At 50.5% G+C, this 278851-nt stretch overlaps 2 protein-coding genes and 1 long non-coding RNA gene across 6 annotated transcripts; 2 read left to right on the top strand and 1 right to left on the bottom strand.

Moving 5' to 3' along the window:
- Nucleotides 1-34805: 34805 nt before the first annotated feature.
- On the bottom strand, nt 34806-47164 carry LOC128776217 (uncharacterized). Its single transcript, XR_008421302.1, has 3 exons — nt 47057-47164; nt 45602-45828; nt 34806-35120 (listed from the first exon to the last, which is right to left on the bottom strand). It is a non-coding gene; the product is annotated as an uncharacterized LOC128776217 (long non-coding RNA).
- Nucleotides 47165-58479: 11315 nt separating this feature from the next.
- ZBTB16 (zinc finger and BTB domain containing 16) lies at nt 58480-251923 on the top strand. 4 transcript variants are annotated; one of them, XM_053900472.1, is made up of 8 exons: nt 59313-59564; nt 61627-61693; nt 62548-63905; nt 158066-158163; nt 188474-188560; nt 239376-239546; nt 244266-244433; nt 246573-251923. In XM_053900472.1, exons 3-8 carry the CDS (start codon nt 62638-62640, stop codon nt 246800-246802), a joined length of 2022 nt encoding a protein of 673 aa, XP_053756447.1. In that variant the 5' UTR covers nt 59313-59564; nt 61627-61693; nt 62548-62637; the 3' UTR covers nt 246803-251923. The 4 variants fall into 4 exon arrangements, with proteins under 4 accessions (XP_053756449.1, XP_053756447.1, XP_019324643.2 ...); XM_053900474.1 differs by lacking the exons at nt 59313-59564; nt 61627-61693 and adding an exon at nt 58480-58942; XM_019469098.2 differs by lacking the exon at nt 61627-61693.
- A 16597-nt stretch (nt 251924-268520) lies between these two features.
- Nucleotides 268521-272551, top strand: LOC109278624 (nicotinamide N-methyltransferase-like). Its single transcript, XM_019469097.2, has 3 exons — nt 268521-268754; nt 270162-270369; nt 271536-272551. The coding sequence occupies exons 1-3, from the start codon at nt 268604-268606 to the stop codon at nt 271966-271968; spliced, it is 792 nt and encodes a 263-aa protein (XP_019324642.1). The 5' UTR covers nt 268521-268603; the 3' UTR covers nt 271969-272551.
- The last annotated feature ends 6300 nt before the right edge of the window (nt 272552-278851 follow it).

The following is a 278851-nucleotide window of genomic DNA, read 5'->3' as shown; positions in this document are numbered from 1 at the left end:
GGGACCAAAAGCTGCCCCACCCCACCAGGATTTGCTGGGGCTGGTCAGGCTACTGGCGGAGTCTCATGCCTCCGGCCAGAGAGAGAGAAAGGGGGACAGTCTGGCACTGTCAGTGCACCACTGGTCAGTAAGTGGGTGGCTATTGACAAAGTGTCCAACCAGAAAGCTAGCAAGACACTAATCAACCTATTGATTCCTCATCTCCCCCCCCCACCCTTCACCCACAATCAATGGGGCAACAGAGCCCAGCATTGAGGCAGCCAATTAACCACCTTGAGAAAGAGCCGCCACGTGTAACATCTTCTGCTCCACTAGCCACAGCCAATCAGCTCATCGATCCGGCATCCAAACTGTGCCACCCAGGGACAGGAAACTGAGGCTCAGGGCCAGAGAACACCCAGTGTACTGCCTCTCATCGATCAGTACTGATCTTGATCTTCTCCCAAGGAGACCTTTGCCCTGTGCGGGATATGAGAACGCTCAGAATTTCCTTCCCACCTGTTATGTCTCCCAGAACCTGCTCCCTTCCTTCCTCCTGCCACTTCAGCTCATTTCCTCATCAGACATCCAGAGAGAGAGAACCAGAAACCACCTGTGTCCTTGTAAGTGTTTGTGAGAAGCCTGCCGGTTCTCTGTCTTCTCCCTGCTCCTCTCCTGCAGCCTCCCCTCGTCACCTACAACACTTCAGTCCTCACCTTCCCTTCCCACCCACGCTGCTTTCCAAACCTATCATGTCTATGCAAAAGATCCCACTGCAGGTCTTGAGTGCCCGGCATGAACCCTTCCAACCCCCTGTGGATTCACGGCCCATACTGCTCAAGTTGTGGGGCCCACTGCCACCATCCCATCTAGGAGGCTGCCTTTCTATCTGGTCAGCCGCAGCCTGGGCTCCGTGACCTCAGGGTTCCCGACAGGAGTGGACCTTCCCTGGCCTCCAGGATAGTCCAGGGAGAGGAGCTAAACTCAGAGCCAGGATATGGGAGATTTCCCCAAGAGAACAGGAGAGAGAAAAAGTTGCCCAGGGTGGGGTGGGGGGAGGTGCAGCGGGGGAGGGAGAGCATGTGGAGAGGTGGGGTTCAGCAATCACTAGCCAGATTCTCCTCCCTCCCCCACCTCCCCCCAGCCTCTGAATCAATACATTTTGAATCTAATCTAATAACAGAGATTTAACGAGGGGATAATGCTCGTGGAGCGGCCAGGCGCTTTGTCTCTTCTTTCATGCGGCAGCTGGGGCCCATTATCCGGGGACAATGCCCCATGCTAATCACTCCTCCTCTTCTCCGAGTGTTTGGGGAGGGGTGGTGGGCAAAGAGGGCAGCTCCTCCCTGATTGGAGGGGAGTGGAGGGGCGGAAGAGGGGGGAAGAAGTCGAGAACCGGCCGGATGGGCCCCTCACAATTGTCTTGACCTGATACGAACTCATTGGCCCTCTCCCCCAGTGCACACGCCGTTCACCCGTTCACGTCCACGCTGACCGCTCAGGGTCGGGGAGCCCTAACAGTGCGCACAAACAGCAGATAATTACCTATCAGCTGCAAGTCCCCGTGGCTGGGAGTTGGGTGGTTTTTTTTTTTTTTTTTTTTCTTTTCTTTTCTCTAACTTGGTCCTCTATAATTTAAGCTCCCCCATTAATGCTTGTGATTGGCCAGCCCTGACTGTCATGGTTAGAGAATTAAACCCTGCTTTTAGAGACCAAGAATACCCCTCTCTGAAACACAGCCACATCTTCTGTCTCTTCTCTCTGGGACCTTGCAAAGGTGCTTGGCCTGCAGGAAGAGGTGTGGAGGTTAGACTATAGCAGGAACTTCTGGACAGTCATATTGACATGAATTAGATTGAGAGTCTGAAAGGGAAGGAATGGAATCTTATTTTTGAGAAGACTTGGAAGAAAGAGAGCTCTGTATCTACGTTGGGAAGGGACAGACCAGGGAGGAAGATCTGCCTCAGTCTCCACCGCCAGAGCCCAAGTTGGATGGAACCTAGAACTGGGGCATCTGCAGTGGCCACCCCCATTTCCTTATACAACACAGTTATTGGGGGCACCTTGGGTGCTGGTGGCTACCCCAGATTTGCATCTTGGCCCCATCACATGCCAGCTGTGAAACCTTGGACAAGTACTTAACTCCTCTGTGCCTCAATATTCTCATCTGCAAAGTGGGGCGTCATATCAGTACCTGGCTCATTGGGCACGTGTCTCCCAATATGGGGTAAAAGCCCAGGGAAGCATGAGGCTGGAGTCGAGAGGTGTCTCGGGGCGTATCAGCCCTTCCTCAGTGTGCTCACATCACATTCGGAATGGGTGAGAACGTCCTCCGGGAGAGTAGAGGCCTTTATCCTTCTCATCCCCATTTCAGAGACAGGAAGGCTAAGCAAGCTGGTCACTCATCATAAGGCCAACGGGGGCTCAACTTCCCGTTCCCACCGGGTTGGATTCAGACCTCTGTGCCCCATCCCTTTGTGTCCCCCTTTCTCCCAGTACTCCCCCTTGTCTCACCCTGCACATTCTCAGCTCCTTTGCACAGAATTCCTGCCTAAAACAGCTTGGAGCCCCTGCGCTGGGAAGGTGTGTGCATACTGGCACAACATGGGTGGCCTACCCCGATCCTGGCTGGGTTTCTCCTATTCCGTTCCACTTCCAGTGTCCCTGTCTGCAAAGAGAATGAAACTTTTGGCAGAGGGCCACACCATGAGGATGACACTTGGGACTCTGGAAGCCTAGGGAGTCCCTTCCATGTATCTGGGAGGACCCCCGACACACACACCATCTTTCCCACCCTCAACCCCAAGACTTAGAAAGATCTAGCCTAAGGCATGAAATAAGATGTCAATCTTTGTCCCAGAAGAGCCACAACCCTGTCTTTCTGAAGTCTGTCCACAAGGTGGCAGCAAAGTCCAAACGTTCTACAGAGAGGCCGGAAACCTTTGATCATCCCCGTGGCTTCTTCCCCAGGAGCCTCTGAAGCCCTCTTCCTTCAGGGCCAGAGTGTTTCATGCCCTGTTTTGATACTCTGGGTAGAGGCTGTCCCTCTGACCCCTTCCCCTGTCACACAGCTGTGTCCATGCTGATCCCTGGGCAACTGGCCCTCTTCTGTGCTCAGAGCTGGACTCCACACAAAGCCACACATCTAGCTGCTCTTTTGGTTTCTGCTTCTGCGATGCAGGTACCGATGCCTGATGGTGCCGAAGCTGCTGTACCCAAACCTGTACACATACAGGCCCACGGAGGACTCTCAGCCTTTTTCTGCTGCCCGTGTCTCCAGGGCGCCAACCCCAGGCCGTCCTGGGCTGGCTGAGATGGTTCTCAGTGATCCCAGGAAAATAAGGTGGGAGAAAGGTACTGGGCAGAGCAGGAGCTGGTAGGGGTCAGTAGTCAGACAGGGGCGGTGGGACATAGAGATAGCTGTCCAAGAGCTCTGGGATCAGTGTTGAAGAGGTGCAGTTGGTCCCAAACACGGTGAGCGAAAGGACTGTTTTCCCAGCACAGAGCCTGTATCTTTGCTGCTGTCACATGCTAGCTGGGGACAGTTGTCGCCTGCTGCTGCTGCTGTAACAAATTACGAATCTAAAAACACAAGTTTATTATCTTGTAGTTCTGAAGGTCAGAAGTCCAAAATGGACCAGCAGGGATGTGTTCTTTCCAGGATGTCTAGCGGAGGATCTGCATCTTTGTCTTTTTCTGATTCTAGAGGCCACCTCTAGTCCTTGGCCTGTGGCCCCTTCCCCGTCTTCAAAGCCAGGACTGGAACAGCGTCAGATCTCTCTGCTTTGTTGCATCTCCTCTGATGCTTCTGCTTCCTTCTCGTACAAACACTTTGGTGGTTACGGTGGGTCTGCCTGGATAATCCAGAATAATGTCCCCATCTCAAGATCCTGAACTGTACCGCATAGGCAAAGTTCCTTCTACCCCGTAGTATGGCCTGATCACAGGTTCTGGGGATTAGGAAGAGGACATCTTTGGGGGAAGGGCACCGTTCTACAACTCTGTGAAATCCTGTGCAAAGTGCTTAACTTCTCTGTGTCTCAGTTTCTTCATCTGTAAAATCCATTCTCTAGCAGGACCTGCCGTACAGGATTGTTACAGGGAATAAAAGAACCAAAACTGGGGTGCCTGGGTGGCTCAGTGGGTTAAGGGCCTGACTCTTGATTTCAGCTCAGGTCATGGTTTCATGGTTCATGAGATCAAGCCCCGATTTGGGCTTTGCACTGACAGCAGGGAGCCTGCTTGGGATTCTCTCTATCCTTCTCTCTCTGACTCTCCCCTGCTCTTCTGCATGCTCTCTCTCTCTCTCAAAATAAGTAAATAAACTTTAAAAAAAAAAAAAAAAGGAACCAACACAAGTAAAGGGTTGAGAACAAAGTAAATGCTTGGTAAATTTTAACTACAGTTTTATTATTGCTCTTACTCCCAATTCTAGAAGCTTCCTGCCCGGACACCTGATCAGCAAAATGAGGTGTGGTCCATCTCAGACCCATTTAATTAATACTATATATGAAATACACTTTCTATTAGGCAACATTCATTTGTGCAATAGTTTATGGTGATGCATCCTGCATTAGTATCACTTAGCAGAAGAGAATATGTAAGCAGAACCCAGGCAGCAATGAGTCCCAGACCCCAGACTGGCAGGCGATACAGGATCGGGTTGAGGCAGGTTCTCTCTCTCCTCTCCTCCCCCTCCCCCAAATCTGTTTATCTTCCCAGTGGGCAGAGGCACTTGACAATGATAAGGGCTTCTCCAGGTAAGAGGTGTTCAGCACCGGATGGGGTCTGGAATCCCTTCCCTTCTCCTGACCCACCTTCTCTGCCTGAGAAAGTACACAGAGGCAGGGGAATGGACAGCATGGCCTCTGGAGGACCTTCCCAGCTGAAGGTCCAGGAAATTCTGCCTTTCCATCTAGGTGACACTTAATCATGGCTTAGGCTTCAGTTCTTCACTGTGTCCTCTTCTTCTGGCTGACATATCCAACTCCATGGCCCCTTTCACCCAAGGACTCACTTTTCTGGTTCTCACTAATGAAACTCAAATCTGTCTGCCATATGGGTTTGTCCTCGGGCTTCAAATTCCCACCAAGGGCTCACGCCTCCAGAGTCTTGTGAAGGTGAGGGCTGTTTCTCCCACTATGTTAGCCTCAGCCAGCACACGCTCTTCCCACACCCCCGCCAATTTCTTTACAATAATTGTGGTGCACTCATTTCTCGCTGAGTGATTTGCTTTAGCATTTATCCCGGCTCCCAGCCTGTAAGTCCCCGAAGGCAGGTGTTTCTGGTGCTAGTCACCGCTCACATAGTGCCTGAACGCACCCCGTGCTTTGCATTTGGTAAGCGAATCAGTGAATGCATCGCAGTTGGGGAAAGAGACACCTGCTTGCAGAGGGAGACCTTACCTAAAATTTCAATTCTATGCTGCCCTTCAGCCCTCACTGTGGCTACCGGTTTGGGGTGGGGGGCGGGGGCAGGGAGTCCCGTGCTAGAGAAAGACCTGGGCAGCTGCAAGGGTCCTGGGGAACGTGAGGGCAGTCGCCTTGCGGAGGCTGGGTGGCCATTGAAGCTCCTTTGCCACTTGCTCGGCGAATCTTCTCCGAGACCCTTAAGAGAACGAATCCCTTTCTGCCAGGACCTCACACTGAGCCACTGTAGCTGGTCTGGGGCTGTGTCTGCTGAAACGGTGAATGCCCTCCCCCAGCAGGGACTGGCTGCTTCTTACTCAGGTCCACACCTCCAGGGCCAGATGCATGCCTGGCCCAGGGTGGAGGCTCAGGCTTTGTGGAATGAAGGAAGGTGGTAGCGTGGATTCCATTTGAGTCTGTGTCTACTAGGATGACCATAGGATTTTTCATCTAGACCAGAGTATCTTTGCTCCGGAAACGGAGGCAGAATTAATAACAGCACACGGACAGCCTACTCTAGAGTGGGGTTGTCTGGGGCAAACGGGATGTATGGGCACCCTGCGTCTTCAGGGTCTTCCCGGCCCCTTCCATGGCGGAGACCCTGCCGGAGCTGGCCAGCTGGGAGTGCTTCCACTCCCACGAATTCTAGGGACAAGAGGTCTTGGGCTGGGGGAGGGGGAGAGAGGCCTCAGCACTGCCCTTTGTCCACTCTGGGATCATGGTTTTCCTCCTGAGGTTTGCCTCAGAGGTCAGAAGGATTTCCTGTGGGGTCACATTCCTCAGCAGAGCTATGGGGCGGGGGTGGGGGGTCCTGGGCTGGCCTCTGCCCTCCCACCTCTAAGAAGAAGGATGGGCTGATGCTGGAGCAGGAAGCCATGCGAGGCAGGCCCAGGCAGGCAGAAAGGGGCTCTGAGCGCCCCACCCCCACCATCCAGAGGGCTTGGTTCTGTGAACCCCCTTGACCCCCTTCACCCCCAGAGCAGGAGAGGCTGCCTTGTGCTCGCGTGTGGGGTGGTGGGATGCAGTGAGGAGGGGGACTGCTGACAGAGGGGACGTGCCCCGTGGGGTTGAGCATCGGCTAAACGCAGCTGGCTTGACAAGGAATCCTCAGATAAACCATTGCCTTAAAGGTCTGCTTTTCATTAATAATCTGTTTTTATGGAGGAGGAAACCCATCCGCCCCCCCCCCCACCCCACTTCAGAGTAGAGAGAAAGAAAGTACAATTGTGTTGCTAAAGGGGGAAATGGATTTGGATCTCCCCCTAGCTTTCTGACAGCTTCTTGGGGGTTGCCCAGAGTTTGGGAGTGGAACAGAACTCCCCCTGAGGCCTGGCCATATCTGTGCAGTAAAGGGCAAGATATCAGGGAGATGGTGGGAAATGGGGGTGGGTAAGAGGTTCAACCCTGAAGGTCTACTGTGGTGTCTTCTGGGATTTGGGGTCGGCCTCACCATCCCCAACATGCCTCTGGGCACCAGTTTTACAGGGCTGCTCTGTCAAGCTGCACAGGTTGTGCACTGTACAACCCTAGGGGCACCATTTACACGGACCCCAATGTGAACAGAGCCCCTGGAGTTGTGCCGCTCAGGAAGCTCTGTCAGGAGCCTTTACACATGCTTGTCCCTCTGCGTAGAATGTCATTCTGGCAAGATCTGGCTTAGATCTCAGCTCCCCTCAGAGTTCTTAGTGCCTCCTTCCTGCGTACCCACCACCCCCACACATGCCTCTGTTCTACATTTACTGCACGGAATTGCAGCGATCTGCCTCAGTGTCTGTCTTCTCCACTCTTCCTCCCTGCCGCCTTCCTAACACAGTGCCTGGGCTGTCGAAGCACCGGGTGAGTAATGTGGCCTGAGCCCTGGAGCTGGCGGGACTGGGGAGATCACTGAGCACTCTTTCATGGCCAGGAAGATGCTGCAAAGTGACTTGTCCACAGTCACTCAGGGGCGTGAACGAGAACGTGATGGACGGGCCGGGGCAGAGAGCTCCCCCTCAGTCCTGGAGATGGGGCAGGCTTCTAGGAACGAAACAGTGCTCTCTGTTCTGAAAACACCTGGGAACTGGGCCCAGACCCTCTTTCTGGTAGGTCACCCTCACCTGTCCTCTTCCCCTCCCCCCCCACCCCCGCTCTCCAATGGTGGGAATTTTAAAGGCTAGTTTGACTCTCTCTGCTGTAATAAGAAACTAGCAATTAACTATTATAAGCCTGTTTTACAATCGTGTGGAACCCCTTTTATCCACTTTGCTTTAAATGGTTGTATCTTTTATCCCTAGTTTTCAGGAATATAAAACTTAACAGCGTTTGCTGCAAACCTTCATACTTTGCCTTACAGTTTATTGCTCCCTCTGCAGATATATCTTTCACATAAATAAGACTTTCATCCGTACAGTACTGGGCTTGGGCCACCACGGGTCTCCATGCTTTCATCAGTGGGGCTCACCTTGGACACAAGGTGATTCACACGGAGCCACTGGCCTGCCACTGGTCCCTTGTCCTCTGATCGGGGCTGGAGCAGCAGCCCTGCCATGAAGGAGGTCGTGAACCCCAGGGAGAGGGAGACATGATGGGGAATCCCAGAGGGGTGTGCCCCCCCCCCATGCTGCGCCTGTTCTGAGGTTTGTGTCTCCACAGACACCATCCAAGAGTGTTCTGGCTTCTCTAGTCCTTGGGTAGGGCAAGGGAATACCCAGGGAGTATATACCCAGGGTATACCCAGTGAGAATACCCAGGGAGAAGCAGCAGTGAGCTTTGCCGGAGCTCACCGATGGCATGCCTGCAGCAGAGCATAAACCAAGTTCACGGGCAGCCACTGCCCTGGACTTCCCGAGGCATCAGCCTGAGGGCCTCTCTGGGCAGGGGCTCCATCTGGAACAGCCGTGGCGGCCAGGAGGACCACACAGGCAACTCTATCCCCAGGTGAATTCCCCACGTTTGCACTGATTTTCTGGTTTTCGGCGTGGAGTGTTTCTATCACACGCACACATGGATGGCACCTCATATGGTGGCCTGGAGAGCCCCACTCCCGGACCCCCAAGTGCAGTGAGTAATCAGTCAAGGGCTCCAGCTGCCACACTGACGTCCAGGGCTGCCCTTGTGTCCAGGCCACGCCGCTGGGGGGCTGCTCCTGGCCATGGCCAGGGACTGAGTGGGGCAGGGGACTGAGAGACCAGGGCTTCCCTCAGGGCCAGCTGGCTGGAGGACTCCTCAACAGCCCCGTCAAATCTTTCTTACGCTGCATGGCAGTCTGGGAAGATTCCTCTCTTTTCACGCACTCTCGCAGAGCGCGGTCTGACAGCAACCCCGGCCTCAGCCTGCCCTGCTCACTCACCATTTTCCCCCGCAGACATTTCCCCTAATAAAATCCTGTGCATTTAATCCCATATTGGCATCTGATTCTCAGAGGACCTGGATTTGCACGCCTCTCGGCCGCAAAAGGAGAGACAGCTGTCCACATGGGTGTTGCTGGCAGAGAGTTGTTTATGTAGACAGCTGCTGGGAAGACAGAACATACTTATATGCAATGCTAGAAACAAATGCATATGTATTTCTAGGTAGAGATGTGTAGGTGGGTATAAGTGGATAGATATAAATGTGCCTTGAAAAAAAACTTTCTTGGGGCGCCTGGTGGCTCAGTCAGTTAAGTGGCCGACTTTGGCTCAGGTCATGATCTCACAGTCCGTGAGTTCGAGCCCCGCGTGGGGCTCTGTGCTGACAGCTCAGAGCCTGGAGCCTGTTTAGGATTCTGTGTCTCCCTCTCTCTCTGACCCTCCCCTGTTCATGTTCTGTCTCTCTCTGTCTCAAAAATAAGTAAACGTTAAAAAAATTTTTTTAATAAAAATAAAAAAGACTTTCTTGGGGCACCTGGTGTCTCAGGTAGTTAAGCGGCCAACTTGGGCTCAGGTCATGATCTCATGGTTCGTGAGTTTGAGCCCCATGTTGGGCTCTATGCTGACAGCTCAGAGCCTGGAGCCTGCTTCCGATTCTGTGTCTCCCTCTCTCTCTCTGCCTCTCCCCCGCTGGCACTCTGTTTCTTTCTCTCCTCTCAAAAATAAATAAACATTAAACAAATTTTAAAAAGATTTTCTTATATTAGGGCAATTTTAGATTCACAGCAAAATTAAGTGTAAGGTACAGAGATTTCCCATATACCCCCTACCCCACCCCCACACATAGCCTCCTTCATTAGCAACACCCCCCACCATTGTCATAATCGACGAACCTATACTGACACATCATAATAAGCCAGAGCTCCTAGATTTCATTAGGGTTCACTCGTGGAGTTGTGCATTCTGTGGGTTTGGACAGATGTACGATGATGTGCACTTGTCATTACAGGGTTCTCCAGAATAGTTTCACTGCCCTAAAAATCCCCTGTGCTCCACCCATCCCTCCCGCACCCCCAACTCCTAGAAATCACTGATCTTTCTAATGTCTCCATAGTTTTGTCTTTTCCAGGATGTCACATGGAGTCATATAGTATAAATACACTTTTTAAATTGTACTCATGCTACACTTAAGAGCCAACTGCTAGTTAGCTGGTGATGTTAATGTGTGGAGAGGGTGATGGATGTGTAGCCATAACAATATTATCTTGCATACATACACATTTTAATTACTTTATTTTTTACAAGTTTTTTTTAATGTTTATTTTATTTTCTAGAGAGACAGACAGACAGAGCACGAGCAGGGGAGGGGCAGAGAGAAAGAGAGAGGGGGACACAGAGTCTGAAGCAGGCTCCAGGCTCTGAGCTGTCAGCACAGAGCCCAACACGGGGCTCGAACTCCAGAATGGTGAGATCGTGACTTGAGCCAAAGTTGGGTGCTTAACTGACTGAGCCACCCAGGTGCCCCACATTTTTATTGACACGCATGATCTCAGTTAATTCTCAATTCTACAAGAGAGGTAATTATTTAAAAAAAAATTTTAATGTTTATTTATCTTTGACACAGAGAGAGAGACAGAGCATGAGTGGGGGAGAGACAGAGAGCGAAGGAGACACAGAATCTGAAGCAGGCTCCAGGCTCTGAGCTGTCTGCACAGAGCCTGACGCAGGGCTCAAACTCACAGACCTCGAGATCAAGACCTGAGCCGAAGTCAGACGCTCAACTGACTGAGCCACCCAGGTGTCCCAAGAGAGGTAATTATTATCTCTATTTTCACAGATGTGAAACTGGAGGCCAGGAGAGCTATTCCAGCAGCCACTGGTGGGATCTGGACTTGTCTGTCGATAACTCCGCATGTCTGTGAAGCGAGATGATAGGCGTGCATAGAGGAGGAGGCGGGACTGGATGGGTAAGTAGACATCACTGAACATATGTGGAGACAGATGTGTGCTCTGGCAAACGGATGGAGATGTGCAAACCTTTCCCCCACAACCAAGACCTCTTGTCTGTAACTCAGGACTCAGGCTGGGTTTAAACTGGAGCTCAGAACAGAGTTCTTCCTCTGTAAACTTAACCTCACTGCTCAGCAGTAAGTCAAACCCCACTCCTGGTTGCCAGGAAAGCCCATCCCTACTCTAGAAATTAGTCCTAGCACTTGGCATGGGCAGCAGATAGTGAGACGTATAGAATTTTGTATTTTGTTTAACTGTCCCCGTGGCTCGTTTTCAGAACAGAGCTGCTCTTCTGTTTTAGTAAAGACCTCCTACTTGTCAAAGCCAATGATCCTATTTCACCACTTGCCGTGACCACTTTCTCCCTGAATCTCTTCTCCATGCCTCCCTGGATACACTCTGTTCTGCTGTCTGGACACAGTCCTTCTCAATTTCTTCCAGGTTGTTCTTTGGCTGCTCCACAGCAGACACTACCAGTTGACTACCCAACAGCGGTCTCCCCTAGTGTTCTAGTTTTCTCCTAGACACTGATGGAACCCTCAGTTTGTCTGGTATCCTCCTTCCTCTTGAGCGGCACTGTGTTTTCTAGGAGTTGAGCCCAACCGTCACAGATGAGTCTTGATTAATCTAATCCACTGCTTCTCAAAGGATGATCCCAGGACTAGCAGCATCGGCCTCGCCTGGGAACGCATCAAAAATTCATCCAAAATTCAAATTGTCAGACTTGACTCCAGACCCACTGAACTGGAAGTCCCTGGGTTAGGGCCCAGCCCATCTGCATTTGAACAAGCCCTTTCCTTATAAGGACACCAGTCATACTGGATTAGGGCCCACCTTACTCCGATATGACCTTATCATAACTTGATTTCATCCGCAAAGACTCTATGGGGACATCAGTTTACGTTCTGGGGGCCTGGGAGTTAGGATTTCAACATATCTTGGGGGGAGGCACAATTCAATTTATAATAATGTTTTCAAAATTTATTTTATTTTAATGCACTTATATAAAAAATGCAAAAAGCCAAGAACATCTTGTAAGAAGAATAACAGAATTGGAAGATTTACATGTACTGGTTATCAAGACTTTGTACATAATTACAGTAATCAAGACAGGTTGAAATAGGGCAAGCACAAATATACCGAGGGAACCAAATAGAAAGTCCAGAAATAAAGTCAAGCTTATATAGATACTTCGTTTATGGCAAGGTTACACTCCACCACAATGGTAAAAGGATGGCCCTTTTGACATGATGGGTGTCTGTACTTCACATCTATCACAATCATCCATTCGAGATAGATTGTAGACCTCAAAATGAAAGGTAATCAGTAAAACTTTTAAAGGAAAACATAGAGTGTCTTTACGATCCTGTAGTCAGTGATTTTGTAAGCTGGACGCGGAAAGCATTAACTGTTGTGGAAGTCTGTTACTCTGGTGGACCCCAACGAACGCACCTGACTGTATTCATACCTCTGTGTGGTCTCTTCCCCCGGAACGGGGCTGGGCTTGAGAGTTTACTTGATCAACAGAATGTGACAGAAATGATGTGATGCCAGGTTCCAGCTACAGGAAGTGCTGTCATCCAGAATTCAGCTAAGGATTCAGGACTCCAGAGGGAACTCTTTTTTTTTTTTTTTAAATGTTTATTTATTTCTTTTGAGAGAGTGTGTGTGTGTAAGAGGGGGAGAGGGGGACAGAGAGAGGGAGAGATCATCTCAAGCCGGCTCGATATGGGGCTCGATCTCATGGACCGCGAGATCATGACCTGAGCCAAAATCAAGAGTTGGGTGCTTAACAGACTGAGCCACCCAGGCACCCCTCCAGAGGGAACACTTACCACGTTTGTCTGGGATTCCTCATGGTAATGGTAGCATTCCAGCCGACCTCACATCCCTACTTACTTAGGAAGCTCTAAAGACCATGCCTCCTGGGTGATTCATCATTGGTGCACCACCCCCCAAATCTCTGGTCAGTCTCCACTAAGCTGACCCATTTCCCAGAGCCCCCAAACCCTTTCGTCTCTCCTCCGGGGCTTCCAATCTATAAGCCGCTCACTCCCTTCTATCTCCACATCTGTCCTCTGAGGACACAGTCCCCCCTTACAGTCCTCTTACGTAGTTCTGGGGTGAGGCCCCCAAACTGCATGTATGACAAGTTCCCACTGATGCTGACACTGCTGGCCAGGGAATCACACCTGGAAAACCACCGCCATTGTCCTTATTAAATCGCTGTTCCGCGCACATCCTCAGCTCTCTGCCGGCTCCCTCGCTGCTACAAAGCCAGCAAAGCCTCCACCCAATGTGGGCCCAACTACCCACATTCCCTGCTCCTGTGGCTGAGTCGCTGAACATTCTTGGAGAAAATCACACTGATGGGATTTACTATAAATCCATGGCCTCAAGACACGATGGGCACTCGATGCCCCTCTGGCAAACCTATATTTCTCTTTTAACTTTGATTTCTTGCTCTCCAAATAATTATTTTATTACTTCCTGTTTTTTTTTTTCTATTTTTCCCCCTCTCTTTTTTTCAAACCTCCCACACATCTTCCACGCTGCTTCTTGTTCAGACCTCATTCTTTCATTCATTGAGAAGATGGGAGCCATCAGAAAGGGACCCCTTCATCTCACCAGCACCAAGGCCATAGATTAACTGGGCCTGTACCCCGGTTCTCACAGGTTAAAGGGCAGGGAGAACGGGATGCTTTTAAAGGCCACCCCATCTCGTGCTGAGTTCCGCCCTCATCCCTTTCTCAAGGGCTTTGCTTCTGAAGTTACTTCTTGGCATAGCCAAAGCAACCATGTCTACTGGAACATTCTCAGGAACAAACGTATCCAGTGCCTCCTATCATTAAGAAGACACAAAAACAGGGGCGCCTGGGTGGCTCAGTCGGTTAAGCGGTCGACTTCAGCTCAGGTCATGATCTCATGATCTGTGAGTTCAAGCCCCGCGTCAGGCTCTGTGCTGACAGCTCAGAGCCTGGAGCCTGCTTCAGGTTCTGTGTCCCCCTCTCTCTCTCTGCCCCTCCCCTGCTCATGCTCTGTCTCTCTCTGTCTCAGAAATAAATAAACATTAAAAAACATTAAAAAGAAAAGAAGACACAGAAAGAAACTTTCCTTGAAACTGCTCCAAAAAGAAACCTCTCAAATAGTTTTCGTATCTCCTTTTCTTACTTCCTTACTTTCAATTCTCTCTTTAACTCAGCTGGCCTCAACAGCCATCACTCCCGTGAATCTTGTCGAATTTACCAATAGCCGTATACAAATGGCCAATATGCACGTGCAGTAGTCATCCGGGAAATGCAAATTGAAACCACAATGAGATACTATGTCATACTCTCTAGGATGGCTGAAATAAAAAAGACAGACAAGAACAAGTGAAGGTGAGGCTGTGATGAAATCAGAACCCTCAACGTGGTGCTGAGGATATAAAGTGGTGCAGCCACTTTGGAAAACAGTTTGGCATTGTCTCAAAATGTGAAACACAGTGATCATACGACCAAGCAATTCCACTCTAGGTGTGGACCCAGGAGGAATGAAAATGTATGTCCAAAGAAAAACTTAACATCCAGATGGTCATAGCAACATTGTTCATAAGAGCTTTCAGAAAGTAGACACAACCCATGAGATTCAAACTGACGCATGAGAATGAAAAGGTAGCATATCGAGGGGTGCCTGGGTGGCTCAGGTGGTTAAGCGTCAGACTCTTGATTTCAGCTCAGGTCATGATCTCATGGTCGGTCATGATATCACAGTCGTGAGACTGAGTCTCACACTGGGCTCTGTGCTGACAGCCTGGAGCACACTTGGCATTCTCCCTCTTCCTCTCTCTGTCTCTCTCAAAACTAATAAGTAAACTTTTTAAAAAATTGTAAAGGTAGCCTATCCAGACAATGGCCTATTATTCAGTCGTAAAAAAGGAATGAAGTCCTGATACATGCTGCGACATAGTTGGAACTTAGAGACATTATACTCAGCCCTAGGGGCCACATACAAAAGGCTACAGACTGCATGGTTCTGTTTACAGGAAATGTCCAGAATCGGCAGATCTATAGAGAAAAGAAGTACCTTAGTGGCTGTCTGGAGCTGGGATTGGCTAGGGAGAAAGGAGAAAGAGGAGTGACTGCTGTTGGTGCTTTGCTGACTCCCCCTCTCCCACCCAGGCTCCAAAGGCGGGGGCGCCCAAGGCAACCCTCTTGCCATCTCTGTTGATACTTTATTACCCTGAGGGTTTATCCAGTCCTATCCCAAGACTTTAAATACCATCTTCTATGCCGGTGACTCCACATAAATTGGGACCTCTCTCTCTCCCTTAGTCTCAGATTTCCCCGTCTAACTGCTTATTCAATGTCTCTCTTTAGTGATCTTGAAGTTAGGTCAGACTTGATATGTTGATATGTGAGCTTTCTCTCCTCAGTCACTGCAGCCCCCCACCAAACCTATTTCTCCCCTGGTTTTCCTGGCCCAGTTAATGGCTCACACGATTGCCCAAGCCAACCTTGATTTATGGATTTTCCTCCTACCCTATACCTGATCACTCATCATGTCCTGTATTTTCCTTGCAAAATGCATCCCAAACCCACCCACTCTTTTTCATGTTTTTGCCACTAAGCACAAGCCACCACCGTCTTCCATCTGCAACAGCCTCCTAACGGTTCTCTGTTTCTACTTGCAATATTCCTTTTCCAATAAAGACGCTTCATTGATGTCCCATGATACGCTAAGCCCTCACCTGCCTCAGGGCGTTTGAATGTGCTGTCCCTCTGCCTGAAGAGCTTTCCTTCAACTTTCAATGGAGATGGTCCATTTTCTACCTTTCTCTCTCAGCTCTTATCACCTCCTCAGAGAAGCCTTCCCTGCATACCTATCTACGTTCTTCCCTCATCTCAATCACTCTCTAACACATCATGCAGTCTTTTGCTTTGTTCCACTTCCCATAATCTATAATTACCCTCCGTATTTTATTTCCGCTGGCTAATTAATGTGATAAAAATTTATTGTGTCTCCTCTGTACCAGGCACTGTGTTAGATGCTAGGGATAAAATCATAATCAAATAGACAAGGTCCCTGGTCCAAGGAAGAATCTATTCAGTGGAAGATACAGATATTAATCAAATGATCATACAAATAAAAATATAATGACAAACTCTGGCAAGTTCTTGAATGAAAAGCTGTTAGAGAATAAATATCTAACATTTACTGCATGCTTATCAAGTTCTCTTTTTTTTTTTTCCAGTAGGCTCCATGGCCAATGTGGAGCCCAGTGTGGGGCTCAAACTCACAACCTTGAGATCAAGACCTGAGCTGAGATCGAGAGTCAGAGGCTTAACCAAAGGAGCCACCCAGGCACCCCCACACTTATCATGTTCTAGATACAGAACTAAGTTACAGCCGGTCAAGGTAGGGACTCGTTTCAGCCCAGTTTGCTGGTGAGAACACCGAGCCTGAGTGCAAATAAGAAACTCAAAGTCACGGAACTCACTGGTGGCTGAGCCGAGGTTCGACTCAGGTGCGTTTGACTTGAGAGCCAGGGTTCTGCACCAACACACCCCTGTTCCACCCTGCTATCGCCTTTCTTGTTTTCCCTCCTGCCTTCATAACCACTTGGTTTCCCATCTCCCTACATTCTGGTGCTTCTCCTATTTCTATTCTCAGGTGTCTCGGCCCCTGGTGTCCCAGCTGGGCTGGACCTGAAATTTATACATTCCTCACAGAGGCAAATTTTGGACAACAATGCAGCCCTACTTACATGAATGACAACCTGGCAATTCTCCTCCTGACATCCCAAAGCAATTCTCACAGCGGCCCTGAGGTTCCTTGAACGAGAACCACTGTGGCATTTCCCGTGATGAGGTAAGGCTGGGCAGCCCAGCATCCTCAGCAGGTGGGGGCATCGACGTATGTGGTGGTTGCCCAGCATGGAGCATTATGCATCCATTAGAAGCAACAGAATTGTTGGGCACCTGGGTGGCTCAGTCAGTTAAGCATCTGACTTCAGCTCAGGTCATGATCTCACAGCTTGTGGGTTTGAGCCCCGCATCGGGCTCTGGGCTAACAGCTTGGAGCCTGGAGCCTGCTTCAGATTCTGTGTCTCCCTCTCTCTCTGCCCCTCCCCTGCTTGTGCTCTGTCTCTGTCTCTCTCACAAATATGAAAAATAAAACTTAAAAAAATTTTTTTAAAGAAATAAAATCTTTAAAATAAAAACACACACAAACTAAACAATATAGAATAGTCGCTTAGAGGGTCACAGGAATGGACATAAAGTCCAGGCAGGGTGACCACGTGCCCTGGTTTACATCTGTGGTCCCAGCACAGTAATTATTAACATGCTTCTCTCTCTTCTTACAAGGGTTCTTGCTTGTATGATAAAACATTTGGTCACTCTAGGTATGGAAATAAGAGGACTAAATAATAAGAACAAGACCTAGCACAGATCTTGCAGAGGTAACACAAAACGAGGACTATGGTTCACTCAACACTACACCTGAGATCTGAAAATAAAACAACAAACAACCACAACAAAAGTTAGCAAACCAAAACACAAAATCCAGACCAAAAACATTTCATAACTACTCCAAGATGCGAACAATACTCACATCTTCATGGTCTGTTTACACGCACTCACGCACTTGGCCCGAGGGTCATTTGTGTTTGGCACTCTAAGTATCCACATTTGGTGGGGCGCCTGGGTGGCTCAGTCGGTTAAGCGTCCGACTTCAGCTCAGGTCACGATCTCGTGGTCTGTGAGTTCGAGCCCCACGTCGGGCTCTGGGCTGATGGCTCGGAGCCTGGAGCCTGCTTCCGATTCTGTGTCTCCCTCTCTCTCTGACCCTCCCCCGTTCATGCTCTGTCTCTCTCTGTCTCAAAAATAAATAAACGTTAAAAAAAAAAAAAAAAAAAAAAGTATCCACATTTGGGTTCCAGGCACATAAAGGCACATCAGGTGCACCAGGAGGGGCGGACTAGGAGACTGGGGGGTAGCTGGCAGAGGTCAGATTATCAGAACTTCCGGGCCCCTGGCAGAGAATTCACCACAGAGAGACAACTGGTTTGATAAGTTTCCTCTGCCGAGAGTGAGTGGTACTCAAGGCGGAGTGGGGGTGGTGCAGTGATCTAGGTGTCCCTGGAGGTCCTGCAGCACAGCTGGTCTGGAGAAGCCCTCAGGATTTAGTGGATGGCAGGTATGCACCCTGGAAACAGTGCTCTGAGCTGGGGTTGCTAAGGGATCTCACTGTAAACGGCTGTAGGGTTTATGATGGCCTCGTAGCTGGGGGGAGGGACTGCACACCTCTGACCTCCCCACAGGTGAGCTCATGCGCATGGGCTGTTACCTGCTGCTTCTGCTCACCTGGGCAGAGCTCCGCTCGGCTGTTGATGGCAGTGAGAGGGTCGGGCACAGTGCACCTCTGGCTTGGCACAACCTCAGTTCTGCAAAGATAGCATCCACGAATAATGACTCAGGTTGATTCATGAATGCTGGTAAGACTTTAAAAAATTTTTTTTAAGTTTATTTCTTTTTGAGAGAGAGAGACAGAGCATGAGCGGGAGAGGAACAAAGAGAGAGGGAAACACAGAATCGGAAGCAGGCTCCAGGCTCTGAGCTGTCAGCACAGAGCCCGACGCAGGGCTTGAACTCACTAACTGTGAGATCCTGATCATGATCTGAGTTGAAGTCGGACGCTTAACTGATTCAGCCACCCAGGCGCCTCTATTGGTAAGACTTTTAAGATGCTGGGAGCTCTTTTTTTTTTTTTTTTTTTAATGTTTTAAAATTTATTTTTGAAGGAGAGAGAGAGACAGAGCATGAGTGGGGGAGGAGCAGAGACAGAGTGAGACACAGAATTTGAAGCAGGCTCCAGGCTCTATGATGTCAGCACAGAGCCCGACGTGAACCCGCACAGAGTTCGACGTGAACCCCCACAGAGCCCGAACTCACGAACCGCGAGACCACGACCTGAGCCGAAGTCGGACGCTCAACCGACTGACCCACCCAGGTACCCCAAGATGCTGGGAGCTCTTTAAGAAAACTTGGCAAGGATCTGTAGGTGGAGCTTTGAGCTAGGGAAATTGATATTTAACTGCAATGTGATAACATTTGTCCCCATGAACTGATGAAACTAAGGGACAGCCAGATGACACGCCCGCAGTGAAAAAGAACCGTCTCCCACTTCATCTCCCGCAACCCAAACCTAGGGGTTATCATAGACTCTCTCTCCCTCATCTTCCCAAACTAATAGGTCACCAAACCCTGTTCAAGCTTTTGATAGTTTGCTCGTCTGGAACTTCCACTGCATCACTCCGGCCACTCTTCTTGTTCAAGCCACTGTCATTTCTCCCTTGTGTGATGGTTGATCTTATGTGTCAACTTGACTGAGCCACAGTGATGCCCAGATAGTTGGTCAAGCATTATCCTGAGCTGCCTGTAAGGATGTTTCAGGATGAGATTAACATTTGAATTGTAGGGACGCCTGGGTGGTTCAGTCTGTTAAGCATCCATGTCTTGATTTTGGTTCAGGTCATGATCCCACGGTTTGTGGGTTTGAGCCCCACTTGGGTCTCTGCGCTGACAGCATGGAGCCTGTTTGGGATTCTCTCTCTCCCTCGCTCTCTCTGCCACTTCCTCTCTCTCTCTCTCTCAAAAATATATAAATAAACTTAAAAAAATATTTGAATTGTAGACTGAGTAAAGCAGATTGCCTCCTGCATGTGGGTGGGCCTCATTCAATCAGTTGAAGGCTTGAAGAGACCAAAATGCTGACTTTTTTGCTAGTAAGGGGGTTCTCCTCCTGCCTGATTATTTCAGCTGGGACATAGTTTTTTTCTGGCCTTTGGATTCAAATGGAAACATCAGCTCTTGCTGGGTCTTGAGCCTGCTGGCTTTCCAACTAGAACTATACCTTGATTTTCTGGGGTCTCTAGCTGGGCAACTGCAGATCTTGGGAATTCTCAGCCTCCAGAATCCCACAAGCCAATTCTTTATAGTAAATCTCTTTATAGAGAGAGAGTTTACATAGCGAGAGTGTTCTCTGGAGAATCCTGATTAATGCACGTGATTACCGCAGTAACCTCCTGAATGTTCTCACTGTGTTACTAAGCCACCTTGACCTTCCACACTGGTTTCAGGGTGGTCTCCCCAAAACATAATCTGCATATTCCTTTTACCTATTTAGCTTTCTCCAATGACCTCCCATCGCTTTCAGGATAAAATTAAAACTCTCTAGCGCTTGTACAAAATTCTTCACGAGTGGCCCCTTCCCTACCTCTCCGTACCCTTATCTCTGCCCACATGCATCTCCTCTAGCCTCCCTGAGGCACCAGCTGTCCTTCAAGAGGGCCTCACCATCTCGCCTCTTCCCCGGGTCTTTGCACCAGCTGTCCCTCCTGCAGCCACACACGTGGTATGCCCATGCCGGACAGGCCCCGCAGCTGTTCTGAGGGCTTGACAGCCTGATTCAGACTTGCCGGCTGTCTGACTCTCATTCCGTTTCTACACACCGAGTTCAGGAATGCGCATGACCAGGCTGTGCTGCGGAGTCTGAACCAGGTTTTGATTCTGCCTTAATGTGCTATGGACACACTGTAGCCACTGTGCTCTGAGATGGCCATGCACTTGGCCCAGGCGAGGGGGTCTCTGGCCAGAAGACTGTAAAATTACGTGCAGGATGCCCTAGCCTCGTGTCTGGATGTGACTATGTGTTTGTGTGTATAAACCGAAGCAGACTTGCCAGAAACTAGGCTTCAGGACCCCTTATCTGGACAAGGTGCTAGAAAGATGAATGTTTGCTGCATTTATTAGTTTTTTGAAATGTGATTCACTCCCATTTCTTTTTTTCACTTTATTCACTTTGTACCTGTATGTTCCTAATTTTATTATTTTTCTTAGGGAGTGTCTTTTCAATTTGTTTAAGCTTCGCGCTGACAACACCTCGGAAAATGTTCTTGCCTAGAAGGAAACAGGCTTCCAAAAAATCTAATGTGACCCTCATTTACTCAGAAGTCCTGGGGGAGGCTGGGGGTCCCACGTGTCCTGACGTGCCTCCCAGTCGGCAGGTAAGGAAACACAGTCTGATGCACACGGTGTTTCCCTCAGTCCGGACCTGACACGGTCACACCACTGTCACCTGCTTCTTTCACTGGGCTGATGCCTTCTTATCCTTGAGAATTCAGTTCAGGGACTGGTCTCCGGGAAGCCTTCCTTCCTTCCTGCCCCAGCCCAAGCTGGGCGCCCACATAGAGCAGACTTTCTGTAAAACTGTTGGCTGAATGAATGAAGCTGATCCATCAAATGAGTCCCCTCTGCTCCTGGAAAAACGCAATCTTTCTGGTTGGTTCCAGTGGACTCCTGAGTTCCATCTGAAGCAACACCCTTTCTCCCCCGACTCCTAGGCTGTCCCTTTCACAGGATCCTGTATCTCCCACTTCTGATACCTTCAGACAAAAGTAGTTCCTTTCAAAATTTTCTTTCTTGGGGCGCCTGGGTGGCTCAGTGGGTTAGGCGTCTGACTTCGGCTCAGGTCATGATCTTGTGGTTTGTGGGTTCGAGCCCTGCCTCGGGCCCTATACTGACAGCTCAGAGCCTGGAGCTTGCTCCAGATTCTTTGTCTCTCTCTCTCTGCTCCTCCCCTGCTTGCACTCTCTCTCAAAAATAAGTAAATAAACATTAAAAAAAAAAAGAATTAAAATGTCCTTCCCTGACCTACAATGCCTTCTGATTCCTGATCTTTGTGTACCACCCACTGTGGGAAGAGCCTTCACCTACAGTCTATCACTTAGTCCCCCAGAATTTCTGTAGGGGGCAGCATCCTAGGGCCTCCATAGCAAAGCATCACAGGCTTGGGGGCCCAGACAACCCAGATTTACTTCCTCATAGTCCCAGAGGCTAGAAACCCAAGACAAAGGTGTCAGGGGGCGGGAGGGCATTTCTTCTGAGGCCTGTGTCCTTGGTTTGTGGATGGCTGTCTTGTCCGCGTCCTCACGTGTCTTCCCTCTGTGTTTGTCTGTGTCCTCACCTCCTCGTCTCATAAGGACACCAGCCATGTTGGACTAGGCCCCATTCAAATGACCTCATTTTGCTGTAATTACCTCTTTGAAGGCCCTGTCTCCAAACACGGTCACATTCAGAAGTACTGGGGTTAGAGCTTCAACATATGAATTTGGGGGGGATGCAATTCAGCTCATAGCTTTATGTATGTATATATGTATACATATACATATATGTATATGTGTGTATATATGCACGTATGTGTGCAGTCGTTTTATATATAAGGAAACTGATACCCAAAGGGGTTAAGCAGCTTGCTGTCTTCGTCTGTTGGGGCTGCTCTAACAAGACTACCCCAGATTGGAGGTCTTAAACAACAAACATTTATTTTTCACAGTTCTGGAGCCTGCAAAGCCCAAGGTCAAGGTGCCAGCAGAGCTGGTGTCTGGTGAGAACCCGCTTCCTGGCTTGTAGACAGCTGCTTCCTTGGTCGGATCCCCCATGGTGCCGAGAGAGACCGTGTCTCTCATGTCTGTGTCTATAGGGGCACTAATCCCATTCACGGGGGCTCTACCCTCATGACTTAATCAGCTCCTAGAGGCCCCACCTCTATGTACCATCACATGGGGAATTAGGTTTCAACATAGGAATCGGGGGAACGGTGGTGGAGGGACACAAGTCGGTCTAAAGCACTTGCCCACTTCACTCAGGTAGCCGGTTGGAGAGCCAGGCCTTCCGACTCCAAATCCTGGGGCTTTCGCTACATCCCACAGTGTCCAGGGCACTGCCCTGCTCCCTGCTCCCCCCCCCCCCCCCAGTAGCTCTCTGACCTTGCTGTCATCTTCCTGCCGTTTCATTCCCTGCAAAATAACATCTCTGCCTGCCATGTGAACGCTGGTGATCACAATCACGTAATTGGAAGGTATGGGGTTGGGAGTTTCTAGAACAGTCCAGGCAGCTGCAGTGGTAGGCAGGGGCTGGGGGTGGGCTGCAGTATAAAGGAGAGGTGAAGCGTGCATATTTTGAAACCAAAGCACCCAGGTTCAAACCCTAGCTCACTCGTCTTCTAAGTTATTTAACCCCCCAGTGCCTCCATTTTCCCATCTGTAAAATGGAATTGATAACAGTACCCAAGTCGTGGTTTATAGAGACGATTAAACGGATCAGTATGTGCACAGTGGCCAGCGTTTAGTACGCCCTGAACGAGTGCCAGTGGTAATTACTATAGTAATAGTGATACTATCAGATTCTAGGGATGGGATTCGTTCATCCCCGCATTCTCACTGTTCCTGTGAGGTAAAATTCTTTGAAGCAGGAGTAGTCTTGGATTCCTGGGTGGGGGGGCAGGGAGGGGGGTGGCAGGGGGCGGCGCTCATAGGAGGGAAAGAACAGGCAACTGTGGGTGGATGGGCCTCTAAACAATCTGAAGGTCAATGATGATTGCCTCCACCTTTGGACCGGGAAGTTCAAGAAGATACAGCATCCTTGGGATTTCGGGCTAGCGGTGTCCTGGAGAGATCTCTGCGGATGTTCGTCTCTGGCCCTTCTCTATATCCTCTGCTAGTACGAGGCCCTGAAGAGCTGGGTGGCAGCATGCGGCTGACAAGAAGCTTTATGGTGCTTCATGCTAGCTCTGACTTCTATTTTGGGACCCACAAAGGTCAAAGTCAGTCCCTGCCTGCAGGAATGGTGAGGTACGTGCCAGGAGCAGCTAGGTTCCCCAAGCCTCCCGGGTCCCACTAACCCGGAGGCGTGAACCTCGAACCCATCAAGCACAGGAGCTGACATAAACTCCAGCACTGAGCCCCGAGGGGCTGCTCAGTACACAATCCCCAGTGAGCCCAAAAACGCAGAGAAATACACCTTCTCACGGCTCATTCTGGAGCTCGCCTCCTTTCCCTTCTCTTGTTCCCTCCACCAATGGAGTAGCTTGCTTCACGATTAAAGACAGTAGCCATTTAAAACTGGCCTGCGGTCTAGTCCCCACCAGCTGAATCTCTCCCTGCCTGCCCAGACTGCTGTTTATTTTGGCAAAGCTGAGCCCCTCACCCCGCCCGGGCGCTGGCACTGAAAACTTGCCCATAAAACACCCTGTAAAAGGAGCTCTAGGGGCCAGTGAGCGAGCTTTGTGCCTGGGGCCTCCCATCCTCAGACCTTTTCTTCTTGCACTGACCAGGGTACACGGTGTCTTTTGCTTCACCCGCTTTCCCAGAGGCCTTGTATATTCACGGGTGACCATAGCCCATCTTACGACTTCCAGGTGGAGGGATTTTAGGGCATTCGTGGAGATCCCACCCAGGCACTCTGCTCGGGAAAGGACAGACACTAGGATTTAGGGGGGAAGCCGTGGGTGCCAGTGCTAGCCGTGACCCCGGAAGGACCCCTAGGGTCCTCTGAGTCTGACCACCCTCCCCCCTCAGCAACGGCATCCACCTCATTCAGGAGCTCGCTGGGATGCCTCACCCCCCCACCTACCGAATCAGGAAGCAAGCTGGAGCCCAGAAACCTGCATCCTAACAAGCCCTCCAGGTGATTCTGATACCTGCTAAGGCTCCAAACACCTGTCTTACATCACTTCCCTTGTGTCTGAGACTCACTTTCCTCATCAGGAAAACGGAGAGGAAGAACTTGTTTCATGGGGTGGCTGCATGAAGAGACTCCATACAGGAAAGTGCCCGGCCCCACTGCTGTCCCACAAAAGCTGCCCCCCGCCCCCCGCATCGTTGCACCGGAGAGCTGAGGGGGCCCGACACTCTGGGCCCTGCCCCTGAGGGACTCTGAAGCCAGATCTCATCTGACAGTCAGAGAGGCTGAGCGGGCAGGGGCCGCCAGCCCTCTGACTACGCTACAGGCTGGAGAACAAAAGGCAGAAGAGGAAACACAGGCAGCGGGAGAGCAACAGACACGGTCGTGGTGAGTGTGAAATGCCACCATCACTTGGTTGGCTCTGACGCCGATGGTCTCCTGCTCGGGAAAACATTTGTGGTCGTGGGGTTGTCCCGGGAGAGAGGCCTCTTGTCTGTGGTCCGTGTGGCTGGTTCCAGACACACAGTCCCCAATGCAACCAGCTGCAGATTCCCATCTTGCCTGCCCTTGGGGGAAACACCCTTGTCTTCACCTTCCTCAGCAGCAGCAAGGGTTCAGGGTGCCAGCTATATATGTGTGTGTATACTTTTTAATTGTTTTAACTGTTTTATTTATTTTCGAGAGAGAGAGCGGGAGCAGGAGAGGGACAAAGAGAGAGGGCAACAGAAGATCTGAAGCGGGCTCTGTGCTGTCAGCAGGGAGCCCGATGCGGGACTCGAACTCACAAACTATAAGGTCGTGACCTGAGCTGATGTTGAGCGCTCATCCAACTGAGCCACACAGGCACCCCCATATACCTTATTAATTAACTAATTAATTAATTAATTTTTTAATATATGAAATTTATTGTCAAATTGGTTTCCATACAACACCCAGTGCTCATCCCAAAAGGTGCCTTCTTCAATGCCCATCACCTACCCTTCCCTCCCTCCCACCCCCCCATCAACCCTCAGTTTGTTCTCAGTTTTTAAGAGTCTCTTATGCTTTGGCTCTCTCCCACTCTAACCTCATTTTTTTTTCCTTCCCCTCCCCCATGGGTTTCTGTTAAGTTTCTCAGGATCCACATAAGAGTGAAAACATATGGTATCTGTCTTTCTCTCCCCATATACCTTTTTTAAAGGGAGGGGACACATGCTTTGGCTGCTAAGTTATTACTCTCTGGGTACTTGGGAAGAAAAGTGTGTTTGGGCACCTGGGTCAGCCCATATCTCTTACTAGAAACCACGCTGGCTGCTGAGTATCTGTTGATAACGGGTGTGGTCCTGTGTGGTTCTCTTCACATGCTCGTGAGAGAGACAATGAGAGAGAGGAAGAGAGAAGCAGGTGCAGACCCCACATCTAGAATTCTCTGCCAAGTCTGCTCATCTGACACTTGAGCACCCGGCGTCCGCAGGCATCAGGAAACAACCACACCTCACAGACAGAGGGGGTCCAGAATCCTCGATCCCCAGGCTGGCTTGTGCCTTAAGTCTTCACCTTTCCCTCCTCCTGCCTCTGGGTAGGACTGTCCTCAAATAATCCTCCAAGTTAAACTGTCCATCTCCTTTGCTAATGTTCTCCACAACCTTCTGAGTCTGAGCAGTTCAAATTACTAAAAGCAATCGTAAAAGTGACCACTATTTATCGTCTACTTCACGCCAGGCACTGTGCTAGCCAGTGTCGAGCACTCATTGCTTTCCACCACAGCACTGGAGTACAGCTGTTCATCTTTGTTTCTATTAGTGAGAAAACCCAAGGCTGAATGAGGTCCGTTGACTCGGTCACGGGCTCACGGAAGGAGCAGATCAAGAGTGTGAACCCAGTCCTAACTCCGGTGGTCCTTCCACAATATTACCCAGCTATTAAAGTTTCCTCTGGGGGCACCTGGGTAGCTCAGTAGATTGAGCATCTGACTCTTGATTTTGGCTCAGGTCATGAAATGCTGGGCTCAGTGCTGAGTGTGGAGCCTGCTTAGGATTTTCTCTCTCCCTCTCTCTGTTCCTCTCCCCCACTCATGCACACACACACACACACACACACACACACACACTCTCTCTCTCTCTCTCTCTCTCTAAAATGAGAAAAAAAAAATGAAGTTTTCTCCTGTATCTACTACTCACTCCTTCAGCTAACATATATTTTTGAGCACCTACTAAGTGCCAAGCACTGTGCTGGGCACAATAGCTAAATGGAGTTCCTTCTGTTTCCATATAAGTCAGCTCTTTCTCATCCTTATTATTAGGGGAAAAGAGGCAAGTTGATCAGTGTTTGATTATTTGGGGGGGTTGAGTCCAACACAGGAACATAAAATTTCTGAAAAAAGTTGCTTCCGTTCTTTAATTCTCTCTGGTTTGTTAATCCCTTGCATCTCTCTCCACCAGGTTGGGAGAAAGATCAGAGATGTCTGGGATCCAAGGGAAGGCCTTCAAGGGCTGGGGTGAGAGGGTATCATATAGGGCGCACTCCTCGTGTTGGAAGATGTGTGAGATGAAAAAAAATTTTAATGTTTTTTTTTTTTAATTTTTGAGGGAGAGGGAGAGACAGAGCATGAATGGGGTAAGGGCAGAGAGAGGGACACAGAATCTGGAGCAGGCTCCAGGCTCTGAGTTGTCAGCACAGAGCCTGATGCGGGGCTTGAACTCACGAACTGTGAGATCATGACCTGAGCTGAAGTCAGATGCTCAACCGACTGAGCCCCCCAGGAGACCCATGTGAGATGAAATTTTACCTAAGTTTGTCTAAATATTCCTCAACTAGTGGGTGTTGCCTATCCCTTCCCTCCCTCTCTTCTGCACCAGAAAGAAAGAAAGAAAGAAAGAAAGAAAGAAAGAAAAGGAAAAGAAGAGAGAGAGAGAAAGGAATAAAGAAAGAATGTTCTGAGATGGCCTGGGGTTCCAACAAGGGCCATCAATATTGGCCTGGAAGTCCTAGTCCTTTGGTGCTGGGGACATGTGACAGTTTCATCCTGTTAGCTGCCATTAATCCAAGTTTTACAATCCTCTTCCTCTGGCACCGCCCCCTAAGGGCTGCCATTGGCCTTTAAGATCCTCTAAGTTTTTCCAGATCACTTGGGGTAAAAATAAGGAAGTCAATAAGGAAAAAAAATGGCAGATCTGTCCCCCTCGATAAAACAAAACTATAAAAACAGGCCTTGTTAAAGAAGACTCCAAATGGGTCATTGTTATGGAGGCAGGCTGGCTTGCCATGGGGCTGTTCTACAGGCTATTGGAGTTGGCCTGAGAAGCGGGTACTATGAGCCCCAGTGCTTGCTGCCGGGGCTGGCTTCCCTCCATGCTAGATGAGCCCAGGAGGGGAGAAGTTAATGACCCGTCTGGTGACCGGCAGTCCACCAACCCTAAGCTGCCTGCCTCCCAAGTTAAAGGGACAAATTTGCTCAGGACCCCAGTTATGGGTAAAAAGCCTTCTTTCCTTCTTGCAGATCAATAACAAACCTCCCCTAAACTTCTAGATTGTAAATTCAAAGGGAGCTGGGTCGAGCTACTGGCTGCCGTGACTATGCCGGAAAGGGAAGCATTGAAGGAAAAACAGCATTACCAGAGGCATTAATAGAGGTCCCTCTCTCTGGAGGACGAAGGTCAGAACCTCACATTGGAAGAAGCCCGTGGTATTAGGCCCCTTTAAAATGTCTGTTGGTGTAAGTGGCAGATTCTAGACACCTTGGAAGCTGAGAAAAGATCAAAGACTGTGGTTGGTTGTATGCGGACACTGGTTGCAAGGACTTTGGTCTGTGCCCTGGGCACCGGAATCCATTCATTTATTAAATAATAGCCTCTTAGGAGGCACCTAATTCATGTCCCTAAAATAGTCCTTGCCTCAGGCTCTGACAGACACATGTAAACTTTCTCCAGGAAGAGCGACTTGGGCACCTCTGTCTAACCCCATTCTCCCTCTGGGTCTGCACGTTTATGCCGATCCCTGATCCCTCTCCGGATACCTAGGGGAACTGGCGAGATTAGAATAAAATGTTGTTCGGTTAATAGCACCGTTCCAGGATGAACGTCCCCGTGTTGATGACTGTCATGGTTATGTAAACTGGTAACCGTAGGGTGAGCGGTACGTGGGCATTCTCTGTCCTATTTTTTTCCCAGCTTTTCTGTAAGTCTAAAATTAGCTCAAAATAAGAAGTTACAAGAAAGGAAGTCTCACTAGGAGTTTCATTGACTCTCTGGCTGCTTTTTCATCTCTTCGTCCCTATCATTCTGTGTCTTTCTATAATCCTTTTAACAGGGGCACCTGGGCGGCTCAGTCGGTTAAGTGAGCATCCAACCTCGGCTCAGGTCACGATCTCACAGTTTGTGAGTTCAAGCCCCACATCGAGCTGTCTGCTATGAGCACAGAGCCTACTTCAGATCCTCTATCGCCCCCCCCCCGTCTCTCTCTGCCCCTCCCCTGCTTGTGCTCTCTCTCAAAAGTAAATACAAAATTAAAAAACTCTTTAAACAGCTCCTTGCCCTCTCCATTCCCTGCCTATCCCCCTTTCTCAGTCTCCGTCCTTCATTTCTCCTTCCCATAGGCACCTGCTCTCCTCAGGGATGTTTCCTCCCCGTCCCTCCCACCCCCCCCCCCATCAGCCACCACATTCTGTTGATTGAACTTCCTGAATATCCATCAGCAATTCCCTCCTCTCCAGTGCCACTTTCAGAGCTCCTGGCTCATCACCCAGGCTGTCCAATCAGCCCAGGACTCCAGGGACCCCCTCGCTGGGCTCCGAGGCTGCAGCTCTGCCCAGGTCCGGCCCCCGGTTCACACCATCCCCATATCTGTGCTACCCACTGAGGAAAGCCTGGCCAAGCTTCCTCACGCTCTGTTCCCTATTTCCCCAGCTTGCACTCGTCACCAGTGGTGCGGCTGTCTCCACGGAGTCCCCAAGCAAAGTGTGTAACAGAACAGTGCTTCTTTCTTCTGAGAGGCAGTGAAGGTGGGGGTTTTATAGGCAAAGTTGAGGTTCCCCAGCTGGGTGTGGAGGAGAGAGGAGGGCAGGCGCAGAGGGAGGAGAGACAGGTTTTCATTCCAGTATTGGCAGGGGAGCCTAGAGAGAAGAAAAGAAAAGGGAGGAGTCTCAAGCCTTCTAACTCGGTGTCCGTGGGCTTGGGCACTGCTGTGCCAAAACATGACAAGAACTGCCAGGGTAGCCAGGTAGATGTGACAACGGACGGGTCCAAGCAGAAACTGTGGCCCCATCCTGCCACACCTGTCCCCCCGCCCATCCAGCCTCCAACTTTTAGCTGCGCCACCCCAGCCTGTCATTGGACTGAGCTCCATCAGGGGCACCTGGGGGGTTCAGTCGGTTAAGCGTCCAACTTCGGCTCAGGTCATGATCTCGCGGTCCGTGAGTTCGAGCCCCGTGTCAGGCTCTGTGCTGACAGCTCAGAGCCTGGATCCTGCTTCGGATTCTGTGTCTCCCTCTTTCTCTGTCTCTCCCCTGCTCATGCTCTGTCTTTCTCTTTCTCTCTCAAGAATAAATAAACATTAAAAAAAGTTAAGGGGCACCCGGGTGGCTCAGTTGGTTAAGCGGCCCACTTCAGCGCAGGTCATGACCTCACAGTGAGGTCATGTGAGTTTGAGCCCCACACCGGGCTCTACCCTGAGGGCGTGAAGCCTGCTTGGGATTCTCTCTAGGTCTCTCTGCCCCTGGTCCACTTGTGCTCTCTCTCTCAAAATAAATAAATAAATAAATAAACAAACAAACAAACTTAAAAAAAATTAATGCTAAACTTTAAAAAAATTTAAAAAGAAAAGAACAAACGAACGAATGAACTCAATCAGACCCTGGGCAATGCAGCAGGATATATTCCCAGTTTTAGAACCACCTACCCCCTTCCTCAATATTTTATGTTTCAGCAACACCAAAATATCACAGCGCAGTCGTAGCCACTGGGGGCAAGGGAGCTGGAGTGTTTATAGGTTTGTATCCATCAGTCAGTGGCTACGTCCCACCCGCCCCGCCCCCCCCCCCCTCCACACACACTGGGGACGAGAGTGGGGCGATACCTTCGGCACATCCCCACCCCACGCCCCATAAAGGAGGCTCCTGCAGGCAGCTGGAAGGCAGGCCTCCTAAAACCAGACACGGTTGTTAGCTGCTGGGGATGGCCACACCCCGGGCAGCCGCGCACACCGACACCCTGAGGGATCTGAGAGGATACTGACGGAGCAGGACAGCATCTGCTACCGAAAGGGGGTTGCAGCGGTTTTAGATGGGGGCCACCCGAAGGGCCTCACTGAGAACACGACACCGGAATTAAAACCTGCAGGGAGTGCAAGCAAACTATGCGTGTCTCCCTGATGGCCACGCCAGCGCCCGGCAGGTGCAGCCGCCCCGTGTGGAGTCGTGACTGAGTGGCCGAACCATGAGCCGGGCCCTGCGAGCGCGCACAGGAGGGCCCTGGTCCCTGCACCCCCTGCCCCCCACCCCACCCCACCCCAGCTCCGGGCCTGGCTCCCGCACCCAGCCGGCCCGGCCTCTCCTGCTGACCACCCGGAGCCACGAGAGTAGCGGGCACCCCCAGCCCCGCAGCATCCTGGCGAAGAAAATTCTCGGCGCGCGGGAGAGTCGCAAACTTGCCGGGTGCGTGCACGCCTGCCTCGGGAGCCACAAATGAGCCTGTGCAGATGGCGCGGAGATAAACGGCGCCGTCTTTCTACTGTAGCGGTACGGTCGTAATTCTCCGGAGACATTTACGAGGCGGCATCTCCCTTCTGCAGGATGGCGCTGTGGCTGGTGCCCGGGGCCGCTGCCGGCAAGGTGGGGTGCGGGACCCGGGGCGACGGCAAGGCGGCCGCCCGCGTCTCCCTCGTGCCTCTCCTCGCGTCCGCGCGTCTGACGATTTACAGGCTGGCCCGATGCTCCGAGAGCGGGGTCTCTGCAGTCTTATATATTCTCTGTAAGTGTTCCCTGCTGTGGCGGATTCTAAGAGAACTCCATCAAATAATTATCTTCCCTTGTATTTATCCTCCTTTTTTTCATTTGATCTGCATCGCTGTAAAATATTCGGTGGGTCTCCTTTGAGCAGAAAGCCTCCTCCGTGATTGCAGAGCGTATTTATGTACGGCGTTAAATTCACACCCGGTAGCCTTTCATCTCGGCACTTGCTGGACCTGACACGGCCGCGGAGCAGCACTGGGTTCCCACCACCTTCCCTGGGGAAGGGGAGGCCACTGTCTCAGCCCACAGGCCCCAGTGGCCTGGGGAAGCCAGCTCAAGAGCCCACGCCCAGCTGCACCTCAACAACCCCCACCTTGACCTCTCTGCTCAGGATCCCCAGGGAGCCCCCTTTGCCACAAGGAGTCTTGATCTGACTTGGTCAAACTTTCCCCACTTCTCAGAATCTAGAAAACGTGAGGGATCACTGGGAACCCACAGCCCTGCGTGTCCGGGTCCCACAGCTGGGATGGGGGCCTGCTGGCTGTGGCATCCCCAGGCCTTTTCTGTGCATGTGGCTGCCTCCCCACCTCGACCGGAAGCTCCATTCAGACAGACACAATGTCTTTGACCTTCCTGGATGTTCCCAAAGCCTTTAGCACAGAGCTGGGTGATCAATTCACAGGGAATAGTGAGCACCTATCACTTTGATGCCCCTTTGATGCCCCTTCCAGGAAGCATCCCCTGGTTAGGTCCTTCATTCCATGACCCTTGTGCTCAGATTAACTTGTTTGCTTATTTATTTGTTTGTTTGTTTGTTTGTTTATGAGTGCAAGCGGGGTAGGGGCAGAAAGAGAGGGAGAGAATCCCAAGCAGGCTCCATGCTGTCAGCACAGGGCCCAACATGGGGCTCAGTCCCAAGACCCTGGGATCATGACCTGAGCTGAAATCAAGAGTTGGATGCTCAACCAATTGAGCCACCCAGGCACCCCTAACTTGCATATTTAATATGTGGCTTTATACTTTTCTAAGAATCTCTCTAAATAGATGACCCCCTCCAGCAGCATCTTACACGCTCAGAACCAAAAACTTCCTCAGGGGTCCCTCCGTCTCTCTCCTATCTGATGCACAAATATGAATCCTGGATTTTCTTTTGTTCTTGTTTCTTCTTTCCAGGGGCTAGATCACACAACTGGAAGGAAGAAAAAGCTGACTGTTCTAGAAAGAGCACATACTTAGAACTAAGACACCTGGATTCTGGTAAGTCCTAATATGCTGCCCATCTAAGGCTCATAGAATTTTCTGGACTCCACTTTCCTCATCTATAAAATATGGAAAATACTTACAAGGTTACAGAAGCCAAAGATCTTTTTTTTTTTTAAGTTTACTTATTTTGAGAGAGACAGACACAGTGTGGGTGGGGGGATGGGCAGAGAGAGAATTCCAAGCAGGTCCCATGCTGCCAGCACAGAGCCTGACGCAGGGCTTGAACCCATGAAGCTGTGAGATCATGACCTGAGCTGAAACCAAGAGTCAGACGCTTAGCCAACTGAGCCACCCAGGCACCCCACAAAAGCCAAAGATCTAAAGGCCATTTGATTCATCCCTCTCCCTCCAGATGTGAATCTGTCTAATCTGGAAAGGCTGTCATAGGCGGAAATTCAAATTTTGCCTATGCCCTTGACCCAGGGGTTAACCAGCTAGAGCTGAAAATGCCTCCCTTTTGCCTCTTCATCTTGCTTGTAGATTAACCAAGAATCTCAGTGTTCTCTCACCTGCTTACCAGGGAGACTATAGGTATGTCTCCTTCCACAGTCTGGAGCAGAGTGGGGAGGTTAGAGTTGGGGCCAGGATGGGGTATGCAACTCCCCAGGGAACTAGTTCTCTATCTGATTCCCCATCAGGACCACCTTTACAACTTTAAACAAACTGCATGACGGGGCACCTGGGTGGCTCAGTCAGTTAAGTGTCCAACTCCGACTCAGGTCATGATCTCACGGTTCATAGGTTTGAGCCCCGCGTCAGGCTCTGTGCTGACAGCTCAGAGCCTGGAGTCTGCTTTGGATTCTGTGGCTCCCTCTCTCTTTTTCTGCCCCTCCCCTGCTTGTGCTCTGTCCCTCTCTGTCTCTCACAACTAAATAAACATTAAAAAAATTAGAAATGAATCAATAAGTAAACTGCATGGACCACGGGGATGCCTTGGATCTGTTGGATCAGAGTTTCTGGGGTGTGGGCTTCTGCATCTGTGGTTTGCTGTTGATTCTCAGATTCATCAGAGTCCAAGAGGGCCTGTGGGGGTCCTGTGGCCCTTCCTCCTCTCCCAGGGGCTGGAAAAACCTTTGGGGTCTCAGCTTCTCCTGTCACTGAGCTGTGGAGGCAGGACTGACAGACAAGGTGTATGACAGCATCCACTTCAGGACCACAGCCACATGTGAGCATCAGAGCCTGGAGATGAGTACAGGGCGGCAGGGACGGTCCTGCAGCAGGAATGGGGCCGGGCGGGAGACTGGCCCCTACGCCCCCAGCAGACCATGGCGATCCCGCCCTCTGCCTGGGGGAACCGTCACCCACACTGACTGCCTGCTGGCTTGGGTCGACCCAGAGGCTGACGTGCTTCCTCTCCTGGTCATCTGTGGAGTTGACTCTTCTGATATCCATCTCATTCAAGTTCCTGAGTGCAAACAGGCTAGATCAGATCAGCGAGATAAGATCAGATAGGTTTCCTGCCTGTAAGAAGCTTCACACCTATAGGGGTGCCTCATCGTCCATCCTACCCCTGGCTTCAGACTCTGCAATATGCACAGAACTTCCCATGCCAGGCCTCATGATGCCTCTGTCCTGTAAACCCTATGGCTGGGACCTCAGAGTCTACCCCAAATCCCAAATGAGGCTGGGCTGGCCCCAGTGCACAGCAGCGAAAGGGCTGAAATCTCTGGAATTTGTCCTGAAATCTCTGGAAAGGAGCCATATGGCCGTACATGGTCACCCCTTGCAGGGTCTCCCATCTTGGGTCAGGGCCTCCCTCTATACCTTCCTCTGCTTCCTGCCTGCTCTCTGTTCTCTGCACATTTTTGACTTTGCTGGATTCTCAGGCCTGAGCTGCTTCCAGTGTCTTCCTGACTTATGGAAAGATTCCTTGTTTCCAATACCCACTCCCCACTCTCAACCTGCCCTACTCGCCTCTGAATGCAGGAGGGCTGAGCCCAGGCCTCGTGAGGTTTTCCATCTCCTTCAGAGTGCTCTTCTGGAAAGGACATTTCTGAGCTCTCCAAGCCACAGCCTGGACTTCACCATGGGACGAGAGGCGCTCTGGGCGGGGGTCTGTGCCTCTTCGGAGAGTTCCCCAGCCCGGGAGCACTGCCTCCTCCCAGGAGGCTCTTTCCACGGCCAGCCGTTCTCATCCGTCTTGGCCAGGGCTGAAGGGTAAGAGAAGCCACTGCAAGCTCCGAGAAGAGGTGGGCAGAAACACCTTCCCCCTGGCACCTCTCCCCCCTGTTGTGGTGTGCTTCTCTTGCCCAGGGAAACTTCCAGACACCACTGATAGTTCAGAGGCAGCTGTTCAGCATTTACATTTTACACAGTGCAAGGTTATTTGACTGCCACGATCTGATCTTCTCTAGTTAATAACCTTGACTTATGGAGTAAGTTGCTCGGTTTCTTTTCCTGCCAGGGATGCCTGCTGCTTGGGTGAGCACAAATCCCTCTCTCCAACACCCTCTGTCTTCTTATCCCATAGCTCAGGGGACCCTGCAGGACGAGGGAAGGCCAACGGGCTAAGCCTGTGCTCAGAGCCTTCTCTCACTATGACCCCGACTTCTTCTCCTTGCAGAGCAGGACCCCTGGCTCCGGATCCCTTCTGGGCACCACCCCTTGACCTCCTCGGGTTGTCCTCTGCGGTCCACGGCCACAGGTAGGATGGCTTCAGTGTTCTTCCCTCTCCTCTCCCGGAGTCCTCCCTGGCAAGGGTTAACTGTGTGTATAAAATTGATTGCGATTTTAGTAATTCGGTATAATCACAGTCTACCAGCAGGTTGCTTTTCCAGCAGGAGGGTTTGGAATTATTTTCTGGAGTTTGCAATATAGAACTTAAATTAAGCCTCAGAAGTCAGGGGAGCTCCGCAGCATCCCTAATGTGGTGCTAAATTCTCAGCAGCACAGTCTCCGTATTAAAGCCTTTGCTGGCAATTAGGTTCATTAACTATCACAATACCTTATTTATTACTCGTCCTGCCATATGGTTTCCCAGCTAAAGAATGGCGCCCGTTCTCCTACAGACCATTTGGCATCATAAAAATGTTAACAAATAATATTATGGCTCTCGGGGGCACAGGGCCTTGCTGGGTTCTGGGTCTGAGCGGCGGGAGAGAATATGAAAACATTTTTCTTCTATGGCGAAATAAAAAATTCCTCAAGACAGAAGTATTCAAAGAATATAGCACTTGCATAACAGAAATGGGAGTTTTATTTACTCTCGTAATGGTTATGTCAATATTTGCATCAGCTAGGAGTTTCCACTCATCTTCCTCTCCGCTCTCTTTTGGGTTGTTTTCACGTTCATCCTTCCCCCTCTTACTTTCTACCTCTGTGATGAGAGGCACCACGCAAGGCCTGGGGCCGGCTGCCGCTGGGGTGGGGGCCACGCTTGGGCTCTCCCGCCTCCGTGCACCTGGCCACCTGCTCCCCTGCTCCAATCCCGCCCTGGGCGTTCAGGTCCCACTTCTATCTCCAGCCAGTGTTCTTTTTTTTTTTTTTTTTAATTTTTTTAATGTTTATTTATTTTTGAGACAGAAAGAGACAGAGCGTGAACAGGGGAGGGGCAGAGAGAGAGAGAGAGACACAGAATCTGAAACAGGCTCCAGGCTCTGAGCAATCAGCACAGAGCCCGACGCGGGGCTCAAACTCATGGACCATGAGATCATGACCTGAGCCGAAGTCGGATGCTTAACTGACCGAGCCACCCAGGCGCCCCCTCCAGCCAGTGTTCTTAGCAGAAATTGGCAAGTGCCGCCTGTGCCCGTGCCCGGCGTCACCCTGTGATGAGCAGGCGTCGTGCTGCCCAGGCTTCACCAGGCCTCGCGCCGTGGAGCGTGGGCATGGGGTGGTGGGGGGTTGGTCTGCAGGAGCCAGAGGTGACACCTCAGGAGGATGGGAGAGACTGCATTTCAAGGGCTCCGTTGGAGAAAGCCATCTCCTCCAAGGACAAAGCACCTCCCTGCTCCTTATCACCTGGATGCGGAGGTGCAACCCTAATGCCTGGGGACTGGGTGGGGGAGGGAGGGCTGCCAGCAGGTCCAAACTAGGGGAGAAGTTCTCTGCCAGGTCCCCAGCATCCAACAAGCAGGTCTTCCCGCCAGCTGTGAGGCCGCCCCTGTCTGCCCCACCAGGGCCTTCCTCTGAAATGGAGGGGCTGCCTGGGCAGTGTTTCAGTGCGGGATCCACCCTTTCCCAAATGAGTCTCTAGACCTGGATGGGGACACTCCTTGGAAAACAATAGAATATAAAGGTGAGAATAGTGAACACTGGAGCTAGACCTCCAGTTTCAAATGCTACTCTTGCCAGCTGCCAGCTGTGTGACGTGTTCATGGCTCAGTGTCTTCATCTGTAAAATGGGGATAATAGTAGCCACCCTGGGAGGGTTGTTTCAAGGCCTAAATGAGTTAGCCTCTCTACGAGCCTCAGCCAGGAGCTGGTGCAAAGCATGTGCTATGCCAGGGGACAGCTGGGACTGGGCCGGTTCTCTGGCCGTGCCTCTTCTTCGCTCCGGCTTTTCCTCTTATCCCTTTGAGGCATTTGGGAGCATGGACCACTCCCCACGTCACAACCACACTGCCCCTGAATCCTGATTCTGACCCTGAAATAAAGCCACGTGCGCAGTGGCACAGCCAGGATGACATTTGCCCTCATTCACCCATTTCCTCTGCCGTGACGACACACGGTCCCAGTGCAGTGACCATGGTGGGCCACAGCCGACAGAGACCAACCAGACTGAAACCGGATGAGACCTTAGAGATGACTGCAGGGGTGGTACCGTGGCCACAGTCATACAGCCAGGAAAGGGCAGACGCAAGTCTCGGTCCCCACCCCCAGGTCCCCTCAGCAGATCAGGGAGGAGGAGAACTCAAAATTAAATTCCATTCAGTGTCACCTATGTACAAAGCATCACTGCCATCGTGGGCAGGTGAGGTTTTGGGATGAGCGGACTCCGGCGTGGAGAGTGGCCCCCCATGCTCCCAGGGAGGGGCCCCAAAGGCCCCAGAAAGAAACGGGCTCATCCAGGAGACGGCAGTGTCATAGCAAGCCTGTTCCCATTCCCATGAGCCTCTTCAAAACTCGAGGTGTGGGTGACCGACTGCCCCACCCTGTGGGCCCGGCTGCTTCCCTGGGAATCTCTCTGTCCAAAGGCACCCGGCTTGCCTTCCTGCTGGTTTTCGCTACTAGTTCCAGAGATTAGTTTGTTTCTCTTTTGCTTCTCTAAGAGGTGGCCCCTTTGGGAAAACTCTTCCAGGAGGGGACACGTGGGGCCTGGGACTACACGGTGACAACGTGCAAAGATGTGCATATGTTCCCACATCACAGACGTTAAGCGAACACCATGCCTAAGTTAGTATGTGCTCAGCCCTGCGGTACATTCTCTGAGGACACGGCACCAGATTTCCAGAGATCACTTGTTTTTTTAAGTTTGTTTGTTTGTTTATTTATTTAGAGACAGAGCACAAGCATGCGTTCGCAAGTGGGGGAGGAGCAGAGAGAGAGAGGTGGGGGGGAGAGAGAGAGAGAGAGAGAGAGAGAGAGAGTCCCAAGCAGGCCCTGCACTGTCAGCACAGAGGCTGATGCAGGGCTCGAACACATGAACCACAAGACCATGACCTGAGCCAAAGTTGGATGCTCAATTGACTGGGTCACCCAGGTGCCCCCAGAGCTCATTTTTTACTTTCCAGATGTCCTTGGACACGTCCCCTGATATCTGTCTACCTCATGTTCCCATTTGTAAGTGGGGACGATAAAAAGATTCACCTCGGAGCATTGGCGTGATAATTACATAACAGGTGAAGGATGCTTAAAACGTCATCCTGTCCGTCATCCGGTAACGTGCACTCAGTCAGTGCTCTTACTGTCCTCGGTAACGTTACGGATGATCACCTACCATGGGAGGGTCTACCCATCATCTGTGTGTTGTGGAGATATTTTTTCTGTACATCATCTCACCTAGTCTTCATGACAACCTGTATGATAGACCACCTCTTCCCCATTTCACAGAAGGCAAGACGAAGGCTCGGGGAACAGACATGCTGGCTACGGGAAGCACAGGCTTTGAGCCTGCATCCTCGCCCCCAAGTCTGGCTCCCACTGTAACCTACAGTATTGCCTTTCCTCTGCCCCCTGGGAGGGCCCGCATGGGGAGCGCAAGGCTCCAGGTCACCTGGGGACCCCGTGAGGGCTGAGGCACCCTGACAGCCCGTCCCACTGCTGAGGGCCGTGCTGCTCCCTGAGGTTGGCCCTGCCCAGCCCCCTCAGCAAGTCTGGCAGGGAGAGGGTCAGGCTGCTCAGATGTGGGGTCCGTCTCTCCAGGGCTGTGCTCTCCCCCAGCCAACGAGCTGAGGGTAACGAAAGGCACAGCAATCGGGAATAAATTTACCAAAAGCTGTGACCATGAGGGAAGAGAAACATGTAGAAGGAGAGGATCAGGAGATTGTTTTCAGGAACATTAGACAGAGACCGGGGAGAAGTGGGTAATTTTAATCCCACGCAGCTGCTGGAAATTAATTTAATTGTGCTGTCTCTGGCTCTTCTCCCTTCCAACCCATTCCATCGATGCCTGATGGGGTCCTGCACCTGAAGGAGACAGCCCAGCCCCTCCAGGCAGCCTTGGGGACTGCAGCCCCAGGCAGGGTGACCAATCCTACCTGCGACCAGAGCTGAGGGGCGAGCCGGCACTCGTTCAGCCTAGACTCTTCTCGGGGCACCTGGGTGGCTGAGTGGGAAGAGTGTCCCACTCTTGATCTTGAGGTCCTGGGTTTGAGCCCTATGATGGGTGTACAGATTACTTAAATGAGTAAATAAAAGCTTTAAAAAAATCTAGACTCTTCTTGAGAGGGACTCGAGTGAGAGACAACAGGAAGAACTTCCCAGGAACAAAGAATGTGACCAGTGGGAACAGGGGAAAGGGGCTGTAAAACCAGCTGCTTGGAGCCTTAAGGACACAAGATATTGGCAGGACCCTTTGCTTCTTGAATCTGTGCCTAGGGCGTGAGTTCCATCGCAGCTCCCTTCCTTCCCCCATTCAGCCACCTGCTGAAGCTCAGGACCCCCTTACAGCCACACCTGAGGCAGACACAGCGTCAAACACATGCTATTGGTGGGTCCAAAAGCCAAGACAGTGGTGCCCAGACACTGGACTGGGGCCCACATGAGGACAGACATACTCAGCCATATTCACACACTCACATCACCTCCGCCGACTCTCCCACGAGCGCATCAGACGTGGGCAAATGCCTGCTTTGGACAGCAAGAGCTGTCAGTCGTGGCAGCTGCATGGCACAATTACCTGGGGGGCTTAACAAAATACCGATGCCAACGTCCCACCGTGGGAGCCTTTGACTTGACTGCCCTGCGGTGGGGCCTGGACAGGGGGCGGGGGGTGGGGGAGGGCGTGTTTTCAAAGCTCCAGGTGATTCTAATATGCAAACAGGGCAGGCGAGGACCGCGCAGGTGAGACAGACCTTGCTTCCCACTCTGGCCCGGCGTCCTGTTCAGTTCCACGTGGTGACCACTAGAGGTCAGCAGGGCTTGGAGGAAGGGGCCGCGCGTGGCACAGGGGTGCGCCGAGGCCTGGGGCGGCTGGAGGTCAAGCGCTGAGGAGCCCGGAGGGAGAGCGGACACCGCGAGGGGGCGGAGGCGGCCCGCTAGCGGGACGAAGGCCTGTGAGCCGCACAAAGTCAACTTCACTTAACCAGACTTTTAAAAACTATCCCGTTAAAACATCCCAAAGTGATGCCCCCCTCCCCCGCCGCTGCAGCCAGCACCTCCGTGCACCACGATGGTCCCACCCGGTCACTGCCCGGTCCTGTGCGCAGGTGGGCGGGCGCGCGCTGAACGTGCGCACACAGCCGTGTCCCGCATCCTGCGGGCCTCCATCAACACAGAGGAGAAATATTTTGCCTTTCCGGAGGAGGAGCCAGCGTTTGGATTCCAAAGGTTGTTTATTTTGACTCACTGCTGTTTTTGCTGGAGAAGAGTAAAGCAGAAAGTTCCTTTACTTTGGCCAAGATGAGGCACGCAGAGCCACACGGAGCCCAAGTTTCAGATGAGCAAATAGAAGTGAACCAGTTGTCCGTCTCCTTTCATCATCTCCAAGAAGGATAACGTCCAAGAGGCAGGGGAGGCTTCCCTGCATTGTGGTTTAAGAGAAATGAAAGCTAGGGCATAGTCTGTCTTCTATGGACAATACTGGACCTTAAAAATGGAAAAATGCCTAGGCTTCCCTGTTCCACTTCAGGCTCCTCCTTCCTGGTTCCTCTTTCCTGGTTCCAGGTTCCAGCCCTTGGACACCTCTTTGGCACATTGCACATGCATGCTGCTAGCTCTTTACAAAGTAGCTTTCCCTCTAAACTGGGAGGCAGCTTGCTGGCTGAACGAGTTCCTAGCACACGCTAGGTATACAATACACATTTGTCAAACCAAAATGTTTTGTTGCCCATCTTGTCTTGATCTAATTTGCATACGTTTAAAATCAACCGAGTTTTTTTTCTAGATCCTTTTCTAAGACCCTTCCATTCTTAACCTTCAAACATTTCCAGGTTATCTGCTTAAAATACAGGTTCCTGGGGCACCTCGGTGGCTTAGTGGGTTAAGCCTTTTTGACTCTTGATTTCGGCTCAGGTCACGATCTCAAGGTTTGTGGGATCCAGCCCTGTGTCAGGCTCCACGCAGGCAGCGTGGAATCTGCTTGGGATCCTGCGTCTCCCTCCCTCTCTGCACTTCCCCTGTTCGTGTTCTCTCTCTGTGTCTCTCAAAAATAATTAAAGAAATACAGGTTCCTGAGCCTCATACTCCTAAAAACAGTGATTGGGTAGGTTTTAGGTTGGAGATCAGGAACATGCATTTTCCACCAATGGCTCAGGTGATTCTAGAATAGGAATCTAGGATGAGACCTCCCCTCACCCCCACCCCACAATTCCTGGATGGGCTCTTTAACCAGCCTGGGCTTCAGCCTGATCCAGGGAGATAGGCCAGGGTGGTTTCTGATGATCCCCCAGGGCCTGCAGACTTTGCTGGCCCATAAGAGTGCTGTGAATTGCTCTGTTGGCCTACAGCAGGGAGGATTCAGGATTATTTTCTAGGTTCTGCCTAGTCTGGTTCACTCCCCACCATGCAGCTTCTTTCTTTCCTCCTCCTGTGATGCTGCCCCTTTCCTTGGTTCCTCCTACCAATCCCAGCATCTGGGGCAGGAGGAACATAGCAGGCCCCCATCCCAGGAGGAGAGTATTGCGAGGGGTCCTGAAATTACACTTGGGGGCTGAACTTGGGGGCCCTCGTGCATGTGCTTCTGGGTCTCAGCCTGGCCCTCAGTGGAATACCGGGATTTAAGGTAGCCGGAGGAGAGAGGGAGCTGAGGGCCTGGAGTTTAACCAGCAGCCCAGTCCTCTCCTGTCCACTGCTTGGACTTCCATCAAAACCCTCTTCATAGCCACTCAAGAGACAGGATTATGATGAGTTCTACAGCCCATTCTTCCTTCTCACAAAGACACTGTCAACAAGGCCACCCTGCAGGGAGCCATCTCTGTGAGTCCAACTAGGTTGGCGGGGGTGGGGGGGGGGAACTATGATAAAAAACAGCTACAATTATTGAGCACTTACTACAATGCAGACATGAACCAGGCACCTTACACGTTATATTAAAACTCACCGATTTTGAAATGTAGCCACGCATAAACATTACCCTCTCCATTTCACAGATGAGACGAGGCTTAAACAATTTGCCCCAGACACAGCTAGTAAGTGGCAGAGGCAGGATTTGAACTTTGATCTGTCTGGCCAAGGCTCTAAAACTCAACCTCAAAAACTGAAGAAAGAGTAAAGCCTCGCACATCCCACCCAGGGCTGTTGTATATGCAGGCATTCAAGGCAAAGCGCATAGGACCGGCAAGGTCTGTGAAAACCAAGGCACCTGAAAACACACAGACTCTAAAATACAGAAAGGAAGTGACAAAATAGAAATGCTTAAACACATTTACATGACAACAAACTTTATGATGAGTAGTTAGCCACAGCTCATATGTTTGCTAGATTTTTATGCAAATGATATGTAATTTGCACAATCTGATAAAACGGGGTAGCTCCTGAAGGAGGAGGGCTTGTGGACTACCATCCCCACTCCCCACTGCCACTAAAACCTTATCCCCACTACCCATCTGTCGCCACTGTGCCCTGCCCCAGGCGCCTATGACAGAATCTTGAAGGCCCAAATAAAACCATCTTTTGAAAAGCATGAAGTCCCACAGTCTCTCCAAAGAGCCTGGATTGTGAAGGATGAGAATCTCTCAGAATAAAAGATACAGACAGGCTCCAGTCAAAACAGGGAACAGGAGTGCCGGGGTGGCTCAGTCAGTTAAGCATCCAGTTGTGAATCAGGTCATGATCTTGTGGTTCATGAGTTCCAGCCCCATGTCCGGCTCTGTGCTGACAGCTCAGAGCCTGGAACCTGCTTCAGATTCTGTGTCTCCTTCTCTCTCTGCCCTTCTCCCGCTCACACTCTGTCTCTCTCTCGCTCAAAAATAAACAAACATTTAAAAAAAATTTTTTTAGGGGCGCCTGGGTGGCTCAGTTGGTTGAGCATCCGACTTCGGCTCAGGTCACGATCTTGCGGTCCGTGAGTTCGAGCCCCGCGTCAGGCTCTGGGCTGATGGCCCAGAGCCTGGAGCCTGCTTCCAATTCTGTGTCTCCCTCTCTCTCTGCCCCTCCCCCGTCCATGTTCTGTCTCTCTCTGTCTCAAAAATAAATAAATGTTAAAAAAAAAAAAATTAAAAAATTTTTTTTTTTTTTACATGAGGAACATATAAATCATTCCCAGTGTCTTGTGTTAATTCTGTTCTCTCCCAGATCTCATGGGGTTTCACCTTCCATAAGCATGATTACTAACTTACATAACGCATCACCTTCTGTGTCCCATTCAGCCATGCTAAACATCTTGTAAAGCAGGCAGGAGTAGATCTCCTCACTTCCCTGGCACGGATGCAATTTAACTGAGACACAGAGACGGAAAGGGACTTATTCGGGGTCTCCCAAATAGTTACGAGCTGAAGTCTGGAAGACCAATCTGGACACGAGCCCTCTTCATTCGTGCTTTGCCCTTGGGCCTCTTTTGTAACTCCCTGAGCCTCAATTTTCTCATTTGGAAATGGGTAACAGAACCGTCTTCAAAGGGGACATGTAGCAGTCATGACTAGAAGGTTAAATGAGAAAAAGTATGAAAAATCACTCAGCACAGCTACTCCAGAGTGCCTAGCACTTACTTACTTATCTGTCTATCTATCTATCGCTTTAGTTCTTCTCACAGCATGCTTCTCTAAGCCTCTCCCAAACCAGCGCATACACACATGCATTAGCTTTCTTTCCAGGAATAAAGACTTCAGATCTGAGCTCCTTGGGGAGACCCGGCCAAAATGTCAGCCTGACTTTGGCTGGCTTCTCAAGATCGTGCAAAGACAGAAAAGTGAGACACAGAGGAGGAAGAAAAACAGATGGGTGAGAGCTGAGACCACAAGCGGTGAAGAGGAGATCCAGGCAAAAGGCTAGGCTGTGCAGGGCCTGCATTGGAAAGCCACACATGCCTGACCTCGGCGGTTCTGGAAGTCTGATGCCAAAGTGCAAAGTCTGCACATAGGCCCTGGGTGGGCAGAGAGGCCCCAGGATACTGGGGAACCTGATTCCATTTCATTACCAACAACTTGGATCCACACTAAACAAGTCCGTTCAAAGGCTGGAGTCACTCAGCCCGGCTATAAAGTTAGCACCCCCCAGACTCTCCCTGCACGTACCGCATTAGTGAGAGAAGGGAGGGAGCCCTGGGAGCCCTCTACCTAGCACTAACCTCCTAGATCTGGCTACCCCTCTGGCCGCCGGTGGTGAGCTGGTTCATAGCGGCTTTGCTCTAACTCTTGAGCCATCCTGACCATGGGTGACCTTGGAATTAGGCTTTGAAGGGTACGTGATTCTGGTCCAGAAGGACAGAGAAGGCTACCTCGGACAGAAGGCACAGCCTGTCCAAAGCCATGGAAACATGACAAGGTTCATGAGGCAGCACAGTGCCAACTCGTAAAGGTCTTAAAGGCCATGCCAAGGAGCTTAGGCCTTTTATTACTATTATTAAAAAAAAGTTAATGTTTGTTTCTGGGAGAGAGAAAGAAAGGGAGTACACAAGCAGGGGAGAGGCAGAAAAAAGGGAGACACAGAATCCGAAGCAGTCTCCAGGCCCCGAGCTGTCAGTACAGAGCCAGACATGGGGCTCAAACCCACAAACCGTGAAATAATGACCTGAGCCGAAGCCAGCACTTAACCTACTGAGCCACCCAGGCGCCCCCTTATTATGATTATTTTTTAACGTTTATTTATTTTTGAGAGAGAGAGGACAGAGCGTGAGCAGGGGAGGGACAGAGAAAGAGGGAAACACAGAATCTGAGGCAGGCTCCAGGCTCTGGGCTGTCACCACAGAGCCCGAAGTGGGGCTCAAACCCATGAACCACCAGATCATGACCTGAGCTGAAGCTGGACGCTTAACCGACTGAGCCACCCAGGCGCCCCTATTATTTTTAAAAATACAGACCATGAGAAGAGTCTCTGAAGAGTTTCCACTTAGAAGAGTGACAAATCTGTCCTTTTGAAAAAATAATTCCAGTTGCCTTTTGGAGGAGAGGTTGCCAAGAAGTGGAAGGAAGGAAGGGAGGGAGGTTGAAAGCTAAGTGAGACAAATCCTCCCCAAGATACAACTACCCTCTAATTATTTTGAAGGCATTTCTAGACAAAGACGTATCCTGTGACATGATAGAAAAGAACAGAAAACGTGCAGAAAGCTCCAACAAGCCGGGCCAGGACTAGCGGGGACAAGCAGGGTACCTGGGATGCGGAAGGTTGGAGGCTTCACTCAGAATCATGCAAATGCCCTGAGGGTGAGGCTTCCTCAAGCCCGGTGCCCTAAGTGCCTCCCTGCCTCAAGTCCCCGCCAGCCAGCCCAGCTGGCAGTCAAATGTGACCTATCACAGGGGAGCCAGCACACCAGGCTTCATCTGTAGAATGTTTACATGCAAAGGCAGGTGCGCCAGCTGTGGGCGGACGTGGACCCAAGTCCCGATCTTGTTGAGCTCAGTCATCAAAGTCATTTTCGTTTATAAAATGGAGAAATGATGTGAAGGTACTGGGTTCAGGGCTATACAAGTTCCAGGCATTGTCACTCACCTGCCTTCTCCTTGGCTGGCACACCCTTAGAGAGCAGGGTTATCACGCTGCAGGAGGACATTTCTTTCAGAAGCAGGATAAGTAAAAATAGCTGCAGAACGATCAGCATGGCTACCTTGGAGCTTGTGGAAGGACACAGACGCGCTCCTCTCACTTCCTCCGCTGCTAATTATTTGGACCTGAAACCCTCCTTCTCAGGAACACGCTGGCCTGTTTGTTTCAAAAGTCTTCCTGGGGAGAGAGGGGGAAAAAAAAGGCTGTAGAGTTCTTGTTTTGTTTTCAAGTCTTTGAACAAACATTTTTTAGGAGCCTACACAACCAAGCATTGTTCTGGTGCATTGGATACAACCACCTGAATGAAAGAGCCCAGCCCTCTCTGCCCTCAGGAAGCTTACATTAGCAAGGGGAGCTCTAGGGAGGCTCCAGGGAGGGGAGCCAGGAAATAAACAAGCAGTCCAGTATACAAAGGAAACAATTTCCAGTAGTAACAAGTGCTGTGAAAACAATAAAGCAGGGCAGAGGGCCTGAGGGCGCAGGAGGCTGCTGCAGATAATGCCCTAGTAGGGAGGATTTCTCTAGGGAAGTGCTTTTTGAGTGTGATGGAGGGAGAGATTTGCATAGGAGGATGGGGGGAAGAGGGGGTAGACATCAAGTGCAAAGGCCCTGTGGTGGGAAGTAGCAACCTTTAGTTATGCCATCTGCTTTGAGTTGGGTGTATAGAGTTTGGGCATGGTTTCTAAACTGGAGAGGAACAAATGTGTTTCTGGCCCTGATTCAAAGTAGCATATCTGTATCTGTATCTATATCTAATTTTCCATCCCCCTCTCTGTACCAAGGACACCTTATTTAGGTCACAGCTAAACACTCCTGTAACGACAGCTGCCCGGCCCCCATCCCCCGCTCCTTCCTCTATGACCTGGCCATGGCTTCACCACTGATATTTCCTTTCCTTTCTAGAAACCACCAAGAGCCATCACTGACAGAGGCACCTTACCATTTCCTGCCCCGGGCAAAGCCTGGCTTGCGGTCTCCTCCTTTGCCCATTCCTTTGTGGAGGTAGGCGACTCCCAACACCTTGCTTCCCTCGTCATGAGAATCAAAACTGTAAGGAGGGACCTCTTCCTTTAGACACACGCCCTTTATACCTTCTTTCAGTCAGAAGGTGCTGGCACCTAATTTCAGTGTATCTGACATAGTTTACAGAGTATCCTAGAATTTCATAACGAGAGTGGGCTTGGCAAGAAAACCGGTCTAATATTTTCATGCAATCCACAAGGAACCTGGGGCCCCAAGGAGGGAAAGTAACTTGCTCACCAAGAGATGGTAAATTAGGAAGAGGTCTCACGGCTCTTCTCAAAGAACAGGACAAATGCTTTAAAACGGTCAAGGCATTTTCCATATAAGATCCCCATTTTTTGCAGGAGAGCCCATTGAAGCACAGAGAGGTTAAGTGACTTGCCCAGGGTTGCACAGAAGTGTTTGGCATAGCTGGCCTTGAATCCAAGCCTTCTGATTGGAATTCCAGTGTTCTTATAATTTCACCATGTTCTCTCCAATCTGCCTAACAAACAAACAAACAAAAATCAATAAGTAAACATTCCAGAACATGCCGAAGAGATGTGGAGGGAGAAAAAAAAAAAATTATCATCCTCCATGATTCCTTTTATTTTTTTCCTTGTTACTGAAGGCACTCGATAGGCAGTAAACTCAATAGAAGGAAAAGTCTCTTTCTGAGAAAATGGGATATTATTAAGTCTTTGAAAAGAGCTTCCACACAGATATCGGTGCAGTTTATTTGCGGTCTTTCCCCTGAAAGAAAATCCCCTCAGATGACTGGGAGCTCCTATATATTGGGGCTTTAATAAACCAGAGAAATCCTAGTCTTGCAGTAGAGTCTGTAGTCAATTTATAGTCTTTCCTGATCTTCACCAAATTTCTCTTCCTGGCAATATTTTTGGCATTTTAATTTTAGACCTGGGTGAGGGAGTGGGAGAGAACTTTGTTTTAAAGCTTCAGTCTGACATACATACCACTAGAATCATATCTGATTTAACCTATTTGCTCCTTGCACACACAGAAGAGATGGCTTTAAAAAGAAAAGGTTGGGCAAGTTATGGGCCTCCCCTCCAATCTGGACGACCACCTTCCTCAGAGGGAAGAGTCCTCTGCTTCTGTAAGCATGGGGGACAGGCAGGGAGTGCCCGAAAGAGGGGTGGCTTGGGGAATGTGATAGACCCACGTTTATGTCCCAGCTCTGCCCCTCACAAACTGTGGGATTGTGGCCAAGTTCATTAGCTTCTTTGAGGTAACAGACCTCAGGGCTCAAGTTAAGAAATCTGCCAAATTTTATATCGCTATTAAATGACAGGTCTGGGTTTGACAACCACGTTAGTCTGATTCCAAAGCCCAGATGGTAAGGCACACTGCTTCTTTGTAGGATTATCACCATTGCTAACCCCCAAAAGAACACGCTCATGGATTTTGCCTGTGGGAATCATGACTACGAAGCACCAGGATCAATTTTAAACTAGCATGTCAGAATGTGTGTGTGTGTGTGTGTGTGTGTGTGTAAGTATTTATATGTATACCCATGCACATATATATAAAGAGATACAGATAGATAATATATCTCCAAATGTATATGACATGCTTCACACTGGCCACAAGGGGAAAGCTGATACACTTTTTACAACTCTATTGCTATTATTGCTAGGTTATGAGCCACAGGAGAATCTCAGCCTCCTGTTCTCCTGTCCCACCAGTTTTGACCTCAAATTTTATTATCCAGCTTCATCACCCCCTTGTGCTTGTTTTGAAAATCAAATCTTTCCTCTATGGGCAAGATATGCCACAGCTGGAGACTTGGCAAAGATTCATGCTATGTATGTACATACTTCGCAGGTAGTTTCACAAGATTTCCAAGAATGACGGGCTGACTTCAGGGACAGCCTCAGGATGGCTCCCAAAGGGCTCTGGTCCCAAGTCCTGGCTCGAAGTGGCCTATGGCTTGGGGAACACCGTACTGCCTCTCTGTTCTGCTTCCTCTCTGACCAAATGGGGAGATTGGGCTAGATGATGTTTTAAGTTCCTTTCGGTTTGGAATCTATGAAGCGTTTTGAAGAGGGCAACCCTTCTTGGTTGTCTAAGCTCTAGTGTGCTCATTGGAAAGTTAACTGCCTTGCTTTCCAGTCATGCCTAATGTGTATAAGGGGGCACAAGGGCCTGGGGGTCCTCGTTTGGCGATTAATGCAAGAGCTCTACCAGCCTATGCATTTTTCATATTAATCTCCTGCTTCGATTTTTTCCCTTCAACCTAGAGGCCCCAGGGTGTGAAAGACAGACATTGCAATGCCCCATCTTCCTGCAACCAACATATTCAGGGCCTTTACCTCTTTCCTGGACTGGGCTCTCTTCTCACGATTCCTGACATGTTACACTAGCACTGTGAATATCTTTCCCTAAATTCCGTCACTACAAAGGATGTCCCTCGGTAAAGCTTTTCCTCACCATTTCCTCTACTGCTTCCCCTAGTGGGTTAAGCTGAAAACTTTAACTTTTCCCTCATCATTTGTAGGGAATTGTGAAGAAACTCAGGCCACAGGGGAATCCTGTTCCAGACTTACACTCTTGGCCCCCTAGCAATTGCTTTGGGGAGAGGGGGCAGTCCTCAGTGTTCAATCCCCAGGAAAACAGACCCCCACCCCCCGCAACAGAGCCCAAACCCAAGGGGTTGGATTTGAGAGTGTGGGTGTTGGCTGCCCCTCTTCTTAGCTATGTGGCTAAGGTTGCTTCATCTCTCTGCCTCAGTTTCTTGAGCTGTAGTAGGAATAAGGGCAGTGACCACTTCATGGAGTTGTCTGGAGGAGTAAATGGCCAGAGCCCTTGAGTAATTCCTCACCGTGTGTTAGTAAGCAGTAAGCAGTATTCAGTACGGGGCATGGCAGAAATAAGTTGGAGGCATGACTTAAATTTTTTGAGCCTATCAAATCAATATTCGTTCTACATAAACTACAGAGTTTATCAATCTGTGGGCAGGGGCCTCTCCAAGAGACTGGGAAGGAGCTTAACAAAATCAGAGGAAATGGAGAGGTCAGATTTGGGCTTCTTTGATTACTTTGTTATTTTTAATCCCAAACAGGTTCCTGTGGGGGGGGGGGGTGGGGGGGAGGCTGGGTACCTATGAACCCAAGCACCTTCTCACCCCTTCTCCCCCCAACTTTTATTTTGGACAACAAGGAAGCAACAGTACAGCCCCCACATGCTCACCATCTGCACTTGGAGATTCCAGCCTTGCTTATGGGACAGTAACCTTCCAAGGGCCAAATTATGTTTGCTTTGTCTGCATCCTGTGCTCAGTGTGCCACAACAGGTATACTTGGCTATTTAACAAAGAAGCAACAACAACACCCCTAAGCAATGGGGAGGGAGGGGCTGGGGGGTGGGTCGTTCCTTCCCAGAGATTTTTGCAGATACCAAAATGTTGAGAAAAGCAAAACAAGCTGCCTGCATTCAGGGAATGCCACCTCTGATTTCTGATTAGTCAACAAGGAAGCACTTCTTTGGGGAAAGAAATAGGGAATGGAAGACAGAAAGCCAGGAGGGCTATGGATTTGGGATGGAGAGAGCTTGCTGAACACTCTATAGCAGCCCTGCGACCCTCTGACTCTTGGTCCCCAGCACAATTATGATCCGTGTGAACCAGCTAGCAACTAGGAGGTAGCCACTGTCCCTGCAAGTTTCAGATGGATAACTTTGCCTCTGGCTAATAAATATATGGCAAAAAGAAATAAATCACAGCTGGCAAATGACTTTTGAGTATCAAAGCACCCAGCTTTCTGCAACTTTCCCAGTTTTCCCAAAACCCCCCTTCCTGTCCCCAGCCAAACAGAACAGAGGACGTCCAACACTGTGCCCTTCCCCAGCGCAAGGGGTCACTCACCCCAGGCGGGTGGGCTGGAGCCTCCCTGCAAGGCCAAAGTGAACACGTACGTGCCTGTGGACTGGGCAGAGGCTGGTGGGTGGGAGTCTGAGGTCTTCAGCCTCACCCTGGGCTTCTCCTCAGACCCCCTGGTCTTGTGAGCATAATCCTAGAGGTTAATAATAATCACAACAGGCAGCCCATCATTGCCTCCTTGTCTGGCTGAGAGGTTTACAACTTAAACTCATGGCAGAGGGAGAAATTGGCTCAATCACTTGGAGTAATGGTACATGGAGAGCCAGTTGGGCATGACTGCTATTTAACTCAGGGAAAACCAGCTGCTGCGTTTAACGTATGTACACACTAATAAACACGTCATGCTAGGGGGTGGAAATCGACGTGCCACCCCCCTCCACTCCCCACCTTGCTCTCCATTTGCCTGTTGTGCCTCACCCAACCTAATCAACGGGACAAGACTGGGAGAATGGGGACGCAGACAGACGTGCGTGGCTATGGTGACATCAATGCTCCCAGGTCACCGCTCCCTCTTTAATGTGATTTAAAGTTTATCTATCACACACTTTACCCCAGATAGTTATACGAAGGCATTTTGTAGGGGGAGGGTGGAAAGAGCGGTGACCTGACGTCATCGTCAGGAAGCGTGCACATTTTCAGATCTTCCTTTCACTGTGGGTCAAGCACCCCTTGGGTCTCCTTCCTAAGAGGCTCTGGCGAGGCGAGGATCATTGTTGTCCCAGTTTACAGCTAAGGACAACTGCAAGTCAGGGAGGTTAAATAATTGACCCGAGATCACCCAGGACCCAAGAGGTGGGAGGTGGTATTTGAACACAGGCTCGTGAGAGTAAATCAGAGCCCACGCTCCCAGGCTTTATGCTGCCCTGGGTATTTGCGGGACAGAGGAGGGAGTTGTGGAGGCCATCACTGACCTGACCGTGTTCTGCACACTTCTGGTTGTATTCCTTAAGGTCCTAGGCAGGTCCATCCTAGGATGCCTTCCTATATACTCTTCCCCAGCGGCTATGCCACTTTCCCACCACAAGCAGGAACCCAGCTTTCACCAGGTACCTAGTAAGGCAGATACAGAAGGAAAACCCACGACCATCCTCGTTCCCATAGAGCTGACATAGCAGAAGAGGCAGTTAAAGAAAAATAGGCTCATAGGAAAAAAGGATGAACTAACTATAAACTGTCACCATCTTTCCCAGTTTTCCCCTTGGCCCTGTCCACACAAGGTGCTCCAGTCTCCAGAAGGACCTATCGTAGGGTCAAGAATTGTCAAGAGGACTTGGAGACAGCCCCTCCTCCCAGGCCAGAATCCCAGCTCAGGCGCTGTGGCCCTTCTGCTTCTGATAAACAAAACAAGGTATATTAATTAAGGTAATGCTAGCTACTGCAATAAACTCCCAAATAGGGAAAGGCTACGGTTGCCAGTTAAGAAGAAAAAGATCCTAATTTTTGAATTTCAGATACTTTTCTTAGTGTAACTATGTTCCGTACGATATTTGGGATATACGTATACTAAAAATTACTCATAGTTTGTCTGAAATTCAAATTTAATTGGGTGTATTTTATTTGGCAACCCTACTGAAGACATCAAAGGTTTATTTCTTGCTTATATAAGTTCCCAGGGGGGGTTCTTAGGAGACAGCTCCCCTGCAAGTTGTGATTCAGGGATCCAGTCTCCTTCCAGCTTGGCTCTGCCATTTTCCTTACTCACCGTCCAAGGTATCTATATTCATGGGGTCAGGCTGCAGAAAGGGACAGGGCGTGGGGGATGCCATGTGCGAGATTCGATGGGCCAATTCTGGAAGCGGCCCTTCTCACAATCCATCGGTTGGCCAGAACTCAGTTCCATGGCTTGTACCGAACAGCGAGGTGAGATGAAAAATGTAAGCCAGTGTGTGCTCCGAAAGATATTTGGAGAACAGCTGGCTAGTCTTTGCTGGTACTTGTGCTGCACGCGTGTGTCACATTCTCCTGCTGGCTTCAGTAAGCAGCCCTCCACCCACTGGTGTCCCTAGAAGGAGATCAGATGCTCTCCTCTCAGCCCTGGACTTGGTTAAGTAACAGCTCTCCCAGACTGGGAGTATGAGGCCATTGTGGGAGTAACGAGCAGGGTGATTCAAATCAATTCATTTTAATCCAATGCCATTTAATAAATATTTATTAATGCTCCTAGGATATTGAGAAACGCTTGGTTCTAGGCCCCTGAAGGAGACATAAATTGAAATAGAACCCAGTATGCCCTCAAGGAGCCGCATACAATTAAATTCAGCTATCCTCAACTCTTATCTGTATCCCATTGACTTTTTTCAAAGGTTGGTGAAAGACCTATAGCTGCAAAGAATTTGGCCCTAAGTGCTGGGATACAGAATGCTCCCTGCCTCCCAAAGTCCTAAAACACTTGGTGTCTGTATCCATCCATCCATCCATCCATCCATCCATCCATCCATCCACAAACGTGTGTATGCATTCATTCAATTAGTTCATTCACCAAAATTCAACAAGCAAAGATCTGTTCTGTTTGACAGTGTGCTGGGCTCTGTGGGAGGGGAGTGGCAGCACCAAGTTGAACAAGACTGAGACCTTGCCTTCTAGGAACTCACAGTGGAGGGGGGTAGTCCGAATACACAGAACTCAGATACCAGACAGATGGTGGTAAATGCTATGATAAATGTTCAAACAGTGCTAAGAGACTTTGGGAGGAGGGAGAAATTAATTCTGACTCAGGGGTGGGGTGAAAAAGATTGCACCAAGGGCCAACAGTGACTTCCCAAAGAGACCCATGGATCTGCCCTGGCAAGGGGAGGCTGAGTCAAAGCATCTGGCTCTGAGCCCACAGGACACCCCCCCCCCCACCCAGGTCTCCCACCTACTCAGCCCTAAGAGAAAAGTCAGTGAGCTTTTCTCAAAGAAGAACTCCATGGCGGTCTTTCATTTTATCTTAAAAATTCGTACAAATCTTGAATTCCACTCCACAGGATACCAACGTTTGTTTTGCTATAATAATTTTAATATAATTGGCTTAAATTACCTGTCATTGAGGAAAATCATTTCATCTGGTGGCTTGTGCGCCCCTGACATACCACTTCTAATTTGCAGAGTACTTTTCCAGAAATTCAGCCTCTGACACTGGAAGTTCAGGTATCACGAACTTCAGAGCTTTTCTCCTTGGCGGGATGGACGAAATATTCTGCTTCTAAAACTCTGAGACTGGTCGTGTGCATTGTGAGCAGTTAACACAGTGATCCTAGGTGAGGCCTGCATAAGAGGAACACCGTACTTTTCACGCACTTCTCTCACATCAGGGGACAAATAGAATAATTCGCCTTGGACATGAGTTGTGTTTCCAGACCATGGTGCATCCCGTGGCCTCTCCTAGGAGCATGCGTGACCCTTTCTCTCTGCATGCCCTTGTAGGTTTTGAATGGAATGATAGTACTCATGGTGCATGACAGCTGTCTTAGATTGAAAGCTGTACCATTAAACACCTCAAAAATTAAACAGTTGGCTATTTAAAGTTAAACAGCAAAGGAAAATGGTCCATACTTCCCCCTCTCCCAGGCCTCCCTGCGATGAAATACCAAAGTGTTAAAAGAAGGCCCTGCTTGTGATGAGGACTTGGGGGTTAATTTTCAGCATGGTGCCTGGGGATTTAGCTGTGGGACTCCCGTTACAAGGAATGGGAGTCATACTGCTTCATTTTGCACACACTGCATGTGCACCTCACCCTTCACCCTTGGACGGCTACAAAATTTTAGTTTTGAAATTGAGGCCCTTTTTCTCAGAGCAAAGCAGATTTCCAGAAGCACCCAAATTACTCAGTGCTGGCCCCCAGGCCCGTGTGTTTGTGCTTATGTGTGTTTGAGAAAGAGAGAAAATGCCTCTCTCCTAAATGCAGGAGCCCCTTTCAAAGACAACATTAAAACATTATGCCCAATAGCCCAATAGGTGACAGCAATGGTCGCTATGTCTCATCCCAAAGCTTTGTCAGGAACCCCATAAAACTAGCACATGGTTTGTGACACCCAGTGAAACACCGTGCTGCTTCCATAATGACCTGAACCCTGCTGCCTGTCATTAAGGGACCTCTCTTATTAAACATCTCTTTTTTAAATGGCCGCCATCATCTGGTCCCAGTGTACATTAAATCCCATTATAATTATAAACACACTTCCCCATAACATCCGTTGCAGATTTCATCCACACTGCCTACCCCCTCAGGGCATCTTTGCACTAATAACAACTCAGATTTGCTATCTGAGTTGACAACATTAGGTCTCAACACCATTTGCAGTATGCTGGTGAGAGAGACAGAGAGACAGAGAGAGAGAGAGAGAGAGAAAGAGAGAAAGAAAGAGAGAGAGAGAAGAAAAAGCTTTCTCTTTCGCAAGCAGGAAGATCTTGGGGTCAAGTGACCCAAGACCTTAGGAGCTAAGAGAAATAACCCTTCTTCTCCCTTTGAGAATCACTCTCTGCCCAGCAGACTAGAGGAAGGCCATACTTAGCACCTGGAGGAGAAGCCCAATTTTGTAAACACCACTAGCCAGGACTCCACCAGGAAAAGAGATGGCAATTACTAATCAGAGGAGCTGTCTTATTTGGTTTTCTGCCTTCAACTAACCAGAATCTACAGGTCACCTTTTTATTTCCCTCTCTGTTTTTTGGAGGGGGCATCTAAAAAAGTGTCATGGAAGGATTAAAAAAAAAAAAAGATGAGGGGCACCTGGGTGGCTCAATCGGTTAAGCGTCCAGACTTCGTTTGGGGTCGTGATCTCATGGTCAGTGAGTTCAAGCCCTGCATCTGTCTCTGTGATGACAGTGTGGAGCCTGCTTGGGATTCTCTCCCTTCCCCCCTCTTGCCCTTACCCTGCTCATGCGCTCTCAAAATAAATAAACTTCGGGGGAAAAAAAAGACGAACCAAAAGAACCATCAACATACGCACGGAAGATAAATTTGGTTTTGTATAGTTTTTGACGTCATCTGCATCTACCTGGTAGATATTTGCAATTATGACCTTGAAGCATTATAAGGTCCTTTGCCTCCAAGAAAGGACACAATAAGTCTACTGTATCTTCCCCCAAGAGTCCCCAGTGGGTCAAAGATCTAAGAGTGCATGTGACAGCTGGTGCATCTTCCATTGGCAACCTGGAGTTCTCAATTGCTCTGGAGACTTTTTCCTTTCAGGGGCTCCACTGCTGGTATCCCTCCTCAAAAAGGCTTTATTTCGCACTCATCTCAAGGTTTTAGTATGCAAAGTGGCTGCTGCTCGCCCAGAGGTAGGAGTCCTTGATTTATTTATCATGATAGGAAAGTCTACCTTTAAATTTTACAACTATTTTCCAGCTGAGGTGTTGGAAGGAAATGAATTGCAACATTTCATTAACACACAATCAGAATACAGAATAACACAGCCTTCTTCAGGGGCAATCTGTTCGGTTGAAGCTTTATTGTAATTCAAAACTCCCTCCTCAACTTTTGCCTGCGATTTTGGGGAAGGAGGGAAAGTGAGCTAAGTCTGTTTACCAGGTGGTCTGATTCAATGGGAAATGGTTTGGCCGTCAGCTTGCCTGGTGGCTGTGTAGCTCTTGGCCTCAGTGGAGTTAAGAGAAGGAAAATCAAAAGCTGTTTTCCTTTTTCTATCTTGCTAGAGGCTTATACAATCTAGAAGTTAAGATCAAGAGCTTTGCAGTCAGAATGGTCTGATTTGAAGCCTCAGCTCTGATGTTCACTAGCCCTACAGTCTTGGGTGAAATGCTTAACTGCTTCAAGCCTCAGTTTTCCCATCTGAAAAATGCGGCAAATAATGGCACCTGCCTGAATAGGGTTGTTACTAGGATTACATCATACAATATAGGTAATGTGTTAAGATTCATAGTCGGTGCTCACAACGAGTTATTCCCACGGTCTCCTCCCTATAAGATCCCTTAGACCTAATATATCCCCTTCTTCCACAAACTGAGCTCTGAAAGGCTGCTACCTGTGGGAGGTATGGGAATAAAGAAGGAGATGAGGGAATGACAAGATTTAACATGGAATTCTATTCAAAGGTCAATCCATCTATTCCCCTGTCTCCAGCATGACCTCCCCACAAGACTGAGGTCTCTCCTATTTTTAGACCTGTCCGAGCTGATGTCCCAGCTTCCCTTACCATACCCTTCAAGAAAAGAAAAAAAAAAAAAAAAAAGAAAAGAAAATAAAGAAAGAAAATCACAACCAATACATGAAAATCAGACAGAGAGAGAGACAGAGAGACAGAATGAGAGGGGGAGAGAGAGAGAGAGAGAGAGAGAGAGAGAGAGAGAGAGAGAGAGAGTTTTCTCCTGTAATTTTCCACCCTGCTTGTTTTTAGGTGCCCCGCCATATGAGCTCTCTGAACTGGGGATTCTCATCAGCCTTCAGGGGACCCAAGGACACAGCTCTGGCTACAAATGGTGCCAGTTTTGGTGGGGGAGCTGCTACTTTATCTGGGCCCAATAAACCTTATCAAACCGCTGCGCAGCCTGCCTGCAGCACTAAGTGGAAATGCTTGGAGCCCAATGCTGGCTCTCAGCCCACAGCCTCGCCTTTTTGTTACCTCCTCCACCTCTTAAATTCAGGCATTAATCTCTCTTTAACACTTACTAACAAGGGCTGGGCTTTTTAATGGGCAGAGTTTATGAAGCAAGGGAGATTTTCACATAGAGTGAATGTGGCATGGAGTGGGTGGGTGGGGAGGGGGGGGGAGTCCAGGGCCACGGAGGGATTGTTCTCGCTCTCCCATTGTTTCCGGGGCTTCTCCCTTACTCTGATTTGAGGATTAATAGGAGATTAGGATCAAGGGTTAATTGCGGGCTTCTGCTGCTACTGCACTTAGGAGGGGCTGGTACGTGGGTGTGGACAGCAAGGCAGCAACCCTCAGCAGGCACCGTCTGGGCAGAGGCTCAAGAAGTTCAATGAGTTTCTTCTCTTTTCCTGGTGAGGTTTTTCTTCTCTTAGGTCCCTCTCCTCGTGCTCTCCCTGCAGACCAGTTCTTTAAGTCTCTTTCCCCTTGCAGACAGTGCAGACCTTAGCTAGAGAAAACAGTTTGTAAACAGGAATTATTGCTGTTTATTGTTAATCAAAATGAACACCCAGGGACCAGGCTTTTCCAGGGTTGGGTTGGACCTTGCTCTATTCACTGCTATCAGAGGGTAACTGGCTGCCTCCCTTCACTCCCAAGGGTGCTTCTCTGCCTTCTTCTCCTCTCCTGACTCCTGCAGGGCTGAGCACTTTCCCTGCTAGGAAGAGACAGGAGCATACTCGTGGGGATGGAATTGGCTCAGCACTCTAGTTAACACTGAGCACTTCCAATTCTGGCCTTCAGCTGCCCAGAAGCAGGTTTTTGCTTCTAGTTGGTGTCTGCCACCTTCCATGACCCTACAGTCCTTCGGGCCTGACTTTAGGTCTGGGACAGTACCAGAGGCAAGCATAGGAATGCGATTATGTGTGAGTCCAGCGCAAACCTTTGACCCGCCGGCGCGTCGGGGACGGAGCGTGGGGACCCGTCTCTGGGACTGAAGCCCCGCGTTGCTAAGACCTTTTGACCTCCAAGGCTGACTGTCCGGAGACCCAAGGAGGGCGCTCTCCACCACCACCTTCACTCCCAAGATCCCGGACTTTACTGGGCCTCAAAGGCCGGTGTCCAGAAGAGAGCTTCCCACCTCGTGCCCCCTACTTTCGCCAAGTCCAGAGAAACTGCGGGGGGTGAGGGGGGGTGGGGGAGGGGAGAGGGGACTCTGCAGCGCCGGAGGAAAGACAGATTTCTTCTGGTTGCTCTACTCCTGGCTTAGTGATCTCAACGCCACCCTCTAAGTGGAGCGGCCAGCTGAGAGGAGGAGGCACTTGCGGGGGGGGGGGGGGGGGGGGGGAGGGAGGGGGGCTCTAAGCTTCTTCAAGCTTTCACTCGCCCCCTGAAGACTTTGCGCTGAGCAGGGAGCAGTTGTTGGGAACCGCTTCCAACCTATTCCCAGGAGGGCAAAGCCCAAGGGATGCTCAAGACTGGGAGGGGGCCTCACGACCTCGGCCTCCAGGGATCGCGACAGCTAAAATGCGGGAGGGGTCTCCCTTCGACGACTGATCTCTGCGGATCGCCCTGGCACCAGGCTCACCAGGGCCCGGGAACTGCGCCTGGAGACTTCTCGCAAGCGGGCTGCTCAATGCCTGGAGACACAGAAGGCCTGGGCTCGGGCTGAGAAAGGGCCCTTCTGCAACTGATGTCGGGGTACAGGGGATGCAGCCCCGAGCCCGGAGAAAAGTGAAAGGCGAGATGACACACACTGAATCCGGGCGAACACCGGAGCCGGGGACGACACTCCGCGCCCGGGGCAGCAGGGAAGAACAAAACCCGCGTCCAAAGGAAATTAAAAACCTGGGATCGAAGGTGGGGGCTGCTCCTCGCCCCTCACCTCCATTGCCCCCGCCAAGGATTCCGAGTCCCCGACACTGCTCTCTCCGCGAGCTCCTTCTTCCCTCTCCGCTGGGCCGGTGAGCGGCAGCCGCCGGCGCCCCAGCAGCAGCTAGATGTCAGGCGAAGCCCGGAGCGCGGCGCGCGGAGAAGGGAGGGGAGGGGAGGCGGCGGAACGGAGGGGAGGGGTGGGGCGGGGAGCGCGCGCGGGCTCGGCCAGTGCGGGGGGGGGGCGGGGTGGGCGGGCTGAGCCCGGGGACGGCGCGGGAGGGGGGAGGGAAGGGGGGCAGCTGTGGGCAGCGAGCCGGGTTCGGCCGCCAGCACTAAAGATGGAGAGGCGCCGGGGCCTCGCAGGGGAGGGGGCTCGGCGTTGACGTGGGACGCGGCGGAGGCGCCGCAGCCGGTGGTGATTTGCTAACCTCGCAGCAGAGAGGAGTTGAGGGCGATGAGAGCGGGTACTGCGAACTGCCGGGCGATGCCGCCGCTGCCGCCGTGATACCGAGAGCAACAGTTCCCAGCAACACCCTTCCCCGACACAGGCACACCCCCCCCCCCCAAGAGGCACGCACACCCACCCCCAGCGCCCGGCTCGGCAGCGGTGAGTGAGGGGCCCGGGAGGGGCGCACCGCCCAGCCGTAGGCGCGCGCCGGGACGCCCCGGGGCTGGAGAGGTCCGAGGGGCGCGCTCCCTTCGGCCACTCGGCCGCTGGGCTCGTGCCTTATTTTATTTGGCTTGTTCCTTTCCTGCGGCGGCAGCCGTCGCCACCGCCGGTTGGGGGTCAGCTAGAAGTGGAGCCCCGGCTGTCAGCTTGGGCGCAGCTGCCTCCCCGACCCTTCCGCCCTAGGGCAGGGTCGGGGCGAGAGGTGGGGGGCAGAGCGTTCTGCGGAGGCTGAGGGCGCGAGCGGAGGGTTGGGGAACCGGAGGCTTTGTACGACCAGCGGCCGGCGGAGGAGCGGGGAGCCGGTGGGTGCTCATATGTATGCGGACCGGTGCGCGGGCGCGATAGGGTTGTGGTTTATTTGTGTTTATTCGCCCGCCGGCTGGGAAGCTAGGATCCGAGGAGTGGATCTGGAGGAGGAGGGGAGCAGGACTCGGATTCACTTGGGTTTTCTTTCTCTTTGAAAAACGTGGTGGGCTTTTTTCTGGATTGGACTTGACTCCCCACCCGTTTTGGGGGGGGGGGGAGGGGCGGCCGTGGCGGAGTCCCAGAGGGTCTCCTGGGCTCCGGGCCCTCCTCGGCTCTCGGCAGGACCGGCCGTGGCACCGGAGCTCGCTGTGCGCCCAGCCGCGCTCGGTGGGTGCCTCGGCTCTGCACCTGATGCATTCGGGATGCGTTCCCCAACCTGGCGCGCCGGCGGCTCGCTCGCACAGCCTCTCGAACGCTCCCGCATGCGCTCGAAACGCGCACCGTCTCGCCCGCCCGCGGACCCACTGGAACGCACGGACGCGCGGTGCGGCGACTCACTGGCCCGCTCCCCGGGACGCTCGCAGCGTGCCGGGGCTGGGCGCCCTGCCTGTCGCTGCCGGGGGTCACGGCCCTGGGGCGGAGAGGGAGGGCAGGCAGATCCCTTCTCGCCTTTCCTTCCACCACAACTCGCTGTCGGGCTTTTGTGCTTCCCCTTCGCGGCGGGGCGGGTCCGCCTCCTCGCGCTCTCGCTCAGGCGTCCAGCCCGCCCGGACTCTCGCCTTTCGTCCGGGTCTCTTTTGCTTTTCCTCCTCCTTAACCCGGCTCTTTTTTTTTTTTTTTTTCTTTTTCTCCCCTGTCGTCCGGCTCCCCGGGAAAAGTTGCTTCCCCAACTTTGCAGAAGTCGCTTCCAAGTCTCCGTGGGGGTGGCTGGGACTGGGGGCGTGTGAGAGCGGGATCGATCCCCAGAGCTCCTGCGGGTTAGCGCCGGCGTTCCCTCGCGCCGCCGCGCTGGGCGCTGCAGCCAGCGCCCGCACAACCGCGGGCGCCGAGCCATGGGTGGGGGTCGGCTGACCGAGAGCACCCCGATTGCTCGCAGGACTTAGGGCGCTTGCTTTGGGGAAGGAATTCGGGTGGCTCAGCTTCCATTCTTTCCATTGCCCGTCCTAGTTCTCCGAAGCCCTTAGGTCTGCAGGAAGGCGCACGGTGGCAAGGCGCCGGTGAGTGGCAGTTCCACTCTTGACGGCCTTACTCCCCACCCCATGGAGGGCAGCAAAAGCGTCTTTACTAGCCGTCTTGTTAACCCTTTCTGCGTGAGATTTCTGGCTCCGGAGCCAATAGGGCTCCTTTTGGGGGCGGAGGCAAACAGTGTTTGAAGAGCCTGTGCTGTGCTTCCAGTTGGTTTCACTGCAGTGTTGGCCTCGGCAAGGTATAGACTGAGGGACACCTGGATCTGGGTGAGGTCTTTCTAACACTTTTAGCCGGTTAGGGAGTCCCAGAGCCCTGTTACTGACCCAAAAAGAGGCTTTGGGAGAGGCCTTTGTCTCCCAGCCTGTGCTCTTTTCATACTGGTAGTAACTCACATAGTAGATGGTGGTGCCAGAATCACTTCTGGTGCCTTCATGCAGCGTCCAGCATCAATTGCTGTTCTGGGCACAGGACCTGGGAGTCTCTGGACACACTTGGAGTTCACGTACTTTGCACGTGCACTCCTGGCTATAGGGGTGCACATTTCCTATGATCTCTCTCTCTCTAGGTCTTTCGTGACCCATCTTCCTACGTTTTGTAGATCCTCTCGTCCCCTCGGCACCTGTGGGCAGGAGGTAGGTGTGGCATCTCTTATGAGTATGTGCACAGGCACAGTGCAGGTTTCGGATCGCATCTACAGTAGCTCTGAGGCACCTACGGGTGGAAGTAAGCCAGGCTAGTGTGGGGTGTGTGTGTGTGTGTGTGTGTGTGTGTGTGTGTGTGTGTGTGTGTTCCTGTTGTTGCCTAAGGAGGGGGTCGGGGTGGAGGTGTGTCTATCCCTTGCAGCCCTGAGAAGAGAGGAAGGGCAGAGGCCTAGGAGGCATTGGCTGGCCGTGAGATGGGCCAGCAGAGAGCCCTTGCTTGCGGATTTGTGGGGGCCGGGACGATAGGCTGCCGGCTCCAGGTGGGCCTGTCCGTGTTCCTCCCGCTGCCACAGTGAGGCAGGATTTAGAAAAACTTTGTTTAGAAGATGAGGTTTTTACTGCACAGGGGGTTCAGAGTAAGATTGATCACTTTAGTTGGCCGAAGGAAGGGGTCAACCTCTGCACTGGGCACTTCCTCCTAATGCACATTGCCCATGTGCAGGAGCCCCTCGCTCTCCCATGCAAAGCAAGCCCAGGACTCCTAGGACTTCGTCTCAGCTCATCTAACAGATGTCACAGAGCAGCGAATGAAGCAGATGCTGTGGCAGAACCTGGTCTTTACCCTCTTCGTACCTGGGCTTGTAAAGGCAGATGTGCAGAGTTCTAGGAAGCTTTCTCCCCTTCTTTCCGTTAAATTCACCAAGGCTGTCTCATGGCCGGCGGGGGCGGGGGGGGGCGGCTTATGGGTATTCTGTGTTGAGTTGTTACTTTGAAGGACGCTAACTAATCTGTGTTTCGTTCTCTGGTTTCTTTTCTCATCCCTCCACCCGCCCCGTCCCCTCCAGCCCTCTCGGTTGGCCCAGGAAACCCACCCAGCCCCGTCACGCAGAGCCAGGAAGGAAAGAGAGCCTCATGCCTGAGCCGAGGGGAGCACCATGGATCTGACAAAGATGGGCATGATCCAGCTGCAGAACCCCAGCCACCCCACGGGGCTCCTGTGCAAGGCCAACCAGATGCGTCTGGCCGGGACGCTGTGCGATGTGGTCATCATGGTGGACAGCCAGGAGTTCCATGCCCACCGGACCGTGCTGGCCTGCACCAGCAAGATGTTTGAGATCCTCTTCCACCGCAACAGCCAGCACTATACTCTGGACTTCCTCTCGCCAAAGACCTTCCAGCAGATTCTGGAGTATGCGTACACGGCCACACTGCAAGCCAAGGCGGAGGACCTGGATGACCTACTGTATGCAGCCGAGATCCTAGAGATCGAGTACCTGGAGGAGCAGTGCCTGAAGATCCTGGAGACCATCCAGGCCTCAGACGACAATGACACGGAGGCCACCATGGCGGACGGCGCGGCCGAGGAGGAGGAGGACCGCAAAGCTCGGTACCTCAAGAACATCTTCATCTCGAAGCATTCCAGCGAGGGGAGTGGGTACGCCAGTGTGGCTGCTCAGAGCCTCCCTGGACCCATGGTGGACCAGAGCCCTTCCGTCTCCAGCTCATTCGGTCTCTCGGCCATGAGTCCCACCAAGGCTGCGGTGGACAGTTTGATGACCATAGGACAGTCTCTCCTGCAGGGAACTCTTCAGCCTCCCGCAGGGCCTGAGGAGCCAGCTCTGGCCGGGGGTGGCAGGCACGGTGGGGTGGCCGAGGTGAAGACGGAGATGATGCAGGTGGATGAGGTGCCCGGCCAGGACAGCCCTGGGGCCACCGAGTCCAGCATGGTGGGCGCGGTCGGGGACAAGGTTGAGGAGAGGAGCAAAGAAGGGCCCGGGACCCCAACTCGCAGCAGCGTCATCACCAGCGCTCGGGAGCTGCATTATGGGCGCGAGGAGAGCGCCGAGCAGCTGCCGCCCCCGGTCGAGGCTGCCCAGGGCCCCCCCGGCCGACCGGAGCACCCTGCGCCCCCGGCCGAGAAACATCTGGGCATCTATTCTGTGTTGCCCAACCACAAGGCCGACGCCGTGCTGAGCATGCCGTCTTCAGTGACTTCTGGCCTCCACGTGCAGCCTGCCCTGGCCGTGTCCATGGACTTCAGCACCTACGGGGGGCTGCTGCCCCAGGGCTTCATCCAGAGGGAGCTGTTCAGCAAGCTGGGGGAGCTGGCTGTGGGCATGAAGTCGGAGAGCCGGACCATCGGGGAGCAGTGCAGTGTGTGTGGGGTGGAGCTTCCTGACAACGAGGCCGTGGAACAGCACAGGTAGGGCCCTCTGTAGCCCCGCATCCCGCAGCCCAGCCCCAGGCTTCTGGCTCCCGACACCCTGCCTTTGTGCCTTCGCGCCCAGCTACTCCCTAGCCCTGGGGCCTGGCCCCTTGTCCTCCGTGCTCTTTGTGAAAAGACACTTAGTTTCTAAGGCCCCCGGGGGCTGGGGGGATGGGGGGAGGGGAGGGGAGGGCACAGTCTCAAACGTGGTGAGAGGGGCCTTGGGTGTTTCCTAAGTGTTGGGGAACTGATGGGCCCAGACTCTTACTAGGCTCTTTCCTCTCCTTTTGCTTCCGGGCTCCTTTTTTGATTTTTCTCCTGTTGGGTCTGGTTCCCTTTGCCTGGAGTGACTGATAAACTGAAGGAAGAGGAGAAGTGGGATTGGGGGAGAAGGTCTCCCATGGCCTGGATCTGGCCATGTTGCTGGGTTTCAGGCACATAGGTCCCCAGGTCCCCAGACTGTGGTCCCCACAGCTCTGGAGTGTGGGGAGGGCACGGGGGCGGGGGCTGGATGCTACGTAAACCATGTGAGCCATGCCTGGTGAACGTTTCTCACCAGGGATGTTGTTTCCTTTCCCTGCTCATTCTCTGCCCTTTGCCAGCACATTTAGAGGGAGTTGATTTAAATTCAAGAGGGAAGGATGGGTATGAGAGTCTTGGTTTTGCAGCCAGCCGTCTTACTCTTATCCCATCTCTGCTCACATTGAATGGAATGCGACTTCAGGCTAGCATTGGCTCCCCTCTGGCTCCTGTCACTTTCTCTATGAAATGACCATACGTTGAGCTTTTATGACCTGCCTGGTTCAATACTAAATGCTTTACATGGAGTCACATTTTTGTTACAGCAGTCCTCTGAGGTGGGGATGTCCTTCTTTCATGTAGGAGGAGGCTAAGACCTTTTCCCAGAGTCACACAGAGTAAGAGACAGGGTTGGATTCAAATTCAGGTCTTAGCCTCCTTGTACTTTGCTGCCTCTTGGAGTCGCTCCGTGCTGAAGAGGGTAATGTCTACAGAACACAGGGTTTTGAGAATTGCTCATGAGTAGAGTAAACATGGGCAGGATCAGTAGTGGGTTTGGTTTTCACTTGCACCTGCTGTGATGATACATCCATCATTTTATCCTCTGGTCCCTGGGTCAGGTGAATGGTGTCAGGAAATCCAGTTTGGGGGTCATCCATGGTAACATTTCCTACACACGGTCTTGCCTGCTGTTTGGCTGATCTGGGGTGGATTCTTGAGCAACCGTCTTCCTCCACCCGTTCCTTGTTGCTCCGTTGCCCGTTCAGGTACGGGAGGGCATGTGAGTGAGAGGGTGTGGGGGCCGGGCAGGCACCTGGGGGTCAGCGATTACCCGACACCAGCCGGAACCTGCTCCCACGCCTCTGCTTGATCCGTGGCTCTGAGACCTACCTTGCGGAAAGTGCCGCTGAACTAACCGTAGCCGAGTTTTTCCGGTGGGTGCGAAAAATAACCACCGCTGAGTGTATCTTCTCGAAGCTTGCACCACCCAGAAATAGACCGAGGATGTGTTAGTGTCTGCTCAAACTTTCCTAGAGAGGAAACCCCCCTCCCCAAACTTGACCAGATAGATTTCTCATCTTCTCCGGATGTCGATTATTTCAGATAGGTGCGATGAGAAATGGGGTCTGGTGGAAAGTACTTTTGGGTCTGGCTCTCCTCTGGCCCTGATGGCGTCTTTTTCTGGGAGGGCCACAGAAGATCCCACTCTCCCAGGAGGTCCGTCCAGGCTCCCATTCTGTGGCACCCTCTGTCCTCTTGGGGAGAGGTGGAGGCCTGGCTGTGTTACACTCGGCAGAGGGCGGGCTGTGGACCTAGCCACATCTCCCCGGGAGAGCGTGGGATAGTTATGTAACCTTTCCGAGTTTTGTTTTATTCTTAAAAATGGAGATGGTCTGCACAGCGTGGGGCTGAATTGACGAAGGAACATCTAGAAATCCCCCAGAGCAGTGAGTGACACTGTGTGCTGGTGATGGACCGACCTGCTGGTCCCCCATCTTGTTCAGGCCTCCACATAGCCTCCCTTGGCTTCTAGAATTCTAGAGTGTAGTATCCACAGCGCTGCCTTCCGTTGGGGCTGTGCTGGCCGCAAGGCGATGCAGAGAATGTCCCTGTCCCTGGGAACTTATGACGGCGAGGCACTGGTCCAGGGATCTTCAGCTGTGGGCTGCTGACACGGCAAATGGGCTTTTGACTGAGGGTGGAAAGTAAGTTGGTGCAGCCTGAGAAACGAGAGCTGAGGACAGTGCCCCGGGTGGAAAGCTGTGAGGACTGAAGAAAGCGGGAAGGGGAGAAAATGTTCCTGCGGCTTCTAGGCCCTTGCTCCCCCTAGCCGCCCGTTGGCTCCTGATGAGATGTACTTTGGGGGAGGCATTTCTTCTCTCCCTCCAAGCTCCTGGGTGCGGGTGCTACTTTCCTGTTTCTCACAACCACTAGTACAAACAAAAGGACGAGACAAAACAATCGGAGGGGGAGGTTTGGTTGGGAGGCTGTGCAATTGACTGGAAACATAGCAGTGATGAATGTGACAAAGTAGCAAGCGACAGGTTTGATTTTATTTTACTTTTAAGCCATAGACTAAAGTGTTGCTGAAGGTTGAGTACCCAGCAGTTACCTGTTGCCTGTGTGCTGCGGTGGTCGTGAAGGGCATGGAGAGGCAGGAGGTGGGGTGGGCCGGGAAGTGGTGCAGGAGGGAGAGAGCCTGGTGTGACTCCTGCCACTAGGTTCCCTCCGTCCCAGGCTGATGAGAGAGAGCCTGTTGGCGCGACTCGCGCAGACAAACAGCGAAGTCGTAGTCCCTGCAATGGGTCCCTGCGCAGGCAGTATCCTCTGTAGTCACAGGCTGATGGAGAGACTGGACAAAGACACTCCTTCCGTAAATTAAATGGGGCTTACTTACCTGGAGGATCCAGAAGGGCAGCACGCCCAAAGACCAGCAGCATTCTCCGGGCAGATTCAGGAGAAAGGTCTGGATACTACAACCTTCTCCACTGTGCTCACATCACAGGGGACGGTATCTGAGGGAGGCAGGGTCACAGCACGCTTCTGGAAGATTGGGTTTGGCCTGCCCTCTATGTTCATCTCTCTCCTTTCTCTCTCTGTCTCTGAAAGGCTGGAGCTGTTCTGCGGGAAGGCTTATCTGGATCTGATGTAGGCATCAGCTCACCTGGGCCAGGTGCACCTACTCTTTCTCAGAGTTCTCTACCCGTGTTGATAAGATTACAGGGGGCAGTGTGGTTGACTTAGGTGTGAACCCAGTCTTCATTCGTAGCCCTCAGCCTCCCCAGGCTCCCACAGCCTTGTCTGAATATGTTTCTGAATCGAGTGCTGCAGAATCAGACTGTGGGGTCTGGTTTGCCAGGGGCCTCTGGACCTTCTACAGCAGACCCTTAGACCAGCTAGAGGGGCTCTCTTGCACGTGCACAGAAGGAACTCCAGCCTGGGTCTCGAAGAGATGCTCAGGAAACACAAGAAGTGATCCCAGCCAGCTCCCTGGACTTGTGTGTGCAGCCCTTCCCGGAGGCTTCTTGGGGCCAGCTCTAGGGTGCATGAGCCACATAGCTGAGATGACAGATTTGGCCTGGCTCTTTGCCTCGGTCTGTCTCAGGTGACCAGTTGTTCTGTTTTCAGTGGTTGACCATGTGGAGGGCCAGCAGCTGTTGACCTTGGTTTCGGCCACTTTGGGGAGTTTAGCGGTTGCCTTTAACTCTTGGTCGCCTTTCATCCTTCTGCCGGTGCTTCAGGCACCTCTGAGGTCACACCAAACTCTGCTGGTGACGCAGCCGTAATACTAACCGTGTCTTTTATCAGCTGTAGCACTTTCTTCTTTGCAAAGCACTTTTAATGACTTTCTCAGCCCCACAGCCTCCCCTAAGCGGGTACAGGTCCGTCCTTCCATATCTGTGAATGTAAAGTCAGAGAAGCCCTGAAAGCTGAAAGGTTTTGTGCAACTCATTTAGTGGCAAAACCTGATCTGAACTGATGTGAGGCTATATTTATCCCACCTACTTTGAATATTCATATGTTTTGCTGCAAAAATATTAATGTGTTTGATTACAGAATGCTTCCCTAGATTCCTCTGGGACTGGCGAATACCATAGGACCCGTAGTCCTTTTCTGAAATCTGAACAGTTTGGATTTCTGAAGCACCCAAGGGTTTTGGGTAATCTAGTGGGACTGTGGACCATTTTCAGCCCCAACTTGCAGACGAGGAAACTGAGCTTTGGAGCCAGTAAGTGACTTGGCCACGGTCACGAAGCTATAAATGGATAGAGTCAGGAGCCCAACTGGCCTTCTGATTCCCAGTCCTGGGTACTTTGCGCCAGGCCATATAAGCACATGGGCATTGCCGTTCTGGGTCAGATCCATCTGACCTAGTCTCTGGGTGCCAACACCATCCCGAAGATACCACCGTCGGAGGCTGTGGCCATCTTCCTTGACGTCGATCCTAAAGGTCAGGCAGAGCCCGACTTCTCTGAGTAGCTATTTATGGTGGTTCTGTCATTCACAGATTTGCCCCAATCCTTTCCGAATCCATTTCTATTTCCAGGAAGTGGCCTTTTGGGGGATGATGAATGACTTAGCGATTATAACCTCCTGTACTCTTGGAGGTCTTCCTTTGGAGAAGTCGTTAGCTGTGAAGTTCGGAGGATGGCAGGAGGCTTCGTGGCGTTGTGTGGGGCTGGGGCGTGGACCGGGCCTCTAGCCTCTCTGTTCCACGGGTTTTGGCCGTGAGACCACTGTTGGTCTCTCTCTCATCTGGAGGCTCATCCCTTGGTTTGTAGAACTAGGTGCTTGGATGAGCTCTTTCTGGATTGTTGAGTTCTGCCCCTTCCGTGCGTACTCACTCACATTCTCGTGAAGTCCTTTTGGCTGATTGAATTTTGCTCTGTTTTGGAATCTGGGTTGGCAGTCAGCCAGCTGAAATAGGCGGGGGTCTCTTTGATTTGATTCTGTCCGCCCTTTGTTTTTTAAAACTTTTACTCGCGTAGGGTTGCGGAGTCGTCTGGGATCTAGATGGCACTCTGGGAAATTTTGAAGACGATTTCTTCTGTTTTATTTCCAGTGGAGGGAAGTGACTGCGTCTTTCGTCTCCGTGCGAAAAGTCCCATTTACGTTTGCTGTCACTGTTGGAGGGAGCTGCTAATTGCTGGAGGGAGAGGAAGAGTGTTCAGCTCAGCCACACGTTTTCCTTCTGCTTGTTCTAGGAACTCTATTTATGAATCTTTAAAATAGTGATTATCCTAAACTGTTAAAATCAAACTCCATTCACAACTCTTTCCTTTCTTGCTAATTCAGGAGGCAAACGTTTCCAATCAGTTTTAATTTTTTTTTTTTAAATAAATGACTTTAAAACCAGTCTATCTGAAAGCCCAAGGGTGAGAGCTAAGAATCTTGATAAATGGATGCAGGTGTGCCTCAGTGTGCCTGTTGGAGGGTTCCAGAACATTCCTCAATAACAGAAGGTGTTCTCAGGTTCTGTTTCAGTGGCATTAGGTGGAAGCCGTGACTCAATGGCAGTTATTTTGGTAGAAAGAAAAATTGACCATAGCAACCGCACTGCCTTACCCTCTGATGTTTTACTCACGGTGAATGTGCATTTTGAGCAAATCAGACTTATCTGGGCCAGAATCCTGATTTTACCGCTCACCAGCTGTGTGACCGTGGTGATGTTACCTAACCTCTCTGTGCCTATTTGCTCCCTGGTAAGAGGGGAATAATGACAGAACCTGTCCACTGGGTTGTTACAAGGATTAATCAGCAAATACACGTCAAATGCAAGGAACGGTAGCACGAAGTAAGTGTTCCCTACATGTTTGCTGTTGTGTTTTTATTGCTGTTGTTGTGAAACGGGGCACACAGGCAGTGCAGGGTAGGAACTGTGTTTGTGTTGGGCCATGTCCTGTTTTCCCCCCGAGGCGTTTGATAAAAACTGCAGCTCAGACACCATGTGGGGCTGACGACCGTGAGCACGTGCATTCCCCCCCCACCCCCAGAAGCTGATCTCCTTGTACCCTGGTGGCCAGGGTACTCTTTGTCCCATTGACCTGAGGCCTGATGAGTCATTCCAGTTCTCATTTAAATTTAGCTGGGCAGCACTCCACCGGCCTCAGTTCCAATTGCCAGGCAGGCTCACCCAGTACCCGAGAGTCCGTGCGTGTGGCCCGCCGAGCACATCGCTGTGGTCGAGGCACAGACGAGGAGCACAGGCTCCAGTTTACTGAGGGAAGTCTGGGCTTGCGGTGGCCGGGCCTTCCAGAGCTCCTCCCTGACCCCACTGCCAGTGCAGGATGCTTCTGATGGTGGGTTTGACAAACGGCATTTTCGGGGCTTGGTACTTACCAGGTTCTGTGCTCAGAGCATTCAGAGGCAGACTCTCACACGCTCTGGCTGCCTTGTAAGGGGGACATTAGTTGTGAATTCCCTGATGGGCAAAGGGAAGCATGAGAGGTCAATGGATGTGTCCGTGGTGGGGCCAGGGCTTGTGCTCAGGGCTTTGAGCTTCACTGTTTTTCCTATAATGTCCTGCTTGGACCGGCAGCCCCTGATGGAATCAGAAGGGAAGGAGGAATCAGGAAGGACCAGGTCCGTGTTTCCTGCAGTCGGTGACCAGGGGGCTCATCGCTCGGTCCCCTCTGGTGGCTCGCGAGGAGGAAAGTAGCGAGGGGCTGTTTGCTTCAGAGGGTTCAGGTCTTCGGGGTCAGGGCCACACAAGTGCCAGGAGAACTTCATCCTGTATCGTCTCTTACCGACCCAGAGAGACCAGCTTCTGGTGATGGGGGCCCTTTATGCTGACTCAAAAAACAGAAAACGGGAGAGAAAAAGAAACCCACTTACAAAAATAAAAATTCCATGCTGTTAATTTCATGCCAGCATAATCAGAAATTCCCCTTTCTACTGTTTCCCCTTAAAAGCCCCAGTGTCCTTATTATGCTGGCTCAGTCTGGAAAAACTATGGTTGGGTTTTGCCTACGTGAGGGTTATCTCTGCAGCTGCAAGCAGGGGACTTGGTACTTTATTGTCAGTATGGAAACTTCGGCTGGAAACTCGCCAGAACCTGCTCGCTTCTAAATTTCTAGCTGGCTGTCGACTCTGACCTCAAGACTCCCATTTCCTTCGGCAGGAATGGATTGTGTCCAGCTTTGCAGCAGGAGGAACCCAAGTTAGCTAGGAGGAAGGACTTCCCGAAAGAGTGGGGGCATCCCTGGTCACAGAAATTTTGATGAAGGGGAGAAATTGTGGGCCAGTCAGAATTGTTTCTTAGACTTCTCCCCACTTTGGGGCCATTTACTATTTTTAGTAATTAAAAGAAAATGTTTTAAATGTTTATTTATCTATTTTTGAGAGGGGGCGAGGGAGCAGAGAGAGAGGGAGAGAGAATCCCAAGCAGGCTTTGTGCTGTCTGTGCAGATCCTGACGCGAGGCTCGGTCTCGTGAACCCTGAGATCGTGGCCTGAGCTGAAATCCAGAGTTGGATGCTTAACCGACTGAGCCACCCAGGTGCCTCTGGCCATTTTTTATTTTTAAGTTATTATTCCTTTATTCTAAGTCTATTTGTTTATTTAAGTAATCTCTGTACCCAACATGGGACTCAAACTCATGACCCCAAGATCAAGAGTTGCACACTCGCTTTTCTGACTGAGCCAGCCAGGTGCCCCTTTTGGGCCGTTTCGATTCCGCAGAAATCATAAGTAAGGACTGGGTGTTACACGTACACAGGTCACCACCACCACGCGTGTCAAGAGCAAGACAGACACACTGCCAGACCGTCGTGTTTGTAGGGGACAAGGTGTGACGTCAGGTAGACGTGGGTGTGAAGGTTGGTGCTACCTTGTGAATTTGGACAGATGAATCCACCTGTCCAAATCATCAGGCTCTTCTCCTCTGAAGTGAGCTTAGTCCTTTACCTCCCAGTGCGGTTTTAAACATGTTAAACGAGGTACCAGGTAACATAAAGCACGCAGCAGGGACTCCCATGTGGGGCCGCCTCCCTGCTTCCCACTTCTTTTGTGACCCCAGCCTGACAAGGGGGCCGCTCTCTCGCTGAGCCCCCTGCCACCCTGGCCCAGTGTCTGCTTCTAAGTGGATTAGCTGAGGGTTGTGATCTTAATGCCATTAAACGTGTTGGCACGACTCTCTTTGCCATAGTGAGAAGCAGATGTGGCTGACCGTAACGGCCCTCGATGATCCATCAGGCCTGGAGTGCGGGGCGTGGGGAACATTATTAGTGTTAATTTGGGGGAGTCTTTTATGGTAGTTGGGGGAAACGCGGAGGGATTGTTTGAAACGTATTTATTGTGGCCGTTGAGCAGGTTAGATGCTGTCGGGGTCTACTGTGGCTCCACCGTCCCCTCTCCCCAACCCTTTCTTGAAATAAGGCCCCTCCCCAACCCCGAAGGCCGGGCCTGATTACTTCCAGAGTTGGAGAGACAACTTAGCAGGCTCTTGTTTCTTGGCGATGTACCTTATTAGTAGCACCTGGCATCATAACCCACTAATGGGAACCAGCACTCTCCTCCTGCGTGGCCAGTGACAAGTAGCCCTGTCAGCCGGAGCTCGCCGTGCGAGGAAGTTCCTATTAGCTTTATGGTCAGGAGAACTTGTCCTGTTCAGGAAATGAATGTTGCCGCTAAAGGTCCGCGGCCCTGACCCTGGCTGCGTAACCTGTGCGGGCCGGGGAGACCCTGCTCAGGATGCTTGGGATTTCAGCCCCTCTCTGGTTCTTGTCATATGTAAAGAGGGAATCATTGTGGTATGTTGCAGCCTTGAACTTTTGATTTATTCAGTGAGGACGACTTAACCGTTTCCATGCCTGGATGGCTGTGCAGTGTCAGAGCTGAGCGTGTGCCTCTGTGGGTGTGTGGAGCCTGGGGGTGGGTGGAGGAGAGACCCCCATGCACGGCTGTGCCCGGGAGGGGGGATTTCAGGGGACGATGATTGGCTGGCCTTTGCACTGCTGTAGTGTCAGAAGTTTCTGGAACTGTTGGCTGCAGACTGGGCAGCTGGGAAGGAGGCGTTGGGTCTGCGGTTGAACCTGGGTTTGAATTTATCCTCTGCCTCTTAGAAGCTCTGTGGCTCCGGCGAGATACCTAACCACCCGCTTCCTCATATCTGAGAGGAAGTTCTAATGTGGACTTCATCGTGCTGTCCTGATCTTACCCATGGATGGTACATTCGGGATATATACAGCCCGGGGGCGGCACGGTCTGTGGCCGGCGTTGAAAGGATGTGCCTCTTTCTTTCTTCCTCATTGTCCTATTATTTAAAAATTTTTTTTAATGTTTATTTTTGAGAGTGAGGGAGACAGAGCACGAGCAGGGGAGGGACAGAGAGGGAGAGAGAGGGAGACACAGAGTCCGAAGTAGGCTTCAGACTCTGAGCTGTCTGCACAGAGCCCAGTGCTGGGCTTGAACCCATGAACTGTGAGATCATGACCTGAGCTGAAGTCGGACGCTCAACCGACTGAGCCACCCACGTGCCCCTGTAATATTGTTTTTAAAAAAGTTGGAAAGGAGGGCCTGTCTCACCTACGGAGACTTCCTTCCTCATCACAGCCTTGGAATCAAAGAAAAATTACCTAGTTGTTCCTTCTTCTGTGTGCGAGTAAGGTTTGTAAATGTGATGTCTGTGGAGAAGAGCAGGGTTTGACCTGGTTCCCGAGGGAAGTTTTGGCCTGCCTCTTTGAGAGGAGATGTTTGTGAGCCGTCTGGCAAATGGATGTGTTACTTCTGCCTTGGCCTCTGCTGCTGCTTTAGAGGACCCTGGTGACAGAGGAGTGAACCGGCCCAGGGATGATGGGCCTGTGGCAGGGAAGCGGTTGGAGATGATGCCTGCTTTTGGAAGTTTAAAGCAAATCTGTCCCATCTGTCTCTGGCCTCATGGACAGTCGCTCCAGGGAAAATAAATTCTCCAGTTGGCGGGCTGGGTGCAGAGAGAAAGGATGGGAGTGGTCAGCGAATCCAGGCAGCTGATGCTGGGCGGGAGGGCGGGGGGGGGGGGGGGAAGAGTTTGGAGATGGGGCGCTGGCCCATTTCGGGGTGTACGTGCCCACGGGAGGCAAGTTCTCTCCTCCATCCTCTGCATGGAAAACCGTGCACGTCTCACGTCTCACGTCTCAAATAAATAGAGGCTCCTGCCCCTCCCGGAGCAGGTGAAGGCTGCTTGGAAGGTGTTTTCACGGAGTAGGGATGGGAAGTGCTCAATGCAGAAGTGAAATCGTGACAGTTGTCCCCTAAATGCTCTGCTAAATTAAGGATTTGCTAACATTTTCGAGTCTACCTCCCTGCATACCCCCACCCCCGGTCCCCTTGGCAGAAGGGAAAAAGATGGGACCTAAAAACAATGTGAAGCGCTGCTAAATTGAGCGTCTCTAAAAACATTTTCCTTCCCTTGAAGTTGAGTGTGGAAAGCCAGGGCTGGACTCGTGAGTGCTGCAGACCCATTTAGGGCCCGCGTGCCTGGCCTCTTTCCTCAATCTCCAGCACGATGGTTTTCACTCCCCCTCCCTCCCCTTCCTCCCTTCATAATTATCCACTCTTTTACTTTGTTGTGTCCTGACAGGTACAAGAGTGGGTTTTGTTTTTGTGAGCTGGGTAGCTGCTGAACACTCCCCAACAGCCACGTTCGACGGCTTGGGGGTAGCTGGTGTGGGCCAAACCTTGGCATCCCCTGTTGGAAAAGTGAAAAATATTTCTGTTTGCAGTTAATTTTAGTGGCAAGCAGATCATGTTAACTGGATGTAATTGCTTCCAGATATGGCCGAGGGTTTTGTGTGTTGAGATGAAGGGTCTGGTAAGTGCTCACTTCCTGTGTAAATTAGGCTATTCCATTCAGTCTTTCATTCTGGCCAGCCCTGGATTCTGTCATTCTCCCCGTTCCCCCTCCCCAGCCTGCAGCCTGGTGTGAGAAGCAGATTGCCCTGTCCCTCTCAATGCGATTCTTTTGTCACTCGGAGCCACTCACCTCTGGGTTCTTGATGTGAGTTTGCCCTTAAAATAATGGGAAGGGTTTCAGAAGATGCCCCCTGGACCTGCTCGTTGCCAGGGAGAGACAGATCTGCAGAGCCACGGGGAGGGAGTGTCTCCTGATTGTGTGGATTATGTCTCAGAGCCCAGAACTCCCGGTTTTCCATGCATTTTTTTTTCCCCTCCACCCTCTGACTCCACTCCCACCTTGGAGAATACGATTCTCTCCCTTTCTGAACAAAGCTCGTTCCAGGGGGTCTGAAGTCCCGGAGAAATGAAGTGTCTGGGGCAGGAAGGAGAAGCCTGTGGTCACAGACAGGAGAGCTGTTAGACACGAAGTCGCTGCTCGTCTTTGCAGAGCGGGTTCGACCTACACACAGGCACACCTGCCCCTCCCTGCCAGAAAGGGAGAGGAGAATCCATCCAGAAAACCTTCTCCAGGACCCTGCGGTTTCTAGCGTTGCACCCGGGGAGAAGTCATGTTCTCCTAAATTCCGATTTTTGTCCTGTGGCTAGTCCCCCATTCCCAGTGCTATTTGCATAAGAGGTTGCTGTTTATCTTCCTGTATCAACTCCACTGATAACCCCTGTGGTCTGTTTAACAATATATGAGGAGTAGATTACTCGATAAATGCCAGTTTTCCCAATAGGCAAAGATAAACTGTCGGGGTCAGGGTGAGGGGTGTGTGTGTTAGGAAGGAGGGACCGGGTGGGGAGCCAGGACCCTCTTTCAGATCGGGATGGAGATGTGTGAAAACACCTGAGACGGGAAAACAGGTATCTTCTAAAATGCAGCTGCATGTGTCATGCGGCTTATCAGCTTCCTGCCCTCCCCTACTTTCCTTCTCCTTCATGTGGACATATGCAGAGTCTCTGAGAACATTCCAGTGAGTGGGTTGCCCATGCCCGTGTTAGTACAAGAGGGGAAAGGGGTAGGTGGTTTTTGCTTCTTCGGTTCCTACCCTTTCCTCCCTTAACCCTTTCTTGTTTCGGCAAGCTGTCAGCTGGTAAGCACGTTTTTCCTTGCTGACAGGGTAAATCTGAAATCTTTACTGGGTGGATTTTTCCCACCTGCCCTGCAGTTCCTTCTTCCAGCCAAGGACTCTGTTCTCGAAGAGCCTAGGTGGAAAGCAAACTTCTGACCCCATCACCTAGTCAATAAGCTGTCTGAGAGTCAGACAAAAGAGTTTGGACTGGCTGCTAAAGCCAGGAACCCAGCTGATAGCTTTGTTTTGATGTCCTTGTAATGTTTGCACATCACGGAGGGGGCTGCTTAGAGCAGGGGGTATCTGCTGGGACAGACATACCGGGAAGTTGAAAACAGCTGGCACAAAGTCCGTGTGATGCTGAAGATAGATAGAGCCCAGGAATTGCAGGGCACAGGGTGAGGTTTCCTTACTCAAGGAAGAGGCTGTCCAGGACGTGGCTAGGGGTGGTGTTCGCTAGGGACCGTGTGATGATGGGAGGAGCAGAGGCCTTAGGATGAGGTGTCCTGGGTGAGAACCCAGGCTCCAGAATTTACCCTGTGCCTTGAACGGGTGACTTAGCCTTTCTGAGCTCCCGTTTCCTTGTTCTGTACAAGGTGAGATCAACACCTTTTAGGTGGTTGTCTGGATAGACCGTGTGAAGTGTGTAGCACAATGGAGCTTCTTTGTAAATGGGTGCTGTTGTGCTATGAACTAGGCCCTTGAGAAGCCTGCTGTTTTGGCCCAGAGGAGAAACTATGGAGGGAATCCATGAAATCTTTTGTTTTGGGCACTGCCGAATTGCTGAGAGTTCTAACCCTGTGCCGGCAGCCCGCAGACCAGATAATAAGCTAATGACCTAAGTGAGGTTCTGCTGCTGTTCTAAAGAAGCCTGCAGATCCAGTAATTGATACATAATCCTGGGATGTCGCCACAGCCCTAAACACTTCGGAAATCTTCCTTTGGAATCCTTCCCAAGGTCTGTGCCACGTTCTTTTTGCCTTGCCCTTTGGGAGAGTAGATGTGACTTTTGGAAATGGTCAAAATAATTCGATGACAGATCTGGTGAGTATTGTGAGTGATGACATTGGATGACTGTGTCTGACTCTGAAGGTAGGTTCTGGAAAGAGTGTGCAGAGAGAGCTTGTCCGCTCCGCCCCAGGGTGAACGTCGGCCTCGCTTCTTAAGTGGGAGGTGAACAAGGCCAAGGGGCTGGCGATTTCCAACGGCCGTCACCGTTTGCCTGGGCCTGGGGCGGATTCCTCTTATTGCTGTGGTGTTTCTGCTTTTGTGGTTTGACCTCCTGTGAGTTTGGGGTCCCAAGAGGCACTTCTGTCATTAGAAAATGTACCACCATCAGGATATGTAGCTTGGGGTTAGAAAGAATGCATTGGGTTTTGACACTCTAAGGGAGTAGGCCTTGGAGGCTGGTGGCCTGCATTTGCACCCAATCTCTGTTTCTTGGGAAGGCTCTAGAAGGTTAAAGGGGCTTGTGTATTAAATCCCAGCTTGGCACCTGGCCCATCCTCAGCACGCATGAGTCCCCTTCTCTAACGGTCTTATGTGCCCTGAATACCTGGAGAGTGGAGAGAGGCGTTTTCCTTTCCTCTGCCTGAGGGTCTGTGGGACCTGAGTCTTCAGTGATCTGGCTGTGCAGAGGCCTGGTGTTCAATCCCTCAGCCTCTCTCTCTCTGCATTATTTATAGTAAACCATATTAGAACAGAGTGTTAAAGAGGAAGGATGAGTCATCCCCATTGAAACCATTGACGACATAAATGAAAGCAAAATGCTTACTATGTGTTTTGCACGGTATTTAAGGCCAGGTTGTGCTAATTTGAACACTCCCCAACTGGATCTGCGAAAAGATACATATGTGGGAAAAAATTCAGGTTTCACTGGAAGTTATTTATTGACAATCCATTTCCGTAGCTGCTTTCCCCGTTTGTTTACTTCAGGTCCATATGCAAATCACGTCTGTCATCCATCCTGATGAGGGAGACCGACTGGCTGATTCACTAGCTGAGGTTTCTTTTTTTCTTTTTGAGGGTTGAGGAATAATAGTGCGAGGGGGAATCTTGAGGGTCCCCGTTCATCCTTCTTGCCACCTGTTGAGGAAGGTACTCTTAACACTCTACTGGCCGAACAGGTGTGGGTGGTCACAGAACGTTAGAGCTGGAAGGGCTCATAAAATCATGTATTATCAACATGCTCATTTAGGGCAGAATAAATGGAGGTCCAGAGAGGCTCTGTGATTTGCCCAAGGCCACACAGCAAGCTAGTGGCCAAACCAGGTCTGGAAGCCATGTCTTTTGTTCCCTGCCTGCTTTCATTTTGCCTTCACAAATTTGCCTACCACTCTCCACATCTGCTCCCTGCTTCCACCAGGGATGAGGTGAGGAGAGAATCTGACTTGAGAGCAGTTTCGGGTGCTGGGTGGATTTCGGCACGGTGACTTGTCTTTTACTCATAACCTCTTTGCTGCTCAGCCTGAGTAGATTACTGTACATGAGTCCTTTAGATTGACAGGGGATGCACTGTGTGAGGGTTTTTTAATTAATTAATTAATTTATTTATTTATTAAAAAAAAATTTTTTTAATTTACATCCAAATTAGTTAGCATACAGTGCAACAATGATTTCAGGAGTAGGTTCCTTAGTGCTCCGTACCCATTTAGCACATCCCCCCTCCCACAACCCCTCCAGTAACACTCTGTTTGTTCTCCATATTTATGAGTCTCTTCTGTTTTGTCCCCCTCCCTGTTTTTATATTATTTTTGCTTCCCTTCCCTTATGTTCCATCTGTTTTGTCTCAAAATCCTCATAGGAGTGAGGTCATATGACTTTTGTCTTCCTCTGACTAATTTCACTTAGCATAATACCCTCCAGTTCCATCCACGTAGTTGCAAATGGCAAGATTTCATTCTTTTGATTGCCGAGTAATACTCCATTGTGTATATATACCACATCTTCTGTATCCATTCATCCATCGATGGACATTTGGGCTCTTTCCATACTTTGGCTATTGTTGATAGTGCTGCTATAAACATGGGGGTGCATGTGTCCCTTTAAAACAGCATACCTGCATCTCTTGGATAAATACCTAGTAGTGCAATTGCTGAGTTGTAGGGTAGTTCTGTTTTTAATTTTTTGAGGAACCTCCATCCTGTTTTCCAGAGTGGCTGCACCAGTTTGCATTCCCACCAAACAATGCAAAAGAGATCCTCTTTCTCCGCATCCTTGCCAACATCTGTTGTTGCCTGAGTTGTTCATGTTAGCCATTCTGACAGGTGTGAGGTGGTATCTCGTGGTTTTGATTTGTATTTCCCTGATGATGAGTGATGTTAGCATTTTTTCATGTGTCGGTTGGCCATCTGGATGTCTTCTTTGGAGAAGCGTCTATTCATGTCTTTTGCCCATTTCTTCACTGGATTATTTGGTTTTTGGGTGTGGAGTTTGATAACTTCTTTATAGATTTTGGATACTAACCCTTTATCTGACAGGTCGTTTGCAAATATCTTCCTGTGTGAGGGGTTTTAAGATACAAAGATTAATAAGACATGGGACTTGCCCTTGAGAAGCAAGGCAATTATAAAATTGGAGTAAAGGCATTAAAATACTTCATTTGTTTAATTTTTTTTTAACGTTTATTTATTTTTGAGACAGAGAGAGACAGAGCATGAACGGGGGAGGGTCAGAGAGAGAGGGAGACACAGAATCCGAAACAGGCTCCAGGCTCTGAGCAGTCAGCACAGAGCCCGACGCGGGGCTCGAACTCACGGACCGTGAGATCATGACCTGGGCCGAAGTCGGATGCTCAACCGACTGAGCCACCCAGGCGCCCCTTGTTTAATTTTTTAAAGTTTATTTATTTTGAGAGAGAGAGAGAGAGAGACACACACACACACACAACACAAGAGCCAGAGATGGGCAGAAAGAGAAAGAGAGAATCCCAAGTATGCTTCACCACCTGTGCAGAGCCTGATGCAGGGCTCGAACTCACAAACTGTGAGACCATAACCTGAGCAGAAACCAAGAGTCGGATGCTTAACTGACTGAGCCACCCAGGCGCCCCTGAGGGATTAAAATACTTTAAACATGTATGTGTGTGTTGATAACTATGATAGAAAGTAGGAAGTGGGAAGATTATATAGATCTATAGAAAAAGCAGAGGAAATTTAGAGATGAAATACCTTCTACCTGGAGGGATTCCCTTTAAAAAAATTTTTTTTAAGTTTATCTTAGAGAGAGAGAGAGAGAGAGAGAGACGGAGGGGCAGAGAGAGAGGGGGAGAGAGAATCCCAAGCATGCTCTGTGCTGTCAGCGCAGAGCCACATGCAAGCCTCAAGCCCATGAACCGTGAGGTCATGACCTGAGCCAAAATCAAGAGCCGGAAGCTCCACCAACTGAGCCACCTAAGTGCCCTGGGATTCGCTTGTAATTGAGAAAGTCGGTTGAACACTTACTGTGTGCTGGGCACTGGGCAGGGCCCTGGGAGTTCAGTGATGAGCAAGACAGGACCTCTGCCCTTGGGGGCCTTCCTGATGAGGGAGAGATCCTCAGTCCTGTGAGAAGCTATGAAGTTACAATTGTGAGAAGCGCTCCGATTCCCCGTAAAGTAACTTCCTTTGGCTGGAACGAGGGCGGTGGTACTGGAAGGGGAGGTTGGGGTCAGGGGCGGGTCGGGGGGGGGTGCCCTCGCCGCCAGGCCAGGGAGGGGCGAAGGCAGCACAGCACGGAGAAGCTCAAAGAACACGGGCCGACATGGGTGCGGACCCTCAGGCTGCCAATCGCAAACCGTGTGATCGTGGCCACACGCCCGAGCTCTGTGACCCGGGGTGTTCTCACCCCTCGAGTGGGGCTGATGTGCGGGATATCGAGTGGGGCGGCCTGAGGATTGCAGATAAATGCACTTAACACATCCTGCGTGGTGCCTGGAACAAGGTAGTTGCTTAGTGAATGTGACTGCCGTTTGGTTTTGGACTTCATGCTGGGGCAGTTGGGAGCCTTTGAAGGCGTTTGAGGAGGAGTGTGACACGGTGAGAGGTCTCTTCGTGGTACCTTCCACCAAAACTGTATTCTGCTGCCCTGCTCGCTTCCTGCCCTCTGCTATGGGCCAGGAAAGCAGTTCAGGGAGTGATCCACTTGTCCTGTGGCGTCTCACACCTGGCACTCCCCCAGGATTTGATGAAATGACATGAAATGGACCTTTCCCACTACTTCTCGCTGGCTGGAGGGCCTGGGAGAGGGAGGTGGACGGAGGGGGGCCTTCAGCTGTCACGGTCAGAGGAAGTGACACCGTGAAGCTGGCCGGCCGGACTGTTATCCGTCTCTCTGGCTCTCTTTTAATAGCAACCCGAATGTGTGAAGTCAGGCTAACCGTCCCGGACCCCTCTTGCCTCCCTGATAGCAAGTGGGGAGACAGCTATCTCTCACGGGCCAGTCTCGGCTGTGGTCGTAGCACTACGCAAGGTCTGCAAACCGACGGTGGCACGGGGAGATAAGGGCTGGCGTTGTGTAATGAGGGGCACGGTCTGTTTGCCCGAGCGGCTCCTGGCCCCTGGTTAACTGCTAACCTCAACGGAGCGGCAGGCCCTTGCTTGGAAGGGCCGTTCCAGGGCCCCTCGCTGGTTCCAGTGATGCCTTTTTGTGGTTGGATAAAGGAAGCTCATGTAGGCCGCCCACAGTGCAGACACGGGCTTGGGCTACGGGTGTTTGGTTGTTTTGTTTTTCTCTTTGTCTTTCTTAAAAAAAAGAGGAGCTGAAAGGGGGGGGGGCAGTCTAGCTTGGCGCCTGCCCCGTAACCCAAAACAACATAAAACAAACAGTTCCTAAACCGAAGTTAAAATTCAACAGGCGGTAGAGATGTCCTCCTTCCTTGCTCGACAGCCACCCGCCCCCCCCCCCCCCAGTCCCCCTTGAGGCCAGCTTTAAGAAATTGGGTCTTGGGGACTCTTCGGTCTTGCCTGGAAATTCCTGTCCTGGAACCTTAACACCGCAACAGCTTTGCTAATATCTCAGCCGGTGGTTGGGTGTAGGAAACAGTGGTGGAAAGAGACTCTATTTACCTTCTTCCTTCCACCGCCCCCAGATGCTCACTCCCCTTTCAGGACGAATAGGTAAGCCACAGTGCATAGACCCTGCCCTTTAGGGGTGGCAGAAAGCAGTGCCCTGAGTCCTGGTGTTGCCCTGTCCTGATGGGGGATGGGCCAGAAGGGATTTTTGAGGCCAGCCCCCGTTCTCAGGCCGGCAGGTGCTTCGAGCCACCTCGCCTTCTCCTCAGACCCCCCAGGAGAGGGATACCACTGTTTGCTGAATGGGTAATTCCATTTTCAGAGTGTGCTTAGCATCCCCTGCTAATCCTGCTCCCTAGAGTCACCAAGACTCCGAGCCATAGCCCTCGAGATAGTTGTGAGGTAGCTACAGGTGTTCCCTATTTTTACACCCTGGTTTTCCCTATACCTTGATGTCAGTCCCTCCTACCATTCTCACAGCCCTCTTTCAGATACTTCCAGATTTGTAAGTTTTACATCACTGTTGGATCTGATCACATCAGGGTGATTATATGCCGTGAAAAAACCAGATGGGTCTGACCACTCTGGAGAAGAACCAGACTTTCACCTCCATTGTTCGAGATGTTATGCCTCTATTCATATGTCCTCTGTCTCCCTTCTGTGTTTCCCTGGTGTACTCTTTTTTTTTTTTTTTTTTTCAACGTTTATTTATTTTTGGGACAGAGAGAGACAGAGCATGAACGGGGGAGGGGCAGAGAGAGAGGGAGACACAGAATCGGAAACAGGCTCCAGGCTCTGAGCCATCAGCCCAGAGCCCGATGCGGGGCTCGAACTCACGGACCGCGAGATCGTGACCTGGCTGAAGTCGGACGCCCAACCGACTGCGCCACCCAGGCGCCCCTCCCTGGTGTACTCTTGAAGTCATTTCCCTTGTTCTTGGCTGGCTGCTCCCAGAGATTGCAGGGATTTTTTTTTTTTTTTTTTTTTTTTTTTTTTGGTCAGGGAGGGAATGGGGGGGTGTCAGGAATCTGGAATTGGACGGGAGATGATATCTCTTTGAATGTTAGCTTGAATGAATGGTCCTTTGCAGGCCTGCAGGTTGCTCCATGTCCACTGCAGGGGTCTGGCTCAGGGGTGGTCAGGGGAGGTCAGGGGAGGGAAGGTGGTGATTTAAGAGATTCAGAGGTGGTGGCTTATATCGATTTAACTTATCTGACCTGTTAGGCATAGGCTGCCCTTCCATCCAAGTACCTAACTAACTTAAAGCAACAGAGAAATGTATAGTATTTCTTTCTTTGCATCAATTATGACTGGCAAATTCATTATTTAGAGGAGGGAAGCTTTGGAACAGAGGTCTGTGGCCAGACTTCATGCTTCCCGGGGTGGTGGGTGTTGGTGTTGGGGGGGAGGGTTGCTGGTAGGTGAGTGATGCCAGGGTCAGGAAGGTGGCCGGGAAGCATCACCCCAGAGCCCTGTGCAGCCACACCAGGTCAGATGCCGTTGTCCCAGAGGAGCCCAAGTTAGCAATCCTAGGAACAGGCTTCATCGTTCTGGATCTTCCGGGAACGTTTCTTTCTGGGTTTAAAATGTTTAGACACTGGGTTAGACACTGGGTTAAAGTGTTTAGACTGACTGCTGCTCGGGAACAGTGTCCAGTTAACAAAGGGTTAAACTCTCCATTCCCTTTCCTCCTAAAGCTAGTTACAGATCTGCCCAGGGACAGCCTGCTCTGCCTTCCTGCCTTGGTAAGCAGAGTCTGGAGGGCCTGCTGGAATGATCCATGAGTGAGGATGCTTGTCTGAATGCCAAACCCCTACCATGATGATTCTGTTCTGAAACTGTGCAGGTGTTGGAAGGTGAACAGCGTGTAATGACCCCCCCAACCCCCCCACCCCAGGAATTCTTCAGAATTTCCGTTTAGGACAAAACTTCTGATAACTTGCTTTTTTATTTGCTGGTTGATCCTAGAATGGAGGCTGTGGCCCACAGGGAACAGTACCTTTTTTATGCTGGCCCAGGGCACATACCTCAAACTGAAGGATCAGTGAACTTTGATTTTAGCTTTATGTTATGGACTCTGATATTTTTTTTTCCTGTTCTATGTCTATTTCACTTAAAAATGTGAATCAAGGAGTGCCTGGGTGGCTCAGTCGGTTGAGCGCCTGACTTCGGCTCAGGTCATGATCTCGTGGTTCACGGGTTTGAGCCCCGTGTTGGGCTCTGTGCTCACAGCTCAGAGCCTGGAGCCTGCTTCAGATTCTGTGCCTCCCTGTCTCTGACCCTCCCCAATTCCTGCTTTGTCTCTCTTTCTTTCTCCTCAAAAATAAATAAACATTAAAACAAAATAAAAAAAAATGTTAAGACCCACTACTGGTTTGCCATCCCTAGTTTGCAGAACACCCTGATACAGTGAGGATTTAGCCATGGGTATTCAATTGAAAGAACATTTAGTGAGCACCTACTGTGTGCTAGGTGGTTTGCTAAGTGCTGTTGTGGGGTGGTGCAGAGATATTAATAAATCCCTTTAAGAGCTGATATTGAAACAGAAATGACAAGCTTGCATGCATTTTGGCTGTGTGTGTGTGTGTGTGTGTGTGTGCGTGTTGGTCCTTGTTCTCAATTATTATGTGAGTGGTGTGCTGGGGGAGCACAGGAGGGGAATTGAATGATTCTGATGGAAGCTTCAGGAGGGCTTCATGGAGGAGGTAGCATTTGGCCAGTCCCTGGAGGATGGCTAGGCTTTGGCCAAGTGGAGACAGGAACTCTCTTTTTTAGCTAGGAGGTGAGTCAACTGTGGCCCTGTCTGAGCGGGGGCAGGGAGCCCACACACAGGGTGGTGTGCCTAAGTGGGGGATGGGCGTGGGAAGGGCTGGGAGACCAGGCAGGAAAAGACCATGGCATCAAAACCAGGTCATGGAGTGCTTCAAATGCCACGCTAGCAATTCTGGGCATTTGTAAAGCTTTTAGTTGGTTGGAGGTTGGAGAACTGAGATTTTAGCAGAAGACAAACGGGGGAGAGTGTGGAGAGGCAGGGGGCGGTGAGGCTGTGCAATTACCCAGAATGCCAGGCTTCTCTGTTGTCATCCGGCCTCTGAAAATTGGGGGATGGGGGAGTGGGGTAGTCAAGAGCTTTGCAGGCATCTTGGATCGGGTGCTTGCTCTTTTCCTGAAGTTCTTTCCCATGGAATCCTGCTCGCAGTCCACACCCCCACTTTGGGGGGAGAGAACGTCCTGCAGAACCCACTGTCCGCGGCATCGGATGGGAACACGTGAGACTTGGTGCACACCTGTCCTGTTTCACATTCGTGCTCTCCCTTTGCAAACATTAAGGGGCAGTGCAAACTCTGAGGAGCCAGGTGGTTTCCAGGGGAGCCCGATTTGCAGTGCAGGTGTTTTCCGTTGTTGGTTTTTGCCACAACCCCCACCCCACCCTACCCCCAACCTGGGCTGTCCCTCCCTTTCTCCTGGTCTTCCTGTCCCTGCCAGCCTTCAAGACCTCCTCAAGCGAGGCTCCTCTGGGAAGTGTGGTCTTGATCTGGGCACCCCGGTGTCGCCTGTCTTGTCTCCTGTGCACCGTTTGATCATGGCTCTGCTGCCTCGTGACTGACCTGTTTGACCTTATGTTTTGTCTCCCCACCTAAACCAGCAGCACAGGTTCTGTGAGGACGGCGATGGTGGTACATCCACCCTCTCTCCCTGTACTTCCTGGTGCCGTGCCGAGCACGTAATAGGTGCTCAGGAAAGCGCAGCTAAGTGAGCATTGGCCGCGTGCTGAGCACTTGGTTCGCATCGACACATTGCATCCTCGGGATGCACCCTGGAGGAGGTGGGTACTAGTAAAAGGAGTACTCGGGTGCTTGCAAAATCTCCTCTCCCCAGCTTTGGACTTTAGGTTCGTTTGCCCCAAGGAGCTCCTTACCCCTTCCATTGCAATCCTGCAGGGTAACCGCATTGACGCGCTTCTTTCAACGGTCTCTTGTGGTCTCCTGGTTCTCAAAAGCATTGTACCCTCCTGGACTCACGCACTGATCCCCTTGCCCTCCCCTCCCTGTATTTCCTGAAACTCTTTCCCTAGAGGCAGCATGGTTCCTGGAGCCCTGCGGGATCCACGTTTGAATGCTGATGTCTCCTCTTGCTGAGCGGCGAACGCTTCCGTCCTCGTGGTCTGTTTCCTCACCTGCAAAATGCTGGTAGTTTCTCTTCCTCGCTGACAGATTGTCAGGGTGTTAGTTGATGCTGAACGCGATCCTCTCATCCCATAATGTAGGTGTTTGCTAAGAAGATGTCCTTGCCATGCCTCCTCTCTCCAGTCTCTTCCTCGGCAGTCTCGTTTCTGGGATCACCTCTCTTGGGGTGACTTCCAGTCTTCCACCTCTGTTTTTTTTGCTTGTTTTTTGGTCTTTTTTGCGTCACACGCCTTCCTTTCTAGCTGCCTCTGTGGACATCAGTTCTGACAGAAATTAGACCTTGGTGTCCTCTGTGGCTCCCACCTTTCCTGTGCCTCTCCAGCCCCATCTCCTCACTCTCACTTAACCAGATGGCTGTCTGTCTCCTAAGCAGCCTTCCTGCAGAGTCCCCGCCTCTGGCCTCTGAAGCAGGACTCTGATGATGTTGCTGCCGTGCTCAAAGACCTGCAGTGGCTCTCTAGTACCTCTTCTAGAGAATAGGCTAGAGCATTCCTAGCTTGGTGTTCAGAGCCGTCACAGATCCTGGGTTCCAGCCACATCTCCGCCCCTCCGCCCTTCTGAGGATGGACCCCCCCGTCAAGGGCAGGGACCATCTTTTATGTCTGTGTTACCACCTTTTAGTCCATTATCTGTGCATGGCCGCTCCGTACATTTTGCTTCTTCCTTTTCTTCTCTTGCCCTTTCCCTCTCCACGCGTCGCGGCAAGCCCAGAGCTTTTAAGCTGCAGTGTGGATGCTCTCTCCTTTCTTGATGCATTCCGCCGGTTGGAAAGACCGTGTCATCCGTCCTCGGAACTCCCGTGCCTGAAGAGGTGTAGATAAAACCTGATCTTTCATCAGCACTCCCTCTTTTGACTTCTCCCCCAAGACACTCTTGAGTGTTTGTGGGTGGGATCTGAGTCCTGTCCGGTAACACGACCATCTGCTTTGTACTCCTTCCTCCCCAGGGTCCTTCGTGGTGCCCAGCATGTGGTAGCTGTTCCATACATCCCGTTGGCTTCATGAACTGGAGGTCGTGTGGTGAACAGCGGTGCTTCCGGGATGCAGGGGTGGGCTGAACTTTCTGTCTCTGCGGTGTGGCGCTCAAGGGTTAACCACCTGAGCGAAGCTGGTAGCAAGGGGGGAGCAGGACGGCAGGCCCAGGCTCAGGTATTATCAAAGCAGAACTATCTTTCTTTTGGAGCTTTTCTTTTTCAGTCTTTTTTTCTTTCTTTCTTTTTTTTTGATCAGTGGAAAATTTGTCCTAATTGGCATCTTTATTACGGCAGGAATAGGCCAGGCAGGCGTGAAGGGCTGGGAGAGTGTGAACACTGTGTGAAGGGAGGTGGCCGGGGGCTGCACACACAATGCCTGATTGTGCAGGCACGGGCATTAATGTCCCACGCCTGTGTTTACCCACCAGGTGACAACGAGCAGGCTAGCCAGGGCCGAGGACCGTGAGCCCCGGCAGCTGGATCCTCTTTCCCCTTCCCTCGCCCTCCGGCGCTGCCGTCTAGGACCCCACCCGACTGGGCCACATCCCAGCGAGAAGCAGTCTTTGAGGAAAAGCTGGGGAGTGCTGTGCTGGGCGGAAGGCACGCCTCAAGGGGTGAACACTTCTGATTCCATAGAGGGGCTCTCTGGTGGCCTCACGGAAGCTGCGAGGAGCGAGTCCTGAGGGCAGGGGCCCAACCGGGGACTCCTCATTGGCCCCTGCTCGCTGGTTAGTGCAGTGATCCCACCACTGTATTTACTTCCACGCCGTCCCTTCAGTAGGATCGAGAACCCTTTGAGGGCAGAGGCTGTGTCTTTCTGTTTTCTTCATCGCAGTGCCCAACCTGGCAGGTAGCTCAGGCCGTGATCTGTGATGTATTCAGTGTGGAACTGTAGAGGGCTTGGTGGATTCCTAAGACCCAGGGAGGGGATCTGCCCTCTGCAGACTCCTAAAAATAGTCCCCTCTCCTACTTGGGCTTGGGTGGGAGGCAGGAGGCTGCTGGGTTAGCTTGGTGGGAGGCAGAGGGGATGATGATCTGGCTAACAGTCCTGAAGTCCTGTGTTCTGTGCAGGGTTTGTGAACCTGGCACAGGTAGGAGCTGCGTCTGGAGATGAGTGGGGCAGGGCAGCTCCTCCTCTTTTCCTTCCTTCGCACTTTGCAAGGTGCAAATCACAAGGTATTTGCAATGTAAAGGTGCAGGAGTTTCACAGGCAGCCGGAGGGCAGGTGTGGGTCTGTAGATCCCACTCGGGGCCTCCCTGGGGCAGCCGGCCAGGCTCGGGGCAGGAAGTGGCTGATTCTGGGTCACTTGGCTGCTCTGGTTTGCTGCTGAGATTGTTCCTGTGATCAAGATCTTAGATCTGGAAGGGGTATTGGGAGGTGATCTCGTTTATCTTGCCCTTTCAGGCAGGAAAGGTGGCATGATTTCTCTCAAGCCCATCTCTTGGACAGGTAACTGAGGCTCAGGGTGACAAGTGGCTCTTGCAGGTCATTCCGTGTGGCTCCTCATGCTCTTGTTCTCTGTTCCTCGGCAGCTCGTGTTGTGGACGGCTGCGGGAGAGATCCCGTCTTCTGTGGGGTGAGGCCGTTCTCATCACTGAGGTGCCTGAGGCCTGAGAGGGGCAGGAAGACTGTCCGTTATTCCTAGACGCCTTAATGCAGGGGGCCGCTGGGAAGTCAGGGTGGCCTCTTGGACTTCTGGGTTTCTCTGAGTTGAGGCCTTGGCCTGGTAGGCTTTTGGCACTTGGGGAAGCAAAGTAGGGATGCCTCGCCTAGCCAGAGAGCTGGTCTCCTCTGTGCCAACCCCACATCACAGAAATGCCTGGACTTCTTGGTGGTGACAAGATAGTGCCTGTGTGGTTGAGGGCTTGTCTGGGGCTCGTCCGAGACGTGGGTCAGAACTTCCCAATCTGTGGCTTCCAGGCCCGGGCTTTTTGTCCCTCAATCCTGAGAAACTGATTTTAAAATGTAAAGAAGGACTTGGTTTTCTCGGAGGCTGTGTGGGCTGGTCCTAGGCAGCCACGGAGAGAGTTTGTGCTTTCCCGGCGGGGCCGGGCGTGTGTGCCCTGTGGCTGCCCGCCCTTGCTCCCGCGATAGTAACATCTCCAGCACGTTCTCAGGTCCTTTCTGCCCTTCCCTGCAGCCCTTTTGTCTCTGTGGGAAGTTCAAGAAAACTGTATGTGGCCTTGTTTGTTTCTGCTTCCCGTTTTCTTCTCCCAAGTTCCAGAGTTTGTCCTCCCAACCCCTGCCCTGCCCAGGGTGGTGGTAGCGAAGTCACAGCGGGTGTGATGGTTACAGCTCCTACCTGGCTGTAGAGGCTGAGGCATTGAACTTTTTTTTTGTTTTGTTTTTAGTTTTTTAAAAATGTTTGTTTATTTTTGAGAGAGTGTGAGTGGGGGAGAGGCAGAAAGACAAGGGGAGAGAGGATCTAAAGGGGGCTCTGAGCTGTCAGCACAGAGCCCGACGTGGGGCTCAAACTCACCAACCGTGAGATCGTGACCTGAGCCGGTCGGACGCTTAACCGACTGAGCCACCCAGGCACCCCGGCAATGAATTCTTGATAAAGAATCTTTCACCGTATTGTCACGGCATCCCCTGCCACCCCCTCAGTGTATTCGGATCGTGAATATATGTGCAAGTCAGGGCTGCGCGTGCCGGCTTCTGTGAATGCTGATGCCGGTGGCTGCGGTGGGTGGCTGAGCCGACCTGGGGGCTTGGCCCGTTTCCTCTGAGTCTGTGAGCTTATGTGCCGCTTCTACCCTTCCTCGTGCCTTTTTTTCTTCCTCCGCGTCGTCCCTTCTTTATTTTGTGTGACCACACCTAGGGTGGTACAGTTCTTGGGTGCTTCTCAGCCCCCCCGGGACAGTATCCGGGGCCTGTGGTCAAGGGTGGACGCCAGCCTCTGGGCCTTCCCCGCCCGCCCCTTCTCCTTGCTTTTGTCCAGTTGGCCGGACAAAGAGAAGGGCCCCGAACGGCCTCCCTCCTCCCCCCCCAAACCAGTCAGGCAGTGGCGTCCGAGATGAGTTTCCTCCGGCCATTTCGCCCAAGTGCTTGAGTGATCCAAAGTCACTGGGACCGGCCAGGCCCCTCCACCTCCTCCTCACTGGCACCCTCAAACCAGCTGGGGCCGCCTCCTTTTGTCTTCCTGCCCCGGGGTGGCCGGTGGGTGCGGGCAGCGGGGCTGAGCAGAGCCTCTGGTGCTCTGTGGACCAGCAGCTCGCTACAGTAGAGTAGGAGGAGGTCTGGGGGCCGGAGGGGCAGGTCAGACAGGCCTCTTTTATTTACAGTACTCTCTTTCACGGCCCCAGTGAAACAGGAGCCCCGAGAGGCTGTCGTGAAAGGGGACTGTGTTTGTGCATTCAGGCCTTCCAAGGCTTGCTACAAAAGGTGGGGGCGCCCGGAGCACTGAAGGGGCTTTTTGTCATTGACAGTTTGGCTTGGGGTGGAAGAGGGGCCAGAGAGTGGGGGCCGCTGCCGGGACCGCGAATGTGTGCGGGTTTCTGCGGCTCTCAGCTGCTCCTTAAAACTGAGTTTGTGTCTGGGGTCGACGGGGGGGGGGGGGGGGGGGGGGGGGGGGCAGTTGGTCTTGACCGTCTTCTTTTGTTGGAGCAAAGGATTCCTTTCTCCCGAATGTGTCTCCCGATGGTCCAGTGGTCCTCATGTGGGCTATGGGTGGAGGTAGAATAGAGGGGACCCCATCTGCTCCCTCACTCTCCTCTCTCCCAAGAGCAATTCCATAGGCAGAGACTGGCTTCCTTTGATCTTTATAGCGGCCTTTTCCTGATTCCTCCTCTCCCTGTATAATCTCTCTGAGACTTAGTTCGGCCATCTCTAAAATGGGGGGAGTGATAGCACCTGCCCAATGTATAGGGTTGTTGTAAGGATCAGGTCAGATAACACATGGGATTGTCTTGCACAGAGTTCTTCCCTTGTAAACTGACCAGGTTGTGGTCCCTTTATGAGTCTGAGGAGCCAAACTGGGGACCCCACTTTGTAGTTCCTCTAGTCTTCATTTTACCGTCCTCTGGCTCTTGGGAATCTTCATACCTGGCACCTTCTCATCTGCAGTACATGATAAAGGGAAAGGAAGTTTTCCAGAAGAACATTCAAAGGATTAAGGTTTCAAGCTGTAGAATACATGAAAACACATACATACTACATACCACACTCAAAAATTGCCCTTTAAAAGCAGATCAGAGGGGCGCCTGGGTGGCTCAGCTGGTTAAGCATCCGACTTCAGCTCAGGTCATGATCTCATGGTTCATGAGTTCAAGCCCCACATCGGGCTGTGTGCTGACAGCTCAGAGCCTAGAGCCTGCTTCAGATTCTATGTCTCCCTCTCTCTCTGCCCCTCCCCTGCTCGCACTCTATCTCTCTTTCTCTCTCAAAAATAAAAATAAACATAAAAAAAAAAAAAGCAGATCAGAAACCACCAGTTTCTGACCCGCCTTGGTAAATTCTGATCAGCCCCGGCAGTACATTCTTTGTGGACCCACTCTGAGTGCAGATAGGTGTCCCAAGTGTTTTTGCCTCTGCCTTTTAATTTTAGTTTTGAGATTTTATTTTCAGAAACAAAAATCGGCCACAGATTAGCACTAGCACAAAATGGTTTTGTTCAAGCCCATCCTAGAGAGCCTTGGGCCACTAGACGCCTTGGGTGGTTTGCGTTGTGGAGAAGTGAACAGCTCACGGGTGGGGTTGCCACCTTCAGCTACCGAGGGGCCGTCTTCCTGTCTGACTTTTGTTCTCTGGCTCCCCCCCCCCCCCCCCCCCCCCCCCGCTTCCTCCCTCACACTTAATCACTGCTGCTCCCAAGGGGGATCCCCTCTGTCTTCCTTGTTCGTGTTCCAGAGAGGTGGTTAATAAGCAGCAGGACAAGAGGAAGGGAAAGGACACCTGGAAGGAGGTGAATGAAAGGCCTAATGGTAGAGTGTTAGCGGTGGAGTGTTGGTGGTGGGGCATTGATGGCAGAGCATTGGTGGAGTGTTGATGGGAGACCATGGGCTTGAAATGTAGAATTAGAACCTCAGAAAAACCTCTTTACCATGTACTCAGGCCATTTCTGTGTCCTGTCCCACCAGCAGGAGGGATCTTATTTCTACCACTTAACTCATGTCCATTTTCTAGATGGTTTATTGAAAAGGCATCACACTAGCACGTTGGAACGATACATCATATGCTAGGATTGACTGGTTCTGGATGGTTGTTGTGTCGTCAAGAGGCACATTTCCTTTCTGCATTTGTTTGTTTGGAGTAGTGATGACATCATTGGTTCAGATTGTTAGCCCCTCTCTGGTTCAACTCTTCAATGTAGTACCTTAATGGTATTTTATTTTTGGACTTGTCACTAGAAGAAAACCAAACCTGTTGGTCCACTAACAGTCTGAGACGTTGGTTCATTTATGCATTAGGATATTGAAAGAAGCTTTGTGGAAAGGTTTCCTCTCCCCCTTAGTGAGAGTGTGGCCTACCCCGTGGATTGCAGTGCTGTGGCTGCTGGTCACCCAGCTTCTGGGGGTCAGTGGGAAACTTGGGCATGTGGACAATAGGAAGGAGGTGTGGTCGCCTCGAGAGAGAGCCATTGCTGCTCAGGAAGTTTCTGTGTGGGCCCCAGCCTGACTGCTAGGAGTCTGTGTGGTGCTTTCGTGTGGATTAGAAAAGGCGCCCCATTCTTGCAGGAGGGTGCAGCTCCTACCAGGAGCTTCACTTGGTGAAGTGGATGGCGTTGGATTTCAAACCTGCTTCCCCTCAGTCAGTGCACAAGGTCTCTGGCGCAAAGGGGCTTCAGTGGTTGGAGGGGTCCTAGAGCACAGGCTGTTCGGATGAACTGCTTTGGGCCATCACCTCACTGAGCATCTGTGGGGGGAGAGCAAGAGTTGCCAAAGGCCAAGGCCTCCAGGGATCTGTTTCACTGGTCCCTTGACCAGCCTGTGTGCCCCCTTAGCCAAGAGCTTCCCGGGCACTGCACCCACAGCACCAGGCTCAATTCCGTAGAAGTGGGTGAGGGCGCCTGTCTGCATGTCCCGGCATCCCTAAAGCTGCCAGAAGTGTGAGGTGGGGTTTATGGGATCCTTCTAGCAGGAGTGTCTCTTGGGATCAGGGCCAAGGGAAACAGCATGAAAGGGTAGGAGTGGCAGAGAAGGTGGGCGCACCTGTACACGCTCCACGCTCCGTGTCACTGCATTGTGGGGTTCAGCTTGGGAAAACACAACCTCTCACCAGCCAGTTTCTTCCACGTAGATGGGGAGCAGGGAGAGAGACCAGTTAACAAGGCAGCATTTAGCCCTCTGCAAGAAGATCGGATTCTTTCGCCCCTTTCCTTGGAGCTCAGTTCCCCATGGCTCGGCTGTTTAAAAGCAACCACTAGGCATAGGCCTGCGGGAGACAATATGCCTGAGGTCACTTTAGCCCCAGAACACTTGGGCACAGTGTTGACAAGACTCTAAAGTGCCCACGGTAAGTAGACCAGGGCCTGAGAATAATTTCCATTTAACTAATTATTATTCTTACCGCAACAGATTTGAAATCTATTTAACTTTTCAGGGTCCCATAGCCTTTTAAATGTTTCGAGTGTATTCTCTCTGATAGGTTACCTTTTCTCTCCCTGTAGGCTATAATTAGTGTCCTTTACACCAAATTGGCTTAGAATTGGATGTAGAGAAGATAAGAATCAAATTACCAGTATTTATCTTGTAAATTCCAAAAGATCGACTGAAGACACTGTATTTAAAAAAAAAAAAAAGGGAGTTGGAAAGAAAAGTTTATTCTATGAAAAAGTAAATTTCTCATGGTCTGAGCATCCCAGGGCCATTTTAATATTAAAGCTGCAGGCTTCTCTTGAAGGAACCTAAAATTGCCTTTTCCTTGTCTCAGTTTTTATTTCCAGAGGAGCTTCTGAAATACGTTGCCAGGCTTTGGATGGTGGAGGGTTGATGTGGTCCAGAGTTTCCATTAAAATTTGGAGGTTTTCGGATTATCTATGATTTCTGATTTTGTGGTAGGACATAAACCTCTAAATATGCCTATCTGAAAGATACACATGCAATTTTTTATCTTGGCATTTTAAGTTATTAAGCTTTTGAGGAGATGGGAGAACAGATCTCTGTGACTCCTGCATGCTTGCATGTCTCAAAATATCAGCGTGCTAGTTTCCACGGGCTGTCTGGTCCAGTAAATGCCCAGCAGGTTTAAATAAGGTCTGCTCAAAAAATATGCTTGTGTTTTTAACACTGTTGGCTCGTAAAGGTGCCAGGAGGTAATGACATGTTAAGATCGTTCATTAAGCTGTTCACCCGCATTGCCTGTACCTGACAACTCCTTCGTTTTCTTTTCTTTTTTTTTTAAGTTTATTTTATTTATTTTGAGAGAGAGAGAGAGAGAGTGAGTGAATGCAAGCCAGGCAGAGAATCCCAAGCAGGCTCCATGCTGTCAGTGCAGAGCCTGAGACGGTGCCTCGATCCCATGAACTGTGAGATCATGACCTGAGCTGAAATCAAGAGTTGGACACTCAACCGACTGTGTCACTCAGGCGCCTCCTGAGTCCTTCTTTTCTAAGGCACACTTCTGGTCCAGACTCTTATCTGCATCAGGTGAGGAAGTGGGGGGTTTTGGCTGCAGCCCCGGCTAGAGGCGGGGTAGGGGATGCGTGGCACTTCACGGGCACTTTGGTGACCACATATACATACACTCTCCATGCGCCTTTCTGCTTCGGCAACGTTATTGACTAGTTTTCCAGTTCTCATTCTCTCTTTTTTTCTCTTGTGGTTCTGATGAAGGTGTTGGATGCCAAAGCACAAGTGATGGATTTATTTCAAAAACAAAAATGTATTTTGTGGAGTGCCTGGATGGCTCAGTTGCAAGAACGTGTGACTCTTGATCTCAGGGTCATGAGTTTGAGCCCTGTGTTGGGTGTAGAGGTTACTAAAAACAAAACAAAACAAAACTTAAAAAAAAAAAGTATTTTGTGAGACTTTCCCTTTCTTTTTAAATTATTAGCATTTGTTTATTTTTGGAGAGAGAGCGAGAGTGAGGCTCGTGAGTGGGGGAGGGGTAGGGGGTGGGGAACACAGAATTTGAAGTGGTCTCCAGGCTCTGAGCTGTCAGCACAGATCCCAACGAGGGACTCAAGCCCACAAGCGGTGAGATCATGACCTGAGCCGAAGTCGGATGCTTAACCGACTGAGCCACCGGGGCGCCCCAAGCCATTCTCCTTCTGACTATGTATCCAAGAGAATTGAAAGCAGGGATTTAACCAGGTAACTTGCACATCCACGTTCATAGCAGCATTCCTCCCAACAGAAAGGTGGAAAACAACCCAGATGCCCATAGGTAGGTGAATGGATCGATAAAAATGTGGTGGATGCACAGAATGGAGTATTACTCAGCCTCAAAAAGGAACGAAGTTCTGACAGACTCATGCTACAACGTGGATGAACCTTGAGGACATCATGCTAAGTGAAATGAGTTAGACATTAGCGGATAGGTATTGTCCTGCTTCTGAGAAGCCGGTTCATAGAGACATGGTAGAACAGAGGTAACCAAGGAGCTGAGGGGAGGGAAACAGAGTCCATGTTTTAAGGGCGTTTGGGAGAAGGAAATGGTCCTGTGGGTGGATGGATGGATGCACGATGCTGTGAATGTACTTATTGCCGCTGAACTACACACTTAAATAAGGGCTAAAATCGTGCATTTTATGTTCTGTTTTACCACAGTAAGAAAATGTAGTTGATGTTAATTGCCATACCTGGCATTGGAGACAATATTTCTTGGAAAATACTTAGACCATTATACTATTAAAAATCCTTTGCAGGGGCTCAGCTGGTTGAGCATCCAACTCTTGACTTTGGCTCAGATCACGGTCTCATGGTTTCGTAGGTTTGAGCTCCGTGTTGGGCTCTGTGTTGAGTGTGGAGCCTGCTTGGGATTCTCTGTCCCTCTCTCTCTCTGTGCCCTTCCCCTGCTCGCACCTTGTCGCTCTCAAAATAAAATAAGAAATTAAAAACAAAAATCCTTTGCTGAGTAAAAACAACCACGTGTTAACCTGTATGCAGTCTTGAGTATCAACGGTCAACCTAGCCTTCCCGTTCAACCATCATCATGCTTATTTGCTAGGTGAGGTTATTTCTATCGGATGCCTCCTGTAAGGTGATAGGATTACTGATTGGGGTCCTGTGTTTTTATTACTCCTGTGATTCTAAGTCTCCTCCTTTCTGGCTCTGGAACTTTTTTCTCTAGCTGACCACTTTCCATGGGTGATCCTGAGGAAAATCTTCCACTCTTGATTTTTTTTCCTAACTAAATAATTTTTTAAAAATGTCTGTGGCTTTGCAACACAGGGAGGTTTCAGTGAGGAAGGAAATTCATTCCCAGTTTTCAGAATTCCTGAAACTCCCGGAAGAGGAGTTTTGTGTTTTCCGACTTGGTGCCCATGTGTTTGTCCTCTGGGGCCCTGTGACAGGCGTGCATGCAGCCACAGATTCTGTGAGCTTCTGAAGAGCAACTTTTCTGGCCCTTCTTCCCTTCCTCTTAGTTTGGTTGTAATTAATTAAAAATTATTTTGTTATTTTATTTCTTTTTGAGAAAGAGAGAGAGAGACAGATAGACAAAGCGCAAGCAGGGGAAGGGCAGAGAGAAAAGGACGCACAGAATCCGAAGCAGGCTCCAGGCTCTGAGCTGTCAGCACAGAGCCCGACGTGGGGCTCGAACTCTCACGGACCATGAGGTCGTGCGTGGCCTGGGCTGAAGTCGGATGCTTAACTGACTGAGCCACCCAGGCGCCCCAGTTTGGTTTTAATTTAAATGAAAATTTAAAAACTCCTAAGGAAATTGAAAGGGGAACTCGGTGCCCAAGTCCGTCGGAATTTCAAGAAAAGCACAGAAATTCTGGAAATGGAAGTTTCCTCTACCCGGTGGTGTCATTGCTGCCAGCAGCCTCGCTCTGTGCTTCTGAGGGTTTGATGGCCAGCATCTGAAGGTACGGGCCATATATATAGTGCCGGGCGTGTGGGCACGTTGGCGCTGATCTGCAAAAGCTTAACTTTGGCATTTCTAGGTTTATTTTAAACCTACAACCTTTAACGCCAGACACAGAGCTGCCTTCCCACTTAATGTAGCCATACATTGATTGCTTTTAATTAGTGTTGGATCTTTTTTGGTGTTTTGCAGCTTGGGATATATAAAAAGTCTGATTTAAATATAAAAAAAAAAAAAGAAAGAAAAAAAGAAAACTTGAGACATTGTCACGGGTGCCGCAGAAACCAGCACGGGAGCTTTTGAAATCCTAACCTCCCCGTCCTCTTTATTTTCATCTTGGGTTGGGTGGGCCGAGGACCAAGTGAAAAAAAGTCCAGTTTGACCCACGTCCTGGACGGAGGTAATTTTCTTGCAGTGTTTTGGCAGAAGGGAAACGTCTGTATTTAAAATGACGAGGGTGGCGAGCTGGGTTTCCATCGCGTAAACAATAGTTGCTGCAGATCAGTAGTACCAGCAGAGTAACGGGCTCTGGGCTCAGGCCGAGAGGGCTGGGGTCGGGCTCTGGGGTTCAGCAGTTAGGCAATGCCAGTGCCCGCTTGTGGTTTCCAGCCCAGAATGCCTCCTGTTTTGCTTGCACGTCGCCACCCCTGGTGGGAGGCCTCCACGCCACTGTCGAGTTCTACAGTAAATATTTCAGACATCCTGGGCCCTGCTCCCCTTTCCCTGCAGTAAATTACATATTAAAGTAGCCTGGTAACTGAGCACCGGTTGCCGTGAGATAAGGGCTAGGAAATCAATATGTTTGCCATGTGGCTGCTTGTTTATGACACCTGCTTCTGGAACAGTTGAGCAATGTTCTGTTTGTTAAGGCTGCATTTCAGAAGCTTGTATCCTCCTAAAACAACCGCGATCTTACTGGGGAGAGAGTAGTGCTACAGCAGATATTGATTGGACTTCTCTAAGTATGGAATTGCACTCTAAACAGTGGTCTCACAGCCTGTGATCCCCCCTCCCGCCACTGTTGGAAAGAGGGAGGAGGAGGAGGTAGATACTCTGAACATATGTATCATAAATCTATTTTATAACGCCTCCGATGTGGTCAGTTAAAAGGAGGAGTGCGGCTTATAATAAGGAAGTGTAGGTGGTGTTCAGATTTATCTGTTCTTTGTCTACCTGGCTCATACCAGTTTCATTCTCTCCCAACTCCAGGTCCTCCCCGATAGGTGCTTTTCCAAGAGCAGCAAAGGCAACGAGAAACATAGCTATAGCTGTTGGTAAATAAACATTTTAACCTAAGTCTCCAGGGTGGTTTTATTTTAACTAATGGGTGATAACTGTTGTCTTATGATCCTGCCTGCTGGTGAGTCAATGGGCCTTAGGGGCTGTGCGGTGTCAACTCAGGCCAGTGAAAGAGTGTGTGTGTGTGTGTGTGTTGGAGGGTGAGGGGGCGTATGGGGGAGTCATCTTTGGAGACAGCAGGGAGACCACCTGCTTCATTTGGCCTCCCATTTTGGAAAAGAGCATCCGCGATGCAACTTCTTTCCTTGCCTTCGGGATGCAGTAGAGTGAATAAATTTTCAAATGAATTTGGTATTGTGTTGGTGTCCTTGGGGTACCAGGAGCACATGCCCTCCCAGTGTTTTTCTAAGAATTATTCCGCTGCCTCCACCCCGTCAGTGTTCGTGACTTGCGGTGGACGCACACAGAAACAGTTCTTCTTGCCAAAAAGTGAGTTAAGGGTTTAGGAAGAAACACGAGCCCCCTCGTCGAGCACTCCAGAGGCCGCCGTGTCTGGGCTCCTGCCATGTTGCCCTGTACTGGGGAGACGATCTCTTAATGATGCTAACATATTCGGAGATCTGATTTTCGTTTGTGTGTTTCTAAACCCAGATTGTCAGGTTCTCCTTAATTGCTAGTGGCAAAATGTTACTTTGCTTTCTGTTTTCCATGTGATAGTAAGTGGCTTATCCAGTCATCTCTCCCTGCGCATGTTCAGCCCAGGCAGATGTAAAACTGGCTGGAAGTGGCTGGAAGGAGGGCTTGGTGAGCTGAGTTGTACCAATCCCAGTCCAGGGCAGCTGAAGCTGTATCTGCATGGCTGATGGAGAGAGTAGTGATAACAGGCATTCAGGGCAAAAATCTGTTTCCTGCCATCCCCCACACCCTATTCTTCAGTAATGCAGTTGACCCTCTGAACAGTGCAGAAGTGAGGGGTGCCAACCGCCCCCCCCCCACCCCCGTGGTCAAAAATCCATATGGACTTTTGACTTCCCAACAACTTAACTCATAGCGTATTGTTGACCAGAAGCCCACATAAACAGCTGATGAACACATGTTCTGTATGTTACATGTATTACATACTGTGTTCTTATAATCAAGTCAGCTAGAGAAGAGAAAATAGTAAGGAAATCTTAGGGAAGAGAAAATACCTGGGCCATACTGTAAAAAAAAATAAAAATCTGTGTTGTTCAAGGGTCAGCACACAGTAGACATGACAGGTGACATATTTTGAGGAGGCTAGTCTGTACGTACTTGATGTATATTCAGTTTTTGTGGTCCTGGTCTGGCTGGATGACAAAAATGTCTGAGGGGTGCCTCGGTGGCTTAGTATGTTGAGCGTCTGACTCTGGCTCAGGTCATGATCTTGCAGTTGTGAGTTTGAGCCCCGTGTCGGGCTCTGTGCTGACAGCTCAGAGCCTGGAGCCTGCTTCGGATTCTGTGTCTCCCTCTCTCTCTGCCTCTCCCCTGCTTCCTGTCCCTCTGTTTCTCTCTCTTTCAAAAAAAAAAAAAAATTAAAAAAAGGTCTTAAGTTGAGACCGGTTCAAGTATTTCATCCTTCTCGTTGGGAGAGTATGGTCATACAACAGGGTACGAATTCCAGGGTGTTGGTGAGCTGGCCTCTCTCCTCTTGAGTTTACTCAGCCACAGATGGAAAAGGGTGAAATGGAATTCGGACCTTTCCAGTTATTTTAGTTTTCTGGGAGATTTTTAATCCTCACACAGTGCTGAGAACTGCAGTGACTCTGACCTTTCTGACAGACTTTTGTGAGATAGGGCGAATCTACCTTTACGAAATGATTAACCTTTTATAAGACTGGGATAATTATAAACTTAGGCCAGACAGCGGCTGTCAGATTCCTGGCTTTGAAAGTTCAGGTATTTATTGCTTTCACAAAACTGAAGGCTGGCTTGGGAATCCAGAAGGCCCCCTGGGTTGGCGGGAGCCCCTAGAGGAGTTGTTAATGAGGAGGTGGTCTTGTGAGCTGGCATCTTGGGTCTAGAGGCGCCCTTAGGGCCAGAACATTGCAATCTGGTTTGCTTTTTGTGTGTTTTGGACAGTTACCTCCTCCTGTAAAGGGATTTGGAATATTCATTCATTTATGACCCATCCCTTTCTATATTCTCCAGTTCAGCATTGGCGGTCTTTGGGGCCATACCGGCACGTTTTCCTCCCCTGCTTCATTTGTTTCACTGGTTTTACTTGAGGGATTCGTTGGAAACTTGAGGGCAGCATGATATGGTATGGTGGAAAGAACCCAAGTTCTGGAGTCAAGATAGACTTAGATTGAGAGCTTGGGCACTTTTTATTTTTATTTTTTTTAATGTTTATTTATTGGGAGAGACAGAGAGGAGGGGGGAAGGAGCAGAGAGAGAGGGGGAGAGAAAGAATCCCAAGTAGGCTCTGTGCCAACAGTACATAGCCGGATACAGGGCTCAAACTCACAAACCATGGTATCCTGAGGACTTGAGCCGAAATCAGGGGTTGGTTGCTCAACTGACTGAGCCACCCAGGTGTCCCTTGGGCACTTTTTAAATTATATGTCCTTAGACCGATCACTTACTATGCAGATCAGAGGAGAAAAACATACGTAGATGTCTTTCCTACTATTGTTGTGCCCAATGAATGTTAGTTCCTGTGTGCTCCTTTCTCTTAGGCCAGAGGACCTGCTTTCATTTCTTTATATTTTTCATGTCCCTGCACACAGTGGAGATGCATTCAAATATCTGTGGCTCAGTTTTTAGAAAGTTTATTTATTTTTGAGAGACAGAATGTGTGTGGGGAAGTGGGGGAGGGGCAGAGAGAGAGGGAGAGAATCCCAAGCAGTCTCCACACTGTCACTTTGGATCCTGACATGGGGCTGGAACTCACGAACCTCGAGATCATTACCTGAGCCGAAATCAAGAGTCAGTTGCTTAACGCACTGAGCCACGCAGGTGCCCCTGTGGCACATTTTTATGTACATCAGGGTGGTGATAAAGGAACTGGTGGCATCCCAACTGGGTGAGATTTTTAACAATGGTTTTTGGTTTCTCCTCCTTATTTATTTAAAAAAATTTTTTTTTCATGTCTATTTATTTTCGAGAGAGAGAGAGAGAGACAGAGTGCGAGCAGGGGAGGGGCAGAGAGAGAGGGAGACAGAATCTGAAGCAGGCTCCAGGCTCTGAGCTGTCAGCACAGAGCCGGTCGTGGGGCTCAAACTCATGAACCGCAAGATCATGACCTGAGCCGAAGTCAGTGATTTACCGACTGAGCCACCCAGGCGCCCTGGTTTCTCTTCCTTATGCAATCAGGGGCTGCTATAGGGGATAGGAGTCCTCGATAGAGTCGCATTTTCCCTTGCCTTTTGGCTTCAGCATCAGGGACCTCCTTTTTTTTCTTTTTTGGTTGGGTGGTCTGTGTCCAGCTCTGTTGTGGGTCTTGCCTGGCATGTTGGGGTTGGCATTGCATACCATCAATGGTGGCTGGGATGTCCTCCTTCACAGACCTCGGAGGCGCAAGCCTCAGCTGCTTCTCCCTGCAGACACTCTCTCTGTTGCAATTTCCCTTTCCAGGAAAAAAAAAATTCCTTAAGAAGTGCTTTGGGAAAGCTTTCTCATTGTGGCCGTAAGGCCATGGTGAGCCGTGGGCAGCCAAGTTTGGGTTTGAATCTCCCTGGGGTTTGAGGCTGCTGAACTGCTATTCCTAACGTGCTCTTGCCTTTTTATGCATGGACCGTCCTTGGGATCCTTGGTGAATTTTTCACTCTGGGGTTTTTAGGAGAAAGGTTTGTCATTCGTCATCACGCTCCTCATCCATCACAGTTGCAGTAAGAGTGGTTAGAAGGAAAAGGTGGAATCAGTTGTTCAAATTTTTCTTTCTTCTAGGTAAGTAAGTCTCCCCCCCACCCAGCCCCCATCTTTCTGGAAATGAAACCGTTGGGAAACGTTTGGACTGGTGCCTCTGGGATGATCTTGGCATATGTAGGAAGAGGGATGCTTTTTGTTGATAGCCCTGGGGTTGGTCCTGTACCCCTGAGGTGTGGTTTAGCCAGAGGTGAACAGGCATTTAATTATTTATGGGGTGCCTGGAGAATTCTATGGGCAGGAGAGCCTAGGGCAATTCCAGAAAAAAAAAAAGGCCAATCCTGGAGCTTCTCTAGCTGCTTCCTTCTTGGGCTTGAAGGCTTTGCTTCCTGCCATGGATCATAGCCCCCAGTGCCATCCGAGTGTCAGGTGGGGACAGAAGTGTTAGCTGACGTCCTTCCTTGGCATGTGCCGTGTTAACCGATCCGCTCAAATGTGGCTGCCTTTCAGACCATTCTGTCTTGCTCCTCTCAGCTGCTGGGAACATTAAAGGGCCTTATTTGAAGGCAAGCATTACAGTGTCAATGATGCTGAAACAGGAGGCACTGCTTTACTGATGTAAAACGGCTCTTGGTTGCATTGATAATTATTCCTGCTTCAGCCACAACACTATGATTATTGAGGTTAAAATGTAGGGGCGAGAGAGCCTTGAGGTCATCAGGAGCATTGTCCTGCCTTTAGGCCAGGCCCTGTGTGGAAGGAAGGAGGGAGTGAACTGGATTGTGTGGGGAGGGAAATTAAATAATGGTTGGAATGCAGGAGGCAGACCCTCACCCCCAGCCTGAGACAGACCAAAGCACCATTAACTCGGTGATGGGCACAGAGGGTGGGGACTGCCTAGGGGCTGCGGGTTGGCTGAATATTCTGCTTAAACACACTTCCACCCCATGCCCTCCCCCCCCCCCCCCCCCGTCTGTTTTTTAACGTGTGTACCGTCTGGTAGGAACCGAAGAGGTTTGGCTTTTCTTTTTTTTTTTTTTTTTTTAACTTTGGAACATAAAAGTCTCTACTTGCATTTGTGTTTTGGTAACCACATGTAACAGCGGTGGAATCTTTCTTCCCTTTGCTTTCTCTGAACTTTCCAGAGAGTGGGCCCCTATCTCTCGGGGGATTAACTCCTTGTGGCCCCCATGTCGTTGGTGCACCCCCACCCTGTGTCAGCATCTAACTCTCTGTACACAGGATGTTTTCTGTAGCCCTTATCAGATGGTTTCGGAGATGCAGGGTGGAGATAGAGGTAACGTTTAACCCATCCTGAATTCCTTTCATGAGCTGGGGCCCAAGGTGAGCTCAGCTGCAGAACAGAGGGAGGGCTTGGCTAGAGCCCCTGATGCTGGGCTTCCTATATCAAAGGGAGGCGTGGAGGCCTGCGGTAGGGTGCACAAAGGAGCTTCATTTCGGTGGCTTATTTAACACCCCTCCCTGACACCAGTGTGTGGGTTTAGAGCCCGAGGAATCAAAGAGAAATTGAACAAACGATTCTTTCTTGTGTGTGGGCTCAGTAATCGAATTTGTGGGATATCCACACCAGTTCTCTCCTCCTTCCTTCCCCAACATTTTGGTCGAGGTGCCGGGTTTGAACACTTGCCGAGTGTGGGTTCTGGAAGGGAGCTGAGGCCAGCTCAGGCGTCTCTGCAGCAGCCCTTTTCCGTAGTGATGCATTTGGATTATGTAGAGGTGTAAACGATTGGGTTTATCCCCGGTTGAACGGGCATGGACAGCTGGGAACTGACCAGGTTCTACTCTTCATTCGGCCCTACTGGAGTTCCTACTTTCAAGGCAGAAAGGATGGAAACAGAATAGGGAGTGGCTTAACACAGCTTTGTGCGTAACTAACAAACATGTGCCAGCCTGTATGTGGCGCCTGCTACCTGGGCAAGGACATCCAGCACCCCAGATTTGGGCATTTCTCTTTCGGAGGGCCGCCCATCTCTCCTGAGCCTTTTCTTCCCTTCTACCCCCTTTTCTGCAGCAGGAAGGGAAAGGAAAATACCCCAGAACAGCCACGGTCAGCTGTGTCCCCAGGAGGCTCCGTGTTACCAGGGCAGAGGGTGAGCGGGGACAGAACAGTGGATTGGTGCTGTGTTGTTGTGGTTTGCTGAGAATTCTCCAGATTTCTCTGGCTATGACTGTCAAATTCAGTGAAGGGATGGGCCTTCTGGAAGCCAAGAGGTAGGAGGTCTTGTGGCCTGGAAACCACCAGGCCCGGGCCCTGGGAGCAACTCACCGTGGCATTGGTCCCACCTGCTTCCGGAAGAGAGAACGTCTTTCTAGAGTCTGCATCACGTGTCCGCTGGAGAACCACCCTGCTGAACAGACATTGACTAATTTTTGCTCTCCTTCCAGCTGACACCAAGGAGAAAGGTCGTGCTTCTTATCATTGGGACATTCTTGTAGGGCACAGAGTAATCTCAACCACTTCGAGTAACGGGACTGAGTCCATTTGGGCATCAGAAGGGGACTTTGTCATTAGTGTTTTCTCTGAGATCACGGTTGGTTATCATACTGCCAATCATCCTTGCTTTTTTTCTGACCCGTTTTGCCAGGGGAGCTACCGACTTGACCCACAGCCATCCTCCCACCTGGGGAAGACCTGTTTGTAAAAACTTAGACCATTGGTGTTTTGGTGTTTTGGTGTTTTGGCACCTGCTAGGTGGATACAGCAGTACGTTTAGGAAGTTCCTTCTGACATCTGATCTTTCTCTTGTTGTAATCTGAATATACCCCTCTGATTCTTGGCAACAAGCCTGTGAGCTGGGGCTGGCTGGACAGCCCAAAACTCAGAATTAATTCTCTTGGGTGGAACCGTGGGTGTGGCTGTTTTTAGGTGGAGGTGACAAAAAAAAGAGGTGTGGTATATGTTTTGGTTTCAGGCTAGCCAGAGAGCTGGCCTGTCTGAGTTCTCTTGTTTGTTTATAAAGTGTGCTTGAATGAGGTTCTTTCCTTCTCCCAGCCTGACAGTCTCCTAGGTAAACTTAGAAGGAAGACAGATACTTCTCAAACTGTCACCGTGGGTGCCATAAAAGAGACATTTGGACAGTGGTGCCGGGAAGATCCTTGTCTTTGCTCCGTGTTAATACGAAGGGATTGGGGTAGCCCTGATCACCAGGGGAAGGCGGTTTTTCTTCATTTAGCTTTTAATTGCTTTCTTTCACTTTTATGTATAAAAGATTGTCCATTTAATTAACTCAAGAATGCAATTTCAAAAACACTAATGCTTTACACATGATGGCTTTTAAAATAAAAGTAGCATTCTAATATTGCATAATGTTTTCCTATCCCCCACTCCTCTCCGCCCCCGCCCACCACCCCTCCAGTCTGTATTAACCTTTAGCAACCAAGCGTTGTTTGGAGGAAAATGCTGGTCTTGATGGTGAGTCTGCCTTGCCTTCTCTTTCCACTCTCCACAGTGATAGGGCGGCCACTCCTTTCTGAAATGTCACTTCCGTGAAGAGGAGGTGGCTTTATTTACCCTCTTTAGGGGTCACGGGGCCTCTGGTCTTGTTGTTCCCTTAAAAATAATTATGGTGGAGGGGCGCCTGGGTGACTCAGTCGATTGAACATCCGACTCTTGATTTTGGCTGAGGTCATGATCTCGCGGTTCATGGGATCGAGTCCTGAGTCAGGCTCCGTGCTGATAGCGAGGAGCCTGCTTGCGCTTCTCTCTCTCTCTCTACCTGTCTATGTCTCTACGTCTCTCTCTCTCTCTCTCTCTCTCTCTCTCTCTCTCTCTCTCTCAAAAATAAATAAACAAGCTTAAAAAAAAACCCAATTATGGTGGGTTGGATGGGAAAATGGGAAAGAAAATAAAACCCTGGTGCTTAACTCTGGTTTTGTTTGGACATTCGCTAGGAGAAGCCTCCTTGAATTGGCCCCAGGGTTGATGATTTCACCACCTTCCCCTTTTTGACTGAAAAGGAATGCAGCCTACCTTATCGCTACCCACGATGTTGCAAACTCCCCACCTTAGGTGTGTCTGCTTTTCTGCTGGAGGTTCCTCTGATCCCAGAAGTTGGCACTTAACACCAGGCTTCATAGCCCAGTACCTACCAGATGGGTTTTTGAAAGTGCAGTCCTGTTGACTAGTCTTATCTTCACCAGTTGGGCTTGGGGGGGAGGGGCAGGAGTCCACACAGAGGTCCATGCACATCCATCCACAAGCTACTCGGTAAGACAGCTGTTACCTGGTGTAGTGATGCCAGCCAACAGGTGGAAGGAGTCCTGAGGGTCTCTTTGATTTTGTAGCTAGGGGATGGAGCCCTGGAGGGGACAGTGAATTGCCAATAGTTTCTCTGCTTGAATGAGACCCACTTACCTGTTCTCCTCGTGCCTTCTTGGATTTTCTCTGTTGGATGATGACCTGGGCCCTGGAAGGGACCTCAAGAGTCACGTGACTCACTCACTTGCCTCAAAGTCTGCTTGTGTCGTCTTCGTTGTCTGGCTCTGGTGACGTCCAGAGAAGAGCTTTATGGACCTTGTAACACGCGCTGTAAAACACTTTGCGTTTAGATCTAATTTCACTCTCAGATGAACCCTGTTTCCTCCTGCTCTGGCCTCCTTGGCGACGAAACGCTTGGTTGTTTGGAGTGAACAGACCCAGTAGCTGTGCCAAGGGCTTCTCTGTGTGGTCGTGCAGGTCACTTTTCAAAGGACTCCTCACTCCCCAGGCATTTGTTCTCCAAAGAACATGAGTTTCCAGCCTCTCACAGTGATGGTGAAAATTTTCTGCCCCTGAAAAACAATTGTGTTCTTTTTTAAAAAATTTTTTGATGTTTATTTATTTTTTGAGAGAGAGAGAAAGTGAGCGAGCAGGGGAGGGGCACAGAGAGAGAAAGAGAGGGAGACACAGAATCCGAAGCAGGCTTCAGGCTCCGAGCTGTCCACACAGATCCCAGATGTGGGGCTTGAACCCACAAACTGCGAGATCATGACTTGAGCTGAAATTGGACACTTAACCGACTGAGCCAGCCAGATGCCCCAACAATTGTGTTCTTTATTAGAAGTGACCAAAAAATCGTTTCTCTCCCTGCGCCTGGGTGTGGAACCCTTTTTCTCAACCCCGTGATGTGGACGTATGCACGTGCATTGTGGGGCAATTCTATACTCTTGATTCCATGATATGTTGGTAAAAATGACCTTGGGGATAGATGTTTGTGCAGGAGGAGCAGAGCTGGGTGGAGAGAGCTGGAGACCATGTGCAGTACAACAGAGTTTTTGTTTTTGTTTTCTGTCCTGTTTGGGGAGATTTTCAAATTAACCTGGTGTGACTAGAGAACATAGTGGAAGATTTGGGACTAGGTTTTGTTCTGTTGTGTAAGTCTGCCTTGTAGTGGGATCCCTTTCTCCCCCTCCCACTTTCATTATTATTACTGTTGGCTTGTACTTAGGAAGCATTCATTGTAGAAGACTCTGGGAGGGTTTGCTGCCGGGGACCATACGGCTTTATCATTCATTAATTCCTAGGTTCATTCATCGCGCTACTTAAACTTCTGTGTGTAAGACAGCAGTCCAGATGGCCTTTTGGTGCCAGAGTTAGCGCAGAGACCCCAGGCCCTGACAAAAGAGGGCACAGAGAATAGCTGAGTGTACAAAATATTTGCAGCCATTAGAAAGTGGCTCACGAGCTAGAACACCGACCATCTCCAGCATCTTAGGAAACTTTTTTCTGGTCCTTTTCCTTTTTAGAAGAAGTCCAGTGTGAATGAACGAGCCAACTTCTGTGTTTGCAGGAGCAGTCATGGTATCTTAGTTTTAGAGTGGGATTGGTTTCCATGTGCTTCTTTGTGGGTCTCCTCAGTCACAGCTGTCTGCTTCCTCATTCTGGAAGGAGTTCTCTTTAACATCACAGTGAAACTTTGAGCTGATCTCCCTCCTTCTTTCTGCCTCTCTTTCCCTCTCCTTCCCTCTCCTTCCCTCTCCTTCCCTCTCTCCCTTCCCGACTCAACTCTCTATAAGACACCCAAGCTATTGGAAATTGCCCATAGGGGTTGAGTAGGGTAGATGGTGGTGGTGACTGATGTCCTTAGGTGTCAGGGAGCTCCTGTGGGTTGACCACCTGTGGTGGGGCAGGCTCAGCATTGTTACATATTACCTCGTTCAGTCCCCACAATGGGCCTTTGGCATCCTGGTGTTACAGATGAGAAACCTCATTTGTACACCAGAGAAATTCAAAGAAGTTGTGTAGTTAGCCCATGCTTTTAAGTTGGGTAACTGGGAAATCAAACCCAAGTTTAGCCTGTGTTCTTGCCTTCGTGGATTTTCTCTGTTGGTATTGGGATAGACTGGTTTTAATGTTGGTGGGTAGACAAGGGCACCTGACCAGAGTGGCTTCACCAAACTATAATTAGCTTCTTCAGTGGGCCAGTCTCGTTTTGGGGCTGGGGCTTGGACACATTTGTTGTCCTGACCCAAGGCTTCATGGAGGGGAGGCCATGGGAGGGAGTCAGAGGAGGAAGGGGAGAGTGTGGGGCATGTCCCCATTATCGGGATGTCTGTTTCTTCTTCCAGTGGAACTCACTTTGGCCTTTCAGTAGCTCTCCATTTAAATGTGGCAGTGTCTAAGGAACGTTGTCTCGGTGCTGAACTGGCCTTTTGGAAAGTCCTGGTTCCCCAGAAGTACTAACTGGTCTGTGCTGAGTAAGATCGGTTCTTTGTGCTTTGAGGTATGACATCTTTGGCTTAGCCTGAAAATATTTGCAGCTTTCCCTGGCATCCTCGACCCTTGAAACCACTCTCTGTCCCTCAAACCCTGGTGCTGCACACTCTTGCAGAGACCTGGAGGTTGCTGGAGTTCCCCAAGGCCAGAGTTGGGAGCACAGAGAGGCCCAGATGTTTTGCATAGTTTTTTCCATTGCCCTGATCAGGAATGTGTTCCCTCAGGATGGGTTATGGCCTGGAAGTGAGCCTAATGTAAACATCCTAGCAGCAGCCAGTCCCCTTAATCGAATAGAAATGGTTTGGGGATAAGCAGACTGGGGGGTGGGGGGAGGGAAGGGAGGAAAACGGGGGAGGGGTGAGATCAAGCCTTTGAATTTGGAGAGAAGACTGTCCTGGGGGTGTTCTTCCAGTGGGGTCCCTGGCAGATGCGGGGCAGGAGCTGGCTGTGCGGAGTTGGTGAAGTACAGACAGGGCTGGCTCTCTCCGGGGGCTTGGTTCTGGAAGGCAGCGCGATATGTGGAAGGAAAGCGTAGGCTTTGTGGTTCAGTGGAACAGCTGGGCAGAGCAGTGAGGGAAAAGGAGGTGTGCTAGAAGAGCCAGGACTGGGAGGAGGGAGCGGGAGGGGGCCACGTGAGGACTTCTGGAGGGAGACTAGCCATTAGGTACTTTAAAGACCTCCAAGATCATCTGAAAAATCACACTACTCTGAAATGCTATGTTTTGAGGGCACCAGACTCCCAGAGAAAGGGGAACGAATTGTGCAGGAGAGCGATGTGTGCACATGTGAGCTGCAGGGTGCGTAGGGCTCTTGGGGGGCACCTTCGGTGTGTACCCCCTCCCCATTTTTCTCTTCTTTGAGGGGCTCAGGTTTTCTGGGAGATTTGGGGTACTTTACCTGGAGAGGTTGGTGTTGCCGACCTGACCTCCGCGTAGGGGGGATCTGGGCACACTCTAGGTAAGACCACAGCAGCTGCCCTTGCCCGGCTCGTAAACCTTGAGGCCCTTTGTGTGAGCTCTTTTGAAAGAGCTGGTAGAGATGCCAAGGCTGGAAAGCTGGTTTTGCTGGTCCAGGGTCTAGGAGTGAGGGTCCTGCATCGGGGGAGAGCCCGGGAACAGGGACGCGGCAGAAACCTTCCTCTTACTCTCACACCTTTGGAGTCTCGGTGCTCGAGTGTGCCAAGGAGAGGGAGGATGTAAACAATTTAGTTTGCCTTCAGGATGCAGGATCTAATCTAAACATGATTAAGCTGATTTGATTTTATAGATTGGAATTTCTAAGTGATAGAAACTGATGAGGTTAATGTGAAATATTTACTTAATAAAAAGCCTCATTACCTGATGCTAAAGGGGAAGGGGAAGAAAAGATTCTTGGTAACGGGTCTGATCTTTTGGAAATGAAGTTGGGTTAAAGTTTTCTTGGTAAAAACTGAATTCTGTGATCTTGTTTTTACACATGCTGTGCTTAAATATTAACACCAATTGAGCAAATTGCCTTTTAACTGCCTTTATTTGCTTTCATTAACAGTATAATTTAAAAGCTCAAGAATTTGCATGGAACCTGTTGTGCATTTGGGGGGGGGGCTATTCAATAAATTAATTAATCGTGAGAACATTATCTTTAAGGAAGGTCATGAAACACGAACGTGGTTTCTGAAGAGCAGTGACATGTTTTTGCTATTTCTTAGGGACTTGATGTACTTTTGGCTTAGAGATCTGAGCGTGTGTGTGTGTGTGTGTGTGTGTGTGTGTGTGCCTGTATGTGTAATAACTTGGCTGGATCAAGAAAAATTTTAATGACTGGACATGTTTTAAGTTAAGTTGAGTGAACCTAATTACAGTGTAGTTTCCAGAGAGCTGAAGGCAATACCATTGGTATTTAAGCATTAGTTTCAAAATTAAAACCAACCTGTATAATTGGCTGTGCTCCTGAAATTGTTTCTGTCTCTTGCCCTCCGTCTCTGAACACCCCCTCCCTTTCTCTCCCTCTTGCACTTGCACATGGACAGGGAGAGGGCGCGACCGGCCAGCGCTGCTGACCGCGAGATTGTCCTTCCCGTGCGTAACATTAACTGCATTGTCCTTTCATGAGATTACTCTGAGTGTGTGAGAAATTTCCAGAATGATTTCACTGAAATCAGTTGCTTCCTTCTCTACAGATGTTTTTGTGGTTTAGGACCTCAGCCAAGGCAAACATTATGAATGAGATACAGAGACCACCGCGTCCCATGAAGGGCTGAAAATTCCTTTGGGAGTTATTTTACACGAGCTTTTCTGACACTTTTGTTTTGACAGAGCTTCATCTTTGCATTCTCCTTCTTCTGTCTCCCTCGTCTGGTGCTGTTGGTTTGTGATGGGAGGTTCTCCTCATTCATTTAATCTGTAGTCTAGTTTTTCAGGGTCCACGGATGCCAGAACGCTGAATTTATCTATCTCTGGTGTTTCGTTGGCTACTGTTGAGACACATTTTGCCTCTTCCCTTTTTACCCTAACTCTGTTCTTTTTTGAGACTCTTAGACCCACTTCAGGAAAGAAAGAACTTCTTTCTTGCGAGCACTTGTCAGATGTGTTTTCTTGGGTGCATGTATGTGGAAATACACATTTTGAATAATACATGATTTTGAAAAGTTATATACAAAACCCAAAGTATATACAAGAAAAGATGGAAAAAAACTTGGCTACTTCAAATATTTGGAACATTTTGCATGTTTTTCTACTGTGTCGTAGTCTTTTCATTATACATGTATTAATTCTCTTTTTATCCTAGTCAGAAATCTTAATCTTTGCTCTGTTGAAGAAATAACAGATGTTGTCAAGGATGTGGAGAAAAGGGAACCCTTTTGCACTGTTGGTGGGAATGCAAACTGGTGCAGCCGCTCTGGAAAACAGTGTGGAGGTGCCTCACATTTCCAAATAGAATTACCCTACCAGCCAGTAACTCCACTACTGGGTATTTACCCAAAGAAAATGGAAACACTGATTGGGAAAGACTTAGGGAGCCCTGTGTTTATTGCAGCAATATTGACAATAGCCAAGAGAGGGAAGTAGTCCGTGGGTCCATCCACGGATGAATGGGTAAAGAAGATGTGGTGTGTATACACACACACACACACACACACACACACACACACACACACACCACACTGGAATATTACTCAGCCATAAAAGAGAATGAACTCTTGCCATTTACCACAACATGATGGGTCTAGGGAGTATAATGCTAGGTGAAAGAAGTCAGAGAAAGATACCATATGATTTCACTTATATGTGGAATTTAAGAAGTAAAATAAATGAGCAAAGAAAAAGACAAACCAGATTATTATTTTTTTAAATGTTTGTTTATTGTGAGACAGGGAGCAAGCAGGAGTGGGGGAGGGGCAGAGAGAGAGAGAGAGAGAGAGAGAGAGAGAGAAAATCTCAAGCGGGCTCTGCACTATCCGTACAGAGCCCCACGCAGAGCTCTATCCCACAAACTGTGAGATCATGACCCGAGCCAAAATCAAGAATCTTAACTGACTGAACCACCCAGACTCCTCAAAAACAAGATTCTTTAAAAAAAAATTTTTTTTTTTAATGTGTGTTCATTCTTAAGAGAGAGAGAGAGAGAGACAGATAGAAAGAGCGGAAGCTGGGGGGGGGCAGAGAGAGAGGGAGAGACAGAATCCAAAGCCGGCTCCAGGCTCCAAGCTGTCAGCACAGAGCCCAATGTGGGGCTCGAACTCACAAACTGTGAGATCATGACCTGAGCCAAAGTCGGACGCTTAACCGCTTGAGCCATTCAGGTGTTCCCCCCCAAAAACCGGATTCTTAAGTATAGAGAACAAACTGGTGGCTGCCAGAGGGGAGGTGGGGGCGGGGTGTGTGGTTGAAATAGGTGAATGGGATGAAAAGTACATTCACTGTGGTGAGCACTGAGTAGTGTACAGAATTGTTGAGGGGCGCCTGGGTGGCTCAGTCAGTTAAGCGCCTGCCTTTGGCTCAGGACATGATCTCACAGTTCGTGGGTTCGAGCCCCGCGTTGGGCCCTGTGCTGACAGCTGGAAGCCTGGAACCTGCTTCAGATTCTGTGTCTCCCTCTCTCTCTGCCCCTCCCCCACTTGCATGCTTTCTGTCTCTATCAAAAATAAACATTAGTAAAATTCTTACATAGTATTGTTGGATCATTATAGTGTACAATTGTATAATTAACAATTATACAATTATAATTAACAATTATAAGTAATAATTACAATTATAATTATACAAATATAATTAACATTATATTTGAATTAAAAAATGTTAAAAAGTTTCAAGAAAAAAATGCAAAAAAAAAATCCGTTATCTATTGAACGCACAGCAGATACTTTTCCTGGTGGATAATTTGTGCTGTAGTTCTGACTGTGGTTCCTTTTAGCGTACAACATCTTAATAGTTTATTTCACTTAAAGATGTCACAATGACGTCTGTAGAATGGATAGTATAAAGCCTTTGATGGTCACATTTCGGAATTTGCATTTGAGGAGAATATGCAGATACTGAGAAAGAGAGGCGGTCTGATGGAGGGAAATGGGGAGGGGAGAGGAAGAGAAGAGAGAATGAACTGTGTTAAAAGGTTGATTTTTCTCTGTCGAGAAGTCTACTCAGGACCCCCTTCTGTCTATGGCGAACACTGTTGTGGTACTTTTAGCACAAACTTGCAGCGCAAAGTTTCCCTATTCTGAAGACACTCTTCCTAAGAGCTGACTCTCCAAAGAAGGCAGCCTTACCCCATCCTTCCTACTAGTCTTACCCAGTCTTTAAGGCTTACTTGAAATGAAAACTCTGTAAAACCATCTGTTTCCATATACTCCGTCTTTACCTCTCAGAGCCCCTACTGCTTCCTGACGTGGCAGAAATACTTCTATCTCCTCTTCCTTCTTAGAGTTTCACTGGAGAGTAGAGACCCTGTCATTCTGTTTCACTTATTTGAATTCTGCACTGTCTTAGCAGTTTGTGAGTAATAATGATTTATGAATCAGTGATTTACCAAACAGATCAACTCTCATCCATTCCTTTTTCCTGTACACCCTCTTAGACTGGTCCATCCTTCAGAAGAGGTGTTGGGGGGCCTCAAGGTCCAACATTGCGTGTTTTTTACATAAATATGGTTGAGGTATCGACTCAGATGGTGACTAGGGTTTTGGGAAGAAGAGAGGGGAGAGAACGAAGGAGGAAGGAATTCCAGAGCTCCTAGCATTGATCCCTGGATATTCCCAATTGAAAATGCATCCAGTCATGTGCTTTTCCCAGGCAGAGGTGAGTTTGTGGTAGCTTATCCAACAGATATTTATCCAGTATCTGACAAGTAAGTGTTTTGCTTTGAGTGAGATGGTGTAGGACAAATAGTCATGATCTTTGCCCTTGTGACGTAGTTCTTAGTTTGGGATTTGCTCAGGAAAGCAGGTTAAAACAATACAGACCTTCTGTAAATGACCCTTCCGTGTTATCCCTCCTTCTATTTTGATCAACTGTTCTCTGTTTCCTTTACTTAAATGTAGCTGGCTGGGGTTATCTTTTTTTTTTTAATGTTTGTTTATTTTGTGTGTGTGTGAGAGAGAGAGAGAGGGCATGTGCACTCGTGCATACACAAGCAGGGGAGGGGCAGAGAGAGAGGGAGAGAGAGAATCCCAAGCAGGCTCCATGCTGTCAGCCCAAAGCCTGACTCAGGGCTCAGTCCCACACACTGTGAAATCATGACCTGAGCTGAAATCAAGAGTCAGACACTCAACCAACTGAGCCACCCAGGCACCTGGGTTTGTCTTTTTCAAAATCAAATCTGTTGATTAGGACAGCCATAAATTAGCTGTCTAGTCATCCAATGGGTCTTTCACTGAAACCTGGCTCTCATTCTTGTATTTGCACGTTCATTTATTCATTCAACAAAAAGTTGTTAAATCAATATTGACTAGATTAGTCAACTTTTAAGTACATGAAGCAACTAAGCTCCTGCTCTTTTTCTGTTAGAAAACTGATCTATTAGTAGATGTAATGGAGGGTGGGGATAAAATTGTTACTGGAAGTCTCATCCCATGGGCTCTTCTAACCTCCAGGTGGTAGGGTGATTCAGTAGAAATAGTGCTATTTCTGTCCCCATGACATATTTTCAGGAAATAAGTGGAGATACTACGGTTCTTCTCTTAAGTGTCTAGAAGAACCTGGTAGTCTAATTGGAGATGATGTCTGGAGAATATATCTGTCCCTCATACTTGGTTCAATGTCTGCCAGAAAGTAGGGGACCAGTAAATGTTTGTTGGAAAGCAGAATAACGGATGAAGACTTGAAGTAGGAAATCAAAGAGATAAGTTACTTTGGGACGAGGGATGGGAGGGAAATCTGACCAGGGAGGGACACACAGGGGGCTTTAGTGTATATGGTTGGTTTTTATGCGAAGCTCTAGACCTTTGCATGTCCGAAATATTAAAAAATTTCTCACAGGGGCACCTGGGTGGCTCAGTCGGTTAAGTGTCCTGACTGTTGATTTCGGCTCAGGTTGTGATCTCACAGTTTGCGAGTTTAAGCCCTGCATCGGGCTCTGGGCTGATGGCACCGAGCCTGCTTAGCATTCTGTCTCTCCTTTGCTTTGCCCCTCCCTCACTCCCTCCCTCTCGCTCTCAAAATAAATAAATAATTTAAAAAGACATAAAAATTTTTTCACTGCTCTTGGAACTGCTTGGTCTGTGTCCTTGCTGCTGAGCTCCAGCCTTAGTGCTGTTAGAGGGACCATAGTTAAGCTGTAGTGCCTGTTAAAAAAAAAAAAGTTTGCTTCTGTTCTTACTAGAGTTCTTTTCCAGGAACAGAACATACATTATTTTTCAGCACATGGGATGGAAACCCCGGGGGGAAGTTAAGGTGTTCTCTGAATGTTCTGGTCCTGAGCTGATTTTCACAGGAGTCCTATGGAGCAGCCCATGTTGTCGGGACTACATGGGCCCAGTAATGAAGATCTCAGGGGCAGAGATTTCTGCCTTCCCTTCCCCCTCCTCCCTGCTCTCTCCCTTCCTCACTACTTTTCCTTCTTTTGTTGTGGGGGAGGTAGGAGCAGGTTGTGTGAGGATAGAATATTGCCTCAAACCCGCAGATCCCTTTAATTGGTCTACCCTCACCTGAGGAGCCGAAGCCTTCTTTGTATTACTGTCTCCGGGAAATACCTTGTAAAGAAAGGAGCCATAGCTTTTGTATGTGAATGTGACCTGAGCGGGGAGAGTGTGTGTCCTTTAGCACAGTTTAACGTGATGGGGGGGGGGGGGGGTGTCTGTCTCCTCTCCAGGGGTCAAAGGTGAGACAGACCTTTGTTGGTGTTGTTTTCTTCCTCCTCTTTTTCTTCTTTTTTTAAAACTCCCTTGTTATCTCAACTTCCAAACATCAAGCTTTGATGTCCATTGTTGGGACTTCAAGAGGACTCTTAGCACATCGGCAGGTGTTGGTTTTAGTGAGAAGGCGAGAGTCTGCATTCTTCTAGGGGAGAGCCGGGGGTCCCACGCATTCCTTCCTGGGAGCGGGGGCTCCTCCTGGGAGGTAGGAGCAGGAGGGCACCTGGCCCGGGCCTGCCAGGCCCCGGCGCCTCTTGCGACCGGGCAGCGGGTGTGCGGCAGGACTTTCTCCCCTTCCTTTTAAAGCCTGTCTGAGGGGATCTGTCTTCCTTCAGAGGGCTGAAGAGAGGCTGTCTAACAGGCGAGTATTAAGCTTTCATTAATCAAAGACACTTCCACTGCCCCTTTACAGAAACACGACTGCTTTGGCTGTCCTCTGCTGACAGCCCGCTAATTTATCTTTCCTGGGGAGCGGGAGGGGGGAAGGACCGAGAGGCGGGGTGTCCGTGGAAGGGACCGCCACGCCGGCCCCTCGCGGGCACACGTGTGTTCACGTGCTGCTCCCACGTTTTTGTTCAGAGCCATGGGCTGCAGGCCGCGTCTGCCGCCCTCCCTGCCGGCTCCTCAGGGGGTCAGAACCACCGGAAGCAGACGCTGGAGATGGGTTTTCATGGTCCTTTTTTTTTTTTTTTTGGCCAAGAAAACGTCCACTTCCGGCTCCCAGCCCCCAGGTTTGCTAAAATTGGTGGCAGAAAGTGTTGGAAGAAAGAAGTATTGCGCTTAAGTGTGCTTAACGGACTCTGTAGGTGAAGTGGGGGGTGATGAACATCTGGGAGCTGCTGACCTGAGATGGTCTAGTCTTCTTTTCAGCTTGGTGGAACTTCTCCTCATTCTCAGGTTGGAATCTGACCTTCTGTAACCCTCTGTTCAGAAGATAGATATTTGGGCATTTGGAAGCCTCTCAGGCCTCCTAAGTAGGTGATTGAGCTGTGTGTGTGTGTGTGTGTGTGTGTGTGTGTGTGTGTGTGTGTGTGTTTTAATGGTAGGTCTCCACTGTGGAGTAGCTTTGAACTCACTTTATTCAATTCATCAAATATTTACTGAATACCTACTAGATGTGTTTGGCTCTGTTGGAGAAGTAATGGCGAAGCACACTCCTTTTCCTAGCCCTTAATTTGGGGTTCGAACTAGTACTCAAAAGGCTGTAATAAAAGGTAGAGTAAAACCCGTTCCCTACAACTGTTAATTAGAAAATGCATCAGAGGCTCCAGGAAAGGCATGAACACATCTGATTCACTCATTCAACAAGCATTTATTGAGTCCCACTATATACCAGGCAATGGGGGTACAGAAATCCGAAGACGTGGTCCTCGTCCCCAGGCATCTTATCTTATCTGCTAGTGGGGGACGGATATGCAACACATTATTGTTTTGGCACAAGGCGTAGAAGGAAGGATGCAGACAGGACCGCGGGAAGGTGACGTCTCAGCAGGATTTGGAAAGATGAGAGTGGAAGATCCCCGAAGAGACCAGCGAAAGGCATTCCAGGTAGAAGAAACGGCATGTACGAAGGCCCAGGGAGGAAGGAGCAGAGGGCGGCCATTTGGTTTCACCGGAGCTTGAGATGTGTAAGAAAGTAGGCAGAGGTGTTGGTTGGAGGTGATGTTGAGCCTGTTATGAAGGTCTTGCTTGCTCAGCAGAAGGGCCTACATTTCATTTTGTGAGATGTTGAAAGATTTTATCAGGGGAGTGAAATAACAGGAAGTGTGTTTTAGAGAGAGCATTCTGAGGGGCACCTGGCTGGTTCAGTTGGAGGAGCGTGGGACTCTTGCTCTCAGGGTCATGAGTTCGAGCCCCACATTGGGTGTAGAGATTACTTAAATAAAACTAAAAAAAAAAAAAAAAGTCCCTGAGTGTGGCACTGAGGTCAAAGAGGTCGAGTTAGCCTGGAATGAGGGCCCCGCTTCTGGAACCTGTCCCGTGGTTGAGGGGGGAGAGAATTCAGGCTGAATCATGGCAGCAGAAAAGGAGGTGGAGCGGGAAGGGTAGGGTAGGGTGGGTGGATGGGTCTCACTGATTGGAAGGGAGGGTCACAAAGAGGGAGAGTTGAGAGAGTCCTGGGTTTTTGCTTGAGGAAATGGTCGATAGTGGGAATATAAAAGAACTTCTGGGTGGAAGAATGGTTGTTTGTATTTTGGACGTGCTGTTTGAGGAGGTCTCATAAAAATTCTGTCACAGGTAGTCTATGTTTGCAATGGGTGTTAAAGGAAAGAAACTTTGATAAGCAGAAGTCTGTGTACTAATTCAGTTGTGTTCTTTGACTTTTGATGATAGAGTGTATAAGTGTCAGAAGTATCTTAATTCCGTGACAGAAAACAGTATTTTTGGAGTCCCCTGAATAACGAGAAGTGTTTTCATCAAAGACCTTTATTCGTGTGTGTGCTGACATCTGGAGAGTAGAGATAGAGATTTTCCTTAGGTCTGGGTTCCCAAGCCATGAGCTTTTTGCTCGCTCCTAATTAATCCTTTGTAGTTGGTGACTGATGAAATCACGCTCTATGAAATTTTCATCCTTGGTTGCATAGACACAACTGACTTTATCACAGGACCCCAGGTGTGTGTCTGGAATTAGTGTGTTGAATCAAATGCATACTTGATTGCTTTATAAAATCTCCAGGATCTGGGGGAAAGAGGCTAGGGTTTGGTGGGGAGAATTTTTATGTTTATTTTTGTAGTCTTGACTCATTCTCAAATGTGTCTCATGGTGCCTTAGAATTTGGAGAGCACGTGGTTATTGTCCCTGAGGAAACCTAGGCTCTAAGAGGTGAGGTGAACAGAACCTTGGCTTCCTGCTTCATGGCCCTTGCAGAACAAGGAGAACAGAATCAGTCTCGAGTGAGGGGTTAGGGAGAGAATAATATTTCTAGTATGAGGAGGTGGGGCATGTGTCTGTGATGAGACAGTGTCCTAGCTTTCATGTTTTACTTCTCTCGAGGTAATGGACCCTGGAGCAGAGCAGCAAAAGGATAGGGTATATACCCATCGCTCAGACAGCTACTTGGAGTTCAGGTGACATTCCGGGTTGACCTTTTTTTTTTTTAATAGATAATTTTTTAAATGTTTATTTATTTATTTTGAGAAAGAGAGAGGGAGGGGGAGAGGTGGAGAGAGAGTCCCAAGCAGGCTTTGTGCTGTCAATGAGCCACACTCATTGTGTGTGTTAGAGCCACACTTGGGGCTCGAACCCATAAACCATGAGCTCGTGACCTGAGCTGAAATCAAGAGTTGAAGCTTAACCTACTGAGCCACCCAGGCACCCCCCAGGTTGACCTTTGTGATGAAGAATTCAGGGGATGGTGTATATAAGTGAGAGAGAGAGACAGAGAGAATGATCATTCTCCACGACTCCATCTTCCCCTTTGGGAACCCTGGACTCACCTGTAGGATTTCCTTTGAAAGATCCCCACTAAGGACCCGCTAATTCTGCATCCACTGCTTTTTTGTAATGAGTTCTATTTCCATTTCTTTTTGTATTTTTTAAAGTTTATTTATTTATTTTGAGAGACAGAGAGAGAGTGCATGTGAGCCAGGGGAGGGGTAGAGACAGAGAATCCCAAGCAGGCTCCTTGCTGTCAGTGTAGAGCCTGATGCGGGGCTCGAACCCACGGACCATGAGATCATGACCTGAGCTGAAATCAAGAGTCAAAGCTTAACCGACTGAGCCACCCAGGCGCCCCTGTACCCACTGCTCTCCTGAATGGCACCCGGGACCCATGGGTCTGTGCACTGATGGGGAGTGTGGGTTTTAGCAACGACCAGTATACATTCTTCTCGTGAACGTTTGTGTTAGGTCAGTCCTGTGTTCGGTGCTTTAAAAGCCAAGTCTTACTGCATCCTCACGACAGGCGTGCGGTGAGTATGGTAAAATCAGAGGACAGATAATAAACCAAAGCCCAGAGTGGTGTAGCACCTCACCCAGCGTCACACAGCTAGGAGGTGGCGAAGCTGGGACCTGGCCTGGGACACGGCAGCTGCTTCCAGGGCCATGGGGTGCTGCTGGCGAGGACGGCTCTTCTCACGGCGGGCTGTTCACCCTGGAGCCAGAGGCACCTCTTCAGAGGAGGGATCTCTGGGGAGGAAGATGGCAGAGTCTTCTCTGATGGTCACAAGAGGGGCGGAGTCCTGTGGGCACGGCTGTGGGTCTCGTCTGGGGGCAGAGGAATGAGCTGGTGGCCCCTGGGCGCTCCTGCGGGAGCAGAGGTGGTCCCGCCCCCCCCCCCCCCCCCCCCCCCCCCCCCCGCCGTCTGGTCTGAGGCCAGCCAGAGTCTTTCTCCACTTTCCCCAGCCGCCCTAGGCTCCTCCGGCCTGTTTCCCAGGTTCTCTCGGGACAGCGGAGCCAGCACCTCTAGACGGGGATGGGGATGTGGCCGGGACAAGATGCAGGGCACAGGCTCTGCCTTCCCCCGGACTTCAGCTGGGCTCCCTCCAGCCTCCTCCCATCTTCCTTCCCTCTGCCATTTTCTCTTCCTTGGTCTGCTCAGCATCCCACCCTTTAAAACCGAATTCTCTTTCTATCTGTAATTGCTCTGATACGGGAGAGAGTTTCTCTTTGGATTGGCCCATTTATCTCAGCTCCTCTCCCTGTTGCTGCCAGCTCCATACTCCCCCAACTCCCTCCTGGGAACCCTGAGTTTGAGTTCCCCCATGCCCTTTCTCTGCAGCACTTTGGATGCCTTGCTTGTTTGGTGGCTTTGGTGTGTGAGGGGCCAAGCCAGGGCCTTCCCTGGGACCTGAGGGCCTTTGCCAGGGTCTGTGCTTATGGTGATGGTGGTTGGCCTGGAGTAGAGGTGAAGTGGTAGGAGGTGACCAAGAAGAATGAGAATGGGAAGGGCCAGGTGGACCTTCTGCTTTCTGTCTCCTCCCTCACCTCCCAATCTTCTGCTCTCCAGATCTTCAGGACTCTTCTTTCCCTCTTTTCTCCAAGGTGGCACCTGCTATGACAGGGCCTTGTTGGCGAGCCAGTCTCCGTAGTTTAATGGCTAGAAAAGAAAGCGCAGGGCCAGTCAGGGATGCTCAGTTGCATTCCTGGGTCTTGTCAAGTCCTGCTGACCCATGTTCAGAGAAACCTTAGGATCGTCCCGACTCTTAGGTACAGAATGTATTTCTGATCCCCCTTCCCTGGTAAGAAGCTCTCACACTGAGGGCTGAGTGCTGGGAATTGTTCAAGCAGTTCTCCCAGATAAAAGGCACCTGATTTGTAGCGTTTACTGATTTGCATGATGTAAATGCTCCCACCACGGCTGACTTGAGGCTGCCAATGTGAAGTCACTGAAGGCAGAGTTTGGTTGCGAGCTTGCCGGGGAGCACCCTAGCTCCTGAGTGGGAGCACTGAAGTCCCGGAACCCCTCATCAGGCTCCAGAACAGAAGTCTGACCCGTGGTTGGGCTTCCTGTGAGATGAGAAGGTTATTTCCTCACCAAATCGAAACACGAAATCCATGGCTCTGTTCTTTGTCTTTGCTGTCCCCGAGTCTGGTTCTTGATTCTGGCTAGCGCCATGGGCATTTCATAAAAATACCGTGGACGTTGCTGCCATTAGTTGAATACTTTTGTATATTATCCCATTTAATAATTGCAGTAGTCCCATGAAATAAGGACTATTGCTGTCTCCATTTTATAGATGAGGAAGGAGACGCAGAATGGGTAATAGCCACAATTTGAAACCACGGCCATCTGATCCCAGATACCAAAGCTTCACCCCCTCTATTACTCTGCCAGTTTTATAGCATTTCACAGATGTCTCCACATTGCGACTCTGCTCCCAAGGGAGGGACCTCTAGCATAACTTGCGCTCCGGTTGGCAACTCTTCACTTTGGATTGTCAAGATAGATTCTCTGAGATGCGAGGTGTCATGACCTCGTCTTAGGTCAGTTTAGTTGCAAGGTCCTGGCTGTCCTCTAAGACACTCCCTGAGCCCCAGGCCCACAGATTTCACAGAGAACTGAGATGGCTGCATTCTTCCTAGACACTGGGTTTGCCTGTTCCAAAAATGGTGATTTCTATAGCAACCATTTATTCTAGCAGATGTGTGCCTGGTATGGTTGGCAGAGGGTGGGATCAGAAATGGAAACGGCCTTTTATTCTTCACTTGCTGAACGCATCCCCGCTATGCGAGGCACATAAGAGAGAAAAAACATGGTGTCCTTAGAATCTGTGCAAAATCTATGGCCTGGCATAGAGGTAACTGTTACTTAAGAGTGATTTTTGTCTGGAGCTCGATTTGGGCTGTATTCTGTTTCTGGTTCTTGGAGGAGCATAATTCGGCATGTACTGGTTGGTTCAGTGTGGTGGATGGTTGTCCTTTTGGTTTCTGTACAATGTGAACACTTAACCATTGGGGTAGGGCAGCTAAATAAACACGGGGAAGGACACTGTGTTGACTTCTAAGGGTCTCAAAGTCCCCATTCACATATATTACTTCAGGCTCTTTTGATTGTAGGTAAAACAAAACAAAACCTGCAAAAACCCCCCAATTTGTGCTGGCTTAAGCCAAACAAGAGGATTTGTTGTCATGATCAGGGAGTGTTTGGTGGAGCCCAAGGGCACAGATATGGCCCCACGTTTGAAGGCAGGTGAACGGAACTAAAAGCGAGTTGTCAGAAACTCGGGCAGTGTTCTCTTTCTTTTAGTCATCCTTGCTTTAGTCGGTACATCTAGTTTCATTTTTATCTCTCTGCAGACCAGAGCAGGTCTAAAAATGACAGTCCCAGGACACTCCCGGGGTTACGGGTGACAAGGCCTAATTGAATTTTCCCTGTCTGTATCCCAGATTGTAGAAGAGAGGGAATCTGTCTGATGTAGTTTGGGTGGGTGTCTGCCTTTGGCTAGTCACTCACTGAAGGCTCTGTGGGGAGGGCTGTTTGCTTGGGGTGCCATAGCAAACACCACAGGCTGGTGGCTTCAGCAATCGGATTTCTTTTTCTCACAGCTCGGGGGGTTGGAAAGGCCAAAAGCAGGGTCCAACATGGTCAGAATGTGGTGAGGGCTCTCTTCCTTTCTTGCAAATGGCTGCCTTCTCACTGTGTCCTCATGTGGCAGAGAGTGGGGAGAGAGAGGGAGTGAGAGAGAGACATAGAAAATGAGAGTAGGCAACCTTTATGGTGTGTCTTCTCATAAAGACACTAATCTTTTCCAGTCAGGGTCCTATCCTTATGACCTCATTTAACCTTAATTATCTCTTGATAGGTCCTATCTCTGAATAAAGTCACATGGGCAGTCAGGGCTTTGACCTGCGAATTTTGGGGATACACGGTACAGTCACACACAAGAGCAGTTATGTAGTACCACACGGCTGCTGGGATCTTCCGCGGGGCCTGTGGATTGGAAGGAGGCTTATTGGGTCCCCCAGAGGGAGACTGCTGTAGATGGGAAGGCCAAACACAATGCCAAGACGATGCTGATGCCAGATGAGACTCTGAACCTCATTGTCAGTGTACTACATTGGGGGTGAGTGGCTTCATACATCTATAAATGTGTGTGTGTGTGTGTGTGTGTATGTATGTATAAAACTAGAGAGGACTTTTTTGGAGAAGGAATGAAGGAATGTGTGAGGGTGGCCTTGGGTCCTGTTGGCTGTTAAACACACATTGGTGTGAGCTGCTCTCCACACTGGTGCACGTGTGGATTTGAAATGAAGCATCAATTCCATTTCTTATGCTCATGGGTTCTCTGTCCCGAGGAATCGTCAAGAGTGAGCTAGATGTACAGTTGGCCCATCTCTTAGCTCTTCCGTCCAGAGGAAATAAGGCTCTTGTTGACGGTGGCCTTAAAATAGGGTTTTTAATAATATAAAAAGAGGCGGCATGAGGCCAGGCGCTCCCATGATCTGTGGCTACATGACTATCGGGCACCAGGCCGGTGTAGAGAGTTTTTCGTGGCGTGTGTCCGCGAGCCGGTGGGATATATGCTACTACAGAGACCGGATGATGAATATATTTTTAAACTTGGGACCGATGAACCACTTATTATTTCTGAATTAAGAATCAAAACATATGAATAATCTCAACAGGGTTTCAGCAGATGTATTCTGCTTTTAAGGTCACTTTGCTTTGGGGAGATGGTTGGGGGTGACGGGGAGCAAAGTCCAGTTTGATTCTGTGACTTGTAGGACATCCGTGTCACGTTTGCTCAATTTACCAGCCACCGTGGGTGTTATGCGAGGCACATCGCCGCGGGGTCAGGGTAGCTCGTGGAAGCAAACAGCCTTCTTTATTTTTTAATACATCAGTGTCACCCGTGCTTTACAGCAGAGGCTGTGAGAGGAAGATGGGCTCTGGTGGCCACGTCTTCATGACGGCGGTGACAGAAAAGGCAGCGCCGGCCGCAGACTCCTCAGGTCTGTCCCAAATGCCTCTCCTACCCTCCCCTGCCCCTCTGTGTCTCCCCCTCCATCTCGGCCCCCAGCCTTCTACTAAACAAGGTCCGGAACTGAGGTGTTCTGGAATGCCACGTTTGCTAAGCTGTGGGATTAGGGCCGGTCATTTGGAAAGGGGACTGTGGGACAGGAAAAAATACCCAAACATTAACCCTTTGGTCCCATAGCCCTGAGAGGCCTCAGCATTCCGGCCATTGGCAGATTGGCGTCTCCTGGCCACATCCCTGAAACCTGAGCTTCGTGCACCAGAAGGAGACAGTTAAGCCAAGCCAGGCTGATGAAAATCTCCGTCCTTAATGACTCCGCCTGCACACCTGTTCCAACCTCTCACTCACTCATTGTGGGTCTTGGACACAGGTGTTGAATGACTACTGAGTGCGGATTGTGGTTTGGGGCTGTGGAGGGAGAGGGTTCAAGGGCAAGACGGAGTCGGCCAGTTGCCCTCAGGGAGCTTGCATGTGACCAGGACGTGGCCATCCACATGCTCGCCCAGCCCTCAGGGAGCAGCCATGCGGTCGAGGGCAGGAGGCCACTACCCCTGACTCATTTCTCTGTGTCAGGCACAGATCTCCATCTTCTCGTTTTCCTTTAAAACCTCGTTGCAGTTAAAAATGCACACGCGTGCACACACACACACAACAGCAACACATATGCTCATTTTAAGAAGTGAAGCAATAAAGGGGCACCTGGGTCACTTAAGCGTCTGACTTCAGCTCAGGTCATGATCTTATATTTCCTGGGTTCGAGCTCCACGTCTGGCTCTGTGCTGACAGCTCGGAGCCTGGGGCCTGCTTCAGATTCTGTGTCTCCCTCTCTCTGTGCCCGTCCCCTTCTTGTGCTCGCTCTCTTTCTCAAAAATAAATAAACATTTTTTAAAAATGAAGCAATACAAAGATATATAAAGAGTTAATATTACTCACCCCCCCCATTTCAACCCCCTCTAAGGAAATTAATATGGGTTTTGTTTTTATGAATTAATTTCATCTTCTAGAAAAGCTTCAAGAATATTCTGGAGAAATCTTACGTAACCTTTACCAATTTAGGGTTTACCAATTTTTAACATTTTGCCCACTGGGTGTCTTTCCTGATTTAATATAACCACACAGCAGCGTTTTGTTGTAGGAGATAGGTAGTATTATCCATTTCTGTTTTTAAAGTTTATTTATTGTTTATTTTGAGAGAGAGACAGAGAGAGAGGGAGAGAGAGAGAAAGAGACTGGGGACAGAGAGAGGGGGATAGAATCCCAAACTCACAGTGTGGAGCCTGAGGTGGGGCTCAAACCCATGAACCATGAGATCATGACCTGAGCCGAAATCAAGAGCTGGATGCTCAACTGACTGAGCCACCCAGGCGCCCCTGTCCACTTCGATTTTATTTTATTTATTTCATTTTTTTAATGTTTATTTTTTGAGAGAGAGAGGGAGGGAGAGAATGAGCAGGGAAGGGGCAGAGAGAGAAAGAGAGACACACAGAATCTAAGGCAGGCTCCAGGCTCTGAGCTGTCAGCACAGAGCCCTACATGGGGCTTGAACTCTGGAACTGTGAGATCATGGCCTGAGCCGAAGTCGGAGGCTTAACCGTCTGAGCCACCCAGGCACCGCTGTCCATTTCCATTTTAGATGTGAGGATCCCTGGCCCAAAGTTGTTGAGCAATGTGCCCAAGGTCGCATAACTCTCAAAAGGCACTGCCAGGGTTCCCACACGATTCCCCTATGACTTCACTCTTATTTTCATTTTTGTTTTCCTCCCAGGACTTCCTTTTCAGTCAAGACTGCAGAAGGCTCATCCTTTTCCTTCACAAGGAGGAGATGGGGACAAGGAGGAAAGTGGAAGATGGAAATCCTCCTCTCCTTGTCCTTCCAGACCAGTGACCTCTCCCCTCCCCCACCTTGCTTTTTCCTTGGGGACAGGCGGGCTGGCGGGGGGGGGGGGGCCAGGGTGTGGCTTGTCGTAGGAGTGGCACTTCCTTTAGACCCATTTTGCTTTGGATAGCACAATGAGGTCTCGTGGGGTCGGACACAACCCCCATCAAGGAAGTTCGGTCCTCAGATGCACCTGTTTTTCCACGAAGAGGCCACAGAGAACACCCACCCACCCCAGGGGCCCCTCTCATGGAGAGAGGAAGTTACCATGGCCTTTTGGCCAGATTTGGGTTTGTACATTCCTGCTCTTGGAGCTGCTGTGTCCACCTTGCAAAAGGAGAGGCCTGGAGTGTGTGGGGGTCCTGCCCTTGGTTATACTCACGGCCTCTGCCCCTGCTGAATGTGTGCTCCTGGATGGAAGGGCTGGAGCAAGCCATGCTCAGAGGTTCTGCCATTGGAAGGATCTTTCTGGCTCTGAACCTTTCCCTTCTGTGCTCTGTCACTGGAATCCATCCCTTCTGCCCAGGCACGGACAATGCTTTTATCTAATGCCAGCTCTGCCCCATCTGCTCTTAAAACGAGGTGAATCTGCTGCTTGTACCGAAATATCTAGACGGGAACCACAAAACAGGAGCCCCGTGATCCCCTTCTCCCTGTTTCATTATCTGTGCGGAGTTTTCCTGGCTGCACCTTCTGGCCTCGTTTCTCCCTCCGGGAACATGACCACTTACTGGGGTGGTTGGGCCCTTGGTGTGACACGAGCCTGGGCTTGGTCCCATCCCCTTAGAGACCTAGGCTGCAGGGACAGCAGTGATGTGAGAGCTGGGGCAGTGCTCAGACATACTACCTCTTGAGGAAGGTTCTGAAAGCTGATAACCCAGACGGGCATAAACCAGAGTGAGACCCTGTGTGTGTTCCTGACCGGAGCCAGAGAGCTCGGTCTTGGGAGGGGCTGACCTGAGTATCTGCTCTACAGAGTCACACGTACTTGGGGACTAGCTGTGGCATTCCCTCATTGCTCCTGTGTCATAGCCTCATTTCCCCCTGCAGATCAGAAGCATCCTGAAGGCCAAGGCCTGTCCTTTCTTTTCCGTTGAACAGAGGCAGGGAATGCTGGCTCCTGGATCCCGCTTTGGGCGTGCTCTCTGGCTCCTGGCTCAGGGCTGCACTACCTTTTCTTACTTGCTCCCCTCCCTGTCCCTCCCCTGCCCAAGGACTTCAGGCCACACCCTTGGCTCACAGAGCCTGGTGATAGAAGTGTCCTGAGGGACAGTTTCTATCTCAGGATGAAGGTGGGAGGGGAAATATGTGCATATTTTAAAAGCCCCTTCTTGTGTAAAATGCCTTCTTGTTGTATCCTCTCCTGAAAGTCCCTGCCCTTGATGGTTCTCTTACACAGCAGCCCGCAGATCAAGGGGTTCTCAAAGTGACCTGTGATCCACCTGTACCGGACTCCCACAGGGTACAGGTGAAAATCCCTCGGCCCGCAAGTGTGGCTGCAATCAGAACCTTGGAGCGGGAACAGAAATTTGTATTAAATAAGCTCCCAGGTCATTCTGATGTGCACTGAAATTAGAGAACAACTGTAATGCTGTGAACCCCCTTGGTCCTGCTCCCACGAACGCGCGCACACACACACACACACACACACACACCCCTTGTGAAAAGGCTGCTTCTGCTGTGAGAAGGCTCTGCCTCACAGGTGTGGCAGGCAGATCCTGAGTATGGGGGTGCACGGGCTCCGTATTAGGACTGGTGTGGGAGGTCAGTGTGGGGAAGGATAGCAGGGGCATCTCAGAATGGGGTTCCCGTGGGACTGCTGGGGAGGCAGAGGGGCTCGGGGTGGGGCCTGCTCCATCCCTGGCAAAGCCTAAAGCTGCCGCCCGCGTGGCTAGCCCGTGGCCGTGCACAGCTCCAACTCTCTCATCAGATGGCACTTCTGCTCCCTTGGCTTCCGGAGGGGTTATGTGATTAATCGTGTGCCCTGGAGGGCTCAGCTCAGCACGTGCCTTCAGACAGGGCTGCAGAATCTCCATACGTCTCCTCTCAGAGGCTTGGAGGCTGGCGCTGTGTGCAGGGTAGGCCTTGAGACTGCATCCCTGGGACGTGAGGCCAGTTAATCAGGATCTTGTGGGAGGGAACAGGCCTCGGAGTCAGGCCTGCCCTGGTCTAGGCCTTCTAGGTTAGTTTTGATAGGACTTTAGGAAATCTCTCTCCCACTCTGGGAGCTCAGTCTTCCTGGCCACTGGCTTTAGTGCAGCGTCTACAACCGCAAGGAGGAGCGAGAAGCCATTAGAGCCGCGTGACCTCCTTAGGAAGGCCTGGGGGGATCCCAAGGTGTTAGTGATTCCGGGACGGAATGCACCTGAGTGACCCAGTGTCCTCTCACCTGCATGCCTGCCCCACGCTGGCACTGACACCCAGAAGCACCTCTGGGTGGGGGGACCCCTCCCCACCTGTGGAGGGGCAGTCAGCAACATGGGCCGTTCTTACTTTATCCGGGGCAGCTCCCCAGGCGTTTCTGCGGAGGCTGAGCCACGGTTCCAGAGAAGAGGGATGCCCTCCACATGGGCACGGGGTGGGAGGGTGAAGATCTCAGCCTCAGGAATCAGTCGGTTCCAGGTTTGAATCCTGACTCCAGCACTTTTCAGCTGTAGAGTCTTGGGCAAATAGCTTAAACATCTGGCCCTTAATTTTCTCACCTGCAAAACGGGCAATAAAAGTAGCCCCCAGGATGTGTTTTGAGGATTTGGTGCCTTTTATTAAACCTTTCCTAGCACCTGGCCCACAGTGAGCACTACATGAGGTCTGGAAGTGGTGGTCATCCTGCGTGTGTTAGGAAAGGCTCTTGCTTGTGCAGAGTGGAGCTCAGGCCCGCAACGGTAAAGCAGCATCTGGTTTGGGGTTCTGGCCGGTGCACCGCTTGGCTGATTTGTAAGGGGCCCAAGTTGGTGCAGTCAGTTCACCTTCCCTGGAAGTGGGCACATGTGCCTGGCATCTGCCCCCTCATTGCCATGTGTCCTACCCAAGTTCCCTTCTTTCGGGCGCTGGAGCAGCCCAAGGGAGGCTGACGCCCAACACCGGGGTGAAATAGTCTTCAGGCACCCGGAGCCCTGGAGCAGGAAGGGAAGGGACAGGCTGGCAGGCCCCTGAGTGGGGACCGGGTGGGCGAGGTGGAAAGCCGGGTCCCAGCCTGCATCCAGGTGCCTTGAAGCTTGGTTTTGGCCTCGGGTCTGGATGGGAGGGGGCGCGGTGTGGCGCGGGGGCCCGTTTGGACGGGCTCCATACAGTTTGCTCTTTAGCTCCAGGGGCTACTTCTCTCTTCTTTGCTTTGAAAAGAGTCAGCAAAATCCTTATTTCCATAAGCATTTTTTTCTGGCTGTAAAAAGCTGAATCCCAAACCTGTTATTATAGCTGTTCATGCTATTTTAATCTGCTCTGTTTAGAGGTAAGAGGGTAGCAATGACTCTGCAATTACGGAGTACATTTGATCCAAGGCATAGCTACCCGAGCCGGTGGAGGGCCCTCAGAGTGGGATGGTGTCGTGTGTGGCAAATCACTTTCGAATTTACTAAAAATATGCCCCTTTGCAGCCATGCAGATATCATAATTTTCCTCCCTGAGGCTTGTTGCAGTTCCCGTTTGCTTCCTGCCGTAGGCTGGCTCCCAGCACGCGCCCTCTGGTCCCCCTGCCCGTGTCCCTTTCCTTCTTTTGTCCTGGTCCTCCTGGTAGCCAGATTCTCTCCGGTTTCTCTCACCCTCGGCCCCACCCACCTTTATCTCCTCCCCCCCTCCCCCCACACCCCTCTTCATTTTCTTGCTCAAATATTTTATATTCTCCTGACCGGCATGCCAGCGAAACCGTTTTTCATTTGCCACGGTCAGAAGAAAAATACTTCGAATTCTGAATCTACCAACTATTTCACATTTAAACAAGCTGGCAAGCTGGACGGATGCTGTGCCTCCCCCACCACAGTAATTGTCACATCCCCAGGCTCCCTTCTCTATCTCTGCTCCTGTTTCATTCACTTTTCTATTTGCAGCCAGCACAGAACCCCGGCTTCTCCCCCTCCCGCCCTCCTGCAGACTGCTTTCTATCTAGTGACCTTGGCTTCCTCGAGTACCGCACTGTAAATGAAATGTGGCATTGCCACATGTATCTTGATAAAATATATCAGTGGATGAATTGATTTTCATATTGATTTCCTTGGACGAGCAGGGTGTGTGTGGAAATCCAGAGCCTCTTAATGATAGTCCTAGAGAGGCAGGATGCCTGGGGAAGAGTGGGCTTTGTTTTTCTTTCACTTAGGAAAAGTTTCTGCTTGTTAGCTTGAGAGAGAGGCCTCTTGGCTTTGTCGGTTCACCCGCCTTCGGGGAGGAAAGAGCAAATGTCACCCCGGGGTGTAACCTGACCCCAGACAGGGCTGTGCTGTCCCGGTGACTGCGTGGGTCTTTGGGGGGAGCCTGCATCTGGATACCCCCAGCTACTTGGTCCTTGGAGAGAGCAGAGGAAATCTCAAGCCCTATTGGAGGCCCAGCAGCATGGGGGCGGTGGGGGTGGGGGTGGGGTCCTGGATGGGGAGATGTATCTGCACGTGACCTTCATACCATCCACCTGGCCATTTTCCACCTTTGTTTGTCAGGTCAGCTGAGATGTGGTGCTTGTGAATCCAGGACTTGTGCTGTGACCCAGGGGAGCCACAGGGATGTGCTTGACCAGGTGTAATTCGTAGGCGTCCACATCAGCGGACGGGCGTGTGTCTGTGTGCACGTGTGCTTGCAAGCACAGGCGTATGAGGATCCGTATGGGCCGTGGGCGTGGGTTGAGTGTGGATGCGGGTGGACAGTAATCTCCAGGCTGGCCGTGGCTTTTATTAGCGAGCTCCGGGCAAGCGAAAGGACAGTATCCAGTGAGGTGATCAAAACTTCATTTTCTCTCCTCTGCAATTGCTTTCCCAATTCCCCTCTCCCAACTGCTCCTAAATAAAATAGATGCTTTCAGCATCTATTCGATCCAAGAAGCGAGCTGATAGTTGAATCTTTTTATGAGGCTAAATAAGCATGGCTTAAGGTGATACCGTGGGTGTATGTGTATGCTCACGTAATAAAACACGGTTAACTGGAATACTGGGGATGGAGCGGTGGTAATTCATTACATCTTCTAGCTAACTAAGGCTTAACTGGAAAATCCTTTTGGTTATGAGCTCTGCGACAATGCCTTGAAAAACAGAACAGTACATTTTCCTGCTTTTGTGAGTACCACACGGTGAAGTCACTGAATCCTTTGACATTTTGTGATCTTCCGGCGCACGACAGCTGGTATTTTGGTTATCCCTTATGATTGTGCGGGTCACGTGGAAGGTGTAGAACTAGCATGAATTAATGTGTACCCTAAAAAGGGGGGTTGTTAGCCGGGGCCAGTTTTGTCCCCCAGAGCACGCTTGGCAATCTATGGAGACATTTTTGGTTGTCACAACTGAGGGAGACCTCGGACAATTTGCTTGATCCTCCGTGATGAGCCTTGTAGTGACAACAGCCCCCACCCTGACCCCCTGGGCAGGCTTGTAGTGAGTAGAGGCCACGGATGCTTCTACAACTTCCTAGAACGATCAGGGCAGGCCCCCTCCACCCTGCCCCCATGACAAATAATTACTTGGTCTAAAATGACACAAGTGCCAAGATTGAGAAACCCTAATTTAGGACATATCTTGAAAGATTTTCGGAAAAGAAAATTGTTACTAAATTCTTGCACACAAAATATTTTGTTTTCGCTGATCTGGTTTTTCATAAGAGTCAGGTGCTGGAAATGTTCTGAATAATTGAAGCTTCTAATTCATTGACATTTATTGTTCCACAGAACAAATAGGGAAACCTGCCAGTTTGCAGATAGGCAGGCCTGTCCCCAGATGTCTCGCCAGTGAATGCCCAGATTCATTGAATCATTTAGGACCATTAAAAACCATTAGGGCCACACTAGCTTTAAATGGAACTAAGCAGAATAAAGAATCCCAGAGGGGCCATAATTTACCCTTTTCTCTTTGTCTTTGTAACCCAGACTGAATTCTCAGAGACTTCCAGCAGAACTTTCTGGTGATACAAGGTTTATTCCACTGACTGCGGTGCGGGTCAGAGACAATCTGGCACTGACATACTTAAAATATGTAGACATGTTCATTGGTTTTTGAATGGCCCCAAGTGAACCTTTGGCGGAATCCATCTGGTTTTGGTGTGATGGGTATACCCGAGGGCAGAGGGGGGTGGATTTTGCACACATTGCTACATCTTTGACTCACTTTCTTTGGAGACATTGTTGGAAGTGAATGAATTCACATACTATGACAGTCTTTTAAGGAGAATCTAACTGGTTTTGGAGAGTTGGGAAGACGGAAGAGCCCCTTTTGTTAGAGTGAAGAAAAAGCCTTTACTGTGAACTTAACCTCAACTGAAACTTCAGCGTTCAAACATTCTGGGAGGCCTATGTGTCTATGTGTCTGGTGAGTGCGTGTGAGTAGTTAGAGAACATTCAACGCTTGGTTTAATGTGCAATTTACCAATCCATGGTCACCTCTGGCAGGGGTTCATTATTTCGTATCAACCGAAAAGGAAAAAGCTGTCCCTGCAAGGCTGACTGATGTTCCACATCAGTCACAGAGGGTGGAGCCAGGCAGCCAAAGCATGGCTCACCTCTCGACTTGCCTTCCTTGCAGTGTGTCCGTAGGGGCGGCCGCAGGGAGAGCCCTGGAGGTGGACTCAGACAGCCTAGGTTCTCTGGTTGTGCTGCCTTCTAGCTGTGTGACCTTGAACAAGTTGCTTAACGTCCCTGACCCTTGTAGTGACCACAGCCCCGCCCCCTCCCCTCCCCACCCCCCCCCCCCCCCGACCCCCTGTGCAGGCCCTTTTTCGGGACCAACGATGGGAAAATGTTCTGTAAATTGCATAGAGTGGAGTACGGATCCGGCGCACTGGACGTGGTTCCATCGTTAAGGGCAATACCGTTTGTAAACCAGGTTTCGAGCGCATCCCGAGCGTTGTTTGTGAGAGGAACCCGAGCTTCTTCTCGTGCACTTTTTTGAGAACTGGTGTCACGATCACTCCATCTGCTGTTTTGTAGCTGAAATGCTAAGTGGAGTCGTGGGTGTACCTGGGGTCTTTCTCCTTACAGTGCAGACTCTGAGGTGGGGGCTAGATGTATCTCCCCTCCTTTGACTTAGATGGAAGTGTATTTATAGCCTGGTATAAATACAATCAGAAGGTTCCTCTAAAACTCTGTTATTACTGCAGTACAAAGTTAGAAATGCTTGAGGTTTTGGCTTCTTGGCTCTGCCGTGCAGCAATGAATATTTTATGGGAAAGGAAATACTTCGTGTCTGACTCTTTTTATAGTGCAGCTACTCACAGGGCTGGTAACCTTCCAGATCTCTCCCAAATCAAAACCATTGCCTGTCCATCTCTCTGCTCCCTTCTTCACAAATCCATTGGTCCTCTGCCTTGCTGAGGTGTCCGTGTTCTCTTGGTGAATGGAGCCGTTTATGAAACGTGTGGGTTACGCTTTCCAGTCCTAATTAAGGCCTTAAAACAGGGGAGCTGGCCGCCTACCAGGTTCCCACCCCTCCTGGCACCTCATGGTGCTGGTCAGCCCCGGTCTGACAGGCATGCTGGCAGGATGCCCTCTAGGTTCTCCACTTGAGGGTCGCCACCTGCGTTTTCTGCCATGCTTACTTTGCTGGGTGCCCACTATCCTTGGAATTAAAAAGGAATAGGTGAATTTGAGGTCCCATGGAGCCCAAGGCACTTTTCCCTCTGAAGGCCTAACCCTGAGTGGCCATATTGATGAGATCTCCCTGTCAGGCCCTCTTACTGTGGTCCCTTCAGTGACCCCACAAGTAAGGCCGAAGGTGGGGCCTCAATGGTCTTGGCCTTGGCTTGCTGCTAGGTGCAGGATCTTAAGTAGAGAAAATGGGTCTCCTGCCGGGTCGTCGTCTGGGGAAATGGCTCCTCGGGCAGCATGAGGCCCTCCTGGCATGGTGTTCAGCTAGGTTGGCCTGACGGTCCTCAGAAACCTGTGAGGACTATGGCAGTAGGACATACTGGGTTTATGGCAAGATGATGCTATCAAAGAACACTGGACTTCACGTACCTAGCCCACGTGGCTCTTCAGAGGCCCTCACAGGCTGCCCACATACTTCAGACTCCTGTGGATGTGGGCTCAGTGGCCTGGGACTGTTGGGGACAGGCTGGTAGGCGAGAAATGTGGCTTCTCTGAGACACACAGGAACAAGCTGGTTGTGCCTTGGCGCTGGCTCGGGCCAGTTTTTTCTTAGCAAGGACGGAAAATGCTTCGTGTCATCTGAATATGGGCTCTGCACTTACTTCGTGGGACTCTGGGAGCTCACCAGTTTCACTCTATTTGCCCTCTGCTGTTTTCTGCCCTTGCTGTTGCTCTCAGTGCCAGAATGGTACAGGGACAAAGTGATTTGCAAGCCGTGGGTGGCTTTGGTTTGATCTCCTAACTCTGGTTGTGTTACCGCCAAAGAGACCTGTGTTTCCTCACTACGGCTTTGTATTGAGTCTTGGCTCAGTCTCTTTCCTTCTTCTTTTCCTACTTTTTGGTCTTCAGATCTGTGGTGGCACGAGGCGGAGTGGGGAGTAGAAGACTTTGGGTCTTGTAGGCCTGTGGGCTCAGTGGTGTCTACAGTGGTGAAGGTGAGGAAAGAGTGTTTATTATTTTTATTTTTTTTTAAGTTTATTTATTTATTTTGAGTGAGAGACAGAGCAAGCACACACACGCAAGCTGGGGAGGGGCAGAGAGCAGGAGAGACAGAACCCCAAGCAGCCTCCATGTCGTCAGCATAGAGCCCACCGTGGGGCTCAAACCCACAAACTACAAGATCATGACCCAAGGCAAGATTGAGAGCCAGATGCTTAGCCAGCTGAGTCGCCCACGTGCCCCTACGTATTATTTTTAATAAATGGGAATGGGATCAGCCACTGGCCCTCTGGAGAAATCAAGTACAGCCTATGATACCCAGAACTGACTCTACAGTTAGGGTATTGAACAGTTGACATTTAGGGTTCCTGTGACCACCAAGTTGATGGGTGGGGTATAGGCAAGGCTTAAAGGATTGAAAATCCTCAATGTGTTGTAAAAGCTCCACTCGTATGTTAACTCACCTTCCTCATCTGTGAAGTCAACAATGAACATTGATAAAAGAAATGTAACCAGAGAGAGAAGAAAGAGGGAAGATTTTTATTTATTCATTTATTTTTAAATAAAAAAAATAAAAAAAAATTCTTTTTAATGTTTATTTATTTTTGAGACAGAGAGAGACAGAGCATGAACGGGGAGGGTCAGAGAGAGGGAGACACGGAATCTGAAGCAGGCTCCAGGCTCTGAGCTGTCAGTACAGAGCCTGATGCGGGCTTGAACTCACCGTGAGATCATGACCTGAGGCGAAGTCAGATGCTTAACCGACTGAGCCACCTAGGCGCCCCTAAATAAAAAAATTTACAAAAAAAATTTTTTTAAGTTTATTTATTTATTTTGAGAGAGAAACATACAGAGCACAAGTATGTGCATGGTCAGAGAGAGAATTCCAAGCAGGCTCTGCACCATCAACACAGAGCCTGATGCGGGGCTCGAACCCACAAACCATGAGGTTGTGACCTGAGCCAAAACCAAGAGTCAGATGCTTAACTGACTGAGCCACTTGGGTGCTCCAAGAGGGAAGATTTTTATTAAGTGTCTGTGATCTAATAGACACTGGCATGTGCTTTAAATAAATGCCTTTCAATTGAATTCCAAAACCAAGATTCAGCAATTCAGTTGTTTTGGGACCTGGATAATCCATAGATAGGATTATTGGTCCCAGGAGTAGATAAGCCACCAGTATTGTCTCCTTCAGTGTCTAGAGCTGTGCCAGATCCCATGTAAGATCCAAGGACATAGGTGCTATAATTTCTTCTCTTAGGGATTGAGAGCACGTACCTTCCACACATGTGCCTGTGCACACACGTGTGTATACACAGAGGTGGATACAGCCAGTGGATCATGTGTGCTGTGTATTCTAGTGCTCCAGAAATTCACAGAGCACTGTCACTGGGATATCAAGACGGTGATGGGAGACCCTGCCTCCTTAGCGAAGCCTTGTGAGCTGCCATGATGGAAAGTGTGGACAGCCTCAGGGCATCAGGCGGAAGATTAGAATAAAAACCTGCTCCTAAAGATGTATGGTTAGTGAGTACGGTAGACAGGATAGTGCCCTCCCCCCGCCAAGATGTCCATATGCTAATCCCTGGAACCCGTGAATGTGTTAGTTTATTGGCAAAAAGGAAGTAAGGTTGCCAGTGAGCTGGCTTGAAAGTAGAGAAATCATCCTTGATTATTCCAGGTGAGTCCAGAGTAGTCACTGTACCCACAAAGGCTTTTAAATGCAGAAGAGGGGAGCCGGAGAGTCAGCGTCAGAATCCAAGAAGCTGGGAGGACAGAAGCTGAGAACCAGACACGGCAGCCTGGGAGAAACTCAGCCTGAGGTCCGTGGCTTTGAGGATGGATGAATGAAGGCCAAAGAACGAGAGCAACTTCTGGAAGCTCTCCTAGACCCTCCCTCGGGCACGTGGGTGTGCCGGCACCTTGACTTTAGCCCGGGGAGACCGATTTTAAACTTCTTGCCTACCGGAACTGTGAGCTTATACGTTTGTGTTGTCGTAAGCTGCAAAATTTATGGTAATTTGTTACAGCGGCCACGAGAAACTAATACGGCAAGGTGGGAGAAGACTGAACGGCTGGTCCTCGGGGCCAATGGGCGCCAGCGCGCTTCTCTCTACTGTTCTCAGCAGCTCCAGCAGCAGGAAGCGACCTTTCTCCCCTCTCCCAGGGAAGCCAAGCGGGACTGACTCTTATCCTGCCCAGCTTCTTGTGCAGCTCAGAGGAAAGCACCCCTCCCTACCCTGTACCTCAGGTCCTTCTTCCGGGATGGCTCCCCTCTGCAGAGCTGTGAATCTGCTTTGTGGGTTTGGAACGTCATGGTGGGGCTCTGGCTAAATAAGGGAGGTAGGTTGCATGGAATGCAGTTGAAATCTTTTGCCTTGGGGGACAGCCATAGGATTGGAGCCTGACGGGAGTGATGTCTGGGGTTCTGATGTCGTTCCCTGCCTTCCTTTGCTCAGGTCCTTCTTTCAATGAACTGGTCTTCCTTGTATGAACAACCTGGTGGAAGTTTTAAAAATAAGTAGATTCTCCCAGGAAGGGCTAAAAATAACATTATCCTTCTGTCTTGGTGTTTTGTGGAAGTTATTTACCATTGTTTGGAGGGTAAGGGTGCTCCGTGTAGGGCCACTCAAGAACAGCTGTAGAAATGGGGTCTCTTGTCCCCATAAAGGGGAAGGGCTCATGAGCTCATAGATCGCAGATCTTTGGTCATCAGAGTCAGAAAGACCATCCTCATTTGACAGATGGGGAAACAGACTTCGGGAACTCATGTGGCCTGTGGAAGATCTCACGAGTTCATGACTGTCTGAGAGCTTTTCTCCCTACTGGCTTTGGGATGTTCTAAGATTCTTGTCTTTCTCGTATTGTCAGCTTGGGGGCTGTGGGTGAATTGTGTGGTAGTTAACAGAGCTCAGCTTCCCACTGTTAGAGATGAATGAAACGAATCATCAGGTAGAACATTGCCCATTGAAAGGTTTGGTTTGGGGGGTTTTACTCCCCTTCACGGAACCTGGGAAAAGCGTCTCCTAAGGTTGACTTTGTCTTGGGTGTCTTAGTTTTATTTTTAACATTCCAGTGTAGATTTAACTGAAGGGCATCAGTCTCTCGGAGGTCGGGCCAGTGTGTCTCTGGGCTTTCGGACAGCTCTTAACTGTCCTCTTTCTCCTCCCCAGATCTCCACAATTGCCCCATGTCCCGTGTGGCATTTCTTCTCTGGAAGTCTTTACAAATATTCCAGGTGGTCTGTCTGTAATGCTTGAATACGTCTATTCCTGGATGCATAGAAGGCCCAGGGACCTCCCAGACCTTCTGCTTCTTAGAAGGTTAAACTATTATGGAGACAGACACTGCATCTGTATCTTTTCTTATTTCTTATGTGCAGGGGTGACCTTTGGGGTACATTGTTCAGGAGACCAACCATTATCTACCATTTGAAGTCTGCTGCTCTCATCTCGCTACCGAAAGAGAAATGAAACCTCATTGTCACGATGAAGGTCACAGCCACCAGCCTGTTAAAGAAGCCCTTGAGTCCCACCCCCTGCTCCCTTCCTCCCCCGTTGTCCTGTCCTCTTCTAGATGCAGGTGTCTTGGGAAGGAAAGGGAGTGGGAGTAAGTGAGAAAAGGGAGCAGGCTGCCCATAGAACTTTCCATGTCTCAGCCTCACTGGAGACAGAATTTGGCCACACGGGTATACCCAAGTTACACGATATGGATGTTTATATGGCAAATGAGTATTTACATGACTAGATCTGAGGATTTCCAGGCCATGACACATCTGGATCCTTCTAGCCCGGTAGAAAGAGACTTGGAGGCTTCTGGCAAGACAGTTAACACGTGAGTTAGATTGTGTCTTCTGGAAGGGCTACAGAGTACTCTGTCCACTCTGTTACAGTTCATCTCATTAAGGTCGACCAGGTTCTTGTCTTTGGGCAGAGAGGAGAAGGATGGGGTCTGTGGAGGAAACAGTGTATCAGTGCTGATGGAGAACTAGTCCATTGGAAGTAGGGGGCTTTCTGAGACCATGATGGCGGGTCCCTCCTCCTCCACTGAATGGTGCAGAGTTGGGGGAAGGTCCTGCCTGGCTGCTCTCAGCACATTCCACTGTTCTGGTGATGAGTGTGGCCAGTCCCACGCTCTGCATTGGTGAGAGGTAGGCAGGAGATGGCTTGAGTGAGCACTGCTCTCCTGGGCAGCTGGTGGCTCAGTAGGTTAAACATCCGACGCTTGGTTTGGGCTCAGGTCATGATCTCACAGCTTGTGAGATTGAGCCCCACGTTGGGCTCTGCACTGAGAGCGCAGAGCCTGCTTGGGATTCTCTCTTTCCCTCTCTCTCTGGCCCTTCCCTGCTCATGCTCGCTCTCTCTCTCTCTCTCTCTCTCGCTCTCTCTCTCTCTTAAATAAACTTAAAAAAAAAAAGAAAAGAAAAGGCAGCGAGCGAGGAAGTGGCCTCTGGGTGGCTTGGGGAGTGGCCTGTCAGGACTGGGAGGTATTGGTAGGCCCACCTTTGGTCCTCTCTTTCCCAGATGAAATGAAAAGCAGGTGGCATGGGAGAGCAGGGGACAACTCTTAGGGCCATTGGAGTTTAACCCGGGGGGGGGGTAGGGGGGAGGTTCCATTTTAGAGGAAAGCCAGCCAAGTGACTGAAGAGTGTGTAGGCTTAGTGTTTCTAGCTTGATGGGCTTAGGGTTTTGTGATGGAGCAGGAGAGGTCGTAAGAGCTGCAGGAGAGGTCGTAAGAGCTGCAGGAGGGATACATGGGAGTTTGCTGTCCCAGACAGCAACAAGCCTCGGACGGAGAAGGGGCTATTTTCTGCTTTGTTGCTAGGAGCCCACATTAGAAACTTCTAGCATCTTCATCTGACGTTTAGCCCTGCGTCTCCCCCGTTCCCCTCGTCTGTTATTGGCTGGCACTGGTTTTTCATCTTTTACATGCATACGTGTTGGGCTTCCTACTAAGTTTTAAGGTCCTTGAGGGTACAGCCTACGTATTACATTTCTCTGCACCTTTCCGCGGTGGCTAACACCATGCCTTGCATTTAGTAGGCAATAAATATTTGTCAGCTCGAATGAATGGAACTGCGGCCCCGTTTCCTTCCTCTTAGGGTAGCTCCTTGCTCATATCCCCACCGTCTTCTTCCTTACCTGTCTCTTCTGCCCAGTTTTCTGTCTCAAATAGAGGTGGAGCCAACCTCTTCCTCCTCCAGAGGCGTTTCTGTGAGGACTTATAAGATGAAAAGCATGGGGTACAAGCGGACACGTCAGAATGAAGGGTCCCTAGAACATGCAGGCCGCACGTGCGCGGCTGCAGGACCCTTCTTCCAGGCTGTTCCTTTGATCTGTGGACCTTCCAGTGCTCCCTGGTCAAGCTGGTCCTCTGAGAGGAAGGGTGAAGGGGCCTCCCTGTGACCCCCCCCCCGGCACCCCACAATTTTTTTTATCGCCCTTCCTGGCCCTGTCTGAGGGCCCTCCACGAGCCGGCTCTGCCTCCTTGGTCGGTCTGAATGCTTCAGCTTTGTTTGGAAATCGGAAGCCTCGTTTTACTATAACGGTTCCTGAAAGATTTTCTCAGTGAAACTTGCACATTTCGTCCGCTCCCCGACTTTTCAGATATTAAACAAATCTCTCTAAGAGATTTCCCCCGTGTTTCCTCCCCCCTGCGTCCTTTTCCTCAGAGACCAGCCGTTCGCTCAGCCAGATGGTGAGAGAAGGGGCGTGTGGTGGCCACATGGCCTGCTCGTCCGCGTGTATGAAGTAGGGGATTCTCAGAGAGGGTGCCGCTTTCTGGCCGGCGCTCTCTTGCTTTGTTGGCATTCAGCTACGGAGCAAGACAGAGCACCCTGGCAAGTGACCAGACACAGAGTGGGTGGCAGGAAGGCTCCGTCACCCTGCTATCCCTGCGTGGAATCCACTTGTCTGTGAATGGGAGGCTGTGGGGGAAGTCAGGGAGTGTCTGGCCGGCGTCCCAGGCCAGATGTTCTTCAGTGCCATATGTCATGACCGGAAGGGTGGGCCTCGCGGGCTTCTGGAGCACGCCTGACCTCTGCTCTGGAACCACCGCTGTCCTTACGGCCCCCCTCCCCCCTCTGTCAGGGACCTGGGATGGCTCCCTCTGTGCCTGCTCTGCACCCGACCTGCTCCCATCCTAGCGCTGACTCCTAACTGGGCTAAACTCCTTTCACGGACTCCTCAACATCCAGCTCGCCTCCCGCTCACCTGTCCCTGGCTTGCCCCCTCCTCCCCCACCTTGTGCAGGAACGATGCTTTTCTAGTGCCTGTTTCACCCTCATCTGAAGTGTCTTCTCTTCTCTGCCTGCATGATCCTTGGTGTCTCCTTTTCTTTTTTAGTTTTTATTAAAATGCTTTATTTATTTTTTTAGAAAGGGAGAGAGTGGGGAAGGGGCGGAGAGAGAAGGAGAGAGAGAGAGAATCCCAAGCAGACTCCACGCCGTGAGCGCAGAGCCCGACACGGGCCTCGAACCCACGAGCCGTGAGATCGTGCGTGACCTGAGCCGAAATCACGAGTCGGACGCGTAACCGACTGAGCCACCCAGATGCCCTGATCGTTGGTGTCTTCTGAGCCCAGCCCAGAGCCCACCTGCTCAGGGAGGCCTCTGGGATTTCGATTCCCATGGACTCTGCATGTGGCGACTGTAGTCAGGACCTACCACTTGGCGCGCGGGCTCAGAACTGGTTTGTGTTCTGTCGTGTATCATCTTCTCTCTTTAGGCGGTAAGTTTTCGGGGGCAGATTATGGTCTCGTGCTGCTGTGGTATCACACACCATGCCAAGCAAACACCGAACTGATTCTCAGCCTGTCCAGGCTCATGAGAGAGAAAGGGGACCTGCATGTTCTTGCCCCCTCCAGCCGTGTTGCGTGGGTGACCAGCTCAGGGCGACAGAGGGAAAGAAGTAACACCGCGGCTCCCCTCCCCACGCATCCTTTTTTCCATCTGCATCCTGATGAGTAGATGTTGGCGTCTTGAATCGGGTGGACGTTGCGGCCGGGTTTCAGACAGAGGCAGCAGCTCGTTTGAGTTCCTTCCGTGGTAACTTGTACTCCACGGAGCCAGGCACGGGTGCCGGTCAGGTGATACAGGCAGTTTGTTCGGATTTCTCTTCCTGGACCTTCTGGGGGGGGGGGGGCGTGGGGGTGGCGGGGCACAGAGGTATCTTACAGGTGCATGGCAGGGATGTTGGCATTTTGCTTTCGAAGGCTGACCTGGCTACTATCTCTGGATGTCTCCTCATCCTCGATGTGGAATTTGTACACTTTCCTCGGTCCCTCCTTTTCCACAGTCCTTGCCCATCGGAGCCTTCCTTTCCCAGCCGGCCCCTCTGTTCCAAGGAGCATGTTTGGCAGCTGCTTAAGGACTGCAGTAAAGTCTGCCTGTGTCTCAGGACTCTGCATAACCAGACCGCTGTGTGATCCCTGCGGGCTCATCCCTGCGCACTTCTCCACCTGACCGCTGTGGATGACCGGGCCGGGCTCCCACGGGCTGGTCCAGCATGACTGGTTCATATTGGCAGGGCTTGGCTCCTGTGGTGCACCCATCACATGGAGATCTCCCTCATCCAAGGCCTTTCCATTTTCACTATTCCCTGACATGGGTAGACAGAGCCCTTCAGAGCCCGCAAAGCCCACCTCCCCCTACCCCCCCCACTCAAGGGACCTGCCCAGTCTCACCGTGTCCTCAGGTTGCCTCCAGCCACACCACCCGCTGCTGATTTGCTCTCTTCTGTGCACTCACACTTGCCCGCTTGGTGACGTTTTGGCACATGCCTGCATTCTGCTTTCAAGATTCTTTCTTTGTCTCTTTCTCACCAGCCTGGTTGTGAACTGGCCAGGCAGCGACAGGGTTTATCTTTCTTCTTCAGCCTCATACTAGCTAACATTTGTTTAAAACACTATGTTCTTAAGGCTGTGCTCAGTCTTTTGTGTGCACAGTGTCATTTTTCTGCCCTCTGAGGCAACAATTTATTACCCCCCCTTGACAGATGAGAAAACTGAGGCTTATAGAGAGCCCCAGTGTCTTAAAGCTACTCTGTTGGTAGACCTCGAATTTGTAGTCAGGATCGGCATCAGAATCCGAGTTGTTAAACTTATCTGCTCTGTGAACTTGGTTTATGTTAGGCTCTGCCTCTTACAAGTTCTGTGACCCCTGGCAGCCTATTTATTTCTTTGTGCCTCAGTTTCTTCTTTTTCTAATTTTTTTTAACGTTTATTTTATTTTTGAGAGAGAGAGAGAGAGACAGAGACAGAGTGTGAGCAGAGGGGGGCAGAGAGAGAAGGAGACACAGAATCTGAAATAGGCTCCAGGCTCTGAGCTGTCAGCACAGAGCCCGACGCGGGGCTTGAACTCATGAACCGTGAGATCATGACCTGAGCCAAAGTTGGATGCTTAACTGACTGAGCCACCCAGGTGCCCCAGTTTCTTCTTTTTTTTTAAAAAAATATTTTTATTCTGAATGGCCCAATTAGCTTAGAGGAATATATTTCTTCCTTCCTTCCTTCCTTCCTTCCTTCCTTCCTTCCTTCCTTCCTTCCCTTCTTTCTTTTTTAGAGAGAGAGTGTGTGTGGGCCAGGGAGAGGGGCAGAGAGAAAGAGAGAATCTCAAGCAGACTCCACACTCAGCACAGAGCCCAACATGGGGCTTGATCCCACGACTCTGGGATCATAACCTGAGCTGAAATCAAGAGTTGCATGCTTAGCCAACTGAGCCACCCAGGGTGCCGATGCCTCAGTTTCTAGCTCAACAAAACAAAATAAAAACAAAGGCTCCCTAGGGTTGTTCTGAGGATTGGATGAAACGATGCATAAAAATGCACAGAATAGTGCTTCAGCTAGGTCTAGGGTTCTTTTAATTCTTTTGCATTGATCAGTGTCATTTTAATATTGTCATTGGCATTACTGTTATCACTTCTGGTGTCTCTGGCATCATGTTAGCACCTGAGACAATGTTACGCACGTGGCTTGTGTCCAGGAAATGCTCAGTTAATGAACGAGAAGGCGCTCGGGCATCCAGAGCCGACTTGGTGGCAACCCTCGGTGTGATGTTGTCTTTGTGGCAGCTCTCATTGTGAGGTTGCCTTGGCCAGGGTTCCGTGTTGGCAGGTTCTCACGGTGGCGGCTGGGGGATGAGGCGATGTGGGGTGTGGTGTATCAGTAGTCGAGAACCTTCCTGTGGCCTAAAAACTTTTTTCCTTCCTGCCCCTTCCCCGGTAGCTCTGAGCCCTGCCAAGCCTGTGCACAAGCCTTGAAATGACAAAGTACCCTTTAGTTAATTGCACAACGGATTGCCTAGAGTTAAAAGTTCTGATTTATATGACTATAGCTCTAACTGCTCAATAACACAGGCCTGTAATCTACTTTCATTTCAAACAGAACGGTGATTTATAGGGCAGCATGCCGCTTTAGCTCAGAAATGAGGTGTTCAACATATGCTCTGTTGACATAAATTTGGAATTTATCGCTGTTGTCAAAACTGCCTGTTGGACAAAGGTGGGTATTAAGGCAATAAATGACTCAGAATAGTTTTCTGTCACATTTCCTAACCATTGTATTCAGTCTATTTGAGGGAAAAATATATACTTAAAAGTAATCAAATGTCCAGAATCCATGCATCTTGTTTTGAATGGCGAGAATGGAGGATGCGGGAGGGATGGAAGGGCATGAGGGCGTGGGGTGGGGGGAGGGGGTGGGGTGGCGTGGATGGCGGCCGGGGGGGGGGTGTTGGCGAGGAGAAAGCTTTTCATGAAGTTACGGCCCATTTTAAAAAGATTCCACTTTGCTTCCTCTCCCCCATCCCCATTAGGAGGTGGGCTTTCCTTTCTCATTTACGAAGAGGGGGAGGAAAATGAAAGCTCATTAAATAAAAATAGTAAAGGACATTTTTATGTGTGGGCTTAAAGCCAGTGATGTCGGGGAGGAGTTAGTGAGTGGCGCTGTGAGGGAGGCAGAGCAGGACTTGGTTTATGGGGAAATAAAGCCCCTGGCTGGTGTTGGTTCTGTGCTGCCTCCGTGAGCCTGGGCTCGCCTCCACCTTCCCTCCGCGGGCTCCTGTGGCCACGTGCACTCCTGGCTGGCCGAGGAAGGTGAGGAACAGTGGGGTGCTGGGCTGCACGCAGGATGCTGTCTGCACAGGTCCTGACTGATTCATGACCCGCACTGTGGCCAGGACGCACGTCCCCACCCACTCACCCAAAACATGTTGTGAGCACCCACCGATGCTGTGCCTTTGCTGGGCTTGACGATGTAGAGGGATGAGGCGAAGCTCTGTCTTCGGGTGCTTTTGCATCTAGTCCAAGAGACAGACACGCAAGCAGGTGCAGCCCGAGTGCCGTTGGTGTGGCAGTAGACACGCGTCAAAGGTTAGGGGTAACGCGGACCAGCTTTGGGGGCGGAGGGACCACGGGGGCTCCCTCAGGATGACACTGGCTCCCCTGCCTGGTGAAATGTCTCTTTGTGGTGATCAGGGCTCTGCAGGGAAAATACAGGCAAAAAAAAAAAAAAAAAATGCACTAGCGACAAGCCTTTAAAAAAAGATGTACAGTGTCGTGGTCAGGTGATTACCGACAAGCACGTCAGGCTGGATTTTCTGTGTGAGAAGAGCGAGACCAGAGTCCCTGTGCATGGAGCTTGCCACCCATATGATGAGTGTGCATCAGTCCCACGCCGTGGGCTGGCCGTAGCATCCTCGGAGCCCGGGACACCAGGCGGGCAGTATGGAAGATGCGGCAAGTGTGATCAGGGTCAGATTCGGGAACCTCTCTTCTGCATCCTGTTGTAAGACAATGTAGCATGCGGAGTGCTGCTGGTAAGCGTGTGTCTCGGCGAGATGGAAAGGACACAGTCGCATCCAGAGAGCCGACCGCACCTTGGCCATCGTCGGTCCCAGGGTGCTGGGTGTTCAGCATTTCCAGCACCCTGGGCTCAGCTCTGCAGGCTCCCAAGGCAGGAGCCCGAGGAGCCTCCCGCTACACCCCGTGACAACAAGGCCCAGCAGGGGAGAGGATGCGTATCTGTTGCTTTTATTTTATTTTGCCTTTTATCTCCATGCCCACACGCTTGGAGCGTCTCGGCATTGATAAATGTGTGCTCTCACACATACACATGCACACCGTCCCCCTTTCTCTTGCCTGCGTGCATGCCACACACACACACACACACACACACACACACACACAGTGCCTCCCTCACACACTGGGTCCGGACACCAATTGTAAGCCTCCTCTGTGTGGCTCGCCCTCCCTTTGCCACCAAACCCTGTCCTTTTCACACAAAGCTCCCTGTTGGGAAAACTCATAATTTTTACACCACACAGTCTTGACTGGCCATTGCTGGAATTACTGTCTCTTTGAAGTGCTTTCTGCTGGGGCATTTACAGGCCGTTTTAATTACCTGCAGCTTGCCAGGGGCCTTGCTCTGTCCCAGGCTTTGTTTGTTTGTTCTTTGCAAGGAGTCTGTGCAGAAAGGAATACGGCTGCCTTCTCTTGACAAAGAAAGGCAAGGGGGAAAGAGAAGTTTGGGGAGCCCTCAGCAGAACTTGTCCCTGAAGCCTGCTCCAGGACACCCTGCCCCCCTCCAGCAAGCTCAGGAAGAGAAGCCAGCCCTTGCTGTTGGCTTCCCATGTTCTTAGTCGTTTCCAGCACTGTAGGTCTCCCTCCTGGATTTGCCTGCGATATTTTTGTTTGTGTGTGTTTTGGTTTTAAGTATTATTAAATACATTTCCAAGCTTCCTGTCACAGACAACAGGGCTGTCAAATAAAGCTCCCCTCACTGCCGACCAAATCAAAGTCAGCTGCCGTTGAGCTGGGATCCTGCTCCTGTTTTTTCATCTAAATGTGTTTAAGGAGCGTGTGTTATTAAATTTTTGAGCCTGGACATGGGGTGTGGAGGGTCGGGGTTGGAGTCGCATGCGAAGGCAGAAGGTAGTACCCGCTTTGGGCTGTCTGGTGTTTTCCTTTCCTTGTCTTAATTTTTCATTCGATTCTCTCTCTGGAATGAGCTAAATATAAATAGCCTTCTTTGGGATTTCTGTTAAACACAAGTGTGGCATGTCACGTCTGCAGACGAAGATGCTAGTTTACCAGAGGAGCCTTGGAAGTTTATCCGCTTCCCGGCTGGCTTCTACAGCAGAAGGAATCCTCATTCATTTATTCATTTAGTCCAAAAATGCACTGAGAAATCGGAACCCTGGTACATTGCCGAGGGGAATGTAAAATCATGCAGCCGCCTTAGAAAACGGTCTGGCAGTTAAAAGGTTAAAAACATAGCGGTACCGGATGACCCAACAGTTCCACTCCTAGGCATATACCCACGAGAAGTGAAAGTGAAAGCCCATGTCCAAAGATAAAACTTGTAAGCCAGTATTCTTGGCCACGTTATTCATAGCAGCCAAAAGGCAGAAACAACCCAGTGTCTGCTGACTGGCGAATGGGTCAATTACATGTGGTATGTCTATACAATGGAGTATTATCTTGCCATAAAGAGGAAGGAAGCACTGATAAATGTTACTACATGGATGAATCTTGAAAACATCACTCTAAGTGAATTCTTGCAGACGTAAAAGGCCAGCCGCACACTGTATGCTTCCATTTGTATGAAATGTTCATAATAAGCAAATCCATGGAGTAAGATAGTAGATTAGGGGTTGCCAGAGACTGGGGGGTTAGTGAGGGGAAATGGGGAGTGACTGGTAATAGGTACAGGGTTTCTTTTGGGGGTGATGAGATCTTCCGGAAGTAGACGGTGGTGAGATGGTCGCACGGCTCAGTGAATGGACTGAAACCCCCCAAATGGTATATTTTAAAAGAGTGGATCTTACGGCATGTGGATGGTATCTCAGTAAAGCCGTTTCTTTAAAACAAATGCATTGAATGCCTGCTCTGTACCAAAGCAGCCTGGCACTGTGCCAGACTGTGAGGACGCAGCGGACAGTGGTCTCTGTCCAGGTGGCGTGCGGTCCAGGAGAGGCGAGGAACTCTCGTAGGAAACCCACTATGTTAACTGTAAGTTGTGCCAAGTGCTGGAAAGGGAACCAGTCAAGTGCAGTAATGCAGAGTAGTGTTGATGTATAACCCACCTTGACGGAGCACTGTTCAAGTGCAGTCTTACTTTTCCAGAGCTGGGCATGCACAGTAGGCTATTAACAGACGGAGTGTAAAATAGGAAGCATCAAGGGATGAGGGCGGTGTGCCTTCCCTGAGGTCTTCTCTGTAGGAGGTTATAAAGTTGCCCCGAGACTCAGCCTGTCTGTGGACCCTGGGTGTCATCATTTGGCTTCTGTTTTCTTAGCGGCTCCTTTCTTCTTGCTTTTCTCTGGTTAGGGTCCTGTGAATTCTGGGTGTGCTCTTAGTGCCTCCTTTCCTGCTGGTGGTTTTCCTGTGCCTTTTACCGGGGGGCTCTGGGAGAACATTCTGGGTGGGATGGATAGACCCTCTGCAGGTGGGCAAATGTGAATGTAGATCCTGAGGTGAGAAGTCTAGAGACTTCCACCTGCTCCCATGGGAGAGGAGAGTTAAGTCACTTGGCCTCCGTTTCCTCATCCACAAAATGGGGGTGGCACTTTCTTCCCCAGTCACAGGATGGTTGAGATGACCCTGAGCATCCCTTTCGAAGTCAGATGCGATCTATAAATGCATTAGCATTATTCTTAGAAAACCTCAGTTAACTAGATTTCTTTTTTACATTTTTCTGGAAGAAAAAAATAATCGGCAAAAGAGGTGGATATCTATTTTTTTTTTTTTTTACCTTTTCCTTCATTAAAATGACAGTAATTTCCACAGTGTGCTTTGGTGTCCCTACAGGTTCATCTGCCCAATCTCTTATCTTGTGTTCATAACTGATGTTGAGAAAGATGGCTCTAACGGCTTAGAATCCTCATAGAGAAGTAATTTAATTTTCAGTGTACTAAAGCAGAAAGAATGAGGCAATATACATTAAGGAGGTTTTCAGAGGGCTTTAATTCGAAGGGAACTTTCTTAGGCCCTTAATAAACCTCAGTTAATTTCCACAGTCTCTGAGGATCTGTGGCTGGTGTGTGGGATTTGAAGGTAGCATCTTGGCTTCGTGGCCGAAGTGAGAGTGTGTAAAAATGAACCTCGATTACCAGGAAACAATGCTGCCTCCCCACAGGAAGATAAAGGAGGAATTTGTAGCTTTTCAAATACCGTTTTCCGAGAAATTGTCTCTTCGTGCTGGTTAAGATGGAAGCCTCTTATGGGTGTGAGGGGCAAAAAACCAAAACGCCTGCTCATCTGGAACCATAGTTCAGTTCCCTTATAGGGCCTTTTAGGGTCTGGAGAGAATATTTGGGATTTATTTTTGTTTTCTTTGGGCTGACGTCACCACGCATGCATCCTGGTGCTCTGTTTTGGGTTTGGAAAAAGCTCTAAAAGCTATAAATCTTAAGGCATTTTACTATTTTTCCTCTTCCCTTTTCAAAAAGCACAACTTTCCTGGTTTCTTTAAAAAAAAAAAAAAAAGAAGGAGAAAGAAAGAAAACTACAAAAGTGTGTATTGATTCCTTTCCCTCAGATCTTAACTGCCCACGCTGTAATACCTTGCTTACACGTGCCAGGTTTTTGTGCAGTTTTGCAACATCTCCTTAATCCAGTGAGCATAAATAGAACATTTCAATCATATTTGGCTACTAGGAACTTCACAGATAAGCGCGCTAAGACCTTGTTGAAAGAGACTGTATGAGATTGTGTGTGATAAGATCATCCTGTAGCCCGGCGCCCAAATGAAAAACTTTTGTTCTTGGTGAAATTTGTTGATGGAGATATTTCAAATAAATGACTTACAAGGACTCAGTCTTCTAAAACAAAGGCCCCGTTGCGTAACAGCCTGAAGCCCAGGCCTCCTGGTGCTCAGTGGCCACGAAGACCCTTCAAGGAGCATTTGCTGCAGGGAGATTAGCGTGCCCCTTTGTCATTTCTGACATGGTATTTTAACACCCACACGGGCAGCCTTATCGGAAAGCCCTGTACTTGGTGTGGTTATGGCCGCGGGGAATGCCATTGTCCTTTCCCCTGTTTTCAAGGCTCAGGACAGCTCCTTCCACTTTTTAGTCAGCTCCATGCGTGATGCATGGTCTTTTTCTAAGAACCCCATGGAGGCCTTCTCTTTCGGACAATAGAGACAGCTGTTCTTGTACGGATATGTGTGTATGTTGGAAGTGTTCTGTGTCTTTCTCTTTTTTTTTTTTACCTCTATGTTTTTCTTTTTGCATTCCCCTTCATGTTGGTTTGTTCATTCATTTAGCAAAAATGCACCGAGTCCTTCCTCTGTTCTGGACTCAATGATGGAGGCTGAGGGGTTGAATCAGGGATGGAGCCTTCATGAAGGTGGTTATAATTTGGTGAGCATAGGCTCCTGTCGGCCCCACAGCCTTTCAGTGTTGTCAGCCCGATTGGAAAGGACCTAAGAAATCATGTAACTCAACCCTTGTATTATTGCAGAGGGCGTAAAGTGGAACCTCCAGAGGGTAAGTGGTTCGACCAAGGTCATTTGATGGTTACCAGCAGAGCTGGAGTGAACACTGGGTCTCCTGCCCACCCCCTCCCCCAGAAGAGTGTTTTAGCCAATGTGTTACACTTTTATTCTAGATCCTTGAGAAGACGTGCCTTCTTTGCTATTCTCTCCCTCTCCCTTTAAAAGGCCCCAAAGCAACCAAATGGCCACCATTTTCTAGAGCTCCCCTGGTCCGGGTTCCCAGGAGAGGGGCGCACTCTGTGGGTCCTGTCAGCCCTTATCTTGTGGTGTGGAAGGCGTTAACTAGCCCTCTGTTAGTTCTTGGTTGTTTTTTTTAATCTGTTGTTTGAAATCCTTGCCTTTTATTGGTATATTTACTTTATGGCATACATAAAGAGCTATATTAAAAAATAAATTGTGTTGTAAAAGCATTCGGTAATGTTTATTAATATTGACTAGTCAGGGAGCAAGGAACTCTATCGCTACAAGGATAATTTGTGGTAATACCAGCTCCCCATTCACAGCTTGTCAAATGACTGTCTAATCTCAACATTAAAAAAAAAAAGTGGGTAAAAGGATAATTTCCTTTATGCCTTGAGAAAATGAAAGTGACCCACTCCCCCCCCAAGATTAGAACTAATCTTTCTCCCCCACCCCCACCCTGGGCAATCCAGGCCCCTTCTGTGATCCCAGGCAGTCCCAGGGCGAGGTTTCAGTGGCCAGGTATCCTTTTGTCTCAGGCTGGTTGGCGCCTGCTTACCTAGCAGTAGCTTCTCTCATAGCTCTGGTTGTCTGCACCTGTGCTGAGGGTTTAGGCGCAGAAATAGACACCTATTCCCTGTCGTCAAAGAGCTTCAAGCTTCGAAGAACTTCTACATGGCTTGCTCCTAAGGAGAATGATACTGGATGTAATGACCCATTCGGACTAGAATGTGTCACTGATGGTAGCCGTAAGAGACCTTCCCTTGGGACAAGATGATGTCACCCTTAGAAGGTAGGGAACATTCCTTGAGTATTCCAGTTGTCCTGGTTTAGGGCAGAGGCCTTCAGTAGAGCAAGCTCTTTTCAGAGTACCCCTTCCCCACAGAAAGGCATGTGTAGAAAGTTCAGGAGATTGAACTGAATATGGAAACACCTTGAAATCTCCCTGGAAGTTGCTCTGGGGAGTACATTCCTGATAGTCTGATAAGTTTTCATTCATGCCTTCTAAAAATTGGAGCCCAGAATGCTTTGGCTGTTTGGTCTTCCTCTTGCCATTTGAATTAAAGGTCAGTGGACATTGGAGGTGTGTTTCGAACTTACGAGTCTTAGAGAAAGGAATAAGCCCATTGCCGAAGTATATAAGCTCTTTCCTCTGTCCTCTCTTGGTTCTGTTTCTGGTTGGAGAGGTGAGCAAGGCCAGGGTGGAGTTCTCTGACCATGGTGCTTGGGAATCATTTGTTGCTTTTGAGACTGAGAGTCTTGGCAGAGCTCTGTGAAGGGACCTGCCTCGTCTCATGGCCACATGGGGCACAAGGCAGCATGCCATTGCCAGCTGGTCAGGTCCTGCTCAGGGAGAGGAAGAAGCAGGCGGTTTGGTGGTAGCTAGGTTCCCATGGTAAGAAGAGAACCTTGGAGAATATTGGTTTCCATGTGGGCAGCAGGCTTTGAGAGAAGAGCGTCATTTGGGATCTGACTCTCAGAATCTCCTGTCTTGTCCTTGCCTGTTTTGAGTACCCCTTAGAAGCACTGCATAGGTCAAGCTGATGGTCATGGGATCAGAAAGCAAAAGCCCCAGGCTTTAGGGTGGCTTCTGCATGTGGAACAGCTCAGACCAAGAAGGGGGTGAATTGTTGGAAGGACCGTGAAGGCCGCACTGGCCGGAGCCACGTGCTGTTCAGGGTATGGGATCACTTAAGCTGAGAACAAGAAAAACGTGACCTTAAAAAAGTCCTTATAAGATGGATTCCCCACTTTATTTTTCAAAGATGGGCAGTTCCCTCCCACTCACTTTCCCTGTGGACAGACTCAAGTTCTCACTGCTGGTCTACCTTGCAAAACTCACAGTTCAGGCACTTTCAGATCCCCAGGAGGAGAGGGAGGGAGAGAGGGAGTGTTGCTCTTGGGTTGTTGGAACTGAATTCCCTCTCTAAACCTTCCTGTTGGCCTGCTTTGACTGCTTCTGTCTCTGGCCAAAGGAACTTGGGAAGAAATGGAATGTGGGCATTGCTGGGCCTGGAGCCCCCCTTCAGGCCCTTCTCCTAGCATTTTTCCTGTGGCCCTTGGCTCTGTGGGATAGAGACGGGCTGAACTCTTCCTGCAGAGAGTAGACACAGAAGGTGCTCTTAGGGAGCACTGTTACGGTCAGCTGGGTCTGGAGGGGAGGATGGAGTACGGCATGGGTCTCTCTTTGCTGCCACTCATTCTGCTCTTACGTTCTAGGTACACTGGGGAGATGAAGGCTCATCTTGAGAATGAGGGGTTGGTCTGAAGCTCAGGCTTTGTGTGGCTGTGAAATAGCATTGGCCTTCCTTTTGCAGACTTCAGGAGCCATAGGACAAGAGTTCAGCACTGGGTTGGAGGTGTCCACGAAGTTCTTGTGCTTGGAATACTGTTAAAGATGAGAGGAGGGATGCCTCCAGCCTACCTTAGATGGAGGAGCTTCTTAAGCAGAAATGAGCAAATCCCTTCGAAAACTAGACCCTACGTGAGGCGCCTGGGTGGCTCAGCCGGTTGAGTGTATAACTTTAGCTCACGATCTCACTGAGATGATGACTTTAGGTCATGATCTCACTGCTCGTAAGTCCAAGCCCCATGTCGGGTTCTGTGCTAAAGCTCAGAGCCTGGAGCATGCTTCAGATTCTGTCTCCATCTCTCTATACCTCCCCTCTTGCTGTCTCTGTCTCTCTCTCAAATATGAAATAAAAAACATCAAGAAAATTTAAAAAATTAAAACTAGATCCCTTGAAGAAGAGGGAAAATCAACATGGCGTCTGCCGTTACGTAGTTTATAGTCCAGAGCAGACAAAATCTATGACTTGTCAGACTCCCAGTAGCACAGAGATGGCTCGATGTATCTTGCTAGCTTGATTTGACTGGCGAGGGTTGTGTGGTTGAGAATCAGTGAGAAGGAATGAGTCTTTCTCTCTGGTTACTTGTTAAAAGGTTCAGATTTGCTTAGCTCTAATTTCTCATAATGATTCAGCTCTCTTGAGAAAATAGCTAGAAACCTGCCAAAGGTTAATTTTTTCTTTGTCTTTTTGGACATAATTGAAAATCTGTTCCATTCAAGATGGGTTTGCCCAGTGGGCCAATTGTGGGCCGTGCTGGGACAGCACTACCGCTTGGCGGGAGGAGGTGGGGAGGGCGTGGCGGGGACTTGACGCATGAGTGGGGATGGATCCTCCAGCAATCATGGAACAGAAGTGTTGGGGCCATGCTGAAACTGGGTTACTCTGAAAATGGCGTTCAGCAACAGGACTGCTTCTCAAAGAAGCGAGCGTGAAACCGAGGGACTTATGCAGACAGGCACAAAGATGTCCCCACCTGTCCTTCCTTCCTGTGCTGTAGTGGAGGCTGGTGACCTCAGATGGCCATGAGCAGTTAGACCTTGCGAAAAGACAAGACCAGACTGGGAAAACATGTGTGTGTGGTGAGGAAGAGGGAGGTGGACAGAATTTCCATTTTCATCAAAATGACTTGCATAGTATAGTGGTAGTGGCGGGGGGCAGGGCAGGGGTTGTGGTCTGCAGAGTGAGAGACCATGGGTTCATACAAATTGCACTTTTGCTCAGAAGCCAGCTGGAATTCTGTTTCCTCCTTGGTCATTCTGCAGGCTATACAGAGAGTCTGCTGGTAGCCAAGTCTCTTGAAGGCACTCAGATTCTTCTCTGCCATTTCCTTTTTCTATGGGTTGGAAGGGTTCACCTTTCCATTCCACATCCTTCCCTTGGGGCTCTGAACAGTAACGAAAGATAGGAGCAAACCAGTGCTGGGCTTCACTCAACTCCTAGGGCTGTAAAGTGCTTCCTTGTTCTCTTCTGAACTTAGTGTGCTTTGCCCTTGTCTCTCTGGCAGTGGGGCAGGACTTTTGTCCTTGTACTTGGTGTGGATCACATGGATGCCACACTCACCTCTGGCAACCTGTGTGGGACGCTGAGTTAGTGGGTCAGGTACAGGGCAGTGTCCTTACCCCAAGGATCAGACAAGATAGGACATCTGTGTCTCTGAAGGCTGAGAAATGCGTGGCAGCGGAATAGTTCCAAAGAAAGGCTGCTGATGGGTTCCAGAAGTTTCTTTCACTGAAAAATAGACCACAAGTGAGTAAAGGAAGAAACTCAGGTTGTCTGGATTAGAAGGTTTTAAAATGAGTATCGATTTTAGGGTTGGGTGTCGATTTTTGTTTAGGCTATCCTAGCCTGGCTGCCTAGGTGTCATGGGACATCGCACAGTGGAATGTGGTTCAGAGAGAATAATAATAATAATCCCCTTTAGGGAAATTCCTTGGAAACTAGGCAAAATGATAGGAAGAAGATCTTTTTAATAATGTTTGTTTATTTTGAGAGAGAGTGCGTGCGCATGTGAGCACTCTCTTGCCTGCAAGCGAGAGAGGGGCAGAGAGACAGACAGAGAGAGAGAGAGAGAGAGAGAGAGAACGTCCCAAGCAGGCTCCCTGCTGTCAGCGCAGAGCCTGACGTGGGGCTTGATCTCATGAACCATGAGATCGTGACCTGAGCCAAAATCAAGAGTCAGACTCTTAACCGACTGAGCCACCCAGGCATCCCATGAGTAAGAGTTTTGACTGTTAAAATTTAGGTTCCATAAGGGATCAAAGCCTTAGAAGTCCCCCATATCACTTCACAGGTGAAAAAGATGCAGAGAGGTTGTTACAGCATGATTTGTCCAAGGTTATAAAGCAAGTTAATGGCCGAGTAAGGCTGAGGAGCCAGGTCTTCTGGCTGCTGGCCCCGCAGCCTTCCCTGTACCTTGCTATCTCTCCAGCAAAGGGCAAGAGGCTACCACCTTTCACACCAGGCTAGTCCAGTGGCTCAAGAAAGTCACTTTCACTGATTGCCAGGCAAATCCATTCACATCCAGAAGAAAGGCAGTGGGGTTACCCAGAAAGTATTCGTCGGGGTCAGAGATTTGGTCTGGAGCCTGCAGGGAGAAGAGGTGGGTTGGGATGCTTACCCTGGTTGATGGCTGCTGATACTGGAAGACTGGTCACTCCAGGGTCCTTTTGGGAAACCTGTCTAAATAGGTGCTGGTCCTCCGCTTAGCTGCTCCCTGAGAGGTGGGCACTCCTGGAAGGTAAGAAATCACGAGTGAAGAAAAAGATGGAAATCGATGGGATGGAAACCCATGCCCTGCCCTCCACCACACGTGACCGTGAATGCGTGCAAGAGGTTCACCGGCCGAACCATTTGTGAATTGAGTTTTTGCTGCTCCACAGAACATGTCTTAGGAAAGCAAACATTTGCCATGCCTGGGTGAGTGGCAGGAATACTGTCTATCATGTGTTTACACGCACACATACACACTTAGTTGCCTGGGCATGTGTTTAAAAACATGGTTTGCCCAGAATGCTATTAGGACATGTCCCAGTGTCCAGCATTGTGAAATCTATTTGGAGTTAAGAATGTTCAGTTAAAATGTTCTGTACGGTTACTATTTCCCAATTGGGTTGGATCAGCCATGGCCAGGAGTAAGATAATATGGGGGTGGGGCGCACTACAGTATCAGGGATGAGGGTGTGTGTGTGTGTGTGTGTGTGTGTGTGTGTGATTGAGAAATTATTTGTTGCTTTTGGCAAGGAAGTAAAGGGAAAGCGAGCAAACAAAACAGCCTGATTGAGAAAGAGTTCTGTGAAGGGGGCTGGGCGTGGACATGGCGTGCCATCCTCAAGCCACTGTGGCCCATAGACTGTGGCACTCAGGAGGCTCACCTGGGGGCCTGCGTGGTTTTGACTTACCACTGAGTTCTCGTTAGGGGATTTGGAAGGTGGTGGCGGCGGGTGGCTCGGTGTAGTGGTCGTGATCTGGGCTCCGAGGCTCAGATCCGGGTGCTGCTGACTTGGGCGTGTAACACTTCCCCTCCACACCCGCGGTCTTGTGTGTATCAGTACCCGCAGCTCTCCAGCCTTTTACCGTGATCCTAGCCCGTCACCGTCTGATTGCAATGGGTTGTCAACTCCAAGGGGACTTTGTATGCTCTACTCTCTGCCCTACTGCCATCAGCTCGTGCCTCTGGCTGCCGTTCCCTGCTCTGTTCCGTAGGGCAAGAAGGCACAGAGACGGGGGCGGAGGTGGATCCCGGATCTGGCAGTGGCAAGTAAGGGCCTGAGAACAGGAGTGTGGGTGGGAAGAAAGTCAGTGTTCAGGCCAGATGGCCCACACGCCAGCCAGCAGCTCAGATCCTTGCCGGCCTACAGCACATAGACCTTCTTCCCACCGCTCAGCTCTTTGCCACCCGCCTGCTCCCCTGCGTCTTACCCGACTCGGCTGCCGGCCTCTGACAGAGCAGAGGGGCCTGGGGCGAAAGGTCCAGCTCAGGATCGGAGCTCTGTTGCAGGCTGGGCCTCTGGCCAGTTGTTACCAGGACCTCTGTCGTCTTGGGGTGGTCCTGTGTGTCAGGCCCGACTCAGAATTGCAGTGTTGGTAAAATGAGATGAAGGGTGTGAAAGCACCTGGAAAACCAAATGACCGTTACCGTCCGCACCATTCTGCATTTGTAGGGTGATGTTACCCAGTTTCTTGAAATCTTCCTGTCAGGGCTCAACCTCTGGTCAAAACAGAAGGAAGACGTCTTCTAAGCTGGGCCTTAGGGGAAGGGCATGCGTGTTAGAGACACATACGTGCGGCTCTGAGAACATCTGGATGCCCCAAGAGAGAAGCGGCTTTATTGTGCCCATAAAGGCACCGATTCATTAATAAGCTTATTCGGAGCCTACTATGTGTCAGTCACTGTCGTGGGAGCTGGGGATGGGAGAGAGAAAGGGTACATGTGCTACCGCTTCGGAGTCTGACGGTGTCGTGGGGGAGCTCGGCACGTGCACAATTGCAGCGCAGTGGGGGGCATGACCTGACCGAGGGGAGCAGAGGCCCGGTGGCCTCCGAGGACGCCCAGTGCTGGTTCGACAGTGAGCGTTATGTCTGACTGACTGTCCCGTGCTTCTTCCTTCTCACCCTGAAATCGGATCTGATTTCTTTCCCCCCTTGGTCTGTGTGCCAGTGGGTAAAGCAGTAGGAAGTGCCCTGTTCTCTAGCTCTTGGACAAGACCAGGAATAGATTCTTCCTTGGCAGCGGTCCCTGGGAAGAGGGGCGCGTTCGGCTGTCTGAGCATGTGGGGATGTCTCCGTCAGTGCCCATCTGTAGCCCCCATGCCTTCCACCTCCCCTCCCTCCTGCCCACCTACTGGAGGGATGTCCGCAGAGCCCCCAGGTGAGGGTGGGCCTGCCTCCTGTCCAGCCAGAGCAGCCGCAACCTATTTTTTCCTCTCCCTACAGGAAGCTGCACAGTGGGATGAAGACGTACGGGTGTGAACTCTGCGGAAAGCGGTTCCTGGATAGTTTGCGACTAAGAATGCACTTACTGGCTCATTCAGGTAGGCGATGCTGCCCTGACTGGCCCATTTGAGCCCAGGCAACTGCCCCTGCCCTCGCTCAGAGCCCGGATGTCCCCACTGCCAGCTGGGGCTTGTGGTCCACCGTGTTTCGTGGATACTCTCTCCAGGTTCATGGAGCAGAGAGTTCGTCCTAATGGTGTGACCGTCCACACAAACCCGTCCTCATGCTCTCTTGGGATTCCTAGGGCTTTGTTAGCCCCCAGTGCCCTGTGTGTGATCTCCCTGCCAAAGCACACGACAATTGCATTAGCACAACAGTTGTGGCATTCGGTTCTCAGTGTCTCATGAATCTGACTGTTGGGGTCATGTTAATACGGGAGCCTTTAATTGAACAGGTTAGGAACACAGAGCTAGTTACCTCGTGCTGTCTTTTGCAAGGTAGTTTTACCCAGTTCCAGGGGGGTTGGCTGTGTGGCTGCGGGGGGTTTTGCCCATGTTTGGGGCAAAGCTGCTCTGTTCCCCGAAGCACGGGAAATGGAGTGGTACCTGGCATGCAGCGTGCCCAGCTCTCCTTGGCGGAGGGAAGGATACACCGGGTCTGATGGTGCTGCTCTGAGGCCAGCGGGGTGTCTGGGTTCAGTTGCAGAGGCCTTCAGACTTCCCTGTCAGGGCCAGTGCTCTCTTCTTCTGATTCCCATGCCTTTCAACCTTAGGGTCACATTTTGGGGGAGAGTTGAGGCCATCTTCTTACTGGCACGTGTGGATGTCTTTGTCCCACACTGCGCCCAGCACTAGTGAAGTGAGCACGGGCTTTGGGGTTAGGCACACGTTCAAACCTCGTCTGTAATACGTGCTTTGTGACCTGGGGTGGATCTGTCCTCTGAACCCCGTTTTGTGCATCTGTAAAGGGCAGGTGTTGCCTAACTTGTGTCCTTTTTTTAAAGAAACTGTGGGACAGAATGTAGGTTAAAAGCATCTGTTGTACATGCCCTGGCATATATGTGGTGTGTCGTAAATGGCGATTTTCCATTTCACCTTCCTTTTCCCCCACATTGCCCCTGGAGCATGTTCCCATCACCTTACCCCAGAAGCTTCTGGTCTGGCTGGCTGTTTGCAGTCTGTCTTCCCGTGGCTCGCACGGTCATGTCAATGCTGTTTGGTGCTTTTTATGCTTCAGTCACCACAGTCTGGCTGCAGAGCCCGTGTGGCTCGGTGCTGCATGGGATGCTCTCTCCCTGGCCCTCACGGCGTCTCCTCAAGTGCCCCAACCCCTTCCAGATCCAGGCACTGTGCCACGCCAGGTGGTGTCTGTCTCAGCACGCGCTCTCTGTCCGCACATCTTCGTGTGTTCCGTTCTTCTCCCGGTGGGGTCGCCCACCCTCACCCCTTGTTCCACTGAACCGTCCTCGTCCTGCCCACCCATCCCACATTGGCCTGGAGTCCTGAGTTCATATACCCTTGTGTCCAGCAGCTGCTCGGGACTCATGGACTCCTTTTGTCCTGTTTTTATAAATTGCACCCTGTATCTTTTCGCTTCCCTTCAGTTTGGTAGGTTGTTTAGGGTTCAGTGTGGGGTTTCAAAGCTGTCTGCCAACCGGCTTGGCCACCCCCCAAGTGCCAAGAGTGTGGGTCTTCTGTTTTATGTGCTTCCTGGTGCGGGCCCCTGTGTGATCTCCAACAGTGAGGTGCTGGACACTTCCACGCGGGTAACACACTTTTCAGCCTGTGGTTGAAGCTTCCTCGCCCACTCCGGAACTTGGCCCAGCGAGCATCCTTCCTCCTTGCCCCTTCCTTGAGTCCAGCACGCTAGCCAGACCCGTCTGTTGGTTTGCTCCCCGTGCATACTGACACAGCTTGCTTTCTGGGCTCCGTGGCTTTGTTCACCCCCTTCCCTCTGCTTGAATAACCCTTCCCCGGCCTTGCCGGATCTTCTGAGGTCCCTTAGCAATGCCATCCTCCGCACTTCCCCACCTTCAGCCAGGAGCAGTCCTGCCTGCTTCTGGGTGTCTGCATTTCTTTATCTGAAGCTCTCCGGGCACAGTCTTTCTTCTTTGTGCTGTGGTTGTTTAGGGACCTGCCTTATCTCCTCTCCTTGGGAGTCCGGGGTAGAAATTTGGAAACCTACCTCCTGCCCACGTTATCGCGGGCAAAAAACGTAAGCTTTTGGAGCCTCTGTATCCTCATCTGTAAGATGAGAGCGCTTGACTCTACCTTGGAGAAATTGTGAGGCTCACCTCAGACCCTGAGCACTAGGCCTGACCCGTGATAGGCTCTCTGTAAAAGTAGTTTCCCTCTCCCTTCGTTCTTCTGCTGGGCTGTAAGCTACTGGGGATGGGGTGTCCCCGTTATGTACAGCACATTGCTAGGCACGTTATCGGAGTCAGTAGATGGTGGTCAGATGAGTGAGTGTGGCCTGGGAGGGCTAAGACTGTGTCAGGGGAGCTCCAGTCTCCTGCCGGCTCCCTCCTACAAGACGAACGGTTTAGACTGTGACCCAGAGGTTCACTGGGGGGCAGCCGGGAGCCTGCCGACCCGTATTGGCTGAATGTGAGCGAGCTAATCTCTGCAGCATTGGTGGCTCCAGTGGGAGTGGCAGAGAGGAGAGGCACTGCTTATGCACTTGCTGGTGGGCCCAGAGCCCCCAGTTCAGACAAGATGAGTGACTTTGCACCACCCCCTCCGGAGCCAGCCACCGCCTAGGGATGTGCTCTGCCTGAGATGCCACTTTGGGCTCCCATGGTCTCCTCCGGATGTCCTGGCAGCTTTGGGAGCTGGGTCCTGTCTCCCTAGGCTTTCTTCTCCATTCATATCTTACTCGACACAGAGTCTGATTGTGCAAAATGACTTGTCTCTCTGAAACCCACTTGCCAGTGTCCTTGGAAGAGAGGATTTGGCCGGGGGAGGGGGGGAGGGTCATAGTGCTTTCATTCACCTTTGCAGACAGCTCCTTGCCTGCAAAGGAGCTAGATATTTCTGTTTTCTGCTGCTCCTTTCCGTGTCGTTCTCCCGCGTACGTGTCGCCCCTGCGTTGGGATGTCTTGAAAATAAAATAGCAACACGAGCTGAGAGGGAGGCTGGACCACTTCCTGAATCATTCACGCCCCCTGTGAAACAGTGAAGGCCCCAGAGGAGGGGTGTGGAGGGCCAGGCAGCAGTGCCGGGTCTCCTGTCGGATTCTAGGGGCCAAGGGAAGTGGGGTTTTACACGTTCTGACTCCTCTCTCCATTGCACGATCACAGAACTCTGTTGACGGTTTAGAGGACTCGAGATGTTTCTTGCTGCCCGGCTTTGCAGGCTCCCTGCTGGGAGCCGTCAGCAGGCTCGGGCCCCTGAGCATGTGCTGTGCAGACCCACTTTACAGACCGTCCCCGAGGGTTGGGGCCGCACTGCAGAGCCTAGCAGAACAATAGATGCTCCAAGACCTCGGGGACCATTCCAAGGGGCAGGCCGTGGAGAAGCGAGTCTGGGATCTGGGTGCGGGTCCCGGTGCCCCCGCCTTCCCCTGAATGTGGTTGCTGCCCTCGGACCAGGCACATTCCTGCTGTTTTCTTGTGCTCGGCCGAGCTTGAACGGTGCTCCTCCTGGCTCACTTCCTTGCTGGGCGCGCTGGCTGCCCCCACCCCCTCTTGGCTAGCGTGGCCTGTGTTTGTTATTGTAGTTCTGGCACCCGGCCAGGCCTGGCTGTGAGCCAGCCTTGTGGGTACAGTGGGTACAGTGAGTGCTGAGCCAAGTTTGTCATCATATGCGATTAATTTTTTTTTTTTTTTTCTAATCTGGTAGGGGTGGGGTGAAGGAGGACGCAAGACAGGAGCTGCTCTGATGCTTGAGAACAGGCCGCGCGGATTTCTGCGGAGATGTTATTTATGAAAGAATGAAACGCTCTGGCTTGCTCTTCCTTCTTGTCTCTTGCCCCTTCTCACGTTGTCTTCCTCTCCTCTGCATTTCCCTATCTGAGGAAATCAGCCTGTAGGAGACCGACAACATGAGGTTTTATTTTCAGTGACTAGAATACTAAATTTACACTCCTAAATCAGTTTTCATTGTGTTGAAATCGACAATTTGTTTAATTAGAAGTTTGCCCTGTAGGAGGCCCTTCTTGGAGACACTTCTTTCTTTCTCTTCCCCCCCCTCTTTCTCTCTCTTTCTCTCTCTGTCTTTTTTTTCCTTCCTTTTTTAAGACCCTAAATGGTAGTAGTGAATGTTTAGTTTAATTGAAGTTTTTATTTCTATTTGAGTGAGTTAACTAATCAAGTGTTTATGAGATATACCTGATGATAACGATAAGCTTAAATTAACAAATAACCTAACTCATTAACTAATGAGGATAGATCTGGCCACACCCTGCGTTCCCAGAGGTGCGTTTGGGATGGGGACGGTTTGGGGAAAAAAAACAAGGCCTGGTGGGAGGAGTGACCACCTTGGATGCTTTGCAAAGCTGCTCCTCCTGGGCTCGCTCTGACAGCTCCCTTCCCACCCTTTGCTGCGGGGATCGGCGACCTGCTGTCTCCTTGCCACTCCTTGCTGTCACTGAAGAGGTGATTCCTGGCTGTGAGATGTGCACGCAGAGACCGCAGACCCAGGAGGTGGCTCGGGCTGGTTCTGGGATTTGCTGGTGTAAGGTTTCCCATTAGGTAGGATTTCCCACGGCTTGGCTGCAGTACTGGTGGATTGTAAGTGAGCACACCCAGAACTCCTTGCTCCTGTTTTTGACTTGACTGCAGGCTGTTGAGGGGTTTGCAGGTTTCTGTGGTCTGCCCCTGTCCTGGGAGCGTCATTCGTTTTTGCAGCCAGCGGACATTGACTAAGCACCACTGGAGAGAGCTTTACAGCATCCCTGCCCTCAAGGAGCTTACGCCCAGTAGGAGAGATGTTTGACTGAAATGACCAAAGAAGGTGTTGGACACAAAGAGTCAGGGAGAATTCTAGGAGGAACTTGCAGGAGGAGAGTGTCCTTTCCTGAGGGTGGTAGAACTTAAAATGACTGGTGGGAATAATGGAATTTTGAAAGGAACTGGTAGGGGAGACCCAAGCCACCACGATGACATGCAGTGTAGCCGGGATGTACAGGCTGTGTTGGGGTCGGGGGTGGGGGGGGGGAGAGGGCAGGCTTTGGAAGGGAGGGATGAGGTGAGATTGTGGGGGCCTTGAGTAGCAAAGCAATGTGCGCTTTACCTGCAGCACTGGAGAGCCACTGGAAGGTTGAATAAGGGAGTGACACTTTTTTTTTTTCCTGGAAAGAAAGGACTGTGGGCTTTTTGATGTAGACTAGCCCGGAGTGTAGGATTTATAAGACCCCTTGGAGAAATGGCATGCCTGACAATCTTGGGGTGTGGTTGGAAGGTAGATAGGCCCATGCCTCTAGTCCCGATTGAGGGTGGCCTTTCTTTGGGAGTCCAGTCCTGCCAGGGATCAGTAGGTCCCCTGTTCTCCATCCTCCTGCCCTTTTCTGGGCACCATGAGCCATGGCTGTTGAGAAATCTCCCCTGATACCAGTCTCGTCCCCATCGTCGGAGCCACTGGGAAGGAATATGGTCTTTGGCTGATGGATTTTCTGATTCCAGCAGCAGCATGGGGGTGGCCAGGGCATATCATCAGGGACCTGGGTCATCCGTCTGACAGAAAAAGGGCTGGAAGGGTTGGGACCAGAAACCAGATTGGTTCTCTCATGCTTTCCCATGTCCTGGTCCAATGGAAGGGGGAAAAAAATTACAGATGTCAAAGACCTGTGGATTGTACTTGTTCCTTTTTTTTTTTTCTTTTCGGAACACTGAGCTTTGGGGTTCAGGGTCTTCCCAGAGACAGGGCAAGTAGGGAGGGGGGAGCCTGGCAGCTGGATGGTTCCCTGTGGTGGCAACGTATGGTCCCCAGGCTGAGGATTGGAGAGGCGTCTTAGGGTTTAAAGGTGGCCTCTCAGGACTTGCTTGTCTCTGTCACCTCTCTCTTGCCAGATAGGTATCTGCTAAGAGCAAGAGATTGGGTGTTATCCAGGCAGGTCTGAGCTGTGGTCAGCTCATCCCCTCTCTGCCTGCTCTCAAGTGAATGTCGCGGTCTGTTCGTCAGAGTAGCTTTCTGCCATCGGGGTAAACCAGAAACTTCCTCAGGTCCTGTATCGCCCTCGGCACGCCTTCAGAAGCAGGCACCATGGAGGTTGGGGTTAAGAGCACAGAGAGGGTCAGACAGAAGAGGCTCAGAAGCCCACTGTCTTCCCTTCGGTGGGTGGTGGTGACGGGGTGCAGAATGAGGGGAAGAGGGAAGAAAGCAGCCACTCTCCCTGGCTCTGTCTTGAACACACTGCGCTTCCCCCCCCCCCCCCCCCCCCGCTCTGAATTTGGCCTGCTTCCCGAACTTTTTCCCAGAGTGGTGTCGTCACTGGCCTGCCGGCAGGTCTGGATGTTCTGCCAGCATTCCAGAGAGTTTATGATCGCTTGCAGATGTGCCTCCAAGAACACACTGTACCCAAAGCAGAAATTAATGCAGGCTTGACTGCTGTCCAAGCCCATACACGGGAGAGAGGAAAAAGAAAACAAAAACTGTTTAATGCTGTTTATAAATTATACACTGGCTGATGAAAAATACATTTCTTCCCCCCCTCTGCCCCCTTCCTCACCGCCCCCCCCACCCCCGCCCCTTCTCCCTCTTTGCCTCAAGAGCCTTAAACTGAGACCAGAAGAATATGGTTTTGCTTTTTAGCTCCTGTTTTGGCTAGGATCCGAAACCCAGCTGCTGATTCACAGCCAGAGTATTTTTCCCCTTTACCTGATGAAATATACTGATTTTTCCAGCCCAGATGGGGTGCTTTTGGATTTGTTGCCTCTGTTTTTTTTTTTTAACTTTTTTTTTTTTTTTTTTTTTTCTGGCTAGGGATTTTGTTTACAGCAAATGACAGGTCCTGTAACAGCACTGGGTATGATGCTGGCCCCCGGGGCAGGTAAAGCCCCAGGTCTGTCCACCCTGGTGCTGCGGGGTATGTGTGCTCTGAAGATTGTACGTCAGGCCAGCCGAGCAGAGGAAGTTCGCCAAGTTCAATGCAGGTCATTGTATTAAACAGCGTTCCTCCACTTCTCTTGCCCCCGTGCACCTACAGCCCCTGGGTGAAGAAGGGTTCACATGTTCCTCCCCCCAAATACACACGTCTCTCTCTCCATATGGTGCCTTAGCAGGGGTTTGGGAAGCTCGTTGCCTCTACCCCTCTGGATCCCAGCCTCTCTCCCCCTACGCTCTGGTCCCCCGTCCCAATTTATTCTATAAATTCGCTTCCACATTATGTCTATCCATTTACATGGCTTTTGTGTTTTTTTAATACTGCTAATGTTTATCATTTGCCCAACAGGCTCGACAGATTTTGCTTCCTGTCGAGCACTGAGGCTTTAGAGCCCCCTCGTTGCTAAGTAGCAGTCTCCCTGTACTGTAATGGGCTGATTTTGTATTCCGTTCAGCGCGGTATCTTATTTTTGTATGCAAGACAAAGTGTTTTGATGGGGGACGATTGCGGCAGTGTCTGGAGGCTGTTTGGAGTTTTATGGGCTGTACAGTACACTGTGTGCTCTCCGAACAGAACACAGGCTGTTGAATTTTGGATTGGATTTGTCATTTTTCCCCCCTCAGAGAGGAGCTTGTCAGATAGAACATTACTTTAAGGGTGGAGGAAAGAAAGTAGAAATTATGTAATAACCTTCTCTCTCTTTCTCTGCGTCCCTCCCTCCCTCTCTCTCTCTCTCTCTCTCTCTCTCTGTGTGTGTGTGTTTATTTCTGATTTTTTCAACCCCAAAGTAGGGTGGTTTCTCCCCCCACGCACCCCCTCCCAACACCGTAAGACTTTGTAGAGCTGGGTGATGATATTCTTATGGGGAAATGAATGCCCCCAGAGACATGGATGCCAGGACATCTGTCTGTCTGCTGTTTATTCTTACATTCTCTCCTTTTCTCTCCCTGGCTCCTTCTGTCCTCCCTAAGTTCTGGGCTGTTTGGCTGGCCCTTGCTTTGGTATGAGGATGAGTAGATCATGGGGTTGTAGGTAGGGTAGGGTGATGGTGTAGGCTCCATCCCAAGGCAATGCCATTTTCCTGGTTCCAGGGCCCTTTCACCTGCCTTTTGCTTCCCAGACGCACCCCCTGCCAGGATTCTGGGGCGGTCGGTCATCCAGGGCTCTTCTCCGTGGCCCTCACATCCCGCCCCCCCAGCTGCTATGCCTGGGCCCAGTTTGCGGGGTTGGGGGATGTCCTTCTTAGCGCCCTCTTCTGGGCTCTCTGTGGTGGCAGGAGGCTATTTTTCAGGGTGGCTCTTCTCTCCTTCCATTATTTCCCCGTCTCCTCTCACACCATCTCTTTGTCTCTGTCCTGGCATCTGCGTCGACCTCAGCCCTGTCCTGATGCTCTTCTGTATGTTCTTTCTCCTTTCTTAGATCTTCATCTGTCTTTGTCTCCGTCCGTCTTGGTTGATCTTCTGTCTCTCTCTCCTACTCCTCAAAGCTTTTTAGCTTGGAAGTTGGACGAGGTTGGGGTGGGGGAACAGAATGGTCCTCTGGCCCAGAAGGCCTGGGGAGGACTCCTGAGTGAGTGCCCAGAGAGTGCTCCCAGAGCCTGGACCCTTGTGTGCTCCTGCCCTTGCCTCTCGGGGACCAGCATGGATCTTCTCTGGCTTTGCTTCTGCTTTTCCTGGGTCCCTGGATGTGTCTTCAACCTGAGCCAAGCACGGACGCATGGATGCACGGGGTTAGGTTTTGCAAGGTCCGTATTGGACTTTGCTGCGGAAAAAGCCCATCTTGCTGCCACTGTGCTCACCGAGGTCTGTACCAACCACCTGAGTGCAGTGCCTGCTGGGCGCCATGTGGTTTGTGCATCCTCACATGCCCATGACCTGGCATAGTGCCTGGCATATAGAAGCATTTTGATAAGGAATCGTGGAGTAAGTGAATCCCCAGTTACTATAGCGATCGTGTTCCTGGGGCAGACCTAGGTTTGCTGGGGCCTGAGGCTTACACAATTTGGGGAGCCATCTCTCGGGAGAAGATTATGAATTTTAAGTGTTAGAACACTTGCGTCCGGAATGGGCTGGGGCCCTTAGGGAGGGGCCTGTGACTTTTCAGCTTTATTTGAATGTATGTGCTGCTGTAAAGTGAGCACCCAGCTTTATTCACTTCAGGGAGAACTGGCTTCTTTGATCTGCTGTGAGGAGCTGCTGGTGGAGGGTCCCACCGTGGGAGTGAGTGAGTAGCGAGATTCAAAGCTAAGGACAGGATCTGCTCAGTTCTGGGGTCCCCCGAAATGTGGCAGCTGTGGTCACAGGCCTCAGGTTTGCGTTTCACAAGGATGAGACAGCTCCTCCTGCCTTTGGTAAACTGCCTCTGGTCACAGTGGACCTAGAAGCTTCTTTGTATTTCATGCTCTCTTCTCCCTGAGGCTGGTTGGTGGGGACAGACACTGTGTCCCACTCACCCAGTGCCACCAGGGAGATCAGTACGCATGGTAGTATCCTGGCCTCCAAGCCAACCTTCAGTGACTGTCCGTGAAATGACATGACAACAGCCCTTTTCCTCGGTGCCTGGTCTGCTTCGGTGTCTGCCTTTGGTTCTGCTGGGCAGAGCACTGGTTCTCTTATGGGTGTGTGTGTGTGTGTGTGTGTGTGTGTTGTTTGTCTTGGAAGGGGTCATGAGGGTGATGGGCCCTGGAGGTGATGGCAAGTGTACATAAAGGTCTGGGAGTCCATTCGTTGGAACTTCCAGACACCCCAGTTAATTATGGCCCTGGAGAAAGCATAGTTGGTCGGTTCTTTGGGAAGAACACTATTTACTCCATGGAGGCTATGCAAAAGCTACAGTTAGGTTCCCAGAAATGAGGGGCAGCTGTGTGTGGTGTGTGTGTGTGTGTGTGTGTGTGTGTGTGTGTGTGCATGCGTCCATGTGCATGTATGAGAAAAAAAGAGATGGAGAAGAAACGTTTACATGAAATACTCAAAATTGTTCCTTTGCTGTAATGGCCCCGCACAGACCATTACCTTGCAGATTTAAAAACTAAATGAGCTCATCATATCTAGTGACTTCCACCGACATTCATGCTTGATTGCAAAGCCTGCGTTACCTTTGAATTTCAACTTCATTGTTTGTTATGAATTCCTGAATGTGGGCGGTGTGTTTCCCCCTCTTGGATTCAACCAGGAGCATGATTTGATTTTGTGTTGTGGATGCGGGAATGTTTCTCAACAGGACCCCACTGAAGAACCTTTTCATTAAAAAAAAAAAAAAGCCTCGTGACCTCTAGGGCTGAATCTGGAGTTTCTGAGGAATCCAGTGTGCTGAGGCGGGACGTGGGTTGACTTTGGAGGGGGCTGACGTTTTGCATTTTTTAATCTAATAATTTGAGTTTCATGTGAATGATTCTGCGTGCCGTGCGATACTCTGCATTTTCTTAACTGTCTCTTCCACTTTGGGTAAAGGAAAGGAGGGAAGAAGTACCAGCAGCAGCATTCTGTGGGCAGAGGAAGAAAACAAGAGAATGGGGCAGAGAACGGGCTAAATTTAAAATTGTAATTGGCTGACTTCCACTGGCTTGCGGGTGTTTTAATGACTCATAATAACTTCATTTAAAACCAGCTGAGCAGAAAATAGATTGGAGAGGAGCCTCGGGCCATTATGGATTTGTTTTTTTTGACAAGCTCGGTTTTGAGCAGCCAGGAAGGCTCTCAGAGAGGGCTTGGCTGTGTTCTCTCTCTCTCTCTCTCTCTCTCTCTCTCTCTCTCTCTCTCTCTCTCTCTCTCTCTCCCTGTCTCTGTCTCTCTCTCTCTCTCCCCCTCTCTCTCCCTCTCTCTCCCTCTCTCTGGGCTGGTGGTCTGCCCAGGAGAGATTGTATAGAAACCAGGGCTGTTTTTTTTTCACCCCCCACTTTTTTTTTTAAACTGATTAAAAATAGATGCCTTGAGGTATTATTTTAGCATCAGTAGGATTTTTTTTTTTTTACTTTTGATGTGGTAAATGGAACATAAATAAAATTGTTTTTGAAATTACTGAATTAATTAGGTAGTAAAGCAACTACAATGCATAAATTTCTTTGCTGGTCTCCCTGATCCATATTTGGGGGGGGGGCATCCCCCTCTTTTCCCTCATCCCCTCCTTCTCTCCCCCCCCATCCAGCCCCACCTCCCACCGGCCCGGTGTGGACCCTCCCTTTGAGTGGCAAGCTGCTTTTATCATCCTGGCAACAGCTAAATGATTTTTTTTTAAAAAGATCTGTAGGATTTTGACACGGTTAGTTCTGTCCAGCTACCCAGTCAGCTCGAGGAAGCACGAGTTTTGGGAATTGCCAGAAAAGGCTCTAACCTGCCTCTAGTCCTTTTAAATAGATCCTGCTGGTTTCCCGTGCTAGGAATGGTGCCAGCCGGCGAATGCTCCATTTCTCTTCTATTTTCAAAGTCAGCCGGCTCAGCCATAGGATGTGTCTGTCTGGGCAGGACAAGAGGCACCCCCCCCATCTGATTGCTCATAGCCATTTATCTACCCCCTCTTATGGCACCTGTCACCTTCTTTGTGTCAGGGCTATTTATTTGCTTGTCCTTTTTTGCCTGCTAGACTCTGAGCTTCTCACAACATGTGATTTATTTCCATGTCCCCCGTACTACCTAGCAGAGTAACCTGCATTGTGGTTATAGCTCAGCCGTTTTTTGAATAAACTAACGGGTGAGTGGGTGAGTGGGTGGATAGGCGTCTGGTAGGGAATGGCCCGGAAAGCCCCTCCTTCTTCCCTCCAGGCCTGGGACTCAGCAGTCTGGATGACAAGACCAGGAATGGAAGACCTTATTGGTAGCCTGCTCCGTTGCATCCCCACGGTCAAACACCGTAATGGGCTCTCAGTAAATATCTGTTCGATAAATGAATGGCTCAGGGCGGTAGGGACGAGGGCAGGGGAGAACAGGCACTTCATATGTATCGAATGTCTACTGTGTTCCAGGCATGGTGCTTGGCACTCTGTATGTCTGAACCCAGGTATCCCACGTTGACTTTGGAGGGTAGATATGTGATTCCATTTTGCAGGTGAGGACGTGAAGGCTTACAAAGAGCCGAAGTCACTTGCGGCAGGTCCGACCGCCGGGAGGTGGCAGAACTGGGTTGGGAGCCAGGGCCATCTGCCCCCGACACTCCTGCTTTTCTTGTATATCATTCTGCTGTACCTGTTCCAGCTTTCTGTCCTGTTTGTGGGGACAGCCATATCTCAGAGACTGTGGAGCTGAGCTGGGGAGAACCTGGAAGGCCCTGTCCCTAGGGATTCCTCCCCCTGCCCCAACTGCCTCATAGGGCTGGGGGCAGGGTCGTTCCGTGAGCACTGCTACAGGCCCCGTGGGTCAGTGTTCGGCCTTCCCACCCAGGCGAGAGCTTGGTCCTGTCATTTTCCCAACACTGCCCCACGCAGAGAAGAGGGACAGGACCAAAGAGCTGCCCGTGGCTCCTCTACTGGGAGCTGTGCTCCTGGGAGAGGCCCTCTGGGATGATGAGTCAGGAGTGAAAGGGTCAGCTGACCAGTGCCGCATCCCAGAAATGTCAGAGCTGTGATTACTTGGGCTGCCCCTAGCCCCCACAGACTTCCAGTGTCTTGCATTGGGCCCTGTCTCCCTCACCTTTCGGATTCTGTCTAGTGTAACTGGACCACTTGGCATGAAGCTCCTTGTATCTTTTCTCCAACACCCTCATCTTCCCTAGCACGACTGTGGATGCCAGAGCCTTCTCCGGGGACCACAGGGTCAACCAAATGGGAGCCAGGTGCTGATGAAGGCTGGGCAGCAGAGAAGCCCCTGCGACAATTCTGGGTTCTTTTGGGTGGAAGTCATTCATGAATGGGTTCATTACATAGCAGTTAGCCGCTGAAGGCCCGTGGCACGTGGACCATATCGGGAGAGGCAGAGGGGCTGAAGCCAGGGTTCCTGCAGGGGCTGTCAGTCTGGCTGAGGGGACGAGGTGAGCCCTTGGCAGGCCTGGGTGTGGTCATCGTCCCCACAAGGGGACAGACAAGAGGGAGAAACTCCCAAAGACCAGGGTGATGAGGAATGGCTTCAGGAGGGAGGGCTGTGGGATTTCGAGTACTTGCTGGAATTGTCCAGATGGCGCTTCATGGTGGGTGAGGGGCCTGTGTTTCTGGGCAAGACAAAGCAAGAACTTCTGTGAGTCACAGTCAGCCAGGCAGGGTTGCCTCTCCCACCAGCCAGGCAGGGGTGCCTCTCCCTCCTCCTCGTCCTCCTCCTCCTCTTCTTCCTCCCCTTCTTCCTCCTCTGTCCACATGGTCTTGAGGAGGTTTAGAGTTTCTAGTACTTGAGAATCCTCAGAGTTCTAAGGATGTTACGACTGTCCTTGGCCTGCAGGTTGAGAAATCTTGCATTGAAAATGATAAGCTGGCACATAGGTGTTCCTGCCATGTTGAGGTATCCACAAAACAAACACAAATGTGCAAATGAGGTTCAGATCGGACACAGATCCACAGTATTCTGTATTTCTCACCAAGTCTAGCGGAACCCCAAACTAGGCTGTGAGTGTCTGGGGCTCCACCAAGCCCAGGTTGAGAACACATAGCAGCCCAGAAGGGCTGTGCTTTCATCAGAAGCTTGCCTGCCCTGGAGGGAAGTGGAGGAACATGGAGGACCAGCGCCCCAGCCCTCTGTACCTTGTGTGAAGGTGGAGGGGGTTCTCCCCATAGATGGGAAACCAGTAGGAGAGAGAGAGAGGTGGGTACTCTGTATTTCGGTTCTCCTTTCTTTGGAACCTCTCCAGGATTCAACCTGGCAGAGAGGTTTCTTCTAGGCCTTTCCCCTGTAGTTAACATGTTCCCTCCTCCTTCCCCTCCCCCCACCCCAAACCATGCCATTATGATTGAAAGTCTTTCACTTGCTAGGAAAAGGAGGCGGGGGGGGGGGGGGAAGTAAGTTCTAAACTTTCCATTAGGTAGTTGGGATAAGATGTCTTCTGGGGTAGTTGGATTAAACCCCGGCAGTTCTCTCACTGACTATTAGAAGCTAATTGAGCACCAGGAGCTCATTGGCGGCTGCAATGAGCATTTTGTTGGGGTAATTATGCAAGGCCACAGTCGTTCTCTGTAACAAGGTAACTCCAGGTAAGGAGAGAACTCCCTGAAACTTTAGATTTGCTGGAGTCTTCCTCATTTGCCTTCACTAACATAAGCCAAGGACAGACAAAGGCCCAAAGACCAGATCTTTGAGGAGGCTGCTATCCATTCGGGATTTCTGCCTGCATGGCCTGGATCTCATGGTCCCTTTGTCATGGCCTGATGGGAACAAGCCAGTACATGGGGGACAGCCCTGCTGGGCCAGTTTTGCATCGATTGAGATATTGGGGGTCTAGAGTCAGACGCTCTGAAATATAGTAAGGGACAGATGGCAGGCTTTGGAAGTCTGGGAACAGCTGACCAGATGCAAGAGAGTCACAGGCCAGTGTCTTTATCAGGGACCTGTGTTCTGAGAACAAGGCCTGACTGCAAGTAAGAATCCCTGAATCTCTCTCTTTCTCTCTCTCTCTCTCTCTCTCTCTTTCTCTCCCTCCCTCCCTCTCTCTCTCTCTCTCTCTCACTCTCACTCTCTCTGTGTCATGGGTGGGTGAGGTGTGGGCCTGCATAAATGGGGCCAATACAGCAACTCCTGGGGGTCTTTCTTATTCCAGAGGATTCTTTATGATGGAATGCTCCTACATATGCTGCCTTCCCAGCACCCAGAACCTTCATCAGGAGGTAGGAGCCCGAAGCTGCCATCCAGAAGTCCTGGGCTAAGTGGGTCGGGAGTGGGACCTCTCAGTGCCCTTTGACAGGGCTGCTGGGGCCTGGCCAAGCTGAATGTGTCCTCTGGGTGGCCCTGCTGAGCCTCTGGCCTGCTGCTTCCATCAGCACGGAATCATGCCCCTCAGAGGACAGCATGTAACCATGCTTCCTGGGACGGGGGGATAGGAAGAGTTGCTGTCACCAGAGTACTCCATCTTTCTGACACACGGGCCCCGTATGGCTTTCTTCCCTCACTCCTGAGCCCCAAACAGCCTAGAAATCTACTCTGGAACATCCTCAGGACTGGTTTTTGAAAAATATGTGTATATAAATATATACTTAATTTAAAAAAGTCTATAGATATTCTGTTTTCTTCTATTCTCCATCTCCTCCATTAGTTTTCAAAGGCTTTGCCTGCCCTGTCTCTGGCCCGGATCACCTTCTTCCTCTATCTCACAGCTATAAAAGCTGGTCACAGGCAGAGGCTGGCTGCAGCAAGGCAGGAATGTGGTATTTGGTTAAATTGTAAAATTAGCTAGGGAAGTTAATGAGGCATCCCGCCTCTGCCTTCTGAAGAGCAAGAAGTTTATAAAGGGGCTCTGAGCACCTTGCCTATGAAGGGGAGAGAGGGAGGAAGGGAGGAAGGAGGGGCTGGCTGGGAAGGCGGAAGAGCCTCCTCAGGTGAGTTTGCAGGCCTAGGACCCAGCTGGAGAGTCCCGAGAGGTCGTGTGGCCCCTCAGAGCTTCTCCTTTGAGACAGCTTCCGTCAGCCAGTTTGAGTCCATGGAGTTCCTTAGCACGCCTTGTCCACGGACCTCCCAAGGTTGCACGCAACCGGCTGTGACTATCCTTTCTGGCGTCAAATTCCCTTTTTGTCCTGTGCAAGGCTGCAGAGACCAGGACTGAACCCTTTGACTCAGGAGGTGCCCACAGCAGAACGGAGACGATCAGAGACCGTGACAGTGGCATCTAACATTTACTCAGGGCCGACAGGGGCCAAGCATTTCACCTCATGATCTCACTCCCTCCCTACCAGCCCCCTCCGAGGTTGGTACCGTTAGGATTCCATTTGATAAGGAGGACACGGAGTTGACTTGCTCAAGAGCACCCCTCGATTAAGAGGCCGAGTTGGGCTGTAAACACAGGTTGGCCTGCCCCCATAGCCACACATCTTAACCTCTGAGGCCAAGGTGTTGGCGTTCCTTTTCCAGGCAGTCCACCTCCCCCCCAGCCCCTACTTCACAAGGGACAGATTGTGCGCTGGCGAGCGTCACCCCAAAGCTTTGGAAATCACGGTCTCAAAGGTGTGTGCGGAAGGTTGCCAACAGTCTATTTTCTGCACGCACCGAATTCTCAGGTCCTCTAATTACACCAAACAGACCTGCCTGTTTTCCAGCAGCAGTCCGAGGTCAACTTAGTGGTCCGATTCGCCTTAATAACGCTCGACACGGGAAGGAGCCAGCCCACCTGCATCTTTTGTGTGAGGTCAGCCAGAAGAGGCGAGCTGCGTTTTGTTGTTTGGGGTCAGGCGGGGGGGGGGTGGGGGGGGGTGGGGTGGGTTGGTGGTTCATGCTAAGAATGGGCACGAAAGTGTGACAGGCCATATTTCTGTTTGGAAAAGTGTGGAGTCTGAAGGCTTCTGAATTTTGAGCCTGCAGACGTCAGTGCCGGAATTGTAATGTAACACCTCAATTATGGTGCAGGGGGTAAGAAAGAAAGACTCGGAAACCTGCAAGCTTCTTTAGATCCACAGCCTGGGCCTCAATTACGGGTTCAGAAACACCAAAGGCAAGCCAATGAGTGTCATTTTTAACCAGTTTGAACATTTTACTACTTCCTAACATCAGAAGCACCCGGGCTGGAGAGCCAGCTTCTTGTCCTCAATAAAGTGATTAAGCCGAATGGGTGTTGGGGGGTATTATTAGGCTGAGAAGGGCTAAAAATAGAAATGCTCTGTTTTCTGAAAGCCACAGCAGGCCCTGGAGAGCCTGGCAGCCACGATGTGCCACCAAGGGGCCTGCAGAAGGGGGAGGGAGGGTGGCGGTCCCCTGGGCTCGGCCTGAGATGGGGCGGTGGGTGTTGTGACGGTCGAGCCAGGTGACGGGCCTCCTTCCCAGCTGTCATCAGGAAGAGAGTAACAGTGAGAGCTGTGCATTGGTTGGTTCTGCCTTGGTCTTTGCTGGTGTGTGTGTGTGTGTGTGTGTGTGTGTGTGTGTGTGTGTGTGAGAGAGAGAGAGAGAGAGAGAGAGACTGTGAATGAATTTATAGCAACTGATAACTCTGGAGTCTAGAATGGACACCTCAGCCTAAAATTTACATATTTAGCCCCCCAAATGAATTGGATTTGTTTGCTGTTCTTGGGGGAAGGGGTCCCATTTGGGCAGTGAATAAAGGGCAGGTTATAAGGGGCACTTGCAAAGAGGGTGGGGAAAGGGGGAGACCCTTGGAGCCAAGAGTGAGCATCTGTTCTGTAAAGCCTTGCCTAGCTGGCTAGGCTGCCCAGGAAGGGGGGGGTGGGGGATGGAGAGACTTTTTGGTTAAGTGAAGGTCAACCAAGAAAAACTTGGTCTATTTCAGTCTCTGTAGTTTGCTGTCATTCATCAGTGTGAGAGTCCATTTTTCTACTTGGAAGACAATTGATTTTTTTGTTTTGTTTTTTAAAGTTCATTTATTTTGAGAGAGAAAGAGTGCGCAAGCAGGGGAGGGGCAGAGAGAGGGAGAGAGAGAATCCCAAGCCTGTCATGGGGCTTGATCTCACAGACTGTGAGATCAGGAACTGAGCTGAGATCAAGAGTTGGACACTTAACTGACTGAGCCCCCCAGGTGCCCCTGCTGTTTTTTTTTTTTTATGATGGACTATCTTGTTTGCTTAGAAATCAAATGGAGAGTGCCAACGAACATCAGTCTGGAAGGGTATTTCTAATTGGGGTTTTATTGTAAGTCATTCCTGAGGGTCAGTTGTACCTTTTCTCCTGTAGAGCCCTACAAGTTTTCATGGCCTTGACCTCGTCCGTCTCCGTACCAGCATCAGGTGGCAGGGTGGGGATGTTTTACAGATGGAGAAACGGTGGCCAGGTAATCAGGCTTCTAAAATATACCCACGTGCTCACCAGAGCCAGATCTAGACCCTGGTGCTTCTGGCTCCCTGTCCGATGGACTGTAATGCCACATCTCTGCACCAAGAAGGAGTTGTTAGCAGGGCAAATGCTCAGTGGAGAGCATCTGACTGCAGGAGGATGGCCTCAGAGCTTGTGGGAAAGACCCCGCCAGCTCCAGGGTGTGGAGGATGACAGAGGACTGGAGCTCCTTCCTTTGGGATCTTTTTCTCCTGCCCTTAATATGAACACTTTATTCTTTAACCCTTGATATTGTCAAAGCCCTCTAGTTAGGTGGGCTGTCCGTGCTGCCACCCCGATTTTGTTTCTTTTTCTTTGATGCTCACTGGCTGTGAGACCTTGGCTAAGCAAACTAAGCTTTTCTTTTCTTTTTTTAAAAGTTTATTTCTTTATTTTGAGAAAGAGAACATGGCGGGGAGCAGAGAGAGAGGGAGAGAGAGAGAATTCCAAGCAGGCTTTGCACTGCCAGAGCAGAGCCTGACCCAGGGGTTGAACCCACGAACCTGCAAGATCATGACCTGAGCCAAAACCAAGAGTGGATGCTCAACTGACTGAGCCTTGTAGGCGCCCTCTGAACTAAGTTTTTTATACTTCAGTTTTCACGTCTATAAAACAGGGATAATCTTAGAACTGATGGGAGACTTGAATAGTATGTGGCACGTTAAGCAGTTAGTATGGTGCTTATTCCACAATGTTCAATAGATGTCAGTTCCTTGTATTCTTGTTGTTCCCGTCAGTGCGACAGCATTATTACTCCTCACTGCAGGGCGGCCCTTGTGGGACCCCTAGGGCCCCGGGAGGGGAAGGGTTGGAGCCAGTTCTGTTGCTAGGCGCCTTCATGTGCATCTCGCCTCACTTAAACCTCCTGACTCCCTGTGGTCCCATTGCCGAGTGAGTGGTGCCCTCTGGAGTTGTGTGGCCTCGAGGTCCTGCTTACAGGGTGGGAGGCGTGCATCAGTGCCTCCCTGGCAGGTGAGGACACCGCGGCTCCCACAGGTTAGTGGGAGGACCAGAATGCAGTTGGGGCCAGGGGAGGCTGCCTTGGCTTCCCTCTGAAGGTAACTCAAGTGAGTGTTCAATCAGAGGGAGTGTCAGGGAATGTTGGGAGCCGGGGTGGTGGCAGACCTCCACTTGAAATTTTGTGGGCAGACCGGGCTTTGATCTTGGCCATTGCCCTTGGAGTGGCCTGGTTTTGCTTTTCTCCATTGTCCAGACAGTCCTCCTGACTCTTTCCCCAGGAGGCGTAGCGGGGGAGGGGCCCCATGCTGGATTTTGGGTGAAGGCGTGTGACAAGGGACTCTGAAAGTGCTTCAGCAGAAAGGAGCAGGGTAATTGAGGTTGAGAGGAGGAGGCCAGAGGGTCAGGCAACTGACAGAGCTTTGAAGCTGCTGGATGCCAGTAGAAACCCGTCTTTACAAAATTCTGAACCTCTCACCTGAGAACACCCAAGTTAGGTCTGGCGGGGGGAAGGCAGTTGTTGGTATCCAAAGGTTGAGGGAATATCCCATAAAATCATGGCAGAAATCCCCACTGACCTTTTTACCTAGTCTCTCACAAATGCCAAGACTGTGGTGTTATCTTTCTTAAACAAAAAGCCGAGCACCTGAAAGCCTTGGTGTTCCCTGGGACCCAGGGGTCAGCCTTCCCCTTGGCCTCATTGTCTCGGCCCGGCTCTGTCTGGCTAATGATTCTCCCGGTGTCTGGACTGTCTGTTCCACTCTGCCTCCCTGATAGAGCAAGGTATTTCCTTGACAAGGAATCCCCTGACTGAACCGGAGAACGCAGCCCCAGCTCAGTTTAGCCAGCACCTCCCCATTGTGAAGGGTTGTAAGCATAGGAGCTCGCTTTTACAGCTACCGCGGGCTCTCTTTGCCATGTGCTTCCAGATTCTTCTCCCACAACAGCCGTTCGTCTTTTCTTCACCCTTAGAGGTGTCCCAGTTTAAAACTTGTCATTTACAGATGGAGAGATTAAGTGGCTCCCCCAGGGCTGTACATCTCAGTCAGGGGGCAGTTGGGGCTCTGAATCCATTTCTCACTGTGGTGCTTCAAGAGAGCTGGGGTGCTCTTGGCCAGCAGGGCCCCCCTTGAGCCCGTTATCCACCTGCCTCATCCAAGGATGCCCCTCTGTCGTCCCAAACATGAGAGTACCATGTGTGGGAGATCCCCAGGGAATGCAAGGTGTCCTCTCTCCTAGGGCATTCATTATAGGCAGACCTTCCCCCAGGAACTGTGGGGCTGGAATATTATGGGCTGAAGTTCTAGAAGGCTCAGGCCAGAGGCTGGCCTTCTAGAGCTCCACAGCTTGATAAAGTGGAACTTTATCCATAACTATTCAGGCACCTGCTGCGTACCACGTATTTCATAGGGCTAATAGCCCCATTTTATTTTATTTATTTATTTTTTAATGTTGATTTTTGAGAGAGAGAGACAGAGAGACAGAGAGACAGAGCATGAGCAGTGGAGGGACGGAGAGAGAGGGAGAGACAGAATCCAAAGCAGGCTCCAGTCTCTGAGGTGTCAGCACAGAGCCTAATGTGGGACTTGAACCCACAAACCATGGGATTATGACTTGAGCTGAAGTCAGACGCTTAACCAACTGAGCCACCCAGATGCCCCAATAATCCCATCTTAAAGAGGGAAGCGAGGGTACAGAGTTGGTCCCAGGACCTTATCGCCAGCGAGGAGAACTCCACAGCAGGTCTGGCCACTAGCTGCCGGGAGCTTCACCTCAGGGAGCTGTCTGGTTGGCATAACATGTCTGGAAGAAGTCCGTTCTGTCAGAGTGGGGGCTGACATTCTCATAACGAGAGAGGCTTTTGTGTCATTGCATTGATCACCACGATACCTTGATTAGCCAGTCATGGAAGTTGCCTGGGGAAGAAATGGGTTAAAGGCAGTGCTAAGGGGAACCCCCAAATCAATACTCCTACTTAGACTTCAGGAGAGTTGCATGTTGTTTTCACAGTGACAGGTTTATCCTCCCACTTGTATTTTATTTAAAATAATTCACCTTAAATAGGTTTGCACTCATTCCAGTAGGAGGATGATAGTCAAAACTTGGCCATGAGTATTGAGGGCCGACTGGAAAGGCGCCATTTCTTTGACCTTCTCCCAAGGAGGTGTGGTTGGGCCCTGCCTTTATTTCCACATTGTTGGTTTGTAGAGGGGATTGTTGGACATGCACAATCGACAGTGCCTACTGCCTTCTTTTATCTTGCTCTTCCCAGAGAAAGTCTGATGAAGACTTGTCCAGAGTAGGAGCTTTTTCTCCCTTTGTTAAGGTAATTTTTTAAATGTCAAAAACATGTTTTTTGAGAGAGAAAGCAAGTGCATGAGCAAGAGAGGAGCAGGGGGAGAGGGAGAGAGAAGGACACCCAGCGTGGAGCCCACCGGAGGCTCAGTCTCACAACCATGAAATCGTGACCTGAGCTGAAGTCAAGAGTCGGACACTTAACCTACTGAGCCACCCATGTGCCCCCTCCCTTTTTTTGTTCTTTGTATTTTGGCTCAGGGGCCTAAGAATACTTTGAATGTTATGATATGTTTAGTGCATACATCGGATGTGTGCGTGGAGCCCACACATTGACAGTGGGGGAGAAAGTAATGGCAATAGTGAGGATGTTAATGACAGCTCACATTGATTGAGCAGCTCCTGTGGGTCAGGCATGGTGTTGCAGACTTTACATATACTGTTTAAATTAATTGTCACTCAACCCTGTGAGGCGGCTGGTCTGTGCCTGTTTTATAGGTGAAGAAATAGGCACAGAGAGGAGAATTAGCTTGCCCAGGGTGGTGGCTAGAAGTGATAGAACCAGGACTTGCTCCTGGTTTGCTTGATCCCCAAGCAAGGGTTCTTAACTTGTCTGGGGCACAGCTGTATACTGAGCATACGTGCTTGTACTGGCTAGGGGCTGTGTTACTAAGCCTGTTGGGTTCCTGCTGGTGCTGAAAGTGGTGACAGAGGAGCAAGGCCCTCTGAGAACTGAGTTGCAGGGATAAGGGACAAGGTGGACCTATTCTCTGTGTGGGACATGAGCTCAGGACCGACCGTAGGATCCTGGTGACAGCCAAGGGCACCAGCGCACCATGGGGACCTCCTGATAGCATGAGGTTTATGGGGTAGGGTAAGAAATGCTCTCTCAGACTAGAGAGGCCTCATCATTTCCTTTTGACCCATTCCACAGTCTCCTCTGAGTGGACATTTAGTCACATGTGGGGGGTCCATCCACGGAGCATGTTATTGATGGGAAATTGACTTCTAGGGATCTGAACACCTGCCCGTTGTGGGCCCCGATTATTCTCCATCTCTGTTGCACAGCTTGCACACTGCCTGGTGGCTTCCTCAGTCCTGACTTTGATTGGGGCCCGCACTCGTAGTCCATTCACCCCACTGTCCTGTAGCAGATGCCCTTCTCCCACCTCCTTGTCGGGTAGACCAGCCCTTGGACCATATCCCGAGCCATTCGGTAGGGGCTGGACGTCTTCTGATCAGTCCACATCTGCCCCCCAGTGCTTCCCCTTTCCCCTCTCGCCCGAATGAGTGCCCCTTACAGAGATTCTGGTTCTGGATCAGTTTTTGTTTTGTTGATAAAGGAGAAATGGTGAGCGAGAAAGAGAGCGGGCAAGCTCGCCTTCCAGCTCCTCTCGGGGAGAGAACGCATCTCCCTGAGCAAAAGAACACGCAGTGCTGGCCTTTGGAATTGGCAGCCAGAGTACTGTTCTCTGTCTGATAAGAGGTACTGTAAATAAAACTGTCCACCATGGCCCGCTGTAAAATGCCCCGTGTCTGTACTCATTGTTCTGACAGCTTATGCTTTTTTTGGGTCTGCTGTTTTGGTACACTCTGTACTTCCTTATGTAAGCAGGCATGCATATCTCATCAGAACATTCAAGATGTTTATTTTAAAATCTCAAGGAATTAAAAGAAAAAGGACACACTACTCAACGTTAGATGCTGGCAAATGTTAAGTGTTTTTTCAGCGGTTTCCCCCACCCCCTCCCCGCCTTCTTATTAGCATGGAGGGGTGGGGGGGGAGAGGGAGGGATTTTGAATTTTTTTTTCTTCTTTCATTGGCTTCTGCCGTATTGACTTCAGAGAGACACCAGCCCACATCTGACTGTGCTCAGCATTGTTTGTCTACCCTCCTTCCTGGATGCTTGGGACCCCCAACCCTATTTCTGGTTGGGAAGGGGGGGTGGCGTCCAAGGTGGTGGTGGGGGGAGGACAGCTGTGGGGAGCCTGTCGAGCGAGCTTCTGCGGGATTTCTGCGCTGTTGTCATTGGAATGCTAGGCGTTTATAGAAAGCTTTGTGGTTTTGAAAGTGCTTTCCTGGCCGTGTCTCCTTCGATTCCTTTGAGTCGGGATGATCCGTAGCACTGAGTGAAAGTGGCCCCGACACAGGGACGCCTTAGACTATCTCCAGCCTCCTTGAGGGCCGTGGTGACTGCCTCCTTTCTTTTCACCCAGCCTGAACCTGCTTTGAACCCTCCTCCTTCCAATAGCCCCGGTCTGACCTCCTGGAGGTGTCGAGAAGTCAGGGAGAGATGGGACAGGGCAGGAGTCTGGGATATTCTGAGTGGTCAGGTACTCTTGCTCCCCCAGTATAACACATAAGGCACCCTTGAGCCCTCACCTGCAGGATCCCTGGGAGACTGGCAGGGCAAGGATGTCTATCTGTCTGTCTGTCTGTCTGTCTCTCTTTACCACTGAATCTCAGATAAGCGCTCTGCCTGGGCTGTGGGTGGGGGCCACACAAATTTCTGCCAGCTGGTTGAGGGTCCACTCTGGCCATCAGAGGCCTCCTCAGACAGGAGACTCTGAGTGTCCTGGGGGAGGGGTTGCTTCTCTTCTTGCGGGGGTCTGAGTCCTGGGCAGCCGGTGGGTAACAAAGGGCTGAAGGGGAGGAAATTGTGATCCAGGGCAAGCAGAGAGCCCACTCCCAACCTTTCCTTTCTTCGCTCCCAACTGCCTGAGTACCAGCCAAGACCATGTCCTTGAGTTTTAAAAAGGGGCAGTGGAGAACCTAGAGTGTGTGGAATAAGGACTCTGCCACCCCCTAGGGGACAGCCTGGCAGTGCCCTGAATGGCCACTGCCCTCTTCCCGGGCCAGTTCTGTGCCTGGAAGCCTCGGGAGAGTTTCTGTGTTTATCAAGCCTTTAGGACCGCAGCTGCAGGGCAGGTAAAGAGCAGGGGACTGGGATCGCGCAGGGAAGAGACATACTGCAGCCCTGCTCACACGGAGCTTACCGTCTGCCGGGGAGGAACGAGAAGAGCTGGGCAGCACAGGACACTTGAATTGGGCTCCTGGGGCTCACGCGGGGAGGATTTAAGAGCCAGGTTGGTGAATAGCTGCCCGTACTGACATGTTGGTCCTTTGACAGATTTTCCTGCTCCCCTCAACAAGACAACCACTCACCTTTAAATTAGAGGGATGAGGTGTGTGTGTGTGTGTGTGTGTGTGTGTGTGTGTGTGTGTGTGTGAGAGAGAGAGAGAGAGAGAGAGAGAGAGAAAGAGAGAGAGAAAGCGAGTGAGCAAGAGGTCAGAGTGAAATATGTCTTTATAAATGGGAGACTCACTTTACACAAGATAAATGGCCTCCAAATAACTGTACATTGAACTTCAGTAAAATCAATCATATTTTGCACAGAGGAGTTCTTTAAAGGAATCGTAACCCTGGGCTGACTGGTGGTGATGATGGCTACTCCTTGCTGGCTGTGTGGATCCCCTGGATAGAGGTCCAAGCCCTTCTCCCACCTTGCCAATTCCTCTGAGGGCCTTATTCTTCCCATTTTACAGAGGAGGTGACAGACCCACTGAGACCTGGCAACTTTCTGGGGTCAGGGTTGCAGCTCATGACTAGCCTCGCTGGGATTTGAACTCTGAATCCGTCTGACCAGAATCCTGAGCTCTTAAGCACGCTCTCCTGCCCGCTGAGGTATAAATAACATCAGTGAGCTCCTGTGTCCCGCAGAGTGCTTGGTGATTGACAAAGGAGTGTGTGTTCACTAATGTCCATCTTCCCCTTTGACCCTCGCAGCAGCAGGTACGGCCATCTTTGTTTCACAGCTCGGAAGGAGGGCCACTCTGGTGGCCGGGCTGGCCTGGGACCCAGTTCTCCCCACTCCGAGTGGCGCTGTTCACTCAGCTCTGTAATCGCTAGGGAGGATGGCGATGGTCCAGCCCGCTGTATCTTCTGGCTGTTCCCTCTCTGCTGTAAATTCCCGTCCCTGCGGTCCACCCCCTTGCTCCCTAGCTCTCCCTCTACCTGCACTGACTCCATTCCAACCCGCTGGCCTCCTCACTCCTCCTCTGTCTGGAATGGGCTTCCATAGACAGGGCTGTTTCTTCTTTCCCCTTTCAGCTTTGCGCTCAGAGGCCAGCTCATCAGAGAGCTCTTCCCTGCCTACCCCATATAAAATGGTGGCCCCCGGCCCTCTGGGTCCCAATTCACTTCATTTGTGTCTCTTTTTATCACTACCTAGTTTGTATTTACTGGGTTTTTTAAAATGTGCCTTTCCTTCTAGAATGTAAGCTCTCTGAGGACAGGGGTTTTTGTCTCTTTTGTTCATTTGCTGTAATCCACCTTGGGGCATATTCTTACTGGACATGCAAAAAGCATCCCTGTGCATAGGAAAGATACGACAAGGTGTGGTCATCCCTGAGCTGTGACGTGCTGTTCTTCCCACTCCAGGAGGAGCCCCAGGAAATTTTGTGGGGGATAAATGCTGATCTACCCACGTGTACCCATTGTGTTCAACTGGCATGACCTCCTTCCTTCCCCCCATCCCTCCCTCGCATTGATGCTTTATAAATGTATTAGGGGCTGAATGATGTCACCGTAATGCGTTTTGGGAAGACCCATGTGGTTTATACACACTTGAATTGCTTTGAATGCAAACCTGACATCATACTGAAGGCAGCAACGAACAACATATGCACAGTAAACAGGCAGAGACTGTCTTATTGATTAACAGATGAGGCCTCTATTATTGATCAAAGCTTGGCGAGGAAATTTATCACTTTTAATTTCAGGGCTGCCAAATATTTCTGCCTCTGAGCCAGCCATTACAGAGACAATTTAAAGGCACATGCCTCCTTGGGAAGAGGGGGGTTCTGCCTCTCTCTGCTGGGCTCCTGTGCCCTGGAACTGCCTATCTTTGGTGCGGGGCTCGCCCTGGGGAGTTGGGGAGAGTCTCAGTGGGGGAGGGGGAGTACTAGGGCTTACATGAATGGGGCCTGAAGTGGGAGCCAACCTTTGTGGTGTCTGTGTGTGCTGAGGGTTCTGACCAGTCTGGGTGGGTCAGACTCTGCACTGACGAGGCCAGGGGACTTTCACCTACTCAGCTCGACTTTGTGACTTCAGCAAGGCAGGGGTGGAGACGGGAAGCTCTGAGGGCAACCAGATGTGGTCAGGCTTGGGCCAAGCCGGCAACCTTGACTAGATCACATGTGCTAATCTGTTTTTATCTTCATCTTGAACTTGTCTGATGGTACACATCCGGCCCTTTATTTCCTACCTGGCCTCCTTCCTTTCTCTCTGCTTCTCAGTCATTGAAACAGATGCTGCGATGACCTTATTGATGGCTGTTTTCTAAGAACCCTCCGTACCACATCCCTTCAAGGTGGCGGCATAGAGGTTCCTCACCTGGTTGCAGGGCTCCTGCACGAGGCTGAGCTCCCAGGGCTTTCCAGCCCCTGCTTTCCTCCTTGGGCCTCCCCATCATCTTTCTTCTTTAGGGAGTCGTGAGAACTGTTTAGAACCAAAGAAAGAAATGCAGTTACAGTCCGATCCCTTACAAATCACAGAAAATCATTGCTGGCTAATGATTCAGGACTGGAGAGAGTTCCTCATTTCTAGAAGGCTGTGGCTTCCTCTACCCCCCTCTGGTCCACTGTGCTCTTTGAGGTCCTGGCTGCATTTCCAGAATAAATGGATGAAAAGTGGTCCTGGCTGCCACCTGAGTGATCACACATTGTGACTGTCTTTCCACTGAGTTTCTTCGAAAGCTCTTTCTTAAAGCTTTAGAAGCCACGTGCAGGTCCTTGGCCCAAGGATACCCAGCAGCTTGAAGAGATACCTGGAAGTGATCAAGACCTCCCGGTCTCCAGGAAAAACTCAACTCGAGACACCTAATACAAATGGCAGTATTTGTATTGAAAGCTCTTTTTATAAAAAAAAAAACAACATTTTTTAAATGTTTTTATTTATTTTTGAGACAAAGAGAGAGCATGAGCAGGGGAGGGGCAGAGAGAGAGGGAAACACAGAATCTGAAGCAGGCTCCAGGCTAGGAGCTGTCAGCACAGAGCCTGATGCGGGGCTCGAACTCACTGCAAGATCATGACCTGTGCTGAAGCCAGACGCTTAACTGACTGAGCCACCCAGGTGCCCCTGTATTGAAGGCTGTTAAGGAAAAGTGACTCCATATCTTCCCTAAGGGCATTTTATCATTCATTTATTTAGTCAACTCATATTTATTGAGCACCTAGTAGAGGGTAAATTTTGCTCATCAGTAGACAAGGTCAGTGTCCTCACAGGGTTTGCCTTCTACCTTTCCTTCTACCCTTCACTGGCAAGAACTGTTTATTGCTGTTTAATTTAAGCCTATACTGGTGCAAATTGTATTCTTAGTACTGTTCCTTATAGTACGTGCTATTACTCTAAGGCGGAGGTTTTTAAAACTTGTTAAAAAGTAGTGGAACCATTTTTCCAGCTAGAATTTTATGCAAAACTTTGATGTATAAACGGGATGTATTGGAATTTTATTGTTTTCAGTTGGGGGGAAGAAGCCCATACCTCCCCTTCTTATCCATGAAGCATCTTTTCAGAGGGAGCCCTAGAGTACAGAGATTAAGAGCAGAGGGTCTGAAGTCAAGCTGCCTGGGTTTGAATCCACTTCTGGTGCCCACTGAGCGACACTGGTCAAGCTACGTAACCTCTTGGAGGTTCGCTTTTCTCATCTGCTGAATGGAGTAATAACAGCATGATCTTTTTTTTTTTTTAATCTATTTTGAGATAGGGAGAGCACGAGTAGGGGAAGGGCTGAGAGAGAGGGAGAAAGAGAGAATCCCAAGCAGGCTCTGCACTGTTCGTGCAGAGCCCGATGCGGGGCTTGAACTCGCGAACCGTGAGATCATGACCCGAGCCAACGTTGGAAGCGTGACCCACTGAGTCACCCAGGTGCTCCAGCAGTTTGGACTTTTAAAAGCCGGCAGGATCAGAGGAGATGATACAGCATGCATCATGCCTGCTGCATGGTAAAGCCTCAGGAAATCTGAGATGGTTGGAAAGCAGCACTAGTTTTCTACTACGAATATGTGTAAGAAGTTCTGCCTCTTACAAGACTCTAATACAAAAGTAACACACAGGCACACTCAAGGCAGTGCTCAGATGCGTAGAAAGGAGCACGGCGTGGGGCCTCTTGGAGAGGGCAGGGCAGAGCCCGTGTGCTCTGTGTGTGCACAACCCGTCTTGAGAATGGAACGGGGCAGCAACAGACAGAACTGGGACCCAGCTGTGCTCCAACTCAGGGAGGGACGAGCGGCTCCCGTCAGGGCCGGTGAAGACGATGTCCGTGGAGCTGGGTGGCTAACCGCTCGGGCCTCGAAGTGACGTGGAGGAATTCAGAATCAGTGTAAATTTTGAGCCCTGTAGAACTTCTCGGGCAACGAGTATGAAGGAAACAAGTAGCCTTTTAAGGCACGGTATCTGTGGGGTGAATCAGAGGACATCTGGTGGTGGGGCAGCCATTGAGTCTACCAGTGTTCTGGGCACCACCTGGCAAGGGCCTGGGTAGGGGCAGTGACAGTACGTGTCGGAAGAGATGCACCTGGAAGGTATTTTTTAAGGGGGGATAGATACACGTCCCCCCTTTTCAATATTTATTTATTTTTGAGAGACAGAGGGAGAGCAGGAGCAGGGGAGGGGCAGAGAGAGAGGGAGATACAGAATCCCAAGCAGGCTCTAGGCTCCGAGCTGTCAGCACAGAGCTCGACACGGAGCTCACACTCATGAACCGCGAGGTCACGGCCTGAGCCGAAGTCAGACGCTTAACTGACCGAGCCACCCAGGCGCCCCTCGAAGATACTTTGAAAGCTGCCTAGGGTTGTGGCAGGTGCCCTGTGGCTGAATAACATATGAGAGCCTTGAAGACTGTTAGCGACTGGGAAAAAAATCCTGTTTGTTTTGATCCTGTGGCCTTGTCTCTCTGAGCCTCGTAAAAATAATAGTTCTACAAAAGTCGATCAGTTTGAATCGCACTGAATTGATTTTGTTTATTCCACAAATATGTCCAGTAATAGGGTCCCCCCCTGGGTGTCAGGAAGATACGGCTGTGTGTGGAGTGACACAGTCCCTCCCTTGGGAAGCTTAGAGTGTGGCAGGAGACAGGGACGGGTCCACAGGCATTTAGAAGAGCGCATGGTGAGCCGTCGATCTGGAACATACAGGGTGCTGCCGGAGCGTAAGGAGGGGCTACGTCATCAGGACGCGGGGGCAGAGGTTATGGACGCTGGTGCATATACTTGGTGCTAAACTGGGGTGGGAGTGAGTGACCAGAAGGTCAGACACAGGAGGAGCGGGAGGATGGGTGAGGCCTGTCAGTGAGGGAGAGCCTGGCTCCTCCAGGAACCAGACTGGCTGAGTGGACCGGAGACCAGGGAGCGAGAGTGAGGGAGGGGGAGAGAGATGAAGCAGGAAAGATGAGCACATCAGGAAGTGCTTTGTGTGTCTTGATGAGGAGGTTACATTTTATCCTGAAGACACAGGGGAGTCGTTCAGGGATTTTTGAGTGGTCAGGTGCAGGGGGTGGTTGGGACAGACAGTCTAGTTTGGGACATACTGAGTTAGGGGCTATCCAAGTAGAGGTACGTCAGCATTTCCTACCTTCCCATAAGGTGTAACCTAAGCAAGGGGGCCCATTTCCCCTCGTATTCTTTTTTTTTTTTTAATGTTTATTTATTTCTGAGAGGGGGGGAAGGGGCAGAGACAGAGAGAGAGAGAATGTCAAGCAGGGTCTATCTTGTTTAGCTCAGCTAAACGCGGGGCTCGAACTCACAAACTATGAGATCATGACCTGAGCCGAAATCAAGAGTCAGACGCTTAACTGACTAAGCCACCCAGACGCCCCCCCCTCCCTTATATTCTTTAGCCCTCTCTGTTCCTCACTTGGAGTCAGCCCCCGCCAGAATCTGCCTGCTTCTTGGGGCATGTCATCTGAACCCCATCTCTGCTTGTGTTGGTTATTCTGATTTTGTTCCCTCTTCTCTCTGGGAGACCCCTGGATGGCGACATCTGGAGCTCAGTTGGGGGTTTGGTCACAACCTGGAGGAGGGGCTGGGCTGGCTGCCAGGGCCAAGCACTGTCCCTGCCTTGATCTCCACAGGTGTCCAGCCACCTTTCCTAGTGTCTTTCTGCACGATTCTGGCCCAGGACCCCTTCCCCACAAGTGGAATATCACTCTCATGGTAACGTCTCCCCTTTCTTCCAGCGGGTGCCAAAGCCTTTGTCTGTGACCAGTGCGGAGCCCAGTTTTCGAAGGAGGATGCCCTGGAGACCCACAGGCAGACCCATACTGGTGAGTTGACAGCTTCCCATCCTGCAGCTCCTCCAAGGTGCCAGCACACGGATACCAAGGGACTTGGCGACACCCTCTTTCAGCACATGTGACCTCCATTCCTGTCCTGGGGAGCTGTGGGGGGGGATGGCTTGTGCCACAGTCAGCTACTCCCGTGTGTGGGGCTGGATGGCAGGAATGTCCAAGTGTGACCTTGCCCTATAAGAACAGCAGCCCTGGATGAGGCCCACCGTCTCTGCGTCTAACAGGCCACTGACGTCCCGTCTTCACAGAGCCCTGTAGCACATTCTTGTTGAAGTCTTAGAAGGTCCGTGATGTTACCTAGCATCCCCTTCCCTTGGTGAACGTTCGGGAAACCTCTCGCACTCCATCTGTATACCTCTGAAACCCTCAGTGGCCACAGGGGGCCGGTCTGCCATCTGTAAGTCGAGTCATTGTCTAAAAGAAAGCAATGTGTACATATGACGCGTTCGAACCATTTAGCTGGCGATGTCACTGTATTTGTTGTCAGAGCACTGATTGCATGGCATCAGTGCCCCTCACCACCGCCGTACTCCGTCTTCTTTGCTGTAGCTCAGTGCTGTACTTGACCTCACCTGGCCTGTCTTTCCGTAACTCTGTAAAGCAGGAGGCTACTCCCATGTCATGGATGAGGACCCTGCGGCTCAAAGGAGGGTCAGTGACTTGCCAAGTTAATAGTGGGGCCAGGAGTGTTGCAGCTTGGACAGCCTGGGTTTCTCCTTGGCTCTGACCTTCCTGTCTGTGAGATCATGGATTCGTTATTTGAGGTTTTTTTTCATGCATATTTATTTTTCACAGAGAGAGAGGGAGAGGCAGACTGTGCATGAGCAGGGCAGGGGCAGAGACAGAGGGAGACACAGAACTTGAAGCAGGCTCCAGGCTCCATGCTGTCAGCACAGACCCCACTATGAGGCTCGAACTCACAAACTGTGAGATCATGACCTGAGCCTGAAGTCAGATGCTCAACCAACTGAGCCACCCAGGTGCCCTGATGAGTCCATTATTTAAACTCTCTTACTGTGGTCATCTCATCTGTTAAAAAAGTGGAGTCATGATAGTACCTACCTCCACAGCAGAGTATTGTCGTGGGGATGAAGTAAAATACTTTATTTGAAGTGCTTTGCTGAGTGTTTGGCTCATAGTAAGCATTTGTTAAATAGGGGTAAATAAATGTATTTAAAATGTAGTAAATATTTATTGATTTCCCACCAGGTGCCTGGCATGCTTGTTGAATATAAGGTATAGTAACATCCAAGACAGATAGCATTCCTGTCCCCTCGTGGCACTGAGATTCTAATAGGGAGACAGTTTAGGCAAATAAGTGTATGATATAATGTCAGATGATAATAAGTGTTAGTAAGAAAATAAAGCAGGATAAGGGAAAGAGTGTGATAGGAGAAAAGTGGTATTTTATATTAAATAGCTTGTCTTCTCTGAGAAGGTGACATCTGAGCAGAGTCCTGATGTGAGGGAGTGAGCCACTCAGAGGGAACAGGTGCTTGCCGAAGCCCTGAGGCTGGGCCAAACCTGACCAGCTCGAGGACCAGCATGAGGAGCAGGGGGCAGGGGAGAGGTGGCAGGGGGTGAGGTGCAGAGAGGGTTGGCACAGGAGGTCATAAATCAGGTGGGTCTCTCAACCCTAGTAAGGAATTTAGATTTTATTCTGCACATGCTAAAAGTCCACTGGAGGGAGATAAAACATTTGCAAATCACATACCTCATGAGGGACTTACAGTTAGAAAATATAAAGTCCACTTACAACTCAATAATAAAAATACAAATAACGGGCAGAAGATCAGCATGGACATTTCTCCAAAAACAGACAAACAGTCCATGAGCGCATGAAAAGATGCTCGGTGCCATTAGGCCATTGTAAGGGAAATACAAATCGAAGTGACAACGAAGTAGTTTTTTATACTTAGCAGGATGTGGCTGCGGTACAAAATGTAGGCAGTAGGAAGCGTTGGCGAGGACATGGAGAAATCAGAACCCTTATACAGTACTGGTCAGCAGGTGAAATGATGCAGCCGCACTGGACAGCCGTCTGGCGCTTCCTCCAAAAGTTAAATACAGAGTTACCATTTACGTAGCAGTTCTACTCCGAGGTGTCTATCAAGACACCTGAAAACCTATGTCCTCACAAAAACTTGCACGTGACTTTATAGATGCATTATTCGTAATAGCCAAAAGGTAGAGATAACCCAGTGTCCACGGATGGATGGATAGACAAAATGTCGTTTATGTGCAGAATGGAGTATTATTTGGCTCTAAAAAGGGATGGGGTACTGATCACACTCTGCAACGTAGATGAACCTCACAAACGTGATGCTCAGTGACAGGAGCCAGTCACAGAAGGCTGCGTGTTGTGTGGTTTCATTGATAGGAAACAGCTAGAATGGGCAGATCTATAGGCAGAAAATAAATTAGCAGGTGCCAGAGGCTGGGTGAGTTGAGGAGACCTGGGGAATGACTGCTAATGGGTATGGTGTTTCCTTTTGGAGTGATGTCATTGTTCTAAAATTGATGGTGATGGTGGTGGCACAATTTGGAATGTATTAAAAAGTATCGAAATGCAGTTTATTTTTATATTTATTTGAAGATTTTTATTTTTAAGTAATTTCTGTACCCAACGTGGAGCTTGAACTTACAACCCCGAGCTCAAGAGTTGCTCTACCGACTGAGCCAGAGGGCTCCCCAAACTATATAGTTGAAATGCGTGAATTATGTGTTATATGAAATATATAAATGATACCTCAGTAAATCATGGCACCCTACATGCACCACACACAAATGTATGTGCATAGACATTTGTAGAAGAAAGGAAATAATGGTTCCTTGGAGGGTTTTGAGTGGGAGAGTGGCATGACTTGATTTATGTGTTTAAAAGTGCACTCTGGCTCCTGTGTTGGGAATTGACCATGGTGGTTATTGTAGTGAACTACTCCAACACTAGATTAAAGCAACAAAGTGTTATGATCTCTGACGGCTCTGTGAGTTGACTGGGCTCAGTTGGGTGGTTTTCACTTGGGGTCTCTCACGAGATTGCAGTCAGGCGCTGTCTGGGTCTGGGGTCATCTGAGGGCTCGACGGGGCTGGACATCTGGGATGGCTTCCTCGCTCACGTCTGTGACTCTCAGTGCTCTGCCATGTGGCCTTCCTCTACAGCAGAGTGGCCTGGACTTCTCACATGACAGCTCAGGGCCTCAGGAGTCTGGAAACATAAGCTGTCAGCTCTGTTAAAAGCCGGGCTAGAGATGTCTAGCATCGCTTCTGCCATGTTTTATTGGTCAAAGCGGCCCCAGACTGAAGGGGTGGGAGACTCGACTCCCGTTCTCTAGGGGTAGTGACAAACACATACTGAGTGTTGTATGGCAGTCATCTTGGGAGACTGACTGCCAAGCTACCGCAGGGGACTAGCATGGAAGAAAGAAGTCTTTCCTGGTCTGCTGCTGGTACCATTACTTTCAGCAATATTTCCTCGTCCTGTGATCTCACAAAATCTGCCTTTCCTGAGTGGAAAACACAGTCTCGGTCTGTTCCGCCCTGGCCCGTGACGACTAGAAGAGTGCTTTCTAGGTGAGCATCTCCCTGGCTTGGTTATGGAGAAGGTGACTTGGCCAGGTGACTTTGACCAGGGTTCCAGACCTGGTTATCTTGAAAGCCAGGGGAAGACCCAGGTGTCCCCAGGTCCCAGCCAGCTTCTTAATGCTGGACCCCATGAAGTGGAGAATCTCGCTCTGAGAATTCTGATCTGGGGCCTGTGGAGACTGAGTGGTGAGCCAGCTTTCCCAAATAGCTTAATCTGTCCACACAGATTAAATCAGCAGCAGGGAGCAAGCCACCTCTCAGCTGGGATCAGAGGAGGTGGCTGAGTCCCCGAGGGGTGAGCAGATGGGGGAGGTTATTTGCAAACAGGCCTCATGCACTTACTGAGCACCTTGTGTGTGCCTGGCACCCACTGCGGATACAGCAGTGATCATTACAGACATGATTTCTATTTTTTTTCAACCCATTTTATGGAGATATAATTCACATACCATACAGCTCACCTGTTAAAAGTATACAGTTTAATGATTTTTGGTATATTACACCATTTTTAGAATAGTGGCAAAATATCTATCACATAGAATTTGCCATTTAATAATCATTTTTAAGCATACAATTCAGTGGCGTGAATGCCATGTCAACCTAGTTTTTTAGAATCTGGGTTGATGCGGCTTTGAAAGTTGGGAGCCGTCTTAGGTCCAATGCTTTTCTAGGATTTATTAAATTGAGTAAGGGTTTGAAAGTGGCCAACACCTTCCAGAAAAGGATATTTGTTTCAGTGGTTGGAAAGAGCCTGGAGTTTGAGTCTGAAGCCTGGGACGGGGCTCTGACTCCGCTCTCTGGGAGGTGGTTGACCTTGACTTGTTCCTCATCCTTTCTTCCCTAGAGGTCACCTCCCCCGCAAAAGGAAAATAGTGTGATCCTTCCTATGGCAGAGGCGGGCCCGGCCCATCCAGCCTCACTTCCACTTTTTCTCCAGGTTGAGTCAGTGGAGCTCTTGAAAGGGGTGAGAAATGGGAAAATGAATCCAAATGAGGGATGACAGATGAAGGTGGGTGCTTCCGGAAAGGCTCCCTCCGCGCCTGGGCGTGAGCTGTGGGCCAGCTCCCCCGGTTGGCTGGGAGCACTGGGACACTTGCTGGTGCAGGCTGGCGGGCTGGGCTGCCTTATCCTTTGGCAAGGAGGTGACTCTTCTGACACCTGGCGGAGCTCATTTATAGTTGTGTTGCCTGCGGAACCCAGGTAGCTCCCTGGCCTCCCCTCAGAATCCCTGAAGGAACACAGCTTGAAATCTGTCTTCCATTTCTGTTGTAAGAAAGGGGGCCCACGAAGTAGAGAGAGGCCTAAGTATAAGGAACACTGACAGTAACACTGAAGTTGCTGGATTGAGAGCAGCTGACTGCGGTGCCAGGTGCCATTGGAGAGCCACCAGGAGAGCAGAGAGAGTTCTGAAGAGGGAGAGGAGCCGCGGAGACCCTGGGGAGAAGGAAAACCATGGCATTGCTGCTTTGTGTTTCTGATACCTTAGTTGATAAAATCCGTTTCTGTCTCATACCCAGTTGATAGATGAGAAAGTGGAGGCCTAGAAGCCACCTGCTAGGAAGTGGAGAGCTGGCACTTGACCCAACTCCAACTCCACTGCTCTTTCTACTGCCCCCCAGCTGCCTCCACAGTGACTTAACTGTTGTCCACGAGTGGGTGGCTGCACAGTTAGGGAGTGCCTGTTCAGAGATCATTTTGCTCAGGGCCCTGTCTGGGCAGAGCTCTTTTGGATCCCTGTGACCCATTTAGCTAAGAATCCTCAACACCCTGATTCCCCCTCTCTCCCTCCTGGGATGGGATAGAACTTCCCTGAAAAGAATCGATTCTAGGAGTGCCATGCCCAGGGCCGCCATGTTGGGGACTGACAGCTAACCTGTAGTAATGCATCAGATGGGTGATCATGGTGTCTTTGTGGGTGGGGTGGGAGCTTGAAACTGAAAAATGAATTTTGTAGAAAGTAGTTTTCATTCCATTGTAGCCAAATGAATGGCATTTTCCCATTCCACCCTTTTAACCCCACTTACCCTGGCTTCTCTCCTGGGTGTGTGTGACTTCTCCTACATCCCTTGCCCTGACATCTTGGTGGGCTCAAGCTGGTGCTCTGGGAGGCCTGCTTACGGTTGGGCTGGGCTCGGGCTTTGTTGTCAGACTTTGGTTTTCTGTTTTGGTACAGCGAAGACTTTGAGGAGATAAACAGAGATCACTTTACACCTTTTATATTATGACAAATACATATTGCAAAACACTGCTGCTTCCAAAATGTTTGGGTTGCAGAACGGCGAGGAATTAACAGCTACGCGCCTCCCCGAGATGCCTGTTCTTCATTTACACGTCAGATTTTTTTTTTTTAACTGTTCGGTAAAATAAAAAGTGAGGAAACACGCACACACACATGCATGTAGACACGTCCGTGTGCACCCAGCGCACCGCATAGCTTCTATATCGGGAATGTCTTAAATTAGTAAGGAGTTCTTTAAGTCCAGATAAACTGATAAATACCATTAATGGCTTAATTTATACTCTGGGTTTGAAATTTGACACACGGACACTATCTTGGCTCAGGAAACACAAGTGGTTTTGTGCCAGAGGTTTTAATGACCGATCAGTAATATAAATTGCTGCATCACTGAACAGAAATAGCTTCTCCGTGTCATTTGATCTGGAAACTTCTCCGGCCAGGCAGCAGTTAATAAATTTAAAAATAATTACCCTCTTTATTCAAAGTCAAACTAATTAGGAGTGGGTTTTACAAATCATAATGTTGTTCAAGCCACTGTACATCCCCATTTGGGACCTGAACAGGCCTGGGGGCAACAGACGGGATCGGGTAGCATTAATTAGAGGGCAGGGGAGGTACCTTGGCTGCTGAGCTGAAGGCGACGGGGTTGAGATGGTCGGAGCATGCCCTGCGTGGGAAGGAAGTGGTCTCAGTGAGAGGCCTTGGGGGTGACCTATAGGAACTTTCAGCCTTTTCATTCGTATGTGGGGAACTCAGGGCAGCCGCCTGGCTATGCCCTGAGCAAGACTGGGCCAGGGCCTATCTGTGGAGGTCAGGCCAGAGAGACTGTGAGAACCCAAGGAACAGGAAAGGTGGACTGGATGTCCATGGCTGCTTGGGGAAGTGGAAAGGATGACCTCTTCGAGGACTTTTACTCATGAGGCAAGTTTGGGCGCTGATAGCGTGACTTGGGTTTGTCTTACAGACTTCAGGGAAGAAGGTGCCCCTTTAGGGCTTGAAGCCAAGAGTCTGAAGTTCAGAGTATTCTATGCATAGTGACCCCCAGAACTTGGGATCTGGTGTCAGACTGTTTAGATTCCAATCCTCGCGCTGTCCATCACGACCTAGTTTTATGATCTTGGACAAGTTGCTTAACTTCTGTAAACTTCAGTTTCTTCCTTCATAACACAAGGGCAATGATGGTGTCTGTCGTATACAGGGTATGGTGGGGATTTGATAATCCATGCAAAGCACTCAGCACAGGCCTTGCATAGAGAAGGTCTCAGGAAATGGTGGTACTGGTTATGGTCACCGCATCATCAGGATCTTCATCAGAGGCCTCAGAGGGCACCTGTTCCCCACACTGGGTGGGTGAGAAGGGAGGGGCCGTGTTGGTGGCAGTGGCGGTGGAGGAATAGCAGCAGCATATAACTGCCTTCCCGGGGTGGAGGTGGGATCTTCCGGGCTCGTGCAGGCTTGTCTTCTGGCCAGGAGGACACTTCCAGTGTACCCAGAGAGCCAACAGCCACTGGAGCTAAGTGCAGTTGGGAGAGGCGAGGGCAGAATGGAGTTCCCTATGTTGAACAGTCCCACAGAGCAGATTCGGTAGGCCTTAGTTACGGCCGTGGTACCGGGTGAATGCTCAGAGCTTCCCAGGGGAACCGCTGCTTACCAGTATCTAAACAGATGACACCGAAGTCTAGGCCAGACAAGTGCCGAGCTGGGGATAGCACCAAGCAGATACTTGACCCTCCAGGAGCACCAGGAGCATGCCCTGCCACGTTTTGGAGGAGGCCTCCTTGGTTGGTACCCTTGAAGGCTCAAGAACCTTGAATCTCTTGCTAGTCTTCTGGCCTATGTCTGTTACCATCAGGAGCCTGGGAATTCTGGATCCTTGCCTTCTTCAAGTAGGACTTTCTGTGTCATCCCACCTTAGGCCCTCCCAGTTCCTTGGTGAGGAAACGAGACAGACACAAGATGGCTAAAGTCATTGCCAAGATTGGGAATTCTGGGGCTAGGAAGTTTAAGGGATGCCTTGGAGGCCCAGGACATTGGGTTGAACTAGACCTCTACACTTGCCCCAAACACATTCAGCTCTCTCATCAGCCCCCAATGTGCCCCACCAGGTCTGCTTGGTTAGTGACTTGAGTTTGCTGCAAACCAGAGGAGACTATGAAGCTGGTTGGTCTCATCATTCCTTCATTGACTTATTCCTTAAGCTGTAAAGTGCCTACTATGTGCAGGCAGCTTTATGGACCCAATGCCTGATGGTGAACAAAACTTGGCCCCTATTTTCCCTGAAGATTACAGTGTTGTGAAGTACATGAACCAATAAAATCCATTTGCTTTGTGTGCAGATAATAAAATAGCTCTACTCTATTGGATATTTTGGAGTTCTACTTTTATTAAGTGTTCACAGCAGTCCCGATACCTACGCTTTTTTCTTACCTATTCTTCGCTAGAGAAAACTGAGACCCAGAAAGATTAAGGAAGACCAGTCCAGGGCGCAGCTAGAATGTGTGCCTGGGCTTCTGCACCTTGAAGCCCATGTTTCAGGGCTGTCTTTCCCTCTCCCAATGGGGCTGGACATCGAACCTCATGTACAGACCAGCAGTCAACTCTGCCTGTTCAGCAGCCTATGAAATCAGGGTTCAGAAGCCCATATTTGTAAAAGAGGGTCAGTTACGAACAAAGAAGCCCAACTAGAATTAGAACCCACGAGTTCTTCCACTCCAAACTTCTCTTTACTCTGACTACAAAATAAGGGCTTTCTTTTGCTGGCCTAGAAAAAGTTGCTCCGTTTCCACATTCCTGGGTCACTGAGGAAGCCACTGGGGCAGATGCAAATGTTGACATGCTGGTTCTCATTGTCTTGGCATTGGCTGCAAGAGGGTCCTGCGGTCTAGAAACCGCTAACCTACCTGTTGGCTGAGAGCAGCCATGCCAAGGGATCTGCTGTCTCCTGAAAGTAGAGAGCAGGTGCTGGAGAGAGAGCCCTGCCCCAGAGTCCTGTCCTTGTCATTGTGAAGGAGTTAGGAGGCATCTTGCGGTAGCTCTGGAGGGAGGAGGCAGTGAGGACACACGCACGCACACTCCAGCTGGGTGACCGTCCGCTCCCCTTCGAAGGACCGTCCGCTCCCCTTCGAGCTGCACCCCCACCTCCGTGTTGTAAGCTACCTGCTTACACTGGCCCCTTTCTGATTCCTCATATGTTAATGGTGCTTGGAAAAAGGTACAGGGACAGTGTCTGGCTCTGAACTTCAGAGCAGAAAATGAAGTCCTTATCTGGAGGACATTCTGCAGTGAGTGAGCATGCAGGGGACGGCTGGGGTAGCAGGCGGGGCAGAGGATTTAAAAGGGCGAGCAGCCACATTCCGTCCCTCAGGATGGCTGCCCGCCTTGCCCCTCTCCTGCCCCAGATCTGGCACGGGGGCAGCGCTGGGCACTGAGGAGCCGCGTCAGGGGTGCTGGCTCCTGTCCCACAGCAGTCGGAAAACCAGCAACCGATCTGGCTCCTCCTCCTAAGGGCAGCCGGCACGCCAGGTCCCGGCCTTGGTGGGGGAGGGGGCGGCGGGAGAAGGGCCCCATGAGGGCAAACGACTTCATCTACCTAAAACTTTACGTGCACAAAAAGGCAGAGTGAGCCTCAAACCCCTCTGCCTGAGCTGGAGGGCAACGGGGAAGGACGGGGCAGGAGGTCATCGGAGGAACACATGGATTCCATGCAAGTTGGCCCGACCTCCCCATTGAAAGCATAATAGCATTTGACTTTTATAAATATCAGGGGTGATCTGTATAGCATTTCACGTGGTGTGCCAAGGAATTGAACATGAGAAAGCCCAGGCTCGGGAATGGCCACGGAACGTCACAGGCACTTTGAGAGGGAGAGTCATATGCTGCTGTTTGTACAGTCGGTGCACCAGCATAGACTTACTCTTGACCTCATTTCATGCTGTTACTATAAAGGCATGTTTGATGCCTAATATAGTTTTATTTTCCAAGCACAGGGCTCTCGGCTTTGTTGGAGTTTCTTGCTGTGGAGTATAGGGAAGGAGAACTCAGCTGTCGCCTGCTGGTCCAGATAAGCCATCCTTTACCCTAGTGGTTCTTGGGCCCCTCTGGCCACTTTCTGGTGGGACCCCGATGCTTTATAAGAAAATTAATAAATATAAGTTATATTTTTTATTTATTAATTTTAGAAGTATATTTTTAATAATATATTAAAGATGAATATATATATTAAGGTTTATTTATTTTGAGAGAGACAGAAAGAGCAAGCAGGGGAGGGACAGAGAAAAAAGGAGATAGAGAATCCCAAGCTGGCTCCACGCTGTCAGCACAGAGACCGACATGGGTCTTGAACCCACGAACTGTGAGGTCATGACCTCGGCTGAAGCCAAGAGTCGGACACAAACTGAGCCACCCAGACGCCCTAATAAACTTTATATTTTAGAGCAATTTTAGGTTTCCAGCAAAACTCAGTGGAAAGTACTGAGAGTTCCCATATGCCTTCTGCCCCCACATATGTACAGCCTCTCTCACTATCAGCGTTCCCTGCCAGAGTGGGATCTTTGTTAGAACCCGTGACCCTTACACTGACATGCTTGGGTGAGCACCCAAGGCCTACAGTTTACATCAGAGTTCATTCTAGCTGTTGCGTGACCCATGGGTTTGGACAAATGTATGGCAACGTGAACCTACCAGGATTGCATCGTACGGAATAATTTCACCGGCCTCGGAATCCTCCACACTCTGCCCATCCGTGAACAGTACTTGAAGGGGGTTGGTGGTATTTGGTTGTCTCAGGGTTGGGAAGGAAAGTTCACCCAAGGGCACATCTGGGTTGGAAAAGGTTGAAGCTCATGCATTCAGTAGATACACATCTTGAGTGTGTGCTTTGTGCCAGATATTTATGCCGGCCCCTGGCACAGGGATACAGCAGCCAGTGGGACTCATAGGGTCCCTGCCTTCACCTACCTCCCACTGTCACAGAATGATGGTGACTGTCATTGTCGTGTTGAGGGTAGTAGCGTACTATATGGAAGTGACGATGAGTTACAAGATGGGAACTGAGTTCCTGTCCTGACTCTGTCACAGACTTGCTTTGTGACATGGGACACATTGGTTTGTTTTTCTTCCTCTCTCAAATATTGGGTGTGTGAATTGGGCAAGAAAAATTGCTGTTTGGGGGATCCTGTGGTTCCAAGCACAGCCTAAGACATTGCCCTTGATAGCCATTTTTCTCAACCTTAGTTTTTACGTTTGTAAGCTATGAGTAAGTAATACATGGCTGTTGTAAGGACTGAGTAAAATACTACATGTAACGGGTTGAGCCTGGTGCCTGGAAAGTTGCACACGCCTTCAGTGGTGGCTTCTCACTATGATGAGTTTTAGATGTCTACAGGTTCTGTCCCTCACCAGAAGACATGGATTTCTTTCATTTTTTTAGAATCTTACTCAATAAAAATTTAAGTGTATGCTGTGTCTGAAAAAGGGATTAAAGATGAGGCTCTTTTGCCTTTTACTGGTTTTTATTCATTTTTAAATTTTATTTTTACTTAAGAGAGCAAGCGAGAGAGCATGAGTGGGAGAGGGGCAGAGAGCGGGGGAGAGAGGGAATCCCAAGCAGGCTGAGCTTGGGTCTTGAACCCACAGACTGTGAGATCGTGACCTGAGCCGAAACCAGGAGTCGGATGCTCACCCGACTGAGCCACCTAGGTCCCCCAAAGCTCTTTTGCCTTTTAAAAATGATTCCAGAAATTTAAAGGGGGATGAGAGAATTTGGTATTTGAGGACCGCTGCTTAGAGCTTGGACTGCGCCCAGCACCTCTGCTTGTTGTTGTGGACGGTCTAACCTAGTGTATCATCATCACAGCAGGACCAGCAGGCAGGCTCACTGCCTGCATCACAGATGAGGAGCCCAGGCTCAGGAGGTTGAAATAGTATGTCCCGTGCAGCAGAAGGGGTAGGATTCAAGTCAAGGGGCCCTGGAGGGGAGTCTGATGGGCTTCTGGCACTCCTGTAGTCCCACCGTTCAGAGCAGCTCCGTCCCACTCCGTGTTGAGTCCCCACGTTCAGCCTCAGCCCCCCACTCCGACTCCGGTCCCCCTCCGCTGTCTGCGTTCCCATTCTTGGTCCCTCACGTTTCTCCTTGATCCCTTGGGACTCCTCTCCCGGGCCCCACCCTTTCCTCTGTGACTGCTCTCCCGTCTCCCTCCTGACACCACCGCTGCCCGATGACCGAAAGGAGTTAATAAAAACCAATGTGTAACTGAAACTTGAAAAGCCATAAATCGCCTTGTTTTTTCTAGGATGTTGGTAGCATTTTGATTTAATAGTTGGACAAACACAAGGGCCTATTTTATTCAGAGTTTACAGGCCTCAAGGCTGTTATTCCTCCAAATTTAATAGCATTGAAATTGCAGGGTTTGCTATAATTTGCCTATCGCTTTCTGCTCCACCATTGATGTTTATTGTCAGCGGGATGGAATCTCAATCCGACTCACTTAGATAACATGTCTGTTAAACATTTAGATAATTGTACCATCATTAACTTGTCACATTATTTTAGAGATTCAAAACAGAAGCAGGGTAAGTAGAGGTAGTGGAGGTGGGGGAGGAGGAGGAGGAGGAGGAGAGGAAGGGGAAAGCTCTCCTGAGTTAAACGATCAGGAGACGAGAGTTGATTTTACACCCTTGACATTTCACCGGGGGTGTGTGAGTGAAGGAGGGGTGTCCTGCTGAGCCAGGTTGCCTCTCGCCCGGGCCAGCCAAGCCCTGGGACCGTGCAGCACATGCTCAGAGACCCACAGTATTTGTTTCATCCCCAGCTTTGGCCTCCAACGTACTAAAGATCAATTTTTGAGCTTCCCTTAGGGATGCTGATTACAACATCATATGTAATTACAGAGCATTGAGAATAACCTAAATGTCCAAAGGTAAGGAGTCTCTTAATTATGGGACCTGACGTGGAAGGATGCCTGTGATGTTTTGTGTGATAGAAGCTGCATAGAGAAAACAGGTTGTGTAGTGTGATGCCATTTACTACCGAGCGTAGCGGCCATCCTGGAAGACTGTGTAAGGCTCTGTCTATTTAGCAGTGTCTTTAGAGAATTGGGTTACAGAGCAAAGAAGGTTTTACTTCCTGCTTCATCTGTTTCTGAATAATAATTATTATTTATAGGCATGTATCATTTATAAACATCTAAAAACTAAGATCCAGGGGCGCCTGGGTGGCTCAGCCGGTTAAGTGTCCGACTCTTGATCTCGGTTCAGGTCATGATCTCATGATGGTTCCTGAGATTGAGCCCTGCGTAGGGCTCCGCGCTGACAGCGCAGAACCTGCTTGGGTTTCTGTCTCCCTCTCTCTGTCTCTCCCCTTCCCCTCCTCGTGCGCTCTCTCTCTCAAAGAAATAAATAAATTTGAAAACAAACAAACAAAAAACCCAACTCAGGTCACGTTGTAAGTAAGAAAAAAGCACCTTTAAAAAGGAGGACTTCTTAAAAGGCTGTGTGTCTGAGTAAATGGAATTTAAGAGAGAAGTAGGACATGAGCGTCTCAGCCACACTGGCAGGTGCCTCGGTTTCCCATCTCAGTTCACAACTGCTGTCTTCTTCACCAAGGGCCTTGACAGAGGAAGTAGGTAGCAAGAGAGATTTTCATTACACCTAAGTGACAACTGTCGTCACATCCAGAGGGGTGACTGAGGCCGGGGATAAATGGGAGATTCTGGGAGCAGCGTGATGCCAACAGCAGTGGGGCACGAGCTTGGCATCTAAAACCACCCCCCTAGAAATTCTGAGGTGCATGCCTCCTGATCCTGCACGGGTGACAGGCGGGACTATGGTTCTAACTGTCTGGTTTTGGACCCGTTATGTCCCACACCCCCAGGGCCTGCTCCATGACTTGGGCAGGAAGACTCACTCTTGCCTCTCGTGACTGCACACATCTGGTGACACAGTGGAATGGGGGAAATGTGCGGATCAGAAAACAAGGGCTAGTGTTTTCCTGATTGTACTGTAAATAATGCAGCTATTTGGGGGTGGGAAGGACAAACAATGTAAATATTTTATAGACTGTAGGGTAAATAATATATATATTTAGAAAACAGCTTAAATATTTTATATGCTCTATAGCACAGATTTCTCCTGAGGGGATGGACTGGGCTGGGGAAGCCCGTGGGTGAGGAAGGGACTCTGGTGGCTGGGGGTGGACACACAGAGGACTTGCAGTATGAGTGAGACTGGGCAGCGACAAGGACAGGCTGCTATCAGATAATGGCAACCCGAGTTGCTGGAAATCTCAGATTTTTTAAAAAACCATGCTTTAAAGGGGTACCTGGTGGCTCAGTCGGTTAAACATCCGACTTTGGCTCAGGTCATGGTCTCATGGATCAGGAGTTTGAGCTCTGCGTCGGGCTCTGTGCTGACAGTGCAGGGCCCAGTTCAGATCCTCTGTCCCTCTCGCTCTCTGCCCCTTCCCCGCTTGTGCACACACTTTCTCTCTCTCTCTCTCTCTCTCTCTCTCTCTAATAAATAAATAAACCATCCTTTAAATATCCTGTATGCTCTGTCTTTTCTTCCTTGTCTCTTTAATGTGAGGGAGAGACCTCATAACAAATTTATTTTTAAGAAACAGCTTCCAGCCCAAGACAATTGAAAACATACATGCATGCAAAAACGTGTACATGAACATTCACAGCAGCATTATTCACAGTGACCAAAAAACAGAGACGACCCAGAGGTCCCTCAACCGATAGCCACACACAGTGTGGTGTAGCCTTGCCGTGGAGTATCATTCAGCCATGAAAAGGAATGGAGTGCTAGTAACATGCTCTATGTAACGTGCATGAGTGTGGAAACCAACGTGAAATAAGCCAGGCACAGAGGCTGTATGTTGTATGACTCCATTTATGCAAAGGGTTCAAAAGATGCAAATCAGTACCAATCTGTAGAGACAGAGCAGATTAGTAGCTGCCCACGGTTGCCATGGTTGGGAATGCCATCTCATGGCTATGGAGTTTCTTTTTGGGTGATGAAGATGTTCTGGAATTGATAGTGTTGGAGATGGCTGTACAGCTTTGCAAATACATTCAGAACCATTGAAGTTTTTATTTTAAAAGGTAGTACTTTAGGGTTTGTGAGTTATGTGTCAACTAAAACAAAAAGGGACTCTTCAGGTATGTTGTGGGTTTGCACAGACTCAGCCCGGTCCCCTCTACCTGCTGCATCACAGGGCTTTCTAGATTGGTAGCAGTGTGCATCGCAGTGACCATTCAGACAGTCCCTGTGTTAACAGAAGGTGCCAAGGGGCCTCAGCCCTCCTGGCCTCAGAGGAACCTCCTCCCTTCCCCATTCTTCCATCTTCAGAATTGGGCAGGTAGGAGGAGAGAATCTGGTCCAGACCCTCCCTGGAAGAAGGATGTGAATCTGACATCGGCCGTCTGGGACACCAGGGAGCTGCCTTCTGGGTAGATTTCTAGAACAGCTAGTCTTTACCTTACCAGGGAGGAGGTACTCTTGCCCAGGGCAGGTCATGATTGATGTGGACCCAGGGAGCCTGTTTTAAGAAAAGAATCATATAAGTAATATGTGCTCAGTGTGGGGAAATTAGAAAATACATGTAAACAAAAACACCCCCATCTTTTTGTTTTAAACAAAAACAGGGCGATAGGATGCACGGCAGGGTGCTTTTTAATCTATTACTTGCCTGCCAACAGACCTGTGTTGTGGTGATCATTTTAGCGGTCTCCTAGTACTCTCCCCTACGCCCATTCATTTTTCCCCTAAGTCGCGATGGGCCTTGCTTGTGCACCAGGACACCCCTTTTGCCTTCCATGGTTTGGTTGGGGGCCAGGCCCCACATCTGAAGGACCTTCCAGGGACCACAGGCAGTAGTGACTAACAGAGAAGCAGAGAATTGTCACCTCTTACCTATTGCTCCTTCTGTCAGCAAGATAAACTGGGCTGGCCAGGCACGTTTGCAGCAGCTGTGTGCCTGACCATTCCAGGCCACAGCTTGAGATGCTGGGAACATAGCCAGTCCTCACATTTGTTCTTCTTAAAAGCTGTGTTTCCCTTTGGTTTTCTCCAGCCTTGCAAATGGCCACTCGCCCTGGGCAGGATCTGGGCAGGTGATTTACCTCCTCTGCTCACTTAATGAATGGCACCGCCCACGGCCTGGGCAGACCAAGGAAAATAGAGGCATCGATTTATTTGCCAAGTTAAAACCCAGAGTCAAGTAGCAAGTTAAGCATCTCCATATGTTAAGTGTCCCAGGGCCAACTAGGGAAGATGTCCTACAGGAGCAGGGCCCCGGACAGGTATTAGGAAAAAGGCTATTCTGTTGGAATTTCCTCCTGTGAACATTAGGAAAAGTTACTTAGCAGCGGGATTGCAGGTTTGGGTCAGACAAAATGTTCCCTGCCCCCACTAGGAGAAGATCCATTACAGATTGGAAATGACTTTGTCTCTAAGTGCTCATTGTCAGAGGGGATACACATTCCCCTCAACCAAACAAATATAAAGTGCTTCCAGCCTCTGCCTTGGATTTTCTATTACTGTTTCACAGGACTCCAGAGAGTTTTAAGATAGCAATTTGATTAAGCTTATGGGGAAGATCCCATCAGATAACATTCTTTTTCTGCAGGTAGAGATAATGTGTTCAAGTATTAAGTATGTTTTAAAGGTAATTATCTTTTCCATATTCATTTTAGTTACAGGAATTGAAAAGGGGGAGACTTTGCATCTGAAAGCTGCCCCCTTGGGCCCTGGAGTCGCTCTGACTTCTCTCCTCTGGGAAACACACTTGAGGTTTTTGACAAATGAATGAGCACCAGGTGTTTTTCTATTCTGAATTGACTTGGGATCCCTATCTCCAGAGAGGTGGTCCAGAAGGCGGGGTGTTGGCCCCTGCCCTCGTCAACCTGCCTAGCTTGGATTCTCCTTCTAGAATGCTTCTGGGCTCCCCATCTTAGGTTCCTGGATGCCAGGAAGAGGCAAGTCTGGCTTCTACTCAGAGAGAGGACTTGGCCCCGTCCAGCAGTGCATCCTGGTGCCCCATCCCCCACCTTGCAGGAGCAGAGCATTTCCATGTACACTAGGCCCTGTGTTGGGATGTGTTCATTTTGGGAGAGGCCATTTTGAGGTCTAGGATTCAAACATCTGTAGACGCCTAGACCTCAGCACTAGAGCGAGGGGCCTTGCGGAGGTCGGTCCTGAGCCTCAGAGAGCTTCAGTGATTTGTCTAGTATCACACAGCAAGTGAGAGACACTGGGGGGCAGAACCCCGGAATCCTGGTCTTGGTCCAATCCTCCTGTCCCCCAGGATACTCACAACTCTGCCATCTCTGAAAAATAATACTCTCCGCCCTTCTCTGGAAATCTCCAAAATAGGAGATTCTGTCCCATACGGCCCTGCTTGGCAATCCGATGCTCTGCAGTCCCTCAGATCTCCTTCTGCCTACCAGCTGTGCTGTTCCAAGCACTCTGTAAATTTTGGCACATTAAAAAATCAGGCCCGAGTCCTGCCTTCAGAAAGCTAACCGCCAGGGAGGGACCTACAACTGTCGAAAGAGGCACTAACAATAGGAGGTGATTGAACATGACACGCGCTGTGTGGTGTTAGGTGGTGATTGTAGCATCTTGGATTCCTTTGATCGCTGTGGCCCCAAACACAGCGTTTCTTCTAGTTACGGCTCAGCCTCAAAGTTGCATGGGCCACAGCTTGTTGGTCTGCAGGCAGCTGACTCTGGGAAAGGACCCCCGGTGACAGGTTTGTCCTTTGAGACCCCAGGTTGCTGGCATGCCGTACCCCGTTGTCTCAGGCCCAGGTGACAGTGGAGGGGTGGGTGCCACGTTGGAGGATCCAGGCCGGGTTGGGTACTCGGCCTCATACGCTGCATCCTAAGTGAGGATGCTCTGGCATCTAAAATGCATACCCAGGGTGCCTGGGTTAAAGCATCCAACCCTTGATTTCGGCTCAGGTCATGATCTCAGGGTTTGTAAGATTGAGCCCCATGTTGGTCTCCGCACCGACAGTGTGGAGCCTGCTTGGGATTCTCTCTCTGCCCCTCCCTCCCTCATGCACAGTCTCCCCCCCACTTCCACCAAATAAATAAATAAAAGCATTAAAAAGAAGCACTGTTAAAAAAACAACAACAAAATAAAATGCATACCCAATGTTGCCTCTCAGCCTTTTCCTCAAAAGATCCTTGCCGTCTTCCCCCAGCTACACATGACAATCGTTTGGAGAAGCGTTTTTAAAAAATATATACCAAGCGAGGACTCATACCCCAAATCTGTTGAATCAGAAGCTTCAGCATGGGGCCCCAACACGGATGTGTCTTCCAGCCTTCAGGAGATTAACGTGTATAGCCAGGGCTGAGAACTTCTGGATGGGGTAAGGTCAGACTGCATTTTGTGGCGTAGAAAGTGCCTCCCGATGAGAGCGCTGGGCCTCCCGTTCCGCCATCCCCTGCGGTGAGCCACACACTCTCCTGCTGTTTTTCCAGATACCTCACCCTCACTCCCACATGCTCATGTACCTTGTCCTCCTGGCATATTTCTTGTCAGCCCAGTCGTGTCTGGTATGGACTGGATATTTCCAAGTCATGGTTTGAAGCCCTGATCTCCAGTGCCATGGTATTTGGAGGTGGGGCCTTTGGAAGAGACTGGGGCTCCCTGTCTTTCCACCTTGAGAGGACACAGCCGGAGAAGGTGGCCGTCTGTAAGCCAGGAAGAGGAGGGCCTCACCAAGCACCCAGCCACAATGCTACCGTGATCTCAGACTTTCAGCCTCCAGGACTGTGAGGATAAATTTCTGTCGTTTAAGCCCCCCTGTCATGGTGTTTTGTTATAGCTGCCAGAGCAGACTAAGACTGTGTCCTTCTCTGCCACACCCTTGCCCTATCTAAGCAGGGGAAAGAGTTTCCTCCTTTTGGTCACCTGTACGTGGACTTGGTCATTTTGCTGCTCTGCGTGTTAGAGGTGACGTCTGAGGCATCCTGAGTCCCCGCCCGTGTGCTGTGTCAAAACAGGTGCTCACGCTTTTATTTGTTGTGTGGTCAGCTTGGTAAGGGAGCTTCCTGGTGAGAAGTAGGAGAGGGGAATCTATCCTTGTCTGAATTCAAATTTTTTTGACTCTTCATTTCCCGGCTCTATGTCCTTAGAGAAGTCAACTTTTGCAAGGCTCGGGTTCCTTTTCTGAAAAATGAGAGCCCTATATACTTGCCCTGTGTACCTCAGAGGTGGATGTAAAGACCAGAATGATCTTTTTGGAAGATACTGGTGAGAAACGCAATTTATATATTTCAGGCATTGTTATAATTGTGACATCTCTCGATGCCCTCGGGGTCTCTGGCTTTGGGGTGCCCCTCAGGTGCCCCAGTTTGTGCCTTCCACACCACCGCCCATCCCAGCTCATCCACACACTTTCCTTCCCTTGGCTTCTTCTGTTGCACCTGCCATGCCCTCCCCTGCACGAACAGGGAGTGCTGTGTGGAATCAAGCCCCCTACTATTCTAATACAGCCAGCCTTGGATTGCGGGTGACTTGTTCTGTGAGTATGTTCCACAGGACGAGCAAACATTTCTAATAAATTTTAATTTGATAAACGAGGGATGCCTTGCAGTACAACTAGTACGTGAGGCCGAACGTCACATGATCACAACTGAGCCACCGGTTCTTGAAATTCCCTTTGATATACGAGTGCTTTGGATTACAAGCATGTTTCCGGAATGAATTATGCTCACAGACCAAGGTTTCACTGGTACATTTTGATTTATGGAGAAAATAATGAGGGAGGCAGCTTTGGTCCATTCAGTAATTAAGGATTCAGTGTCACATGGTGGGTGGAAACCAGGAGGCGCGGTCTTGTAGGTTTTTCGATGGAACATGATCCAACTGGGTCAGTGAGAAAGATCCCACATACACGCCATCCCTGATCCATAACCTCTAATGTGGGGAGAGTCTGAGAAGGAGGAGGCTCCCTGGACTCTGTCGTCCCTTCCTCATTCATTAGCTGTGGTTTGAACACCAACCAGGGACATCGGTGCCAGCATCCAAAGGTAGCGTGCCTCGCCTGCCTGCCGGGAGCTTGCAGACAAGAGCAGGACTGCGACAGAGGCGACAGAGGCGTGCCCTCACAGCGTGCAAGAACAGCAGGTGCCGGCCATACCCTGACGGGGGCAGTGGGCGGGGAAGGCTTGGAGGCAGGAAGAGATACTCACACTGAATATTCTTCTCACCCTTGTCTCTCCTGCTTTAGGGTAAACTTGTTTTGTGGGGGATGACGAGTGATTTGCTCACCATGCCTAGTAGAATAAACCTTTGTGTGTATGCATGGGTATGGAGGCCGTTCCTAATCCCCTTCCTTTCTTGGTCTCCTGTTTCTAAGGCTAGTGGTGTCTGGGATTTGCAGAGGGAGGAAGGATATAAAAGGGCAAGACAGGAGACCCCAGTGCCTGGATTCAGAGCCTCTGCATTCCGGAGACCCCCCAGAGGCCCCTCTCCCTGGACCCTTCAGCTCGAGAAAGCCATTGTGCTCTGTCCTGGCCTCTGACCCCGAGGCTCTGGGAAGCAGCAGGTTGTTGACACTTGGACAATCATTTCTTGCAAGGCGACTGCCTCCCTTGGGAGCTCCCCTCTCTGCCTTGGGGTGGTGACTGTTCCCCCAACCAGGGAGGGGGGCGGTGAAGGAGGAGGGAAATTAGCTCTCCGTCAGACTGGGAGGCAAGGAGGGGGCTCCTGAATTTGAGCCCCCCCCCCCCACCGCTTCCCCCCTCTGCTTCCCGGTCAGCTCCACACTTCTCCTCTCTCTCACCTGCCAGCTCAGAGGTGCCCACCCCCTCCCCAGGGTTGAGCTTCAGGAAAATCAATCCAGGAGATGTGTTTCTGGCCTTCTGCCCTTTTATTGGGGGTCTCCTGTTTGTCGAGGAGACTCTGTGTCTTCATGAAGGGTGCCTGTTTGTCCGTCTCCCGCGGTCTCAGGAACAAAGAATATTCCTAGTCCTGGGCTGCCACTTAACCAGGAGTGAGGCTTTGGGCAAGTCACTTGCCCTTTTCGAAGTTAATTTTCCTCATTGGTAGAATGGGTTCCAAAACCCCCCACGTAACCTGCTAGGGCTTCTGTGTAGCTCACATAAAAGCACACGTTTGCACGCACTTTGGATTCCGTGAAGCAGATGTTGTACGGTTTGGTAATTACGGTTTCCGTTAAAGCCAAGGCTGGCGTTGTGTTGGTGTGATTCTTCCAGTTTCTGAGTGTGAGGTTCCCAAGCATTTTCTCCTCCTTTTTCCTTTCTAGAGCATTTCGGTGGAGTGGGGCCATTTTTAAGTGCCACTTTGCAGCCTTTTTACCTCAGTTTCCACCAACAGTAACTCCACGCGTGCAGCCAGGAGCTGAGATGCTCTGGCCAGGGGAGAGCAAGGACGTGTCTCTAGCAGCCAGCCATCCCCATTCACTGGGCTTGGACGGTACCATTTCTCCAGCAAGGAGAAAAAGCCCTCTTGCTAAGCTGCAGAAAAATCTCCCTTGTGCTTGAATTCTGGAAGAAACGGATTAGTGTGGCCATATTTAACCTTTGACCCTGACACAAAAGCATTATCAAAATTAGTTACCGAGAGGCTCCGTCGTCCTCCTCCCTGCCCCCATGTCCCTGTTTGCAGGGGCTGGTTTAGGAGCTTGGTGTAAATTCCTTCCAAGCGAGAGCAACTGTTGAAAATGTTGTTGCCGTAGAGACGCCGGGCCTGGCGCTCTCTGCTAGAGCGCTCGGGGTCCAAGGTGGCATGAAGGCCAGAGATGGGAGTCTTGCACTCCGGTGGGGGTCAGAATTTGTGAGCTGGGTTTAAACTTCTTTCTCCTCTGAAACCAGCCTGGTTCTTGGCCACCTGGGAAATTTGACTCCGTTTGGGTGATCCGTTGATATGTAGACCCGCATCCATCAGAACTTTCTTGAATGCCTCTTCTACGCGGCCGCTATATGACCTAAAGATACTGGTTGATCTGAAGGATTAATTTCCAGCATCTTCCTCTTCAAGACAGAAATCCATAGACTCGGGGAACACGGTGGGGGGTATATCTGGACCAGAGTCATTTCACCGAGCTTTACGTCCTGTGCTCTGTACCATTTAGTCATCGTTGCCTCGGGCAAATTATTTGAACGCTGAGCCCCCTCATCTGTAAAATGGGCATAGCAATAATAGTGCCGACCTCCTAGAGTTATTTTTGAGGATAAGTAGGATACTCGTGAAGTGCTCAGAATGGTTTGTGGCCCTCAGGAAGCGTTCGGCGACTACCGGCTGCTGTTAACCATTGTCATTGGCATCATCCTTATTGATCCTTCACCACCTCCCTGGGTCCTGGCCGGCTCCTGCCACCATACCCCCGTCGCTAGTCCCCGGCACATGGGGGCTTTACGGGCGCCCTGCCCCACTTCCTCCCCTTCAGCTCTCTAGCTTTCCTCTGCAGTCACGTTAGAGTCCCCTCTTGGGTCAGGGTGGGGGCGGGGGAGGATTGGCCTCGTGTCATACCAGAAGTCCAGCTTGCAGCGGGGGCATAGCGGGGAAAAGCTCTTTATAAGCTCGCAATGAAAGCTGTGGAGCGAGATGGTCAAAGATCTGGCCGGGCCTGGCTCAGGATTATGGCCGGCCCCATGGAATGCCGAGGGGGCCTCTTTTAAGAAGCCAGTGTCTATTTACAGTGTATCTCTCATAAACCCCAACGCTGGGGCGAGGGCAGGGGGACTCGCCCTCCTGGCATGTGATTGATTATCTGGTATTTATGCCATTGAGGACTTGTCAGCGGTTCGGGGTCAAAGGGTCATCTCATGTGTCTTGCAGCCCATCCACCTCCTTTTGTACAGTGCGGACCGGGCGAGCTGTGCACAAAACGGCTTTTTCTTTACCTTGGGAAAAGGGGGAGGGGGTGTGGGGGGGGAGTGTCAATGAAATTTTTTTTTCCAGCCTTTTCTGAATAGTGTCCTTTTAATTCTAAAGAACTTTTAATTAAAAGTAGCAGGAAAATTCATCTTGAGAAGGTTTAACTTACCTTAACAGATACTTTTGTGTCCCGAGAAGCTGGGAGTGACTTTCAAAAAAAAGAAAGTAAGGGAGGGTTTTTGTTGAGTCTCTCCCCCTCCCCAGCATCTTCAAAGTCCCCTGGAGCGTTCCCCTGCACTCACCGAGTGTGGCCCCCGCTTGGGAAGCAGGAAGAAGATGTTAACATGGTCAAGAAATTGAGAAAGGGTCCGCACTCCCTCTGGTCCAGCTTTGTCCTGTTCTGGGCGAAGAAACTGAGTCCCTGCAGATAGAAAGCCTTGCCCAGAGTCACGCAGCTAGTCGGTTCCAGAGTCCGGTACAGGGATCCGTTCTTCTGACTGCCCCCTCCCGCCCCCCACAGCTGTTCTTTTTTAGCACAGCCCGTCATTCCCCAAAGTTTAGGACACCAAGCGAGCACAAGCATGATATTGCTGTTGTTGTTTTTAAATCCTGCATATCTGAGACTTAAGAGTCACTCGTGAAGGACCTCCCTACCTGGAAACAGGCAGTCTGTGCTCTCGCGTCCTACGGGAATTGCTCTGTGTCCCATTCCTAAAAACCTGCAGGGAAAGAGGCTCCGTGTCCTCTGCTTGATAGAAAATCAAGGCACTCTTCCTCCAAATCCTTGTCACTGTGGCCATCTGGATGTCCTTCAGAACAGGTGACTCAATTTCATCCTGCCATAGCTCAGGAGTGGCCTGAATGGGAGCTGTCCCTCTGTCCCCCCATACGCCCACAGGGGACCTTGCAGAGCTGGGACAGGAGGGCACCTCACTCTGTTCCACGCTGCGACCTCGCTGCTTCAGGGAATCCTTCACCCTCTGAAATCTCACCTAGGCCCCTCGCCTGGTCACCGCCCAGGATACTCCAGTGAGACCTTGGTGGGACACTGCCCATGGCTGTCGGCTCATCGAACAATGGTGGAAACCCAGGCAGAGAGATTATTTGCCTAGAGTTAGTTATTTGTGGGAGTCATGGGAAACTCCCATTCCGCATATTCCTCGTTTTGTCTTGCTCGCCCCCCCCCCCCTTAAAAAATGCAATACAAAGAATCGTCTTTCCAAAGAATAGCTTTAGAAATCCTAATTCCTTTCTATTCCCTCCATTCCCATTCAAGTTAAATTAGTGAATGCTAATTTGGACTGATGGGGCACCACTGTGAGGAAGGTACTAAAATGGTATAAGATCTGATTCTTGCTCACGAGAAGAGAATCCAGCATTAGCGGGGTTCTGAAGAATTCACTGAGTGCCATGTGCCATGTGTACAACTTTTTAAGGTGAACATTCTTTTTTTCCAGGATGAGGAAGATGAGAACAGTTTTTCCTGGGGATATATATCCGGTAGCCATTATAGCTGATATTTACTGAACATTTGCTTTGTGCTACGTAGTATTAATCTCGAGTCCACATAAAATCTCTGTGAGGTACATATTGTTACTACTCTGGGTTCACAAAGGACAAAATAGGCACGGAGGAGTTAGGTAACTTGCCTGAGGTCACACAACCGTAGTAAGTGGCTGAAGTTCACGGTTAACCTGCTTTATCACTCTGCCTCTGCAGGTTTCAGAGCTAGGTTGGAACTCAGAGCTTGCTTTCTTTCTTTCTTTCTTTTTTTCTTTCTTTCATTCAGTTTAGTTATTTATTTTGAGAGACAGAGAGATAGAGCAAGCAGGGGAGGGACAGAGAGAGAGAGAGAGAGAGAGAGAGAGAGAGAGACAGAATCCCAAGCAGTCTCTGCGCTTTTAGCACAGAGCCCCATGTGGGAGTTGAACCCACAACCCACAAGATCACGACCCGTGCTGAGATGAAGAGCCAGATGCTTAACCTGCTGAGCCACCCAGGTGCCCCTGGAACTCAGAGCTTTCTGATGCCAGTGCTCATGTGGTCTTTTCCCACTATCCTAATGTGAATTTGCTGGGAGACATTAGATCTGGACATATATAAATCAGCCAGAGACCAGCAGAAGGTCGCTGTGTGATCAGATGACAGCCTCGGTGGTGCATGGAGAGGAATTCAGAGGACAGACATGCTAATGAGGACACTACTGAGTCCCATCTCTGGAATCCCATAGTAAAGGCACAGTGCTTTATTCTCTCCATCCTTAGTACATAAGCCAGAGCCTGAGACGCATTAGCATTCCATAAAAGCTGGTTCAACTTCTAGGAAAGATTTAATGGGGGAGGTGGGACTAAACCGAATTTACCTTTTAGGACAGTGATGTTGAGACCTTGCTTTTATTGTGTGCCGACCAGGTGCCAAAGTACTGTGCTAGGTTTATTATTTATGCTGCACTTAACCCTTTACAACAGTACTGTGGCCGTTATTATCTGTAGAGTAAACCGACGCCCAAGAGACTCTCTGTGTCTTGCCCAAGGACTTGAAGCCTTTTTTTTTCTTCCTGATTTCAAAATCCATTTCCTTTCCTTCTTAAAAAAACAAAACAACAAAAACATTTTGGAGTTCATGTTTGAGAGGCAGAAGGAGGGAGAGGGCGAGGGAGAGAGAGAAAGAAAGCGAAAGCATGAGCTGGGGAGGAGCAGAGAACAGGAGGGAGATACAGAATCCAAAGCAGGCCATAGGCTCCGAACTGTCAGCACAGAGCCTGACGTGGGGCTTGACCACACAAACCGTAAGATCATGACCTGAGCCAAAGTCAGAAGCTCAACCAAAAGAGCCACCCAGGCGTCCCTCCATTTCCTTCCCTAACACAGAGGCAAAGTCACAAGCGAAGGGGAGAAGGCAGAAGTTAGGACTGTAGATGCCCAGTTGGCCCAGGGACCTGGAATACCAACGGGGAGGAACAAATCCACTTTTTTTTTTGCTTGTGGTTGGGAGTTATCTCTTTGATATAAGGATTTCTGGATCTGTGAACTTAACTGTGTCCAGTTAATTGAATTTATAATTCAGCACCAAAATGCTGAAAAGAATGGTCTTTTATGTCCCTTAATGAGTGCTATAAAAACAAGTGGTGAATCTAATTTTATGAATGACCCTTTATGACTTACCTGATAACTAGTAGTTGTTCAACACAAAGGACTCATAACTCAGCATGGACCGAAGCTGGCTGCCTGCAGTAAAAGGACTTGTTTTAAAGTTGCCATCTTGCTCTTGGTGAGTGGCCCTGGGATTCAGTTTTTCCCTTCTCCACTCGCCCCTTCTGGTAGAGGACCAGGCTCATTCTGGGGGACTGTGGAGAAGGGTCACCTGGCTCATCAGCTCACGGTGATCAGAAACTCACACCTCTTGGAGTCGAGTCTTACCAAGAAGAGGAATGGAAAAATACTGCTTATTCTAACCTCTCTCGGGTGTAGGATATCAACTCCACCCAGGCATTGCCAGCTGTGCTAGGGAAGAGAATAGAAACAGAGACAGAAAGATGCACAAGGGATGTAAGAAAGAATTCCTTTTATCTTTACCCTACAACAAGAGGCAGTGGGCTTTAAAAAAAGGTCAAAAAATGGTGGAAGGTGAAGAGAAGCCTAGGTCAGATGTTAGAAAGAACTTCCTGAGTTGAAAAGACATTTTCAGGAAAGACCGGGGAACCTCCATCTCTAGAGCTGCTTCTGTTGAGTATGTGCACATACGTGTGCCTTTAGCTTTTTACAGTTTTTTGGTCATTTTTCTATTTAAAAGGTGATTACAGATCCTATTAATAATAGATGTTGGCCATGCAGTCGAAGCCATCATCCATGAATATGGTTTAAGAAAGGTCGGTTACTTCCATCTGGGAAGCCAGAGGCAGGGGCCTAGACTCAGTGGCCAATAACTGCCCATGGTGCCAACCCAGAAGTGGAACACCCTTTGGCATAGGGAAGCCCTTGAACATAGCAGCCAGGATGGGGGTGTGGGAGTATAGATGAAGGATGGCCAAGATGATGCTGTGGTTTCCACTTGTTACTACTTTTCCTGCTTTATCTCAGGCCCTAGGGCCCTGAGCAAACCTTTCCGGGGACTGCTAAGCTGTGAAGAGAACACTCCCCTACCTTTCCCTTGTATGCATTGCACCTGTAAAGCCTGAAGCCTTGGTATCTTGGGTGGGTGGGGAGCACTGCAGAAATGTCTCTGATCTGGGTGCTAAGTACTTTCTAACAGAGGTGGTGGGCTGGAACATTTATTGCCCATGATTTGAGTCTTGCCTCAGCTGGCCTTGTGCCCAGACTGGCCGGTGGACCTTCCTCTCCCTTGTCCCACCCTCACCAAGCTGATGAATTGCTGTTAGGGCCTCTGACGTGGCTGTGATCTTTGGTCAGAAGGAAGCTGGGTGACAAGGACAGGGAGAAGCCCTGCTGATGACCTTTTGCAGGGAAATGCCCACCCATCTGGTCTGGAGAAACCTGTATGGGCCCCCACAGAAGCCTGACAAAACTTGATTCTGTCAGCCCGCACACATCTACACTGAAGGACAGCCTGTAGTACACATGCGTTCTTCAACTTAGGAAGGGCTGGTGACATAGGGAAGTAGGAAGCACCCCCTCCCCCTCCCCCACCAACTCTGGATTCTCCCTGAGCTGGCCATCACTAAATGACCCCCACTCGTGTTATTTTCAGAGGAAATACCTGGCCGTTCATTCATTCATTCATTCATTCATTCATTCAACATTCATTGCATGACTACTGTGTGCTTAAACACTGGGGACACCAGGGTGAATAAATCCTGCTGTCTCGATTGGGGAACACGGGTGGGAAGGGAGACGCATAAGCGGCTAATTATAATGTACAGTGCTGGGTGCAGTGGTGGAGATGTCTGCACGCGAGGAAGGTACCGTGGGGGCTTCTAGGGGGAGGACACAGTGGATTCCCGGGGGACGGGTAAAACTTCCTAGAGAAGAAGACCTCATAAGCTTTTAAGGAAGTAGGAGTCTGCCAGAGAGGCCGAACCATGTATGTTTGGACACAGTGGTGGTATGGCTTAAGCATCCTGTCTGAGATGGGGCAGAGGGTGTTGGAGGCTGGCAAGCAAGCCCGGACCACAGAGGTCTTGCTGGGCCGTCTTATGGAGCCTGGGTTTTATCCATCAATGACAGGGAGTCTTGGGAAGCCTTTACAAGGAATTTGGGTCACCAGGTCCGATCAGTTTATGGTGGGCCAGTGTGGTGGTTGTGTGGGGAGCAGGTCTGAGGCAGATGAGCCACATCTAGGAGCCCCCGTAGGATCCCGGTGAGGGACACTGGTGGCTTGGGTGAGGCGGTGCTTTTCTGGGATGAGAAGGAAGGGACACGCATAGGAAGTACGTAGGTAACAAAAAGTTAGCTGGATCGGGACATGTGGGGAAGGAAGACAAGAGGCCTTGGGATCGCAGCCGACCATCTAGCGTGGGTGACAGAGTGGATGTTAGTGGGGACACCTGAGACAGAGCTCCAGGAAGGGGAGCTGGTTTGGGAGCAGAAGTGGTGGGTTTTAGGTTTGGACACGTTGAGGGTGTCTGTGGAACGTCAAGGAATGTGTGGAGTTACAGGGTTTGCATTCAGAAGGGAAGTCCGGGGGCGCCTGGGTGGCTTGGTTGGCTAAGCGCCCGACTTCGGCTCAGGTCGTGATCTCACGGTCCGTGGGTTCAAGCCCCGCGTCGGGCTCTGTGCTGACAGCTCAGAGCCTGGAGCCTGTTTCAGATTCTGTGTCTCCCTCTCTCTGTGACCCTCCTCCATTCATGCTCTGTCTCTCTCAGTCTCAAAAATAAATAAACGTTAAAAAAAAAAAAAAAAAAAAAAAAAAAAACAGAAGGGAAGTCCGGGCTACAGGTGTGGTAATTAGCCTCGGAGTGGTCACTGACACCACGAGACTAGAGTTCACCCGGGACCGATGGGGTGGTCTGGAAGCACCGTGGGCAGAACACTGGGGGCGAAAGGCCCTGTTCTGCGGAGAAGGGCCTCAGCCCTGGCCACCTCCTCAGGCTCCACAGACAGGAGCACAGGGCCTTGGGTGTGGAAGGCAAACTCTGGAGGAACCTGCAGACGTGGCCTGGGGCCGGGATTCCCACAGACAGACGCTGCTCTGCGGGCCGGGAGTCACTGTGCTGGCCCAGCTCCTGGCCCGGTGTGGGAGGCAAGAGGCTGGCGGGCTGAGTGGGCAGTCTCAGAACCGTTGGGCATTACGGGGTTAGGGTCCACCCTCCTGCTTCTGAGGGGGTGGCAATCAGTCCTCCGTGCGGTTCTGGGTAAGTTCTTCGAGAAGGACCTGCACTGCTGCACAGACCTCCCCGGAAACCCGGTGCCGGTGCATCGTTTCTGCTGGCCCATCGCCCCGCACTCCACCCCTTTGCTCGTGTACCTCTTTTCTGAGGCTTACTATGCTTGGTTCGGTCTCGTTTTCTAGAGGGAACATCAGTGCCCTGATTGCTTCCAAAGGAAGCAGAGAGCATTTGGGTTTTACTTCCCCTAAAGCCCCTTTTCCCACTTGCCCTCTCCCACACACACCCCCGGTGACAGTTCATTCGGGATGTGTGTCCCACTCTTCTCTACGCCCTCCTCCCCTGGCTTGGCACTTTGGGACCAGCTGCCAGAGTGATTGACATAAAGCCAATCTATAAATAAAGTCTTTTTCTTTTCTTATAAAGACTTTGTGGTGGAGTTTGCCTTCAAGGTCAAGGCCAGACCTTTCTAAATAAACACATATCAAAGGATCATTAGCAAAGCAGCACTGTTAAATTGAGATATTAACTTCTGTCAACTGCTTGTTTCTTTTTTGTTCTGTAACTCATGACTGCAGTAGGTTTTTATTATTTTGTCCTTAGGCAGTAGCATCTGGCTTCTGTAGAGACTGTAAAAATTAAAAAGCAACACAAATCATTGCGAGAGAAAAGCAGTAAATTCAATGATAAGAATTTAAAATTAAAATGTTTCAGCGCTTTTATATTCTGCAGAACATGAAATGAATGAGTTTGCTGCCTGTTGCCATAAACCTAACCCAGCTAATCGTCCGCTTGACTTTTTTTTTTTTTTTACCCCTGTCTCCTTCGCTCATCACCATCAATTCTGTCTTGGCACCAGGCGAGGCGGAAAGTGAAAGCCATGTGCACGTGCGTGTGTGTGCGCGCATTGTGCACGTGTGAGCGTGTGCTGGTGAGTGTGGAGTGGGGTTCGGGCAGGATGGCACATGCTTGGAGACCCACCTTATTTGCATGGAGAAGACCACAACATCGGGGTCATCCGGTGAGAGCCAGGGTAGGGGAGGGATGGGGAGGGAGCAGCACATCCCCGTGGATCTGTATTCTCTTTTCTCTTGATTCTTCCTAGTTAAGCACCAGAAACCAAAACACAACAACCCAACGGCCACAAAACCCACAGGTCACACACATACACAGCAACTTGTAGCATCCAAGTGAAATGATAAAAACAATTTCCCGGGCGCAGGTGTAAGATGATGGATTAGTGTCTGAGCTGGTCCTGGCTCCTTCCCATCCCAGACGGACCCAGTCTTTGGGCAGATCGCCGGGGATGAAGCGGCATCTTAAACCCGTTACTCGGGCCAGAAGAGTCAGGGCTTCGGTATTGGGGTCATTCGGGGCTGGCTGGAGCTAGCTGTGTGCTAGGCTGTGAGGGAGAAAAAGTACACGATCCTTCTCCCCTGCTCCTGGGGGGACTGAGAAAGTAGTCCCGGGTGAAGCAGCTAGCGGACAGCTGGAGGAGGCGGTGGTGCGTCACAGACGGCAGCACCGGGCAGCGCGTGGTTATTAGAGTGCCATGGGGCCCGTTCGCGGACAGCTTTTAGGACGTGAGTTGCCTTGAGCTAATTTTTGAGTCCATCTGGCTTGGATCCTGGATGCCTTGGGCAGCCCGGGGAAGCGTCGTTGGGGGAGTTTATCCCCCTGTCCAAACGGGGCAGTGGGGGGCAGGGGAGTGCTGGAGGGGGTGCAGGTCCCTTTTCGTACAGCCTGTCCCGGTCTGACTGCTGGACCCACAGGCGTGAAGGCAGAGCTCTTTGTCCCAGACGAACTTCTCCAGCCTCAGGAGAGGTGAGAAAAGAGAGCCAGTCCTTGGCCTCCGTCAAAGGGAGTGAAGGAGAGTGAAGATTAGGGACGGAGGGGTCGAGTTAAGAGGGTATGACTAATACGGCCGGTCATTCACATAGGAGAGCACATTGTTCTCTGCGCCCAGATGGTCCTTGGAATAAATCAGCTCAGGCAGAAGCAGACTTCCAGTACAAGCAAGTTTGGGCAGCGGCTTGCCTGCTCTTCTGAAATGACATAACCCAGGTCCCGGCCCTGAATGGCACCCATTCACATCTCTGCCGTGGGTGCCTGAGTGGGAGCGTGCGTGCGCACACACTCGTGTCCGTGTGCATGTGTAAATTCGTCCTTTCAGAGCCTCTGACAGAAGAGCGTATGGCTTTCTGTTGTGAGAGGCAGATGCAGGGAGACTTTTAACTCGAAGCCCGATCCCTTCTCACCTTCAGATTCCAGCCTTGAGAGTTTCATAAACTGAGCCTTAAGTTTGTCTCCTTCAGTAGAGGGGACGCTCTTTGAGGCCAGGGACTGCGTCTGTCGGAGGCGTCAGCGCATCCCAGGCCCCGTGTAGCACAGCGGCCGGTTCACTCGGCCGGTGCCGAGTCCTATAAGTCGGAGGAAAGAAAGCTCTAGCAGCATTCTTACCTTGCTCTGTTGCCTCGTCATAACCACCCGTTAATGAATCAAGCTAACAATTAATTAGTACATAACTAAATCACTCCATAATCCTGCTCTTTGTCACATGGCTCCCATCCAGGGATGGGTGTGAGGACTGAGATGGGATAGGGATACCCGCACAGCAATCACTGAGAAAGTTCTAGAAGGTGCAGGACCTTGTCATACACATTGTCCAGGTAGACGTCTTCCCAGTTTGCGTGGCTGAAGATTTGCAGGGGTGCGTAGGACACAGAGTGTATGTGAGCACCACTGTGCCTTGGGACAGCTTTTTTAGCACCGATGCCCACACGAAACAGAAGGACCGATTCCCTCACCTTGCTTGTTCTGGAGTCTCCGTCCCAAGGCTGCACTGTTTCCTCCTCCTCCAGAGAATCCATTTAGGCTCCTTAGGAGTGAGGGGAGGCAATAAGCACACAGCAGCATCACTGAGTAAATAACAATAATCAAACAGACACTCCCTGGAGAGAGTTTCCTTTCTATGAAGATGTTAATTAATACGAGCGCCCTGGCCGCGCGTTCAGAGTCAGCTTTTCTGTGCCGACCGCACACCACTGCTCACCCAGCCCCGAGTGAATTGTAACTTTGGGGTCTTCGTCCTTTGGCGAGTGAGCCTCTTTGGGGGGATCCTGCCGGTTGAGAGGTAAGTTGCTTTGTCTGAAATTTAGCTCTGATTAAATGGCAGCAGAGGTAGGTGCAGGTGCCTTATGCCTGGATGCACGGAAGTAGAAACCTTGCAGGGACCACTCTGCCTTCCTCTAAGGCCATCCTGATGTCCACCACCCTCACTGCATTTAGAAGAGCCGCAGCCCACAGGCTGCCAGGGTCGTCGTTGGGAGATGTTGCGGTTTGGTGTGGGGAGATGGTGGTGGTTTTCTCTCATCCATTTCCCAAGTGCTTTATTCTCCCGGCCCCTCAGATGAAGAGGGGGCCTTTAGTATTCTCCTACTGTGTGCTGTTACTAGGAAACTGCAGTCGTCTCCCAATAGGCCACTGTTTTAGAAAAAACACCTGCATCTGAGTGCCACAGGGAGGAGGAAGGGAGGGGAAGGCAGGTTGGGGTGGGTGGCCCGGGAAGTGTTCAGAGAACGGAGGGGCCAAGGACAGATAGGGGGTTGGTAAGGGCCAAGGAAAGTGGCTTTGACCATGAGATGTTCCCTGCATGGAGAGAACGCTCGTGAAAAAAGCCAGGCCTGGGTGAGGGCTGGTGGGGAAACGTTCTTGACATAGACATCTTTGGCAGGATAGGGTCTGTCTTTCTTGCTTTCGCCATTGATTCCGGAGGCTTGGAGAATTCCACAGTGCTTCCATCTGAGGTCAAAGGGGAACGTTTTAAAGATTGCTCACTCCTTTCAGTGAGTTTGGCCAAAATCTTCGAAACCCACAGTGACTGACCTGAATGAGCAGAAAGTGCCATCAATGAAATAGTGAGGAAAGACGCATAGACAGTTGAGTAAACACTGCTCATCTCTCTCATTTTTAGGGGTTCTTTGAACTTGAGAGGTGGGGAATCAGGAAGTACGAGTGAGCACGATGTCTGGACAAAAGGAGGGACCTGATCCGGGCAGGGCCAAGGCACTTTTGCCCGGGAGCTAGTGAGTCCTGGGGCCACCTGTGCCGTCCCATTTGTTCACAAGGACACCTGCACTCACCACTGACAAGTTATCCCTCCCTAGAGCCACAAGGACTGGGGTTTCGGGCCGGAGCCGAGAGTAACAGTGAACCCAAGTCTGAAATATTAATGGCTTGGGCTCAAGAAATCATAATCTACCAAGGACAGTGGCCCAAGCCCACAGAGGTATTCATAGGTGATGTTTGTTTTTTGAAGTTTATTTATTTACTTTGAGAGAGAGAGAGAAAGAGAAAGAGAGCAGGGAAGGGACTGAGAGAGAGAGAAGGAGAAAGAGTCCCAAGCAAGCTCCATGCTGCCGGTGAAGAACCCGATGTGGGGCTCAAACTCACGAACCATGAGATCATGACCTTAGTCGAAATCAAGAGTCGGATGCCTAACCAACGGAGCCACCCAGGCGCCCCCATAGGTGACATTTTAATGTATTCATTTATTTGCTTATTTATCTATTCAGTAAATAGTTATCAAGCACCCATTATGTATCTAATATATATTATGTCCTGAGAACACAGTGATGAGCAAAACAGAATCCCTGTGCTCATGAAGCTCATGCCTTATAGGGGGACAGATGAGTAAGTACACAAGTCATAGACGGGATAAATACTGTTATGGTGGAGGTGTAAGATGTCATAAGGGCGCACATGAAGGCCCCCAACCAGGGAGGTGTCATCAAAGTTATTAAGTAAAGGAGATCAAGCAAATGGGGGAGAAAGGGAAGAATGCCAGGCTGGGGTCAGCGTGGGTTAATGTCCAGAGCTGGGAGAGAATCCGGCAAGTTCACGGAACTGAAAACAGAGTGGGGAAAAGGGCAAAGACCAGAAACTGTAGAGGTGAGTGGGCGTGAAACGGGAGGGTCCCCGAAAACCACTTTAAGTAGCTCTGCCTTTTTCCTGAGGGCAATAGGGAGCCATTAAAAGATCTTAGAGGAGTAACCTCAGATTATGTTTCAGAAAAGCGACTGACACTACACGGTTGTGAATAGGTGGGAGGCGGGAGATTAGTTAGGACGCCATTGCCATAATCTAGCCAAGAAAGTATGGTAGCTTCAGCCCATGTTGTTGCATTGGGGTGGATAAGAAGTGGGAAAATCAAGACATTTAGAAGGCGGAGGAAATACAGTAATCGGTTTGTTGTGAGAGGTGAGAGAAAAAAAAAAAACAAACAAACAAAGATGGTGGCCCCTTTTCTTGCTCCAGTGGTTGGGTGATGGTGGTTGAGCTCTTTACTGAAACGGGGAATGGAAGAGGAGAGCAGAACATTTTTGTTGTCGCTGTCATTCAGATAATGAACAGTTTTAATATTGCAGCAGTGACGTGTCCAGTGGGAAACTTTCTGGGAGGTATTTGGATATATAGTTATGTTGGGAACTCAGAAGAGAGAGACTCTCTGGACATGTATATTTGGGAGTCAGCTTGTAAAAGGATCTTTGAAGAGAGGTTATAAAGCAAGAGTGTACAGGAAGAGAAGAAAGCTTAAAACACAATCCGGAGGAATCCCCACGTTCTGCCTCTCCAGAACAATTGAAACCCACATAGAGATTGAAAAGGAATTGCTGGAAGGAATAAGAAGGAGCCCAGGAGAGTGTGGCGTTAAGGAAGAGGTTTCAGAGAGGAAAAAGTGGTCATCAATCTTAATACTGCTGAGAAGTCCCCTGAGGGGAAGACGAGAAAACGTCTGTTGAATTTAGTGACACATGGGGGTCACTGGTTATGAGAAGCAAACGGTTTTGGTCTTGGTGGGACAGTGGAAGCACGGACATCATGATGGGTGGAGGGGTTAGTGAGCCTTGGGAAGTAGAGGCAGTCCATGTAGGCAGCCCTAGGAGTGGAGAAGGGAGGAGGTAACCGAGCCAAGGTTGGGTTTGACAGGGTGGGACGATGCAGGGATAACGGGCAGGGGAATTCAGGAATTGGCAAAGAGGCAGCTGGTAGTTGAACCATGGGCATGGAAGGTTGGACTGAATGGCGACAGAAGTGAGGACAGGAAGGGCTGCCAGGGATGTACGGAGATCAAGTGGATGGGAGAACTTGGAGGGTGGGAAGGAGGTTTAAAGTGAACGCTTTCGAGGAAAAGCTCTGGTTGGTGATGGAAGGCCTGGAATGTTCTTTGTAAGCTCCTCCAGCTGTGATTCGGTTCATGGTACCTAGGCTACAACACCACCGTCCACTTTCTCACGTACCTGTCTCTCCATGACCCTCACCCCGTCCCCTGGGTCAACGTTCTAAGCAGCGCCCATGTCTCGGTTCCACCTGGCACTGTGGTGGGCACCTGTCGTGTATTATCCTCAGTCCTCCTAGCATCCTTGAACTTGGGTATTAGCACTCTAAAACAGATGAAGGAACCAAGACCCAGAGCTAGTAGGGCATGCATATGACTATATGGCTGGTAAATAAATGGCAGAGACAGGATTTGAACCCAGGTTTCACCTGACTCCAGAGTCCGGGCTTTTTGCAGAGCTCCTCTTAGACTGTAAGCATCTTGGTGGCGAGCAGTATCTCAGGATTACAGCCTTAGGATTTGACACCTGCATAGAATGGGAACTCAAAAAAGGCCAGGTGCAGGCGCGAGTGAGAAAATGCCTGAGGGGTGTCCAAAGTGGCTTTCCATACTGTGTCCCGAGGGGAGTAAAAGTAACACCACCTGAAGAGAGAAGTGAGGACTTGCAGAAAGCAGGAGAACAGGATGGGAGGATTTGGTGACCCAGCAGTGCTAGTGTTCGAGAGAGGAGTCTCTTGGGGCCACTTTGTTTACGACCGGGGTGCTGGACACCTGGCCGTGGCATGAGCGTCAGCCATAAAGTTTCCCGTGTGTCCTGGGGCCCTCCTCAGGCCCCAGTCATGCCAGGGAGTGGCCCAGAAACTCCAGAGGAGGAACTGAAAGGGGAGGTACCTAGGAAACAAAATTTACATGGAGGAAAGAAGAACCCCAAACCACTGACATTGAACTTTGCGTTTCCTTTTTAGAATCCGAGCTGGAGTGTCTCTCCAGACCTTTCTTCAGACGCCACCGGTGTGCATACGGGCACGTGTGTGGTGTGGGGGAGGACTAGGTTGCCCACCCGTTGTCCGAGGAACACACACACCATCTAACAGGGCCTTGAGGCCCAGGCACGCGCCTGCTGGACGCTCCGCCTCCTCTCCCTGGGATGGATGTAGTGAGTCAGGAACACAGCCTACTTACAGGGAGGCCGGTTCCAGATTTGGGGGAAGTGGGAAAGTCTGGTGGACGGTGTTTTGTTTTTCCTTGTGACCATAATCAAATTCCTCCCCCTCCCTCCCTGAATGGCCAAAAGGAGCATCTCCTCCCCCCAGGCTTTCAGAGCCACTGCGGCTGGCCGCCTGATGCCACGTAGGAGCCTCCTCCTCAGGCCTCCGTGGCTCCTTCTCGTTGTGTGTTCAGCCAGCCTGTAAATTCACCTTGCTCGTTTCCTCCTTGGGTGGCAGGCCACGAGGCCTAGTGGGCCAGTGTGGGGTCATCCCTGAGGACCGCATGAAAGTCTTGGGGCCTGAGGGCGGTGCCCTGTCACGTCAGACATGCTACTGCCACGGTCCATCCCCAACCTGTGCACGTGCGCCACCCGCTGTCTGTCTCGGAGGGCTGCACACTGGAGGATGTGTGTGAGCAGTAGTTAGAGGAGAGCAGATGGAACCCCCTCCAACTGTAGGAGCTTTAAAGGATCACAGAGCCTATCCTCTTTATATCAGGGATGAGATTGAGGTCCAGAGAGACCAAATTCATTTGTTTAATCCCACATCCACCCATTCGTTCTTCCCTCTATCCAATAAATACTCATGAAACACTTGTCAGGCCCAAGAGGGAACAGCGGTGTGTGAGAGAAAGGAGGCCCCTGCTCTCAGGTGGCTTTCATTCTGATGGGGAGAGGGAGACAGTAACCCTTGAACTTGAAGCCACTCGCCCAAGGCTGGTTGGTGTCAGAGCTGAGAAGTCTGGACCTCCGGCGGGGTCCTTTCCAAGGAACCACACGTGGCCACTCCCTGCTTCCCAGGAGCCATTCCGGCCTATTCTTCACCGCAGATGGTGATGTGGAGGAGGTGAAGGAGGGGCGAAACTGAGTTTTTGTCTGGATACATCTGAGCATCAGAGGGCTGTACTCCTGTACAAGTAACTTTTGACTGGTCGAGACCAAGGATTCTTTTTATTTTGGCAAAATATGTATATAACATAGGCTTTGCCATTTTAAGTGTTCTTAAGCATACACTTCAATGGCATTAAGTACGTTCTCAGCGCTGTGCAACCTTCACCGCCATCCATCCACAGAGCTGTTTCATCCTCCCAAACTGAAGCTCTGTGCTATGGGGCCCCAGGGAAGTCTGGTGAAATCCATGCATCAAGTAAAATACCTGAGATTATAAATGGAAACTTCAAACACAGAAAAATATTTTTAAAAAATCATTTGTAGTACCTATGTGTGGTTCTTTGTTATCCTGTTAAGCTCAGGCAGTGGTTGAACGTCCACTGTATTTTTGCAGGAGCGGTTTGCATGAATGTTTGGCTGCAAATGCAACACTTCTCACGTGGTGTGGGTACGCAAATATCTGCCCTGTCCACGACCAAGCCGCATGTACGGCTAATGCAGCTGGGGTTGTTTTGCTTTTATTCCCCGTTGAAGGAGCTGCCGAATTTCAGGTAGAGGTTGGTGAAAATAGAGATACAATTTTTTTTCTTCTCCAAGTTCACCAGCCTCCTGAATTCTGTCCCTGGACGGCTTGGGGGCTTTGTGGGCTCTAGGTTAGGGAGCCCTGCCAAGACAGAGTTTGTCTAGTCTTCTCTGCCTATAAGGGCAGCGCACCGGGCCGGGGGCATGCTGATGGGCTAGGACATGGTGACAGAAACCCTCGCTGTGCATGCGCCTTGGAGGGAGGGAAGGCAGGAGCGTCACAGGAACCCGGCCAACGGGGAAAAGGTGCCCCCGTTCTCCCAGAGCCGCCAGCCTGCTGTCTGAGGTGGGCGGGGCCGGTGCCCCCTGGAAGTGTGCCTTCTGGCAGCTTCCCCGCCCCCCCTTCCACCCCCTTGTCCAAAGGCTCAATGCAGAAGGGAGCCATATGGTCCTTTGTGGACACATTTTCCCTAGTACAGTATCGTCCTGGTGTGAATGCAGGGCCTGGCTCTCCAGTGTCAGCTGTCCCTCCCCTGTGGCCCCATCCCCCTCCCCCCGCAGCCAGCCCCAAGAGTAGGAGGTTGTGGGGGACAAGCTCACTGAGTCGGGGAGCTCTGCAGAGTCGGGGTGAGTGAGGCGTCTTTCGGTAACACCCACACACACACTCACACAGAAAACTGTTGAAGTGAAGTCAAATGTCTCAAAGTCAGATCCCTTTTTAGTATGAATTTGCTGTGTCTCATTCTGAGCACTAATTCCAATTTAATTGCAAGTGGCCTGAAGCCTCTTCAATAGGAGTAACAAATGGTTTGATTTTGTAAACTTCATCAGACTGCATTTTAAATGCGACACAGTAGCCCAACTCGAATGCCAATGAAGCACTGGAGTAGCTCTCTGTTTACTAATTATCCGTTTTTACTCCAAGCCACGCTGGCTGGCTTGTCTGATTAAATCGGATTTGTGGGATAGAGAACAGCTAGCAGAGTTTTCTCTATAGTAAACGAGATTGAAACTATGGGCCGCCTGGCTGCACACTGTAAATTATATTTCCTTTTAAAGGGGACGTGTCTCTTTTATTTCTCTGTCGCCCCTCCTGCATATTAAACTTTACGGTACAGAAATGGACCCGGCTCATCCTCTGGAGCCAGCTCGCTTCTGTGACTTTCCACGTTGCTCTCCGAAGAACTGGAAAGGAAACGGGTAGCGACATCCCCTGCTTCTCCACCCGACTCCGTTTCCTTCTTTCAGTCCTTTCTTTTCTCCCTTTTATCCAGGGGGCGAGTTTTCATTATCCCATTATTCTAAAAGGTACCTGAGATGATGTGGATTCTTAGAATCCATTTTTGAGTAGCCTAAACAAGGGTTCTAGCGAGAGAAAATTTACCGGGACCCAACCCAGAGGGTTTTTAGCGTTTCGGAAAGGCGTGAGTGTTGGGTAGTATCATGCTCGGGTGGGCAGGGGTGGGAGTGAATCGGTGGGGACGGAAGGCAGGTCAGTTTCTGAACAGTTGCCTCTGTTCGTTTGGTTCACTCCGGAATGAAACCCTTTCCTCTGAGCAGAATGAAATGAAGATCACCTGGTTCCTCTCTGTGATGCAACAGAGAAAGCCATGGCACAGGTGCGAAAGGGCTAGATGTCAGTGGACCAGTGCCCATGGGTGAAGTGCAGGTTGAGGGAGCTGGTGGGTCCGCCCTTCACTCCCTGGGACCTGGGGTCTGGCCTGGAGCTGCCGGGTCCTTTTAATTGTTTATTCCTTTCTGTCTAGGAAAGCCACCTCCACCCTCCATCCTTCCTGGGAAATTCTCTCTGTGTCTCTGTCTCCATAAAACGAAGGCAGGGCAGCCTTGAATAAGGTGTAATCAGGCTGTGCTTAAACTCTGCCGTTGCTAAGACTTTAATTCCAAGAGCTTGACCTGTCCTGCCCTCACTCTTGGTATCTACCTTTGTGCGGGAGCTTTTTATATTTTAATTTGCTTCTGAATGTCCTGCAAAATTAACGGTGTACGCACTCTTCCCTTTTTGGCCATTGTGTGCGGTACAGTATGGGAAGCCTGGCGGTGCCTCTGATAGCCTGGTTACCGTGGGAATGAATGGCTACCACAGTCTCAGGCTCCCAGCCCTCCTTTTAATTGTTGACAGTAAAAAGCGTTTAAATGCTGCTTAATTTGTAATCATCTTCTGGGGGGGAAAGGAGAAGAACCATTAAAATGTCAGTAAAATGAATACGTCCTTCTCTCTCTTTTTTTTTTTTTTTGGTTGGGTTTTGTTTATTTATATGCGGTTTGCTTTTTCTTTTCATTGCCTGATGTTTGTCAGATATTGAAATGGCCCTGAAACAATCAACATTTCACTTTATTTTGAATATCTGTCCCCCTCCAACCCCTGCTCTCCTCCCCAACCCCTCCTGTCTCTCTGGGTCTTTGTCTGGCCTCTGACTGTCTCTCCTTGTCTGTCCCTCCCTGCCTTTCTCTCTGGACCTCCTCCTACATCCACCTCACTGTCTGTGAAATACATCGGGGTTTACAGGTCTTTAAATAAGACCCAAGCTGAGTTGCTTTTTCCCAGAGACCCCTCTTCTGGGCCCTGGCTCCTCCCCTGGGGGCCTCAAGATGACTTGGGGGATGCTCGGAACCAGAGAGATTGAGTCTCTATAGAAAATGTCTTGTCCACTTGATGAACAGAAGAGATAAACAAGATCTGGTAAGAACTTATTACACAAATAAGGACATCGGGTCTCATCTTCAGGCAGAACCGCCGTACCCCCTCCTGAAGCTCTGGACCCGAACCACTGCTCCGAATTGCAGTGCCTGGGGCCCCCGGGTGGCTCAGTCGGTTAAGCGTCCTACTCTTGATTTCCGCTCAGGTCGTGATCTCAGGGTCCATGAGTTTGAGGTCTGCATCGGGCTCTGCACTCTCAGTGCTTGGGATTCTCTCTCTTTCCCTCTCTCTCTGCCCCTAATCACCTCTCACCTGTCTCTCTCTGAAAGTAAATAAATAAACTTAAAAAGAAATTGAGGTACCCGCCATGTGGGGGCACAGGGCCGTAGGGAAATGAGACCACTGGCTTCAGAGAGTCTGGTTCTCTTGCTCACCCTCTCCGAGGGTCACTCTTTGGCTTTTTTATCACAGCACTGTGGGGGGCATGGGAGAGAAAGCTTTGCTCCCCTCTCTCTCATCTCATCGGCCAAACCATCGCCTAGTACAGAGGCTTGGAGGTATCTTCAGACCCAGCGACTCCAGAATTGCCCTTCTGATCGTATGGCCAGTTCTGGAAGGAACTAAGCAGGTAATTGCTGGTCACTTGAGAGAAAGGACCCAGTACGTTCTTTCAAGTCTTGCTTTCCTCATCTTCCTAAAATCCCCTAAAATTCCCTATCTCACAGGGCTTGAGAAGGACTTAGGGGTGATAGACCTAGATTGGCCCCTAGTGATCCACGTGGGTCTTTTCTTTGCCTCACCTGGTGACTGTCCCTCTGTGAGCCTAAGACGGTGGTTTCTAGTGAAGCCTTGAGATTCTCTTTAACTAAAAGAAGGCTTTCTAATCAGACTCTGAGGGAGAAATGCCTTCACCACATCTCAGTGGAAGAAGGATCTTTCAGTCTTCCAGCATGCTCTTCCATAGGCCTAGAATAATTGTTGCAGTAGGAGGAAAAGTTTCAAGGGTCATTTATTATCACTTTCATTTTTCTAGTCAGGAAACGGAGACCCAGAGATGTCTAGTAACCTACCCAGGAGTGCACAGTGACTCAGTCACTGAGCCAGGATTGGAGGACAGGCCTTCTGGCTGAAGACCTCAGTGCTTTCCATTCTTCACCCTCTTCAGTTGGTGAAAAGTCCTAGGAAAGGGTAGGGCAGGAGGACAATGGCAGGATAATTACCCTGGCCTGTCCTTTCCCACATCACACCCTTCAGGGACTCTTTTCCGAGAAGCCACCAGGACCAGAGGAGTTAGAGACTGGGTGATCCTAGCTTCTTACAGTCCAGCTCATGCCGTCTACGGAGAGCTGAGGGCACAGAGCGGAATGCATGCCAGTTGGATTGCAGGAAGAACCCACTGGAGCTTTGTGTGTGCTACCCACCTACCCCAGGGGTGCCAAGTCCAGAGCCTTTGGGAACCCCGAGGGTAGACCACTGCCTGTCTATCCTGTAGAAGGGCAGTGTAGAGGAATCGAGGAAGGCAGCTCTCTGTATCTCAGGAGGAGAGGCTGCACCCGGGGCCCTCAAGGCAGCACTCTGTTCACCTGCTCGGTCCGTCTCCCCTGTCCGTCTCCTCTCAGACTGGCCCCGTCTCAGAGGCAGCTCTCCTCTCCCAGATGGGCAGGACCTGGGAGAAGCTTCTGATCCCCGGGGCTGGGCGACTGCAGGCTGCCCCTTCCCTCTCAGGGCTGTTGAAGTTGGTCCAATTTTTCAATCGTGGGCCAATTAGTTTCACAAATGGGGGCCCCCGTGGTGCCAGGGCACATTTGTTCCGGGCCTGCGCACTGGCCGGGCCCCATTGTCCTGCCTCCCGCCCCCGTGTGGGCCCATTGTCCTCGCCCCCAGCAGGGGCTGCTTACCGCTGATTTATACGGGCAGGCGTCCTGCGGGCTCCAGGCTGCACCGCCACAGCTGGCGGAGGTGCTTAAGGCCGCGGACCCTGCGACCTTTGCCCCAGTCCTGCTGTCATTTTGAAAGTTACAGACCAGAGGGCTGCATACCTCTCCGGATTTACTTCCCACCCCAAGCCCACCCCCTATTCTCTCTCTGTCCCTCCCTCTCTCCCTCTCTCTCTCTCTCTCTCTTCCTTTCCTTCTTCCTCCTCTTCTTGCTCTTGTGGTGGAAATTTGGATTCACTCTGGAATGTCTGAAAGGGTTCAAGTACATGACTAGGAAGTGGCTGCAGGTATAGGTGGGAAGAGGAGAGAGGTGCCTGGTGTGGAGGTCGCTGCTGCTTCCCCTGGTGTGGCTTTTAATACTGGGTTCTGTTCCCTACTTCTGCATCAGATGCTGGTGTGGGGGGAATGAAGGAGGAGGTTCCCATCAGTTTGACGTAGTGCAGTTGAGTTTGCCCTTGGCGCCTTTCCTGCTAGGGGCCATACACCCTGGGAAGCGTAGCCCGCCATGAGGGCGTGCCAGTGGGGAGGCGGTCTTGTAACCGGGCAGCACGGCCCAGCCCAGCACAGACCGGATCTCATTCTAGCCTGTTGACTCTGTTGCAAACCAAACTCCCACTTTTCCTCCTCCGTTTTGCTTCCTTTCCTTCCTCTTCCACCCCTTTTTCTCGTCCCCCTCTTCCAGTTTCTCCTCCTCTCCGGCTCGTTTGTTGGAGTGATTGACAAAATTAGTAAATCCATTCATGTTACTTTTATTGTGCAGGTCTCAATAAATCCCCTGTGTCCGGGGTGCACCTTAATGAGCTAGTGAGCTGACAAATTTGTTTACTGTAGCTGGAGGTGCCGAGTAATGAAATGCACTTGTGTCTGCAGCCCACTGCTAAACAAATACACGGCTTTCTGGGAGCCAGCATTGCTAGCTGCTGCCTGAGGACGCGGCCACATTCCCCCAGAGACCGCAAGGGTGTGCGCGCGCACGTGTGCAGGGGTGTGTGCTTTGAGAAATGTAATCGCTCACCCGTCCCCGGCTCAGTTTGAAAACAAATTTGAATCAGCTGTTCTGGCTCCTCCCCTTTCTGGTTATTCATTGAGAACTCTCTGTTCCTTGGACTGATGCTCTGAAGCCATAACCGTCCCCCTTTCCCTTGTGGAAGTGGAAGGTTATAGAGACCGCTTTCCAGGCTTCAGGAGAGAAAGGGAAAAGGGGTGGGGAGGGCTGGATAAGGAGACTGGAATTGACCAGAAGACTAGATGCTAAGGTTTTTAGCTCTTGGCTTGGTTTGAGAAGATGTAACTGAACAGAGATGATCAAAGGTGTCCCAGCGGCAGGTGACTCTATATGTCGGAGACAAGCACCCGTGCCCAGACTTGCGGCTCATCTGGTTTGAGGTGGGCCTTCCAAGATGTTTTCTTAGCCTCCTCTACCTGTTGTGGTGGGGAGACCGACAGCAGTGAAGGAAATAGTGGGGCTGGTCTCCCATGCTCAGAAGCTGTCTTTCTTGGAGTCATTGGGCTGACACTGTCTTGGGCTGGGCAGACTGAGCCCTCGCTGTGCTCACAGCTAGCCTCCTGAAGAAGCCTGGGAATTCCGGAGCTCCACGCACATGATCCTGCAACACGTGCCTGAGAGAAGAGATAGCAAGGGAGCTCTTGACCCTTTCTCCAGTAGATCCCTTGAAAAGAAGCCAAACCCTAAATGATGGTACAGGGGGAGCCAAAAGGGAGGCACTCCTGCCGATGTCATGGCTGGACATTTATTTCCTTTCCGTGTGCTCTGTGTCCCTGCCCCCTCCACACCTGTAGCCTTCTCCATCCTCTTGAGATGCAGACAGAGTCTTCCCGCCTTCGGTGTGAGTCAGCCTTGGACGGCTCGTCTCCGTCTTTTTCTTGCGCACAGTGGATGATGCAGTTCTGCCGTGTTCTTTACCAACGAAGGGGGTGGGGGGAGGAGGGAGAAAGCTGAGGAGCGGGGAGAGGTGGCAGTCTCATCAATAGCTTTGATGTGTGGCTACTGGGGCTGCCCGTGACTGGCAATGGCATCCGGGAGGTCAGAGGAAGTATAGAAAGACATGTCTGACGGATTTGGGGGTCAGACAGGGGGGAGGGGCGGGAGGGAGGGTAGGAGACGGTTTCAGTTTAAACCAAGGTTTTCACAGCCCCTGAAAGTTGACATTTTCTTCCTCTGGGGACAAAAAAAAAAAACCTGTTGGCGGTTGCAGGGGAAGCATCTCTTCCTTGGCTTGCTTAGGTGGGGTTGGACATGACAAGCCCATCCGTGGTGCGTGTGCACGCACATACGCACACAGAGTGCACACAGTCCGGCACATGCACACGTGGCAGTCATAGCTAGCTTACCAAAAAAAGCCCGAGTATATTTAGATCCCTTTGCTCTTTTGATTAAGAAACTGCTTATGCTGGAGATAATAAGAGCCTTGTTCCAAGAAGGTGTCGCACCTGAACATCTCCTCCAGCTGTGTACCCCTCTGATCCTGTTCCTTCCTTTCTATTAAAGAGCTAATTGGTATGTAAATGGCACAGGTGTAAACATGAGGGTTTTTGTGGCTCATAATTTCAGACCCAGTCATCACCTGGGTGAAATAAATATCCTGGGTCTATGTCACCCCTCCTGCCTCCTGTTCCACCCTGGCCTTGGCTTTCTCCCATTTTTTGGCTATAATTAAACTGGTTTTAAATTGAGAGTCTGTGAGTCGTACGTGCCCTGCAGCCAAAACGGGCTGTGCTACCCTTGGGGGTGGAGGATGGCTGAGGTGTGGGTCACCATCTCCAGAGACAGAAGTGAGGCAAAAGGAAGCCCAGATGTTTGCACGGGCTCTGCCCACATTACCCGGAACCATGCTTTTCATTCAGGAGGTTATTTCGTTCCATACCCTCCTCTTATCTCCAGTTATAAGCCGTTTCAGGCAGACATCCTTGGAACACAGCCCAAGACTGAGCTCCAGTCAGTCTTCAGAAGAGCAGAGGAGGTACTGTTCTTTGACCTGATAAATTATTTCCTTGGACCAAGGCTAATTTATGTATCCGATTTACATCGAAATTTACAGATTGATAGGAAACAATACATTTTGTAGAATTTACATACTCAGAAAGATTTGTCGTTTGCCTCATCACAGCCCTGGGACGTTGACGTTGGAAAAGGCAGGTGAGTTAGGAATGCCGTTTCCTAGAGGAAGAAATGAGGCCAAGGGCAGCGGCTGCTTGGCCCAGGGTCACAAAGCCAGGAAGGCGGTGCCTCTGGGCCAGAACGGAGGTCTCTTTCACTGCACTGGTGGTCTCAGTCTTTGCTTCTGAGCAACAGAGCTCAGACACAGAGTGAGAACTGGGGAGTCCTGTCCAGCCCACCAGACAGACACGAGAGGCCCCAACAAGATCAGATGGCTGTGGGTCACTCAGTATCACTAATTGCCAAGGAGAGTCTCCCTGGAAGTGCTCAGGAATGGCTTCATTTGGTCTGAGCTTTCTTCAGCTCTTGGGTCTGGCTGTCTGAACCGGGACTGCCCGTACCCCCTGCCCCCTCTGCCCTTTGCGATTTGTCTCCCAGCTCCTTACTTATTCTTTTACGCACCATGCAATTACTGAGTGCCTGCTCTGTGCTGGGCCCTGCGCTCTGTGTCGGGGAACACAGAGCTGAAGCAAACAGCTCCTGCTTTAGAGGGTTTCCAATCTCTTAGGCAGAACTGAGTGTCAAAAATAAATGTATCAAAGGCTTTTATGTGCTGTAGTCATGAAGGCTTAGAGGAAGAAGATGTTCTTGGCCCTGAGTCCTAAATGGTGTAACTCATCCAGGATGCCTTCTCTAGAGTGCACTTCTGGAAGCAGCAGCCCTGAGTCGACGGAACAATGTAGGCTCGTATGTTGTGTGGGGCTGCGGTGATCCCGAAGCAGCTCACTTGCTGTGGGAGGATGCCCAGGCTGAGGGGGGGACGTGGAGGCTGGAATCCAGCCTCTTTGCTCGTGAGAGCTGTGCACCCAGGTGACCGTCGGTGTCTGCCCAGAGGAAGGGGCATGACTTTCTAAGTCAGACAGGGGCGTCGTCCGGGCCGGTAGTGGCTCTTGCTACCACTTCATCGTTCTGCCACGCTCACGGGTATCTCGTTCGTCACCATCTCAGCAACTACAGGCGGTGTGGCAAAGGATGAGCACAGCCCGGTCCAGAGAAGTTCAGTGACATGCTCAGGATCACAGAGCAAGCGAGTGGCAGACCAAGACCTCTGTGCTGCTTTTGTCTTCCTTCAGTATGATTACTGAAGATTTTCTGCCAACAGTGGAGCCTCCTCCCGTCTCCCCAGTGTGGTCTCAGGCACAAAGTCTCTCTGTAGCGTCAGAAAGAGCACCGAGTATCTCTGGAACTCAGGCGTTGAAAGGAGCCGAGTGTTTTAACACTGCCCGGCCCTCTTGGCCGGCTGCACACCTCACTGCAGCTAATGAATTTGCTAATACAATTTTCTAGATAATTTTATTTCCATAGTCCCACGTTTTAATGTGTTTCCAAAAGCTAGCATTTATTTGCTTAATCTCCCAGTGTAATAGAATCTGCCTTGACTCATCATACATGCGAACAATCAGCTAGGCAGAAACTACAGCAAATTGTTTAATAACTCAAATCTAGTCTCTAGATTTTTAGCTTGCATGCACCACTGGCTTCTCTTGTGTCTCCCCCACTTCTCCCCCCGCCACCTTTTCCTTTTTGCTTTTTAAACATTTTTCCATCTCCTCAGCTGTTGGTCTCCAAACAGAAGGAAGGAGAGAGTGGATATGGGGCCTCTGAGGCCCCTTCTCTTCACCTCTGCACCGAGGCCGGTGTGTCAGTGGCCAAGGAGAGCCCCTGAGCCTCGTGAGATGTCCCAGGAAGGGGAGAGGGACCTTTGCAGGGACATTGCAGCCTTTCCTTCCCACGTGGTGATTATGTAACTTGAAACCTGGCACAGAGCTGACCATCCGGGACTGTAGGTGTACCATGCTTCCCATCTCCAGCCTGGGCCTCAGTTCTCTCCCCCCGCTCTGGTCCTCACGCCCGTACCCGAGTCTCGTCCCCACCCACCTCCAGTGCTGTCAAAAAAGCCATCCGCTCTCTGCCTGCTTCTGATCACTTGCTGCTGCTCTTGGTCCCCACGTGACCCTGGGGGCGTTGTCCTCGCATGCAGGTTGGGTCACGCCAGCACCCCTGTCCTTTCCTGGCATCGCATAGCCTGTAGCATGAAGTGTGATCTGTCCCACCTGGCGATGTGGCCCCGGTGGTCTGACCCTCCACTAACGTCCCCTGCTTGGGTCCGTCCTCAGGGTCTGTCCTGTGTCTGCCTGCTCCGAGATTTTCTTGAGGTGTTTCCTTGCATATCCCGGCCCCTGGACCCCTCCTCCGGCTCCTTGGCTGGTTAATGCTCTTGATTTCTCAAAGCCAAAGTTTTCATGGGGTCACCCTGTCTTGTCCCTGGTGGGTCATCGATCTGCCTGGGAACTAGTCTGGGTCCCTATTTGTGTGCTTGAACTCAGCATCCCCCTGGTCACTTAGCACAGTGCCTACACTTAGTGACGTTCATGGAGTGTGCCGGCCGGACACAAAGAGGGTCCAGGCCATCCTGAGAAGTACGGATGGCCTAGTGGGGGCAGCTTTGAGGAGCCTGCGGAAGACCAAGAGGGCAGAGAGCTGCGGTATCCCCATTCAGTCCTGCTGGGTGTACCAGCCCTTGGAACTCCTCTGGGCTTGGCTTTTTAGGCTTGGGGTATTCTACTGGGACTGTCACGATCCCTCTGACCCAGGCACCTTCCACAGCCGGGGATTTCAGGGGATGCTGAAGGAGCACTGTGGGCCGCTGAAGGGCTTGGCTGGCCCAGGAGGCCTGCCCCAGCTGACCAGTTTAAGGCAGCTGTTTGACATCTGGCTTAATCGGGGCTGGTGCTTGGGGCCCTCGGGATGAATCAGCCAGGGCAGCTGTCTCACTGCACACATTGCAGATGGACTGCCCCCATGGGTGTGTTCACCTGCTAGACAGACACCAGCCGCTCACTGTCGGCTTCTGTCCCACAGACCACCCTCTCAGGCAGGTGGAGCCGAGCACCCCGGCACCTCCTGGGGTTCTTGCTGGCCCTCAGAGGTTGGGAGGCCTCAGAGGGCTGTACCTTGTGACTCCGCTTGCGGTCTCCTCCCAATGGCCACGGTGGTCTCACTGTTGCCAGAGTGGGCCCTGCAGGTCCGGGGGCCGCTGGACCAAGCTGGGTTAGTGCTGGTGTGGTGGCGTCATCACTGTGCCCCTTCCAGGAGAGGCCTGGACAGATTGCACACCCAGAAGAACATAGGGGCCTGGCCCTGTGCTTTCTAAAGTCAGACAGACCTTGGGCATTTTCAAATCCCAGCTCTGCCTCTTCGGACTGTGTGACCTTAGGCAGGTTATTTAACCGCTCTGTTTTTCCATTCGTAAAAAAGAGGGAGGAGGATGCCTGCCTAGTGGGGTTGGTTGCAAGTTTTCAATGAGATGGCGGCACAGGTAAGCAGCGGCACAACACCTGTATTCTTCCTTTCCCTCGTGCGCACTGAGGCCGGGAGCGAAACCGCGCTCCTGCTTTGTGCCCGGCCTTCCCTGGACCTGGATGCAAGCAGCGACTGCTGGCAGGATGGAGCATGGCTCCAGCTGCCCAGGCCTCTGAGTATCTGCAGGGGTGGCTGTGAAGGGAGGGGGAGGGTCTGGCCTTCCCACTAGTTCATCTTAAACCCAGCCACGAATGGGACTGAGGCAGCGAGAGCGGACCCCCGCTTTGCTGTCTCCGTTGGGTGACCCGGGAGGCAGCAAGGTCCTCATGCTGTCCTTCTCTTCACCCCACTACCTATGTGAAGCTCCTTGATTCCACACAGAATAGACAGAGCTCCGCCCTTCCTCCCCCTCTGGGCTGGGTTGACAGATGCTAGGCCTGTCTACCCTTCCCACTTACTTGCATCCTTCACACAGGGCAGGGCGATGCAGGGCTGAGCACAGGTTATATCACCCAGATGCCACCAAGAGGGGAGAGATGAGCTTCCCAGGGGAGCTGACACGCTGAGGGAAACAGGATCCAAAATGGCGGGCAGTGAGCCACCAGTTAGGACTCAGATGGTGGGTGTAGATGCTTCCTCATGGGCTGCTGTACCCAGAATGGCTGTGGCTCCAGAACAGGTTGATCAGAAAGTGGGCTGATAATAGAAAATAGCAGCCTGTTTGTGTAGGGTACCATAATTCACCTGTGCTTCTGATGAGTGCAGGGAATGACCAGACAGAGTGAAATGGAAATCTCATGGCGCTCCTTAGCTTAAAGCCCTTTGACAATTGCCCATTGGTCTTGGGACACAGCCTAAACATCTTCATGTGGTTTTCAAGACCCCACATGACCTGGCCCTGCCTGCTGGTTTGGCCTTCCCCTCCACTGTCTCCCCGTCTCTCCAGCTGTGTTGTTCTTCTCTCTGATCCTCCAATCAACTACGTTTCTTTCCAGAGTGTTCAGGGATGCTCTCTCCCGGGTGCGGGGTGACATCTACAACGGCAGCAGAGACTTTGTCCAGTTTTCCATGGTTATATCCCCAGTGCCAAAAGAGAGTGCCCCTTATAGAAGGTACTAGAATAATATTTGTTGAATGAATGGACTCTTTTTTTTTTTTTTTTTGAATGAATGGACTCTTAAGTGAAAGGAAGAGAGAGCTGGTTAAAAGAATAGGGTCTGTTGGGGTGCCTGGGTGGCTCAGTCAGTTAAGCTCAGCTTCAGCTCAGGTCATGATCTCGCGGTTCGTGGGTTCCAGCCCCGCATTGGGCTCTGTGCTGACAGCTCAGAGCCTGGAGCCTGCTTCAGATTCTGTGTCTACCTATTTCTCTGACCCTCCCCTGCTCACACTCTGTTTCTATCTCTCTCTCAAAAATAAGTAAACATTAAAAAAAAATTAAAAGAAAAGAATAGAGTCTGTGGCTAGCCTCCGGAGAGGATTCAGACCCAGGCAGCCGGCGTTCGAACGGCGTGTCTGCAGCTTCTGAACTCTGGGGGAGCTTTGGACAAGTTGCTCAGTCTGTCTGTGTGCCTCATTTGCCTTATCTGAAAGGTGAGGTGGTAGAGATGGGATTTTAAAGCAGTTATGTTTGAGCAATGGCTTGGGTGCGTATTACCGTCTTCGTTACGTGATTCCTCACAGAGGCCACCCTGACTTCCCAGTACCCTGCCTTTGACACAGCACTACACGCGGCTGCTGACGCACATTTATTGTTGCGACGCATCCGATCCTCTCTTTCTCCTCTCTCTTTAGGTTCCGTGAGGGTGAGCGGTAAGTTGATGTTATCCACCATTGCAGTGGCACACTGGGTGCTCCATCAACGCTGGGTGTGCCTTTGGGTCTGCCCCTGAGCTTGGGGGATTGGAGGCACTGGTCCTGTTCCTGGCTCTTGCTCTCTCGTCTGGACCTGGACGAGTAAAGAATGGCCTTGAGCTCCGCCCCCCTGAGGCTCTCCCCGCTCCTCTTTCCCACAGGCACGGACATGGCTGTCTTCTGTCTGCTGTGCGGGAAGCGTTTCCAGGCTCAGAGCGCGCTCCAGCAGCACATGGAGGTCCACGCGGGCGTCCGCAGCTACACCTGCAGCGAGTGCAACCGCACCTTCCCCAGCCACACCGCCCTCAAACGTCACCTGCGCTCGCACACAGGTAGGCCCGTGCAGGTGGCAGGTGGATGGTCGGGGTCTCTGGGAACCCGTGTCTGGATTTACCTCCAAAAATGTGGAGTGGAGATGTGAGGTCGAGTCGGCCCTCCGCCCTTCTTGGTTCGAGGTGGGCATGCGGGCGCCTCCATGGTGCACGTACGTGTTCGTTGTTCTCCCCATCCCACCTTGGGGGTCTGGGGTTCCCAGTCTCTGTGTGTTCCACACAGCAGGTGGTCGTTAGAGATGCAGGCTCTTGGGTCCCACCTTTGGAAACTTTGACTTAGCGGATGTGGGTGGGATCCGAGACTACGCGTCCTTGATATATATTCTCAAAAGACTCTGAGGCAGGTGGACCCAAAACCTAGTTCGGGAAAAAAAACTACCTGTTTGGTCTCAACCATCTGCCACAGCCTCCACCCCACGACCATTCGCTCCTGAAGTCCCCCTTGGGCTCCTAAGGGAATGTTGCAGGAGTGGTCCTGCTGGCTCTAAAATAACAGAAGCAAATTTTCTATCCTTAGCCCTTAACCTTGCTTAGGGGAGATGATGAGCGTTTATGAACAATGAGCCAGAGGACGGGAGAGGAAGGTGGTTGTGAGTCAGGGGGCTGGGCCCTGTGCCCCACCCTCTAGATGGACCCTGAGGGCCGAGGGGCAGATCGATCCCTTAGCAAGGTAATGGGTGACTTAAATTCATTCCTTTCTCTGTGACAAAATTGGGTCTTTACTGACTGTACATGGAGAAAGGAGTGTCCCTCTCTGAGTCTGCATGTGTCTCTGCTTGTGTGTGCTCTGTCCTGGGTTTGGAGTGGGAGTGGGGGACAGGGTGGGCCCGGGAGACAGAGAGGCACGCTCCGTATCGGGGTGTATAATGGGGCATATGCTCATGTCTGTTGCAGGGGGTAGAAAAAGTTGTGTGCCTCAAGACAGGAAATGGTAGGACCCTCTCTCTCCTCATTCTTGGGTCTTATCACAGCTCTGGGATTAAGTACACAGGCCAGGCCTCTCGTGGGTGGCGGGCTTTGCGGAATGAGGAAGGGGCTTTACTTATCCTGCACCGAGCAGGCCTGTCCTGCCAGTGGTGTGCATCTTCATCAAGGAGCACCCCCCCCCCCAACCCCGCTCATGCTTTTTGATGCCATTCACTTCAGGGGAGCATATTGCCTTCACATCACTTGATTTGCTTAGAACTATTCAGGCTCGCTGGCATAGGACAAGGAGAGGTCCCATAAGGTAGGTTCCCAACAAGAAGGGCTCAGGAGGAGGGAATATCAATGAGGACTTTCTCTAGTGACTGTATAAGCATCCCCTGTGGTATAGGCACCAGCCTGTCCACACCTCCCCCACTGGGTCCCCAAGTTCAACCTTAATGAACAAAGTGGCCAGTTACCTTTCAACCACTTAGAAGCATGCTGCCGGGTCGAACCAGTGTGGGCTTCATGGGACTTGAATGGTCCCAGCCCTGTGAAGTCCACCCAGGATGTGCCCTGCTCTTCCCTTCTGGGAGTGCAGACGTCAGAATATCACCTGCCCCTGTGTCAGTCATGCACAGATCTGTGGGGAGGGGCTATTCCAGACATAGTTTGGGAGAAGCAACTTGCTTGATCTAGGAAATAGAGCACGTGTGCTACCCACGCACACATATACACACCCATCGATTTTCACCCCAGCGAGGCCCTGTGCACACAAGCTGTATGTATACAGGCTGAGCACACCCCCACACACAATGCCTCATTAATATTCCGTTGTTCTTGGCCCCGTTGCTGCTGGGGCCGGGTGTTTAGCATCGGCAGCTGTGTTTTGTAGGTTAGTCCAGCCGCGCTCTTGGCATTGATGGATCCCTGATTCACACGGCTCATCATATAATAAACTCTCAGCTGTGCTAAAGGGAGGGGCCAGAGGAGGCGCTGGATTGGGGCCGGGCTGGTGCCAGGGAAACCACCAGGTGAGGACAGGCCGCTGGTGTCACAGATGCACTGGGCAGGCCAGAGGGGCTCTAATTAGTCTCGTTTGTCCTGCACTTAATGTCAAGCTCATTAAAGAGGGTACAGAGTTAATCAACGTGCCACAAATTGGATTTTGAGTTCTGCAGCCAGTTTTGTGTACATTTTGGCCACAATGACACCATTAAGTCTCAGGGTGAGGGTTTTAGGCCAGGTGCTTGCCATGCTTCAAAGTGCATGTGTGTGTGTGTGTGTGTCTTTTTTTTTTTTTTTTTTTTTTCCCTCCGAGTTCCACTTTACTCCTTTCCCGGGGCTGACTCTGGAGATTTCCTATTCAAACTCATTTAACATGTGATCCACTTCATAATTAAATTCATAAAAATCTGATCAAACAAACCTCTCTGCCTTAACCCTTTGTTTTTTGAACTCTCAGGGCCCCCCTCTGGAGGGGAAGGGCACAGACGGTGGCTCTCCGCCCCCCGCCTCCCCCGGCCGGGTGGCTGCCGATGTACGTTTTAATTACCGGGCTCTCGCTGAAGTCTCACGTGGCCCTTGCTTTATTTATTTATTTATATCTTAATGAGGATACTGAATCCTTGATTAAAGTCGTTATCGTTGCCAATTCGGCAAGGAGGGGAAGTCGGATGTCAGACGGCGGGGGGTGGCTGTGTGTGCAGGCGTCTGCACGGGGAGAGGGGCACGCAGGCACAGGCCCGCACAGACTGACCCTCAGCTGGACAGACATGCAGCTAATTAGGACCAGCGTGTGCACGGACCTCTGTTCCCTTTGGGCTGGCGGTCAGGGACCAGGTGGTCTGCACAAGCCTGGCAGCCAGAGGGCAGGCAGGTGCCGAGAACCCCAGGATTCAGTCCGGCCCCGGATCTGCACGTACCTCTGAGCCAGGGCTGGGCCCCGTAGGTCGGGAGGAATTCGTGTCGAGGGACGGCTCTGCTCTTGCGCCTTCTCCTGTCCGACGCCTCGTGGGAGCGCTCCCACCCTACCCCTCCGTGACTTCTTGTAGGGAGAGAGCCTGCAGTGAGCAGACCCCAGCATCCACTCCCCACAGAGCCCTAAAAACCCTTCAGAACCATCAGAAGAGATGAGAATTTATGTGGGCACAGGGGCCTGCGTTGGAGAGGGGGGAGGTTGGGTTGGCGGCCTGAGGAGGAGAGAGACAAGAGAGTAAAATATCATTTTAAAGAGGAAGTGAAGGCACAGGCATGCGAGTCTATAACGAGGAGGACAATTTATGCCCAGGCACGAGTGCGGTTTGACATGGGGATAATGAAAAAACGTAGGTCATTGTGGATGACTTAAACCTTCAGCAGCTGAAGAAAATGTATGAAATGCAGAGGACATTACACGGTTGGCAGGCTCGCGCATCTGCAGAGGGACAAGTGAAATACAGTGGGCCATTCTTTACCATAAACTGTGGTTGTTGGAGATGCAGCCCAGAGAAATTGTAATTACAGTGACAAGACGAATCAGCGATATTTAAATATTCATGAACAAAGTCTGGGGTGATCAATCTATCTTTATTGTCTGTGCCTTCACTCCTGTAATAAATAAGTAGCTGAAGTCCTCACCTTTCAGCCCCCGAAGCCCCAGCGTTGGGTGGTTCAAAGACAGAGATGGTGCATCCCCACACCCCGGCTTCTCACCCTCCAGAGGACTGAAGAGCGGGAAGCGCAGGAAGGGAGGCTGATTGGGCACTGATTCCAGGCCATGGGCGACAGCTCTCCCCGCTGGGTGGAGGGAGCCGGTAACAACTTCATCTACCCCCCAGTTCCTGAGCGCCTGCTCTGGGCGTCCCGGTGCTCCGTACCGAGGCAACGGGGATGCATGAGACCCCCTTCTTACCCTGGAGGGGCTTCCACTCTAGAGGCACCGAGGGCATGACAGGAGACACACGGTACAGCATGTCACTTAGCGGTCTGATGAGTATCGCGTGTCCACACTCTTGGAACCAGACCTGAATCCCGACTCAGCTGCTTACAAGCTGTTTGACCTTACACACCATCTATCTCTCAGCCTCTCGTTCTTCTCCTCTGTACAGTGAGAATCCTGTGTTTCTTGCTAAAATAACAAAATGCTAGACATTTCTTCTCTTTGGGGACAGAAGAAAGAGAGTGACTCAATTTGTCTGGAGGGCGGGGGGTGGCTACAGGGAGTCTTCCACACCATGGTGATGTGTGAGCCGGGCTTTGAAGGATGACTAGGAGTTTGCTGGGCAGAAAAGAAGAAATCAAGCAGAGAGCATAGCTGCTGAAACTAAGGAGGAGGAAGAGAGCAGAAAGCATTTGGGCGGGGTGGGGGTGGGCAGTGTGATCTAGTTGTTTCTCAGATTGGAGGGTTGTTTTTGAGGAGGGGGGAGTCAGTCAGGCTAACATGGCTTTTGCCCCTGACCTACAGAAAAGGAAGAGAAGGGAGCCTGAGGAGCTGGGGGACAAGGTTTCAAAGCCCACAGGTCTGCTTTCCCTTTGTGGGGGCCTGCTTTCTGGGGATTGCTGTTCATCCCTGAACCAAATGCGCTCTCTCTTCCTGAGACTGGCCCTTGACCCATGGGCAACCGAGGGGCCACAGTAAAGTACGGACCTGTGTGAACACACTATTCACATTGGGAGCTGGGGGGGGGGGAGGGGCGGGTCTTTCCATGGTCTTTGGAGAATGGTGGTGAATGCAGGCAGTCTCCTCTTCCTGGCGTACTGAATGTGGCTTGTGGTTTCCTAAAGAGGGAGCGGGGAGAGGCAAGGCCTTGATCCAGCCCTTTGTCCCCACAGGCGACCATCCCTATGAGTGTGAGTTCTGTGGCAGCTGCTTCCGGGACGAGAGCACGCTCAAGAGCCACAAACGCATCCACACGGGTGAGAAACCCTATGAGTGCAATGGCTGTGGGAAGAAGTTCAGCCTCAAGCACCAGCTGGAGACGCACTATAGGGTGCATACAGGTACTGAAGACCGGTGAGGGCACCTGAGCTGGGGCAGGGACCTGGGTGAGGGGTAAGGGGCAGGTGGCTCTCCAGGGCAGCCCGGGCGAGGATGGTCCAAGACTTACCCCAAGACTGGAACGTGACTCTGGTGAAGGTTAGCACGATGGCCCAGGTGCCACCGCCCGGGGTCAAGGCCGAGGCAGACATTGCTAATTGATCATGGCACGCTTTCCAGGGGCCCAGACTGGCCTTCCAGGCAGCCATGCCAACGGCTTGCAGTTTGTGCGTCCTGATTTGGGGTCAAGTTGGCCTGCTTACTGAAAAGTAGAGGCTGGGATGGTTTCTTGTTACTGGGGGTTAGAGTAAGAACTGGGGGGTGGGCACTGAGTCTGGTCTCCAGGCACTCAGCTCTGGAGAGCTGAGACACTGTTGGGTTGAGTTCTTCTCAGAGATCAGAGGGGCAGGTATATTTACTAACCCCTCTTCATGTATAACGTTGTAGCATTTCACAGGGCTTTCACATTCCTTTTTATGCAAGAGAAATGTGATCAGAGGGTGGGGTCTGAGGACAGAACGAGTAGACATGGCCATGGTGTCCAGAATTGCCAGATTCGGGGGCAGTGGAAGGCTGGAGCTGGCCTGCAGTGGCCCGTGAAAGCCCATCTTGCCCATCTCTTCCCAAGTGCAGTGACATCACCTCAGTCGCTTAAAAGCAGCCGGGGTCAGAGTAGTCCCAACATGGCCATGGGCAACTGCTACAGAATCGGGCCTTTTTGGAGAGCCAGTTGTTAACTGCTTCCCAGCAGCACATTGCAGGTTGGGGGGATGGTGGGTATTCAGAAGGACCTCCCATGAGGATACGAGGCGTAGTGGAAGCTAGTGGAATCTGGTAAACTTGAAGCCTCCTCTGATCAGGGGAAGCAGCCATCCTGACCAGAAGACGGTGGGGAGAGGTGACTGAGGGGTGACTGAGGACAGGTTGTGCTGGCCGAGGGGAGAGTATGCTTCCATAGGAGGTGGGGGGATAAAGGAGGCAACAAGAAGAGGATGTGTGGTGTCATAGCTGTGTGTTCTTGCCTCCAGCCTGGGCCATAAGGAAAGCCTCGGGTGGGGTGCTTGCTGCTGACAGCTAGAGTCCCTCCCGGTATTTTCCAGAGCCCTGGGGCTTCCTTAGCCCCCTGCTGGGGATGTGACCTGGTGAGCCGATCATTAAATGCATTGGTGGTGACTATTGTAAATAGCAGGTCGATAGTTAGATCACTTTGGCTGTTCATTACTTCATTATTTGCTGGGGCCTCTGCACAGAGGAGTATTGATAGCGAGATGGCTGGCCAGTTAATTACTGTATCGAAACAAGGTTCCCTCACACCCTCTGCTCAGCTCCAGGGGACTCTAACTGGGAGGAGGCTGGGCAGCAGCTAGGGTGTGGCAGGGCACTCCCAGGCTCTCTGTCCCTCACTGCTCTCTAGCCCCCCTGGGAAGGCAGGGTCCAGCCTTAGAGGAGTAGGCATCCCAAATGGAACACATTTGAAGGAAAGGATTCCCTCATTTTCATCCCCCTCCTCCCTACCAGCTGTAGCCTCAAAACGACTGTATCCCCGTGTTCCCCTAGAAGGAATATCCCGAAGGACTTTCAGGGCCTCACTGTCCCTTCTCTAGACCCCCATATCCTTTCTTCAGAAGGTAAGATTCTGGGCCTTTGGGAGGGTTAAATAGAATGAGGCAGGGCTAAGGGTGTGCTTGGCAACAGGGCAGCCCCTTGGTACGTGTGGCTGCTGAAATGAGGAACCATGGAGTCCCTCTGAGCCACTGAGCATGTAGTTCCAGAGGCACTAGCCACGCTTCAGGTGCTCAGTAGCTCTCTGTGGCCAATGGCTACCATATTGGATGGTGTATCCACACTTCAGGTGCTTAGTAGTTCCATGTGGCCAGGGGCGACCATACTGGATGGTGCCTCCGTGCTTCAGGTGCTCAATAGCTCTTTGTGGCCAGTGGCTACCGTATTGGATGGTGCATCTGTCGTCGCAGAAAGTTCTAGTGGGAGGTGCTAAACTAGAGGGGCCCAAGTCTCCAGCGAGCGAGGGCCCAGAGCAGCCCTGGCGAGACCCTCACGGCTCTCTCCCTGTGTCCTGGCTCTCTCCTGCCCTCCCCCCACAGGTGAGAAGCCCTTTGAGTGTAAGCTGTGCCACCAGCGCTCCCGGGACTACTCGGCCATGATTAAGCACCTGCGCACGCACAACGGCGCCTCCCCCTACCAGTGCACCATCTGCACGGAATACTGCCCCAGCCTCTCCTCTATGCAGAAGCACATGAAGGGCCACAAGCCCGAGGAGATCCCGCCCGACTGGAGGATAGAGAAGACTTACCTCTACCTGTGCTACGTGTGAGGCAAGACGGCGGCAGTGGCGGGGGAGCGGGCAGCCGGGAGAGAAGAGTTAGGGCAGGATGAAGTTGAGGAAGGACTGTGGAAAAAAAAGAAAGAAAAAGACAAAAAAAAGGAAATAGAAAAAAAGAAAAAAAAAGAGAGAGAGAAGAAAAAGGAAACCTGATAGCTGTCTGGCCTGGGACTCTCTCTGGGGCTCCAAGTGACCTGGATGCCCCGCCACCACCCCTCCCCGGCGGCCTCTGTCCCTCCTCCCTGGCTGGAGGTTGGCTTCATTTTCTTGGGTTGGGGTGAGCATGGTTTGTTTAGCTCACTTGGTGGTATATTTTTCTCTTCCCTCCACCCAGACCCTCCTTTTGCATCCAGAAGTGGAGGCTAGGGAGGGGGTGAGGGGTGCTGTGGTCAGAGCCAAACAATCTTTGCCTGTCACCCTCAGAGGGAGGGGGCCCGCAGGTGGTGGGGCTGGGTTGGGTCACAGTCACTAGTCGAAGGTCACATGGCAGCTCTGGGGGCAGAGTGGAGTGGGAGGGGCTCTCCTTCCCTCCCACCACTCATTTCATTTGTAGCCCCCCACCCCCCAGCTCTGCCGCTCGGGGTGTCCCCTCAAGGTGTTCGGAAGCCTCATGGCTCTTGCCCCTCCCCCAGCTCCTTGCTCCCTGCCTCCAAGAGGCCCCTCCCAAGTGCAGGGGTACCCAGCCCCTCATGCATCAGGCAGCGCCTTCCCTCCTGGCTTAGCTCCCTAGCTGGGAAGCTGCATTGGACTCCACAGCCCCCTCACCCCACCCTCCGCTTTCTGAGAACACAAAATAAACAGAGTACCCCACCCTAGTCAAGCCCTGTCATGAGCGAAGTTCCTGCTGAGCTGCTTTCGCTTCCAAAATGGGAAAACATAACTAACCCTATACCGTCCCACCAAGCAAACCAACACCAATCCCTACCACCCCTATTTCAGGCCCTAGGAGAAGGCGTCCGTGAAAGGGCTCATTGTCCGAGGGAAGGATGTGCCCAGATGTGTCCTACACCTGGAGAAGGGGACGCCCTGCCCGGGGATTGGGCTAGCTGGTTGGGGGTGGGGACCCCAGCCCTGGTCCAGAGAGCAGCACAGAGTTCCTGGCTCTCAGGGCAACCCCCCCCCCCCCCAAGTTCCCAGGGAGGAGGAAGGAGAGGAGGAAGAGGAGTAGAAAGCGCTTTGGCCCTTATGTAAATGTTTTGCTTCTTTTCTGTGTCCCCTGTTCCCCTGTTAGCACATTGTACTTGAATTACCTCAGTTTTTTGTGACCTCATGAGCTTTTTTAACCCCTGTATCTCTTTTTTGGTTGGGGGTTGGAGGAAATGGGGAGGACGTTCTTTTCTGTTTCTTGTATAAATTAATAGTTGGTTTAGTAGACTTCAGCTGGCCACGGCCCCTTGCCATCCCAGCTGGACAGAGCTGGACGGAAGGAGTGGAGTACTCAGGATCAGGACGTGAGAGCCGGGGTCAGCAGAAGGTGGGCGAAAGGGAGGGTGTGTCAGGGGCACTCTGGAGTCACCGTTGGCTCTGCCCAGGGCCTCCCAGAGGCCTCTGTACCCAGCAAGGGTTCAGCCTAAAACACTCTGGAGAAGATCCTACCTTTCTTAGAATTTGCTGGGTCCTTTGGGCCTGGGGTCCTGTATTATTCAGATCCCTGCAATCGTGTGGCCCCGCCTCTGTGTGCGTTATCATTGCCAAAATGGGTCTAATTTGCAGGGCTGGCGTGGGGATGAGCCGGCCTCTGTTTTGTTGCGTTAGGGTGGGGGTGTTGTTTTTCTAAAAGCTACCTCTTACGTTCCTCCAGTTCTTCTTTTGTTCCCTTGCTGCCTCCCTTTCTGCTGCTCTGTTTCCCTCCTTCCCCCCAACCTCCCCACCCTGAATTTTGGAAAGCACGTTTGCAATATTTGGTTCGCTTTGGGATGGGCCCTCCGTTTCATCTCATGCTTTATTTGTAAGAGTTGTGTTTGTTTGTTTGTCTTCTTTTTTTTCTTTCCTTTCTCTCTCTGAGAAAGTTGTGGCTGCGTTTTTATCTTAGGGTTTTAAAAGTGGTTTTGGGGAAGTGGTTTTGGGGAGAAGGGTTGTGAGGGCTCTAGGGAAGTCGGAGGGATGGGTGCTGCTGTGACCACCCCCCTGTCCCTCGGCCCCGTCCCTCCTGCCCTCCCCTGCAATCCTGCCCACCAAATTTGAAGGCCTTAAAAATTGTGTGTGGGGGGATCGGAACTTGGGGGGACCGTGTCACTAGACTGTCGGTCGGGGATGGTCAGGTAGGGAGGATGCTCTTTTGCAGTTGTAATAATGACTTAGTGCTTTGGAAAGGACAAAAAAAGTTGAACTATGTGACTAGAGCAGTTGTCGTGTTGATAATGTGAAAAGAGGCAAATCATCTGGGGGAGGGGCGGTCTGTAAGAAATGTTTATGCACTATGCTTCCTCCCCCAGCCTGGGAAGAAGGGGGTCTGTAAACCCCCGAAAACAATATTTTACCAGCAAGATCTCTTGCAACTTCGGTGGGGAAGGAAAAAAAAAAAAAAAGAAACTATTCCATAGACGTAGCTGACACCTCTCACTCGCCCCCACCCTTCCCACGCAGCCTGGGTCTCCTGCCCTGTTCATAAAAGCTGAGAGGGTTGAGCTAATATTTACAAATTGTAATATTTTTGTAATGTTTGTTAGTTCCTTCGTCAGTTCTACAGGACCTTGCCCTTTTTTCCTTTTGTAATGTGAATAGGAAAGAAAAAAGACAAAAAAAAAAAAAAATCCACCACCGCCACCACCAAAATACCCCTCTGTGTGTGTGTGCGCGCGCGTGTGCTTTTTGTGTGTGGTTGTGTGTTCAGTCACGCAGTATTGTTGTAATCTGGTGTTGCAGCATCGGATGGTACTAAGTGAGCACCTGTCTGCCCCCCACCGTCCCTGAGGGACCCTAGCAGGGAAATGAGGACAGAGGGTCAGGATGGGTGGTTTCTGAAGGATACTGAATGGGAGACGCCTGTGTTGGCTTTGCTCTCCCCTCCTCCCCGACGAAGCCTCGACACCTGGATAGAGTCCAACATGCCTCTTTGCTAGGTTCCTACTCACAAAGATGAAGTAATTCTGACCTTGCCAAGGCCTTCTTTGCCAGGCCTAAGGGCCAAGGCAAAGGGCAAAAATTATCTGGAGTCTTCAGTTGTGTCTGAATAAAGGGGGCTGGGGAGACTAGGAGGGCAGAGGGTGCTGTCTCCCCAGGTGAGAGCTGAGTGTTACTTCCCTCTCCATTCTGCCATCTGGCCCCTTGGCCACCTGCTGCCTTTAGCTGTGTTACCGCTGACGACCCTCCCTGCTACTGCCTTACCCAGCATTAGCGAAACTTCTCCAGCCGGGAAAGTCCGAGCTGCTTAATGGTCCCTTTCTAGTGTTCAGCTCCTACAGGCGTGTCCCTTAATGCTTTTGGTGACATTTACCCATCATGTGCTCTTTCCCTATTCACTCCTTCACTCATTCAAAGCATTAAAATCCTATGTGTATATAGGATAGACAAATATATAGATATATATATATATAGCAAGAGAGAGATATAAAATAGTAAATATCATTGCTGCTTTGGGCTGCTTTGGAGGAGGCCACGGATATGGGGAAGGTAGATCTGGGGTGCAGGGGTGGGTAGGGAGGCTGGGGGCCCCAGTGATTCAGTACAATCCAGGGATGCAATGCGGGCTTGTTTAGTCTTTGTGCCTGAACGTTTCTCCATGTGTAGAAAAAAAACACAATATTTGCTGCAATTTTTCACAAGTGTATGGTACCCTTCTGGATGCTGTTGGTACGGCCGGCTGCAGGGGTGAGCAGTGGTGGGGCAGCCTTTGGACTGTCCAGTGAGGGTGACGGGCAGGACGAGATTTGTGGAGAGTCCCCTGCAAGTCCAGTAAGAGTGAAAGCTGGGGCACCACGTGTTAGAGGAGCAGAGAAAGATCAGACTCTGTTCATTTTTCCTGGGCCTCTGTCCTATCTTTTTCCTCTTCCATCTGGTTTCCTCCTTCCTGGATCTTCATGGCAGCACTTCCTTGGACGTTTCAGTAGGAGGGAAGAAAGCCAGACTGACCCTGCTCCGTGGCGCTCATGGGTGGAGGAGAAGGCAGAGCCAGCCGGGAGAGGGTGCAAGAGAGACCAGGGAGGTTGGGTCAGGGGAAGAGGGTGGGGAGAGAGGGGTGCAGGCCTCGCAGGCCTGTCGGCTGCCGGCCCTGCCTTCCTGGGTCCTTGATGGCCCACTTTACAGACAGGGTACCAGCCTCCTGGTGTGTGTCATAGAATTTGTTCACGTAGTGTTATGCATGATCTTTGTGAGGTTACAAAGCCGTGGTGGTGCACCATGACATCCAACCCATATATATAAAGATAAATATATATATATATGTATGTAAATTATAGCACTGGGGGCCCCCGCTGCCCTGCTGGACCAAGCAAAACTAAGCCTTTTGGTTTGGGTATTACGTTTCGTTTTGTTACTTGTTTGTTTCTGTGGCTTGTCTTCTGTGGTGACAGCACAAGAATTCGTGTTTTTAATTAATTGACGTTCTAGTTCATGTCTACCTCAGCACCTCCTCTTAGCCTAATTTTAGGAGGCTGCCCAACTTTGTTTCTTCAATTTTACCGGTTACTTTTTTTTTTTTTTTTGTACAAATCTCTCTCTCCCCGCCCTCCCTCCCCCTTCCCCCCCTCCCCCCTTGCCCCTGCCCAGCCCCAGCCCTGCTTGCCAGTCCCTCTGTGGTCTAGTCCCCATGTCACCCAATGTCAGTGCGGTCCTGGTCGCAGCTTTCCGCATCTGCCTTCGTTCCGTGTAGATTGATGCGTTTCTTTGTAATTTCAGTGTTTCTGACAAGATTTAAAAAGGAAAAAAAAAAAAAAAAAGAAAAAAATGAATTTACTGCTGCAGGTTTTTTTTCTCTCTCCATGTGTCACTAAGTGAAGTTTGTGCCTTCTATAGCAAAGAGAATATTTTTTACATCCTACTAACAGTAGATTTTTTTGTAGTGAACATTTTTTGTATTTTTATTTATAAGTCTCATAAGAAAAATAGCAATGTTCAGTTGTATACCTTGAATCTGCAGTTAGAAGAGAATAAAGTTAATTCAGTTGTCTCTGGCTTGAAGTGTCCCCTTTTTTTAAAAAAAAAAAAAAAAGAAAAAAGCTGCTTTGTTTTTTTTGACGTTTCTGGGGTGGGTAACACTGGAGGAACTGAGATTTCTGGCTGGGGATGGGGGAAGAGAAAGTTCTGGTGTAGTTCTGCGGCCTTTTATGCCATATTTTCCAAGGCACATGCCCACTTTGCAATGTATGTTTCTAATACTTTTTCTTTTAAAGATAGCATTAAATACACTATCGTTTGATCCTGGGAACAATGTATGGAGTCAACACCATAGACGTTCACGCAGTAGCTCAGATCAGTTACTGCTGTGAGCTCTGGGAATTCAGTGGGGGACAGGACGGAACCCCTGTCCTCGAGGAGCAGACATCCCAGTGAGCCCCAGAGCCGGAACCCTCTTGCTTGTGTTAACCGGCTCGGTATCACGCAGCTGCTGAGGAGCCAAGCTGGAACCCGCGTCCGGATCTCCTGATGCCGAATCAAGGTTTGCTTTTTCCCAGGACTCCACAGGCAGGGCCCCCTCCTGTCTGGTCTTCGTTAGAGACGTTGTCAACTTCTTCCTGTCATTTCTCAAGAAGCTTCCACGCAGTTTAAGTTTCCTGGGTGTGTGGCAGCCATGCGGCATGGAGAAAGGAGATGGGAACAGGAGGGGCAGGTGGGAGCTGGGGTGCGGACCCAACATCCCCACTAACAGAATAAGGCATTCGCACAAAACTCCGATGGGGACAGGTGCCTCTTGGGTCCTCTCCCTATCCTCGGGCCCAGGTTTCTCCTCCGGGTTTTTCTTCCTTCCTCTGCCTGGGGACGGCAGCATTGCCCCGGTTGTCCAGAGTGGTTAGACCAGCCTCACCAAATCCTAGGTGCCCGGGTTCAGCACCTCTGCTGGAGGCAGTCCTACCTGTCTGGCTCCATCCAAAATAATCTGTTCCTACTGGGGGGACACAGAGTCCCCACATGGGGTATGAAACTAGGGCCAAGCCTCGGGGGCCACCTGACCCCCTCCGCACACTGCACCCTGCCCGGAAGGCTTGGCTCTTTGCCCCACCTGCCTGCTCTGGGCCTGGACCGGGAGGGGTGCCTTTCAACTCTGCGAGGCCCAAGGGCTGCGTTACCCGGTTGCCAGCAGAGAACCACCTGGAAGCACACTTACCTGGGACGACCTGATGACCCCGGAGGAGGAAGGGACCCCGCAGGGCAAGCTGTGCCCCTTTACCACTTGGCTCTCTGCTTCTCTCCTTGTTTCTCTGCTCTGCCCTTCCGTCATTCTCTCCCATCGTCTCTCTATATTCCTCTAACCTTGTCTTCTCGCATTATTTATTTTTTTTTTTTTGAGGTTTCTCCTGGCTTTTTGTCTCTCTGTCCCAAATTCTTTTTCCTCTCCCCACATTGCTCATCTTGGAAAACAGCCCTTGGCCAAAAATATATTTGGTTTGATTTTGAGCGTTTGTGGGCTGCCCCCCCCCCCCCCCGGCCCCGTTCCTCCGCGTGCATCCCTTTCTTCTCTGGGTCCCCTCTCTGAGGTCCCCCAGGCCTCCCGCCCCTCCCCCACGTCCCTCCCCCTCGGGCCTCAGCTTTCTCTTGACAGATGGGAGGGCAGCGAGCACTCCCTCTTTAAAACAACATTTAATGCCGTTTTCTGTTCTTGGACATCAAAGCTGGGGCTTAGGCGCTGCGCTGGGGTCGCTGTGGTGTGGGCTCTGGGGGAGAGGAGGTAAGTGAATAGGGCTGGGCTGAATGGGCTTTGTGTGGCCGCTGGGGTCTGCCTGCTTTACATGCTCTTTGACCCAGATATGATCTCATGGAGAGAAAGGGGCCCTGGCCCGGCCAGCCTGAGAACGCTCTGGGGCCTGACTCAGTCCCCACCCTCCCGCCCCTGCCAGCCTGGCCCTGCTGCCCTCTGCCCTGGCCTGCAGCAGCAGGCCGCCTCCTCCAGGACGGCGCTGGCCACGGGGGCGCTCTGCTGGGGTCAGGAGAGGGGCCAGGCAGCCGAGGGAGGGGCTGCGTCCCTCCCAAATGTGTTTCCAAGTCCACGAGGTGGGAGCCCTCGATGCACAGGCAGCGTCCCTGCCCAGCTGAGGCCGCTCCTGTTCGGGTGGGCACTCGGGTCACATCATCGCCGCCTTTAACAGCTGTCTTTGCAGCTCTGACGGGCTGTTCCCCCCCCCCCCCCCCCCCCCCCCCGCCAAAGGTGGGAGAGCAGAGGCCCAGAGCCGGGGAGGCTTGCTGAAGACTCAGGCATGTTGTGGCGGGTGAGAAGAGGCAGATGGCAGACCAAGTGCGAAGCCGTCTGTGTCCAGCTCTCCCCACCCGGCTGCCTGGGGAGCCCCTGGCTCCGCCCACCAGGAAGGGGAGAGGGCAGAGGAGGACAGACCCCAGGTGCTCTGCCTCCCTCTGCTCCTTCCTCTGTGCTGATGTGTGGCAGCCCGGAGGGATTTTCCAAAAATGCAGAGAGAATCCTGTCACTCCTGTGATTAAAGTCCCTGGTGGGGACTCTTAGGGTGGAATTCAGACTCCTTAACAAGGCTTAACAGACCCTCAGTGAGCCCCTGTGCTCACCACCCCAGCCCTGTCTCGGGATGACCCCCACATTCTGCGGCTGCCCTCTACTCTCTGCTCCAGACGCCTGGACCACAGGTGGTTCCTGGAAGACACTAAGCTGCGTTCCCCTGTGGGCCTTTGCACATGCTGTTTCCTCTTCTGGAACTGTACTGCCACACGTCCCCCTCCCTTCAGTCTGGCTGTCTCATTGTCTCATTGTCAACGTCTCCGCTCAAACCCTACCAATTCAGGAAACCTTCCCTGGTCCCACTCTATGGGACCATTTGTCATAGCACACTTGAATCACCTGCTTGCTTTTTTTTTTTTTTTTTTTAGTGTTATTTTGAGAGCGAGCGAGCAGGGGAGGGACAGAAAGAGGGCCAGAGAGAGAATCCCAAGCAGGCTCCGTGGTTGTCAGCACAGAGTGTTGGGCTCGAACTCACGTACTGTGACATCGTGACCTAAGCTGAAATCGAGAGTCCGAGGCTTAATTGAGCCACCCAGGTACCCCTATAATCACCCACTTGATTTACTGTCACCGTGAACCCAATGTTAAGTTCCTTGCAGGTCGGAATTGTGTGTTGTGTGTGTATGTCTTCATATTCCTGGAGCCTGACACTAGCTGGCACGCGGTAGGCATCCCTTTGGAGAAACCGATGAAAGAAGGAAGGGAGGAGAGAGGCAATTAGCATCTGGGGCTGAGGTTGCAGCTGCCAGGGTCCGGTGAAACCGGACAAGTACGTGCACAGCGTGTGCCCACGCGGGCACCTCCACGTACGTGCCCGCCTGCCATGGGCCGCATAGACGCTTCAGCAGAGATGCTCCTGCTTCCTCTCACAGCCGCCCGTGCCTGTTCGTGGAGACGCCTGAACTGTTTGCCGTGTGCCGTGTGCATGTCCCCGGCACAGGACAGCGGCACCTCACAGGCAGAGAGCTGCCTGCCTGGGCATCACTGGGTGTGTGTGCATGGAGACACCTGTTCCTTGGCCAAGATGGGGGGGGGGGGGTGGGCATCCCCCGGGTCTTTCTTGCCGTGGTGCTGGGTCCAGCCCCGCTATCTGCACTCTCAGCCCCTGCCTGCTGCGGGCTGGAGGGAGGGCGGGCTCCTCTCTGGGCTGTGTTCTCTGCTCTCCGGGGGTGCCTCCGTGAAAGTGAACTCACTCATTTAAACCTGACTCTGCCGCCCTGCCGCCCCCTGCAGTGCTAATTACCCTGTAGTTCTAAACTGATGGCTCTACACTAAGCTTAAGCCCTCCTTTATTTATTTACTGACTACATTAATAGCAAAGCCGCTGCTTTTGGCCGCTCCCGACTGTACGCCGGCTGGCTGCACCCTGTTGCCCTGCGTCCCCTCGGGGAGGCGGGGTGCAGAGACGCAGCCTGGCACGGAGCCCCCAAATCTGCCACCCTCACGGCGTCCCCGGGGGCCAGACGACAGCGAGAACAGCTGTCTTTGTCCAGACGCACTCCCAGGCCCAAGGGAGGGGGCTCCTTCTCTGGTTCTGACTCCTGTATAGGGACCAGGACACATGACAGCCCAGCTCTCCCTGCAGAGGGATCTTCCATTTATGGGCCTCTCAGGAGCTTCCCTCGGGCTTCCACAACTCCCACGAGGTGCTGAGCCCTGGCTGCATTGAGCAAATGGGTAAACTGAGGCTGTGACTACCGCTGTGGGTGGTGAAGGTGGGGCTTGAAGCCAAGATTTGTCATTCCAGCAGCCTTGCTCTTACCCCTCCAGCATGCTGCCTGTCCAGATGCCCCCCCCCCACTCCTAGCCCCCTCCTCGGGTCTGACATTTCCCCTTTACGTGATGTTCTCCTGGCTTCCCCTGCTTGCCACGCGGAAGGCCCATTGAATCAAAACTGCTGTCTCCCAGCCTTTTCTGCCTCATTCACCTGCTTGCCCAGAATTTGTTGGAAACATGGGCACTAGAGCCTTTCTTTCATTCTTAGCAGCCTCTCCCAGGGGCAGACCTAAGCCACACCCCCCCCCCCCAGCTCCCTCCAGGACTCACATGAGGCAATTCTGGAGGGGCACAGGCCAGCGGTGGGCTTCCACGGGGTAGCGTCTGCCTGTTCTCTTGTTCTGGGGACAGCCGTGCCCGGGGCCGAGCTGGCTAGCACAGCCCGTGGCTCTGTGTGCCCTCCAGTCCCATGAGGCAGATCCGAGCCCTGGCCTTGGGGCATGGCAGTGTTCTGAAGACCAGATGGGCCCCATCAGGGTGCAGCATATGGACCCGTGGAATTGAGCACCCAGGTTCAACTTTGTCTTGAAATAGCAAGGTGGCTGCTGTGCTGGACCCCCCGCTAAGGAAGAGGGCAGTGCGGGTCTGGCAGAAAGAACATGGGGTTCGGCGTCAAGAGGCCCTGGGTCTGAGGCCAGCTCTGCCATTCACTGTTTGACCTTGACTGCAATTCATCACGGCTCTAAGGTCCATTTTGTCACCTGTAAAGTGGGGTACAGTAATGTGTGCCCCTGCTACCCTCAGGACAGTTGTCAGCTGGAAGAAGCCACGTGAATGAGCTTTCTAAAAACCATGGTGCTATAAAAATGAAAGTTATAACTGGAGGTGGGGGCCGACTCAGGGCTGGCATGGGAGGGAGCTGTTGGCCTAGATAGTCTTTTCCAGGGCAGGAGCCCCCATAGCCAGGACTCAGGAGCCAGAGCGCCTGGAGCGGAGGCAGCCTCTCCTGGCATTGCTGGGACTCTGTCGCCCCCTAGTGGGTACTGGCTGCAGGCACTTGTGACGCTTCAGAGGGTTTGGAAAGGGGCTGGGAAGGGGTGTCCTAAGAGGCTTTGGGTCTTCGGGCTCCCTGCTATACCAAGTTGGGCTGGATAAAGGGAGAATGTGGCCCAGACTCACATCAGAGAAAGAACGTTTTAACTACTTGGGAGGAAGTTCAAGTGGACTTTCCAGAAGCTCTCCTGAGTCCATTTTTCAATCCTGACCCTTTTTCTCCTACCTTTCCCCCCACTGACCAATTGGTCACACCCATTCCACTCCTCCCATCCCCAAGAGGCTGGATTGGAAGCTGCCATCAGCTCGTCCAAACCCCCGGCATCCATGGAACCTCATCTTACACTGAGGGAAGGTCAGTCTCCATCGGAAACCAGCTCCTCCAAGGCTTTGCTACTGGGAGAAGCAGGCGGGCCAGGGAAGGATTGCACCAGAGCTGAGTGCCCAGATCTGGGTCACCGAGGGCCTGAGAGGTGACAGCAGGAAGCTGTCTCTCGGCACCTCTGGCGATCAAACAGACGCAACTAAAAGTTTTGTAAGACCTTTCCCAGCAGTAGATTTCTGACTCTATGACTTTACAACTGTAAAAACCCTCAGAGCAAAGGACACATCTGGCTCCACATCACAGCTTAGCACTTCTTTGAAAAGCAGCATTTTCACTAGGCGTTTCTCCTTCCACCTAGCTGTGGTTTTGGCTTAAGTGAGCTTCTAGTGACACTAGGTGGTGACCACAGGGAAATGCATGCATGAAGGTTAGTCTGATCAAGGTAAGGATTTTCCCTAATAAATCCCTATTTGGGAAGGGAGGGAGTCACAGAACGGTGGGAGTGGGTAGAGAGTGTGTGTGTGTGTGGGGGGGGGGGTTGGACTTCACTGGTTGGCCTGATTAATATTCACCTTATTCTCAGAAATCTCTTGCCAATTAGCATTCCTCCTTAACACTCTATCCCAAGCAGCAGCACTTGACCTTTCCCTTAATTCCCCCCAGCACAACCAGCACAGCCGAGACCAGGCTGGAATATTTAAATTAGATTTCTTGGAAGTCTCAAAGACGGCAAAAGAAAATAAGCACCAAGAGTAACATAACATTAGCCCAGGTTTCTGCCTGCCTGCCTTCAGGAGACTGGGACCATCTTTAATCCCTGCCACGGAGAAGCCCAGCAAAGACAGACCCAGAGAGGGGAAGAGTCCTATCGAAGGTCAACTCCTCCCCTTGGGCTCTGGGTCTCATCCTGTCAGTCTGTCCAAGTCTGCACCCTCTTTCCCCTTCTCTCTGCTGCACCCATTTCTCCCTCTCAACCAGATTATTCCCATCAGTTTACAAGCATCTCCCAGTTTAACAAGCCCTTCCCCTTTGGTCGCCATCCAAACCCCGTCCTTCAAACAGCAACATTCTAGACAGAGCTGTATACAGACACCCTCTTCTTCATTTTTCTTACAGTTTTTGATCTGAGTTTTTCTCTGTTACTTCATGGACATTGTCTTCTTAAGCTCATCAGTGGCTCTGTCTTACGAAATACAATGACTCCTTGTCTGTCTTTATCCTACTTGCTCTCTCAGCTTTCTACGTAACTGGCTTCTTTTGGAAACACTCTCCTGGGTTTTCCTCTGCCCCACCAGCTGCTGTTTCTCAGTCTCATTGGCTAGCTCCTTCCTCTTGCCCTGCTGGAACTCAGGATATCCTATTCGGCTATCTCTGAAGGCTTCCTCGAGCCCCTTACCTGGTCTATCTACTTCCATCGCTTTTAGAATGTGCTAATGACTCCCCAGTGTTTATCTCCAGTCTTGAGTTTTCCACTGAGTTCTCTACATCTTGTGGCTCTGTTTTCCCTGGAGGCCTTGTCATCTTACTCATCTATCCAGTAGGAGAGAAGAGAGAGTTTGAACAGGGCTTGCTGGCTTTTTAAAAGCCTTTTCCCAGAAACGTGTACGTATATGGATCTTTCCTGCTCTCACCCCACTGGATTGCACTCAATCATGTGGCCACACCCAGCTCAAGGGAGACTGGAAAACGTGGCCCAGTTCTGTCCAGAGGACAGACAGATTGATTTTCAGGGAAGAGGAAGCACTTTCTGCCATAATCTAGCAGTTACCAAATAGCTGTTTACCCTCCTCTTCCCACTCAGAGAACATACTCATCCCCAAAGAGAAACAGTGGAAAATCCCATCCTGTCATTTGCATCTGTTTCAAAATTCTGGGTCTCTGCCGTTCTTACCGTCAGCTCTGTGAACTCAGAGCTGCAGAGTCTTGTGTCTATCTGTATAGGTTTATGGCTAAAATCAATGACAATAGTCCATCCTGTGTGATGTCAAACAACTCAGTGAACTGTGCTTTCTGTGGCCATAGGTTTTCTCTCCTTCCCCTGGTATAAAGACTGTATTTCCCTTGCCGTTTGGGGTGGCCAGGTGACTGAGGTCCAGAAATCCTGTGTGAACAGGAGTCGTCTGTGCCGTTGTTATACAGAGGCTTTTGTTTTTTTAACTTTGTTTATTTTGAGAGAGACCATGTGGGGGGAGGGGCCAGAGAGGGAGAGAGAGAAAGAGGATCCCAAGCAGGCTCCCCACGGTCAGTACAGTGCAGAGTCTGATGCGGGGCTCAAACCCATGAAACGTTGAGATCATGACCTGAGCTGAAATCGAGAGTCGGACGCTAAGCTGACTGAGCCACCCAGGCGCCCCTGGACAGAGTCTCTTAAGGGGCAGGACACCTTGCATTAGATTCCTGAGGCTGGCATGAGACATTACTGCAACTTGGTGGCTTAAGCCAACAGAAGTTTATCCTCCCACAGTTGTGGAAACCAGAAGCCTGAAACCAAGATGTCGGTAGGGACTCATTCTCTCTGAAGACTCTAGGGGAGAATTTTTTCTGGCCTCTTCCAGCTCCCGGTGGTTCCTGTATTCTCTGGCTTGTTCAGCACCTCTGCCTCTGTCTTCACATGGCCTTCCTTCCTGGGGGTGTCTCTGTGTGGTTTACTGTCTCAGTGGATTTAGGGCCCACCCTCAGCTTCGTCCTCACTTTCGTCACACGTGCAAAGACCTCCTTTCCATGTAAGGTCATGTTCCTTTTTGTTGTTTTTTGAAGTGTACTGATTTATTGTGAGAGAGAGAGTATGTTAGCAGGGGAGGGGCAGAGAGAGCGGGAGAGAGAGAATCCCAAGCAGGCTCTGCACTGTCAGCACAGAGCCGGGTGCGTGGCTCTGTCCCATGAACCTTGAGATCGTGACCTGAGCTGAAATTGAGCTGGACGCTTGACCAACTGAGCCACCCAGGCGCCCCTAAGTAAGGTCACATTTTGAGGTTAGAGTGGACATGAATTTTTTGGAGACACTGTCCAATCCCCTTGCCCCCTTTACACCAAAAAGCCCTTTGGCAATGGGAAGAATGGAGCCCACACAAGACCCTGGTCCAGAGCTGTTGGAGCCCTGGTACCCCGGCACCTGTAAAGATCTGTTGCCCTAGTAATGGAAAAAGTTCTTTACTTAGACCTTGGATCTCCTGTCTTGGAAAAGTGCCCTTGTCACTGGCTGAAGTTCCTGGCTCCAGCCTGTGGGAGAGCATTTCTTGACAGTTATCTGCCCTGGCCACATCCAAAGTGGGTCCTTGAACTTGGGGCCCCCTTGGGACTACAGTTTCACCACCAGCCTGATTCCCACTTGTATAAATTTGGGGGACTGAGTATGGTTTTAAGCTCCCACAGTTCACGGCTTTATTAGGCTGAACTCATGGATATTTGGCAACTCAGTTTCTTTAAGAACAGACTTCAGACCTTCACTTCCAATCCGTTCCTCAAGCTGGTAACCACACCTAAAGTTCTTCCTTAGACATAGCTGTCAAACATGCCTTTATTATTGCTATTCTTATTATTAATTATTTTCCCCCTCAAATCTGAGCCTCCTTGTCAGCTTCCTGTTGGCTACCTTGGGGCCATCTTTTTCTTTAAGTGTTTATTTATTTATTTGAGAGAGAGAAAGGGAGGGAGAGAGCACATGAGCAGGGGAGGGGCAGAGAGAGAGGGAGAGAGAGAAAATCCCAAGCAGGCTCTGTGCTGCCAGCAGAGAGCCCGATGTGGGGCTTGAACCCATAAACTTGTGAGATCATGACCTGAGCCAAGATCACGAGTCAGAAGGTTAATGGACTGAGCCACCCAGGCGCCCCTGAAAAGGCAATACTCTTTTATTTAAAAAGAAGAAAATTGTTTTTAATGTTTATTTATTTTTGGGAGAGAGAGACAGAGTGAAAGTGGGGGAGGAGCAGAGAGAGAGGGAGACACAGAATCCGAGGCAGTTTCCAAGCTGTCAGCTGTCAGCACGAGCCCGACGCGGGGCTCGAACTCACGAACCATGAGATCACGACCTGAGCTGAAGTCGGATGCTTAACTGACTGAGCCACATAGGCGCCCCCAAGGCAACACTCTTAATTTGGTGTTTGCCACAGAACCAAATCCCTTTATAAGAGAATTTTAAATAATGAGCCTTTATTGCCTAAAGCCTCGTCCAGCCTTATTTCCTGTAATTTAGTGTGCAGAAGCAGTGAGCTTGCTTCTATCCAAGAAAATACAGATATCTGGATTTCCCCTACTATCCTTCATTTCTTCTTGTAAACTTGCCATTTTTTCCGGCACTCATCCCTTGATGAGAATATCCTGCTACAAAGCTGGACGGCAACCAACATACACTAACCTCTGCTTCTTCCTCACTCCATGCTTGGAATACACTTGGTCTGCCTTCCAGGCTATTGCAGGCAAGAATTTCCCCAAATGTCTTCTGCTTGCCTAGCAAGGGGCCTCCACTTTCTCTCGCCAAGCTCTCCCTACTGCTGGTGAAGGTCCCGAATAATCTATGTCTGCTTGACTGATCTGCTTTGGCTTTCCTTCTATCACTACCCAGCCTCACCGTCTTCCATCTTCCCTCAGACAGGACAGACCTTTGCAGGTGATACTCCCTCTGCTGAGAACCCCTCTGTTCCTTCAGTCTTTGCCTGGCTGCCTCCTTCTCGTGTAATGCAGGTCTCAGCTCAAATGTTGCCTGTTAATGGGGTCTTCCCTGACCATTCCATCTCAAGGTTGATTTTCGTCACATTTATCACCATCTGACATTCTCTTATTTGTTTACTCATCCTGGTCCGTGTCCGTGTTTTTCCTCCATGGAACCTCTGTCCAGGGTCCCGTTTGTCTCTGCCACCACATCTCTACTGTTCAGGAAGGCGCTTGCCACACTGTTGTTATGAGAAAAAATGCCAGTGCTTCCATAACACCATGTGCCAGACACAATTTTCGTTCTTTGTTGAAAACTTGTTTTACTGAGAAGTTTCAAAGATACACAAAAGTAGGGTAATACTGAACCTCTCATAAAAACTGTCTCCCAGATCCAACACTATCAGGCTTTTACCACGCTCGCGTCATCTGTCCTTCTTGGTTTCCCTTCTTTTTCTCTTCTTTGTTTCTGCTCAAGTATTTTAAAGAAAATCCCAGTCATCATGCCATTCCCCTCGCTACTTACTTCAATGTATGCATTCTTTTTGAAGTTTGTTTATTTTGAGATAGAGCTCGAGCAGGGGAGGGGCAGAGAGACAGGAAGCCACACTGCCAGGCAGAGCCTCATGGGGGGCTTGAACTCACGAAGCACGAGATCATGACCTGAGCCGAAATTAAGCGTCGGACACTTAACTGACTGAGCCTCCCAGGCGCCCCCAATGTCTACATTTTTTAAATGAATTTTTCTTGTATTAGTTTAATGGCATTCATATACCTTCAAAAATTAGCAGTGAGGGGCGCCTGGGTGGCTCAATCGGTTAAGCGTCCGACTTCAGCTCAGGTCACAATCTTGCAGTCTGTGAGTTCAAGCCCCGTGTCGGGCTCTGGGCTGATGGTTCAGAGCCTGGAGCCTGCTTCCAATTCTGTGTCTCCCTCTCTCTCTGACCCTCCCCCGTTCATGCTCTGTCTCTCTCTGTCTCAAAAATAAATAAACTTAATAAATAAATAAACATTTAAAAAAATTAGCAGTGATTCCTTAGTATCATCACTCGGTCCGTATTCAGATTTCCCTGATTGCCTCAAAAATAACTTTTTAGAGTTGATCTGTTTGTATTAGGAGCCGAGCTAGGCCTACATACTGCATCTGTTTGTTTTTCCTCTTGGCTCCAACCCCACCCATGTTGTTGACTTGTTGCGAAAAGGAGTAATTACAGTTGACCCTTATACAACACGGGTTTGAACTTCACGGGTCCACTTATACATGACTGTTTTCAATAACTACAGAACAGTGCTGTAAATATATTTTCTCTTCCTTATGATTCTCTTCAAAACATTTTTTTCTCCAGCTTGCTTCATTGTAAGAACACGGTATATTATACACATAACATATAAAATATGGGTTATGAATGGACTGTTTATATTAACAGTAAGGCTTCTGGTCAACAGTAGGCTGTATCAGTAGGTAAGTTTTGGAGGGAGTCAAAGGTTATACATGGATTTTATGGCTCTATCTTCGTTTATGGGCTCTGACTTCTGCCAGTCTACAATTTGCTGTTAAAGCCACCAGTGATTTCCTCACTTCAGAAATGGTATTTTCAGTCTAGAATTTCTTTACAAAACAGAAGTTTCACTTCTCTGTTGAGATTCCCTGTTTGCTGTTAAGGCTGTATTTTTCTTTAACTCCTTGAACACATTCTTCATAACCGCCTTAAAGTCCTGGTCTGCTAATTTCATCATGCAGATGATCTCAGAGTCTGTTTCCATGGATACCTTTTATTTTTATGGGTAAAATTTTCCTGGTTCTCGGAACATCTGGGAGGTTTTTATTGTAGGCTAAATATTGTGGGTGATCTATTGGAAAGAGTCTGGATTATGTTGTTTTCCTTTAAAGAGTGTTGTGTGTGGTTTTGGCAGGCAATTAATCTCTTGGAGGTATTCCTTGCTCCGGTCAAAGGGTTTGTTAGGGTAAATCAAAAGTAGCCTTTATTCTAGGGCACGATCCTTCTTCCCGAAGCAAAACATTTCTGGTATGGCAGCTGAATGGGGCAACAAGAGAATCTCTCTACTCTGCTGAAATGATGGCTCCCAGCACTCTGTGACCGATAGTGTTTCCGTTCTGCACTCAAGTCCTCGGCAGCCAGTCTGTTGCGAAGTCTCCATCTGTGCCTGTGCAGCCCAGTTCTTGGCATAAACTGACAGGGAGCCTTTGGTATGGGTTAAATTGTGTCCCCCCCACCAACGAAAGATACATTGAAGTTCAATCCCCCAATACTTTAGGATGTGACTTTATTTGGAAATGGGGTTTTCACAGAAGTAGTTACATTAAAATGAAGCCATTAGGGTGGGTCTTAATCCATTATAACCAGTGTCCTTCTAAAAAGGGGAAATTGGACCCAGAGAGAAAGCCACACGAAGGTGAAGGGAGAGATCAAGGTGATGCACCTACAAGCCAAGCGATATCAAAGATTGACGGTGACCACCAGCCCCCAGGGGAGAGGCATGGAACAGATTCTCATTCACAGCCCTCAAAACAGACTAACGCTGCTGGACGCCTTGATCTCAGACTTCCAGCCTCCAGAACTATGAGAGAGTAAGTTTCTGTTGTTTAAGCCACCCAGTTTGTGGTATTTTGTTATAGCAACCCTAGCAAAAGAATTCACATGGACTTTGGGCCCCCCCATGCACGTGACTCCCTCCTCCCTGGCTCCAGCCCTCCTCCCTGGCGCCAGCCCCACGCATTCCACAGGCTCTAGAAGCTCCAGATCTTGGCCTTCTCAGCTCAGCAGGACTGCTGGAGTCTTTTTGGATTCCACTGTCTCAGGAGAGTGTCCCCAGGCAGAGAGCTGGTAAAGCTCGGGCTCACTTCCTGTGATAGCAGTTCTGTGCTGCCTGTTGTCCCATCCCTGAAAACAGCAGGGTCACATATTTGATCCAGTTTGGTAGTTTTTACGGTGAAAGGCAATTCCAGTATTTGTTACTCTGGCATGGCCAGAAGTGAAATTGCTGTTCTAAATTCTTGGAGTTATTTACTTTGAGTAAGTTATGTATTTGAACTCATTTACTCCTCTCAACACCACTGCGAGCTAGGTCATTAATGTCATGAATTCCAGATTTAAAAAGGGGGGGGGCAAAGAAAGGTTAAATCACTGGTCCAAGGATATATCCTATAAATGGTGGAGTTAGATTTTGAAACTACGCAGTTTAGCTGCAGAGTCCGTGCTCTTCAATATTAACCTGTTATCTTACGTAACAGGTGCACGATGAATGTGTTTTGAATGAATGAATAGAGAGATGGCTGTCTCTTCTACTTTGTTGCCCATTCACCTTACATATTTCACCTGCCCTGGAGGTGCCCTCCCAACATTACATCAGCCTTGTGTCTTCATTTCTCCCCTACCCAGACTTTTGAGATTTTCTGGAGAAAAATCACACTGAACTCCTACCAAGACCAAACTCCTACCAAGTTATCTGAGCCTTTGAAAATACCTAATACTTCTGTCTTGCCCTCATCTTTGCCTTCCGTGGACTGTGGGTTCTGCCTCGAATCTCACACGTGTGTACTTCCCTTCTCATTTTCAGGAAAAACACAATTTCCAGCTGTGAACTCTCAGATTCCCACTCATTTCTCTAAATTCGACTTGCATTGGCACCTATCCTTGCCTTTTGCTCGGCTGTCAAAATATTTAGTGTTGCTCTCTCTCTCTCTCTCTGGCTGAGGCATATCCACGTGTGGCTGCTGCCTGGTGTCCTCCCTTCCCCAGTCAAACATTTGGAAGTGTCGCTTACTACCCTGTGTTCCTACCTGCCCTCTCACCTCCAACTCCCTCCCTCCCTCCAGTCTGGCTTCTGTACTCCTTACCAGTCCATTTATTCATGTTGGCTTTTCTTTTTATTCATTTTATCCTTATGCTTTCTTTAAATGTATTTGTTATCCTTTTAACTCCTGGATGTGGATCCCTAATTTATTAATTTTTTTTCCATTCATTAATCTAACTACTTAAGATCATGAATTTCCCCCTGCTGTGTGTCTTACAGCTTTTCATTTGTGGGACTGTTTTCTATATATATTTAAAAATTCTTGTTTTCCTTTTCTCATTGATCCAAGGGTGTTTAAGAGAAAATTAAAAAATTTCTGTGTGGTAGAGGGGCTCCTGAGGGGCTCAATTAAGTGTTCGACTCTTGGTTTCAGTTCAGGTCATGACCTCACAGTTCGTGGGTTTGAGCCCTGTATCGAGCTCCGCGATGGCAGTGCAGGGCCTGCTTGGGATTCTGTCTCCCTCCCTCCCCTCCTCCACTCACACTGTCTCTCTAAACAAACAAACAAACAAACAAAGCTAAAAAAGATTTCTGGGGTTGTCTAGGTGGCTCAGTTGGTTGAGCGTCCAACTCTTGGTTTCGGCTCAGGTCATGATCTTAACGGTTTCATGGGTTTGTGTCTCACATCAGGCTCTGCCCTGACAGTGTGGACCCTGCTTGGGATTCTCTGTCTCCCTCTCTCTCTGTCTCTCTCAAAATAAATAAATAAACTTAAAAACAAAATAAAAAATAGGTGTTCCTTGGTGGCTCAGTTGAATGAGTGGCCAACTCTTGGTTTCAGCTCAGGTCATGGTTTTGCAGTTCATGAGTTTGAGCCCCACATGAGGCTCTTCCCTGACAGTGTGGAGCCTGCATGGAATTCTCTCTCTCTCTGCCCCTCCCATGCTCGTGCTCTCTCTCTCAAAATAAATAAACTGAAAAAAATGTTGTAAATAATAAATAAATAAATAAATTATTTTTGTGTGTGGTAGAGTATCTTTTTTTCTTCTTCTTCTGGTTTTGTAATGAATATCTGTTTTGTTGCATTTTGATCAGAGTATTTTATTGTATATTGTTTCTACTTTGGGGGAGTTTTCTAATTACTCTGTTGTTCTATATACAGTAAATTCCTGAATATTCCATGGACAGCTTTAACAAAAGGTATTTACTTTCTGTTTTCAGACTACAGAGCTCAACATATAAATCAACCAAATTTGTGTTATTAATTCCATTTTAATATCTCCTCTATCCTTCTTTGTTGAAGAAAATGTGAACATACGAAGCCTATGGCCCTTTCCCTGATTATGGGCTAGGAAGGGTCAAAACCCCAGACTCTCAATATGGTACCAGAGCAGAAGGAATGTTACTGTGGTTGCTTCACAGCCCAGAGCATCCTGCGGGAGTGGGAGAGTGATTTCCCTTGTTTCTGAGTGGGAAATGGAAATAGGGCATGGGGAGAGACAGAGGCCTGGAGGTTACCGAAAGGGGATGTTGCAACCCTTGTTAATCAGTAATCTAAGACGGGGTTATGCAATGGAATCTTAGTAGATGCCAGCAGTGTGGACAAATGCCAGCTTCCCCTGCCTGGCGCCACATAAATTCCCCACTTCCTGGCCTGGTGAAGGAGGACTCTGAGTGATTGAGATGTAACGTCTGCCACGATCTGAATGGGACTCAAAGAAGAAATTCAGTTCAGCTATAGAATAAGTAATTTTTGCACATTCATTCCACATCGGCAGCTCCAGCTCAGATCTCTCTGTGCAGTCCAGACTTGGATCTGGGTCAGCTTAGGTTTTTCAGCCTCAAGCTGAAACTAAATCCATCTCTGTTCATCATCTTGTCCTCTTCACCCCTCAACTAAAACCTGCTCTTCTTGTCTTCTCTACTTTCTAAATATTGTCCGAATCCAACAAGTTGTCTGGGGCAGAAACCGTGTGTTGTGGGAGTGGGTGTAATTCAGAAAACGCTAAAGATTGGGGCACCTGGGTGGCTCAGTCGGTTAAGCATCAGGTCATGATCTCCAGGTCCATGAGTTCGAGCCCCATGTCGGGCTCTGTGCTGACAGCTCAGAGCCTGGAGCCTGCTTTGGATCCTGTGTCTCCCTCTCTCTCTGCCCCTCCCCTCCTCATGCTCTGTCTCTCTCTCACTCACTCTCTCAAAAATAAATATTTTAAAACATTAAAAAAAAAACCAAAACGCTGAAGATCAAAAACCAACTAAGATGTATCCATCCTATTAACAGCCAGAGATACTGGCGGTTCACAGGGGAGTAGTTTAAAAACTGGACATGCTTTTAAAATAGTTTGCAAAACCGCTGTAGAAGAGGATCCGATACAGTGGAGCAGGAGAGCCCAGAAATCCTGCTGCACAAGCCAAATCCACTGAAAAGCCTGGGGGCTGGGGTGGGGGAAAGGGCAGGTCGACTACTTGCAGAGGGAGCTGAAGAACAGGAGGGGAGTTGCCAAGTGTGGCAAAGGCAAATGGCTGAAGGGAGGAGGGCTCGGGGAGTGCTTTTCATTGGCTGTTCTGGTCTTTCCCCGAGTATTTGAGGACTGGCGGAGTGACTGTCTGAACTCCATTAAGAAGGCCCCAGAGCATCAGGCTGCCTGCTCCTTCCTGGACAAACTCAGGATTCTCTATGGCTCTTCAGGAATCCACAGCGCTGGATTTCTACCAGACGTATTTTGAACCCATGGTCTACCTGGACTACTTCAAGATGGGCCAGAGCCCTGTGGGTGATGATTGCCTCTACTTCCTGCTAAAACACTACAACACCATTTTTAAATCAGGTGCTAGTTTCCTTGAACCCTGGAGGAGGTTTGTGGGGGGAAGGGTGGCGATGCAAATTTTAAATCAGATGCTCGTCTTCTTCAACCCTAGGGCAAGTTTCAGGATGGGGGTAGAGGTGGGAGGGGGGGAAGGGTGGCCCATTGACTGGAACTTTCGACCTGGATGGAGAGTTTGTAGAACTGCTCTACGGGACCAGGTTAGATGCACTTGATGTATGGTACATGGTGGGATGCCTAAACCTTTCTGAGGTCTCTGGGACAAGATTTTCTCCTCCCATGAAGTTGAGGAGCTGTGATCTTTCATGGTCCTGCGTGGTCCTATCTTCTAGCAAAAGAAGTCCCTGGCAAAAGAAGCTGCATGGGGCATCAGAAAGTGTAGGAAGCCTCTTTCCAAGTTCAGTGTAGGAAGCGTTCGCTCTTTTGTGTGATTACCGCTGTGGCTCGTGAAAACATCGTGGGTGGGTGGCTCTCAGATTTGCCCCTAGGGGAAGAAAGGTGCTCGGCACCCCGAACTATTAAAATCAAATACTGGGGATCTTTTCATGATTCACATGAGAAGGAAACATAACCCAATAGATAGAATTTCCCCAATTAACAATCTCCTGCTATCACATTTTCTGAAACTTTTGATGCTTGCTCAATTTATCTGCCACTATAGCCTCCAGGTAACACAAATGAAGGGGAAACAAACAAAATGTAGCAGCAGAATCCAGGAGCAAAGGGGCAGGCTCAGTTCAGTAGCAGGTCAGGATCCCTCGGTCCAGCTGGGTTTCTGTCCTTGCTGCCTTGTTGTTTATCTCGGAAGCCCCTTGCCATATTCCAAATGCTGCTGCCATTTTGTGTTAACCCAGTCTCTCCCTGGCTGGAGAGAAGGGGAGGCCAAGGACTCTGCCGGCAGGTCTGTATTCCCCTTTTAGTCCTCACACTGCTAAGAGAGTTTCTGGGAATGCAGGCGGTGCTCAATGAATGTTTGCTGATTGATCTTTGGAATGTTATAGATGGTCTCGGGGTCATAGGACCCTTCAGCGAAGAGTGCTTGGAATGTGGAAGCCAGTGTCCTCGGAAATGTGACCAGATTTCTTCTCTGAACACTTATTTACAGTGCTAAATTGGCAGTTGAAATGACAAAGCTGCTTCTCTAGTAATTGTCCCCCCTACACACCCCAAATAGGCTCTCCTGCTGCTCACTCTCCCCTCCTACCACGCTCCCCATGCTCAGTGCTGGCACTGTGTGATGTAGCGCCTAAGGCTGTCCGGGCAGGCGAAATCCCTAACGCTGGAGTTTACAGTCCCCGGTGGTCGACTCCCCGCAGCCTCTCCAAGTGGGAAAGAGAGCGGAGCCTTTGGGAAGGCCCTCAGAGCTGTGGTTTGGTGCTGACGGCTTAGAATGTGTCTGTTCTAAAACAGGTGGGCTGAAAGGAAAGCTCCTGATTGACATTGGCTCTGGGCCCAGCATTTACCAGCTCCTCTCCGCCTGCGAGTCTTTTGAGGAGATAATCGCCACTGACTACACGGACAAGAACCGCCTGGAGCTGGAAAAGTGGCTGAAGAAGATTCCAGGGGCGTTCGACTGGTCCCCAGTGGTGAAATATGTGTGTGAGCTTGAGGGGGACAGGTAAGGGGTTTGTTGTTTGCTTTGGGGTTGCCACGATGCGAGCTGCACTTAGCTGTCCGAATCAAGAATTTATCATGGGCCTCGTGTGGAAATGGCGAGGCAGGTGGAGACTAAGAAGGAAGGAAGTTAGTGGGGTTCCAAGAAGAAGAAAGGAGGAAGAGTGTGACGTGAATACAATAAAGACCAAAAAGAGGGAACAGAAACAGATGGCTATAGACAGACCCAGAGCCAGAAGGGAATTGTCACGAGCGCCTACCCAGAATGCCAAGGCATGACCCCAGGCCGATGTGGATGGAGCAGGGTGGCAGCCAGCTGGTGTTTGAGGGCAGACAGCCGTTCTGATTGGCAGGTGGCCCTGCTGTTCCAATGACAACCTCCAGGTGGCTCCAGACTTGGGGAATCTTTCTGTAGATCGCAGGGGCTGGGCCTAGAATTAAGACCCATCTTGCACAAGTGAACAGAATCTACTTACCTTGGATCATTTCAGGGCACCAGGAAGGTCCACCATAGCACCTCCACTCCCCAAATACCACTCTCCCCAGTTAGATAGGACGGTTGCAGATGTACATTGGATTCTTATTCCTTTTGCTTAAGACTGTGACTTTTTAAAAATACAGAATTGGAAAGGGTAAACCTTTAAGTGCTTGCCCCCGTGCATACCTCAGTATGAATGAGCCCCGTGTGCTGAGAACAGGTGTAGGTAAGAAGAGAACGTATGAGGCGATGAGGAGGTCGAGTGGGGTGGCCAAGAGACACCGGGAGACCCTGGGGGACCCAGCAAAGTCGGCCAAGCTCACATTATAGCTTTGCTCAGCTGATTTCAGGCTGGCTTTCCATTTCTGGTTGTACTTACCCGGGTCGTGTTAAACACGGACCGAGTGGAGACAGAATAGGCCAAGCACAAGGCATACGTTGCTCAGCGAGGGGCCACGGGTGGAAAGAGCAGCGACCTCGGGGTCAGGGTTTGCAGGTCCTCGGCTTTGACTTTATCCACAGCTGGCTTCACAACCGTGCCCCTCTCTGGGACTCAGTTTCTTGATCTGTAAGACTGGTGACTTGATATTCCGGGAGTCTGTGTGGAAGGCAGAGAATGGCGGGAGTGACATACGCCTCTCACACGATGAGCCTGACCCAGCTGGCCGCTCTTCCCTCTTCCCTCCGCTCAGAGACAAGTGGGCTGACAAGGAGGAGCGGCTAAGGAGAACCGTGACCCAGGTGCTCAAGTGTGATGTGAATAAAGAACAGCCCCTGGAACCTGCAGTCCTGCCCCTGGCGGACTGCGTCCTTTCCTCCCTGTGCCTTGAGGCTGCCTGCCTCACCCAGGAGGCCTTCCGGGCTGCCCTGCGCCACATCAGGACCCTGCTCCGGCCCAGGGGCCATCTGGTGCTGGGCGGGGGCTTTGATACCACCTTCTACATGGTGGGGGCGAAGAAGTTCCCCTGCCTTCCCCTGAAGGAGAAATTCGTGTGTGAGGCTCTGCAGAAGTCCGGCTTCACCATCGAGAAGCTGGAGACGGCTCCGCGGGCAGCTGAGACCATGTCGGATGAGCAGTCAGACTACACCGCGATGTTCGTCGTCGTGGCCCAGAGAAATGACTGACGTATTGGACTTGGAAGGGGGGTGAGCATGCAGGGGTCATTCGGCCACCCCGTTTCCTTCCCTCTGCGCTCAGTTGGCTTTATTTAGAACTCTTTCCTTGCCAGCAAATGCTTTTAGAGTCTTATTATATGTGATTGCCAGGTAATTAGGGATGTTCCTCTCAAACAGAGAGGTTCATAGTATACTCTACTAACGTCCCGGGGTTGGGGAAGAATTGGGCCAGAAAATAAAGCTTGGCCTCCCCTAGTTTTGAGGGCACCTTGGGGTTGCATGGGAGCGAAGAGGGTAGAGTCCCCCGTGCCCTCCTCCTTGAGGCATCTGGGGACGGCTCGCCTTCTGAGCTCATTCATCATTTGCAGCTTCACCCCTGCTGATGACACCGCCGCCCCGTCCCACAAAATGAAAGGAACGCGGGCTTTGGCGCAAGAAGACATGGGTTTTGGTACTTGGCTCTTGTGATGATAGGTAGGTCATTTGTATCTCACAGCCTCAGTTTCCCCATCTCTGAAATGCAAATAATAAGACCCCTCCCCAGGCTTCCTGTGACACCCCAAATATATAACATGAACACACCTGCTGAACAGCTACGTGTGCGATGGCGTATGTGTTTTCACTGACCTTGCAGGTGCAGGTAATAAGCAGTTCTTTTTTTTTTTTAATTTTTTTTTAACGTTTATTTATTTTTGAGACAGAGAGAGACAGAGCATGAACAGGGGAGGGTCAGAGAGAGGGAGACACAGAATCTGAAACAGGCTCTAGGCTCTGAGCTGTCAGCACAGAGCCTGACGCGGGGCTCGAACTCACGGACCGTGAGATCATGACCTGAGCCGAAGTCGGACGCTTAACCGACCGAGCCATCCAGGCGCCCCGGTAATAAGCAGTTCTAAAGGGAGCTGGAGGCGCTGTTCTCTTTTGTCCAGTGCGACCCACCTAAGCCAGTTGCGGACGGGCACGGGGCCCTTGGGGAAGACTCTTGAAGGAAGTAGCAGCAGATCCAGGAGATGGGAGGGGTGAGCGGGAGGAAGCCAGGAGAAAGAACGGGGCGGGAATAGTCTGTGGAGAGCAGGAATTGTCAGTAGCAGTAGCATGTGCCGAGACCCAGAGGGGAAAGAACATGCTGTGTTTGCTGAACTTCAGCAGGAAAAACTGACACCTGGGTGCAAAATTTGGGGCCCTGCCCCTGGAGATCTCTGATAAAACACCTTGGGCACTGGCATGGTAGAGCAGACCAGCTTTTCAAGTGGGCAGAGAATTTGCCAAAGCAGTGACGATTGGCGGGGGTTGGGAGATGGGTAAGCAAGTGATTTGTTCATCCAACAAATATTTGTTGAGTGCCTACGAAATACTGGACACTGTGCTAGGTGTGTCAGAAACTTTGCCCAGGGCTGGTCCTCGCAGTAAACACAGTTTTGCCATATCTAAGCCCTTGATCACATTCTACCCCATGTCTGTGTATCTGTGTATATTCTTGTGTGTATATGTGGCTATGGTGTGTGTGTGTGTGTGTGTGTGTGTGTGTGTGTGTGTGTGCTGATGATGGTTGTAGAGGGTGGGTCAGATCCATTCCATGGTGTCACCACATGAGTGATAGGAGAAGCTGACTCTCAAAGGCTAGGATCAGATCAGGAGTTAGCTACTAAAAGCTGGCAGTAGATGCACCCAGGGGCTGAGTGTTCGCACCTCCTCCAAGGAGAGCTCCAAGGGCACACTGGAGCGTGCAGCCAGAAAGCTGGGCTGGGCTGGAAAACATAAAGCAAAGAGCAAGGTGGGTGGGCATATGGGGAGGGTGTCCAGGCACAGGTGGTCTCAGTGGGACCGACTTGCCCAATGCTCTACCTCACTGCATCAAGTGTGGGCACGCATCCCGGGGTGTGTTCCCCTGGGGTCCTGGGGTCCTGGTGTCAGTTACACGGGCAGTCACCTCAGGGAGCTATTGACTCCCTTACGTGATATTCAAGTTACCCCTTAAACTTTGTGGGCTGTGAGTGAGCATTGTGTTTGGCTTCATGGGAGGTAGAGAGATACCAATATGTGCAAGATGTGGCTCGTGGCCTGGAAAGTACGGAAAGGGTTTACGATTCACTGGAGTAACAAGAGACACACTTTTGTTAAGTTGACACTGAGTAGGCCTGGGACTCTACTGCAAGGCAGGCTTTATTTGGGAGAGGGATGGTGATGGGAACCACGCCACTGGGCAGGATTCATTCTTGCTCAGGGACTGAGGAAGGTGTCACGGAGTAAGTGGTAGCCAAGATGAGTTTTAAGAGAGGGTGCTGGTTGGAAAAGTGCTCCCACTGGAAGAAATTCTACTGCTAAAAAACATGGCCTTAGGAAGATACCAGGTAAATGATGTGATGTTTTCTTTGCCTGGAGGGCGGGATCCCTATGAGAGAACGCTGGGGGACAAGGAAGGATAGGAAGGTAGCTCAGGGCATTGGACTCTCCAGGGGGTAATCAGAGTTCATCAATAAATACTCATTTAGAACCTGCCATTTGTCAGGCCCTAAGAAGGTGAAAACAAATATGACACAATTCTTGCCCTTGTTGGGCTCATTCACAGACGGTATGACAGCAGTGTTAAGAGGGGAGGGCACACAGAAGGTCATTCTTAATCTGGGGGAGATAAGGGAGGCATCACAAAGAGGCAATATTTCTTCTTAAAGTTTTATTTATTTATTTTGAGTGAGAGTACAAGTGGGAGAGGGGCAGAGAGAGAGGGAGAGAGAATCCCAAGCAGGCTCCATGCTGTGAGTGCAGAGCCCGATGTGGGGCTCAGTCCCACAAATCGTGAGGTCATGACGTCAACCGAAATCAGGAGTCAGATGCTCAACCGACTGAGCCACCCAGGCACACCACAAAGAAGTAATGTTTATTTTTATTTAGTTAGTTTTTAATTTTATTTTTTTCAATTTACATCCAAATCAGTTAGCATCTAGTGCAACGATGATTTCAGGAATAGATTCCTTAGTGCCTCTCACTCATTTAGCCCATCCTCCCTCCCACACCCCCTCCAGTAACCAAGAGGTAATGTTTAAAGTGAGTCTTGAACTCACAGTGGGTACCCGATCGCCAGGCAAACAGAAGGTGGGGTGGAGGTAGGCTGCGGTGTTGAAAGCATTTCTGATGGAAGAAGCAGCCTGGCCAAGGTGGGAGCCTTGGGGGGCGGGGACATCAGTCATGTTTGGCGAACCTCAGTCAGGAAACAGAATAAGTGGCCATTATATTCCTGTCCCTGTTTTGTCTTCTGAGGATATGGTGAATGAGTCCAGCAAGGCCCTGCCCTCATTCAACTTTGGAGAAGGGAAGGCAGACAATAAAGGAATAGACAAAAAAAAAAAAAAAAAAAAAAAAGTGAGCACTAAGAAGGAAATCAGCAGGGAGGTGCTGTGGAGAGTAACCGGGGCAGAGGGGGTGGGAGAAGGGCTCAGACAGTTGCTGGGATGGACAGACCTAGACTGAGGTCTGGCACAGCTGGACAGGGCTATGAGGGCGGGGCACCTAGGGGAGGTGCCAAGCCCAGCAGTGTCCCTCTCTCTATAACAGAGCTCCCCAAAGCTGCAGGGGAGGACGCCTCTGGATGCAGAATCTACAGGCAGAAGGGAGCTGCCCTCCTACCTGTTCCCATCCTGTCTGCAAGCCTCCCCTGGAGAAACCCCCTTTACAATGTTCAAACCCCCCCCCCCCACCCTTATTTTGGCTTCCAGAGGAGGATCCCAGGCACTCAGACCTCCAGGGGAAAGAGCAGGCAGTGAGGGGGATGGCTGGCACACCCCTGGAAGACGAGGCAGGCCTTCCACCTGACCATGTGTCTCTGTATGTGAGTGTGTCCTTCAGGGGAAGGAGGCAGGACAGCAAGATGGCTCCCTGGGGACCAGTCCTAAACCTGTTTTGGATTATTTCCCTTGTCCTTCACTCTCCGGACACAAGGGGGCAGTGGAGCCTTGAGCTTGGCGGACTGCAAGGTCCATGGGGCAGAGGACAGTCTTCCCTCAACCTTGTTTGCCTGAGGCCTGCTCTCCTGTTCAACCTGACCTCTGAATGTGGGAATCAGGAAGAGGAGGGCCACGGCCCGGCCAGAGGACCCTGATTTTCCCTGACCTTCACTCAACCATATATAGGATGAATGCCCCCCTCCCCTTCCACAACAGAAACTAAAGCCCAGGTCCTTGTGCTGAAGGATCAGCCCATTAGTAGCTTGGACAAAGAGCAAGGGAGAGGCGCCCTAGCTGGCTGCTGGAGTGGAATTCTTCTGGGCCCTCTCTACTGTAGTGAAAATCTCCCCAAATTTCATGAGGCAGGGGCAGGAGGGTCAAGTGCAGTGGATAGGGCCCAGCAAGTCCATCAGATCCACTCGACAGCTATTAATGCCAATACATGTGTCAGGTCTCATGCTGGTGCTAAGGAAACAAAGGAGAATTGGCTTCAGCTCTTCCAAAAAGTTCACAGTTAGGTGGGCAAATGGCCACTGCCACGCGGAGTGGTTTGTTCCGCACGAGAGTAGGACAGGTACTGGGGAACACAGAGGAGGTGCGTTAACGTAGATGTGGGGTGGGGCGAGGGAGGTCACAGAAGGCTTCCTGGAAGCAATGCCCAGGTTGAGTCTTAAGAATAGGAAGGTTTAGCCAAGCTTCCTATCTTAAGGATAGGAAGGTTTAGCCAAGGGCTTTTTTAGGCAAGGGGAAAACATGAGCAAGAGATCAAAGTCAAGAAACAACAGGGGAGGGAGATTAAAAGACATTCCAGTGTGTCTGAAAAATTTCCAACGCAACACCCTTGAAGGTTGCAACCATTTTAATGGCACGCGCTCTGTGGTCTGGCTGTCACCCAACTCTCCAGCCAGTAGAAAGGGCTTTCTGAACAGTTTTGTACATTCAGACAGAAGCTTCAGAGAATTGAGTTTTTCCAGGCTAGGACCTATAGGATTGTGAGAAACTGTATGCTGGGGGAAAGACTTGATAGCAGGGCAATTAGTTTTGGGGTGGGCTTTTTCCTTTGGGACTTTCTACTACATGTTGCCTTAACAAGTGACGAGGTGCATTTAAGAGGAATTCAGAGGTTAAGCCTGTAAGCAAATAACAAACGCAGTTTCAAAAACAAAAACCATAAGGCTACGTACTGCTTAACTAGGTTACGTAAAAATTAGATTGCTGATTGATGATAGACCCGTAGCCAAAGTGATCAGGCAGACAGACTGGAAGAAATCTTTGCAATGGATAAAACCAACACCTTCTAGAATATACAAAAAACAGCCAAGTCAAAATATACAAATTTGGACTAGGAGGAAGTCCAAAGAAAAAAAGGAGTGAGGGTGTGATTAGGAAATTTGTAGAAGAGGAATCTCCAAAGTTAGCAAACATTTTGTGGCAGATTGTGTAACTCTTCACTGATTTCTCTGTCTTCTCTTCTCTGGCACACCCATTTCTTGGGTCCTTTGCCTCAGGCTGGGGCATTGGGTTCTGGCCCCAGGAATGTGAACGCATCTCATGCCTACTCCAAGGGCTGGATGCAGAGAATCCAGTGGAGACCTCTGGCCCCTAGGAAATGAGACAGCTGCACTGTAGAAGTCTGACCGCCTGGAGCTGTATCCCTCCCCGGACTCCCTCCACACCGGACTGTGAAGTGAACAGAGATGTATCAGCATTTACTTTGTGAAGCCACTGAGATGTGTGGGTTGTTACATCAGTGAACTTACCTCACCGATGTGCACACTTAGATGAGCTCCAATTGGTTAGAGAAAGGTGAAATTTAAAAAATTATAAGGGCACCTGCCTGGCTCAGTGGTAGAGCATGTGACTCGATCTTAGGGTGGTGCGTTCAAGCCCCACATTAGGCATGAAGCCTACTTTAAAAAAATTGTGTAACTTCATGTATTTTCATTGGACTTGAAAAAACTGGTAAGGTAGATCATTCCAAGAATTTTGGTAAGGGGTTAGAGGTGTGTATGGGTGTGTTGGTGATTACAGGAACTCCCATGTACTGCTGCTGGGGATGTAGACTGGTATAGGCTTGTCAGGGGGGGCGGACCCTGGTGGTTCTCACTAAAATTAAATATTTAATTGGCTTGTGACTCAGCATTTCTACTCCCGGGAACATACCCTGTGGAAATTCCCACACAGGTCTGCACAGAGGAGACCTGGGCATCTACAGAAACGTTGTGTGGGGGAGTTAGAGGCAATCTGGGTGTCCATCCCTGGGGGAGTAGATACGTAAATGGGGGGATTCAAGTCACGGAGTGGCAAGAAGGTATGGCCCACATGTCCACATAGCCACGTGCACGGGCCTTAAGGGCACAGTGAAAACGATGTAAATGAAGATATATACATACAAAACAACAGTACCTATTTCACGGAAATACACATAACGAAAAGAACACACACTAAACCTCTTAGAAAATCCTCGGGAGGGTGGGAGATGCGTGGGGAGCAAGAAGATAGGATCGAACGGAGGGATCCCCTCCCCCTACACACGTTCTTTTCCGAAGCTTTCTAACAAGAGACCGAAGACAGACAGTCACAGCTTTTACTTCCTAGACTGGGTTTCCTTTACTGAGTCGGATTCCCATGAGGCTGTGACATCTCTCCTCAACTTTTTTTGAAAACCCCACGGTCAGCCATCACTGCTAATTTTCCAGTTTCCTAAGCATTCCCTTTTAATCGCCTGACCTCATGGTTTCTCAAAAACAAAACAGGAGACAGGTACAAGAACAGCAGAATTACAACATCAAGTCTTAGTCTAGCTTTTTTACACAAGAAGTAAGACTAGCTGCTTTTTCACATCTGTATTAAACGCAGAGGAAAAGAGTGACATACATTAACCTGGCAGGACAGGTGTTTCAAATATATGTATTATACTGCGAATGGCAATTAGCAGGAAACAAGGGGGA

This window comes from Panthera pardus, unplaced genomic scaffold (genome assembly GCF_024362965.1).
Source record: "Panthera pardus isolate Hobbes unplaced genomic scaffold, ASM2436296v1 HiC_scaffold_12, whole genome shotgun sequence".
NCBI lineage: Eukaryota > Metazoa > Chordata > Mammalia > Carnivora > Felidae > Panthera > Panthera pardus.
Note: the sequence above shows the minus strand (reverse complement) of the source record. Positions and strands in the feature narration are given on the sequence as shown.

Coding starts and splice junctions, on each gene's coding strand:
- LOC109278624 (XM_019469097.2), top strand. CDS start 268,604: ATGGCTCTTCAGGAATCCACAGCGCTGGATTTCTACCAGACGTATTTT. Junction 268,755..270,161: donor CAACACCATTTTTAAATCAG/GTGCTAGTTTCC, acceptor GTTCTAAAACAG/GTGGGCTGAAAGGAAAGCTC. Junction 270,370..271,535: donor TGTGAGCTTGAGGGGGACAG/GTAAGGGGTTTG, acceptor CCCTCCGCTCAG/AGACAAGTGGGCTGACAAGG.
- ZBTB16 (XM_053900474.1), top strand. CDS start 62,638: ATGGATCTGACAAAGATGGGCATGATCCAGCTGCAGAACCCCAGCCAC. Junction 158,164..188,473: donor GCACTTACTGGCTCATTCAG/GTAGGCGATGCT, acceptor CCTTTCTTCCAG/CGGGTGCCAAAGCCTTTGTC. Junction 239,547..244,265: donor TCACCTGCGCTCGCACACAG/GTAGGCCCGTGC, acceptor TTGTCCCCACAG/GCGACCATCCCTATGAGTGT.